Below are 279,063 nucleotides of genomic sequence, written 5' to 3'. Positions count from 1 at the left end.
GATCTGGCAGAAGCGGAGAGGAAAAGATAATTCCACAAAGATTTCCCCAAACCTGAGCCAAGAAACAGACTCAGTTTGAGACCACACCTGCTAGTAGTGGCTAATAATACAGACTACTAATAAAACTGTCTGATCCTTTAGTCACTGTGGAGTATAGCCAATATTTAAGTAGCCTGAATCCTGGGTCCTACAATACTTTACATCGTGCAGTACTATAGGTTTAAAAGTGACAAGACTTTTTTATTTTTATGAGACACTAATAACATCTTTGAGTTAGTTCTGGAAGCACTGGAGGATGTTATGTGCACTGATCTGAGCTGCCAGGATTCCACAGGAAGCTGGAAAAGGTAACTTCCTGTTATATAAGATTTTGAAATACACTGATTTCCATTTAACTAATGCTCAGTGAAGTATACTTACTCAATTACTGTATTTAAGTGCTACATTATATATCTATTTCACTGCATTTCAGAATTGTGTATTGTTTTTTTTACTCCATTTTATTTCACATCAGTAGTTACAAGTTATTTAGTATATTTTGCAAATCATTTAGATTCTAAAAAAAAAAATCAACTTTTTTGTAATTCTTGTAACAGTGCCTTATTATTTCTTGTTTCAAGTTACAGATACTCATACCTTGGATGTTTTGTAACAACTTTGCTTAAATCAAAAAGAGAAATTTGAAAATTGAAATTCTGTCACTTAACTTCAAAGTATGGCATTTAAGACTCAATTAGTGACTGAAAGGTCCTTTTAAGATTGAGATTTTTGCAGATTTAACAGCCCAAAACACCTCAACAACTACAACAAAAAGTTGCTTGTACATTTATGCATCAGTGATAATAATGCTACAATACGGCCAATACAAACTTTGAAAGGGGCCATATGGTATTTAAGTTTTTGTACTTTTTGCTGATAAATACTTTCGTGGTTTTGGTTAAATAAGACTTTGAATGCAGGACTTTTGTGGCTGATGGAGTGCTTTAGATTACATCATAGTGTTATCAATAAAATACTTATTGCATACTTAAAGCAAGACAACTATTTATATACAAGGGTAGAAGGGACGTGGTTAGGGAATAAAGGGGTAACAACTTTGTACTGAAGAGAGATTTAGAAAAAATTATACAAAGTTTTTAAATTATTGAGTACTTGTTTAGTACAGTAATGTTATTACTGAGCAATAAGGCAGGAACAATGATGGGACATTGGTTACAGTGCTGTTAACTAGGTGTGATATATTATAACATCTAACATATATCATTACATTTATATCACCTATAATTTATGATGACATATTTACTGAAAAGTAATTAGGAAATTACAATGTAAAAAGTCTTTAAACATGGAGCACTTGTTATTATCAATATAATGTAGGTTGTTATAGTTGCTGGGGAACAAAACATTAGCCTCTGGGTGTTTGAAGTTGTCATTCCTCCATGACCAGCAGGACGTCCCTTGTGACGTCAGTCTGCCACTTTTCTTTCAAATCACATGCTTCTACTTTCTCTGAAGAGGAGCAGAAATGATCGCTCCTACATCTAAGGCTGAGAAAGTGTGCCTCTCTTCAGGGGTCAACCACACATGTTCTGGCTGCACAGCAGGCTCTCGGTTTAAATAAGGCAGTGTTTGTGTGAGTTAGACACATGCAGTCCACGTCTGAGAAGCGCAGATGGATCTACAGGCTCGGCTGGCTGGAATTCATCCAGACTGGATCTTATTGGGTTGAGGCCTGTCTTTAGTTTCCACTCACCACTTATGGGTTGTTTTCATTTTTGCTCATAAAATATCCACATGCAATCCACTCGAACATCAACATTAGAGGGCAATAGTTTACCTATTGCCACACTGTCACACACGCTGCTATTGTGTTGGAATTAACTCCCTTTCCATGTGATAACAAAGTGAAAATAAACACTCAGGCTGAATTTTTCTAATCTTGTCTGCATGCCACAAGAGCCTCTCCACAGCATGTAGGAGTGAAACAAGTGTAAAGGCCTCTTGTTTCTGCTCAGTCACTGCAATCCCCATGAGGTTAACTAAGGAGACAGATGAGGAGAACCACCTGAAGTGAGCAGACAGGGGAGATGGAAGGAGTGTTATTCCCCACAGCACAGGGGAGATAAGGGGATGAGTTTTTCCTCTGCCAGTGGGTCCAGCGATAGCAGAGGTCCTCTGGCTTGGCCAAGCTCGATAAGCTTGGCCGTGCCATCCTGTGGGGCTTATCAACCCCAGCAGCGAGCCTCAACAGTTAGTCCCAGGGCCAGAAAATGTTTATGACTTTGGCGTCAGTTTGTCTTCCTAAACAGTAGATTGTGTAATACGGGGAAAATAATGACTATGAGCATGTTCTGCACTGTTGTAGATTTTGTTTTTTGTTGTATAAATCAACAACAGAACCTTATGAATCTCGAAGTTTCCGCAGAAAAAGATTGGTTCGTGCTGTGCGGTGACCTCGTATAAACTCACTCAGACGGAGTTAAAATCAAATAGGATGTGTTAACACAGCTTACTACAGCTCTATCTGACAGCTCCCTGCATGTCTACTGACGAAAAAAAATCAACTGCTGAGGATACATTTCCCTCGCTGCTTCTCTTAATGAAATTGTTAGAGAAGAGGGATGAAGTGTGAAAGAGAGATAGACTAGGAGAGAAAGAGGGAGCTAAGTTGGCAGAAACACATTAAGACATTTTCAGAGCAGGAAAAAAAGGCAGGAGGACACTTGGAGATCAGTTACATCAGTCTGTCCAGACTACAGACAGTTCATTTAGTCTGAGCTGTTATCTTGCCAGCATCACAGTCCCTCTGGATTAGAAACAGGATGCTGAAAAAAAAGGAGCTCACTCCATTTAAAACTGACCAAAGATCTCAGGGTTCAGTGCAGCAAACTGTACTTGATTTATTGTGTTCAACTGACTTTAAAACCCAGATGAAATACTCCATAACACTGAGTCAACAAGGCTCTGAAAGTAACAGTTACATGATATTATTAATTATACTGCCTGGAAAACCAAAAGGGAAGGTTTTACTCCACCGGGACAAATAAAAACTGTCACTTGTGATTATCCAAACCATAAAGTGTTTATTCACATCTCTTACTGGGTGTAATCACATCTGGCACAGATGTTGACTAAATGAAATCATACTTTATAAAAAAAAAAGTCTTGTAGTTGAGAGACACATGCCACATACTTATCAAGGGAGCACCTCACCTCCTGCTGAATATTACATTGTTTTGATGGAGAAAAGGTGGAGAGATTTATCCAAACTCTGACTGTGTATTCCTCAGGCAAGTTGACAACAATGCCACTTCAGGAAAAACAAGCAGTTGTGTCTTGATCTCCCTTTAAATAAGGAGTATGAATAAGAAATATAATCTTAACCATCTAAAGAGACGCAGTGAGGTCACCAAACCAAACGGCCTACGAGACAAAGTCACTTTGGTAACTACAATTCTTATCTACACCAAAAACGCACTTGGAATAAAACACTAAAAACAAAAACATCAGAGCAGAAACTTCAGCAATGAAATATAAAATATTAGCATTTCTTTATATCGAAACATTTCACTTGGTCTCATGTCTGAGATTATGTGAATATTAAACACTAATGTTTTTTCCTGTTTTTTCCTCAGACTTCATCATAGTAGTGGAATACTTGTGTAATACTACAGTTATATTAAGTGCTAATAGCATTATTATCAGTATAAATGCAACCATCAACTCTTCTGTTGTGGTTCAGACTGAAAGAAAATGAGAGCCCAGCTCTGAGAGCCAATGGGAAGAGAGTATTTTTCCCATACATGAGGTTTAGCAGTTTCCTTTAGCTGCTCTAGACTTTAAGTAGTGTTAATGTTTTTGTCAGGGAAATGTTCAGGGCACATCTGTTTGCCCTCTAGGACCCGGACCAGAGCTGTAGGCCTCATATAGTCGCTTTGCACTGCATTGAGGTGTCACCTGTGTGAAGTGAGCTCCTGCCCAGCAAGCGCTACAGAAACACTCAGAGAGGCTTCTAATGAAAGCAGGGTACTGTGTGGTTATGAAGCTTCCTTCCTTTCATTGAGTGCTTGTAGTTGCAGCACAACAAAACCTGCTAACAGGCTCCTCAGCTCAGCCACTTAAGCTTTCATCAGCGCTAGGGAACATCTGAACCAAAGGCCACTGAAAACAGATCTCCTCTTTCACATGCCAGATCACTGAGATCACTTTCATTGATAAAGACCTGAAGGAAGGACGATTGTAGCCATGGCAAACACTTTATTTCTAATCTGTATGTGGTAGCTGGTTCTATAGTAACCACATACTTCCCTATATTGTCCTGAGAAGCTTATAACACATGGATTGGGTGCACAGTATGGGACATCCTAAAGTGCCTGTTAGTGTGACTGTGGTTGTAGCTTTGTAAGTGAGCGTGACGGCTACGAGTTCAACCAGTGGCCAAAGACTGAGCTCCCCCGGCAAACTCAGCTAAATAAAACAGGTCTGGTTCATGTCAGCCATTAGCAAACGGGTGTTGTTCTTTCTCCAAAAGCCGCTGCCTGTTAGATAGCTACTCTCACTCAATAGTCCAGCAGCAAACTGTACATTATCCAAACATTTGGAGAGGGGTCCCAAGCCTGGAGCAGCGGAAATGGTTAAAGTGGGTGTATCCTAAACACAATGTATGGCAAAACATTCATTTCAACCACAACCACAACTGTGAAAAGAATAAAATCAAGAGAGAGAATGGACTCACGAGTTCAGGCAATAACTTGCTGTTCTGAAGCAGCATTCAAATTTTTTTTGCACTTAATAAAATAAACAATACAAGGTTGATACACTTACATATTTACACTTATATATTTATCATAAACTCCCTGAGTAAAATGTTCTTTTAAAAAAGGTTTTAGCCTCACTTAGTTCCTCCTCTAATAAGGCATCTCTTTAAAGGTTTTGTAAGTTGTAATTAACGGCTTTATTCACAGCTCAAAAATTATTCACTAATTCTTTCTAAGACATTAAAAAGAAAAAACTTTAGAAGTGAGTCCAAAGCTTGTCATTCCTATGTTAATTAGCAACATGTTTCCTTTTTACTATTATTTATTAATTTCTCAATTTTGTTTGAATTGTATTTATGTTTTAGTTGATTTGGTTTTTACTTAATTTTATTCTTCGGCTTTTCATCCATACAGTTCTGTTTATTTGTTATTGTCCGTGATTAACTTGCATTCTGTTATTGACTGCTCTGCCACTATTATTGTTTCAGTGTTTGTATCCATTATTGGTAATGTTTAGTTGCCAAATAAGTTGATGAGTATGAAAAAAAAGAACAAAATGTTTGGTTGCCAGGTTGTGAAGAATGCCTGCAGCCAGTGTTTATTCTTGGGTAATAATGCCATTAGAAAGTCATGAGAAAGTGGTATGAAACAGTGATAAATAAAAAAAAGAAAGAAAGGGGGGAAAAAAGAAAACGTAAAGCAGCTTTTTTTACAAGCAGATCTGTATCTACAGAAAACTAAACTGAAGATAAAAATGTCAAAACACGATGGTTTTCACAAAGATAAAGAACAAATACCAAACATTAGTTTTAAAGGAGGACATTTAAATGCTCCTAGTGGTATTTAAAATATGCAATCAAAAAAAAGTTCCTAATAAATACTACATTAGCACAGTACCCACTGTAGCACTGACATGAGTACTAAACATTCCATGTGAAAACTAAAGTTGGTAGAAATGCATGTGGGCACCTGCTCCCTAGCGTGTGACTGATGTATGTGTGTTATTTAGGGCAATGGCAGACGGGATGAAAGAGTTCCTGGCTCCGTAACTTCTGAAGCTGGGGCCCCAGAGCTGTGCTGATGGAGGGACTGAACGTCGCGGAAAGAGGGGAGTTACAGCGTAGTCATCATTTTTCAATTATTAGAGACGGTTAAGCTGTAAAGATGTTACTTAAACTATATTCACATTAGTATGGAAAACAGCTTTTGTGTGTACCTCCTCCATTACAGTGTATGTAGCATGCTGCAGGGGTCCTAAGCCAATCTCTGCTGTGCAAGGGTGCACTGAAAGTTCAAATCTGATGACCTTTGACCTGAACCGCACGACCAATGCTTGTGCTGCCACTGGCTGCAGGCTTGTGCTGCAGCTAAAGATGGAGGACAAATTGATAACAAGTGTTTCTGAATGAAACTGTGGCAGTAACAAATCATCATATTGAGACTAAAATGAAAACATCTGCTGGGCAAAACACTTAATTACTCTTAACAGTGTTATTGTAGTGAGTTTTTGAAACAGTCAATTCATCTGGTAACCTTCTCAGAGCAGTTTCTCCTATAGATTCCCCCCAAAAATCTGGCACAGTGCAAAGCTTTTAACAAAGATTTTTACAATAATGGGATAGTATGACTACACATGTAAACTGTCATTACTCACGTTTTCATACCACAATATATTTTGACGATGATAATATACTGTTACACCCGTAGGATAGAGTACATGTCACTCACCAACATACTGCAACTTCAAAGCAACCACTTCTATTACTGTGTTCAGGATCAAACATATTTCTGCTCAGAAACAACGCAGCAGCACCTCCTGTTTTTTCAAAGGATCATAAATGGCCTCTATGCCGTATGCAAACTTTCATGTCAGCTTTCTTCTTGTATATTTCCTGAAATATATTCCTGTATGAAATTGCTAAAAATTGTAGTCTGGGAAAAATGCATATCCATCTTGTTGTATTATCACAAGAGGGGCCTTACACCCTGACAAATATTGCATGAGAGCAGCGCATTACTTTCTCCACAGCGCTGTTCTCACTGCAGTTTCTCTGGCTATTTTTCCCCACTCTTGGCCTTAATAATAAATAAGCCCCCACGGGTCTTTACATCTGCTTATCGCTGCTGCCACAGTAATCTGACACAGACGTTTGCTGGGCCTGACATTTACACACAAGACCGGGAGAACATTCCTTTTTCTCATCCTGGTAAATCTGTTCACCATTAGCTGGTGTCAGACAGATGCAGGGACCAAATTCATACGCTTCACTCAGGAATGGCTTGGTCATGCAAGGGTCATTCACTCACGGTTCACTATATCAGCGGCAGCCAGTGCATTCCTGCTACAGTAGTTTTGTGACGTGAGAGAAGATAGGTTGAAAGATCAGGTCTTCTTGGAAAAAAGTTCAGGACTGGGTTGCACCAGCTAGTTGTAAATCATTCACTGAGTTTGCATGTAAAGTAAAAACTGATTTACTCAATCCAGTAAAAACACTATAAACCATTTAGTAACAGTAACACAAAGTTACTGCAACATCATGAGATTTAACATAACCTTCAAGAATAACCTTTTTAGAAAGCCAAATGATATATTGTACCAACAGTATTTGGTCATGTAGTCTGGATTATTAGCATTAAATTTTGTCATTTGAGGTAGATTTTGTTTTTTGTGAAATATGATTTAGAGTCTTCTCAGTTTACATTACTATTCAACAGCATTTTGTATCAGGACAGATATTGCCTGCAATATTATCTCTTTGACCCCTTAGCATGTTAACATTAGCTCTGTCAATAAGTGATTTCAGTTAACAGCTAACTTCTCTGGGCTGCTAATGCTAACAACATAAGCAACCATGTGAGAACACAAAAATTTCGTACATACAGTTAGACTCTCGTACTAATCGATCATCAGTCAACTAAATGCAGGACCATTTGCATTTGGAGCAGCAGCATTCTTGCTCATTTGAGCCACTCAGAAAAAACTGAACTGACAGTGAATGTAGTAAAAGATACATTCGAAATCCAGTCTGTAATGTAGCTACATTAAAAATCGAATTAAATTCTCTATGGACTACAGTGCATCTGTTCATTTTTGTTAATATATGTTCATTTATTTTTACTGAAAATGTGATGGTATCTGTACATATAAGAACCCCAAAGTCCACAGGGGCAGCACTGTTGTTTAACTCTCCAACAACACATGCAACTAGTAGCAATAAATATTATATTTCAACTCTGAGACCAAATTATAGATTCAAAAAAAAAAATCATATCAAAATGCTATGGACAATAGGGCCAGCAGTAACTTTTTCATTTTCATCACCCAATTTCAATTCAGCTGTTCTGTCTTAGTACTAAAACCCAGATTACATTATATGTTCAAACAGTAGGTGTTGTGTAACCACCCTGAAGCTACAACGGCAATAAAAGTTATTTCAATGAGTTGCTATCAGTTCCAAATGAGAAAAAGCATTTATTTCCAGAGAATCCTCATATTTTCTCCATTATTTTCTGCATCTAGGGAGGGAAGACAATATATATTTTCCCTGTGACAGACCAAAGTTTCATAGGGAATATAAACAGCAGAGCTGTCCATTCTTGCATAATCAGAGATCTCTGCTTACCACTGAAAGCTTTACAGTCATAAACAACTAAGAGCAGTGAGCTTGGTAAACAAGTGGTTATGAAATGTCATGATAATTGTCTAATTTATGGTTCCAACTGCAGCTGTTAGTACATATTTCACTGCAGGAATGTAAGGTATTCACATTGTTCTCTATAAACAAATGTATGTAATTTAAAGGGTAGGTTCATCCAAATTTCCAAAAATAAAAGCAAATATTTTCTAACTTAACTCTTGCAGTTCCTAGCCATACAGATAGTTATGGTCTGATAAAATATTTCAATCCCTAAATGGAACGACATCAACCCTACGGCATCTACATTATGGTTAAGGCTGCCACCCTTACTCTCATTGCCTCTCAGCTTTGGGATTGGACATGAATTGAGAGATGTGGAACCATCCTAATATGAACATAACACCAAGCTGAACTGAATCAGATTCAAAAAGCGCATTTTTTTGTTGAAAAAGTTGAAACCTTTTTAACACATGGGGTCTAACAAAGTTTGTAGCACCCTGGGTTAATGCATCCTCTTGCATTTAAAACTATCCTTTAAATTCTCCCTGAACGCTGAACTCATACCAGCACTGCATGCATGACACAACATATATACAAACGCATACCTTGCTAAGAAAATTGCAAATATTGTTCAGCCGTGTGTTTGTATAACTCAACCACGGTTTGTTACATTTGAAATTAACCAGGTCTTTCCAAATTTATGGTGCTGCTATCACAGATTTGGCACGAGGTGTAAAACTGTCATGAGGAAAGCTTTGAGAGGGGAGAACAAACTCATGGTCTCCCATATACCCATATACAGTACTATACTGTACTTCTGGATAGCCCTTATGTAATTAACATTCTTCCTATAATAACTAACATGTAGGCAAACACTCAAACAGCTGTACAATCATACATAAGACATATTTAACATATATTCTGTTGCATACAAGTACATTTCAAGACTCTTCTTGGTTTCTACTGGATACCAACCACTTCACTAGAGTGTAAATACTTCAAATAGTAAAGGTTTAACAACACTCATTAATTATATCATGAACACAAAGCTCCTCCCAGTTGTGTGGTCTGTGCTGTCGTTTGCGTGACAAGTCATTTTCTCTTCTTTCCTCCCTTCTCTACTCCACCGATATGCCTCCAACCACCAATCTCTCTACATCCTGTGCATTGAAAGCCCAGTCCCCATGTCATTTAAGTCAGGATGTTTTCTCTGTTGCAATTTTTTTTGCCCCCCTTTCATTTTCCTATTTCAGTGGGAATTCCTGGGCTGTGGCCCAATCATTTTAGTTTTTATTAAGATGTCGGTGATAACACAGCAGGTTGATTGCTGCATGAGGAAAAGGGTGCGCCGAAAGGCCCTCAATTAGGCGTCATTTAAAGAAGCCTGCAACTAGATAAAGCAATTACGGCATCACTGCGGGGAGGCGTCTGTGTTTAAAAAGCAGCATGACATCAGGGTGTGCTACAGAGGAAGCTGTGGCGCAGACTATCAAATGTTTGGCTTCCAACAATAACATGACAGCAATTCCTTTCAGGCTGGGTGGATTTAAATGTATAACTATAAGGACTGAGGGATATTAAAAGGACAAAAAAACAACAGAAGTGGTATTATATGTCTTTAAAAGCCTCGTACCGTTTCTCTGCTATGCATACAATTAGCCTGACATTTAAAAGCGGAAAGGAAAATGCAGCTTATCAAGCTCTTGATCTGTCCCACGTCTCAGCTGTTTGAAAGCATTTCTTGTCACTTTCCGTACCAGAATAAATGGCAGAATTAAATTTTAATGGACTTATACAATTCAAACAATTCATTCTTGGCAGTGGCCTGGGACCCAGCTTGCTTGTGTTATCTTTGTAATTGAGGAAACTTGAAAGTAAAGCAAAGATTTATCTCTGTGTGTGAGTAAATAAAAGAAGTCCCACGACGCTGCAAGTAAAACTATTACCTCTTCACTGCCTCTCTACAGCTGGCCTGTTACACATACTCCCTCAAATAGACGGCATACTGTAGCTGTAAACAGTAAGCATGAGTTGAAATGTATTTGTAGCCAAAACAAGTCTTCATGAAGCCAAACTTAAGACAGGAAGCCAGCTAATGCCATCAGAGTATTACGTAATTCTAATTATCATACAGTACATATATTCTCTTCAAATCTTTTGCAAATGCTTAAAATTGGGTGCATCTTTAATTCAGTTCTACAGCTGCAAACAACTGCTGCTGAAAGCTGAGTTTTTTTAAGGGTTGTTTAACTTTCCAGGATTTTAACTAGTGACCGTCCAGGAAAAAAAAAACATCTTTAAAAAGCACAGAGGGTCAGTTCCTATACATCTTCTTGCGATCACAGGAAAAACACATAGCAGCAATTTCTCTGTATCACGTTCTGCACATGTGGCTCCAGTCCCACAGCATTCATACTGTCCACATGCTCCTCTGTCTGCACTCTGTTTTGACTGATGCCTGTTGTACATCCCACGGTAACATGATAGGCACGGCCCTAAATTCCCCGCACACACACACCTGTTAAACATTCGAGCTCTCTCAGCCATCTTCAAACAGTGCTGCCTATCAGCATCTGCAGTTGTGTGCAGGGCCTTTTAAGTACATATGCACTGCTATGTTCATGTTATGCGGAGGCAACGTTTGACTGACCTGAGGGTATTCGTATTATCAAGACCTTATCTGACGATTTATTCTAAGCTTACAGGTTTCTATTTGTTGCCAAAGTTTCTTTCCATTGCACCTGAAACTGGAAAATTCGACCAGATGTGCACCCTCCTAAAACGAGCACATACAGAAGTGATGTGAGATACTATGGGTTGCTATATAGGGAAACAAATGCCCGTCACTTAAAAAGGCACAAACAGCCACCGCAACATAAACATGACAAGAGCTTGTGATTGTTCTTGATTGCTAGCATCTAACATGGTGATTATGCGCCTGCATAGGCTTCCCTCCGAGCAGGCTTATCAGGGTGTGCAATTGTTCCCCTCAGACCGAGCCCCAGCCCCAGGAAACGAGGGGTGGGGTACGTTCAGTTGTGGAGGGGGTGGGGTGGGGGGGTCTATGCGCTATCATCCTCTGCATTCCTGTTAACGCCCCCATGGTGCATCAGGGGTGTTGGGAATGAAGTGTTGAGGCCAAGAACTTCACTACAAACAGGTATGCAGAGGTTTGTGACATTGGTAGCATTTCATATTTTTGTCTTGAACGCAATGGTGCATAAGGATCGTGATGTTTGTTGTTGTGGTTCAGAGAAAGATTTTGCAACAACCAAGAGGCTGTAAAAAGTAACATTATTGTAATCAGTATTGGTAAAAAACAAATAAATAAAGTTTCAAAAAAACAAAAAAGCACATATAATAGCAACATCAAAGCTTTAGACTTGTTTTGTTCTTTAAACTTTGAAAATGTTGAATGGGATTAGGAGAATAAATGAATTATTAAATCATAGCAGTCAGTTTAAATACTATTCCCTTTGTAAACAAGTGAAATTAGTTCATCCTCTTGGAAGATTTCACAGGAGAATATTCAGAACGAATACAAAATTAAACAGATTTTTATCTGGGGAGGTAAAATGATGCATTTCTGCTACACACAGTTCACTGATCTTCTCAGTTTGGATGCTTTGAAATAAGAAGAGACCAGATCTTTTTCTCCTCACAGCAAGCTTCTCGTCTTCAGCAACAGTCAATCACTGGGTGACTACTACCCACCTAACACTGGCCTCTACTCCTGCTGTCACAATGCACCAGAGGCTTAAAAGGCTGCGGTCGCACATTACAGAGATAATGAAAGGAAAAAGATGATTGGATTCAAAGCAAACAGCACAAAGCCTTTCACAGCAGCTAAGCAGCACAGGGCTTCATAGGAAGATTTACTCTTTACATTTGCCTTCTTCTGCAGCTGGAAACATGGAATATAATCTGGACCACATACTGTTTGAATACAATCCAAACATACGCATCCATTTTCCAAGACATTCCTAACTCACATAACACACTTGAGAGTCTTTCTGTCAGACCCTAATAAGACTGTGACTCACTACAGTACATACAGAAGCTGTTTCATAACTGCCATAACTAGAGTGTCTGTTTGATGCCAGGGGGCAGAGCTGATATGTTCACACCTGTCAAAGAGTCCTTGAGTAAAACACTGGACCTCAACCTGCTCTATGGTCCAAGCTGGCTTTGACCTCTGTGGTGACATGTATACAGTATTTTTTAACTAACTTTTTCTTTACATCATCAGAGAGACAAAACCAGAAAGAGCTTTACATCTCAGAGAGATGTAAAGAAAAAGCTCTTTCCCCTTGCAAATGCTGACAAGAATCAGATACAGTGCATTTATTTTTAACTTCCAGCTTTGGGGATTCTGAGCTTCACAGGCAGGACAAGCCTTCAGCGTTTCTCTGTACCTGTGACAGATATAAAACAGAAAAAGTATAACCAACAAACATCTCCCAATAGATGCATCAGCTTCGCATAAGACCTCAATGTATCTCCATTGCCTCAGTTTCAAATAAGCATTCTGCATTTACTTGAGGACCTCTCATTTGTTTATTTATTAGGCCTCATAAATCAAGCTGGATTACTAAAGATGCTGAACATACAAAGCTGTGTGTAGCTCAATCATTTTTATGTGGAAAGCTGTATGTGATGTTTCATAGCTACCCCACCCAACAAAAGATTGCTTTACAGTTTTGATTAATGAGGAGAAAAGACCTGGGTTTTGTCTGTCACACTGACTGGTCTCTGTTTCCAATCATCTGTATACATATCTCTATATGGAGGGATCCTCCAAACTGAGGAATGTAGTGTTGATCCCCAGAGTAACCAACCAGAGGCATGTATGCATAGCTTCACACGGGTGCAGAGGTCTGTATCATGCAGTGTGGAAAGAGCACTCCACATGAAGATGTTACTGGTCCTCATTACAAGTGATAAGAAGTTCATATGTGAGCTGGGGCACACAGTAATGATGCATGTGGAGTTGACCCCAACAAGTGAGCGCACTGAAGAAAATGTACAGTGATAGGATTAAATGGATGACAGCTTGTCAGTTGTTAGTATATGCAAAATTTCTATATATTGTATGACTTTTCTAAAAATAAATTCCACTTTTCCATGCTAAAAATTAACCTTTAAGCTAATCTGTCTGCTCTTATAGCTCAGATAAAAGTAAACTCCTTTCCTGGACTTGGGGAGTATCATCAAAAAGCAATTATTATAAAAATATATGAGGCAATGAACCTCCAGACCTCAGTTTGACCTCTGCATGTGATAGACTAAGGCCAGTCCAAGAATGTACTGACGCAAAAACTGAAGCGAACTAAAGCAGTCATCTATCATCCAGCTCCTTCACTCTTTGATCCCCTCCTCTCACCGAGTCGTCTTGCCTTTACAGTGAGACTTGCGGCTGTGACAGATGGGCCAAGTGAACAGAGTATCGTCTGTACAGTCAGCCTAGCTTCAGAGCAGCACGGGACATCAGAGAGGTTCCTGTAGTCATGTATGTTGCATAACGGCACGTGGGGATCGGAGACAAAGGATGGAGTGCATTTAGGCCTGATAGGCTTGTTTATTTTCTACAAATCTGTGCTTTACAGTGGGGTTGAGATAAATCGCTTAATGGCTTTCCTGGAATGTAAAGTTCACAAGGAGGCTAGATTCAAACTGATTTGAGCTGATGAAAGAATATTTTGCTGTTTTTTTCCCCCTGTGCTTTGCTTTAATGTTCAAACCTCAGATAGCATGAGCCTAAGCAAGTCAACACTTATACTTCCACCAGCAATAATAGGGTTTGTTTGATGAAACTGCCAAATTATTCCATGTAAGACTGCCAGAGCTTATTACATAGCTGAAAGTAAGCCATATTTGACAGGGTCAATGATAAAATCCAATCTCTCAGCTTCAGTTGCCTAAAACTCCACAGGCCTACGTGCAAAACATGAAGAGAGAGAAACACACAAAAAAAGTCAAACAAAGCAATTTACTCAGGCACAACTCACATGACTAGTTTCTGTCCAACCATAGCTGGGAAGTTAACAACTTTCAGTCACAATAGCACTTTTCTATTGTCTCTCCACTGTGCTGTTTACTACTCACTGCATTTTTTTCTCATGACTGTACATCATTTAATTCAGGAAGTAATTACTGAGGGGAAATAAGCTTTCTGAACTAGCTAGCTTGCTGACTAGTCAGTTAAGTGTCAGCAACCTAGCCAAGGCCGCTAGTTAGCTTGGCTGCTAACTTGAAAAAAACTTGAAATTAGAAAGAGTTATTTGTACCATCAACTTCAGTCTCATAGCTGTCTACAAACCATAAGTCTTTGGTGAAAGAATGGAACACAACTAATAAGCTAGCCTTCTTCATTTTGAACTCTGCAGCTTTCTGATATTTGCTGGTGTGACTGACTCTTTAAACAAATCAGACATTTTCAGAAATATGCTTGTCCACAAGAGTTATGAAAAGACTGATCCCACTGTCAGGCTTGAGCATTATGGAGCCAATTAGCTTAGCTTAGTATAAAAACTGGAAGAAAGCATAGGATAGCTGGATAGCAACTAGCCTGGTTTAAAGTTAAAAGTCAGCCTATTGCACTTTTAAAGCTCATAATGTTGTCTGTTTAATTAACAGCACACATAAACATTTTTTGTTACTTGACAAACATGAGATTAACATGTTACCACCCTATCAGCCTCCAGGCCTCAGCATTTGTCTAATCAAGAGTCCGGAGCTGGATCGTGCAAAAGCAAAGATAGAGAGGAAATGTTGACAAAAGAAACAACCTAAGAGCACTGGTACCTCTGGGATACCCTGCTGTGAAATGTGAGACTGAGAGCATTTACAGTTATTGAACAGTCTTGACTGTGTAAACAGTTCTCATGCTCTCAAGTCAAAACTGTGACTGATTACAGCTGAGAAGAGAAACACTGATTCTCAGGGCTCAAGATCACAAACTATAGACATAATAATGGGTTAAATAATTGCAGATTGGAGTTTCACCTTTGTACAAACATTTCTCAGGGCCTCTAGAGCTTCTCCGAAGACAAAAATAATTAGTTGAATGGTAGGAGTCAAACAGCCGCAGTTTAATCTGTAGTAAATAGACATGAATTCAGTTTTTTTTAAAAAGACAAGAGCTAAAAGAGGAGGAAGCTAATATAAGGGAGTATCTGTAACCGTCATGAATGAGTGACTGTGGCAGTTGGACCACAAATCCCTCCATGCTGTTCAAGTTGCCCCTTAGCTCACTTCCCATAAAAAAAGAGTGGCACTATTGCTCCACCCACTGAAAAAGCCTCCACTGTCTGCCAAATATTACAGCAAAACTCTGTAGTGAAAACTGATTGAGTAATGAGTCAGCGCGAGTAGATTGCTACGAGCAGGACTGCAGAGTGTTTGATATCTCTAAACATTTGGAAGTAATTTCCCAAAGGGTCTGGGAAAAGCCTCTCTGCTCCCAGTTCCAAGACAAACAGAAATGTGTTGCTGGCAGTGATTAACTACTTTGCTCATTCATAAAGTTCCTAGCCCAAATGAAGGACCTCTGGCCTGAGATAATTTCTTGAGAGGCCTCAGATTGTCACCACATTAACTGTGGGAGCCACTTACTGGATCAGACCCAGCAGGTCAATCAAAGGAGGCGTAAGCTTGGATAATTTCCAGAGGGAAATGAAGCAGGGGCCATGTACAGTATGTAAGGATGACTCAAGACAAACAGGTCAATCGTAGAGGACCTGAACTCTGAAGTAACCTGATCACAGTTACACACAGTGACTGCAGGGGTCAGGAGTGGAATGACAATGTGCAGCATTTGTCAAGGCAACATGAGGCGACTAGCGGAGCTTCAAAGAGACCACATCATCCTTATCTGGATTCACTGGTGGAAGGTTGACATTGTTGAATTTCTATGTTTAAGCACAATTTTTTTGTTTTTTTTCATCAGTAGCAATCCTAGCTATATCTCCTATATCTCTTATCATAACTACCCAACTGGTACATTACTCATTCTGTAAATTAGTTTACTCTTATTTATATTTACATGCACTTTTGCCACTTGTTTGTACTATCTGGACAGAAGCTAAACTGCATCTCTTGTAATGTTGTTTACCTGGTGACAATAAAGTTGAATCTAATCTAATATGTAGAAAACGCAATGTTTCTGGTGTGTACGTACATTATGATCTCCAATGTGATGGTTGTTTTTGTTGTTATCTAATGTCTTGCACAAACATCAGGCTGATATCAGTTGATATAGCTACTAGTTGCTTTGCAGGTTAGGATTTTAAATTCAAAACATATTAATCATCGTTATAGATTTGATTATGTAGGGGAGACAATTAGCGCCACCTCCATCAACTACAATGTTAAAATGCTGCTTAGACAATAATGGATTACTTATAACCCAATAATATATTTTCAGAAAGTTTTCACTCATTGTAACAAGGTTTTTTGTTTTTTTTACTTTGTCATTTTAAGTATATTTTGTTGGTACCCCTTGTGTCTTTCCAGCAACAAAAAACTTTAAATCCAGGGCGTTTACTTGTAATTTGTATTATTTACAGTCCTGCATTGCTACTTTCACTTCAGTAATGTTTCTGAAACTGCAGGTGCATAAGTCAGAAAACTACAGAATGGTTTAATATCGGGGGAGCAGGCTCTTAAGTCATCTGCACTGAGAAAGAGGAACAGTGTTCAGCAGAGTGGAAAAACTGTAATATTTTATATTTCCCTGAGCAAACAACAGAAATAAATTATAAATATCCCTTTATAGAAATATTTCTTTTTTAAATTCTTTGATCATTTTTCCCCTTCTGTATTTTAAGACATTAAAAGATCAGACTGAAGTTAAGTCAATAAATCAACAAACAGAACTCTGACAGTGAAAAATGAGAGGGAAGGAGCAGTCATTAAGTTTTTCTCCCATGTCCGCTCAGTGGCTGAGTGTCATTACATTTATGTTTTGCTTTGTCCCCTCCGAGGTCCAGAGAGGAAACCCATCCCCGTGAACAAAGTGCCAGAGGGGGGTGTTCACCCAGGCCCTCGTCTTCTGCCCTGCCATTGGCCACCACGAAACCTGCATCAGTTTAAAACCAGACACCACTTTCTTCCCTCCCTTCACACAGCACAACCTCTGTAAAGCAGACCGAGCTAGTGAGTGTGTGACTGGCGTGTACGCGCGTGTCACACTGTGTGAAGAGATAACCGGAGTTGGTCTCAGGATGCCTGCGTATGCCACCAACATGAGGTTCAAGTTCCCCATTGTAGCCTTGACTTTGGAGATTATCACCATCATACTGTTTGCGGTGTTTGCGGTCTACGATGATGGCAAAGGTCACGGGCACGACTCACACTCCAATGACACGCACCATGAAGAGCCGCCTATGAAACTCTACCCCAGTAAGTCTGTGTGGGGCTGCACGCTGAGGGGTGCTGCTGGATGTCTGAATGTTTGGTCACTTTACTGTTTATGTTAAAAAATGATGGATTATCAGGTCTTTATCTAATGGTGCTAACACACTGCCTTTGTTGCAGCTTTGATGTTCTTGTTAAATTGGTGAAATATCACTATAAAAACAAAGTTTGAATATCCAGTAAAGCTTTGTGACTCTTACGAGAGACAATGTTCTGCAAAGTTGGATTATTTTTCAAGTGTTTTTGCTGACTGTAGCACAATAATCTCATTTAGAAGTGTCAGAGAAATTCAGAAATTAATCTTATTTCTATTTAAAAAGGGAACAAATCTGCCATGTTACCAAACTTTGGCTGTTGCCTTTACAGTTGCCTTTAAGTGTTGAGAGAACTGAAAAAGACCATCCTCCTTCATTGGAATAATGTGAACTAATTTTCCAATTATCTACAAACAAAAATAGCAGACCGGTAGAAGGCTGTTTCTAGAGCAGGTCTGCTGAATGCAATAAGAGGAGTCATGAGGTTGCATTCTGGTCCAACACAAAGTCTATTCACACAGATGCAGCTGAGGAGTCCCGCAGGGGGAAAGTGTCAGGTCTCATGCAATGGAGGTTACATGTGATTTACATTAATGTCTGAAACACAGGGATAATAAGGAGCAAAGACAGATGGTCAGTGGAGCAGAAAAATGCCATTTGGATTTTGTGTGGCATTTAAAAGCATCAATTTTCAAGGTGTGGAGCAGGTTCTTGACAACTTGCAGTCAATTAAAATAGCTGCAACATTAAACTGTTTTAAACTGTCTTTTACTGTACGAATGTCTGATCAGGATTGGGTGGGGCAAGTGTGACCCTTAGAGATTAGCTCAACAGTCTGCATTGAGGCTGAGGATATCTTCCACTTCAGACATATGCACTGTCTGGAAAAATTTCATCATTATCATCATTATTTTGATACCTTCACATTTTAAAATCCTATCTAGTCGTGTTTGAAGACATGAATATATTCTGTTTTGAATCATAACATGCAGCTGATGGTTTTCAACAAAAAGGTTGATGTTGCCTCATTAAAAATTCTTAAAATGCCTAATGCCCTAATTGAAAAAGTTGTACACTGGGCCATGATTTGCATCTAAACTAGTTGTTTAGGTGCAACTAACTAACATCATCATTATTCATCTTAAGTTAGGATTAATGATAAGAAATTTTCCTCTGCTGAATGTGAAAACAGCCTTCAATATCGAACACTGCATATACATCATTCTGCACAATGACAGTAAAACATGCAACGTATGCAACAATAAGCAATTTAAAAAACATGTCCAAAATTGTCATTACGGGGTGTCAGGGGACAAATGCATCTAAAACATATTTTACATCTTGCACAACATGCTCTTACTGCGCTTTACTATTTAAGTTATGCTGAATGAGCTGAAGTTGTGACCATTTAAAAGGCGTGAGGCTTGCAGATTTGCGTGCAGAGAGATCCACTATCCAATGCATACCAGACATCTGTAATTACAGGTTCAAAGCAAGACAAATAAGCAGAGAAATGTGGACTGGGGCGTGGAAAAAACTGTCACAGCTTCATCACTGTGGACCAAAATCACTTTTTTTTTTTTTTTTAAGAAAATGTAAATGATAGAAACAAATCCTGGTTGTCTCGTATGATGAACACTACAGATGTTTCTAATTTCGACTCCTGGAAAATAATTTTATCTTAATGAGGAGTTGATTTGCAGAATGAAAACATCAAAGGAGCGGAAATCTGTTGCTCCAGTATTTGAAAAATACGATGCGATTTTTTTTTTTTTTTGGCACTGGTTGCATCACTCCTCTACAGCCTGCACTACTGTAGGTCCTGAGGGGATTCTCTCTCTCGTGGCTCACCCAGTTCTTCAGACGATTACAGAGCGTTACCTAACATCTGGGCGTGGTGCCAGTCACTGAGGCTGCTGTCCAACTTTACCTCCTCCCCATCCTCAAATCTACTGCTCACTAGAAGCCCCTGCTACAAGGGAGGCGAGTCTGAGTCACTCACATGAGAATGGGAGAAGGGGTCGAAGCGCAAGCTGAGGGCCAAACAGGTTTTCTCCAAACAGCTCCAGCTGGATGTGAAGCAACTCAGAAATTTACACCTCAACTTGCTGCTGCATGCATCAGTGTTCAAAATGCTGATCGCACGTTACGCTGCACTGAACGACAAAACAAAAGGATATTTTGACACGAACATTACCACTAATGTTGTGATTATTGTCTTCTTGAGTCACTGAAAGTTATTTTGTGACACAATATTCGGCCCCATTCTCTCCTCTGTGACACAAGTCAACCGTATTGATGCCATGCTGATTGATCACAAAATTGGTGTTTTACTTTTATTACCAAGCAGTGGAGAATGACTTTAATCATCTCTGAATACAGACTGATGATAATAACAGGACATAGCAAAATAACAGCAATACTGCAATACATAATCCTGTGGATGACCCAAGTGATGTAAGGTATTTAAAATGAATCTGTGAGACTGGTTAGTAAAAATTCAGTTGTTTAAATATATAATTTGAGAATGTGTCAAATGAAAGAAAACCAGCGCAATTAAAATGTTCCATCTTCAGTTTCTGCCTCACAAAAGTAGACGTGGGCGTTTTCATTCCCCGCATTTAAAATGTGCTGACACACTACATATGTAAATACTGTTCACAAAAATAGATGTGGATGAATTTAATCTCCCTCAGAGAGTTAACTGAGAAGACACTGATCAGTCTCTTAACTGTAAGGTGCATATACAGCTACAGCCAGCAGACAGTTAGCTTAGCTTAGTATGAAAACTGGAAACATGGGGAAACAGCATGCCTTGCTTGGTCCAAAGGTAACTAATTGCCTACCAGCACCTCTAATGCTCACTAATGAACACTTTATGAGACACCCAATTCTGAGAGCTGAGCCTAAGATGCATTTTCTACCACAGTACCAACAATTCGCTTTGCACCACGTCATGTGAATGAACCTTCAACTTGTTTGAGCCTCTTCTCCCACCTGCCCCTGGCACCAAAATGCTACATAAACAGAAATTCGTCGAAACGCTGCTTGTTCTGGTCATTGCAACACCATGGAAGTAGGGCTCTATTACTACTACATACAAAAAACAAAGAGTAAAACAGCACATTATGGTTTTATGAGGGGTAATGTATACTGATCTCATCTAATTCTCATCAGGAATGTGAATACGTGCGTTTCCAACACTGTCAAACCATTCTTTTAAGACTGCAAAGCAGCAGTAAAGACCAACCTATTCAAAGATGAAATTAAGTCTGTCCTGTCCTGTCTAAACAATAATGGCTAACGTAAAGTTCACTATGAACTAAGGAAATGAAGCCCATTGTTTCCCTGCCCGCACATATCTCCACCTAGATGCATTTTCCTCATGAGGGACTCATCATATCAAGCTTAAAAGCTTTTGGGAAAAGTCCGACTTCCTGTCACAACAATGACTCTAGGAGGGAGTGCCACAAAGTTTTTTGTGTGTTCCTTCAGCAGAGACTATAGATAATGATATATAAACATCTAAACAAATTCTATCTATTATCTTTGTCCAACAGCTGAGACTATTAGATACAAATGTTCCCTATCAAAATCATATGCACTCAACAGAAACAGCACAAGGGTCACAAATAAAAGAAACAGCAAGAACATTTTCTCAGAATCCCTTCATAGTGTGATTAAATTTCTTTTCAAGCTAACAGGTCACGGCTGTCCAGTCACTGCTCAATAAATCATTTTAAGTACAAAGTAAAAAGAGAAATGGCACAAACAGAAAAATCACAGCAAATGGCTAATTTGTAATTGAAGGCAGTATTTCATTAAAGTGTTTCATTTGATTCAATTTCATGTCACATTGAGCTGGGGCCAAATTGGGGCAGTCGCAACAAAGCAAGGCCCTGTCACCAAATCAGCAAGCAGAACTGACCTCTCCCTCTCATGTCTCCAGTGTTTCAGGACGTTCACGTCATGATCTTCATCGGCTTCGGGTTCTTGATGACCTTCCTCAAGAGATACGGGTTCAGCAGTGTAGGCGTCAACTTGCTCCTCGCTGCCTTCGGCCTACAGTGGGGCCTCCTCATGCAGGGCATCTGGCACCTGGACAATGGCAAGATCAAAGTCAACATCTTTAAGTATGACTGTCTTCTACACACTTGTTGGTTTTCAATAACACTTGGATTATGAATGCAGTTAAGATACATAACTACTTAGTAGCTGCTCAATAAATCTCTCCTGTTGGCTGCTGATTAGCTCTGAAGGATCACTTTATGTACTATAGATGAAGATTGAACTGTGCTCGCCCAGGGATGTTTGTGTTCCACCTCTTCTCCTTTTTATCATCTATTTCCTGTTTTCTTCTATGACCCGTTTCCCTCCATCTCCTGCAGAATGATCAATGCAGACTTCAGCACAGCTACAGTCCTAATCTCCTTTGGAGCGGTTTTGGGTAAAACCAGCCCTGTGCAGCTCCTCATCATGACCATACTGGAGATCACCATCTTCTCCATCAACGAGCATCTGGTGGCTTCAACTCTGAAGGTGAGTTCACAATGAAACATGCACAATTCTGTATGTATGACTGGAGCAGTCACTGCGTAAGGTGAACTTTATTTTAAAGACAGATTGGCATGATGTCATTGTTAAAGATCCACTTTTCTTTTGAAGGCTAGCGACGTTGGAGCGTCCATGATCATCCATGCATATGGAGCCTACTTCGGCCTGGCAGTGGCTCGAGTGCTTTACCGACCAGGTCTAAGAGATGGACATGACAACGAAGGATCTGTTTATCACTCTGACCTGTTTGCTATGATTGGTAAGAGCCAGTTAGACTTTAATTCAGTTTATTAATTCCTTTACGGCTGTAATGTGTTTTATTATTTCCCTCACTGGTTCATCACAGGCCTGCTCCACATGCACATTATGCCACCTAGTGGACACAAATAACCATGCAGCATGTGTGGTGATAAAGCCACATTAACCTCCACTGCATCTATCCTGTTTACCTGTCCATCCTGTTTATTCATTAACACAAATAGTTAAATGTGAGAGTAACTTGCACTTGATGTAAATGAGACTGACACAAACGCTGCTTCTTTACCCCCCTCTTCTACAGGAACCGTCTTCCTGTGGATGTTCTGGCCCAGTTTTAACTCAGCCATCGCTGAGACGCCCGAAACTCAGCTCAACGCAGTCATCAACACCTACCTCTCCCTGGCTGCCTGCGTGCTCTCTGCCTACGCCATCTCAAGCCTCGTCGAGCACAAAGGAAAACTGGACATGGTTGGACAACTTTTTCCTCTAATATTCACAGTGACACTATTTCAAGAATTTAAAACAAAAACAAATGGTTTTACAGTTGTTTTTGTACCTTTATGCTCTATAGGTACACATTCAGAACGCACCTTGGCTGGTGGCGTTGCCGTAGGAACATGCGCTGACATGAACATCGAGCCATTTGGAGCCATGGTGATTGGATTTGTGGCTGGCATCATCTCTACCCTTGGCTTCAAGTACCTAACTGTGAGTTGAATGTCAAACCAAAGGCAAAAAATAAAAAAAGACATCAATTTTTAGAAACTTCTTGAGTTAATAGATAGATTTTGGCAGCAATATTTATAACCAATTAGGTCATTTCTGAGAAAAAAATGCTACAAAATATCAGTTTCAACTTTTCAAATGTGAATATTCTCAAGTAATATATTCTTCTATGATAGTAAATTGAATATCTTTGGGTTTTGCGACATTGGTTGGACAAAACAAGACCTCAGAAAACGTCACCATAGACTCCAGGAAGCTGTGATGGGCATTTTCCACAATTTGCTACGCTTAATCAACGATCAAAATAACCACTGGGTGCAAAACATTTGGATACAGCCTAATATGATCAATATACTGATAATGCCCACCTCTTTAAAAGGCATTCATTTGGTTACTACAAGATGCCTCTTTTCCCTCCTCTGCAGCCCATCCTGGCGTCCAACCTGGGCATCCAGGATACCTGCGGTGTCCACAATCTGCACGGCATGCCTGGCATCCTGGGCGGGTTGGCTGGTATTGTGGCAGTGGCTTTGGGGAAGAAAGAAGGGTAAGGGCCACACCACAAGTCTTATGCATACATCTAGTACTAAGACACACATATTGTAACTGTATTGTAGCTTTGAAATAATTTCATACTCAAGCTAAGTGCCAGTTCCCAGCTCTTACAGTCTTGTCTCCTCACCTCCTCCTCCTCAGAGGTGAGGCTGCCATGCAAGCTGCTGCCTTGGCTTCATCCCTCGGGTTTGCTTTGGTTGGAGGTGCTGTTACAGGTGGGTGGAGATAAAAAATGAAATCATAAATGTGACTTGTGACAGGTAAACGCCTTTGCAGCTCGATGGAAAGGGCAGGGTTTGTATTCATTTTCATTTTCATTTCATCTGAGTGATCAAACAATTAATTTTCTCCTTCAAGGTTTAATAATGAAGTTGCCATTCTGGGGACAGCCTCCAGACCAGAACTGCTTTGATGACTCTATTTACTGGGAGGTGAGAAATCTCGTTCCTCATAAACATCATCTCTAGTCTCCAACTGCTGAACAGTAAAAGCGTCAAATGTAGAAGCCTGATGTTTTTTTTAACATTATTAAATATGTGGATTTGCGATCAGATGGAAGCAGTTCACTGTATAACTTTTTATATTTTCAGACAAGCTTACATTCACAGATACTTGCGTCAGTTTTCATCATTCTATAGATAAATCATTGGGATTTTGTACTTTCCAGGTTCCTGAGGAGGAGGACGAGAATGAGGAGAGCTTGGCTCACGCTGATCACTCAAAGAACAAAGCGGAGGCTTAAATATCTGCTCGTCATCCACTCAAAATTAAGCTCAAAATTAAGAAGCAAAGGATGATTCATCAGCTACACGATGACCACAGATATCAATTTGTCAGTTATATTAATTCGATGGTTGTCAATGTGTGACCATGGTTTTTTTCATCATAGTACCCTCTAAATTTGTAATTAGAAAAAAATATATATGAGCAATTTTAATCTGACAATTGATAACATAAATTGATAACATCCCATTTACACTAAGAAAAAAACCTACTTAAGATTTTGAAAAGACAACACCAATGTTCAGGGATTTTTTTTAACACTGAAAAAAAAAACTGATGATCTACAACAATCATGGGCCACGGCAGTTCGTAGTTTCACTGCTGATACACAACTACTTCTATAAGCTTTTCTTTATGTCATTTTATATCATAAAAAAGCATGTTTTAAGATGTTAGTATAGTGTTTATTTTTCCTCATACATTCTTTTATGTTTCCATAAACCTGGCATGTACGTGTTTCTGCAGACGCTCAGGTCGAAGAGAGGAGTTAAACTCTTGAGCTTTGATCTGCTGCTTCATGTTACCTCACTGGAGCCCAGTCCTTCAATCTGGAAGGAGTCAGGAGTCAGGCTGTGTGAAACCAGCAGCGTGGCTCCGACGTGGGCAGGGATAGTCACATGATATTCTTGTAACTAATGAACCTTCGCGTGTCTTATCTTCTGTTACTTCAGAGCATTTTTCTGTCTATCTGTGGGCAGCTGTACATTGAAGATCGCATTCAGAGCTGTGCATTTACATTAGATTGATTTACACTGGGCAAGCTGAGGTTATGTTTTTTTTTTTTTTCCTTTTTACTATTTACATCAAATGTATTCTTACATGTACATACAGTTTAGTTCTTAGATGGATTGACATGGTCAGTTTTATCAAAGCCCTGCAACGTCAAAGACAGAGCAACTGGTACTGAACATATTTCAGATATAACCTGTCTACATCACAGGATTAAAGCTCACTTTGTCTTCTCAAACAAAGTGCATGGCGGTGGAGCGCTGCACAGAGGATGGGTTTTCAGAGTGTTAAACATCAAAACATATGACCGCAGGGTGAGATGAAACTGACTACACACAGCATTAATCAGTATTTTGGTTTGTCAAATGATTTATGATGCCCAGGACACTGAAACACATAATAATTTTGTATTTTTATACAGTGGGCGTATGCTCTTATTTGTATAATATACTAATACTGTCATAATAAATATGCTTTTGTACAACACCAGTGTCTATATGGTAGTATTTAAAATTTCAACAGAAACATTAACAGCAATTCATAAGCTTAAATATTTGTGCTACTTATTTGACCTCCTTGTACTTGACTGCCTCTTGACACAGTTTAGTCAGAAGTAAATGATGAATGAAATATGTCGACAGCTATTGGATGGACTGCAAAGAGATTTTGTTCAGACAATCCACAGGCTGTAACCTTTTATGTAGAACCATCATCTGGTCAAAAAATCACTTTGTCCAGTACTTAGAAATATACAACAAATGGTTGATATGATTAACACCCACGCTTTGATAGCATGCACAGACATGAATCACAAACTGCCAATCACATCACAGGAATACAGGTATGTGTTATGCAAGTTTGCTTGTAGATTAGTTAGGTTAGATTTTGAAAATGTACAATTAATTACCTGTGAAATGTTCTACTGTTTGGTTAGAGTTTATCATGTTCAGTCAGGAAAGAAAAAAATCTGCCTTTAAACTTAAAAGAAAAAATTATTTGACATTTATCGTGATAATTATCAATATCGACTGATATGAAATTATCGTGACAACAAATATAGAGTCAGCCATATATCAGCCAATGTATAGGTATATATATATATATATACACACCCCACTCAGTTTATTTTTTTGGCATTACTACATTACTTAAATGACAAAATTTAAGGGATGCTTATTAAATTCAATCTGCTGATGAATGAAATGTGAGACCTGTAGAATTTAAAGTCAAAGGGACATTGATATTGTTTTATCCACTATTTAACAAGAGAGAGCACTGTGAAAAAAGGACTGTGAAAAAAACACTATACTGTTTGATTTGACTTAACTCGGTGTTTTTAACACATGGTAGAAGTTAGTCGATGAACACGGCTAACTATTAGCTTCTTCTTCGGTGGTTTGAGATAACTTCCATGGCAGTTAAAGATTTAAATTATTTTCTGAAATCTTCAGCAGTTGATACATGTTAATACCGTGTAGTTTACGGCTTTAACTCACCTGTTTAAGCTTTTGTCGTCGAGCAAACAATTAGCACCGTGTACAACTTGAACGGTAGCAGGTGACATTAACGTTGATGTTTTCTCGGTCGCCGCTAGGGGCGGTGTCACGGCTTCTCCGCAGTTTTCACTCTTGTGTCTCGCGCACAGCTTAGCCAGCAGCGGTGCATTATGGGATACAAGATGTCTCCTCTGGATGCGAGCTAATGCTAATTTATGAGAGATAACCGCATATAAATATATATTTTACTCTTTTTTCAGCGGCTGTGGTGTCCGTGCATATGTGATATTTTAACTGTATTTCACCGAAGCCATGGTAAGTACAGAGCCTCTTCTTTCACCAGCATTATTAGTTAATTTAACATCATTAAGCGCATTTTAGCGTTAGCTTTGTAAACGTAGTCCTGTTACTGAAGCCTTAAATATGAAAATCAGGACAATTCATGCATTAACGCGTCTATAAATATGTTTTTTAAACAAAACCACGACCGCCAACTTCGAATTGCATGTTTTAAACAGTGAGGAGAACTTAATTGTGTGTAACTTTATTAGCTAACGCGTTTCTCCATGAGCGCAGATCAAATTTCAGTGAAAAAATATGTCGCTTGGATCGCACATATCGAAACATACTTGTTAGCAGCTTTCATTGTAAACAGCAGCTAATGTAGTGTCATGTGAGACGAAAGTATTACCTCTGGGATCTGTCTGAGTGCATTTTATTTACCACCGATTAATATAGGCATGAGGAAGTTCTTACTGCTCTCTGCTAATAACTTAATCACAAACATGTTCACGACTATTTTTAAATGGCAAGTAAAACTTATTCCAATCCATACTGTGAATTAACGTGCGATTGATACATTATTTGCGCAAGAATCGATCTTTAAACACGACATAGTGTTTGGTAGTATCGATCCTCTCGGGGGATTTATCCGCCCCACCCCCATTAAACATCTGTTTTTGTTTTCAGTCAACGAAAGCGGAGTGCATAGTGTCCAGCTCCAGTTCCAGAACAGATGAAAGGAGGAGATCGAGGAGCAGAGGCAAGACAATATCAAACACAGAAACATGAAACTCACCTTCACATCAGACATTTGGCCTGTGGGTCATTTTACCTGCTGTTTGAATGGAGCCTAAGACACACAGCTAAATGTACAAGTGTATAAAATTCATATAAGTACCAGACTGTGAATTACAAGATATATCTTATTGTATAAATTAAACTTAAGTCACTGTTTGCATGATAATGCCGTATGGTAGCTCACGTCCAAATACTAAATGGCTCATGTTATTTTTGTTTGATTGATTGATTGTTTTTTCTTCAGGGCGTGAAAAAAGGAAGCGGAAGCGCAGTCGCAGTAGATCTTCCTCATCGTCCTCTTCCAGTTCGTCTTCCTCATCTTCAGCGTCTTCATCCTTATCATCCTCTTCTTCATCAGGTTCATCACAGTCATCCAGTCGCAGTCGAAGTAGCTCCAGCAGCAGTGGTAAATTTAAATCCACAGTTTGCTGTGTTTGTGGTTGGTTAAATTTCTCCTACAATGTAACATTTTTTCCAACTAATCTTCTTTTCTACAGAGTGCTGTGTAAACCTCAGTTCTCTGTGTATTTTTATCATCATAACAGTACTAATATCTATGGTCATATTTGACTCAATGTTATGTTGTTTTTAGATTCTCGCGGTAAATCCAGAAAGAGGTCTAAGAAAAGGAAAAAGGAAAAACATCTCAAAAAGGTAATTTTCTCCACTTTCAGTTTCATGCGTTTTTTTAGTCACTCACTGTCACAGACACTGAGTGTCACTTATTTTGTATTGTGAAGCAGAAAGGGAAGAAAGAGAAGCGGCACAAACGTAAAAAAGACAAGAAAGCAAAAGGAGGAGAGGAAAACTCGGGACCTGTACAGATCTCCAAGGTAGTGACACAAGGATTCAAGTCATTCCCTAACAGACCATTCACATTCTCATTAGACAAGTAATGTTTCTCTATACATTGTGTAACACAGTATATTATGTAATTTTGTCAGTCAGTGTCATTATAATTTCTTTGTTTTGTAGCACTTCCTAAATTGCGTGTTTTTCTTTTTAGTACTTGAAGGACCGGAAAAAAGGCAAGTACAGCATGATTTCAGGAAAGAAGATAAAGATGAAAGTAAAGAAGTCAAAGAAAGACAAACAGGTAGTCTCACCTTCCTTTTTGCTGTCAAGTAAGTGACCAAGTGTGCCTCTCTACAGTTGGCTCACGTCTGTTGTTTTTCTTTTCTTATGTTTTTTCTCACAGCGGGATAAAAATCGGGCAGAGCTTCTTGAGTTCTTGAACTCTACCCTGTGATGCCACTGCGGACACCAGTAGTGGTGGTCAGGCTCAGACATGTCAGCAGAACTCAGGAAACAACAACTCAGCCTTGCAAGAGAACAGTGTTTTCTGAGGATGTGATAATGAATACAACTTAATCAACACATGGGGGCAGCACTGAGCCAGATGCAGGGATGGAGCCATACCTCTCAAGGCAAAGTGAGACGCTGCTGTCCAGGTTCCCAGTTCTTCAGCTTTTGCTCTGAAAGCTTTTTGTGATTGGAGAAGAGTATGTTGAACAGTGTCATCTGAAATTTTATCTGTGACCAAATAGATCATATAAATGTGAAAAATGTCATCAGACAGCATCAGTGTTGAAAGTGGGTGAACTGCCAGCAACTGGCTTTTCTACTTTACTAGTGTGGCCCCTCCTTTAAAAGAGTACTCCGCCGATTCAGCATTGTAGTCCTATAACATTGTTGGACTTTACCATTGACGGTTCTTGTAAAAAGTGGTCAAACTTTATGCAGCAGATCCAGAGAAATTGTTTTTTTCCCTCATGCAATCTTCCTCCACCTGGTGCCTACATTACCCACAAAGCAACTCAACCACTGACAGTTCAGTTGGAGATTTGGGTGTGTTATGCTAGTGGTGGCCAATTTAGCCTCATAGCTTTGTGCAGACATGAGGAGGGAGCTACAGAGATCTGGTGAGCTCACTTCTTTCTATCTCCACATCACCAGGTTTTTCTAATATTCAGATTTACTGGTGCTGACATGTGTAACATCACTCCCTAAGACCTGTAAACAGCCTTTGATGTGTAAAATCGGTGAAGTTCTTCTTTAAAGTCTTAGATATTTTTTTAATTGCTGGCTCTGTCAATCATTCATGTCAACTATATTGAGGACTGTCCCGTTTTGTAGATAAATGCCCGTTATGTTTCCACGGTTAAACTTGACAGTGGGAACCACAGTGTTATCAGTGTGTACTGATATCCTAGTTTTTAATGTGTACATTTTGTTTAAAATGATATGAGAATCGACTGCGTTGTTTTTGATAGTTACTGTGCAACTTATTCATCACATTTATTCCCTAAATTCTGCCACTTCTGTTATGAATCTTGTTTCAAGATTAGTCATTTTATTAAACTGACAAAATACAATCACTGTTAGTCCCCTCTTGTATCAAACCAGTTGAAAGCTTTATATGGATAATGGAGTAAACCTGTTGTGTGTTGTCGAATTTTGCTGTCTGACAACCAGAAAAGAAACCGCAAATAAACTGCTGGGAAAGATTTTACTTTGAAATGTTTCATTCAGAAATATCCACATAGTGATCATTTCTTTGGATCTTTTCATATGCAAATAAAGAACACATACAGAGAGCTTTCAGTTCGCTGACCTTGGATGATAAATTGTTGTGCAGAGTCCTTGTGCTGTTGCGAGAAAGCAAAGTGCAGTCTAGGGAGTGAGCATGACTCACTCCCTGTATGATGTTAATGTGAAAGTTGAATATTACCTTGGATTTAAGACTTAATGATTAACATCTATACAGAAATCTCATGCAAAACATCCTGTCATAAAAGATTATTCACCTCTCAGGCTACTTGTGCTGCCTGATGTAACACAACCATTTTCTCCTGCAACAAGAAAGCCTGTGTATTACATAAATATCGCTACAAGGCTACAGCAAATAGCCCTCAGTGCTTAGATGCCAAATCTCTACAAAATATAAAAGGCATCACTGTGAGAGGTGATAATCTCATGCAAAACTGTTTCAAGTGCTGAAAATCAGTGTTGTCAAGGTACAGAAGATCTGAGAAAAACACCTGGCATCGCCCTTTCAGATGGAAAGGTAAGTAAACAGATCGAAATGCTGAGTGGTCTCATACTGAGGAGGAAGGAGGATGATGGGATTCATCCTCCCTCGCCTGGTGCAAAGTGGATGTACAGCAGCAGAGTCCCAGAGACGAGCATCTGTCCCACCTCAAAACGTCCTGCATCAAACGACCTTACTGCTGTCGGCTCCTTTGTATCTGAAGTCAGGCATGCTCCACACCCTCTGTGCCCTGTCCTCCCTCTCCATCCCCCTCTCCACGTCCTCCGACACCGTTTTGAGGTCGCTCAGCCCAGCCCCTTCGGCAGCGGCGGAGGTCAGGCCCACCGTGCTCCCGAAGGGGTTGATCTTGATCCGGGACCTGAAGTTCATGAGCGACATGCTCATGGCACGTTTGTTGTTCCACTGGCGGGCAAGCCGCTGTGCCTCCTGCTCCTCCTTCAGGTGGTCCAGAGCCTCAAGGAGGACGGAGCGGAACAGGCTGGACACCTCATGCACCTCAGGCTCATTGGCCTGCATGACCTCCCTGAACCTGTGCAGAGCAAAGCAAAACACGTGAGTGAGTGCAGATTGTTAGTTTAATGTTACTTTCTGCCACAGTGGACAAACTATGGAAGCCCATTTACGCCAATATGATGGGGAAAGAATTTGGCAGAAATGGGCTTCCATAAAGAACAGTAATGACAAAAAAATAGTTTTTTATAATTAATTTATAATAATTTTTTCAGGTGATTATTCTCTGTAGGTTCACATTTCACAAAGTCATGTGATCCATTGTTAATGTAAAACTACTGATTATAGCCACTTTCAAAAAAAATTATGTGTTTAGAAGTGCTAAAAATGCAGAAAAATCAGCACAATGACAGAATTGCTTTTCACAAAATCTATAAAATTGGCGTGTAAAGGTGATGTGTTGCCTCCATCCTTACCATCTGCTTCACAACCACACACACAGAAACACACAACCATAGTAAGGAAGACAAACGTCCTAAAAGAGAAGTAAAAAGCTAAAGCATAGACAGTATGAGTAAAGTTAAAGTGTGGCAATAAACTATATGAAACAATAAGTAATAATAAGCAATGCCAGAAACACAGGCAAGGATAAAACAAGAAAACGTGTTGACAATGCACCACAACAGTGTCGACACATTTTCCAGCAGAAAAAACCTCAACCCTAGAAACAAGGTTTTTGTTGTTGTTCCAGGGTTTTATTCTGGCTTCAGCACAAAAGAACACAATTGCAAATGTTATAAAAGGTGGTCATCAGCACCCTGCCAGCTTGACCAGCACACTCCTGCAGACCATCCAATTACTCCTCCTCCTAACAAGAGGTGCTGAGGTCCTAACAAGCCTTTAAATAGACATCTGTTTGGAAACCTGTTTCACTGTAAGTGCCTCCAGTTAACTGGTGATTGGCCTCCTTTCTTCCTCTGCTTAGACCAGAGCCACAAACACATGTAAGCGCTAAAGAGGAATGACGTTGTTTGGATCACATTTGGGGCCAGAGTCAAATTTATTACAAAGTATGTATGTATTGTAACTGTCAAAATTCAACATACACTCCTTTTAATCTGAAATTATGACTAATTCTAAATTATTGATTCGGGGTGAAATGGTAGTTTAACAAAAAAAAAAAAAAAAAAAAAAACAACTCAAGGCTCACTTATCAGCTTTTTCTGGAGTTTTCACTGCATTTCTGTTAGGAGCAAACTCCATCTGCACAGGAAGACGATGAGATGCAGTCTAACACTTTGGAAAAAGCAAGTAGTAGTGCTGTTTCTTTACAACTGCAAAACAGGTTTGTTAGATTTTGTTAACGATTTTTGATCAAACTCTGCAGATGATTAAAATGTAACTTTAGTTACTATGATTTTAAAAAGTACAGACTGCATCTTTAAAAACATGATCAATTTAAAATGTGAGTAAATAACAGGTTAGATTACCCATACTGATTATTAAACTAATAAGATTGTTTATTTAATCAGATAGTTCCAGTATCAGAAACTATTAACAAAGTCACTTTTCTTGTATGATTACATCATTTATTTAATATGATCTGATATTTGATATTATTTTGTGAGAACGACTGGCAGTCACATTGTGGGAGTTAATGGGGTTTCAAACAAAGAACAGGAGAGGCTGACATTTGGGAACTGAGAAGAATCTCCCCTTCAGAGACACAGACGGTTAATTATACTTCACAGCCAATCACAGCTGAGAACTCCACCTTCCTGCAGTTAATTAAAATCTCAAAAGTATGCTACACTTGGTCCCTGTTGTGTGTGTGTGTGATTTCCACTTAGCATTTAGCACCTCCTCACCACTCACCTACATTAACACCTCTCAAAGTGCCTCCTCCAAAAAAACTGCCAAACTCTAACAGGACACCTGAGACCTCAGCAGGTTTCTGCGAACAGATGCTCAAACGAGCTCAGAACGACTCTGCCACAGATTAAAGGACGACGACACCAAAGCATTATAGAGTCATGTGCAGGATGACAGAGAGGCTGGCCAGCCGATCAGTTTCCATGACGAAATGTCTCCCTGACTCAATGCTGAAGTCTGATGGCAGCTTGTCTTGAAGTCAACAGTGTGCCATGGACACACTGGAGAAGTAACCTCATAACCTGCCTTATTTGTCCACTTGCACTGAGTTGGTGACCAAGTTTAACTCCTTTTTTTTACATGAGATTTTTTGCATCCAAATGTGTTTTCCAGCTCCAGCCCACAGTGAAATACCCTCTCCTGCTGTCACTGTGTCCTCTGAGTTATCTCATGACTCACTATCAGTCAGATCCAGAATTTGTCTCTAAATAACATCGTCACCACCGTCTGTCTCTCTACTGTTCAGTCTGTTCAGAGACAAAACTATGTAGCTCTATAATATTGCAGAATAAAATGCTTATGAGTAGGCTGTGGCCTCCCACTAATATCCAGTTGTTATGACTTGAGGTGGTAGAAGAAGTATTCACAATATTTTCAGCTAAAAGTACTTAAAAGTACAAAAAGTAAGAATACTCATTCTGCAGAAAAGTGCCTCTGTGACTGATAAATTATCATATATGATATTATTAGATTGTTTCTATTGAATCATCTGTGTTTAAACAGCATTTTATAGTTGTGGCTACTTGAGGTGATGCCACCAGTTTAATCCAGTGGTTTTCAATGTAAGGGTCTGGGCCCTTCAAAGGATCACAAGGTAAATCTGAGGGGTCATGAGATGATTAATGGGAGACAAAGTTCTTTTTTTATTATGAAATATTGGATCATTTTACTTCTTTGAGCCTTTAACTGTCACATCATTTGTCTACCTTTCTTGTGTCAGCTAAGCCTCTCCTTACTTGAGTATGACCAGCCCGCAGCAGGATGGCGGCACCTTGGAGCAGAGGTCCTCCAGGCCGAGCCTCTCCCCGGTGCTGATGCTGTAGGAGGAGCGGGGCGTGCTGGCCAGCCAGCTGTAGTCCACTCCAGTCTTGAGGCGCTGGTACTCGTTCTCCCTCTCCCTCTGCTGCCTCTCCGCCTCCTTCAGCTGCCAGCTGAACTCCACCATCAGGGTGTCGGTGACCACGTCGGCCGGGTCCCTCTGGGGGCTCCGGTAATAAGGCTCATTCCAGCTGAACCAGGAGGCCATGGCCTTGTCCTCCTTCACGGGCCCCTGATGAGCAAAAGACAATCACACTGAAATGATGTGAGCACAGAATACTGCTGCCAAGCTGTTGAAATGCAAGGCTCTGTGTGACTAGATAATAAAAGATGAGTGCATTCTGCTTTTTTTCAGTGCAGATTAAATTTGCTGCTCTTATTAAAAGTAATGAGCTGACATGAGACAGTTTGGAAAGGTTAAACAGTCACTGAAGTCTGTGTGTGTCTGTACTTTGCAGAGCTTGAAATGTGAGACCAATAAAGTAAAACAAACAAGCTGTACCTCTGAACAGGTAATTGATTATCTAGCTCAGTTGATTAAATTTTTTTTTTTTTTTTTAACTTTTCAGTTCTGTCTGAAAATGCAGCAATTATGGAAAAGACACTATGTTCAGTTCAGTTCTGACACTTTGTTTCTATTTATAACAGAAAACATGCATATGTTTGCATAATCTGGCATCATTTATTACTGCACATCCTCTGAAGTCTGTTTCTACATCTGGACGTATTCCCAAAAGAGAACGTCGCCCATCTCTGCCTCCATCAGCTCTTTGTTGTCTAAAGGCATCACAGTTGCTCCCACAGATGCTGCATTCACTTCAATCAGCAGCGAGTCTCTTTGTTTGATGAAAGCACAAAACAAAAACTTAACAGAGGAGGCGACTGATGAAGGTGTTGTGAGTGATTAAAAGGTTTCAGATTCACAGCCACGTGGCTTGTGTTTTGGAAAGACATGAAGACACAAATGTCATGATTAGAGCAGGAATGTTAGTTAATTAATCAGTTAGTTGATCCACAGAAAATTTTATCAGCAACAGCTCTGTTAACTCAGTCAATCTTTTATGTTGTAAATGCTAAACAGTCTCTGGTTTCAGCTTTTTAAGTGAAGATGTTTTGTCTTTTGGGATAGCAAACTAATTTAGAGCTGAACCAGTTAGTCAACTGATCGACTTATCGAAAATAACCAATAACTACTCAATTAATTATTTCACTTATTTTCAAGGAAAAGCTGCCTCTAAAATGTCTGGATTCACTGCTTTTCTTTTTGTATAAAGTGAATATGGGGTTTGGACAGCTGGTCAAACAAAGCAGAATATTTTAAGATGTCACTTTAAGGGTTCTTGAAGAATAGTGATATAATCATTAGTGGAAGCTGTGAGCAGAAAATATCTGGATGTTGGACTGGTAAGATGAGCAATTTTAGGAATTGAATGCCTCCAGCTTTGGGTGTTTTTCACTTTTCTAATATTTTATGGCTCAAACAACTAACTGATTAACTGGGAAAATAAGTTAACTGATGCTGAGGCTAGTAAACTTCTTTACTGTACCTGCACACATTTTGCAGGTAATCTCTTCATTCTGTGAATTGTCTCCTAATATTAGGTGTCTGTTTAGTTTTGTAACTGTTGTCTTTTAATCTAGTGTTAATCTCATGGCATGTTGGGGTTGTCCTTAGCTGCTGTACATGGTTTATACTCTACACTGTGCAGAGGAGAGCTTTCACAACAAAGCAACGCTGTGAGATTAGTCGCAGTCCTGTTCTGCACCCAGCAGTTTAACCCTGAGCTGATTAACCCAAAATGGAGTCAAACACATGGCAGATATGGAGGCATATTGTATTCACAAAAGAAAAAAGAATCTGAGACCAGAAAACCATCTTGTAATTAATTCTTTGTATAGGAATTGGAACACCTCAGAACTTGCCTGAGAATAATCAGGTTTTAAGATTTCCTCAGTATCAAAGTAATTCATTGACAGCTATCAATATATTCAATGGTATGAACCAAAAAACAAATTGTTAATAGTTAATTCAGCTTACTTAATTTTCCAAAATGTAAACAAATACAGGTTAAAAAATGGGGCTATATAACTCTGAATCCATGGCAACAGTCTACTTCCTGTAACTTGTAAAAGTTTACATCTGTTCACAGAAGACTAATGTTTAACGTATCATTTTCCAAAGTACTCTAATATACTAATATTTATTAATATACTAATTAGCTCATAGTCATTGTAAGAAATATGGGACAGACAGTTATTAATCAGGACGTGCATACACTAAGGCCTCTGTCTTCCCCAACACCTTGACCCCAAATCTCATAAATATAGGATCAGTTCTTGTAAATATGATAAATAGGAGACAGTTGTGTGAATAAAAAGTGCTATAACCAACCAATTCAGTCATTCATATACTTTAAGTACATGTGCATGTTACACCACAGAGTGTCCAGCAACTTGTTATTCGATGAATTTAAAAATGTTTTTTGTTTTATCATCAAATCTATTGTTTCAGAAGTAAAACAAAGGAAATAAATGGGTAGAAATGATCAGTAAGAGTAAGGCTGCAACTGACAATTGTTTTGATTATCAGTCAATCTTTTGGTTTATAAACCGTTCAGTCCAAGGTCATGTTTCCATCTGTCTTCTTGTGTTCAACCAATACTCCAGTTTTTCTTTCTCATGTTCACTTATTTCTGGTCCAAAAAAAATCCCTTTTTCTTACAGATAACAGAAAATTGATTGCAAGAAGAAAAATATCCTGGCTTGTCGTGGCTTGTTTAAATTTGTGTAAATTGTCCAACCCACATTCTTGGTGATTCTTGGTCTGCCGCCCACTTTTGGCAGATCCGAACACAGCGTTTGAATATGTTAAAACATCACTGGTCACATCCATTAGGTCCAATCTGTTGCTGTGAATGAACAGGAAAAAAAAGAAGCAAATTCTTACCTCTTCCTCTCTTTCTTTTTCTTAAGTTTGTCCTGGACTCCACAAGAGGCAGAATCACAGTAAAGCAGAATTAGAAAAGTCCTCAGAGAGCAGATGGGTTGACGGATACTGAAGAGAGGAGACTGGTTGATTGAAAAGCAGAGAGAGGAGAGAAATGGTTTCTCTCTCTCTGCTCTCCCGTCCTCTCACAGTCCCACAGTATTATCTCCACCTCTCTCTCTCTCTCTCTCTCTCTCTCTGTCTTCATCTCCCCCCCTCCTCCTCCTCCCAGGAGCCTCTCTGGCCTGCCTTTACTTGTTGCAGGAGGTTGGGGGCACCATCTCCAACGGGAGCCATTAGATCATGGCCTCCCTCCCACCCCCTCCACCATCACCCTTCCCTGATGAAGTGCCTATGTAGCTTTGTTTTTTTTTTTTTTTTTTTTACAATTCACCGTTGCCATAGTGACACTTCCCTAAGCCTTTTTGTCCACAATAAGCTCCATCAGCTGAAAGGGAGCTAGAGAGCGATGAAGAGGCAGATAAAGAGGGCAGAGTGGGTTGAGAGGCGAGATGGAAAGAGGGAGATAAATCAAAGGATGTTGTTTGGAGGACGGGGAGGGGGTTAGTGTAGTGTGGGCCCCCAGCGTGCTGCCGTGACGACAGCTCAATTAAGTGGCGAGTGGTGCAACATCTGCAGGAAGGCGGTCAGCCCCGTGTAAATTAACTTCCCACAGATAATGAGTCTCACTGGCCCTGGAACAGTCGCGCATGAATTATATGAGGGTTGGAAAAGTGCTAATTGCAGGAGGAAATGTTTGTCACTGATTGTGTGTGTGTGTGTGATGCAGATGATGGAGAAGCAGAGAGAAGAAGAGGAGAGTCCGGGTTGAATGTGCAGTCGTTGTGTAGGTGGATATCAAGGTTTGTGTTGGTTTATCCTGTGTGTAGGTGTGAGCAGCTAACCTCAGACGGTTTCCTTCTGCACATATTCACAGTAACCTTAAAAACACCCCATCACATCTCCACCACAGCATCCTCCTCCTCCTCCTCCTCCTCTGCCTGAGTGCTACACTGCTAAATAAAAAGCTTTGTGAACTATGAACTCAGTTTAGTCACTGCAGAAACATCCACGGGTGTAAACAGAAAACCAGTGTGTTTTATAAATCAATTTATCATGTTTGCTCTTGAATAAGAAAACAATGTGTTTACCATCCTGATATATTCACCAATACTGTGCAATGGGGGTTTTTCACAGGAATATTTTAACTTGTCATGGTAGGAACGATGCAGGTGTTTGAGTAATAGTATCCAGGTGAGTCAGTGAGTCAGCATGAACAACACCAGGACCCTGAGCCTGATTTTCTACTGAGATGTGTCTTATTGTATTAGTCTTACATACACACCAATGAAAAACAATAGAGAAAGAAATATACTATCTTATAACAGTATTCACCTTCTCATATGTGCATTCAAAGAGTTTTTACTAGTACCTCCTGTCAACACTGGCTGTGAGGAAATCTCCGACAACAATTCCAGTGTAAAGCAAAAATTGTTTTAAAAAAGGAGGCTTTAGCAGGCTCATTAACATCTTCCAGAGTTACAGCATCAAATTCCAGCAAAGCAAAGACGTGTGTAGAAAGAGGAAATTCTGTACGAAAAACACAATAGCTCCAGCAGATACCTGCTTCATTAGTCGAACTCTGACAGCTCTGCTCAGTGTGTTTTTTTTTTTTGTTTTTTTTACAGAAACAAAACTGTGTCTTGAAGATGGGATCTCTTTTTCACTCATTCAACAAAACAATGAATCTCCAGAGGAGTTTCAAACTCTCAGTAAAGGGGGTGATCTGAGTGATCAGTCACCTTTACAGTATGGCTCAGGTGATTTTCATCCTTAAAGCTCAAGTTAGAATACCAAGTGAAACAAAGTCTCCAGTCTACATATGGACATGTCAGTATTGTTTGACCTCTCATTTTGAACATCACAGAAAAAAATAACCACACATAAGTGCGCCTCGGAGATATAAAAACAATATTTCTCTAGGATTATTATGTAAATCATGTTGCATGTGGTTAAGATGGAAGCTCATAGACACCTGAGCTACCAACACTATATTAATCCTTTTTAAATTTTATTTTAGATGTGGTATTTTCATTTGAACAATGAAAACTGATGCTGCTGCCATCGGCCTTGACATATACTTACATCGTCTTTTGTAGCTTCTGATAAGACATTCTTTACAGTTATAGTTGATAATAATGATACTAAATAATTAATTAACATTACTGTGTTACTAAATTGTTTTGTTATGATGTTCCTTCCTGTGCTGAATAAATAAAGTTTAAACAAGGAGGACAACAGGAGTGTCAGGTGCTCCTCTCTCTGTCTAGCTCTTTAATTGACCTTGAACACATTTTACTCTGTGGAAAAGGATTTATTAGCCATTCATGAAGCCACTACTTACACTTCATAAACCCTTCATAACATACACCTAATTACAAAGAGATATTGATCAGTATAGCATCAAATTTTATGATCTTTTAGCTCCCATTTAAAGGGAATCTAAGATGAGTTTTGGTGGGTTTTCCCTTTATTTCGATCCCTTCTCTAAAAGCCAGAGGCCCACTCTGTAGCGTCTCTATGTTTTTATCTGTCTGAATAACTAAATATCCAGACAGCGTGAGTGAGAGTGAGGCCTCCTCCATGTAAAGGCAGTGTGTGTCTACCTCAGCTCCAAAGGTGACAGATGGGCAGGTAAGCTCTCCCTGTAATCCAAACAGATGACAGCACTAATCCTCTAAAGTGATTCCCCCCATCAATCCCATGTTAACCTTGCTCAGCGAGCAGCAGCGGGGGCCTCCGGCGGTGCGTCACCACCGGAGCGCTGATGTTGTTTGTTCGGTGGAGGTTTGGCAGATTTGCTGGTGGATGGCGGCGCAGACACCTGTGTGTTTGTGACGCACGGAGAGAGCTTTCAGACTCCCCACCTCATATCATTATAACGTGTTTGTCACCCACATGACAGTCCTGTGCATGTGGTGGTCACACAGTGGGGTCAGAGTGGGTGGTGGGAGTGGGTGCACTTGAAGTGAATGTGTTTCCCTGACTCTCCCTGGCTCAATTTGTTGATTTGATTTCTCAAAATAAATTACGTATTTATTTATCATACCTATAGTTATACTGCTGCCTTGTGATACCTCAGTACACAGGGTGTTATCTCATAAAGAACTATGACCAAAGAGCAGCTCTGTATGATTAATCTAATTACTGAAATAAACATGACCTGTAGTGTTATTTTAACCCATTTTCAACATATTTCTTTTTCTTTTTTGTTTGTTTTCTCTCTCTATTCCTTCTTTTAAGTGTATTGTGTGGTCTGTGATTACACTGGCACCTGACTTTGATGAATATCCTTTTATTTTTTATCCTTTTCTATGTGTTTTTTTTCCTTCTTCCTTTTCTAACTATAATTCTTAGAGGCATTTTAGTGCAAGCAAAGGAACAGTCATCCTAAATCATGAGCCTCTGGTGTTTGTTATGTGCTGCCCATTATTCTTGTTTGGACTGTGGTAATTTTTTAGGCCTACACTGCCCTTTTTAACTCTGAATTATGAAACACAAGCCTCTGCAGCAAAATAATGCTTTCTACTGTACATACCATCAGTCACTAGTAATAAAATATGCTAAACACTGCCAAACAAGACTGCATTCATTTATCAGTCTCAACAGGGGGCGTCACATCACCATGTAGACCGAGGCTCCAGCTCTCTTTAATTTCAACACAAACTTTTCTCAGCGAACCAACACAGACGGCTCGACAAAGAAAGTCTGTTTAAAGTTATTGTCTTCATTGGTGAATTTTGAATTTGTGTCACACACACCAGCTGATCCTCATAATATAAACCTCATTATCTCTAAGAGGCAACCAGGACATATAAGATATGGATCGGTGAGTCAGTGTCACTCTCGAGGGGAAGCACCGATTAGTCACAGGAGCTTGAACAGAGCCACCAACACTGATGTGAATCAACATCATGTTCCTGTAATGGTTCCTGGTGTCTGTATATTTATAGTCAAAAACAGACGGGGATTAGATCATGTTTGAAAAAATAATTTAATCCCATTCTCACCCCAAACTTTTACATTAAAAATTCTGCTGTTCTTTCTATATTTGATAGATTCATTTACTACTGCACTTTTACTTCCTTTATTGAATTTAGACCCTATTAGTACTGCACTATAACTGCATTTCATGTCATTTTTTCATCTATTTGCATTTCATTTTATTCTATTTAATATAGGACTTTTTATTTTCATTTTTTATGTGAGCTGTTCTAATGCATCTCCTATAGGTATATGTGGCATATACAGAAGTAAATGGACCACAGCTTCCTATTTCCTGCCCTTAATGGTTGATTTTCCATTTATATATTTATTTTTCTTTACTGTAAACCACATGGCTTATTTTTCTGCTGAAGTTGAAACCAACCACCATCTCTCCAGGATTTTGTCAGCACTCAAACGCGCCACTAGAGGGAAGCTTTCCATCATTTTAACTGCTGAGAGGCTCTGTGCAGGCTGTTAGTATCACTTATTTCTCTCTCTCTCTCTGCTGTAACATCTCAGTTTGTTGGAGTAATTATCATCACAGGTGGTATGTACAGGTTGTACAGGTTCTGGGTGGAGAACAAGGCAGAGGGAGAATGAAAGTTTTTGTTTTGAAAGCTCATACTTGACATTCTTGAGATGAAAAGCCTGAGAAGTTTTGAACAAATAAACGGTGCATTTTACTGCAAGTGTTTATCCTTTGAAGGCCACAGTCCCTGCTTCCCCTGTTGTTATGACAGTTGAGTTCAGGGAGTGGGATCATGTGTTGATGTTTGTTCAGTAGGTGAGGCGGTGCACAGACCCAGACACAGACTGAGCTGAATGTGAGCTTTGTTTGATTGTCAGGCAAGTTCACATTGAGCCCCCACCACCACCACCACCATCCACCCACCCCTATGCATGTGTCAGGCTTTGTGCACTCCACACTGAAGTGAACTGAGCAACACTCACATGACGGGCCGTGCACAAAACACTGACACTGGCGTTAAAGCTCTGTTCGAACTGTTTTTTTTTGTTTCTTTGTGTTTTCATGTTTTCCTGTGTCTCTCTCTCTTTGTGATGATTTTAAGTAATAAAATCAAGACAAGGATCAAGACAAATACTGTCTTAACATGTTCAGTTATTCCCCTTCATGAACCTAAATGCTTAATACAGTGGACATGTGCTCACTACTATTACAAAAAATGTACATAATTATTTTACATTTATGTCTGAGTAACTGGGGAAATAAAGAACTGTAAATTCATGCACTCATGTACATTTGTGTGGCACTTGTACGTCTACCTTTCAGAGGAAAACATTGTAATTTTTTCCTGGTCACAGTTTGTGGCCCAGTACATGACTGGGTCCTCAGCCCAACTCTGGCCCATCTTCCTCCACATGAGCTGATTCCAGCTGTTATCCTCCACTGTTGGCTGATGACCAGGAAGATTTTCTGTGTGTGTACCAGCAATGACCCAATGAATAAAACATCTGAGTACTTCTTCCACCACTGATTTGTGATATTTGAATTTTTCTTTATAGTACCTCTGAATTTTTGAATGCAGGATGTTCACTTGTCATCGGAGTATTTATACACAGCGATAGTACTATTGTACTTAAAAGGATGTGACTGTTCCCTCTGCCACATTAACGGAAAAAAAAGGTGGAGAATTTTGCGAGAAATGTGAGCAGGGTGATAAGGAGAAGGGAGGTGAGGGGGAGTTCCTGGAAACAAAAGGAAAGACAAGCAAACAAAGGGATTATGATATTTAAAAAAAAAAAACATCCATCAGAGGGAATTAAGAGCTTAATGCCATCATGTCATCATTTCACTTACTGCAACTCTACTGCTGCAAAAACTAGCCTGATGTATGAAGCTTCTTCCCTATATGACTCAATAAACAGCCACTAAAAAATCCCCTTGCTCAAACTTCATTATGTAATCTCAAAGTCGTGTAACAGACATGTTCTTAAACATCTGACTGGATTTGAAATTGGCTCAGTAGTGAGCTGCTCTCTTGTGTGACTGTAGGGAAGGACGTTCAGGGCGGATCACATGAGTGCAGAGAAAAAAAAAACAACCTGATTTGCTGACATCCCCCTTTTCACTGGCCTTTGTCCAGAGTCCCATTTCACTAGAAAAGCCTCTGTGGACTGCGGACTAAGGTCAGTGAATCTCTACTGGGAGCTGAATGCTCTCACAGCTCATTTTTGTCTGAGAGCCACAATAACGTGTCACAATGACCTAAAGGTGTAGCATTTACAGGTTCAAAGTACCTGATGCCATTTATTACCATTCATTTATGAACTATGAGTTGTTTCGAAGCTTCAAATCACAGCACAGACTTATCCATTTAAAGAAAAATGGAAATGTTCACATCATGTTGTGATTGCAAAGTTTTTTTTCTAGAAAATAACTGACAATGTAGCTGTCGTGACCACTGGCAACTAGTGGACCAAAAAGCAGAGGGCAAGCTGAACTGGATTTACTGTAACAAGGAATTGCTGACTGGAGGGTGAATGAAGGAAAGAGTGACGAATCCGTAGATGGAGACGGAGGAATGATGAAACTAGATAACATGAAACACCAGAGAGGCTTAACATAGTAACCATGTAAGAAGACTGAAAGATCTGACAAGGAGTGAGGGGAAGGCCGGGGTTTAAATACTGTCCGGCTGATGAGATGATGAGACACAGGTGCGCCGGCTGCATTCAGGAGGAGGAGCTGATTGGAGCAGGTGAGGAGCCAGGAGGAGAGAGAGAGAGAGGAAGAAAGAACACAAGAAACACAAGGGCAAGAGGGAAAATACCTGGGACCTTAGCAGGACCATGACAGTAACATTATATCCATTAAATTAGATTTAATTAAATTACATAGCTGCATTGATTTCTTTTTTGAAAGCTGCTCAATTGCAATGTTCTGTCATCTAATATGTGTTGATATTCACTCTCTTTTAATTCTGCTGTTAAATGCACCACTGTGTTCACCACAGTGCTTCTGCACAGGTAATGTGAGGTGGGCTTATCAGAGCTTTAACAGCAGAAAACAGCTGCCTGCTCTGGCTAAAAGAGGTGACAGTGAATCAAGACAGTAAGGTTGCACCTGTAAAAACCAAAAACAATGAACTGAAAGATGCATAAACCACTCTGCAGAGCTGAGGGGAACTGAAAGGGTGGGGTGGTAATTCTCTGTGGGTTTGTCACCTTTCACAATACACATGGTTCTGTTTTAAGCAACAACATCTTAAAAAAAGACAAACGTGTAAAAAAAAGAGTGATGACATACTTAATAAAAACACGTATATAAATCTTATCCCAGTTTTCCCTGCTCACCCGACTGAGTGCAGATCAGCGTGCCAGCCTGCAGTCAGATAGTCAGTTTGGCAGAGACAGCCCGAGGCCCAATTCGCCGCCTGTTACGCGGACATATTGCATGGCCAGATGGCTGGGAATGTAATGAAATGAAAGAATAAATTCCTCCATCCTCCATGCAAAACTGGAGTTCACTTTCTGTGCAGAATGTTATCCCTTAAGCCCGGGAATCGCCAAATTACCGGCTAATTGATTTAGTCTGTATGGAGAGCCTGTGTGTCTTTAGATAACGCTGCAAACAGTCACAGGTTGAATCTGCAGTGTGAGATGCCTGCTGCACTGCGTGAGGACCCCACAAACCCTGAGATAACATCATGTTTAACTTTTCTTAAGGTTAAAATAAATATGTTCATATGTACTGTATGTGCATTATATTATGTAGGTGTGTATGTGATTATATGTTAGTTGTGTTTTTTGATGGCCATTGTATTTTAACATTTCCACTCTGAAGAGTGTTTTTAAAAAAAGCTCCATCATTCAGCACAAGCCATCTGACTCCTAACATTTTATTGTTACTGTCACAGATATTTATTTCTTTTTTCTCAAGCTTCTTTTTCAAGGCAAGTGGCAAAGCAAAAAGAAAACCATTGGAGTTTGAGTGCAGTAATTCTGTTTTCAAAAATGGGTTGGAAAATGACAATAAGCTTCAAGAAAAATGTGCGCTTTTAAATCCATCTGCACTGGTTTGACAACAGCTTCAGTCGATATGAAGTGGAGCTTAATGTTAATCTGCCATATTCTATCAATTAATCAATTAACTGTTGTGTTTATTTCACCATCAGATGATGGTGAAAACTGTCCATCATGATTTTCAAAGGCCAAAATTGACATGTTAAACTGGATGTTGGGTACGTATGTATCTCTCTACTCTTTGTTCAAAGTGTGCTAGAACAGCAGCAGCAGACGTCAGAGGAGTGAGTCCAAACAGTGCATCTCTCTATCAAGTGCACCTTGAGGAAAATAAAATGAATATTGAAAAGAAGAAAAAAGCATGTCCCTAGGACAATGTTCTTGTTGATGAATACTTCCAAACCTCGAGTACACTGTGCAAGACTGTGCAAACATTCTAAACAAATACAGAGAAAGTGTTTGCACAGTTTGCACATAAATGATATAGTAAAAAAAAGCACTTTTCAATGGGTTAACTCTTGTTGTGCAGTTGTTATCAGGTCAGACCCAAACAAGAATTTCATACTTCCCGAAACCAAGCAGGTTTCGGTAACATGTATTGTGGCACATATTTGAGGCCAGGTTTTATCCAAAATCCAACAAATGTCACCACAAAATGTAAGTTCAGGAACAGATTACTGTCCTGCTAATGATCATTCTGTGACTTCAACTAGTATTGCCCTTAGCGCTGACAAACACAGACAACTTGGACTCCCTGTTCTAGACAAATAAATTTATTTCCTTTATATTTTTAGGGATTAGAGTCTGAACACACTGATGGTTATTTGTTAAACCATGTGGTCAAACCACCAACGACTGAGTGAACACAGAAGAGACCAAGAGCACATTTGGTTCAACTCAGTTTTCTTACAGCATGTGTACAATACAAGAAAAATGTGGACCAGCCCATAAAACAGTGCTCCACAGCACTACTAGTGGCTTAAAAACTTGACAGTGTGCCTTTAATTTTGTATTTTTAACATGGTTTTATACTAATTAAGGTCTCGTTTTTATGTAAAATGTCTGAAATCACAGTCTAATGTTAAGGCTGAAAGCTCATTCTTGGAAACAATAGTTGACAAAACAATCCCACCACAAGATCCACTTGTAGCTGCACTGGAGCTTTCAAAGTTATTACAATTAATCAAAACCCTGATAATTGGCTGTGGGTTTGTCACTAACTGCTGAAATCACCATCAAATGTCCAGTTCCATGATGGGAATTTGATGGGCTTTACAGATGGAGGAGAGAGAAAAACAGCGAGAGCTTGAGAGACACTTTTATTTAATGATATTTCACCAGGCAGATGTGTGTGTGTGTGTGTGTGTGTGTGTGGGAGGGGAGCAACAAATCAGTTATGTGTTGTGCTGGTTAGAAGCGTCTGTACTCCAGTTTGCTGTTTTCCAATGCTCTTCTTGTCAGTTATTACACACATCCTTGTGATAATGTGTGTGTGTGTGTGTGTGTGTGTGTGTGTGTGTGTGTGTGGTCCAGGTATTACTCATGCTGTGGGGACCTAAATCTGTTTATAATGTCACATTATGGGGACTTGTCTTCCTTATGGGGACAAGCAAGTCCCCATAATGCAAATCATTACATGTTAAGGTGAAGACCAGTTTCGAGGTTTAGACACACAGTAGTTATGCTTAGAATTAACTTAAGTTTCCAGGAAATGAATGTAAGACAATGTGATGTCCCCTGAAGTCATGGAGACAAGGCTGTGTGTGTGTGTGATTGTGTTGGTGGGGGCAGGGAAGACGCGTGTGCAACAGCAGCATCTGACTGTGTGTTTGTTTCCAAAGATAAATCTTAACCATAAAAAATCTGTGAGCCTGAAGGAGGAGGAGGAGGACGACGACGACGTCAGGAGGAAGGAAGGAAGAGCAGCAAACACGTTGTGTAACAGCAAAAATCTGTTTGCAGCTTCGTCATTGTTCACAACATAATGCAGAGGAGTCACTGATCTGGCCTGGTTAAATCTTAACTATGTAAATTGTCTTTTAGCTGTGTCATGTAATGTAACCCGATTTACAAGCTGAGAAAACCTGTTTAAAACGCTGATGTGGAGCTTTCACATTATATTTCATTATTTAAATTTATACCATATTTTGAGTGATTTACACGGATACACAAAAATGAATTAATGTAAAAGGACTTAACATGTAAATAGTCTCTATTGTAGTTTTATTTCTTACATTTTCTGCTGTATTTGTGTGTAACAATATTTTTTACCACTTTGAAATGTTCTATGATAGTAGTTTTGAACGATTATGACTAAAAAATGTGAAATTTCAACAGGTGACTGTGTTATTTTTCTGGTATTTCGGGTTCCTGGCAGCTTTGTGCTTTGTTAAATTGACAAAATAATAAATCAGAATAGCTTGATAACAATTAATCACACTTAAATATACAACAAGTCTGCTAATATTTAACTTTCTTTTGTCTAATTTATGATGTGATGAATGGCTGCGGGTCCTCATACTGAGTGGTCGAGTAGCTGATAACAGCTGATATGTGCACATGGGGAAGCTCATAACAGGTGTTAAAAGACGCCATTTATCTTTACTGTATGCAGATTGCATAACTGTGGGAAGGGAAAACAGATTGTGTTTGGTGTTAATCTCCTCTTTTCTCTTCTTGGAGTTTGTTAGCTCTCTGTTTATCAGTGAGGAATTCATTATTGCTGGTTGAACCCACTCAACTCTGTGATCAAAGTCTGAGAGGCTGGCGAGGGAGGCATGACGATACAGTACGGGCAATCAGTCAAACATTAACCCCAAGTCTTCTCCCCATCACCTTCCTTCATTGCCCCAACATGAGTTTTGATTTGTCTCTTGGCTTTTTATCATATAGCAAAGATTCAAAGCAGTAGGACTTTAACTCACTGCCTCTCCCTGCTATACGAACAGTTTGGAGGTACCCGCACTTCAGCTGAATATTTCTATTCTGGGGAACTTTCTATTTATAATCCACGACAAAAAAATGATCATTTTACATGCTCAACATTACATTTGTCTGCATTTATAATTCATCTTACAGCTGTACCTTCTTTTCAGATTAATATTTCACATTTAACATGGCATGAGATCATAAAATATTGATGTTATCAGCTGTATAGTCGAAGCCAGTATTACTGAGGTCACAAGGAAATGACATCCTCTCAGAGAGCAGAGTCTCTTCTCTCAAGGAAATCAAAAGTTGCAAACTAAACTCAAAATTTTTGTGTCTATATTACTACCAGATGAAGTCGTAATTTTTGGGAGTTGTCCTGGGAAATTATTAGGAAATGGTGACCAATCAATTACTTTTTGTCATTAATATCTTCTCGCTTTGTGGCTATTTTGTGTCTCTATATACAGTTAGATGTCTTGTTATGTGTCTCAGAAGTGAAAAGTTGGACAAAACCCAAAGATGAAAGTTTTATAAATTGTCTAATTCAAATCATTATTGTTGAGTTTTCTTTATATTTATAGTGTATTCTACACATGATGATCATATTTGATCACAAGTTAATGGTAAGAATTTGTACATATTACTGCTCCGCTGTGGACTTTCTATTTTCATTAGGGATTACGGATCTAAAGACTTCCTCTGCTGCTGATCATCATCACCATCATCATCCTCAGCAAAGAGCTGGTTAACATTCCAGCCCTCCTAATCTCTCTCTAAGACGGACAGGTCTTTTGTGGGTACAAACCTGCCATGTGGTCAGATTAAAGGTTTTCTGTGAGTGTGGGAGAGGACAGTCCTGTAGTAAAGTCCAGAGATTGCTGAGTGATTCTCATTATTTTCACCCTCTGAGACAAAAGTTTGGACCTCCCTGTTGTTGCCTACGTGCTCCAGCCTCGGATTTCCCTCGGGAATATCCTCAAAGGCGGAGAGAATAATTTACTTTTGTGCTTGAGTGGCAGTAATGTTTTAACTTGATGTTAACACGTGTCAAAGTAAAAGCACCAACATGAGGGGGTCATTTCAGTACGAGGGTCTGATTAAAAATGTTTAGATCCTATTTTCATTCGTATCAACAGATATTCATCTGTTGACTGTCCACACTTTAGTCCAGACTCAATATCCAACTATTTTGATGGGGTACACTTGTACAGACATTCATGGTACCCAGAGGATGGATCCATATCACTTTTTTCACTCACTTCCGTAGAGTTTGGGGAAAGGGGGAGGGGAGAGTAGTCTAAAACCCAATAAATAATCATTAATATTTCTAATGCTACAATGAATGACAAAAGAATTAGATGTAAGGAATTATTTTAAATAATTAATAATGTCTAATTAAGATCTGATGTCTTGTCATTTGTCATTTTAAATGTATGTGCTCTGTCCTGCTCAGTGCACATGATTTATCTGCACCTTTCTGTAATTATTATGCATCAATTTGTCTTGTAAAAACCTGGTGGAACTGAGTACTGAAATATTCATGCACAGGCGCAGAACCTTTAAACATAGACATAATAGTGCATTGGTGCAACATTTAAAAATGCAATGAAAGAAAAATGGACAGCGTGGTACAGTGGAGTAATAAAACCCCCTAACCGAATAAAAGAAATAAAAGTGCAATAGTTGAACAGAAGAAGTAAATTCATGAAAACTGAGTCATCAGTTCATCTTTACAGCCTACACACTTACTGACGTACACAAAAAAAACCATGTTGTTCAAGGTCAAAGTTCTGCTTTTTGGCCCACGTGTCAGCGTTTCAGTTCAATATTTCTTTACTCGTTTTAATTCTAAGAAAACCAGAAACTGACCAGCCAGCATTTCATCAAACCATCAACCTCAGTATCACATGTGAGTCTGACTGACTGGCAAAATACAACAAGTTAAATATTTCACTAAAAGAAAACAAATCAGCATTTTTTTTTCCATCCCACAAACATTTAAGCAATCACATGAAACCAAACATTTTCCAGCTGGTACAGTTTGTATTATTGTGGTGCTGACAGCAGATTTTTGATGTTTGATTTACATATTCTAATCTCTCAAAAACTGTCATTAAATTCAGGCACTTAATCTCTTTCAGTAAATTTTCAATCCACTTCCTGAATTGATTGTATTGAGAGTGAAGAGTGAAGTGACACCAGCAGCAATCCTGTGACACAGTGGGCCCTTTCTCTCTAAACAAAGCTCACAGGTCACTGATTGTTTCAATAGTCACTTTCACTGTCAGTTTCAGTCTCTCTTTTCTTTTAACAGGACAGAGGACAGACTGAGTCCGAAATCTCTCACTGTTTGTCACCTACTAGTGCACTAGATCCATTTTTACCCATTTTACTTTAACAATAAAACCTTTAAAATATGTGCATCATATAGTTGAAGGTAATGTTTGATGTAATCAGACAGTTGTCCTGAGCTCTGTTTAAATTAACTGTTTTCCATGACAAAACATCACTGTCCTGACAAAAACATGTTGTGTATCTGTAAGACTTATTTCACGTGCAGTGGTGCGTCACCAAATGGCGAATAAATAAGCAAATTCCCTCAAGTCATTTCAGGTGTTATCACTTTGTCTTTCTTGCTTTTCGAGTGTTATTTCACACCATGTCATTTCTCTTCTGACTAACCCCTAAAGCTTAAAATGCACATACATGACACATGAAATGTCCTTGAAAAGAGGCCGGATATTTACACGAACTTCCGTGAGATCACATAGTCAGTTGTAGCCAATGATGACTTGATACTTCCTGGTTTCTGTTGAGCCACAATTTAACTCAAACTTTTTCTGATAATCCACTGGGTTTTGACAATTGTAATAGCTAAAGAAATTAACATTTATTCTTTCAGTTTATCACAAAATCTGGAAATACTTGTTTTTTGTTGGACAGAAAAGAAGAAACTACAGCAGTAACTATCACCAGAGACATGGACAGTCATACTAGGGTGGTTAGCATTTTAGCAGAGGTTTATCAGGATGCTTCTTTTGGGGGTATTGTGTCCTTTGTTGAATGACCCCAGAGTTTTAGCTTATGCATGTGGCTGTGCCTACAAATGTTGTGCTGGCAAAGGTGAATCCATTTAGCAGCAGAGTGACCTCTCACCCTCAAGTCCAGTGTTCACCCCCACCCATCTCTCCCCCCTGCTGAACTCAGCCTCGTGTCCTTGTCATCCTGTTTGAAAATCCCAGGGACAAAGCCAGGGAGACAGATGGCCTAGGTGCAACCATACACACACACACACACACACACACACACACACACACACACACACAAATAAATTAGTGTAGCACCAATTTACCAGCTTGATAAAGGACATATTATGTGGTCTGTTACTGTAACAGTGATTGTCCCACTGTCAGAACAAATCTGGAATGACACTTTTTACATTTTGCAGCTTGTTATTTTGTTAACTTTGATAAGTTCATCCTGATAGTTGGGGGAGCCTTTAAAGGAATAGACTGACATTTTGATTGATCAATTCACATATTCCCTTTCTGTCAGAGTTAGATAAGAAGACTGATACCACTGTCATACATATAAAGTCGGACTTTTCTAAAAGCTTCCATATCAGACTCAGAATCCATTGAAAAAGAAATGCTGGTAAAGTCCTTTGTTCAACGCTGAAATATAATATAGAGCTATACTGACCAAATAGTTTCTGTGTCTCCAGAAAGATCTTTCCTTAACCACCATAAAAAAGGTCAATAATGCAGCATTCTTTATGAGTGGATATTGTATTGCAAGGACACATATTTTAGTGGAAAACAAACTGAAACAAACATATGAATCAGGCTACTTTATTTTGGTCTCATATTTGTAAACATTTATATTTAGAGAACTTGCATAAAATGCATGTACAGTGCATTCGGAACATTTTCAGGGCTCTTAAATTTTTTCACGTTTTGTTAAGTTGTAGCCTTATTAACTCAATCATCCATCAACACAACAAGGTTTTAGAAATGTTTGCAAATTTACTGAAAAGGAAAATCTGAAATATCCCATTGACGAAAGAATTCAAGCCCTTTGCTGTGACACTTGAAATTTAGCTCAGTTTCCTGTTTCTTTGAACGGTCTTTGAGGTGTTTCTACACCTTGATTGGAGTCCACCTGTGGTAAATTCAGTTGATTGGACATGATTAGGAAAGGCACACACCTGCAGGTCTCATATGATGATGATGCATCGGGGGAGTTAGGGCAAGAACCAAACCATGAGGTCTAAGGAACTGCCTGCAGATCAGGTGGAAGGCTGCAAAAAAATGATGTTGTTCCCAAGAGCACAGTTGCCTCCATAATTATTAAATGCCTGGACCAACAACCTGGACTACATGAGACTAAGCTGTCAGCAGTGGTTGTATACAGACCCACTTTACTGCTGCATACAGTGAGCTGCAATAGAGAACATCTGATTGAGACAAAGAGCACAAAAAGAGAGCTGCTCTGAGCATGAACCCCTGTCTGTCCACATGAAAAGAGACAGAGAGAGTGAGGAGCGAGGGGGCCCCGGCAGCACTGAGGAATGCTGGGTAGAGCCCTGTGCTTGTTGCCTTTGGAATGCCCCCGGGACTCTTACATAAGTCCCCTCAGGCCGACGGCAGCGGCTGCTCCGGCAGCTTCACAGTCACAGTCGGCAGCCTTCGCCAAACCTCCACTGAAACCCAGCCACAGACCTGAGCCAGTATCCACCTCTTTACACCACAGAGAGGAGAGTTGTGAAATGCTGTAATTACAGACTTATGTAATTGCGGCGTGACACTCCACAACTCACTCACACTTAGTACATCAGATTTACTTCTAACCATTATTACTGTTTATAGACTGAGGTTTTGTAGCGGGACAGAAGACAGGAACCGCAGATATCCCGTTGGCCTTACAGACTAGATCAACACGTACTGTATATTGTTAGCGTGGTTTTCAGTGACAGCTAAATTTAAACTCCCACAGCAAGTGAAGGAGACATATCTAGGCGTAAAATTATTCTATTTTCTATGTACAATTGTCCCTCATAGTTTAACTGGCTGAACCTCAATTCTGTTATATTAACATTTTTACCTGTATGCACTTGTCAAATTTAACTATGTATATTTACTCACACCCCACACTTAAGTTTTGAGCCACTTGTATTTTACAGATTTTACATTTTGTGTTACTTCACATTACTGTTCCACAAAACAACCACAAACAATGCAGCTGCATCTTTCTGTGGCCATTTTGTGTCCCTTCCTGGTTTTGCGTCTCCATAATGACATTATGTGTCTCCTTGTGGTAATTTTCCATCTCTTCTGTGATGTTTTGTCTGTCTGGGGACACTTATGTCTCTTTTGAGGTGGATTTTCATCTCTTTGCGACTAATATTGTCTCTGTTTGGTCGTTTTGTGTGTCTGTAAAGGACAATGCGACTTCTGTTTTGAAAAGTACTAAATGAATAGTTAGAGAAGTAGGAATAAGACAAACTGCAAATTTGGATTCATCAACTGTACCAAACAGCCATATTTTTTATTTCACAATGACACATTGGACAGGTACTGTAGATATATATATACTGTATATATATATATATATATATATATATATATCAAAAACATCAGCTGACATGTCATATCTAAAATAAAAAAAACAACACTTTTGTTTTCAATTTGCACAGAGCTCAAGTCTCAAGATACAGAATAAAAGTGACCAAACATTACAAATGAAGAACACGTCAAAATACATTTCCCAGCACATAGTTCTATATTGCATACACATTTAATCGGGAGTGGAAATCTGAAATGCATCGATGGATCACCTATAAGTGATATCTGTGGTGACGAGGGACAGTTTCAAAGGCCACCATATGGACTTGATCAGCTGTCCAAAGCAAAGAGGACAGATAAGTTATATGATGAGTCATTGCCTACACAGTTATGAATAATGTTGGAGGATACCAGCAGGTACTGGTAAGCAGCAACTGGAGCTCTCAGCGGAGCTCTAAAAAATTTGAACACCGGGTCTCGGTTTGGTCATGCAAACTCAGTACAAGGTCCTGGAAATATAAAAACTCCCTCAGCATGGATTGTGACAAGGTGCCGCACACATTCAAGAGGATTTTAAAACAAAAATCTACAGCCATCATCAGAATAGTTTCCAGTACAGATTCACACAGAATAGTGTTTCACTAATGGCATACAGTGCTCACTTCTTCACAACAGACCCAGCCCTCTGGCTTGCAAGGCATCAAATTTATCAGTGAACATTTAATTAGGTGACTGTGCCATTGCAAGAAGTTCAGTTACACCGCGTCTACTATGCTTAGTGCTATACCACAGCAGTTTTATATTTAAAAGGCAAGGTGAGAGAGGTGTTGATACGGCTTCTGTATCCAACTAATGACTGCAATTAAAACTGAGTCAAGGCCAGAGAAGTCTGAAAAAACAAGATCAAGATTATAAAAACATCACATTTGTAAAACTGACTACAGCATAGATGGTCTGTCAAAAACTTCAAGACAGAAAATTTGCAAAAATGTTTCTATCATCCAAACTAAATATTACAAACAGCATCTACAGAGAGAAATAGATCATTTCTAATAACTTAAATACTTAAATTATTATGCAATACAATACTCTTCCATTTGGGGCCAGAGGGTAAGAAAATAGATCTGCTAAAAGCCTACGCAAAAAACAAGAAGGTAGACTCTTTGCCAAACAGGTCCATAGGCTAAACAAAATAACCTAGTGATGTGTGCTCCGACTTGCATGTGTTGTGTGTGTCCTTTTTTTGGAGGAGAGTGCGTCTCTCCGATCCCTTCAGTCCTGCAGTGAGAAGCTTTGGCACAGAAACACCATGGGACGAGATGATGCATCACAACATGGTGCTAATGAGGGACGCTCATGCAGGACTCGCTCAGGTCCTGGAGGAGATAAGGTCAGTGAACCCCAACATGCATCACCACCATACTGCCAGGGCAACAGACGAGACAACGAGAGAGGCGCCGAGTGGCAGAGGAGAGGCCAAGAGGGAGGAGGAGTTGGAAATGAAAGAGCAGATGAAAAAAAAAAAAAGAGGCTCAAATGCATGGATACAGAGGGGTTTCTTGGGAGGATACTTCAGCCATAAAGGAGATAATGACAGAGAATAAAAGGCTAAGGAAAATTATTTCCTTATCAGGGTAACTACAGGTCAAAAAGATAACAGCATCCAGTGAATGACGATGATTTTCTGCCCAGAGTGGTAGTTTTCCAGCTTCTCCTCTGTTTCTTTCTATCCCCTCCATCTCACAGAGACGACTCCACCTCTCTGGCAATGGTAACCTCGGCCTCTGACCGAGGGCACACCTGGATGCCTGCGGCTTGCTCTGAGGTCTCACTGATCACCTCCAAGGCTGAAGCTGCGGCCGGCTTAGAGTCACTGCTGGCCTTTTTGTCCGAGCCTGTACCCTGTTTGTCGGCAGAGCCGCAGCACAGCTTGGGGGCACACTGAGTCCGACAGGAGAGCTCACAGAGGGAGTCTCGGGACTCCGAGCTGAATGTGACAAACTCTGGCTGGATGGTGGTGGCGTGGATGCCCTCGTCGTGGAAGAAGTCCTTGATGCGCTTGGCCACCTCCATGTAAGACGTGGGGTCGTGGCACTTGATGTGAGCTGTGGCGATGATGCGGCTGCCGGCCAGCTGCCAGATGTGCAGCTCGTGGATGGCCAGCACGCCGTCCAGACTCAGCAGCCGCTCGTTGAGCCTGTGCATGTTGATCTGCTTGGGCACGGTCTGCAGCAAGATGAGGGCCGACTCTTTGAGCAGCGGGTATGTGGTGTACAGCAGGATGCACACCATGATGATGCAGAGAGTGGGATCCAAGTACAGGACCCAGCAAGGGCCGGCAGTCATTACTGGCACAGTGGGATTTTCATGCAGGTCGACCAGCGTGTGATTGATGTGCCGGTGGTCTGTGGTGTGGCTGTTGATACACGGGTTCGTACAATTTTCATTGCCTTTGCAGGGCTGCCACACAAAGGTAAATATTATAGCATTAACAACCACAATGACGGAGCCCAGGGCATCACCCAACACGTGTAGGAAGACCCCACGCATGTTGAGCTGCGATGACGAGTCCGTGTCATGGTCCATCTCCTCGTAGTGGGTGTTGCCATTCATTTGCACCTCTGTGCTGTCCTTACAGCTGATTTCTAAAGATAAAAAAGGGGTTGGGGTTAGTTTAGTTTACTGCAACACGAGGTGACAAATAATCAGCTGGACTCTAACACTTACATTCTAATATAGCATTTAAAATAGATATAGCAATGAATAGAAAACAGAAATGTTGCCTTGAGATATCACAGGAAAACAAAACAACAATTATCTCATTGCGGTGCGAAAACAAAGCTGTAACAAATCAGCCATGGAGATGCTATCAGTAGCGGCCAGTTGTTAAATTGTTCAGTTACGTCATTTGGGGTCGAAGCACAAGTCCATTTGAAACTTGAAACAAAAGAGCCAGAACTCAGCCTGTGATGTTATCAGGTGACATGTGCTGGAGCGGCTCCATTCAAAGTCAAGAGGAGGTAGACTATCGAACAATTTATGAAGACATACAGCCCATTAAAGTGACTTACTAGTGTTTTTTATGGCTAACAATGTTCTAGCTTTCACTATGGAAAACAATACAGCCTTGTGAGTCTGTGCTATAACTGCTCGGGGCAACAAACACGAGAAACGTACCAGGCAACCATGAGACTACATGAGAGAAAACTTTGACCACGTGGGATCCTAAATGCTATAGTTATTCACATTTAAGCAAATTAAAATTAGTAACTGCAGGCAGCATACAAAGTGCTGGAGGGGAATGGCACCTGAGCAATGGCTGCTCGCTTCCATGGCGGGACTCTATGGGTCATTCATCAGCGGCTAATGGTGTGGCTGTGGCTGTCGCCTCCACGGTTACACTGATGTATGACCCAGTAACAGCGATCAGTGCACAGAGGAGGAGGAGGAGGAGGAGGGGCTGGAGGGGGGTACAGCCATTTATTGAAAATGGCAGGGCCTAACAGTGTGGGGGAGAAATGGTCTTCTGTATGGGTTTAACCCTTCAGTGAGCGAGCACGACCAGTGGCACGCCCGAGGATGCTTGAGTGGGGGTGGTTTATCATTGATTGCGTCTCTGTGGTTATGGCCGAGTAACAATCACTACTTCGTAAACAGTGAATCCGCTTGTATGGCAACTGTTAAAATTCAAGTACAATGTGACCAGAAAAAATATGGCACAAGAGCTTCAGGCATTTGACACTTTCACAAGTTTCAGCTTGTCAAAAACAGTTCCTGGGCTGAGTCAGAAAGACACTTCTGCATATCTCTATTTATAAGACAGCTGATCGTGGTCAGTCTTTACAAAGCCTGAAACCTGAACCTTCATCTGTTTATGTCACTGAAGGTGGCCATGTTTCAAAGGATAGGATACCTCACCAACAAATATCTGATGGCAAACACAGATGTAGTAGTAGTACATATAGTCTTTATTCACAGTTGTAGAGAAAGTAATGATTCATCATTTGAGCAGGGTGTCCTGAGGGTAGACTGGAGATATAAGTATGTACTGTTATGCAATCTGGACTACTAACAATGGAGATAAAGTCTGGCATATGCCGTCAGAATAAACTTGTGACACTAAGGCTGGGTTTGTGGGGTTTGGATACTTTATAGAGCACATTTGAAGATAAGATTGCATACTTTAACACAAAGAGAGTAAACAACTGTTAAGTGTAAAGACTGCAAAAGACACTTTACATTCTTACCATTTCTCGGTCTCCCATCCCCCGGGCTGTTGTGATTTGCCACCAGGTTGTTGGTCTCCTCTCCTGAAGACCCATTCCCAGCCTTCTGGGACTTGCCTGTTTTACCCCGCTTGTTCTTGTTCCCGTGAGAGTGACCACCGTGTGAGTGCCCGTGTCCTCCGTGGGAGTGTCCGTGGCCCCCGCCGGCGTGCCCGTGGAACAAGCAGAGCCCGAGCAGGTTGACCAGGAGCCCCGCGGCGCCGACGGCGGCCACCATCACGGGGGTCTCGATCTCGTGGGGCTCGGTAAAGCGCTCGATCGCCTCCAGGACGATGGTGAAGCACAGCGCCGTGAGGAAGACGGCGTTGACCAGAGCTCCCATCACCTCCGCCCGGATCCAGCCGAAGGTGTTTTTGTTGGTCGCGTGGGTTTTTTCGGCGAATCGCACCGCGACCAGGGCCACCACCAGCGCAATGACGTCCGACAGCATATGAAAGGAGTCCGACAGCATGGACAGAGATGAGGTGATCCGGCTGACCACCACCTCCACAATGAAGAACCCAAAAGTCAGTGAGAGCATGCAGAGCAGCCGGACTCGATTGGGCTCGCAAGCCATCTTCCCTTCCTCACAGTGGTCCTCCCGTCAAGTTAAGTTTCAAGTTAACGTGAAATAACGTTTCACCGTGTCTTCGTAAGAGATCACTCAGACATCAGCTAGCTAGCTCTCCGGTTCGATTCCGAGCTAACGACTTACGTTAAGCTAGCTCAGCTCCCTGAGACAATACAGTCGGTGCTAACGACGTCTTCATTCACGGCTGTTATCCAGCGACGGCAGCATCACTCGGCCTGATTTTAAGTCAACCACAGGCGATATTAATCTGTGAGACAGTTTAGTTGATGTTTTAGTACACCGCTGTCGTCGCCAGCGTATTCCGGATGCGTTTGCCGACGAGCTCCGATTTGCAGACGGCTGAAACTTTGCACCCGAGCCGGTAAACTTTCCACACGGAACACGGCTCCGTAAGGGCACGCCCTGGACGGTTTCGATTGGCGGAGAGCTTACGTTGTGGGATCTGATTGGTCCAATTTTGCAACTCTCGCTAGGGGGCAGAGCAAGCGAGCCAGACAACAACGGTTGCTACGCACGCCAGTTGAAACTGTTATCTCGCGATGACTCCCTTAATTGACCTGAAAATCTGTAGAGGGGAAAATTTAATCTGTTTTAACTCGTTAAAATATTAAACACATACCTATGTAACTAGAGAAACACTGGCCCTTTATTCGCCGTCTTTTGTGACGAATTTAGAGTATATTTATCCTCACCGAAGCTGACGCAATCAATGAGCAAAGTGTCCCAGTATATCCTAATTTATTATATATTTATTAATCTGTTAGGTGTTGCTTTGTCTGCGGTTTAACTTGTCTTGGTCGGCCCTAAATACCTCCTTAAACCTGTTACATTGTAGAAAATATGTTGTTTTACTGTTGACGCTATGATTAATATTTTACCCCACTTGTACTGTGAATGTATTAAAAACAAAAACGATAATCAAGTTTTTAACGGAATGATCCAAATGTGGTTATATCTTTGGCAAAAAAATATTAACAACTAGGTCTGTCATTGTGGGACACCTATTCAAATCATGTTTCATTTCATTCATTCATTCATTTAATGAATTTGAAACTGGACGACCATTATTTAACACCTCATTATAACATCAATGCTCCTGCTAATTATGTCCTCTGATCAGCTTTTAATCAAGAACAAACGAGTTTCAGGTGTGAAGGCTTATTGTCGCGTCTCAGTGCAGCGGCTGTTCATGAGAAACTGATGACCCCTTGTGGACAGTATCAGTCTTGATTAATGAGTGTCCATGCGCTATATTTGTGATGTAAATTAAAAACTACTTGTTATTCTAGCGATATACAACAGATTTTCCTGACTAGGATACAATGACAGAACATTTCACATCCGGTGTGGTGGCATTTTACATCAAACTCCCCCAGTTGCACTTTATTTTACTATACATGTATAAATAACACTTGTACTTACTATGTGTATTTATTTTACAATACGCACTAAGTATGTGGTTCTATGTGTTCTATCTTAATAATTTATAACTACTATCAACAGTGTTTGCATCAGGAAATGTTCTGTAAAATAAATTAAATAAACAATAATTCAGTCTGCATAGTTAACAGGTTTTTTTGCCATCACAGGTTCAACAGTTGCTCCTCTTATATACTATTATTACTTCTCATAGATTCAAGTCATAAAAGAGAGAAAATCAGACTTGTAACATACATCCTCATACTGCACAATCACGATAGCTGCCTATAAAACAAGTACACCCACACATCAAACCAGATGAAATTGTGACACTACAAAGTAACAGAAAACACAATACAGTGGTCCAAATTATTTGGCCTCACTATTGTCACAGCAACTCAATTATCATATAAATAAATCTTAATTTACATCCAGTTATTAGGACTCCTAGCCTTCAGTCACAAGACGTATAATGCGTCTGTATGATCAGCGGATGCCGAGGATCTGTCTGCTCTTGAACTGACAAGTCTTCTCCACTTCCTTCAGTGTCTGAGCGCGCAGATTGGCCGCCTGCAGCCTCCTCAGTATCAGATCCTGGGATGTCACACTCTGACGACTGTTAGGTCGCTGGTTCTCTTTGCTCTCACCGGCAAAGTGGACCTTCTTCTTGCCAGGGGAGAGGTTCTCCTCATCTAGGACCAAACAGTAAGGAGTCACTGATTAACAAAGATTAAAGTTTATATCATCAGGCAGCCAACAGTCTTTGCAATCCAACACAACTGCTGGATTTCACAGGGATGTAATATAAACTTTACTTTAAAATGCAGGTCTAATTGAGTTCATTCTTTATTGATGTATAAAAACTTTATTTGCATGATTTTAAAAAGTATTAAATAAGCTTGATTTCAGTCATCCACATCAAAACAGAAGCACAAACACAGAAAAACTGCTCAGTTCTTGTCTCGGTTCAGCAAGTCAAGAGGTCGTCTTCTGAGTCCCATACCTATGTCTTTGCCATAGAACGGTGCCAGGTCCCTCTGCTGCTGAAGACGATGGCAATTCTTCAGTAAACTCTCTGCCCTGAAACAGTAGATGATGAACAAACTGTCAGACAGTCAAAAGAGCAAAATAGGTAAAATGAAAATGTAGGGATTGTTCCACGACACCCTTCTTTAAATGTAAAAAATAATTTAAAAAAGTTTTACCGTGCAAGCTTCTCATTTGACAGTCGTTCTCGAACACACAGCTCCTGCTCTCTCTCTGCCATGAAAAGACAAAAAAGGCTAACTTTATTTGGAATGTGTGGCGCTTATTTGCCACGTGACTAACAATGTTTTACATGCACGTCTTTTAGACATATGCAGACATATTTGCTGCCAGGGGTTGTAGGTGTGGGAGTAACTCAAAGAAGGCAAACATTTGGTTGCACAACATGCACAAACCTGTTCCAGTTACACAACTTTCTTTGACTACACTGCCACTTAGCAAGATAAGCAGCATTTTATTCAGTTTATCACAGGCACACTGCATTAGTGCTGCTACTAATCTTAAGTCTGCTGTACTAAACCAAGTCCTTAAAATAAAACTGTCTATAATGCCTGAAATATGCATTGTTATTTTCAATACTTTGTGCTGAGGAGGATACTTAAATATCAGCGTGAGACAACTTTACTGACAGATCCTCCAAATGCATCTTTATACAGATATATAGAATGATATAAAAACCTTTCTCACATTACGCAGCTATTCTGATCTTTCAACATAATCTGTGAGGCTGTGAAATACACTGAGCGCAACTGCAGGTCAGCAGGGGTCATAGTGTATCATGACCCAGCCACAGAGCTATAAAGCCCTAACCAGACAGTGTGTGTGTGTGTGTGTGTGTGTTGCCTGTGTGGCACAAACAGGAGTGGGGATCAGCGTCTTACTCTCCAGCCTCTCCTCTCGTTCCTTCAGCGCCTTTTCTCTGTCCCTGAGCGCCTGTTCCCTGAGTCTGAGCTCTGCAGCAGAGGTGGGGGCTGGTTCAGTCGGTTTGTGAAGAGGACAGTCGGAGTCTGCTGACCTCCTTCGGAGCCGCACCACTGCCCTCCTCTGCTCCTCAGCAACCGCGTCAGCCAACAGGCTGCTCTGGAGAATAGACTCCACAGAGGGCCTCAGATAGTCCTGGTAACAGAGAGGACCAATTACTGTACCCTAACTACAAGTAGAGTAGCTGGCAGCACAAGCACAATGTGAATGTATTGTAACCAATATTGTAGGACTGTTGAATGATTCACTCCTAACCTTTAAGTTGAGCATTTTGCTGAGTAAGCCGTTGAGTTCCTCTGAGTATCGGTAGGGGATTCTTCTGAACCTTCCCTCTCTGATTCTCTCTGCCAGCTCTTTTTGATTGTAAGCAGTAAATGGAGGGCTAAACAGGAGAGATTCAGGGAAAACATCAGGTTCATAACCAACAAACCAGCTGCTAGGGAAGGAAAAAAACAGCTCAAACAGAGGAAGCAACTTACGATAATGCACAGAGTTCATACAGCAAACATCCCAGTGACCAAATATCTGACTTCTCGTTGTATGACATCCGGTTTATCTGTTCCTGTAAGAAAATATGTTAAAAGATGATGTCTGATTAGGCTGCAATCAAGAGGGTCAAGAGGGCAGATTAAATGCTCCATATATTCCTTAAAAAAAAAAAAAAAAAAAAAAATGTTTTTTGAAGAGAAAAATATCAGACACAGCAGACTTAAACTACTCACTGGAGACATGTAGTAAGGTGTCCCAACAAATGTCTTTGCAAAACTGGTGTCATGATTTAAGATCCTGGCTAGGCCAAAGTCCCCGAGCTTCACGTTCTGCCTGATGTCGAGGAAGATGTTGGCTGGCTTCAGGTCTCGGTGAAGAACCGTGGCCCTGCCATCACTGCGTCTGTGGCACTCCTTCAGGGCTAATGTGAGCTGTGCCATGACTCGCAGGATGAACTGCTCCTCCAAATAACGCCTGCGATGAGGGGGCACATAATTCATGCATTTTATATAAATACACAACCTACAGTTCAATGTTTATTTCAACACCAAGTACCACTTCGTCACCTCTCCTTGATGCAGCGGCTGATGAGGCTGGACAGGTCCCCACCCTCGCAGTACTCCATGACAATGTACAGCGTGGTGTTAGTCCGGTCTATGATGCGGTCGTAGTACCTCACTATGTTTGGGTGCTTGAGCTCCCTCAGGAGGTTCACCTCTGACACCAGCATCTGCTTTTCGCTTTCCGCCATGGTGCCATAGTCCAGCTCCTTCCACACCAGGATCTGCAACACAAAAGAGGGTTAAATTAAGAAGGAAGGGCAGAGCTGCAGACCTTCAGTTAAGTTACTACTATTTCAACTCTGAAGCTCCAGAAAAGACTTAAAACAGGGGTTAAATCACTGAACATGAACCACAATATACCTGGTTCGAGACCAGCCACAGGCTTTTGGTTCCATGTCGTTCCCCATTGTTTCCTGTCATCTCACTGTCACTGTCTCACTCTCTAATAAAAAGGCAGAAAATCTCCCAAACCGCTTTAAAAATACCTCTAGACGCAAATATTGAGAGTACAGCAATATGTTGCAACAATTTTAAGAAAATACTTAAAATGAGGGTGACATTTACAGGTTTAACTGATAGTAAATTATAATTATCTCCTGTTACAGTAAGTCGTGTCAGTGCCGGGGCTGAATATTGTGCATGCTGGCTCAACAACTAAATGATAATTAGTGACACCTGTGCTTTACCTGAGACAAATCAAAATGGCTGCCTTGAGAAAGATGTGCTACCCCAAATGTTTGGAGTGGCCTCCCCACAAAGCTACTACAATTAGGCCCACTCGTGTATTTTCCTTCTTTATTTTCACTCCTTAACATTGGCTTTTATGTGCCAAACATCTACCTACGGCCATTTATCTCTCGGTTGCTGGACATAAGTTGTTACTCGCTGTTTTTTTAGATTCGTGCTAAAAACAGTAACACTCGTGTAACATTTCTTGGTTACAGAGACAAAACTTTAGAGAATAACAGCAACTTGTTTGCTGGAAACATTACATAATAAATTATATTTACAGTCGACAGTTCCGCGTCTATGTCAACAGAATTGATATCTAGGTTACCTGAAGGCAAACAATGTGATTTTTGTGCAAACAAACGTGTAAAGTTTACTCACTTTCCCGTCAGACTTCCGTTTTATTTTCTGGCATTTTCCATAGGAACCTGAGCCTATAGTGTACAACACCTCGTAGTCCTCGACACGGGACGGCATGTTGTCCGTTTAAACCGAATCAAACAGTTACCTGACTTCACGTTAACCCAGCTGCTAGACCTGTTAACGTTAGGACAGACTCGGCTATAGTTAAACATAAACTTAAACCAGCGCCCCGTGTCTTCTCAGTTTATTCTTGCGCTGGGGATGCCTTAAATCCCGGTTAAGATGTTTAAAAAAGACGAAATGTCTGTTTTGATGAGTGTCTTTGCTCCGTTCACTCGTATGTTGCAGTTAACAAAACAAGAAGCTGTTCCTTCCTCTCAGTTTAAATTAGTGCCCAAATCCTCGATTGTGATTGGCCTACGCGCCTCACACGGTGACTCCTGATTGGTCAGTGCGAAGATACAAGTAGCGAGGTTGCTAAGCGCCTGAAAAACCGCGAGAGTAGAGCGGGTAAAGGATATGCGGTTAACTGTCCACAGGGTGGCGCCAAAAATACACCGTAAACTCAGAGGCACTGTGTTTGGATAGGGTTGGACTAAGTGTACTTAATATTTAGTCAAGTAAAGTGAGGATACTTTTAAAATAATGCCATGAATAAGGTGGATTCTCTTGAAAAACTTTAGGCTGTTTGTGTCTGCTGACTCAACAAAAACAACAAGTACTTAGTTTAATTGGATGTTATAACTATTATAAATAGATACATTGGAAGAGAGAATGGGCCTACTGAGGCTGCAGATGTTCAGGGCCCAGATTTTTGCACTACACCTCTGACAGTACCAATAATTTTCCTGGAAAGGGGGGGGGGGTCCTATTTATCTTCAATTGATTTCAGAATAATGAACGATATTCAGAAAAGTATTCTACTCTACTTAAAATAAAAACGAATAAAATAAGTTAAATGTGATACATGCTTAATAATTAAGGATCCAGCTCTTCAAACAAATCCTCCTTCTCCTTTGATGCTCAAAAACCGTTTAAGTGGCTGAATCATGTGCAGAGGTGGAAAAGGCAAAGAGGTGTTTCTTCCAGCCGAAGCACTGGGACTCAAGGAGCAGTAAGAGAAGCTGTCTTGAAAATTAATTAAGCAAAGGTAAAAATAGCTCTCCAAAAAAAGGACCAAGTAACCTGTGAGAATAAAACAAAAAAGAAGGTTTTGTGTATGGTCTAAAATCTTTTAAACCTAAATGAATAGACTGATCATGTTTGAAACACTCATTACAAACCATTTCCAAAAGAACTGAAACAGAGGTGTAGAATAAAAAGCATCTGAAAACTATACAGCATTTTTTTAAATGTTTTCTGTCTGTGTCGCTGACTGACATGATCCTCTGGGCTTTGTTTGCCTCGCTGTGTAATCCCCCCAGTTATTCCTGAATACACGAAAAGGTAGCAGGCTGCCATCAAAGCAGTTTCCATGGCTGCATATGTAAGACACAGGAGGGGCTGATGGGTGTCTTATTGTCACTGGTCATTTGATGTGACCAGCAGGACCACCTGAAGAGTCAACATCTGAGAGTGGCTGCATGCAGTGACCTCTCACTCTGCTCCTATTTCTGGGTATCACATATGTCAGCATTATAAACAGTCTGCTGAAAAATATGGTTTGCTGATATCGTCTTTAAGTCAACCAGTTGCTTAATCGCTTAGTCGACTGAAAGAAAATGAATCACCCACAGCTTGATGATCATTTAATAGACATTTCTCCATTTTATATTACTTATACTCAAAATCTTTGTGTTTTAGACAGTTTGTCCAGACATTAGAAAGCATTTTTAGACATTTTACAGACAAACCCATTAATAAAAAATGATAATTGACAGATTAACTGATTACAAAATTAATTTACTCAAAAAAATAATAAGAACAATAATACATTTTATTCATACTACATGCTCAAAGATGCTTTGCCTATGATTACAGTTTTGTGAATACCCAAATATCCATTTACTAAACTAATCTCTGAGGGAATAACTTTATTTTGGTTTTACATTTAATCCTAAATCTGTGCTGCATGTAATGTCTACGTGAGGATCTAAAATCTGAGATCAGACTGTTTAGATATGGTTATTTGCTGCAGTAGTATTTTCATCACATTTCTGATTTCCTGACACACGTTTAAAAAGAGCAAAGAATCAAAGCACGACTGGAGTAAATCCTACATGTGGGAGATGAAAAGAGGAAAACTTTGATGTGTGATCCCTGCCTGAGATAAATGCAGTTCTCTGGGATTTTCTGTCAGTAAACAGTCCTCTCAGCGGGGCAGCCACAGTTAACAGTTGTGTTCAAATTATCCTTTCAGCCCCTCTCCCTCTCTCCGCTCTCTCGATGCCAGTACCACACACTGACACCACTCACACCACCAAGAGAGTGAGCTCCCGAGCCGGTCTGTCAGTCTGCCTCTGCAAAGGTCACTCCTACAAAGAGCTGGAGGAGTTTGGACATCGGCCAGGAACAGTCGGGGGGGGCAGAGCGGAAAACTGACAGCTAAAAACAACAGAGACAGGCGGGTGCCCGAGGCCCACGTGACGTCAGCTGCCCCTGTTTAAAGGCCAGGAGTTGAGAGGGAGCGACAGGGAGGACAGATAGTGACATCCCATAATAACCTCTTCACCTCTGCTGGGGTGACTGCGGTGCTGTAATCAGGGGTTGCAGGAGGCTTATGGTTGTCATGTCACCACTGACTCCCCCGTTTCTTTGGGTGAGGTTTTAGTCAAAGACACTTCTCAAGACAAGATACCACACATAAATGATCCTCTTCTCAATCCTGCAGAATGGCTCTGTAATAATGAAAATAGAAAGATATTAAAGGAATAGATCATCATTTTGGGAAACAGATTTATTTGCTTTTTTGCCAAGAGTTACACAAGGATATTAACACAGCTCTTATATCTATATGGTAAATATGAAACTACAGCCAGCAGCCGGTTAGCTTAGCTTAGCATAAAGACTGGAAACAGAGGGAAACAGCTAGCTTTGTCTGAACATAACAAAACCTACCTACCAGCACCTCTAAAGCTCGCTAATGAACACCATTATCATGTTATTGTTTAATCGGTTTAAAATTAAAGTGTAAGAACAACAATTTGCCATTTTATGGGGAGTTTTGTGCCAAACCGTTTCTTGGCCAGAACCAGGAACTCCCAGCCAAGAAACAATCTGGCACATAACCCCTCCTTAAAACGCTTTGGATTTTATACAGATTAAATAAACAAGATCTAACGTGTTGATCAGTGAATTTAAGAGAAGCTGGAAGGCAAATTTTGTTACCTTTGGACAGGAGCAGGCTACCTGTTTCCCCGTTTCCAGTGTTTACGCTAAGCTAAGCTAAGCTAAGCTAAGCTAAGCTAATCAGCTGCTGGCTCCAACATTATATTTACCATACACATAAAAGAGTGGTATCAATCTTCTTGTCTAAATTGTGGCAAGAAAGTGAGCAGTATCTCCCCCCAAAAAATATTTCTTAAGTTTCCCAAAATGCTCTTGAGCCTGTTTCTTTAAAGACATCTTTAGGCGACCCAGCTGAGAGCAAGTGGAATGGGACACAACAAACATGTCTCCTGATAAGGTTTGATGCATTTTACACTAATAAAAAATGCTTAATTGTACTGGGCTGGAAGGAGAAACCTCAGAGACAAATATCTGCAACAAGGAAAGTGAGAAATATTTTTCTGATTCGGGTGAATCTGCTCATTTTCTCATATTTTTACTCCACCCCACTCCCCCCGTCCTTGTGTTTTCACTGTTGCACTCCTGACGTGTTGACAAGTATTTGCATGTGATCTTAACAACACTGAAGGCTTTCGACCAGCCGTTGCACCCATCATGCTCTCCTGTGACAGCAAGAAGGGCTGGGGAGACTGTGCGATGCCGGTGGCTGCTGCAGTGACATTCAGCCCGGCCCTCCCTCTCCACAGCTGGATGTTTTAGTGCTTGCTGACTCAAGGGACGCTGCTGTCACCGCGGCATTCATGAGGGAGCAGGCATCAAAGCATGACATTGAGGACCTTGGGGAGCAGTGCCCGTGAAATAGTTCATTGCAGGTGTCTGAGGAGGAGACACTGGTGCTCCTGCAGAGGACACAAAAGTTCCTCTGGAGACTAATATCTCTGTGTAATGTCAGTGACCTTGAAAAGAGGTTTTGGGCTTGTACTGAGGAGGAAGATTCTCCATGCAGTGGGATGCCACACCTTCTCTGTCTGGACACCACACTGAGCAACAGCCACCCTGACTGTTGGTCCTTTGATTCGTTAGTGACGCTTCGTGCATATTTAATCCCATTTTCCAGCTCACTTCCCGCTGTTTTCACCCTCGATTCCCATTGGCTGCCTGCAGCCTGTGGCCTTCCTGCAGACTCGACCCTCCACACATCACTCCAGCTGTTGATGGCATGTCACGCTGACCTTTGTTTCCATTTATCCTGTGAATCTAACAATTTCAGAGCACATTATACCCCCCCACATCAACTGTCATAGCAGTTCATATAGGGGATATTGATACCACTCTCATTTCTGTGGGATGAATATGAAGCTAAAGCCGGCAGCCAGTTAGCATAGCTTAGCATAAAGACTGGCAACTGGGGGGAACCTGGCTCTGTCAGTGCCTCTAAAGTTCATAGCCAGTAAAACAGCAGTAGTCTCTACACTCTGGATTGTATAACAATTACACAAACAAGATATAATGTCAGTGATTTCAGGTCAGGTGGATTTTGTTCCCTTTGTGCAGGACAGGCTGTATGTTTCCGCATGTTTTCAGTCTTTATGGTAAGCTAAGCTAACCAGCTTCTGGCTATAGCTTTCTCTAGTGTGCACACACACACGACAGCGGTATCAATCCCCTGTGTATTTCCAAACATGTCAGACTACTCCAACAGTGTAATGTAGGTCATCATTTTAAACTGCTTTATACTTGAACAAGTCACCAAAGGGACTAAAATAAACTTTTACATAGTGCAAGTGCAATGGTGCCCTATTCTATTTTGTTTCAAGATGGAGACTCTGATTTCTAGAATATTTTAAAGCAAACTCTAGGTTTTAAGAGTCAGTTACTGACAGAAATAAAATAAAAATGTTGCTCATCAATTCAGTACTTTAACACTACTTTTATTGAGGTAGGTTCTGCTAAATAACTTATGTGAATGGGTCTAACCCTTTCCCTTACCTCTAACCACACCCCTGAGGTCCAACAGGTTTATGCCTCTAAATATTTCACCCCAAACAAGTAATACCGATCTCTCTGTGACTGATGCAGCCGTTAACCCCCGCTGAGGTAAGGACATCTCCGCAGTCCTCGGCCGAAAGTTCACACTGACATCAGCTCACTGTCCGAAACCCGACGTCATGGCTGAAACCAGAGCTCTGTAACAGAAACCACAGACTTTCAACAGCCAGTGACTGACATCACAGTTAAACAACAGGCACAGACCTGAGCAAACACAGGCTTCGTTACCTGGAGACTGTTTCTCAGTGAAGAGAAAATGGGAAAGTTGACATTGACATTTGCAGATGAGAGAGAACACCCCCTGGAGGAGTGTAACTTCAAAATCAGAGGCAATCGAGGATTTTTCTGGGATAATGTAACATACATTTCTCAAACAATTTTTAAAGACCCATGAAATTTATACTTTTATGCACATTTTTGAGCTTTTTTAAACAGTTTTCAATAAAGCAGAAGAAAAAAATGAAAAAAAATATTTAGGGAATTGGAAAAACAACTCACAATTTTATGATTTATCTTGTGACCTCTGTGTGAGGATCCTGTACCACTATACTTCACTTTTTTTTTTTTTTAACTTTTTAATAACAGCATTTGCTGTATATAAAGTGCAAACATATATTAAGGAGAAGCAGTACACTGGTTAGGATCTTTATGATGTTTTATTCCAGCACAAGTTTTTTGTGTTGTAAAATGGCTGTGTAGCTAGGAATTAAAGGAGAAGTACAAAATGGAAAATTACAGACAGTTCTAGTATAATTTGTTTAAATCCCTATTGTGTTTATTCCCTAAAACCACATCTAGGAAAACATTATTTCCCTGCCTTCTTTGGAAACATGGTCATAAAAAAAAAGAAAATAAAAATGAGAAGGTGAAAAAAAAAAGAGAAAAAGATGAAGCTTCATTTCAAGTCACTCTCACGATGGAGGGGAATCTGAAAGGGCCGCAGGATGAAACACATTTACAGCCTGATTCAAAATGTTTTCACCTACCCACTCAGGTAGCCCTTTTTTTTATCCAAAAATTTCTCACACAGTTTGTACCAACAGTGGCGCACAGGGAGGGCAGTAATTATTAAAATGCACCTTTTATGCATTAGGTCATAACAATGATAACCGCTGCTGTTCTATAATTTCCTAATTAAAGCAGGCTAAGCAAATTACATATAATTGACCTCAAAACCACAACACAAGTACATTCGAGAGAGAGAGAGAGAACAACTGCATCATTGCAGGGCCCTGCCAGAGTTTCCCTTGTAAGTGAAGAGTGATCCCTTCCTCGCTGACCCAGTTTGAGGTCAACTCCTTGAAACCATCTTCTTAACGAATGAGCCGAATGTTTGTCAAGAGGGAGTGTGAGGGAAAAAACAGCATTATTCGATTGTGGTCTACCAGGACATCGGGTAAGGCTTGATAGTCGAGGTTTTTCTGCTGATTCCTGATGATTAAAAAAAAAAAAAAAAAAAGGTTTGAAAGCGGGTCCATGTGTCGCTGTGCAAACGGGGTGTGTCAGCCAGGACACAGATGGACAGTAGCTTTAATGTGTTGAAGCACACAACAACTTCCTGCTTAGAAAACAAAAAACAAAACAAAAAAAAGAAAAAAACAGAGTAACACTGAGAAGTGAAGGGAAATCCTTGCTTTCTTCTTTTTTAAAAAAAAAAAAACATTCATGATAATTTAAACTAAAATTCTCTGAAATTATCATGGACCAAAAGAGAAAGAGAAAAAAACGCTGCAGTATGTTTTTCGTTTTTTTTTTTTTTTTCCATTTCCGATGATGAAAACTCTTCCTCAGCTTTGTTATGTACAAGATTTAAACATACCATGACATGAGGGACAAAGATTCATGGAATTTAAAATGAAATAAAATCTGACCACTTGTGTTGAAATTTGCCGCCGCACTCCGACGTCACAGAGCAACACGACATGAATCATATATATCAAAAATGGGGGAGGGTGGTGGGGCTTGGGGGAGGGGTGGGCGGGACAACAACCACACACACTCACTTAGGCAGGTTATGCTGTAAATTTACAGTAATGACACCTATAGTTCTGTAAGCCAAAAATCTCTATTTTAGAATGCTGAACATTAGGGTAGCTTTCTATAAAAATCATATTTTTTTCTCCATGTCTTTTTCCCACCCCGACGACACTAAGCATATGGCTTAAATATTTGTAAAACTATATAGTCCAATGGGGGAACAAGAGTCTGTGCCTTCTCAGTCTGGCTTGCTGAGATGGATCCTCGAGACAGATGTCTGACTCTGCTGTGTAGCTGCACATGGCCGTGTGTGCGCATTTGTCATTTTGTCTGTGAGTGTGTGTAATGCATGTTAGAGAGCACAAGGTGAAAAGGGAGAATCCACATAGAGGGAGTTACTTTAGAAGAGATCAGACTGCCATTCTTGCCCTGCGTGCCGTCATAGTTTTTTCTTCTTTTTCTTTTCTTTTCTTTTTTTTGAATTAGCATTACGGCATCCGTCTCCTCTTCCTCTCATCACATCTGAAACGGAAGAAGATCCTTAATCAAGCGCCGCATCATAGCCACCGTGTCCTTTCAGGCTTTCAGCAAGGCTGCCAGTGTAAACATGATCCCCCCAACCTTTTCTCAGTGAGCACAGAATACTGCCTCCACAGACAGGCGGACACAGGGGGGAGATTAAAAAAAAAAAGTCCAGATGACGTCGACGATGACAACAACAGCAACAACAACAAAAAATACAGACAACAAGAAATAACTATGGCTGTAGTGGAGATATGCCGGGGTTAAAGTGGGGATGAAAACGAAGGAAATGAAAACAGTGACAGCTACTGTTCAGGAGCATTTTCCTGGGGGCAGGGGGGCAGTTAGGGCAGTATGGATCCTTAGTGCAATGAAGGCCAGAGGAGCGGCCGGCTATGCAGCCTCAACGTCCGTACAGCTGCTCGCTCTGGAAGGTGTGGCCAGCCGGCTCGTCAGCGGGCTGAGAGAGGTCCAGTTGGGCTTCGTCAGCTCTCGCCAGGAGGAAGAATAAGGGCAGACATTATGCTTCTAGTCATATAATACTCACTCACACGCGCGTCCATACATACTTTATACTCTGTAAAACTACTACGGCTAAAGCCTGGGAGGGGGAAGAGAAAGAGAAAGAGAGAGAGAGAGAGTCCGGTCCAGAGCGTCTTCTGGAGGAGTCCTGAGCCTCGTTTCGTTTCAACTTTGAATAAAAAGTCATGTAGGTGTGAGCGTCTACGTGTATGAGGACGTGTAAACATCGAAATGTGAGTCGTGACGAGTGCGAGAGATTATTCTGCTAGGGCCGTTGGAGCAAGTGTGTGGTGTTAGGGGGTCGTGTGTTAAGTTAACTACGCCTGTAACCAGTTTCATCACGTATGGGTTCCTGTAATCTGTGTGTGTGTGTGTTCATATGTTTATCGATTCCTGTTGAGTCTCTCCACTGTTTGCAAAATGTACATTCATCCATCGTATGGAGGGGAGTTGGGGGTTGGGGTTGGGGTTGGAGGAGGAGGAGGAGGGGTAGGGGGCGGTGGGGGCACGCAAGTATGACGCTGGGGGCCACACACCAACTGATCCTGAGGCTTTTTCCAGTGGTCCGATAAAGACTCTCGCCTCATCAGCGCACTCAGAATAAACAGCAGTAGAGGTACTGGAGGACGCTGTACCACATGTAGCCGGAGACGAAAGCGAACGACTGGATGGCGCACAGCCAGACGGGGTCGAGGGTCATCTGCCGGGAAACTGCCTCCTTGTGTCCGTCTGGCTGGGGGAATGATCCTGTAGGGAGACGGATAAACACAAACTCATCAGCATTTTGCTCTCATGGAGATTTCTTAAGAAGCAGAGAAGAACAGGAAAAGCTCCCAATATTCTGTGTTGAACATATTTACCCCCACTGCTTTCAGTGTTACACACGTGGATACACTTCAAATAGCTATACAACTCCTTTTAAATGAGCTGAGTCAATTGTTTTACTGTCAGTATTTGATTTTATTGAAGTGGAAGATAATATCACTGTCAGAAATTAGCTAAACCATGCTGAGATGACACAGACACCTCTTTCCCACCAACACGTAACAGAGCTCTGTTCCGCTTCACACACTTAATTCTGAAATGTTTTCATTTCAACCCAGAACCCAAAAAGTTGGTTCCCAGCTGTGACAAAGAACAGCAGGTTTTCCTTGCAGATGACATCAGTTGGAGTGTTATATTCTACAGGGTCGGATGTCCATCGTGCAACATCCTCCATTGATGATGCATCCTTGAGTATAATTCCAAAGGGAGGAAGACGGAGAACCTGGAGAGAACTTTGCTGTGAGGTGACAGTGCGAACTACTGCACCACCGTGCCGCCCAGATTCCTGAACTATGAACACCGAAGGAATCTTAACCTACAAATAAAACCCAATGAGCTGTATTAGTTGTTTCACAATACAATCAAGCCGACTACCCCTGTCACCCAGCTGGACGCTGTAGGCACCTGTGAAAAACCCTGGCTTAAATCGTGAGCTGTTTGTAACCAAGTGTTTAAAAAAAGAGCAAAAAAACTATTTTTCTGATTGTTCATACACTAAACAGAGCTGCAACATGCTGTAGTCAGCATGGAAGTTGACAGTGTGTCTCCTAGCAAAGCCAGTCCTCAGATGTTAGTCAAACACTGCCATAGGGAACACACACTGACTGTATCTAAAGTCACTGCATATTTACCATATAGATCACTACATTCACTACATGCCATTTTATCTGAGTGTCTGAGCCCTGACAGTGTATGTTTATCCACTATATAATAATATATTAAATATTCCACAATGAAACAAAAAAGTACAATCCATGGCATGAATATTTTATAGATGAGAGAGTGACTGAAATTTCACTTTCGCAGCTCACTACCGAGTAAACTACTGTCTGTCTATTATGTAGGGAAAAGTGAATGAGCAAATGAGGGAATGATTTCCACAAGCCGTATTCGCCTCTTTTGAAAAGCAGAAAAATATGTACAATAGCTGCCACCATCATTACAGTTTATATTTCAGACTGGTGAGACAGACCTGTGTCGTAGAAGTGGGCCAGCAACTCTTCTTTCTCCACAAACCTCTGATACAGCCAGTCAGTCAGGGCCTCTGCCTCCACAGGAACCTCTTTTATTGGGTACATCCTGAAAGGAACAGAGTCAGACAGACAGACAGACAGAGAGAGAGAGAGAGAGAGAGAGAGGGAGAGATGAAATACACAAAAAAGACAACTGAAGTCTCTCTCAGCAGAAAGTGTCTGCATTGATCTGTCGTGGAAGCTGCAGTCCAGACCAGGGGTTTGTCAGCAGTGGTCCCTGGGCACAGCCATCTATTTCAACACAGTCAATTACAGCTGGTTTCTGTGTGTGTTTGCTGTAGCTTCAGCTTGTTTTTGGAGTGAGATTCATTAGCTGGCAGACTCATCAGACTGTCACAGGGAGACAGAAGTGCTGAGGGGAGCCCCTGACAGGAGACAGACAAGTAAACGTAGCTCCACAAAACGGTTGGTATAGAACTGAGTGGGAGGAAAAGTCAAAGAACTTTGACTGGGAAAGTTAAATCGGTTTTTCCTGTCAAGAAAGTGATTTTTCACAACTCTAAGCCAAAGCCTGTTGAGTCAGAGTGGTCAGACTTTCAGCATTTTGTGATCAGACACCGTCTTTATGTGTAGTTATTACTAAAGCTGCAACTAATGAAGATTTCTTGATTAACTGATTTGTTTTTTTTTGGTCTATGGAGGGTCAGCAAATAGCGAGAAAAAAAACAAAAAAACAAAAAACCATCATGACTTTCCTGAGCCCATGATGACATTTTGAAATACTTGGCATTGATAAATGGACTTTCATCCTTCATCCTTATTGGTGGGTTAAGATAACAGATTGTATTTGCTGTAGTTTTTCTGTAATAAATAGCATTGTTTGACAGAAGCAGGACAATAAAGCTGTTTGTATATTTTTACAATCACAAACGCAATGACTGCTGCGCTGGCCCGACATTGTGAGAACAGCAGGAGGCTCATAAAAAAAGGGTCACTTTTATGAGCCATGATGAGAGTGCTGATGAAATCTTGTTTCTAGCCAGAAGGGGTCCCTAGTAGTCTGCGCTCCCCACACACAGGCAGCTCCTGGTCACCTTCAAATAGAGGTTACAGTCTCCTCCCTCAGACGAGCATTTCCTCTGCACTCAACGTTTGTTCGATATTCCTGACCGGATAGCGTCCACAGTCAAAGTACATCTGTGCCTATGAGGAAAGCCTCTGTGAGAGGGAGGTAATAAGTGATACAGTATCGATCAGTGAAGTGTTCGATATGTATTAAAAAGCAATCTAAGGGGAGGCAACAGTTCTCCTGTCAAGATGATGTCTGTACTCATCAGGCATGTTTCCTCTGCTGTGTTGTATGAACATATGATGATGACTTATAGAAGATCTCCAGCCTCAGTGTTAAATCAGGTTCGGAACGAGCATTTATTCTAATTATTAGTGGCATAAAAGTGAGCTGAAGGGACTAGTTTAGACAGAAAATTTATCAGCAACTTATTTCATACTCAATTTATTCTTCATCAAGTCACTTTTCAGGGGAAAAAAAACTGACAAGAATGATTTGATTTCAGCTTCTCAAATGTCTTTATCTGCTGCTTATCTTTGTCAGATGTGATAGTAAAGTGAATATCTTCGGGTTTTGGACTGTCCCCTTGGGCTGTTTGAGAATATAGATTTTAATTAACTGATGATGAAAATAAACATAAAAGTACAAAGCAGCAAAGATTAGCTGATTGACATAAATTTAGGATATTCATATAATATTTTTTTAATGCAAAAATGAAAACAATTTTGCTGGTTCAAGCGTCTCAAATGTGAGGTTTTGATGCTTTTCTTTGTCTGGTACTATTTTGAACTGTATATCTTTGGGTTTTAGACTCTTGGTAAGATAAAATAAGGAATTTGAAGACACCTCCTTGGATTTTTGGAGGCTAGAACAGGTATTTTGTACCAGTTTCTGACACTCTATTGACTAAATTATTAACTGTGTCGTCAAGAAAATAATCTGCAGGTTAACTGATGATGAAAATAATAATTAGCTGCAGGCCTAATTTCTGCAAACGTGTACACAGGATCCCCTAAAATACAAAACAATCAGAATAAGTGCTCACATGACAAATTTCTATGTGCTGAACAAAGGGTTAACCCTCTGATGACTGAAATTTCTTGTGGAATAAGCCAGTACCATCAGATTAAACAAATTGTTATTCTCACTGAGCCCATATCCTGAATATTACTGGTGTAAAAAGCTCCAGCACTGTCAGACAGGACGTTAGTGCAGATAAGATACTTGCTACAGTAAAAACTTGGTCTTTGAACTGAAGTGGTCTATATGACCAAATCAGGGAAAGGCTTGGCCGGTGTGTTCCACAGATCAGACGGGCAAGAGCTGATGATTCAACACAGACTTCCGTTTGGTACATATATTTTAAGTGCATATCTATGGACACTTCTCCTCATTATCCAGAAGTTCACTGTGTGGGTGTTGCTCCGTGGCAAGTCTGAACAAGGTCCTGTTTAAGTGGAGCAACTTCCATGTCCCCCGGTGGCACAAAACTCCTGTTAAATTCAAGATAAAACCAACTAAAATCCACCATTTTCCTCTTGGAAAGGTTCTATTGAAGCTGAGTTTTTGAAGATAAAACTGCTTTATACCAGCAGCTACACCAGGGCCCTCCATGCGAAGCGGCTTGGCTCCAGTTTTGGGCAGCCAGAGCCGCTGCAGCCACCTGATAGGGTGATTAGAGGTCAAAGCAAGACGTTCCACGAAAGCTTCTCCTACTGTGTCTGTGAATATCAGGTATCTTTTGTGTTACCGACGTGCCACAGGAACCAACCACAGGCACTGATGCATCTCAAAGCAGTAAAGGAAAAAGAGAGTAAGCTCAAAAAGAGGCTGAGAATAATAGACACATCGGTACCATATAATAATAAGACTGATACAATAATATGTGGACAGAAAGCAGCAATTACAGCGAAGGATAAATCAAGCAAGTCATCACTACAACAATAAAAGCAGTGTTTTCCTGTAACTGCCTTCCAGTCGTAGTGATAGGTGGTAATTTGTGGTTTTGGCTGCACATGTAGCTCTCATTAGGAGTTTATTTTTGGGGTGGAAAAATTTAGCAATTTTTTTTCACAGCAATGATTAGTGATGGTGGTGGTGGTGTCATTAACTATAACTGAATGCATGAATGATTATAAATGACATGTACTAGCCTAGAGAGCATTTCACACCTGCCCCAGTATAAGATGCCTTCCAAAGGCCGGCTCAGCTCTGAAACGTAAACCGATAGCTCTGAAATCCTGGCAGACGAAAACAGGAACTGCCCTGCGCCACTTATGGGATGGTTTGCGCATTTAGGGCCTCAGGTAGCAGGTGGCTACCGCAGCGCTTTCCTGGAGCTGCAATATTTATGCAGAAATCAGGCTCTTTCGGTGTCCGCACAGGCTGCTGAGGACAGCTGAAGTTTGGGAGGAGGGAGGAGGAGGAGGAAATCAACACAATGTGCTTAGACAGAATACAGTTATCAGCTGCTTTCACTGGTTTATCAGCCATCAGGTTTGTTTGGAGAACAATGTCTGTGGCCACATCTGTCAAAGTGGCTTCAGGTTAAACACTCACAGCCAAAATCAAAACAGCATGTGGGAAGTTCCTGAGGTTCATTTCCTTCCCTGAAAACACCCGACTCTACATTTCTGAACATTATTAATTACACTGCCTCTGATTATTTCTGATCATGGCTACACCAAATGATTATTTTCATTATCAACTGATGTCATATATACAATATAAAGTGTTTTATAATACCATAAATGACAAAGAAAAGCATCAAATCCTCAGTTTAGACACTAGAAGCAGCAAAAGCTTAGCATTATTGAGGCTTAATTCACTTTCCATCTGTATTTATATAGTATATTTAACAATTTTGATGCAGACGTTATTTTACTTTTCTAGAAGTGGTACAGATGCCAGGACTCTGTGACATGTGACAGGTTACACTAAAGTTCAGACTGAGGCCTTCATCACTGATCTCCTTTTGGCTCATAGAAAACAAACAGACTTTGATCAAACAGTTTCATGTCTTACATGCACATTGCAGCAGTACAATGAACTCCAAGAGTGAGCGAAGGGGGGGATGGGGTGGGGTGTTAGCCAAGCAGTCACTAACAATGCTCTGCTGTGGTTTTGCTTCACAGTGATAGTGAAAAATGGAAACACTGCTCTACAGTGTCAATATTGTGCTGAGTGAAAGGAAACAGAGTATGGTGGCATGTGTAACAGTGTACAGCAGTGATGATGGTGGTGCTGGTGCTGGTAGTGGTGGAGGAACTGGTGGTGATGTGTTGGCGTGGGGCCACAGCAGCGCTCTCATTTCCACCCTAACCCACTTGGCACAGGCCTGCTTGTTAACCTGACACCCTGGCGCAGAGACAAACAGACAGCTGGTGGAGAACTGCAGCTTCTCCTGTCAATACCCCTCAACATCCGACTTTTACCATTTCTTGACCTGCTCTGCATGAAAAAGATGATGTACATCCTCACTCAGAAGTGACTCTGCAACTTCTGTGGCTTGTTTCTAGAAAAAATAAGGCACTCGCTGAGTAGATGACAAATAAAAATCTCAAATATGGTGAAGAGATTTTAATTGCAGCAGTTATCTTTTGCCAGACAAATTAGCGTTACAAACAGAGGCTTCTGATCCTCCGTATTTACTGCCTTGTTCGAACAATTTAGCTCCCAAGCAGCTCTTATTCTTGAGATATTGTTTCCCCTCCAAACTGGGCTGAGAAGCTAATTAAATTTAGACTGTGGCTGGAAAAGTCTGTCCACTCAACAAGCCTCTTTGGAGGGCAGCCAGTCATTGTTTGGGGACTCCACACGGCCCTAAATCTCTCTGGCTGTGAAGTCTCGAGAAACAAAGAGGTGCCCTGGGAGGCCTTCGCTTGGGCACAAAGTTGCAAAAGGTGAATATTGAGATTAGTGGCCATCGTGGCTCGGGGAGGAAAAGAAGTCTCCTGTCCTGCTCCTCGTCTCTCCCTAGTTAAGATAAGGCTCCTCATCTATGTACAATGAGGCTCCAAATCCCAACCTGCTGCCTTTCACTTCTTTCTCTGGATTTTCCCTGTGGAGTGACAGCTAAAGCAACGATCAGACAAAGAGTAAAATGAGTGTGTTGAAGCAGATGTATGTATTATTTTATTTGTGCTATGCTGGATCAGTAATGATAGAGATTTCAGTGTATATTTTTATTTTCATGGTCAATGGGGATCCCTAAGTAAACCACACACTCCACGACTCTTTAAGGGCTCTTGCTCGCAGAATGCCAAGAAGTGCTTATCTGCAATCAGAGAGAAGTCGAGGGACGGTAGGAGCCCGCTCGTTAATTGCTCCATTTAGTCTTTAATCTGCTTCCTCTCTGACTCAAGGCGGTCTGTGTTCCAGGAAATGGTTTGGCGCAGAACAACGGACACGACAGAATCTCCCACTGACAAACTGTTTAAAAAAAAGAAAAAAAAAAGAAGGGTTCGGCCAGAGGGAGAAAAGTTGAGGAAACTCCTGACATGTTGAGGCACAAGACTACTTTTTGTTCACATGAAAAACCTATTGAGCAAACTTCAGCACTCCACAAAAAAGAGGACTCTGCATTGTTGGGTCTGTATGCAACTCTTCCATAATTCTGATTGACAGTGTATCAAATAACATACCCATGCTAGTTATCACAGTCTTCTTCTAATGAGCTGTCACAGTGGTACTCAGCATTACTGGTGAGGGTGTGTCAATCAAAGAATTTTGACACAAACCAGGAAACTGTGGCATGTAAACACCTTAATATCCAGGTTTCTGACCATTCTGCGTGTCAGTGTGCAGGTTTGTCATTATACAATATTTAATATAAATGATGATAACTGATGTAATTAAAGCTTAAACTAACAATTACTTCCATTATCGCTGTATCTGCAGATTATTTCTTACATTATATTAAACTAGGAAAAACAACAAATCTTCTTATTGGAGAAGCTACTCCCATAAAATACTGGCCACATTGGCTGAAAATTTAATGATTATTCAACATTTTTTTGTTGTTAGATGCATAAATTAATAGTTCATCAACAAGCTGAAATGACCATAAACTGTATTGTTGCTCCACTGCTGGTGATCAGATGGAAAAGCCAAATGCAGCAGAGGGGACAGATCAGAAACCTGGATACTGTCATGAACAACCAGGCTTTCTATGTGCTCCATTTCTACAGTACTTCAACTACACAGGGTTTGTTTTCAACAGTTCCTGGCTAAAATGGAAGTCCTGATTTAGTAGTGTACAACAAGTCTTTGAGGGAAACCCAGTGTTTATTCTAAGTGTGTGAAACCAATGGATGCAGACGCAGAGCTAACACCGAAGTAAACAACAACTGCTGAGAAAATCCAGTCTGTGTCCTGGTTTGTTTGCTGTAACAATGTTGCCATGTTGCCTGATAATACTGTAAATTTATCACACTGACAAAAGAAGTTATTTTCAAAGACATGTCATTATCCATCATCTGGCAATCATTAAGTCATTTGTCAAAGCTGCTCTTAAACCCTAAAGCATTGTTCTGTCTGCACAGTGGACACGACACTTGCATATGTGGCACATTGGCCCTACACAGGTCAGTTTTCTTTTATGCCTGGTAGGATTAAAAAGACATAACTGCTTTATATTTAAAGCCAATATTTAAAAGCTGTCATAGCTAAAACAGTGCTGCATTCATTTCTCTTTGTCAGGTCAGTAACAGCACTTTCAGAGAAAAGCAGAAGAGCTATTTGCAGACACAGGAGCTTTAACCCAGGTTAAAATGACAGTTTCTAACTCCAATAAAACTTAAGGCAATTTCGCAAACAATCTAAAGTGATGTTAAGATTTGGTTCATCAGCCATCCCCCAGTGTTTTCACACCTAATGCTGTAAGGAGGATGTAAACTGAGACTTTCATTTATTTTAATCTAAGTCTGCTTTTATATTGTTGTTGGGTTTTACTTCCTTGCATTTCTGTAAATCAGTAGATTGATTAAGATGGAAACACTGACTGTAATTTATTGTGTTTTTATGGATGAATAAACTGAACCTTTGAACCTTAGCCTGGTGCTCTAAGTCTTTTGTTTTCATTTTGTTACCATGGTAACACATACTTTATGGGTCTCCACACAAGTGTGGGAGTATTCTGGAGTTAAAACACAGGTGTTTTGACTCGTCCTACTGAAATGAGTGAAAGGTAACAGTCACACAGTTAACTATCCTCTCTGAATATTTCAGTATAAATGTCTATTTTCTCTCTGTTCACACAGCAGTTGTCTCGATGAATAATCCTCATAATCGGTTTATTTATTTGTGAGCGATTTGAGTCACTAGAGAGCTTCAATACAAATAATAAGATCCAGTGAAGGTGTTGCATGACCTGCTGTCAGACTTCCCTTCCATAGCACAAATGAGTAAAGATCACAGAAACCGAAACTATCACATACTGCAACTTTAGGTTAACACTTCTTGGTCAGTTTGTGAAAACACGACCACATTTTCCTCCACCTTTATCTCCACAATGATCTTTGTGTCTATGTGGCAGAAGCACACTTTCCCCTTGTCACCGTGACCATATGCCTCTGACACAGAGCTGCTGTTGTCATGTGAGGACACACGATCAGAGATGGAGGGTGTGGAGGAGCGGCGTAGAGGTTAATGACAGCCTAGCATGGGAGCATCGACCCATTATCAGCACAGAGGTCAGAAGTAAAGGGCCATAAAATCCACTGTCACAGGTGGATATGGACTGTGTGGCCTGACCTGACTTGATAAGTCACACAGATGGCAGAACATCCTGCTGCTGTTTATGAAGGTTCATGTTCATGAGGTCAGTTCAACAGTAAAGAAGGACAATGCTACACCAAAGACCAGAGAAGCACCAATATGATAAAATTCAAACAGAAGTCTAAGTATTTGTACTAGTGTTATATTTGGAAACAGTTATTCAACTACTGTGCTTTAATAAAAAATTCTTGTACTTACTTATACTATACTATACTACTAGAAGTTTCTTCATTGTGTTTTTTATCAGTAGTGTTTTTTTATTACTCCCAGTATTTATTGCATGCATTCAACCTTTTATCTTAAGTTTGTTGACGCTGCTGGAACTGTGAATTTCCCGTGCAGATTAAAGTATCTATCTAATCTAATCTATACATGAGTACTTCAATTTTAAGATACTTTATACTTCTAATCTACTACATTTCAGAGAGAAATATTGTACTTTCTACTCCACCTTTCTACTGCCTAATTATCATCTTAAACCACTTTGAAAGCCATTTGCTGCTTAAAATTCTTGAGTACTTTTATACAGATTTCTACTTTTACTGAAGGAAACGATCTGAATACTTCCTCTGCCCGTGTTAATGGGATTTAAACTCTGACAGCTCGTGAGGAGGATTCTCTGTCGACTGAGGCGAACATTGGTGGGGGATGACTCCTATAATGGGTTTCTATGGAGACACAAGTCCTCTGAAGATCCTAAGCTTTGGGGGGGGGGGGGTCTCTCTACTCATTCATTATCCCAAGACACCATCTCTAATCACAGAGGCGCTCGCAGGTAAAACACCAGTGTAAGAGATATTGATCCAGGGGTGAGGTGTTGAAGGGACCTCAATAAGCACAAAATGGTTCATAAAAAGCAGCAGGAAATGTAGCATCTGATTTACATCTAGTAAGTACAGAGCTTGCAACTTTTTAAACAAAGTGCTTAGAGGAAAAAAAAATCTGCCTCAGATGTCTTAAGAAAACGGTGTGTGCGGCTGCAAGCTCGACAATTCTGTGTGCACGCCTTCTCTCTGAGAGAAAGCCAGGTGTGCATGTGATGACCAGGCAGACTCTGACTCCATAAATCATGTCACCTTTCAGATATTTTCAAACAGCAGCTTTCAGAAACGCACACAGCAGCAGAAAAAAAAAGAGGAGAAGGTGCATTTTAAAAGAAAAGGATTTCAACGTATTTAACACCCACTAGTGCCCTCGCTCGGCCTCTGTACACCCACCTAGCTCTCCCATCTGCCATTCACGGAGGGCTTATGATGCTGCAGTCTGGGAGGCTGAGATTATATGGAGAGAGGGCAGGAGACACAGCAAGGGAGGGGAGGAGAGGGTGGAGCTGAGGGGTGAGGACTGGAGGCAGGGACAGAGAGAGGGAGGTAGAGGGATTATAAAAAATGTTTTTATTTTTTTTTTAAAAAGTGCAGGGCGCTCAACGTGGATTCATCTAGAATATTACTCAATACTCAGATGACTGTTTCTGAAGCTGAGGCTCAGGCGCAGTAGTAATCTACACAGCCCCATAAAACCATAGTGCAGGAGGAAGGAGGAAGGCGGTCTGTTATCAAGGTCAGTTCACATAGAGGCAGTCGGATTTAAGGCTCCGACACCGACATGACTGCAACTGATCAAAACCCTTCATGTTGTCTGTTAAATAACTAGTCGACAGTCTGTATTTATAATCCCCCCCCCTCCAAAAAAAATAGAAAACCAGAAGAGCCATCTGAAAAAGATAAAACAAGTGCGTTTTCATGCTCATCTGGTGGTTAGACCGTCTTCTCCGCTTCTTCTGCTTGTAGGACAAGAAAAGAAGAGGCGGATGCAAAAAATAAGGAGACACCACACTAAATGGGTGAAATCACCGATTTGCAAAGCTGAACAGACAGTCAGAGGAGCTCGCTCTCTCTCTTTACTGACTGCCTCCGCTGCAGATTCAACATGCTGAATCACCGATAAGGGCCGGCAGCTGACGCTCCATTTGGTGTCACAGACTTTAGATGCTGTACAGGCAGGTCTGATCATCCCCTTTTCTGCATGTTTTCTCATAACATGATCAATTTGACAACTTTTACCACAGATATATTGAAGTGTTATTCACTCCAGCATCTGGCTTTTACTTCAATTTGTGTCTTGTAACAATGTTAAACACTCCCCTCTGAAAATTTCTGCTTTATCACATTTCAGAAAAGTGCAATGTTTCAGGCTCTTAGTCAAGACAATGAGAAATTTTTTTATTTCATTCTGACCAAGTTGCAACACAGCTGAAACACCACCTAACACAACAGACTCACACAACTTTGCAGTATACATTGGTCCCGTGAAGTGACCTATTTGTAAAAATCACTGACTTCCCCTGAGAGCAAAATCCCTGACCTTCCTCATCTGAAGTAAACCTGTTTTTGTCCTTTTGTGGCATTGAAAAAGACAAACTTTCAGATAAAAGAGGTAACACTGGGTCCTGTTGAAACAACCCGGAGGCTGATATGTACTCTCAAAACACTTCAACCAGTGGTCAAACATCATTCATGTCTTCACAATGGATTTGTTTTATTCTATTCTAGTTATTTTATCAGTGCAACTGAACTGGTGGAACCTTTGTTTTGCGTGACGATCACCTACATGTTGTTCACGTTTCTCTGACGCTGCCTGAAAAGCTTGGCTATTAAAGAACTGTGAAGTATGATATTCTTACAATTTTATCATTTGTAGGAGGGCTGGTGAAAAAATGCTGCCTTCACTGTAGAAACTGTCCCAAACTGACACAGCAAAAACACTGTTGTGGGGTGGCACACTTGTCTAGCCGCCTCTCCTATCTTGCATCACCAAAGTGCATCATATTGCTCACTCCCCCACAGTGTTCCCCTGATCAGCAGGCAGACTAATCCCCTTGTTGACTCTGCACCTGTACCAGCACGGGCCTAACTTCTCTGTGATTGGTGCCACTGACACAGTTAGAATCGAGTGCGCACACGCTGGTAACGGCAACAGCTATGCCATCGGTTCGGTTGGGTGCCTCCGCCATCCGTCCCCGGGATGCAGAGCTGCTGACCGAGCGAGGGAAGCTGATTGTGTCGATGGCTGACGAGAGTGTCCCCGAGGTGGGGTGGGACTAGTGCAGTCCTCTGCTCGTCTAATTACAGACTTAATGAGTCCTTAGCTTTAGACCAAGTGGGCGGAGGAGCCTCTTGAGAGGGGCCAGCAAGCCAGGGCTCATATATCACCTTTTACTTTGCCCTAATCCCACCCTGCACACACACTCACTCGAGCTGTGTCAGGAGGTTGTTCAGGGGTGCAAGGGAACACAGGGTCAAGATGACTCCTGCTTGAGCCGGGATACATCCCTTATGATCTACCCTGTCAAGACAATGCACAGAGGACCCCATTTATCTTGAACCGAGTTTACAGAAAATCTAATCCTGGCCCACCTTCATCATATCCTCAAGTGGATGGATTAGCAAACAGAGGGGAACCTGGAGGGCAGCGAGAGCAGGGCAACATAGAGTTTGGGGGGGGGGGGGGGTAATGCATTTGCTTTACATAAGAGCAGTGATATTCTTAGCCACAGAATATAGGGTGGTGACTGTGAATAATGTAGCTTGGTTTCTATTCTGTCCTGCATTTCTCTTTTTTACTTTTTGGCTACCGCATATCAGCATTTCCTTTAAAACCCAGTAATGTTATTCTGCACTGTCACCAGCTGGAATTTCTTTGTGTGTTCTGTCTTGAACATTCACAAAAATGTACACAGTTGTGGACAGAAAACAGCTGTCAAATCTATAAAAAAAATACTGGTATAAAACTAAACAAATGAACCACTGTATGTCAGCAACTAATGAATATGTTTACTATGTATTAATACACTGATTAGTATTTCTTTGACATGAGCCAAGAGCCCCAGGTGTCTTCAAATTAGCTTGTTTTGTCTCATCAACAGTCCCAAACCCAAAAATATTACAATATATGACAAAGAATGACAGATAATCCTCACATTTGAAGGGCTACTAACCAGTGAATGGTTTGCATTTTTGCTTAAAAACTATTACCTGACTAATTTTTGGTGATCAGTGTATTTCATTTTTCAGCTCAGTGATTCCAGTTAAAGAGCGAGATGAGCAAGGCAACATGCTGCATATATGAAATAACATAACAACTGTATGTTCAACACATACAGCAGATGTTGTGTCTTGTCACATGTGAAGACATGTTGTAACTCTTTTATTGCCAGGTGTGTTCTGCTGACTCACTCGGTATGTAAGGTGGGTCTTCATGCTTCTCTTATCAGTGGGTGGACGTGAAGATCAGTGATACATTCTTCTGGTTAAGTGAGTCACATTAATGATATGGAGTCTTCATGTCTCTGTGTCTCAAACGTAAGTGACTTATAACTTCTATTATGGATCTGTGATGTGACTCCCTGGTAATATGAATCCACTCCTCAATTTATATTTTCTCTGATTTGTCAAGTGCGACATGAGCAAAGTCACTTTCTTTCTATCAACTACAATTTTATTAGCAATCATGATCTGAAAGTACCGATACGGATTTAAATGTTTAAAACTATACGAGTCTACTGACATTATGTTGCACTTACTTCATGATGTAATGTGGCACATTTTCATTCTCTCATGTTTCTTTGCATGTAGGCTGCATAATGAATTTGCATAGCAATAATGATTCTGGTGTTCCCTCTCATGCGAGTGACAAATTACAGTTTGGGAAACTAGGTTAGAACAAATCTCAGATGCAAAGGTCAAAGGTAATGCCAAATATTTTATCCTTACCTGTAATGTACATGTGTGACTGTAGGAGGCCTGTAGCCAAAGATCCAGGTCTGGATGTCCATGGGTCTTGCTTTAGGGTACGCTATGGTCACGTCTATTACCCACTGCAGGCCTTTACGCTTGTTACCTGTCATGGAACACAAACATAGAAAGTGAGTTTGAAGGACAAGAAGTCACGCAGATAAAACATATCTAAACTGCGCCTAGTATTTTAGGTATGCCATATTAAATATAAGCATCCCTGTTTGCCTCCTATCAAAGAGGCTCAGAGGTCAAGATCAGTCTACAGCAGAGCAGCAGTCTAGAGATCCAACAACATTTCAATAGATTGGATGCTTGCCATCACCCTGGTACTCCATCTTAAGGACAGTGTCTGTAACTAGTAGGTGTCCCTGGAGATTTTCATATCACAGCAGTAGAGCCAAATGAAGGCTGGTTACCTGCCAAAGTGACTGGTGGAACACCAGCTGAAGCCCCAACTTGACAGAATTTGGCTGGCAGCTACACTCGTGAGTCACAGTAAAAGAAACTTTTTTCACCTCAAATGCTAATCCTTCATAACATGTTATCTCAACAGTAAATGTATATAATGTATAAAAACTGTCAGATTCTTACTGTCTTGTATGCTGTACTTCTTATTTAACTACCTATAGGGTTACAGCAGGGTAAGACAGAGCGGAGAGAAAGAGGGTGACAAAAGTGGTGAGAGAGAGAGGCGAGGGATGACAGATGGGAGAGGGAATGCTAGACACGTGATAAAATTTGGGAGTCAGCTGCAGGGTGCTTGTGCACAAGTATTTATGTACATTATGCAAAGTCAGCTCTGCACCCACCTGAACATAAATAAAAGAAAATAAGGGGCATGATAAGGCTATTATGTCTTCTTGAAATTAAACCCCTTGCCTATTATTAATTTGACACCGGAAGGACTGACGTTGACCCAAACATTACTTGTGGGTATGTAAAGTATGCTGTGACTTTGACAATAAGGACACAGTGACTTTCCACAGTATGTCAATGTGTGTCACCAGTGGGAGTGCTGAATGTTGAGAAGTACACAAGAGGTGATCCACCACCTCAGTGTTGTTGAAAGTTGTATTTCTTCATTTCTAATGGTAGCTCAACTTTTTCCTCCTACACTTAGCAGCTAGTCTAAACATGTACCAGACCTGTTTAATTCCTGGGTGCACAGAGATGAAAGGGATGACAGCCTTAGCATCTGACTGTGGGTTCTGATAGCAAACAAGTGCTTTAACTAAATGCCAGAGTGTTCCCTAAAAGTTGAAGACAACACAAGCTTGTAAAATGTGAAAGAGAAAAGCCTCAGTCAAGTCTAAAATGAGGCTGATGGGAAGCAGTGCGGCACATTAGACTGCTTGACTAATGTCGCTGCCCGTACAGTCGCCCATTACTGAGTAGCAAGCACTTCCTCCTCTGTGCACACTGGCGTCTTTATGCAAAGTAAACATGCCATGCCTGCGTGACAAAGTGAGGCTAAATTTTACAACCGATCAGCCCCGTTAGATTACACTCCGACAGGGTCAGCAGCAGTAAAACAAGAAATGTCGCTAACAAGTCATAATTTTCAACCCTTTCACACACATAAAACACAAATAATGTGGAGCAGATGGTGAACGAGTGTGACAGAGACATAACCAAATCAGTGGAGAACAGACAGAGTTTACAAACACATTCATACACACAATGTTAACGCCGGTTAGGACAGATTAATGACGACACCTGTCAGTTACAGTTCCTCTTGACAAACAGTGCTACCCATAACAACAAACAACATCCAAATCATGTAGAACACTAGTCATTTAAAATACTGAATACAGAGTTTGGCAATATTTCAAATTAAGCTGTGAGAATGGGGACATTTTTCACAATTTTCTGACATACTACTGATATAATGACTAATTAGTTAATTAAGAAAATAATTAACAGATTCATCAATAAATAAATTAAATTGGTAGTTAAAGCCCCTGTGCTTGCTACTGTTCTAATTCCACTTTACAATACCTTTGGTTTAACGCTTTCTAATCATTAAAATCTGTTGTCAAATACTGCTCTAAGAGTTTCACAACTGCTCACAGTAAAAACTTAAAATGTCAACTTGTCTTTAACCTTTATTGAAGTGTTTTTAGCTTGCTGCATAGCTGTGCACCTACACACATAGTGAGGGCAGAAGACCACGAACCAGGGCTTTAAGAATGCACACCTCTGTTTACTTAGTGCATATTTGTTTGAGAACTATAACTCCAGATAAAGGAGCCAGAGGAAAAAGCAGCTAAGGCACAAGCTGCTGGCTCATTTATATCAATGTTACAGTTACTTGATAGGCAATGGTACGGTACTGATGGGAATGGCTACCACCGGAGCTATCCCTGTGTGGGTAATTGGATCCAGATCTGTGTCCAAGTGTGCTGAAAGGCAGCCATCGCGCCAGCCAAAGAACAGGGCTCCGATCCAAGGTATCACCAGTGCCCTATACGCTGTGACAAACAATACTGTAATAACAGCAGCCGTGGTAATTTAAAATGACATCAGAGAGGCCCTGTCCTTATGTAAACAGTTAGAGGAAGGAAATACACTGGCAGATATCTGGCTCTCTATCAGGCCACTCTGCAGGCCAATTACAGCACTTCAAGCCCACACCTGTCCCTCCTACTGACTGAGCCATGGGTAAAAGCTGCCTCTGATTGGTCAGCGCTATCAAACCTGTTTACCTGTGGGTCATGTGGAGCCTTCATTTGCACCTTAAATGACTCACAACTGTGAACTTTGCTTACCTTCCAACTGTTTTATAGCACATAAACCTTATCAGTCTTAGCTGCACAAGGAGCCTTTCTGCAGGCTGTGAACTATACTGGAGACCAGTGACCCATGTGCTTTGTATCTGCGCTGAGCAGTGTATTTAGCCCGGGTGACATTGCATGGCTGATACACAGCGGCACACACATTTACATCAAATCCTATTTTCTCCAAGTGGCCCATTTGTCTCTGAGTGAGTCAGCAAGCTCTGGGCACCTCTGCAGAGCATCAGGGAGGGTCAGAGGGAGACAGAGCTGTGTCTTTGATCAGCCAAGCGCACGCACACACACACACACTGCACAGGATAGTGAGGGACATAACGCTCTTCTGGGTATTTGTGTTTTTTTTTCTTGCCCTAGGTTTTAATGCCATTAGCTAGATTCAAGTGGAAGGACAAGCCCTACTGCAGCAACCAGCTTCCCCTCCTCCTGAGCTGCTGGAACAGTCGAAAGGACAAAGGGATGTATAAAGAATGAACTGGGATATGCACTGGAAATGCAGAGTACAAAAACATAAATGAAAAACATCATGTGCAATTTGAAATGACTAAGATTGGAAACCATAAAATGTTGAAAAATCCCACGTCCTGCCAGAGGTTACATAAAAAAACCCTCTGTTGTCATCAGTGTTTGTTGACACTGATGAGATAGTTTAAGACTTCATGCTCAAATAGCAGAAAAGCTAAAAACATAAAACTGCACACACAGCACATTCTGTAATTTAGCACATAAACAGCGCTGTGCTCGTTGTTATCTAAATTTTACGATGGCCAATTAAGAGATACTCCTCTTTCGGTTTGACGGTCTGTCCTGCAGAGGGATAAACAGACGGGAATCTTGACGTTAGTGCTGAGGCTGTCTGACACAGAGCTGTGTTAGCAAACTCGAGAAAGGCTAAAGTCCCTGAACCACATTCTCAATAATGCTGCCCAAAGTCTCTCTGAATTACTATTAACACAGCACACCCTTAAAATGGATTTTGAACCAAAGCCAGGAGAGTCCACTGGGTATACTAGGCGTGCAAGTGTGCATGGGCATGAGGGACTCATTGTATCTGTATGTTTATGGCTGTTTTAATGCTGTGCTGTTTTGCTGAGGATGGTGTGAACAAGGTGGTTTACTGAATTATCTGGATAATTTTGCTGAGTAAAAACCTGACAGGTATTTTTACATTAGTCCAGAATCTAGATTTATAGGTGAACTTGAGTTTCTCCGAAACAAAGCCCAGGTAGCATGAAAAGAATGCTAACTAAAAATAGAACCTCAGAGGCTTAGATGATGGATAGGCATAGTAAGGTATGTATTGGTGACAGAAAAACTGATGTTTTCCTTGGGGAATAAGGGCAAACCTTTCCAAGAAAATGAGAGAAATCGATCATGGGCACAAAAACCAGCAAGGACGCCATCATACCTGGAGCTTATGAGCGTAACGACAGAATGTACGGCTCTCTTGGTTCTCATGCTTTGTTGATCTTTGTTTTCTCGTCTTTTGTAAAACATCTTTAAATTGTTACAAATAAAAAAAGAGCCAAAAAACAGAATTTTTCACTCTCCAAGCTTGTTAATTGCAGAGTTATCTTTCTGCTTTGCATTGGCTGTATTTAGGGCTGGTCTCAAGACAGAAAAAATTACTCTCCTGCAAATCACCACTGGGGTTTCAGGGACCTTGATGCAATTTCTGGCACCTCTGTGCACGTCACCCCTTCTCCTCTCCCGGCAATCTATACCACCAGTCACCTTTCATTTAAAACAGGACTCCCAGAGGACAGTGGGACGCAGGGGTGATGATTTAATGCTTCATGTTTCAAGTGCTCCATCCCTGGCCCTCTAGCTAACATAAAAACCACATTTGATCAAGAACTACAGCACACAGTGCAGCAGGAGAGTTCACAGAGACTGTGAAGTAAAAGGAAGTAAAAAAAACTGCCAGACTTCCCCCAGAAATAGCATTCTACTGTTTTGAGGCCCAGAAACCTCAGTAAGAAAAAAAAAGAAACACAACCTGCAACTTCAAAGAACACTTTCAAAATTCAACCCCAGCTCTATTTGTGTTTAGTGAATCACAGTTATCACACGAGGCCTAATAAAACACACTGAAATCAACTCTCACAATTCAAATGAATGGCTGCCATTTTGAAAAATCAGCAAGTTTCACCTGATTTGAAAATGTTTTTACCTATTATTCTAAAACTGACATTATTCTGGGATTTAATTCTCAATTTCAGGCTGCAGGTTAAAAACAAAATTACACAGGCACCTATAAAAATTTACAAATTTTAGTCATAATCACTCAAAAGAAGGGTAAAACTGTGGTGTATGTGTGTGTGTGTTAGTTACCCGACTGGTTAGGGGTCCCAGTCTCACTGCCCACGCTGCCGTTCTCCTGCTGGGCAGACAGGGTTTTCAGGATAACATGGGTGGCCCCGAGCCGAGGCAACGTGACATGGGTCAGGTGGGGGAGAGAGTGCTTCTTTGCAAACAATTGGCTGGTTTCCCGCCGCTTGCGCAGGAAGCCGCCCTCCGGGAACAGTACTATCCACTTCCTGTCACGGCTGTGGTAGTATTTGTCTAGGTGATCTTTCAGGTAGACCAGCTGCTTGTCTCGGTGAGCTTTACCCTGTAGGAACAGAGAAAACATAATTGTTTAACTTATAATTTGGTCACATATACTAAGTTTTAGATGTTTCGAGCTGCTTTTAGTTTAGAAAAAGTAAAAGCAAAGTCTTAAAACTTGCTGGCTGCATTCAAAACAGTTTGTAGGTATTTAATTATCCAAAACAACTAAAGCTAAATGCTAAATTCATCAACTTGATAATATGAGTGGTTTTAGTCAGCAACCAAACAAATGAAATCAAGCTATCACAAATCAGAAGTTAGCTGCAGTAACAGTGTGGGGGCACTCAGAGCAACATTAATGGCACTAGTGAAATTGATGCAAAACATGATGGCCTTGACAACATTAAGAGCATTAGCAGTGATGGGACGAGGAGGAATGGGATTGATTTTTAGTTAGGCCTGGTCAAAAGCCAATTTAAATGCATTAAGCATAGCCAGGCTGGACTGTGTGTGTTTGTGTGTGTCATGTGAGCACACGTGTGTTTCATCTATGCAGCTGTATGTAGTAAAACTGCTTACAACACAACAAAAAACAAGTGATGTGTGCAAAGAACGAAGCTCAGCTGTGGCTGACGAGACGAGCATCAGGAGAATCTACACATCACCAACCTATACATGACCTTGAGACTGTTGATGTGGTTTTACTGCGGCTTTGAGGACCTGAACTGAGGGAAATGTATTAAACAGTGTTTCTGTAAGAGTCAGACCGTATGTGTAGTATGGAGAGGGAGAGCACCTCTCCTGCCTTCCCAGCTGCCCTAAGAATACCTTTTCTTTTTAAATGAATAGAGGCATGTTTTGCATTTGGACCTGGGGATGGATTTGACTGTTATCAGTTGGTTTATCCAATGCTGAAGGTCTCTGATGTTACGCCACCTGGCTCTGAAGCGAACAGCTTTGTTGCAGCCGTGCTCCCACATGCTTTAGTCAAATGTAAACAAGGATATTCATAGATGCAGACAAATAAAACTTGGAGAGTGTACGCTCAGTAGCCACTGGTCAGAGGAGTAATCATTGATTTAAAGGAGCCTCCCAAATGACACTAGATACTGGTTGTAAATATATATAAAATGAAATTCAGGTGCAGATCTTTGTCTACAAATATGCAGTTTTATGTACTTTATTTGGACACACTTTAGATTTGACTCCTATCCTGCTGGCTGTTATAAAACAAAACAAAGCATGTTTCTATGCCTCAATACATGTGTTTGTTGTGGTCAGATACAAATATTCAAATATGCACAGAGAATTACCTTACATGTCAGTTTGACTGACCCCACAGGAGGAGGTTTTTGTATAACTAGCTGGCTGAATTTTGAGCAGAAAAACATTTCAGCAGCCATTGGTGACTAATGTGATGTGCATTATTTGAGTGTATTCATTTGGTGTTTCTTCAGAGAGGTCTCGAATTGGAAGGTTCTTCAGACTCTTAAAAGGTCGAGAACACTTGTGCCACCAGAAAAAAAAGTTCAATTAAAGCCTTGTGCCGTAAGTAACTATGTGCCTGCCATCAAAGCACACAGTGTTGTGTGGTGCATAATGATGCTGAAGACATGTCTGCCAGCCTGAGTGGACAGCAGATGCTTGGGAGGCTGGGGCAGATGCTTGCTGTGCCGTGTGGATGTGTGAAGTATTTCTGGGGAAGGATGTCAAGAATGTACACACACAAATGCCAGAGGGGATCACGGGGAGAGAGGAGGATGGCAGAAATGACCAAGCCTGCTCAGGCCTTTTCACTACAGCCCGTCTGGCTGTTAGCGGGCTCACGGTGCTTCACCCTCGGCACAGTGCCTGATGTGAAATTCCATGGCACAGCATTTCTGTGACCCAAAAAATTGAATTCCCTCTTGCCATCATATTTCTGCAGCTCAAAAAAAAGTGAGAGGCGAATGTGTGGACTTCTCCATTTATCTTCTGACACAAACAAATGTGGACAAAAATATTTTGTTATAAATAGAGGCAACTCATCAGCAGTACCACCATTTAACATGAAGTAAAGATATTTTTAAACTTTTGTCCTATTGGAACTGGTGCCAGCAAGTTCTGTTAAGCCCCACAGAGAAAATGACCACTGAGAAAACAGATCAGCTCTTTCCCAGCATCTACAGCATCAAATATTTAAACTGATGTACTCTGTCAACTAGTAGTAGAACTGGGAGATATTTTTGTTTCTGCACAACGTGTAAACTGCCCACATTGTGGAAATTGAGGCACAAAAGGTTTATTTTCAGCCAAAAGTGACAAAGACGTTGGCTGGCTATATTAGCCGTCTTGAGTCACAACAGTCCTGTAAACTGTGGTGTGAATAGTCACACTGTATGCACTCCTGCTGCAGTTTATGGGACTGCTCTGACTTTAATGAACAGCTCCACTGGATAGCAAATGCTAACTAGCAGCTGTCTACAGATATCAGACTGAAGGGAACAGAGCACACACAGCGTACAGATGTTTCTGCTCTACCTGTGCTGAAACAGGTAACTAAAGTGAATGTCTGTACAATAGTTAAGTGAGGGTTATGATACTAACAGTCCTGACTGAATGGGATTTTTAAGTATGCATAACAATGTAGCAGGTCTTTTATAATTCTTTCCTCACTGCTTTGCACATAAAATCTCACAAAATGTTTCAGGAATGTTATCCTGGATTGAAATTGTGAACCAACCCTGAAAAAGACCAAAGATAAACAAACACAAAAAAGACAAGATTCAATTTTTTGCCATATCACCAAGCTTATACAGTAAACACTAATGATATATTTCATTAGCTTGTTGTGAGTTGATCCCTAAATTTTATTATATTCTGTCACTTCAAATGAGTCTGCTTATTTTGCCAGTAATTAAACTCTGATACTTGCGTAATATTTCAGGAATTCCCTGACCAGTAGGAGCCCTGTAGGCTCCATGTGTAGGCCTGTCGGAGCAGGCTGTTCTGTTCTAGCTGCCCCCACAACAAAGGGTCAGTCTGACCCAGCAGGGCTGAGCAGCCCTCCCACACTACTGTCCACTGCCACTATCCTTCTCAGAGGACGCCATGGCCTCAGGAAGCCTACTGACATATCTGCTGTCCAGCTGGGACAAGCAGATGGGTAGTGACTCCACTTTTGCAGAGCGCTGTAAAAACAAGCCATTGGTACCCGGGACGTTGAAAAAGAGTTAGGTTACGACCTAAAGGTCTGTGTTTTCAGCCTCAGACCTTCAGGGGGAAAAACAAGGTGTTGACAAGTGTGTGAAAATAGTTTTACATCTCCCAGCGACAACTGCTGATGTGGCCTTGAGGCTAATATACAACAACAACAAAAAAAAAACCTGCTGGGCAACTCTCTAGATGTAAATATGTGTACTGAACGCAACAGTGCAAAGCATGCTAATGATGAACTTACGATGGCTAAATAAAGGCTACAATGACAAAACAAACATTACAGGTTCTTTGTGTAACATTCAGGAAATCCTTGTTATTAATGATACTGGCAGCATCCTGTTGCTTGTGCTTGTACTCTGAGGATAGGCATGAGCGAGCATCCTGGGCATCAACCAAAACCTCGACATGACACACACGAGCCAGACTGACTGAACGTGACAGACCAGGTCTATCATATTGACAGGTAAGCTAACTTAAGTTACATTAATATTATAGTCTGATTATAATTTATATTATATTTGAGTGGATAGACTTTATTTGACTCTCCAGTACAAGGACAGAGCAAAAGGAAGTGTGGAAATGGCCTGACTATGTGAGACTATAGTTTTGTTATTTATTTATTTTTTAAATTGGATGCTAGCTAGCACAATAGGTCCCTCTATTACTTAAATGCCCTGCTGGTGTTAACCCTAGGTTTCCCCCAGTGTCTGTCACATTCCCATTTGGCCAGACAAACTTAAGTTTTCTTGTTGTCATTTGTGTTGGAGTCTGTGTTATGCTGGGAGCTGGCCATTTGTTGACCTTAGCAGAGTCAGTTTTTAAGGTAACGTTAGCTAGTGTCGCACACTGTTGGCGCTGTAGGGGAGCAGAAGAGGGCACTGAGGAGAGCACTCCGGGCAGCATAAGTATCACACCCTTTGGATTTTCCTGGAAAATTAATCCCGAGTCCTTTTACATAGAAATCAGTCCACAGGCTGATGCACAGTCTATAGGCAACCGAGAAATTCGAGAAAGGTCTCATTTTTTTAATGTTACATTACAATCCATTCACACATTATGAATAAAAAAGTGATTAATATGTGTACATTTCTTCACATTCTTACATTTATAAGCTTTAAACACTGCAAAAAGTTAACTTGCTAAGAGCTTCAGGGGGAATTATGGATCTCTTACCTGTCTGATGAAGAAGTCCCCGTGGATCAAGGACACTAGGCCAAAGTTGGTGTATTTGAACACATGGTCCATCAACCACATCATTTTTCGTACCACCTGAAAAAGGGAGGAGAAATACAATGAGCATCTGTGGCAAACCCCAAATACTTTACTCAGTCCAACATTCTCCTGTAAGCAACAGCACATGACACTGGCTTTGGTGCCAGGGCCCCAAACTGATACTGCCCCTCCTGAGCGCTTCCACCCTCATGACCTGCACCGATGCAGCTTTGGCTTACTGTCCTTTCAGTGCTAAGAGGATAAACTGGGCCAGGGATGCAGTTGTTGAGGCGGATCATGTCATCATGTTTGTGCAGTGCAGCTCCAGTGCAGTGCCAGCCCCAGCCCAAAAAACACACACAACACAACATCACAGCAGCCCCAACCATCCTTTAAAAAAACAACATTCACAGCCAATCTCCTGGATGATTTGTTCAGGGCAGCAGGACAGCAGGCCGCATGTTTTGAATGAAAAGTGACAGACTTGACTTTCAGGCTTGACAGTTAATGTGACTTTTCTCTCCTGATATTCTATATAACTCTCTTCTGCTGCTGACAATTGTCTTCTGGAAACAGTTGCTAAGTCTGTGTGAAAAATATACATTTACTTAATAACAAAGCATAGTGGCCTGATGTCAACCTACGCAATTATACAAGAAAAATGCAGACTTATTAACACTAAGGTAAACACAGATTCATCAGTCCCCACAGCTACAAACTGACACTACAGTCTGGAGTACACTGGGTTTCCAAACTGAGGACAAGGGTGCAGTTCTGGGCCTTTAACTTTCCAATCAGACGTCAGTTATAACCTTATTACCACACAAAGCAAGTGTTTCCCAATGCACTGAGTAGTGTGGAAGAGGTATATAAAACCTTTCTATGACATATGCTTTCACAAACACAGTCAAGTACAGAAGAAATCTTAACTTCTTCAGCTTTCCTGGCTCCAATTCTCTGGTAATAGGTGTGCATGATGTGTATTTTGCTATGAAAATTAGTTAAGTAAAATGAACAAGTACCCTATAGAAACTGAGGAGGTGTGTGGACATGTTTCGCCTCCCTACCTGTTGACAATAATCAGTATGAAAGAACGCAAAGCAGCCAGTGCTCGAATCTTTGCACCTCTGTTGTCGGCTGCCTGACAAACTTGGAAGTCTTGTTGTGTAATTTGAATGCAGCAAACCGCAACACTGATATCTGTCTCTACTGACTCGGCTGTTTTGACTCGAATCATCCCATCACTGTGGCTTTCCCCTATTCTACAAAGAAAAAAAAACCTTCCTCCTCCTATAGGGGCAATTAAAAAGTGAGTATGTGAGATGGACAAAACCACTGACTGAGTACAAAAAGATAAATTATAAATAATGTTACATAATAACTGAATTTTGCAGCAGGACTTGATAACTAGCTGTGCAAGGTAATCGAAAGAGAAACTTCTTTAACCTGAACTGAACCTTGTTCTCATTAACATTTTCTTTGTGCAACTATCAGTTGACTAAACAAAATGACAACTGAAACACAATTAACTTGGGCTGAGAGGGTTTTTAGAGCAATGTGTACAATCCTACATGAAATTATTTGCAGTAACAAAGAAACAAACATGCTCAAACAGCAGCCTATCCAGTGAAATACAGACTGTGCAAAGTCCCCCCCGCAGGCTCAAACCTCTGCAATGCTTTTATTTACACCAACTGTCACTCCGTTCAACCTGAATGTCGTTATATTCTTGGATTTCCTGAAAGGGGTACAATGAGGCAAAACATTTCTCTCTCTTCTTACCGTGCCCTTGTCTTGCAGGCACATCATGAGGGTGCACACGTCTCCCGTGGATTGGTGGTTGACGATGACCATGGCTTCCTCTTCAGAGATGGGCCGTACATCGTCGCCCCACTCCGTTACTGCGAGGAAAAATAAACAGACAGAAGTTTACACTTAGTGTTTGTAACTACGGATCATTGTGTGCATGTTTGATGTCAAACAAAAATGCTCCTGATCCACCATCCTTAACTTCCTTCAAGATTAATAAAAGTGTCCAACAATATATAACTATCTACAAACTGAACTGCATTGGTCTAAGCATAAAGTTGTTCTTTAAGCTATAAGTGTTGATGCAAGTTCAACCTCTTCTGATTTTTTCCCCCATCTCCATACACTTTTGAAGCAGATGCCAGAAATCCCTACTGTGAGTGCATTTCCTTCCTTCCTCAAAGTGTTTGCAATTTTCAAAACACCTTAAATCATACATTGTTATACATGTATTTTTCCAAGCTAGCAGCCTTCTTCTTTGCTTGGCAATGCTACATTTGCTTGGTGTTTTATTGACACCAACTGTCAGTGAAATGGTATAAAACCATGAGCAGCAGTCTGTGCTCTGCTGTCCGTGTGCTTGCGTGCACTTGCCTCATCCTCATTACTCCACAGTGCTACTACTGGTCAAAAACTCCACAGGGTACCTTTAAATAGAGATCTCAGGGAGCGCACACCTTATCGAACAATGCATAGTCCAGTGATTTCAGAAGAAAGTCAAATCTACAACGTCTCTTTTATGTTCATCTAGATCTGAGTTAGTCTGATGCTTTTTTCATTCAGTGTGCAACAGTGTTGAAATCATTTAGAAATCACTAATCAGCACCTGGATTTGGATCTGCATAAAAACTCTTTACACCAAAGTTCACTGCAAACTATTAACAAGGTATTTAAAGTTATTAGGCCAATTAAAAAACAAACATGCCCAAAAAAATCATTTTCAAAGGCAACAAGTCTGCTTTAAACATCAGAGAGCAACACAGGCACGGTTCACTCTATTAACAGAATTAAGATGGAGCGACACTGCACATCCTGAAATCTGATTTGTCTTTTTCAAGAGTAAATGTTACATCCTTTAAAACTGACAATCTGTCCCCTGTTGTCTCTTGTTCCTAAATCCACAAGTATCCTGACACTGACTACAAACTGCCTGCCAGCTGCCTGATCTGCATATTTTCCCTGCCAAAGAGCTGATCAGAGAGCAAAAGCTGACTTCCATGTATGTATCTAGTATTAAGTAGGATGGAAGAACATTTACACTTTGCTGTTTATGTTGCCAAATGAGTCTCAGTCCACCTCCAGAGGTGATTTGGATGATTCCATAATGTAGAGGAAACATTTAATGCTCAATTTTAGGCCATTTTTGCAGTATTGGATTAGTCATCACTAACCATGTTTATTCTTTAATGTGGAAAGGGACTGAAAATTTTGTTATGGTTTAGAAAGGAGAAGTGAGTTTCAGGAAATGGTATCACAACCACTTCCACTATTGACCACTGCGCAGTGCAGAGGATACTGTCAAAGAATCCAAAAAAAGGGGGGTGGTTTGTAATTCTATGACATATTATAGTACGCAGACTTTCAAATCCTCAGATCATCTGGGCTTTCAATCACACACTGAACTGTCATGTGTGGTTTCTGATAAAACCACAAGGTGTGGGAAGTGTGACATATTTTGAAAGATGTAATGATACCACTGGCTGAATATCTAATAACTTGTAGTTACTAAAAATCTAAATTTGAAAGTATTGCATTGATTATGAAGTGTATTAATGTGAACATTTATTCTACATTGTTCAAGAAATGAAATGCATTCATAGCTCATAAAGCATTAGGACTATGTTATTTTATTTGAGAGCATTTTATGACAATCTGGTGAATTAAATTAGCTCTTATTTCATTATCAGTACTCAGAGTCATGTAATTGTGTTTTCCCAACAAGGACTAAATGTACTGAACTACCTTAAAGGGTACAAAATATTTGCATAGTCATCTCTACTTAGTACCTGAAGTTGCACTTCTGCACTCATTTCTTTTTTTAGGTAGCAATAATTTATTTTTAGTAAAGACAGCAGGTACTTGACAAAGATTACAGTCTGAATATCCTCAGTTTAAAGATGTAATCATCAGGCTTTGTGTCAACACATAACACTAATATTGGACTTGTTGGTGTGGGAGCTCCCTGACTAAAATAACATGGATAAGCAGTAGGTTAGGTCTACATCCTGCTACAACAGGAGATCAGGCTTATTTGCATGTCTGCAATCCAGAAATAATGCCTCAATCGTCGGTGAAACAACATAAGGTGTCCATGTACGGCTGAGAACAGAACCGGGGCTTTGTTTTCTGTCAAAGTGATAAAAATAATACAAAGCAAAATATAGCTGCAAGCTGCAGTTCTTTGGGCCAAGTAGAGGCACATCAAGCAGGGTACACTGCACACAGGTACATCGAGGTCTTATCTACCCACAGAGCAATTTTGATGTGATGATGATCCAACGAAATGTTGTAGAGACGTGACTCATTTCCTGTTCTTGCGACTTTGCAGCCAGCTTCATTCAAATGTCACGGCCGAACAATTTGGATTAATAAAATTAAGGTGAATTAAAATCAATGGGTGGTCAGTCATTCATGTCAATCAAAGCTCACAGTCTTGTGTCGATGGCATACAGAGGGAAGTATGGGCTCATCATGATTGAAACAACAGATATGGCTTCAGATGAAGGTGTAAGGCGTAACGTAAATGAGTGTGACTTTTTATTTACACCTCTAGGAGAATAAAAATAAACTTCTTTATCAAAAGCTACATAGTAAGAGAGTAAAGATTAATACTGCAAACTGAAAGTCCGAAAAAAAAAATCTATACAGCAGTCAAAAAACTCCCCCCCATGAACTCTCTCTGTGTGTGCTTGCTCATGTACCTACACTAGGCCAGTGTATGCGGCCTGCCACTGTTCTGCTAACAAGCTACCTTCTCCAATCACATGTTTTGTTCCAACCCTGCCTTTCTCAAAATTTCTGATGGAACCACAGACCATGTTACACATAAAAGATGGTGACATGTCGTCACAGGAAAGGAAACTAGTGTTAGCGGCCAACGCTACTTCACAAACACACTGGCCCCAAACTCCTCTTGGTTGAAAGTTAAACCAAAAGCTTAACACACAGACATACAGGCAGATAAAACACTGTTGAAAATGAGAATAAGACCATGAGGACTACCTTAACACTCATCCCTGTTTACTACTGATTCAATAGTTTAAATACAAATTCAGGAAGTATGTTATTTTTAATTTTGCTACTGAAAACAAATATACTTAATTAATGAACAAGCAAAAAATATCAAATTCTATTAAATCACTGCTGAATTGTGTCTAATCTGCTTAGAATAGCTTTGGTCTCTCTACAATTGTGTCAGTATCATTTTTCAATAAGATTACGGACCATGTATGCAGACACAAATTAAATCACCTGACCAGGAGAGATACACACCCTTAATGGTCAGGGATGATTAAAAACAGCATTGTTTTTGAATAGGCCTTTACTCAGTGAAGTCCTGCTGCTGTTTATAATTCTCAGTGATAGTGTTTCTACTTGTCAAATGTTTTCAACCAGACAATGACCAGTGTCTCTATCAGCACCTACAGGAGTGGATCTCCAATGGCCCCTCTGCTCTTGCCTCCCTGATTTACATTGTCAGGCCTCTATTGAGAGCATACAGGCTACTTCACTAACCATTCACCTGTAGCCGATTGTTGATGGGATACACACAGGAGCTGCAACAAAGGAGGAAACGCATCTCATGTGAGATGAGGGGTGACAACAATAGCCCTCCTAGAGAGCATGTGAGCTTCTTTTGCAATTTAAAACACACTTCAGTGGCTCTGCATATTAACGGAGAACCAAGGAGGTGAAAGATTGAGCTGGGCTGCAGTCGTTTACTGGGAATCCCCACAGCTCTGTGAGGGTCTGACCAGCTCCTGCTCTGTGTTATGCAAATGTTGCGTCAGTCTGGCCTTCGGTTGCGGAGCGACTAAACCTTTCCTCTCTATGGGGGAGTTAACATTAGGCTTTCTGGCAGATAAAGATTAATCAGAATTGATTTTACACACCAGGTTTAAGGTTTAATTAAACAAGAACATGACACCAACGCAATACCAGACAGCTGCAAGATTCAGGACTGACATATTTGGTGCATGACAAAATGTTAAAGGACTGACACACAAACAGTGATTTTAAAAACTATTTATATTTCTGGGATTATATTGTTATTGAGGTGTATAGTTTTCTTATTTTAATGGATGACTTTCCTGTTGCACATAAAAATTACATCATACCAGCCACTTTCACGCATGCACTGCAAACCTGAACTTTTCAAGATATTACATGACGGAGCTGTATGTGTGAACACATATGTCTGAATCAGTCGGATGGGACATGAAACAGACTTTACCCTGCCAGCTCACTACAAAGTCAGTGTAATGTCCAATGTTTGAATAAGGCAGATTACTGTCCAGAGCGAGGGAGCATGTTTATGATGTCTCCATACTCTATCCTGCGTTGCTATCTTGCATGCTCTACCCAGGCGCCACCACTCACCTAAACCAAACGCAGTATTTCCAGCAGGTGAGAACTCATCTCACATGGACATTCACACATGGAGCACATTGTCCTGAGTTCATGTAAAAACAGCTACTGTGGTGGGAGCTGATAAATGTCTCTCAGAATAAAAGCTGCAAGATCACAGTCAAACAGAAAATTAATCATAGCAGAGGCTGATATGGTGATTTCTCCACTGACAGCAGCCTTAACAGACCAGAATGCAATGCAGCTAATGTTCCAGCTCAGTTGAGAGAGGAAGTTCTCATCTTTACCATGAAAACTCGCTTTCTCGCTCTTACTACTTACTAGTCTGTCTTTGTACACACACATCAAGGTCATGCACATTCTCTGGAGTGAGTCAAGAGCCATTCTGGGAAACCAAGGAAGTCATTACACAAACTAAGAGTTCACAAAGATGTCTGTGGGAAACCAAAGCAGCAAATTGCAGCACAACAGCAGCAGTTAGTGAAAATAATAGTGAGGGTCTAGTTGAGCAATAGTGCAGTGCAACCCTCTTATCAAAGTAATGAGCAAGGGTGAACAAGTTATTCATCCTAAAGATGGACTGAAGCAGACTGGGGCCAAATAAAGTGACAAGATTTGTCAGTGCAGCACACAAGTGTCAAGCTAAAGAGTCAAAGAACAATACATTTGATCGACTGCCTGCATAGAATTAATGTCAAGACCTTGCTGTGGGTGGTATCCTTAAAATCAAATCATGTTCTAAAGTATTTTTGCCATAACCATATTCCTGTTTGGTGAGTTTCTGCTCACACGTTTCCTCCTAAATATGAATGATTGAGCCATTTGATTCCAGGTATACAAAGTGTATTTAAAGTATAGCAAAGCAATTATACGTCGTGATGATTTATCCGTCAGCATCAACTCAGCTGAATTAGATCCTGCACGACTTGTACTGTGATTAATTTAGATATTAGTTACCAAAAGGAGGTGCCGTAAGGACAGGGTCTATCTTCACATCACATTTTCGATAATGTTTCATCATGTGCCAAACTCACTAACCAAAAATAATGAGGGAGCATTTTCATTACGCTTTAAAACATGTCAAAACAAAAATAAATATTTAAATTGCCATTAGAAAACCGTGTTGAATATGCAGCTATACCACAAGTGAGACTGATGATGACAGCTCAGGGTTGCAGGATGTCTAAATTGGGATTTTTGCTTAAAACACAAGTCATCAGTTACTGATCAATCTTCTGTTGACTGACCAAACAATGAATCAACTAATCGCTGCAGCTCTAACCTCAGCCTTCAACACAGTCTAAGAAAACCAAAAGAAGTAGAACTAGCTTGGATGGTTATTGTTATCACACCACTACAGTACAGTACAGTACAGAAATCCTCCTTCGGATCCAACTCCCCCACAATAGAGCAGACAGAAATGTTACCTTGATTTTCAGCCACGCGTGTTGCTTCTGCGCATAGTCATGATATAAATATGTCAATACACTGCAATATTGTTTCTTATGAGACTATTGTCTTGATGTGATGAGAAACAATATGATGTTTCATGGGTCTTGGGGAAGAGCTCAGCTTGTGAGGAAAAAGTCTGATGTTGGTTACTGAGAATATGGGACATCATTCGTTTAAAAAAATGTTTTCCAAACACCAGATAACAGGTGAACAAGAGAGATGTGACCTGTGACTGCAACTCAAGGAAGCTTTTTATTGATTGTTCTACTCTCTAATAAAATGATCAACGGGAACAGAAAACATTCTTAATCACCAAGTTATCCGAGGCCTCCAGACTCAATATACTCAAGCAAATAAGAGGTTCCCTGAAATAAAACAGCTAAAATCTGTCCATTGTGTCAACTCTATACGTGGGAAGAAATCCAAATACCGCAGGTCTTTTATAATGAAAAGTATGCAATTATATGTAAGTGTAGACTCCACTGAATGAGGTGTAAGATCTCTCCATCATAACCCCCAGAGCAGGCGTTAGAAGAAACCCATCAGATTAAACATTCCTATATGGCTCGTAGTGAAAGGCCAAGTTTTGTATGACAAAGGTTACCAGCTGGTCTCAATCCACCGGGAAATTCAACCCAGTGTACCTGCTGCTAGCTATTCAGCATTTTAACAATGAGATTTAGTCATATAATGTGAGTGCACACCTTATTCATTCAGCAGTTCATCAGCAGATATTGGAGAACACACTCCATGGCTGCAAGCATGAGCAATAACTGCAAACATTTAATGCAGGAAGCTCCTTCTTTCTTATTATGGCTCATATTGTTGTATAACAGTTACAGATATGATAGCCACTTAAACAGACATTTGAGCTTGTTAATGTTGTTTGGCATATGCGTGGACTATGAGATATAAGCAACAACTTGATAATCATTGCTCATGTGCGTTGTCTAATGCACTCTGACATATTGCCTGTGCTGAAGCCTGCAGTCACAGGGTGTTTGTGAACCTTCACACATCCTCACAAAGAGAGCTGCATGAGTCTGGAAAAAGCGATTTAAAAAAGGGGGAAGAAGGGGGACAAGCTGATGGTATGCTCAATTTAGGCCTTTAGTTTCACCTTGTGTCCTCATGAGAAAAGGAGCAATCCTCACTGTGGCGAGAATCGAGAGCGCACTCCTAGAAAAATGACACATCTGTGACACTTGGACAGGGGTGTGTGGGGTGTACGTACCCCGAAGGCAATGTCATTTCATAAGGAGCATGCCTTCATGCTTGCTGAAGTCCCCATTGTTGCGGGAGACGGGCATAAATGATATCACAGAGATGGGTCATCTGTCAGATAGAATACATTAGGGAAATTGTCTTTGAGAGATGACACAGTTAGCACAGCAGGATGACAGCCACACTGCAGGCACACTGTCTAATCCGGTATCGGTGGTCAGCTAAACGGCGTACTGCTGACCTTGCTGCCCATCGCTACGCTTCTTTCCTACCTCTCTAGAGAAGGAGAGAGATGTGGCATGGTATCACAGCTCTGACTTTACAAATGTGGCTGCCCACACCTAAGTATTGCTGAAGAGAAAAGGCCAGTGTGGCACAATAGAGTAGAAAGGAGAAATTTTCATCGATAGTTAAAGCTTTTTGGTTACTGGGTCAACTGGGTGAGGCGTGGAGAATTAATGCCAGCCAGCAACCAAAAACCAAGCAAAAATGTTGTCTGCTTCAGCTGCCACATCTAGCCTGCTTGTGTGGACACTGGCAGCCATAATTTGGAAGTATTGCTGCTTTTACAGAAACCCCAATCTGTAGTTGTGAAGGAGCTAAAAGTACGCAAAATATTTTTTGTAGTAGTGGCCTTAAATAGTCAAGGATGCAGCCAGGTGGTAATCAGGTGGTAATCATGATAAAAGACTGTCAAGCTGCCAGTATTAGCTTACAGCAGATATTTTACCATTGGTATGTTATCTGATAAATAACAAGAACTTATAGTAGAGAAATGCCAATCTGAGTCACAATTATATAGTTTGTGCACAAAAGAATGATGACAAGTTTATTTTTCAACTGCAAAATCTCTCTCACTCAGTACATATTTTGGTCACAATTCTTTCAGTTCTTTCTTAACTTTCCCCTTTAGTGCAGCTGGGTGCTTTGTCAATCTGTCAAGCTCAGCAGGGGGGAGCAGGGCTGCAAAGCCAGGTCTCACTCACAATGAATAGCAGCTGTCGCTCTCCCAGTTTTTTGAATACATATGTGTGTGTGAAGGGCCTTTAAAAGTCCTCAGCCACGCTAGAGGCTCAGGAAATGAAACTGTCGGACAGATAAACCTAAGTATGAGATGGATGAAAAGTGAGGGCGGCGCCAATAAAACCCCACTGCAGTCAACACTCAGCTGCATGGCAATGTCGCCAACAGTTTGAGACATTCAAATCTGAGCCACAAATATCAGCCTATTAAAGGAAAAGTCACAAGGTTTACCAAAGTCAGTACTTTGGGAACCACATATATATATATATATCTCTATAAAATATCATGGCAAGCCATCTGATAGTTGTTGACTGCCTCAGTGTGGAATACAGTGGTGGGCTGGCCACCCTAATGTGGCTAAAAAAAGGCAGAGGCATTATTATCTAAGTTTTTTAAAACTCTCAAATATCGATATCAGCCTCAAAAATTCAGTATTGGTCAGACTATGACCATAATTGAGCATAGGCTAAGCTACAGTCATCACAGTCATGGTCTAACAATGTATGAACAGGTTAAACTCAGCCTGTGTGCGATAGACCTATAGGCTACAGACTATGTTTCCGGGCAAATTTAAATCCATTGGTTTCCATGTCAGTTCAATGCCATAAATGGGTCTCATGAATTGCCTGTAATTTCTTGCCCTCATTAAAAGTCAATTTGACCCTGTCCATTCCTTCTAAAAGTTTGTTGTATCAATTACATCACAACACATTAACATTAAAATATGGATTTACCACATAATGCGTTGCTCATCCACATCAATACCCCCCAGTGTTTCTGTACACCAGGGAGTGAAACATCAGCCTCCACTTATGCAAACATGTTTCAGGGCTTCAGAACAAAAGTGATGTTAATTCCTATTCATCCTATCGCCCTCTCAGCTGAACTGGAGCTGCAGGGCCATTATTCCACAGTGGTTCGCCTCCTTCACTTGTGCTACAAGACATGGCTGCCCATGTGTCTGGACCTACATTATGTTTTCATGTGCTATACACATTAAACTTTTACCTGTTTTGAAAGACAGCAAAAGCATCCTTTCCCTAAATAAAAGCTTTCAAAAGTGCACAGAGCTAATGCATTCAGAGCAGCTTCATCAGAGTGGAGTCTATCACAAGATACATGTTAGCATTTTATTCTTGCATTGCCTCTGGACTGGACCTTTCTTTGCACTGATCACAAAGACCTGCCTCAAAGACTGCTTGTTAGAAACACCAGAAATATTCACTTTTTTGGAGAATACCAGCCATAACTTAACAATAACATAACATACAATGGAGCTCCGCTAAGGGGTTGATAATGCACTGAAAAGAACCTGTAAATAAAGCTGTGAACTGTCTCACCCTAACAGGTGCAACAAAGACTATTCAGAGCAGTCAGGGAAATGTCAATCAAAGATGATCTGTACACACCCACACAGTCCAGAGAATTGTCTAATCAGCCAAGTAACTGATAACACTTCTGTGGGTGTATCGTGGCTGAACAGAGGCTTGAAGAGCAGTTTCTGTTTTAGCTTCAAAGAAAGACGATCCACTTTGAATTTACTCCAGCCCTGTGGAACCTACTTGCTTAGTACATCCGAAACATGATCATGCCAAAACATTTACAGGAACAGTGAAATCCAAGTTACACATATAGACACAGAAATGTGACAATATTTTCTCCAGGTTTTGGATAAAACAAGGTATATGAATAAATCACCATGGGTTGGGAGGAATTATAAGACATTTCTCACTATTTTCTGTTATTTCACAGACCAAACAAATCAGTGGTAGATTAACTGAAAATTTAAATAATCAGTTGCAGCCCTAGTTTGTTTATTTGAAAAGAAAAAGGGACATTGTGGCACGTGAACACCAAGCACAGGTCTCTGGGAACTCTCAGTTATCAACACAGATGCATTTTTGTCTTGAGGAATGTAGTTATTCAGGAAAAACAACATGATGATACATTAATTTCAATATTAATTCAAGTGCAAGTATTTTCTCAATTAAGTGATTGTTCGGTTTATAAAATGTCAGAAAAATGACCACAACAGTGATAAGTTAGAGAAACCAACCATCTACATAGTCAGTGGTGAAATGCAACTAAAGTAGAATCATCATTATCAAATGTTTTGTTTTGTGTGACCAACAAAATCAAACCCTGCATACTGTGTATCTGATTTACTATACTGTACTATAAAGCATCTGGAACCTCTACAATTTGCTTGAGTGACTTTTTAAACATTTAATTGATCATCAAATGAATTGTATTCATTTTCATCTGTGTGGATTTACTAATCGATTGATTGAAGACTGCTGAGTCAGCATAAAAGAGACAACAGATGCCTGTGTGGACATCAGAGAGAGAGATCAGAAATCTGCATGGTGTTATATTCATGTACACAGAGATGTAAATAACTCTAAACATCACATTTCCAATATGATTTCAGCCTGGGAAAACATAACTTGTAACTAGGAAACTAGTGTGCAGCGTCTCCAATCTTACAGTCACCATCTTCGATCTCTTCACAGGTCCAACAGACCACCCACTCAGAGAACATGCAATGAAAACTTAATCCTCATGGCTTTAGCGCACCTGTTTGTGCCCACTGATGTGTATGTGTGTGTGTGTGTGTGTGTGTGTGTGTGTGTGTGTGTGTGTGTGTGTGTGTGTGTGTGTGTGTGTGTGTGAGACAGTGATCAGACCTCATACAAATGCACTGCTTTTGACGACGACAAGGAAAAAAGGGGGTCAAGTCGACCATACATGACTATACAAGCATGTAACCATGTAACAGTAATTCCACTAAATACAGTACATGGCCGTTTCTTGTAAAATGTTCATACTTGGGTGGCTTTCTGAAGCGACTGTCCAACAAATAATTTTTTTAATTAAGTCCAGGATGATTCATCTTTGGCTCATGAAGCTGACTGCTGAATGTAGTTTTCATATAATCAAAAATCATCCTGCAAAGCGAGTTAACCAAATGTAATTACCATAATTTGTTGCACCGACGACACTGTGCACCTGTGTCGCACTTGTTCTGACCCACTGCCAAAATGGGAAGAAAAGAAAAAGCGTTGTGTACATCATTTAAGTCAAAATGTGCTGGTGACTGGACAAAGGGGCAACAGCAAAACACAAAAAACAGTAACTAAGTATACAAAAAAAATCATGATCTCACAAGTTATAATTAAGAGATTTTTTGCACAATCGGTAACCCCCCAGTAACCTCCCAGTACAAATGTAACCTCGGTAAAGGGATACAATTATCTGATGCCACTGTGTAATAAAAGGTGTTTATGATGCATTGCTTAGTGAAGCGGTCAAGCTAGCAGCAGCAGTGAAGCATATTAGCCTGGCTAGGGTCAGCCTCAGTGAAATGAATATCTTCAAAGGGATGAAGCTCAGTTGTTTTAGTTATGGATAAATGACTTAAGCACATATCACTGAAGATTGCTCTGACCTTACTCACTGAGAGCTGAACTCAACTCCAGCACTCATCATTATTACATTTCTACAAGAATAATGGGATGAATATCAAAGCAGTGCAAACGTCCTGAAAGCTCTGCAGCCAACATTTTTCAGTAGCCATGTCTTCTATCTGACGCTATATGCTTTAATTGCTTCTCACAACTTAACCCGTCTGCAAAAAAAGCAAGTTTTTGATGTTATACCAAGAAATTTAACACCTATAAGAACCACAGTCTGATCTTGTCTCTGCAAAATATTCCTATCTACAACTCTGTGAATTTAATTAGGCAAAAACATTCATCTGTTCTGCTGTAGGCATGCAGGATGTAGCTCTGGGATGAGTTTCAGCTGGAGTTCAACAAACATTTAATGATACATGCTTGAGAATAACAGAGTGCGTTCACCTCACACTACCACAGGCCACCACTAACTTTCACCCTGTACGTAATGATATAAAAGAAGCGACTGTGAGAAGCTGGAGATTTAACGTGTGGTTCAGTTTAGGGGACAGGCTAAAAACGTTCCCAACAAATCATCAACAGAATTATTGTGTCTTTTGTACAAATTATCCCAGTGATAAAGAATATGCAGTATGAGGTAATGATAACATGATCTGTGTTATCTACAAAGCACCATTGTTCTGCCTCTCCAGTGGAGGTGATGCAACATCCTTCATGTCTGATAGTTAAGCAAAGCTCAGCTTCCAGACTGCAGTGTGTCAAGCTGTGAATGTGGAGCATTCCTGTTTCCCTGACACACATCTAACACTGTTTGAGTGCAAGTGCGGGCTGAATAAAACAGTAGTTCTATCTGGTTACCAGAATTAAATATTTGTCCATATACATGTCATAAATAAAGCATACAAGCAACTAGGAGTTGTCTGTTTTTAGTTGCAACTATTATTTTCATTGTTGATTAACATGTTGATTTGATTAATCATTTGGTCCAAAAGTGTCAGAAAGGTCCCTAACACTTTCCATAAACCAAAGATCACATATTGAAAATGCTTGTTTAGTCCACATCTAGACCTACAAACCCAGCAAATATTTGCATTTTGTATTTTTGGTATTTTCCACTCAAAACATGGTTTATAAGGTTAACTGATTATCCGAATAGCTGCTGATTAGTTACTGGTTGATTGACTCTGTAAGAATTTTTGCAAACTTGGAAACTCCACAGACATGCATCTTTGTTGAGATTTACCATGGGGCTTTAAAATAGTTTATTTTATAGTATGATGGGGAAAACCAGCATCTCACAACATCTCAGGTTACACTGAATCTGGCATCTAGATCGGTCACAATTCAGCTCTGTGCATGCTGAATTGTTTGCATTTAAACTGAAATGCTGCCAGTACCTAAACATAGATAATTTACAGCTGTTACCTAGAAAAGATGGGGAAAAATATGTGCTGTTAGTGTGAGAATGACCCTGGTGTTTGAACTGTATGTATTGTCCAGATGTTCAGGGGTCGTTCACAACGTGCAGGGAGCTGGCGGTTACACAGGTCTGCCTCGTGAGGGAAAGGTAACAGGGTTAATTGACCCATTCTTGTCCCAGTAGCCTTGAGTGCAGGTCACAACACTGACGCTCACACGTGCTCCAGGTCCACTGCTAGTACGCTGACCCCTCTACTAGAACAGTTTGTTTAATGATGCAGTTATATCGCCAGCATTCATTGTCAAGATCTCATTTTTTGTCTGTTTGCTTATTTTGTAACGTGGCCAGCGGTCTAGACCAGTCACCGTTCTGGCCCACATGTGCCAAACAACAATACCAAAGATCTCACACCTGCCATGTTTGTGCAGAAGTGTACCAATAACAAGCAGGGCATTTTGATTAAAGTGACCGAGCATGTCATGTCACCATGCTGCTGCACTGCGTCACACCTGGCCTTATCTCCTATGCTGACGTGTAAGTCATTGTAAAGAGCTTCTTTTATTTGAGTGTTTTTTAAGTTTATTTTGAGGCTCGTTGGCACGTTGCACTCACATTCTCCTATGGCACCATTCAGTCATCTTTTTTTTCTATACATCACATGAGGTGTGCTGCATTGAAGTGACATTTAAAATGATTATGCAGGCTGATACCTCACTGTTCCCTAATGACGGATTGATGCAAAAACACATAAAATCTGATATAACTAATGTCACATTAGTTCAAATCTGGTTTGTATCAGGATAAAGACTAAAGTCAGCGTTAAAAGTGTCAGGTTTTTTGCCATGTGAATGGAGTACCAGACGGCAAAGTACAGTCTATGTTATATCTGACAGTCACCATGGGCTGTATGGTGTCTCACCTCCAGACGCCGTCACAGGTCTGTAACACATATTACTCAACAAAAGACCAGGTGTTCTATAGGCTGGAGGCTCTGCATTATTAATCAGTGCGCCTTGTTGCTCTCCATGTTCACCACTTAGCAATTTGTAAGCATTTTGCTTGCAGCTCCGTGCAACCAAACACCACTGACAGCCTGAATCACTTCAAGATATTCAACCAGCCAGCTGAGAGGAATCAGCAAACACTTATGATATCCCGCTGTTCTTCTACCTTATGCGTCAGTAAAGTGTGTTTGTTGTACTTTCTCTGTAGAATTACAAAAAATATTCCCGTGCCTTGACTGTATGTGGTAAATTAGGTTATTTGAGGCCTTGCCTGTTAATTATTTACATTATTCTATTACCTTGATTAATCGATTAGAATATTAAAATATCAAAAACTTTGAAATTTCCCTTCACAGTTCAGAAAAGCCCTTGTTTTGTCCAACCAAAAGTCAAATCAATTATTTTCGTCTACCAGCACCAGATGCACCACAAATATAAACTTTACCACGCATAACTATACAGATAAAAACAGACTAAGCTATGTTTTTTCAAGATAAGGACGTTCCCATAGAATCGCTGCAATTGAAATCAGTAATCATGCTTTGGGTGGAAATGCTCTATAGAAAGCAGAGCAAGGAGCAGCTGTGCCACTTAAGACTCAAAACAAAGATGAGAATTTTTATGCGTTTTTCTTCAACTAGCTCACTTTTATTCAACGTTCAACCATCTGCCCTACCCCTGTCACTGACTTATTTTTAATTCAGGAAAAAATACTTGGCGACACAGGGCAGTGGGATAGCAGCTATACGTTGGTGTCCCATGTTCACACAGTGGCTAGTAGCCATCAGCTGGGGGGAGAAACTAGCCTGAGTTTGTGTCTCTTGTGTATTTTCACACACACTTCATCTGATAGATAAAATAAAATAAAATAAATCTGTCTGCTGCCAAACAGAAAATATTTTTGAATAGTTTCTTGTGTTGTGACTGTATTTCCTAACCCAAGTAGAAGGAAATAACATACGTCCCTATATATAAAATATTAGTGAATGTGAGAACATATACACTGTATAAACATCAATATAACAAATGTAACTAATAATATCAATTTTAATGTCTACATTTTTATTCATGTTGTATAAATTAAGCAGAGACATGTTTCATTCTGCACCTACCATCTTTGTTAGTACTAGGCAGCATCATAACTTTTAAAAATCATGAAGCAAACACAATTTCTACATCCAGATGGTCAGAAGAGTCTAACCAGGGTTTTGGAAATACCTCCAGAACAACAGTAAGTGTTGTTAAACAGTCTTCTGGGCTTGGCCATGTTTATATCTTTTGGTGCAACAGATGCTTATCTCTGTGACTGGAATGTAAATTCATGAAGCACAAACAGGAACTAGGATGCAACTTCACTGGTTTTAGAGCAGTTTTGTGCATGTTTACCCCCTGAATAAGCGGCTAACATTAAGGTCCAGTGTGCAAATAACTCTGTATGCAAGGAAACACATGGCACAATAGCAATATGTATAACTGACACACTCTCTTACCTGTATAGCCTGCGATCCAGCCCCATGAAGACACCATGGCTAGCAACCATTTGAACATGATTCCTTCAATGTGCCAAAAAGTGGAGCTGTCCCATATTCTCAGCGGTTGGAGCAGCAGTAGATATAAGCAGTAGGATGGGATGGCTACACAGTTGTTGAGGAACATAAACACAAAACGGGTCACAGCCTTGAGCAGAACCCAGCCCAGTTTGCCGGCCCCGTCCAAGAGCTGTGCCATCCTGATACACACCGTCTGTAACGGAGACACATGCAGCAGTTAGCATCTCGGACTCGGCTTGTTTGACAAAGGACGAGTACACAACGTTAGCCTTAATGTAAACAAACTGACTTGCTCTGCACAGGACACAAATCCGCAGAATAACCCAAATGTTATACCAGTGTCACCCAGGAGAGAGTCTTCCGCGAACCGGTTGAGGGTGAGGCTATTTCACGGAATTTAAATGAAACACACGCGTAGTGGACGCTATCTTCTGATTATTATTGAAGAGGATTTATTCTGGATTGTAGCTGTTTGTTAGTCGTGCCTGACTGATAGCTAGCTCCCTGGCCAGTACAAGTAATGCATGCAAAGACAGGACCATAAAAGGACCAGTCGCACGGGACATGGTCGAGTACTTCATGACATGCTAGCTAGCAGTCGGCTGAGTTAGCATAACGGGAACAGATGTTAAGAAACGTGTAAGGTGTGACAACCCGGGGACTGTAACATTATTGCGAAAAATATTGACACACACTATGGAGGTAGCTAATAAGCTTAGGTGCTGAGGTATTTTATGAAACGGCACCAGACGTTAACCCAGAGACTGGTGCAAAGCTTAATATCCGTGTGTTTCATCCAGAATATAGTCCCACCCTGGAATTTAGTAAAAGTCTGGTTTCTCGTGTTACTCACCCACTTAATGTCACTGAAGCATCCAAGGACGGTCAGGGATGTAGCTAAATGCTGGAGCGAGATAAACTGTATCACGTGTAGCTATCCTAAACGGCCAAGTTAGCAATTTTTGCTAGTTGACATGGTCCCTCTCTATCAAACCCGGGGACAGCGGTGAAAACGTCCGGTAACGTTACAGCAAACCCCGCGAGGTAAAACCGCAGCTGCACCCATTTAGCTAACGTTATCCAGGGCTGCTCAGGCACAGTGTCTCCCGGCGGGCACCGTTAGCTCGCTAGCTAGCTAGCAGGCAGCTCCACTTGAGCGTCGCTGGCTCCATCTCAGTCGGAGACACCGGGATAAATCCACCGATGCATCATCATCATCATCATCGTCGTCGTCGTCGTCAAGTTAGCTAGCTACTGAGCTCCCATTAATCAATATGCACGAGAAGCGTTTCAAGCGGATCGACGCTGTTAATTAGTAGGACAATAACAGTGCACAGACTGTACACGACATATGCACATCAGATGCGAAGAACAGCGATTTTTCGTTTCTCTGTTGGCGGCACCCGTTATCTTTCTCCAGACTCCGGCTCACACAGCGTCAACGTACACAAGAGATCAACACGGTGAGAACGGAAACATGCCCATCCTGCCTTCAAAATAAAAGTTCCAGTTTTGGGGAAGCACAACTGAAGAAATGTGTGAAAGAGCTCATGATGCTTTATGAATTGAATACGATATAAAATAACTCACTGTATACATTTTTGATTTAGATATTTGATATTTATGTTTATCTTTAAAATAAATGCATAATATGCTGTAATTGTTATAATTATTAGATTTTTAAAAAAATTACTTGATCTTTATGAATACTAATGAATAGATTTTACTTAAGTAAAAGTAACAATACAGGTTACCACTTTACCCACGCTGAAAATCTGGTATTGGAGATTATGTGATAACATCAAAACATGTTGTGAATAAAAGTTACAGATAAATTTGAAGCTAGAAGAAAAAAACAGCATAATTACAATTCTAGAAACTAAGTTGACAAGTAGAAGAAGAAATCATCAATATGTGAACCAGAATAAGTGGTGCTTTTCTTATTGAAAAAATAATGAATTTAGAGAGAATAATAACTGAATAAATACATTATTACACTGTTTGGCTTGGTTTGGGGCTAGTATTCTTAATTTATAAATTGTAAGATTATCAAGCTGCTCAAATGTTACAGCAAATTCTAGTAAAGTATCTTTACTGTATCCTTAATTTCTACCAGCTTTCAGAATATGATGACAGTGTTTCCTGAAGTGTAAAGGGGTAGCTTGAGGTTCTTAGTGTTACCAAATGATCAACGTGAAGAAGGTCAGTGTCTGAATTTTAACATTGATTAAGAATTTAAAATTGATTGCCTTTGTTTCATGAGATACTACCAATTGACTTTGTACAGCAGATAACTTCTAAATATTTTATTTTGAAAACCATGTGCGGAAGTTTCGCTTTTAATTCCTCTCACTTGACGCTCTGGTGTTCACCTGACGCCAGCCTCGAGCCATTAAGTGCGCAGACTCTGTGATGTCAAGCGCTGATGGTCTCAATGTCTGTGGACATGAGAACTGTTTTTCTAATTTTGTGACCAAACCTCATGACTTCATCTGAAGTCATCTGGACTGATTCCCGGCTGAAAATTATTTGCAGATTACATCATCATCATCATCAGTGCGGGTGCGCGAGTTCACCATTAAAATCAATACATTTACTTCACTTTAAATAAGAAACTGCTTAGGCTACAGGGTTGCATCATTATTAAAGTATGTTTAAATATGGTCAAAATATAAGGAAATGCATAAAGATTGCAGGTCTGACTGATGATGTACAATTTAAAACTAAACTCTGAGGTGGAACCAGACTAAATGGTGACCATTTCACACTGTCAGTCAGACAAGTGTGGAATTGACATCAGAGATTCTACTGCCCCTCAGACAAAGATGCTCAGTTAATGACTTTGTTCTGCCCCCTGATGGCCATTTATGTTATTACACTTTATGTAGAACAGATGACATAAATCCAAGGACATCCAGTACTAAATTTTCCTGGAGATCACTGCATGCATGAAATATTATCGGATTAAGAATATGGAGAGGGAGTTAAAAGCAAATTTGCATTTTCTGGTGGCCGATCTTTATTTCCACATGAGGTGAGGGGTAATTTATGTGTGGACTTTGGCGTACGTACATTGAAATGACTGCATTATCCCGTGTCCTTTATACGTTTTAGAAGGATTACACTCAACGAGCAGCGGTAAAATTAAATCTGGTCTTTTAATCGGTCAAAAAAATATGTACATGTTTAGTTTCTACAAAACAACACAGGTCAAGTACACAAGCTAAAACTGTTTTTGACAGTAAAGAAAGTATCAGGGGCACATTTACTAGAAGCGGGTGTATGCTCCCCTCTGTGGGGCGGGCTGGGCTCCACCCTGCTGCAGCTGGTGGCGAAGCTGCTGGGAGTAAGGATCCTCCAGGGATTTGACCGACACCGTCGTCTTGGGCCCCGTCTTCCACTCGGTGCCGCTCTCATCCACCACGGAGGCCTCCACGGTGACGTTGTGAGTGCCCAGGATGGAGAAATTCAGCAAGAACTGGGTGCTGAAGTAGTCATTGTGAGGTTCTACCCGCTGCTCGATCTCATTTGTTTTAGAGTCTAGTGGAATCTGAAAGGAGTGGGAAAAGGATAGAAATTAGGAGCGACGATACAACCACAACTCACCAGAAATGCACCAAATGGGAGTACAAACATCTGAGCTAGCCTAATCTGTGGATAAATATATATCAATAATCATACATGAAGGCAAAAAGTTGATACATACCTTGTAGTCAGGCCCCGTCTTGCTCTGGAGAACTGAGGTAACATTGAGACAGACAGACTGGATTTTCCTGAAGAGTCCTGGGGTCGAACCATGCTGCACCACCCCCTCCACTTTGAGAGTCAGCTGCTGGCTGTTCTGCACTGGGATCGGTTCGCTTGGTGTTCGCGGGGATGGAGAGAGGGCGAGCTGGAAAATTAAAACACAGAGCGGGATCAGTCTTAAAAGAGCTGAAGAAAGTCACCATGATTACACAGCCACATAAAATGGATACTACAATGTACAGTATATACAGTGTGTGTGGTGGTAAAGCGAGGGGAGTTTGTCGAATTATAAAAGTCAAATAAAACCATCTGAGTAAAGAGGGACTGTTAACATCACACATTACACTAAGAGGACGTATCAAGTGTGGTGCTTTTATTTATCCATAATCATATTCCTCATACATTAGTAATAATCACATTTACTTGGTAGCAGATAAGAAGTAGTGTAGTGAGCTCTCTGTCTTACATTCTGTTTGGCATTGGTAATTGCAAATTTGGACGTCTGTTTTTTTGTTTGCTTCTCTAATTAAAGTGATTATATAATGAGTGACTGTACCTTAATACTTGTTGACTGGAGTTTTTGGAAGAAATATCTCTGGAAAGACAGTGGGACCTTGAGCAAAGCTATGACAGCATCACAGAGACATCCTGTATGCTGGAAAACAATAACAGCAAACAATACATTTACATTATTTACATTATAAGCAATTTGCTGCAGCTCACTTCCATTTTTTAGTCATTTTCCTTTATTTAACCAGGTAAAAATCTTATTGAGGTTTAAATCTCTTAAAGGGGACAGCAATGAAACATTGTTACAGCAATTAATGTGCATGTACATTTTTATATAAAGGTATCCAAATCTATCTAAAATAAAAAACAGTATAAACACAATTTAAAAGCAAACAAGTGTATCAGTAGAATAAGCCTAACTCGACAAATACATCACTTATATAACACTAGCTGACAGCAGAACATTTGGTACAACCTTCACAAATCTGCACACCCTGCAGCAAAACTGTAAGCCTAAGTAACATGGGTAACGAGCCTTACCAGGTATGAAACTGGGGGGTGTTTCTTGGTGAGGCCCTCCACCTCCTCCAATACGTGGTTGAAGACCGACATCATCCGTCGCTCGTATTCGCTCTCTGTCTGGACCGACCCAAGGGTGCCATATTCCTGAAAACTAGATTACAGAAACAGAGAGAGACAATCTGTTACAGACAAATGTCTGCCAGGAGAATGCCTTCAGGGGGTGTGTGGGCTACAGTGAAGCACTTTCAGTACAAAACATTCAAAAACGTGGGTACAGTGACAAACCTTTCTGACAAATGAAATAGGATTCATTTATTTTCATTATGATGTTGTGTACATCGTGCTAGCTGGTCACAGCATGAGCACAGCCCATGACAAACAGAATAAGATGCATATAAGCTAAATTGAGATTATTAATTTTAATTTTTCTAAACAGCCAAACAAATTCAAACACATCACACTGGTCCACCTTTCTGGACTCCAGCTGGACAACAGCTCTCACCTGGCTGCCTGTGGGTCCAGAATCAAAGCCTCTATCACATGGGAGACAAGCAAACAGCTCTGTTGCTGTCTGGACAGACAGTTAAGGAGAAATACAGCTCAGCAGCAAAAGCACAGTGTAAGTGTGATGTGTTTAAGGATACAGCTCCACGTTACGAAGGGTGGCATAGTCCGCGTCGAACGACGACTGGTGTAAATCAGCGTAGCGTGCCGCAAGACTTCTGAACTCATCCATACACACCTTCATCTGAAAGAGAAAAAAAAAGAGTTGGATACACAGATTATGGACAGTGGAATGGAGGTCTACTCTGCAGCTGTTTTTTCCTATTCCCACCAGTCTCCTGATGCTGGGTTTTACAATTACCTGTTCCCTCAGTCCACGTGCTCCAATCTCACCAGGCAGCCAGAATCATATCATCATCGTGTGTGCCATTTAACATCACAACACGGCAGATAAACAGAAAGCTATTACAACCTATACAGTGACCAGATTTCAGTGTTTACCTGCAGTGAGATGCGGCCGCAGCGCTGCAGGTCGTTGCCAGAAGTGAGTGCAATGGTAGTGGCGATGGCGGGAGGAGGGCTGGTTTTCAGGCTGTTGCAGGTACAAATGAGCTGTGACAGGGCTTGCAGGGTGTCGATTCGCAGCTTAATGAACTCGCACTGGAACGATAGCGGGCTCAGAGGAGTGCTGGCAGCCTGGAGGGAGGGATTAATCAGATAAATGTACATAAACACCACGGTTAAATAGTTACACAGGTTTTGCTGAGGTGACCTAACAAGATACATTCAGGTGCTCGGTTAGAGTTAATAAATGAACAGTTGCTGTGAAATGCGCTCCAATAGAAAAGACTCTCCAGACTGGCTATCAGCTGCTTTAAGCATCCTGTCACTGGTGAAGGAGGAGCTGCAGTAATGTTTTTTGACAAGCAGATGTCTGGCAGTTAAACTGACTGTGAGGGAGGCGATGCCCTTTTGGTAGGAGCGCAGGGCCTCGGCGATGGCGCTCATGGCTCCGCTGTAGTCTCCGTCCTCCACGTGACTCAGGTACTGCTCAGCCTGGGAGAACTCCTTCAGGCTGTTGAGCCAAAAGTAGAAGTGCTCTGACGCCACACGGGTCCGCAAACTCTGGTACAGCTCGCTGGAGAACTCATGGCATCCCTGCAGATTAATGATAAATATTTAATGATCCTGTTTCAGGAGATGTTTGGCTCCTCATGACGCCAAAAATTAGAGATTTGTTTACCATGCGTGACGCTTGGCGCGCGATGCGATACACCGTCCATCCGTTAGCAACATTCTCCAACTGTTGTTTGATGACCATCTTCACGTCAGCTGACAAGGATGACTGGCTAGCAACAAAAATCACTGTTGCCAAGGAAACCTGCAGTAACCACAGTGAGTGGGACAAGTGTTAAAATCCAAAATCGGAGATACTTTACACAAAAGCAACAATACAATAATAACAGAGACAGTTTGTGTAAAGTGTAATGTCAACTAATAACCATATTGTATAGGCAAAAAAATTAAGCAAGCCATATTTCTGCTTGAAAACAGGTTTACATGTGTAGGTTTATTGTCTACTAGAAAGTAGATAAAACACAATTACTACTTAAATGTTATCTAAATGCTATTGTGCATCTGCTGTGCCTGTGCTTAAAACATAAAAGCTACATTTAAGACTCTAAAACCTTTAATTTACTGTCTAAACAGCAGCTGATGTGTGACTCATGCACAGTTTCTCACCAGAAGCTCTTGCTGCTTGTCAGTGGAGGAATGACTGGCCACTCTGTAGAGGTCCACCAGATCTCCCAGCATACCGTCACCCAGCACTGGCAGGTGGGTGGCGATGGCTGCCAGAGCGTGGCACATAAGAACGCGAGAGGAGTCGCAGGACAAGTGGAGCTGGCCGAGCAGGAACTCCACGGCTGGTTGGCTGAGATGGGGTCGACTCTTCAGCATCTTAACCAACGAGGTGAGGGCCGTCTGGGGAAGCAAAAAGCTGGGTGTAACTATGGTAAGTTGTAATGTAGATAAGATAAGATGAGATTTGGGTGATGGTAAACACCATTGTGGTATTCAGTCATCATTACATAAATTTCCATGAGGCGGAAAACAGTAGAGTTAGATGTTTTAGGAGAAGTATGCTGCCATTAATATTGTCAGTGTTTGAAGACGCAACAATTCCGATTTTAATGAGCAGGTGCAACACAACATTTGTCCAACAGATATTAAAGATGGACGCTGCACTTATCATTACTTTGTTATCAAATGACAAAAATGTAAAGTTTAAAACATTTTTGTGTCTTAAAAAAAGTCAAAACACTGTATCCTGAATGCCTCACTAGGCAAAGTTTAGATTTCCAAGTGAATCAACAACCTAAACTTACTTTGAAATGTGATTTTATTTTTAATGATACCTTAGTTTACTGCATATTCTTCTACAAAGACATTTTTGATTTAACAGAACAGGTCAAATTTATCAAATGTTTAAATGTTGCTTGAATAAAATTGCCTAATTTTTTATCTAAACCAAGAACTATCTAATAAGAAAATAAGTAAATAAGATTACTAATCTGACCAGACATTTCATACCAACTCATGGAACAGTTTTCTATACCATGTGCTGAACACATTTTAATGGAAGCCAAGAGGTTTGGCATCCAGCCCTGTTCCTGATGTATTATAATGTCTTACTTTGAGAGTGGTCTGGGCACTGGGGCTGCTGTCCTGACTGCAAAGCATCAGGATGGACTCCACTCCCAAAACTGTGTCCTGCTCCAACTGCACTATATCTGAGGAAGAGAAATACACACAGAGGTGCTCAATACGAGAGTGAACATCAGGGGGGTGAATCTGTAATGAAATCATCTGCATGAGCAACTAGCATTGGAGTAATCCATAATGCAGGCTATTACTTGTTGTAACAAACCTTTCTCTGGACAGGAAACTGCGATGTTGGAGAGCACTATGACCCCATGAGCAGCCACTGCCAGGTTGCTGTGGTAACAGCATTCTTGCGCCAGTTTAACCAGGTCAGTGAGCCGGGGGGGAACTGAAGAGGTACCTGAATGTTTGAAAGGAATACAGATCAGCTCAGAGTTGGTCTTTTTCACAATACAAATAGCATGAGTATAAAGCCTGGTTATAAAATGAACACTACCGGTCATATTACTGAAGTACTGCTTGATTGCAATTGTTCCAGAGAGAGTGGAGAGGACAGCCAACATTCCCAGCTTCAAACTGTCGTAGGGGCTACTCAAGGCACACTCACACAGCATCTGTAGGTATTAAACACATTCATTCTATCAACAGGTTTCAAACTAACATGAAGAAAATGCTGCAATGCACTTTTAACATCTGAAACTCTACCTGAGTGTTTTCTCTGATCCAGAGATGAGGAGCCTTTTTAGCCAGGAGCTTCAGGTCGTTAATTGCGAGTCTCTTCACAGCTTTTCTCGGGTCATCTTTCAGGTATTGGAGGAGGAGCTGCAGCTGTATGGATGAGGAATCAAGCAAACAAACTTTAATAAGAACAACAGAGCTACGTCATTAACAACCATATGTTAGAAGTATACATTTCTAAGTTGCTGATCAAGACAAAATACCACAAAAGGTGCAGCAACTTACCAACAACAATGAAGATACAGCTCAGCCATGGTGCTTACCTGCTTAGGGATATCAATAAGGGAGAAGGCCGCCAGCTGGGTGAAGGTGTGCAGGGTGACGATGACCATGGGGGTGGAGGGATAAGAGTTGACCAGGTGCTGGAGGAGCTCTCTGCTGCTGGATGCCAAGCTGGCATCATGGTGCATGTGCTGCAGCATGGGAATCAACTTCAGCTTCAGTTCCACTGGTGTGTCCAAACCTGGGGTAAAGGTACAGATTGACGAGGAACACAAGCTCTGTAAAGCCTTGATTTTTTTTTTTTTTTTTTAAGTTTTGGATACTTGTTTGGAATATTTAATAATTAACCAACGCTTGACAGCCATTGTTTTTACCTTGAATCATCTCACTGACTTTGTTGCAAATCCCAGCTGCAAAGTCTCTGAAAAGTAGAAACCGCATTTTAAAAAATCGAATTCATATTATCCAAAATGTAATCCCATCCTTTTGCACTGCAGTTCGTCTTATGCAGTAGATTCTCTTACTTTGACTGTGCAGAGAAGCTTGCAGCAGCAAATATGGCAGCCTCTACTTCTACATTGTCATGAGAGTCCAGACTCTGGCGAATACTGTGATGGGCATTCTTCCTCTCTGGGATGATGGAGGCCAAACTACCGAGCATCCTGAACAGAAGGGAAATTGTTTTAAGTACCAGACAACTGGAAAGAGGGAGAAGTTGGCAAGCATGTGTCCCACACATATTCTGGGTCTGTACAGTGGTACAAGCTTAATGGTACAAATCCTGTGCCAGCCAGCATAATGTGCAACTGTGTTTGTTTTATTACACATTATTACCTCAGCGTGATGGCTCTAGCCACGGGGTCATTGCTGTGAATGACTGAAAACACCCTTTTAACGAATTCATCCACATTGAGGATCTTCTCCAAGTGTTTCTCGCTCTGTTGAGTTACTTTCAGCACACAGAGACGCAGGAAGTTGTTTCCTGAAATCAGAGAACCCAAACAAAGATGTTTGTGCCACAGTAAAACCTGTCTCACTAATCACACACCATAGTTCATAATCATTAGTTTATATTACTAATGATTATGAACTATTAACAAATTGAGTTATCAGTATAAAAAATGTTTCAAATATTGCTTATCACAAGTTAACAGTCTTCAGCTGGGTTTCCAAGTCTGATAACTATGAACATAATCCATTACTGACTACGTGAAATGCAAACACAAACAGTTGTAACCAGCTGTCAGTTTATCAGGTACACCCAGGTAACACCTGTCCGGCAATAACTCCTACATTCATAAAGGTTACAATGTTCACTGTTTGTTGAAATCATTCTAAAAAGGTGCTGTAACAACTTTGTCATTATTTTGGAGGCTGTAGTTGGTGGTGCTCTTCAGGTGTATTGTGTATTATTGAGAGACGTGTCTTAACATTCACGAATGTTTCAACGATCTGTCAAGACTTTAACATTCACTCACAAAAATAGGGAAGTGGCCGTATAACTGAAGCAGTCATCAAAATTGAAAATGAAATATCTAATGTCATTCGGCAACTACGGTGTCTAAAGCATCCATACCCAAGTCTGAAGATGTCTGCTAGTTTCAGAAAAGCGGAGTTGATGAGGATGGGGAAAGGGTACTTCTGGAAGAGTTTGGGGAAGAGCACCACAGCTTCACACTGCTCCCCCAGCTTCCCCGACCGCAACCCTGCAATTAAAGCGATTTCACCGGTCACAACAAAGCAGAGACACCTCCCATATCTCTGTAACGTTTCATAAAATCAACACATGAAGACACAACACACAAGCCCCAGGGTGCCTGTATGCTAACTAGTTAGCATGCCAGCTAACGCACCTTTGTCCAGCTCCATGAGAGCGGAGTTAGCGTCGAGTTCTTGTTCTCCATAACAAGCCTCTGACAGGAATGACCGTGCAGTGGAAAGCGACATTATTGTTTGGTTTACTGACTTGAAAATACGTGCTTTACTGCGCCCATTGGTCGTTAGTCTTCACTGCTCAGGCAGAGAACAGGACATGATACCGGGTGTTACAGCTACAACACTTCCGGTCTAGGGTTTGTTTTTCACAATAAAACGCTACACGTTGACGTTCCATTCGTCGAATAATCTTTCTTAAAACACAAATCTTTATTTGAATAGCCTTCAGATAAACTATTGGTAAATACATGAACACACAGTTGTGATAAATAATGGCCTGCACTTAGTGCGCTTACTAAACTGGATTAATCTACGAAAAGTAGTTTATAAAGTATAAAGCGACTAAAATGATATCCACCGACAAAATGCAACATTACAGTACTGCTTACATGTTAACGCATCGGTAATAATGATCCAATAATATATAAATGTCACTAACAGGAGCCTCCTGCATAATGAGTTCTTATACTTTTGATATACAAGTATTTTATTGCAAATACTTCAGATACTATTAATGACCTGAATACTTCCTCCATCACTGAACATTTGAAGGCCATTTTCTCAACCATCGACATGCATGGGTCATCTAAAACAAAGATAGTACATCTGCGAGAGCATCATTAGAGGGTAATTTATGTCTAAAGACAGGGATTATTCGGTAGTTATCGTGGCAAACTTTACAAAACGGCGGCACAAAGAAAGCGGAAGCGGAAGCGCTGTTCGACAGGAAGTCGCTGTTTTCCACCAATGGCAGAGAGCGACGCAAGTTTAGCGGGGGATTCAGTCCCTGTGTTCAGAGGATCTGTTCGCGGGAAACACAACCAGCAGCAGCAACACGGGAAAAGACAAATCGGCGAACTTCTGAGTATTATTTAAGAAATAATAATTTCAGATCGTGCTGTGCTGGAGTGTAGGGATGTTGTTCCGCTCTATTGTTGACAGAGGAGTGGGCAGACGGAGGCAGAATGGTGAGACAATCTGTGTGTTTGTGGAGATGTTACTGTTTGTGCTCTGCTATCTACACAGCTAAAGGCGAATTTTATCCAGGTTAACATACAGATATTGAGTTATTCTATTTGTTGTATGTTTGCATTTACTTAATTCAAAGTATGAAATAGTTTAAAGATGACTGCAGTGGCAATAAATGTAAAATGTAGTAGTAATACATCTAAAATTAATTCGATGAAATAGCAGAGGCGTGTAAAAATGTCGAAGAGGATTTGAAAAGCCATCTGTTGTGCTGTTAACAGTTTTATGCATATTTTTTTTACATGTAAGTTATTGTACAACTTCTTGGTCACAAGCAGCTTCTGTTAAAATGAAAATAATCATGCAGTTAAAATTTTGGACAGGAAGCGGTAAAATCTCGCTGCGTCCATGTTCCAAGAGAGTAAATGTCTTAAGTTTTGATCGTGTTTTTAAAAATGATCTTTTACTAAATAACCAGACTCCTTACATGCTCAGTGACTTTGCAGAACCTCTTGGGGTTTCTGACTCAGTAATACCAGGTGACCAACTGACATTTCTAATCATTATCTGCCAATTATTTTTTAAAGTATCGTTTTATATCAAAATAGTGAAAATGAAAGTGTTAAGTGCCTTTGAAATGTCTTGTTTTGTACAACCAACAGTCCAAAACCAAAAGATATTCAGTACTGGGTGTGTCCTTACATGCTCAGTGAGCAACCATCAGATCCTCACATTTGAGAAACCTGGAACCAGGGAATATTTGTCATTTTTGGTTAAAAATTTCAAAAGAGATTATTTGATGATTAAAACAGTCAGTGGTTCATTGCAGCTGAAGTGTGTAAAAAGGGAAATGTGTGACGCTTGTTCAGACAGGAGACCTTTTCCACATGAGTGATCAAAATGTGGAACCTGCAGAACCCAAAATTATATCATGGTTTTTGGTGCATTTTTAGTTGACTCTTAAAGTCTCTAAAAGTGCAGAATCTGACTAAATGCTATTCTCCGCTCAGCCCTCCCTGCAGATCCTCGGCCCAGGTATCCTCTGAGCTCCCTACTGCAAGGCTACCAGTGTGTTCGACATGATGAGCACATCTCCTATGGTAACCTGGGTGACTCTGTGCCACCGTTTGGACTAGCTTTCTCCTCAGGTAACCCCACCTGCATTTTATCATCAGATGACACACATCAGAGGGAGTGGTGGCTGTTGTAATTTGTCTGACTAACTGGTGTGTACCCCTCCTTTCTCGTCTCTCTTTAGCCGGGAACCTACAGAACGTTCTTGCAGCTGCTAATGAAGAAGGCATTGTTAGGATCTACAACACAGAAAACAGAGAAAACCCGCTCCTTAAAGGTATGTGTGCTCCTTTGCTCACAATTGTCCTGTCCATCATTAGAAAAACAATCAGTGGCTAATGGTATGTGAACTTTGCAGAATGGCTGGCTCATGAGAATGCTGTCTTTGACATTGCTTGGGTACCGGGGGAGCCTCAGGTGGTAAGTATAAATTCATTCCACATTGTCAGACCATTGAGAATCAGGTTGACCCAGAAACATCTTATAAATACTGTATTTAAAGACTTTATAGATTTTTGTGACATGTAATTTGCTGCACATAGTGCACGTTGTAAACTCTTCCTGTGTCATCCTCAGGTGACGGCTGCAGGTGATCAGATGGCCAGGTTGTGGGATGTAAAGTCAGGAGACATGTTAGGCAGCTTCAAAGGCCACCTCTGCAGCCTCAAGTCCGTTGCATTCTCACCTGAGGAGAAAGGTATACTGTAAACCTAATTAAACATATTGTCAGGGGCAATTAATGTTCCCTGTTGTGTTTTAAAATTCACGGGAAAACACTGTGTTGATGTGTGACACTGTGTTAAATTACATAATTCTGAATACTGAAACTAGATGTAGGAGCTATGGTAACCCACTAATTATTGAAATTTTTACACACATATTTTCCTGCAGTTGTGGCACTAAGTAACCACTGAAACATGTGGATAGGCTATTAAATGTGATCTAAAAATGCAAAAAAGAAGTTATGTTTTTTGGTATTTTTTTGGTATAACTGTTGAGTAGGTACAGTATATGCATAGCATGGGAAACCAGTTCAACCATTTTCATTTAAATTCCGTATCTGTCACATTAATGAAGCTTTGTTTGTCCTCTATTCAACAGCTGTGTTCTGTACTGGAGCCAGAGATGGAAATATTATGGTCTGGGACACCAGGTGCAGCAAAAAAGGTAGATTTCAATTACAGAGGTTTCTTTTTGATATTCAGTTATGTTTGTTTTGCCAAACCCAATAGCTCTGTTTAAAAAGATAATAGACTTTTTGTGCAAAAACAGAAAGATTGTGGTTATTCATACTGTTTATTTGCATTTGATGATATCTTGTCTTCCTCTCAGATGGTTTCTACAAACAAGTGAAACAGATCAGTGGCGCTCACAACAAAGCAGAGACAAACCCCCCCTCTAAAACAAAGAGGAGACGGAGCTGCCCGCGTGGCATGGCTCCCAGTGTGGTGAGTTCCCCTAATAACTGACCCTGTTTATTAAAATAAAATGAAATGGAGGCTAAGGAGGTGGAGAGTTGAAGCTGATCTTCATGCACTTCATGTTTTTTTGGTTTGTTTTTTTGCAGGATACCCAGCAGAGTGTCACAGTGGTTCTGTTTAGGGATCAGCATACCCTCATCTCTTCTGGGGCTGTTGATGGGTAAGGAAACCACTGTTAATTGCTACTGAAGTCTTGATGAAATGACTTACCATCGTGCACATTTGAACAGTTAGTTGTTCTATTTTATTCCCCCTAACCAGAGTAATCAAGATGTGGGATCTGAGGAAGAACTACACCGTGCACCGTCAGGATCCTGTTCCGCTGCAGACGTACCCATACCCGGGCTCTTGCATGCGCATGCGGCTGGGTTAGTGTTGTACTTCACTGGCTGTCATGTTTGTATGGAGCTGAATGCAAATTGTGGTGAAAAAAAGGCTGAATATTGTTTTGCATGTGTTGGCAGGTTATTCAGGGCTTGTTCTGGACTCCACAAGATCCAATGTCATGTGTAACTGCACAGATGATAATATCTACACGTTCAACGTCAGTGGAGTAAAAACAACTCCAGGTAAACAAGGGATCCACTCATAATCAAAATTATTAAAATTACTGTCACACAGCCATTCTCCACTTATGTCAAAATAGGCCTTTTCCTGTTAATCACCAACTTACTACCACTGCTTACCACTAGATGGGGCTGCAAAACTAATGTCTCTTGGTTTAACTACTGTGAGGAGCAGGGCCGTGTTTAATACATGGAAAATGTAGAGATGGATGCGGAGACTTTGTGTGCTTAATTAATTCACTGCTTTGAGCTCTGAGAGATTTGGACCTCTAACTGGGCAGCTAACTAGCACAGAATCAGCTGGACAATATTCACACCATGCAGGCTAGGCAGCCATCTTGAAGCACATTACAAAACATTCAAATATAATGCAGATACTTGCTTTAGGCTTTTCTCATGTGTTTGCCTTACTCATAATTTGTGCGTATTTCCAGGCTTGTTCACTCTCTGAATTAAACTTTAGTAAGGGATCTTCATATTTGTGCTGGTTTCTCTTCCACAGTGGCAGTTTTCAGCGGCCACCAGAACTCCTCATTCTATGTTAAGTCCACTATTAGTCCAGATGACCAGTTCTTGGCCAGTGGCTCAAGTGACAATCACACATACATCTGGAAGGTAAGATCCTTATTTTGTTTTTCCTGTATACAACGGAAATTGTTTTGTTTCTGTTCAGTTTCTTTAGGGTGATGCAGTTTGTTGTGGGTTTTTCATCCTCTTTTTACATTTCAGATCTCAGATCCTCAACATCCTCCCATGATGCTTCAAGGCCACAGTGAGGAAGTGACATCTGTTGCATGGTGCCCAACAGATTTCACTAAGGTATGACGTCAAACCTTAAGAGTTCTTGCAAAAATCCACAGACCTTAACAAGTCATATCTAGCTACGTTCGCATCACCATCTCCACCCTGTTTCCTTTGTGTAAAATCTACAAATGAATCCAGGTTTTTTGTGTTTCCCTGCTGTAAAGCTGAGTGGTTTTAATAGGCCAGGAGGCTGGCTTTAGGCTCTGCGATAATCCCCAGTGCTCTGTTGGCAGATTGCTTCCTGTTCGGATGACCACACTGTACGGATCTGGAGGCTTCACCGGGAAATGGATGGAGTCCAGTCTACAGTGGGAGAAGCCAACCTTGTAGGCTGGGCACGTCCTAAATCTCCCACAAGTAAGTATTTCAACTGCCGTTCTTTGATTCTTTTTGAACAACTGACATAAATTACCATTTGTCTACCATGTAAACTTCTCTGGTGTCATTCCTTTCCTGTACTGTTGTCTAAGCATGTGATATATGCAATAACTTCTTCATAACTCACTGTCTTCCTGCTCTTGAATTAAAAATATGTGGCACATCGGACTAACAAGAACTTCTGCTTTTGTCAAGGGCCTTCAATCAGAACTGAGACGACACCTGCAAAAACCCAGAGGACAGAGAGTCTCGGAGGCCTGTCCTCACCGCAGCTTGCGGTCTGCGCTCCCAGTGGAGCCGCCCTGCCTCTGCCCTCCAGCACCACCTCACCTGTCCAGTCTCAGGAAGCGAAGGCTGCCACTGTCCGCCAGAGAACGCCATCCTCCATCAAACAGTGGTTATCTCCAAGCCACGGGTCTCCCAGTCAGGTCAGCCCTCCTCTCCGCAGGGTGCTGAGCCCGTGTCCCCAGAGCCCGACGAGCAGCGCCTCTCCCATCGAACGGCGGGCCAAACGCAGGCTGGAGACCGGCAACAGCGTGCTGTCCACAGGCTGCGAGGGCGCCGGACAATGCGACTGCGTTACTGAACTTTACCCCACGGCCAAGAGAAGCCGGGCCCTGTCCGGCATCTGCTGCCCTGCTCAGGAGAGCCGGGTACAAACAGACTGTCACACAGACGACAAGCAAGCCTCACCTAGACAGAGTGGAAAGGAGAATTACTCTCCCAGAAGAATGGACTGGCTCTCTGTGATGGGCCAAAAGATGAGGAAAGGTCAAGGAAGCCCGCGTTCTCCCAGAAGTCCCAGTGCCTCTAAGAAACAAGAGGGCAAGACACCAGCTTCACCAGTAAGTACAGAACATAACTCATTGTAAAGACAAAAATATTTGTCATTTCTTCTCTCTGTGCACTGTTATTAATACCTTCACCTTCACTTTCAGTTACTTGGAATGAATGAATGAAATTCAAGCTTGAAAATCACTGAATACAATTAACTGCACTGCAAAAGAAAGACAGACTTGAGAGGTTGCTTTTTTAAATTGAGGTCTGTCCCTCCTTATCAGTGCTAAAGTTCGCAATTAACCTTTTTTTGGTTTGTTTGTTGTTTTCCAGACAATCCGCTCGCCGCAAACCATGAAGAAAATCTCAACATATTTCACAAGACAGCCTCCGGAGTGACCCGCTTGAGCCAGTCAGATGTTCTGTGCCTCTGTTTAAAATGCAGTGTTTTTTATTTTGGGTATTTTTAAGCAGGTCCCACAGACAAAAAGCCTCTGAGAACACTGTTTACTGTCCAGGTTACATCAGTGCATGAACTTGGGTTGCACAGAGATTGACGAAACGGTCATTCTGAAAATTTGATGCTGCAGTTTTCACATCAAGAGAGGATTTTTTTTTTCTTTCTTTCTTTTTTTTATTTTAATTGGGTCATAGGTTTTTGTATTTGCCGCCTACACAATGTTCTGCTGCTGTGCTGGTTTGCATTTTGCAGAGTAAATCTTTAATTCTACTCAAACATGACAACTTAAAACAGATGCATTACCGTTACATACAGGAGCCCACGTTTAATATAATTGGAGGAGGTTAACTAGATGTTAATCCTCATATGCAAAGGAAAATATTTGTCCACAGATGTGGGCGTTTTAAATTCTACTTTAAAAAAGAAGCATCGTTTATTTGCTCTACTACTTTGAGCCCTTTTATGAACTTCATCGTAAGCTGGTCACAGATCAGCTAAGTTTGTAAGCAAACCATTTATATCCTCATGTCTTTGTGGGTGTATTCATGCAGTGTTACAAGTATAAAATTCTGTTAAATGTGATTTTTCTTGAGTAAATGCTCAAGTTGTTTATATGTACAAAATAACCAGTGACTTGCTTGGCTCATTTGTATTTAATTAACACAAACCTGCTGTGGTCTGACTGTATTAAATTGAAAGTAGTTTTCAAAGCACGTGTCATGTCAATGGTTGTATATTTTCATCCATGTGTGATGTAATGATCAGTGCTTGTTTTTTTTCTTTCTTTCTTTTTCTCCTGTGTCTACATATGACCCCTCTTTACAGGTTACACATAGCTCTTTCTTCTCAAACTATTGTATTTGAATACTTTTGGGGATCTGGAGAGTGAGGATTATTCAGTAATTCAAACAGAAGAAGAAATGAAAGTCTGCAGATGAAATGTGAAACTTCTCATAACCCCTGTGATTTGCATAATGAATATTCTTCTATTCTCAGCTGATTCAAGTTAAAATATGTAGTATTTTATAATTATCCTCTGTCATAGAACTGTTTTTTACTTAACTAGACTTTTATAAGGTTTTAATTATATTTGGTAATAGGCAGCAGTTTGTCTTCCCTTAAGAAATGCAGGGGAATATACAGGACATTCTTTTTCAAGTATTATTTTATTTGAGGAGACCGTGCCATCAGTCATACAGGGGATGTAAAGACAGATTCCCTCGCCATCTACGTTTAAACATGTTTAGATGCTGCAGATTTGATGTTCTGGGGCTGCTGCAGGAACTTTCTCTGATGATAAATTACCTACTACAGCTGCCACTCCTCATTCAACTGCAAACGTCACGTATTTGTTTTCACATGTCACATGTTCAGGCCCCGCTTTTTCCGCCACCTGATTGGTTTAAAAAGTTTCCAGCTTTTTAATTCTCTGCCTGCGATTGGCCGTTGGAGCCGTCACTCAGTGACGCACGCCTGTCAGGCTCTGCAGCCCACCAAACAGCCGAGTCGGTCAGACAGCGACGGAGCTGGGAGTGTTTTATGGCTGCCTACTCAGCACGACATCTAGTAATTTGTAGTATTTGAGAATACTTTGCCTTTCTGGAAGCCGTGAAAGTAGCGCTCGGTATTCAGCCAAGGACTGGAGTTAAGACAAAGTCATTAGTAGGTGGACACGGCTAACTTTTTAATGCTAAATGAGACTCGGCCGTCGAGCGAAATTTAACTTCATCGATCGTGGATAGTTCTTCTGAAAATACTCTCAGCGGAAGTCTAACTAGGATTAAAAACCGGCGCTTGAAAACTTTGGTTTGACATTTTTACGAAGAACTACGTGAATTTCATGGAGCAATTGTCTTTCATAACTTTTTGTCCTCTGAACAGCGGTGCAAACTGTTGTCGTGGTGGCATACATTAACGTCGGCTAATTTTAGCAAGCTAGCTAGGTACATTAGCTGGAAGCCTAGCAGTACAGTACTTTACTACTAATTCAGGCAACTTTTGTGACAATGTGTCTCATACGTTTTCCAACAGGTAGACGGTTTGCAAACACGATGAAGCAACAAAAAACAGATTTTTAGAAACGTGATATTCGTGTTGAGTTGCTTGCACTGCGGTCAATGTCATGAGTTGTAGTTTGGCTTTTTGCTTCGTGTTTTGAAGATCGTCCCCGTGTTTCAGAAACCAGGTTAACCCCAATGATGCAGCTATTGGACACAGTCTAACCCCATTACCGACCGAACATGTTGGATCACACAGAATAACGAAAGACCTGGATAGAAGACGGGCTTCAGAAGCCGTGCAGTTTGCCTCTTGTTTTTGAGCTGATGTGAAAGAAGAGGAAACCTTTTTTTCAGTTGACCCAGGGATACAATAGCTCGTCTTAAGTCTTCGTCAGTTTTGTGCATCAAAATGTCGGCCATCTCTGCATCCGAGAAAGTGGACGGGTTTACGCGAAAGTCCATGAGGAAGGCCCAGAAACAGAGAAAATCTCAAGGCTCTTCTCAGTACCGCACTCACAGCGCTTTGGTTGAGCTTTCACCGCTGCCGCAGCTCAAAGGTACGGTAAGAGGATGAAGGGGTCTGCGGCTTAAAATAGACTGTCTGTCATTACCTGTGTGTGTGTGTGTGTGTGTGTGTGTGTGTGTGTGTGTGTGTGTGTGTGTGCGTGTGTGCGTTTCAGCTAGGTAAGCAACACGTGAAAGCAATTTGTGTTAATATACTACGCACTATACACGCATTACTGTGCACAAGCCAACCATGTTTAAATCTGCTGGACAGGGACACATACTTTGGTCCAAAGAGTTGTGGTCACATCCTCAGATATTTCCCTCTCAGTTGTATGTTTCATTTCCTCTGCACCAGCAGCTTGGACGAATTGACCACAGGGAATTATTTTTTGGGGGGGTGGGGGTATTACATGACTCTCTGCCAAATTTGAATACATCAGTTTTGCCAACTCTCCTGTTTACTTTCCTTGTGTTACTGTTGCTTTGTGCCTACAGAAGAAGAGACACAGAACAGCCTGACTTTATCAGTTGGGGCTGAATTGACATGTAGAGGCACATCCAGGGAGTGATGTTGAAGAATGGGTTAAGAGGGATTTATGCTTTTGTGTCAAAGTGTTGTGGAAGCTACGTGCAGAGAGGCTCGATATCTGCACCAGAGGTATCTCCAGAGGTTGATGGGTGACTGCATGTTAGGACTTACAGAGATACAGCCTGTAGAACATGACACCTGTGATTGGTCAGATTGGTTTTGTTTGTGTTTTCCTCCTCTTTGTTGATGCTGGTGGAGATTGTTGAAAGTGAAGACAACACTGAGCAAGGCTCTGTAATCTTTTGTGTGCAGCTTGACAAGTTTATATTTGGTGACGCTGCAAACCATTTCCAGTGCAAACACGCAGAAGTATTACTCGAGTCCGGTGCCAGAGGCAGAGTTGCTGGAACATCTCAACTGAGAGGCATAAGGCTGGCTTAACACATTCCTATTCATTCCCATGCACACTATCCAGATCATCCCAGCAAGTATAAGAATGTGAACCTGCAGCTCACGAGCCGCTTGATCCGAGCCTGATAATATTGTTTGCTCATAATACAACACTTGTATTACACAACATTTCACCAGCCTGAAAAGTACCAGGTAAGAATTACCTGAGAAAACTAACGGCCAGTTCAGTACTATGGTGTCTGCTCTTGTTTTGATGGTCTTTGCAGTGATATGTGAAGCAGCTAGTAAGCACTAAGCCTTTGGATATTGCAGGAGAGAACACAGGACAGCAAAAATGCATCGTGGGAAACATGACACTGTGGGATAGTACGGGTGACCAGTATTACTCTCTGGAGAGTCTGTTGTTAGTTGATGCAGAGCTCTGTTGTAGGTGGACGAGTGCATGTGGGGTGGAGGTCTGGTGAGGTGTGCCATGTGACCTTATTAAGGAGTCTGTTCCCTACTTGCCAAGTGTTGTACTGCTCTTCACCTCACTTATTGGTTGAATTGTGTTGATGACTATTTGAAACTCTTCCATGCAGTTTAATCCAATGAGCTCAAATGCTGTTTTTATACAATGATCTGTGGCCATTTTAATTTATTAACATGCATTCGCTACTTGGCAGCAGTTACGTTCTGTCTGAAAACTGCACTGACAAGAACTGGCAGCATCACACACCCTGGCAGATGTAATGAATGCATGACAGAATTAAACCCACTTGGCCCGAATGTTGCACTGTTAAACATGTCATGCATAAAACAATCTCATCTCTGCCATATATTTTAGTTCTCTTCATCTCTCAAAATCTGTCACAAGCATGACAAATCAAGCATTCAACTGACTAGATACCTGTTGTTTGTGTTCCTGTAGCCTGCGGTTAAATGTGACACTGCAGAACCTGTGTATTTAAGTTTCATTCACAACACTGTGTGCATTTTCAGTGTGTACTTTAACATGTTATTTCACATGTTATTTTCACTGTTGTGCAGCAACCATCTTGCATTGTCTAAGTTAAGAGGACTGGTTTGGTTTAACTTTGTCTATAGTTTGTGTGAGTATTCTTTTTTTTTTTAAACAAAGTTTTTGGCAGCACTTTGCACTAATCAACAATGATATATATATTTTTTTATTTTAACAGAATGGCAATTAAAACTAATGACTAAATATAAATATACAATTTGCTCATATGTAAAACAGACAAGCCTCAACAGCTTATCACCAGAGTTGATGTTATTGGAAAGAGCAGAGCAGAAGAAGAAACTTGCCTGGTCAAGTAGTGGAAGAACTTTTCAACATGATGCAACTTCTCAAAAGCTGAAAACAAACCAGTTGGTGTCAACTCTGACTGCTATCATGCAATTTCAAAAGATTGTAGAAAATTGAGCCTTCAGTGTTTTTATTGTCAGTCTTGTATAGTACACACAGAGAGCAGACAGTTTTCAGCAGGAATTTGAAACACTGTGTATGATTTTCCCAGACTAGAGCATTGCACCACTACAACACTCGACTTGAAACAGCACAGCAGCAACTGCCTTGTTGACAAGTGTGAGAGTGGCAGCCAAATTATCCCACTTTCTCCCACTAAAAGCTTGAGGGTGATTTGTGCCTTGTCATAGTGAGTGCTGCTAGTATAGTATTAAGGAAATCTACATTTCAGTTACTTTCAATGCCTCCTTTTTTTGCGATAGGATGAGTGATCATTTGACCATGCCCAGCAAAGACTTGTCTATCATTTCTAGGTTTACTGTATTCACTTATTATACGGTGGTCACTGCATATGCTCTGTGCACATTCTCACATTTTTTTAGTGACTTAAGACTTTCAAGTCATAAAGCACTCACTGATTAAATAATGAGGTACCCTGGATGCAAATGTGACTATTTAAGAGGTCTGCAGTAATCAGGGTGCATTCATAAGTCAGTGGTTATTATTTGTCTATGATTCATGTAGAATGTAATTTATATGAATGTCACGCAGGGAAAGGGCTTTTAACGAGCTTATACAACCACTCTTCATTCCTAGTAAAAAGAAGTGTTGTAATTAATTATTGACAGAGCTGGACAGCTTTCACAGCGAAGGAGTGTCAGCACACAATGTGCATGAAGTGTGGAGTTATTAGCTACCTGCTCACACTCTGGTCAGCCAACTGTACACCACCTACACAACTAAGGTGGTGTAGTTGATGAAACAATCTTGATTCAATGTCCACTTAGTCTTTTATTCTAGGGCTTTTGATTGTGTCAGTACATGAAGCTTTCTCAGTTGTCAGGAACTGTGGATGGTCAAATTTTCCATTTATTCTGAGGTTGCAGTTGGTTGTGGTTGCAAGTAGGCTACATACACAGGCATAGCTGTCTATACTTACTGAATGTTTAGGTTTAAACTTGTTGAAACATTTTAGATGCAGTGGAAGAATCCGTATCACTACAGACTGAAGAATTAGCAGAATATTCCTGTCACATGCCTGCAACTCGAACCATATCTTATTCAGCAAGGGTGCAGTAGTTGTGAGATGCATGGGAACATAATAATGGCGGTATTGTGCTATTAGCTGATAACACTGTTTGAATCAGTTTACACAGTTTCCTAAAAGCCAAAAGTGATAGGAGTACAGTGTTGACATGCAACAATAGTCCTTTTTATTAGCATAAACCAAGTATCCTAACATGGGTTCCCAAATTAGAGTGCATGCTTTACCTGGACTACTTTAGCTGAACATTGTAACTCAGTTTATCAGCACTATTCTAGGTACTTGGTAGACTAAAGCAGGGTACACACCACAAGATAATCAGGCCGATTTTCAGCCCAAATTCCCGCTCCTAAACAAAGTCTGCAAAGGCCTGATTATCTGATGGTTCTTAAGATTGTCTTGCAAGATTTAACTGTTGTGTGAGGTGTGTTCAGAGTGACTTTACCCTCCCTGATCTACTTAGAAAGATCAGAGCTGCTCTGATAAATATTAAACATGTTCAATATTTACAATCAGAAATTCTTTTGTGTGGGGGGGCACTGAGGAAAGACGAGCATGCACTCTGGATTATCCTGTGGAACGGAACGGTAGCCAATCAGGAAGCAAGCTGACTGAGGACAGAAGCTCAACAAACAAGACATCGTCATCCGCCATGTTTGTTTACTCTAAAGATGCATTTGACCACACAAGTTTTTGAGTTTTGAGAGTCCAGACTCTGGTTTCTTGGTGGTGAATCTGTTAGTGTGTGGTGTGGCTGCGTTGGTCTTCTCATTGCACATCACACATTATAAAAACTCTGAAATCCGTCATTATTTGTTGTCATGTGTGTGGTCTCTCACATTTTCTAAATCAGTTAACATTTTTAAAATGTTTTAGTGTGTGCCAGTCTTCAGAGAGGAAATCTGTGCAGCCGGCATGTTTCAGGTCCTAAAAGATGGTAGCCTACAAAGATGCTTCTTCCCTCCTGCAGTGGAGAGGTTGGAGCGCTTATAGCTCCTGTTGTGTGATAGACGCTGAAAAGATGAGTCACTCTGAGACCAACATTGTTGCCATGGCAGCCAGAAGCCTTGAGAGCAAGCCAGGGAAATGTTTTACTTTCCAAATACAGACTGCTTCATTTAGCCTGATATTTCTGTCACTGGAGTGAAATTTTGAGCTGAGCCATGATTTCTAACGAGGCCTGAGCTTACATTTGGGTGGTGTGGTGGTTATTGTCAACAGCCTAAATATAGCACAGTGGCAGTATCAGTCAAAAAGTGAATTGATTTTAATTTCCATGACTTGGTTCTACACACAAATCAAAGGTAGCTGCTCTGATCAGGATATTTTTATTTTTTATTTTGCTCTGCTTTCCTTTATTCTGATTTAAAGAAAATCTGTTGATTGTCAGATACTTCATTCACTCTGTCTTACTCCTTCATTTGTTACATCTGTGAAAAGACTTGTCCACAGATTTAGCATTGCGCTGCCATAACATTGTTTTGACTCATGATGCACTCATGTTCAAAGTCAATGCAGCAGAGCCAGAGAACACCTTTTTTACTCCACACAGTCTTCCTCTTCATCAAACCTTGTGCCTACATTACCCACAATATAAGTTGACTGCAGACAGTTTGGTTGGAGATTCGGGTGTGATATGCTAGCACTGGCTAATATGCCAGTGCCTGTGTTAACAGTTAGCCATGAGCAGCGAGCTACAGGGGGTCTTGTATGCAAAGGGATCAACCATATGGGAGCTAATCACTCTTCCCCTTCTTGTTATAACCAGACTAGCTGCACCTGCACTGTGCTGTTTTCTGCTCTTGACATTGATGCCAAAATTTGACCACAATCTTTTTCTCCTGATTTCACTGTAGTTTTTGTCTGAAAGGTCTCTGTGTGTTGTTGGTTTCATTCATGATCAGTTTTTGTTGCTTTGGCCTCATTTAGCTTGATGCTAACTATGTGTGCATTTGCACCCGATAGTCCTGAAATAAAATAGTTAATGGACAGAAAATAAATTGACAACAATACAGATATTGAATTGATCGCTTTTGAAGATGTCACTTTGGAAATTGTGTTGGATATTTTTACTATTTCTGACAAGTGATGATCAAGTACCTGAGTTTTAGGCAGTTTTTTTAGCCAGCATCCTTTAGCAGTGGCTCATCAGTGTCTAGTTATGAAATGCATGTCCACTGTATTGACCTATTGATTGACAAGTGTTTCCCACACAGTCTGTTTCCATTCTGTCTGCCAGCAGATGGCAAATCAATACATAATTTTCTAGGAAACAAAGGGACAGATCCTTTGTGTTGGACTGTGTTTGTGGCATTTGTACTTTTTTTTTTCTGTCACCATCAGTGTCATAATTGTGGACTTTGGCAAATTAGGGTTTGCTTCCACCTACAAAACTGGTGCTTTGACTTTATTTTTTGCTGGGATTGTGTGATTATGGCTCCCATTGCAACTAGGGATGGGTGGTATTGCAGAATAACATTTTTATTATGGGAAAGATTTATGCCACAGTATGTCATTTCCCCTTCATAAATTGAATATATGATTTTAATGGAGCACAACAATTTGGTATTGTACTCCTATTTATTCCCTAGAGTGAAAGTTACTTATGTACTTCGCAGCAGTTGTGGATGCAAAATTTCATACATAATGAAAGTTTAGAGCTCATTATAGATTACTGACTGTGTTTGTGTGCTTGTTTGCTGTTTGCTCCACTTCCTCACAACAGCTGCTTCACAAATTCTGGATTTCATTTTAGGTGAAATATTTGCAGCTTGGTGTAACATATATCAGATGCAGCTTTTCCACCAATGCCCCAGGGCCATCTCTCACAACAGTTTAGATATCAACCATGTGTTGACGTAGATGCACAGATATGGCATGTGTCATGTCCTTCCACTGCTGGCTTTTCTTGTAAGGAGAGCAATTAATTGGTGACTCACACAAGAATGCCTTCTTTGTGTTTTTTTTCTCTCCCCACCGCAGCTTAAAGCTACTTGTATCGGAGGCGAAGCACATTCTCTAACATTTATTACGCACGCAGACATGTTTCCTCATCGTTTGGGCCTGCCTTTCTCCACCTCTTCACCAGACTTTTATTAGCATGCGTATATGTGTTTTAGCTTTAAAACCGCAGCTCATCTTTTCATCTATTAAACATTAACAAGCTGTGAAAAATGCCCATTGCATTATCTTAGAGCACAAGTGACATCATTAAACGTCTTGTTTGGTCCAACCAACAGTTTGAAACTCTGAAATATTCAATTTACTACAATGAAAGGCCAAGAAAAACAGCACTTTTATCATATTTGAAGCATCAAAATATTTGTCATTTTTTGCTTGAAAAATGATTAAGCTATTATCAAAATAGTTGCGGAATCATTTTCTTTCAGCCGTCTTCCCTATAATTGATGTATCTTTGCAGCTTCAGTTTTACAATTCAGTGCCTACCAGAGACTTTCCACAAGTAATAGTCACTTTTAGTGATTTCAGTTTTTGTTTTCATTTATAATAGATTTTTGCCCATCCAAAAAGTAACCCACATCATTTGTGCTTCTTCTGCCCACCTTGTGGCTGTTCTCTGTTGCCTTGAAATTAAACAGTATCCGCTGGCAGCTTGAAAAGAGCAATAGTGCGAACATGCCCCCAAGAGACCGCTTGGGATCGATGAGCCAAGTGACGTGAAGTTAGACCTTGACTTGTTGAAATCTACTAGCAGAGACAGCGATAGGAATACACCGGGCATCTGGCGTATCAGCTTCGTCCACCCTTTCTCCACGTACAGTTCTGACCTCTCTTGGCCAGATCTTCTGATCGTCAGCAACTGTAACACATGCTCAAGTTTCACAGTAAACCCACAGAGGTAATGTGAGTAAAACAGGACTAGTGTTTTCTGTGTGACAGGCTCTGTTACTGCTCATAGTACAACAGCTTAAAGTCTAAAATAGAAGCAGACCCCTAAAGAGTTTGATTCCTCTCCAAGGCTTCTTTTCCCTTTCATGTTTGACTCATCCTTGGATAGAGAGAAGAGTGTTCGTGTCTATCTTTAACTGAACATTGGGTACTGTTTTTGGTTTTGAATGGGTTTGTCATTATAAATTAGTCTACAGAGAACCTAATCTGTAGACTTTGTTTTCACAGGTTCGGACAAGAACACCTAAACATGGAATCGGGGAAAACACATTTTCTTCCCTCTCACTACGATTACAGCTAGTGATTTTCATGATGGACTAGTTTGATGATTATTTTGTCTATCTTGTTTGGTCTCTAAACTGAGTGAAAAAGAGTGATGTCTTTAAAACCCTAGTTTTAGTCAACCAACAGTCCAAAACTCAAAGATATTCAGTTTACTGTGATATAAAACACAGAAAAACAGAGCACCCTGCTGTTTTTAAGAGGCTGGGTAGTATTTGCTGGAAAAATGCCTGACGCAATTAAGCAATAGTTAGAATTGTTGCAAATGATTTTCCATCAATCAGCTAATCGATTAAGTGTTGCATCTCGACTTCTAAACAGTCCAGTTTGACACCAAGCTCTTGCCATTCATTTATCACTCTGTCCATTTAAACATGATGGAGAGACACATCTGAATGAAAGAGAGTGAACTGTTAGGTAAACAAACCTATTAGCCACAGCTGTTAATTATTACCCTGCTGTCAGTGGCTGATTGGCTGACAACAGCACACACTTTACTGCCATGATTGCCTGCTTTTCTCCTGCTTTTTCATTGCACTTGTTTGCAGTTTATCATTTAGGTTTTTAGCCCAGGGCAGTGTGTCTTGATGATTACAGACAGTCCAGGGGCACAGAGGTGGCAAAAGTTTGCATCTACCTCATCATGTACCCCTCCTACCTTTCTTTTACTGCCACCTTCTACTCTGATTAAAAAAAAAAAAAAACTGTTTTAGTACTTGTTGTGATCCAAAGCTACAGGATGCCTGAGTTGATACTACAACAACTCTGTGCTCCAGCCTAATTACTGACATTAAAGTCATCAGAGCTTAAGCGAAGTCGTCATTGCCATTAATGTGAGCTTGGCTGTAGTGACAGCACCAAATGTCTGTTTGAAAATGTAGCCAGCTGCTTATCTAGCTGATTGATTAAAGCTGATTAATGTTTCCTCTGAAAATACACTCAGTGCCTGAGTTTATTTTAGAAGGTGGTGTTTAGATTACCTTTGTCTGTCTTATCTTAGCCATTAGGGCCTGGCAATAATTAGGTACAATCATCTGTTAACTTTCACTAGAATCATATCGTGATGGTCATGGTTTGGTTTTATGCAGTTCTATTGTTCAAAAGAACAGTTATAAGCAAGTTGTACTAGAAAGTACACAAAGTAACAAGCTGAGTTAGAGCTGAATTAGAAATTAATAATTAATATGCAACTATTTTAACGATCTAATAACCGTTTGATTTAGTTTTCAAACAGAAATGCCAAACAAGTTCTGGTTCCTGCTCCTTAAATGTGAGGATTTGCTGCTTTTTCTCATCATTGTCAATTATATATCTTTTATATTTTGGACTGTTGATCAAACAAAACAAGACATTTTGAAGATGTCACCCTGAGCTCAAGGAAACATTTCCTGGACAAAAAGAAGGATTCGATTAATCAATAAGTAAGATAATCAGCGGATGAATACAGATTGGTTCATTTCAGGTTATTTGTTACATTGAACATAAGTAAAATAATTCTGAATATGATTGGTGCCTACTTTTGCCATATCGATGTTGGAAAAATTGTACAAATAATCACCCACCTGTTGATTACGACATGCAATGATATTCTCCACTTGCAAAGTTTTCATTTGTTCATTTGTCTGCACACATTGTCGTTTTTTTAAGCTCTGAATCAACAATTTTATTGCATGTGGCCAAATAATGTTTAAGCAGAGACTCAAAGCAACATGTGTTGACCACATGGTCTGTTAGACACACACTCAACACACACAAACACATACACACCCCTCTAGCAAACCTGAAGGAGAAAGCTAACAAAGTGTTGGAATCACATGGGATGACAGGCTCCTCATCTTTGTAGAACTGCTGTGCTTTGTGTAAATGTCGTATTGGATATTTATTTACTTTTACACTTTTAACTGAGGTGCAGATACAGTATTTTGTTTAAAGACAATATAGAACTTATTGTTGACATACTACCAGTTTAAATTGAATCCCACCTTTTTAAACAGTAAAATTATTTAGTATTTAATTTTTTCTCAGCTACAGTACTCCTTTTGTTTCTTTGCATTCAGCCTGCGTTGCCTGGCTTTGCATTTGCTCACAGGTCATATGATACTGCGTTGATCATACACATAATATTATATATAATATTATACATTTTCTTTACCCACTACAATAAATAATAATATATAATATATATATAATAATAAAGTGTATAGTTTTGATTAAAGCTGAACTTCTGTGGGCTGCTGTTGTGATATATTGCAGCAGTATTATTTAAATGTGCACTCCAATCAAATGTGCAGACTAGTCTAAATCTAACTGCACATGTAGCACCATCTTACCCAACCAGTTGAGCAACTGCAGTGTGACCTACGTGGCATCACTCCCATCATGCATTAATGGACACATTTAGCCTACAGTCGACTGTCACTCCTGTTTTTTTACAACTCACCAGTCATATTCTGCACATGTTGAGGCACTTCACATGTCCTTGTGTCAAAAGCGATTATTTATTCAGTTTCTTATGTGTCTGTATTTCTCATATCATAGTTGTAATAGGCAGAAATGCAATCACAGCAAGTGCAGAGAATACTGGAGGCTCTGCAAGAGTACCTGCAGATGTAGCACTCGAGGGCTTTCACTGTCATCTCCTACTGGTGCTCAGGAAGTTACAGCCAAAATTGAGACCCTTATATGAAATGTCATGTTTTTTGGCTTCTTCACTTCCCTTAGGTTTCCATGTGTCAGTATGTCAGAATAATTTCAAAATCTGTCATGAAAGAGATTTTTAAAGCAGTCTCAAGTCATGGGAAAACAACATAAATGAAGTAAAATATTCATGAGTAGAAATATTTGTTAGCACTACACTTGCTAAAAATGCAGAGTCAGAGGACTTTTTTCCCCCCTGGGTTCAGCCTTCCTAGGCAGACTGTGCTCTATGGTTGTGTACAGTTCTAGTGTCTCTTTTAATAACCTGGAGTATTTGAGTGGCAAAGCTTGTTGAGTCTGTGGTAATTTTATAATGGTATTTCTTCTTTCTGTTGCTTCAGTAATTTACTGTGTTTTAGCTGCAGGTTCTGAGCTGCAGGTCACTGATGCAAAATTGAATTAGTTTGTATTAAAAAAAACATACAGTTGGGATTTGTACAGCCTGACTGAGGGCAAGTCTAACTCCTAAATACTGTGTCACAGGGGAATAACTGCAGGACTAATCTGTCACTGCCCAGAGGTCACCTGACCTGCATACTTTCCCTCAGTTTGTTTTGGTCTCTTTCTGCTTGGCTATATTTCTATGAAATGTTGATGGGCACTAAAAGGGCAGTCATCAGTGTAAAGCAATTTTGACCTGACGAGCTTCGGATTTCTGAGGTATGATATAAATATGTTTGTTGAATATTTAACTGTGAGAATAGGTCAAGACCACCAGTGTTTCTACCATCATGGTGATTTTTTTTTTTTCCATGTGCACGCTACAGATCTGTCCTTATAGGGAAAGATTCAGCTGAAATGTAAAAATAAAGTCTTCATACTGAGATTTGACACATTCCCTTACAGTTTGCAGGAGGATTATATATTGAGGCAGCAGTTTCCTCCTGAATAACCACATTTCTATTGGAAAGAGAAGCAGAGTGCTGTTGCTACAGAACAGTGGTAATCAAAATGCAAATAGAGGTCAGACACTTTACTGTAGCTGCTGCACAATATCAAACTGTCATAGCTCTGAAATGTCTTTTTGTAGATTCAGTGTTTGTTACTAACACAACAGACTGCATGATAAGAAAAATGAGGCATTTTATTAATTTTATGAAATCTACAGTTAAATTTTCTGCAAATTAACACTTAGCACTTTCGCAATCCTCATTGCATTCAGAAAAACTGCATGATCACCACAAATGCAACCCATGACTGATATGTTTCTGTTTTTCATGACTGTTGCTCTGTTGTTGCAGTTGAAAGGAGCAGAACATATTTTGTCCAGGGCACAACTCATCAGTCACTGGGGCAATGAAACATGCCATGCTGAAATGGAAAGTGGTTGCATAACTGCAGTTATCTTCAGACGCCAGTTTACAGTGTTACATTCTGTTCACATGCAACACATATTACACCGGTGACGATGCAGATGGCTACTGTTTTGAATTTTAACTTGTAAATGTTGCAGTGTGCATCAGTCTTTATGCCTTTCTAATATGCAGGGAGCTTTACCTGCTCGAGTTTAGCTGATGATCAACACCGGGAAAAGTCTTGGTTCCAAACATCATCAATTTCACACTGATGGATCCTGAAAATCTGAGTGCTATGGTACATTTATTCATACCTTCGTCTGGATACTTGCCCACTTTAGAGGTCTGCTGAGATTTCCTGAGACTCTGTGGCTTTGTCTTTGCTCTCACATGAATAGTGAACTCCTTTCTAGATCATGTTCAGTAAAATTTGTTTGTCTGAGCTTCATTTATGTAGCTTGTATAGCTTATCTTATTTAACATTTTTAATCCATTACTCACTGCAATTTGTGCTGTTTTTGCACAATACTTCCTCTTCACCTCCTCTCACTGAAGCTTTTTTGCAGTACAGTTATCTGTTTTCTCTCCCTGTCTGTGCACACATCTCAAAATGGCTTCACTGGGTTTCCAGTTATGATCAAAAGAAACAGGATGTGTATCTAATTTGAATTTGCAGTCTCACACACAAAAGAGATAACTGCATGTAGTCATGCCTCTATTCAAATTGGAACACATTTGTAAATGTTTGTAAAAATATGCTTTCGGTTTGTCATTGCGTGGTGTGTAGATTTATGACAAAAAATCATAAGATAATGATAATAATAAGAAAGTTTATAGCACATCAAAGTATAGTATAGCAATACCAGCCACCAGAGCAGCTTCAACTCTCACTGTCACAGATTATTTTAAATTTCTCTACTGTAGGGATGAACACCATTCTTCCAAAAGTTTTTCTCTTAGTGTTTTGATGAAGGTGCTGAGGAGTGCTGTCTTAACACATCAGTCCAAAATCTCCTGCAGGTGTTCAGTAAGACAGAGATCTGGCGAAGGCATGGATCATAGCTTATGATTCACGTCATTTTCATACTCATCAAACCATTCAACCTGTATTGTGTGAAGTTTTTCACCTCCTTTATTCTATTTTTGTCTTTTGACACTCATCTGTATGTGGTTAATTAAACAATCCACCATGCATTTTCTTCAAACTCTCTTTGCAGTGCTGTGGTTGTAGAGATGAGATCCTGTTTCCTGTTTTTGTCACAAAACTGGACTTTGTCGTGTGTTACACAGTGCACATTTCTGAGAAACCACAACTGAATTGTACTTTTGTTTTATTCCAGTTTCTCAAATATTAAACTTTTATATAAGTCAATGATACCGAACTCTAAATTTTGTAAAATCTTACAGCACAGTAGATTGCAGCTCTACATGCAAACATTAGTACAAATCAGTTTTAAGTCTAATTTCTTTTGTAGCAGAAATTAATTCTGTTCTATTCAGAGAAGAGTTAAAAGTCGGCACTAAAACAAGAGTTGGTACATTTCAGCAGGTTTTCTGGATATGCAATTATAGGATTTAGAAATAACAACAGAACTGCACCGTTTCCATCCTTCCAGACAAGCTTTGTACTGCAAGTATGCTACTTAACAAATCCCAACATAGTATTTGTCTCATGGTGACAAACCAGTGTGGTATTCACCCTCTTACAGCAGGCAGAACAGTGTGGCAAGCATCAAATGGAACCTGGAAAACATCATGATGGAATAGCTTGTGCAACATTCGGTTTCTACATGACAGCGGTCGGCAACAACTAGAGGCTGGTGTTGCTAAATACAGAGCAGATGAGCTGCTATGTTTCTATAGTATCAGGGGTTTTCAAGAGAACAAGCTGCAGTGTATTTTAGGACTCGGTAGATGTTGTGTGTGGGTGATTCCTCTTGGATCTTACTCCAATAATAGTAACATAAATGAAGCTTGTATATGAAAAGTTTCCAACGGTGTGGGTGATTACTACTCAGACTAATTAACTAGTCTGTGATTTTATGAGTTTTCTACATATTTGATGTGTTTGGGAGACGTGACGCTTCCTGTGTTTGTCAGTTGAGGCCATGTCATCATCTTTAAGATATTCAAAAGGTTGGTATTTGGAAAAACCTCAAATCCAGGGTTGTTCTTGTTATAGTGCCCCAGTAATTCCCTCTCTGCAGAGACATTTGTACTCAAGAGACACAGAAGTTCAGCTGTAATAGACACCAATACCTGCAGAGATCAACAGCAACACAGTTAAGACCATTTGTGAATTACTGTATTCATTCTGCAATCAGAGGACTCAAAGAAATAATTATATACCTTGTGCTGTGTCTGTCGCTCCTTTTTAACGCTGCCACTTTCTTACTCATGTCCACATGTGGTTATGAAATTGAATGTTATTGCATCCTGATAATAGTATAAGTGAATCCTGAAGCTTTCTGTAAGATGCAGCAGTGAGAATATGCAGTCCAGAGAGATTTAATGTGTTGTCTCCTCTTCCTTCTAACATTGGCATCATTGTGATTCCAAGATGAAACACTTCGTGTGGGAGTAAAGAACTCCTTATTTTCTCCCTCAGGTTAATGTGACCATTTATTGCTCTGAAACTGAATCCATGTAGGTTTTCGGCAGCTTGATTAATTTGGAATTACTATCTGATCTTCTCAGATGCTTTCTTCTCTTTGTTCTCGTGCATAGCTTCTTAGTCCAAATGGAAATATTTTTCTTCCTTGCTAAGGACCCTGAGGAGTTTGTGCACTAATGCATCTGTATCTGCAAGGCAAAAATAGCTTCACATTGGGAAAAGCATGTCAGACTGTATCCAACAGGCCCAGCCATTGCTTCTCTCCAGAGGATAAAGACAATTCCCAGTGAAGAATTCAAATGATTTTTAACATACTCCCCAGTAGAGCTTAGAGAAGACACATTCTGAATGTATGAAAACTCAGCTTGAACGTTGCCTGTGTTGTCTCTATGAAACGGCAAGGGAGGCCAGATTTTTCACTTTATACATGATGCTCTAGAGAGAGAAACATATTCATGATTCACAAAAAGAAAATACCTTCAGAGCTTAGACTTAAAGGAATAGTTCAACATTTTCTGAAATACACTTATTTGCTATCTTGCTCTGTTGGATGAGAAGAATGAAAAATCGTTTTCATATCTTTACAGTTAATGTGCTGTGGCCAGGAGATATTTAGCTTGAACCAAATGATACAAACACCCAGTAATACATCTGAGGTTCACTAATCAACACATTGTATCTTGTTTGTTTAACCTGTATGAAAACCAAAGTGTAAAAACAACACAGGTTCAGTCAGACTGCTATATTGCCCCCATGTCTTCTCTGTAAGTGGCCTTAAATACTGTATGTAGTTTCCACTGCCCAGAAAACACTGAGGGTTTGACTCCAAAATGCCTGCCCATGGAGATGACACCCAGCCTTACACAAATCTACCACATACCACTTACAGGGATGAAATGTGAGCTACCCACGCGTCATGTCAAGGACCGCAACATTCAGGCCGCAGGGGCATCGTGGCCCTTCTTCCTTTCTTGTTCCAGTTTGGTATTCAGTCTACCCTTTCAGTATGAAACCCTTTGAGATTCGATACTTTGGAAAATTGGCATTAAGGCAGAGTAGTGTGTTAACAAGTCAGCCTGGTGTAGTTACACCCAGATATTACATTGACTCACAGCAGCAGCAGCCGGTTGTCTGACCTGTGGAGTTCAGTTGCGTAAGTACTTCGTCAGCTGTCAACACCACTGGAACATTTTCACTAGCTGTGAATTTTTTTTATTTTTTTTTTAGCTGTGCCTGCAATGCCACACCATTTTATGGGGTAATGCCTGTTTGGTTACAGAATATTGCTCAATAAGAAACCGCGCCGTGACACTTGGCACCCTCTCACCCCTCTCCTCATGCTGTTAAGTAGCAGTGGAGTGTGAATGCACAAGTGTGTTTGTGTGCTTTAGAGCAGCAAGAAATAATTACTTTCATGATCAATTAATCTGTTGACGCCCACTGCAATTTGTCAGAGCCGGAAGTTACATATTGAAATTGGTTGTTTTGTCCAAGCAACAGTGGATAACTCAAAAATATTGAGTTTACTGTCACGTAAAGACAACAGAAGAAGAAAATCTTCACATTTGAGGAGCTAGATGCAACAGATGTTTGTCATTTTTGCATGAAAAAGTGACACTGTCAGACTGCAGCTAACAATTATTTGCATTATTGATGAATTTGACAGTTATCTTCTTGATTAATCTACACCATTGCGATGTCTTCAGGGTTTTTTTTTAACAGTCCATAATCTAACAATACTCAGTTTAATGGCATGTATAATATGACAAAGAAAAGAAGCAAATCCTCATGTGAGAAGCTGACCAGCCCCTAACCCCTAACACGATTAACTGACGATTAAATTAACTTAGTGATTAATTTTCTGTCAGTCAGCTTATCAGTTCATGGACTGGTTGTTTTAGCTCAAGTGTGTTTTAGAACAGTAGTGCTTGTATGTACTTGGTGAACGTGACTGTAGCTGCTGTTGCTTCACAGGGGAGTTACTTCACATCACATGCATGTGACTCAAGTTCTGGTAGAGATGGGACACACAAGAAATAAGCAGGGTATAAACAACAAAATTATGTCAGTATATATTTGATTTACACCCAGAAATGTGCAGTTTAGACATTAATTTCAATGAGGTATGCTGGTGTAGCTCACTGTCAACAAGTGTCATGGATGTTGGATCGATGTCATCTGTGTTAGCGTAACCTCAGAACCTCCGGGGTGTCTGGTTCTTGAGGTGTTGTTAATCAGACCTGAGTGTTGGTTCACTCAAGCCGTGTCTTCCTGCTGCCGTTACAGAAAGAGTCCAGTGTTTGCAGCGATGGGCTTCTGCTGTGTAGGAACAGAACATCACTGTACAGTGTGTCACAGCATCTCTGGACAGCTGCCAAATGCTGTTTATAGCTGAGCTGGGGTCAAGTTTGACAGTTCTAATAACCCTGAACGCACTCACCGTCTAATCCATAAAAGGCTTTACAATCAAAGCCGAGAATGACTGGGCAGCCACTGTGTGACAAAATGCATTGGTGTATTGTGTCTCCCTGCCTGTTGGTCTTGCTGTTTAGATAGTGTGTAATATTCTGCAAAAAAAAAAAAAAAAAAAAAGTTGTTGTGTCAGTGTGTTCTTTTACTTGCTGAACCAGGATTTGAATTAATCAAAAAAACAAAAAATAAAAACACAAAAATCAACAGTTACATGCATAAAAAAAGCTGTTTCATTTTTCACACTGGGGAACAGTTGCAGTTTCATCTCTGCTTGTCTCAACTGTAATTTGCTTCCACAGAGCATTGCTTTCTTTGCTGTCTTTTGTGTATAAAAGCAGTGAATCAGTGTGTTTTCTTCTTCTCATGTAATTCCAGATGCCCCCTCCACAGAGCAGCAGGAACTGTTCACCCAGAAACTCCAGCAGTGTTGCGTCCTCTTTGACTTCTTTGACTCCGTGACGGACCTGAAGAGCAAGGAAATCAAGAGGGCGACGCTCAACGAGCTCGTGGACTACGTTTCCACCAACAGAGGGGTGCTGGTGGAGTCCACGTACCCAGAGATCACTAATATGGTGAGGATACACGTGTGGGGCGCTTGAAAATTTCTCTAAATCTCTGTGGCCTACTTAGATTTAGAGAATAAAGTCTGCATGAGCAAACACTGCAGCAGTTAATTAAGTGTTAAGTCACATGCTATTATTATTATCTCCCCTCTGTGTCACTGTAACATCCTGTGCACTTGTGCAGGATTAAAAAATGAAGGCTGATCGTGTGTCTAGACAGGGTGTGTCATGTCAGCAGCACATGACGAACATGTTACCATCTTTATAAAAACCCCTTACCTTACTTTTTCCATGTAAGCACAAAATCCACAGCTCAAACACAAGAACAGACAAGTTTAAGCTCTGTCTCTTTCTTTCCTCCTCTGTCTTTGACCCACTGCACTGTTCATTGAGTACAACACGAGTTCATGACACTGGATTTTTCATTGTCTCTGGCTGTACTGTAAGAACTAAATGTCTCTCTTCATTTTGATTCTCTTTTTCTTAATTTTTCTCTCTGTTTTTGAGAGAAATTGGTGTTGTCTTATTTGTATTCTAGTGCTAGGTGCTGTTGAAAGTTTGTACAATGACACCCACCCATTCATTTTTTTTAATACCGTCAACCTTATTAATGTTTGCCAGAGGTCTGAGGTTCACAACACTAGGTGTAATATTAATCCACTGATTTAAGCTTTAGACCAACTTCTCACCTCATTTAAAACCCAAATAACCAACAGTAAGCTAATGCTAGCATCTAACACACAAGACTTCCTGTGGCCATTTCACAGCAAAGCTCTCACACACTTCTCCTTACTGGTTTGCTCTCTTGTCTCGATGCTTTTTCCAAATCTCCAAGAAGCACTGCCTTTTTGTGGGGTGATTTTAGGTCATGTGACATCCTCAAGCCCAGAGATTTGTTTTTCCCTACTCATCTATTATAAAAAAAATCCTGCACACTGTGTTACTGCTGGTTACTGCTTTATTTATTTACAATGTTTTGGTCTGCTTGACCTTAATCAGAGATGTTTTTACTTTCCTCTGGTGTACCTGTCAGACACTGAGGTGTGCAGAGATTTTTTTCAGGTTTTTATGGACATCTATTATAAAAGAGGGAACTTAAAACCAGTGAGAACTTTAGTGTCAAAAAGAACCACTAGATCCAGCACACTAAATCCAAGAGTCCTTTCACATAATGTTTGTAGCGGTGATTATTTCCTTGACAGCATAAAGCCTAAATCTGCAAGCGATACGTACCTGTGCGAAGGGGTTGCTTTCTTTGTCTGTTATCAGATTTCAGTCATCGTCTAACAGTTATATTTTAGGAATCCGGAAACATGGCATGGGAAATGACAACCTTTAAAGTTAAGTTATATCTTGTTAACATTTTATCTGGAGATAAAATGCACATCCATGAGTGCAGACTTAGCCAAGGTTCAGTTTCCAGTGATCAGCACTATGGCTGTTGCAGGAATCCTAAACACATAACAGTCTGTTTAACAACCAAACCAACCCCCCCTGCAAAGTTTCATTGGTCAACATGATATAGATTTGATTTGTTCATGTAGTAGGTGCCCTAAACAGCCTAGTTTCCTCCTACAGTATAATAATGACTCATGTGAAACATTTAGAGCACAGCAAGTCAGTACTGTAGTCAGTGCTGCAGTGATTCACCCCACACTGCAGATTATCATGATGGAGACGAATGAGCACATCCACAGCTGAGTCAAGGAGTCTTCAGATTACTAGTGGACTGCAGGCAGTAATCCATGTCAGACGTGGGAACTATTGATCTAGGGTCATTCATAGGGTATTTGCAGGTTTTTACAAGCATTATATTTAAAGACTTTCCTTAAAAAGGCTTTATGACTATGAAAAATGTATTAAATTGCATTCAAGTTGTTTTAAAAAGGTGTTATAATGTGTTAAATTTTACTTGCTGATTACTGCAGAAACCCTGTAGCTTGTCTCTCATTAAGTGCTTCTTGGTATAATTTGCACAGTGGAATTAGGAGTGCAGTCAGATGATTGTACATTTCTGCAGGAAAAGCACCATTCAGACACATTTAGTGCTAATATTTTTTTTTTTACGTTTCTCAATGACAACCATCTGTCACATGCAGCAAACAGCACTTTAATGCCACTGTCATGAGATAAATTATATTTTCTGGATTCATTTGACTCAAAACTACACATTGTATGCAATGTGAAGTGCAGATGTATAATGACAGGGATCCAGATACAGGCCATTTTCAGTGAGATAAAAGTAATAAACGGAGACAGTACTTGAGTTGAAATCAATAATGGCTGGCAGTTAGTGGCAGGTACTGCTGCCATAGTTTGGCAACTGTTTGCTGCAGGAAGCTGAAGTAAAAATGACAGTGGGTGAATTAAAGGTTGATGGCCAACAGTGTCAACAAATTTGCAGTGGCTTCAATGTTGAAACTGATGTGTCTGTGTTTAACGAACAGTATGTACCAGCCATATACTGTAACCTGTTATTGTGCTAGTTCCACCCTTAAAGCAACAATTTAGATAAATATTACTTCTCTAGTGGTGTTGGTAAGCTGGTAAAGCATTTAAAATTTTCTTTACAAACAGGCACAGCTGACGAACATAGCAATCAAAAGTAGCCCATGTATGCAAAAGAAGAACAAAGGTTATTTTTTTTAACTGTCTGTTACCACCATGCTCATACACTGTGTTCTTAATATCATAATTCCAAAAGTCTGCAGAGTGGCAGAGTGGATTTTTCCTAAATATAAACATTGGAACTTGTGGTAAATACAGGAGGGATATATGGGATTTTGTGCTCTGTTTGCAGCATGGCATGATAAACTGTCTAATGTGCCAACACAGGCAGTAAACATAGCAGCAAATCCTCAGATGTCAGCACTCCAAAGTGATAAAAATAAAATCACACTAATGCAGTCATTCTAATAAATCACACTAACCAGAAGCAAGAAATCATGACTGCAAATTAATTTACATATGTGTGTGTGTTTCATTGAGTAATATATGATTTGAAGCCTCTGAAATTCTGCTTTTTCCTTTTTGATGCGGCTGAAAACCTGCAGCCAGAACAGTGCACAAATGAAGTGTCTGAGCAGTCTACAACACAAAGATTAATCGCATTTTAATATCCAAAACTGAAATGTAGCAATGATTGTTTTGATTAGTTTGAGAGGAGTCACCAGGAAAAGCCAAGGAAGCAAAACTGAATCATTATCTCACCAGAGCTGCTGTAACTGAACACATCATGCAGTGGATAATGAGCTGCCCAACATATTGTACCTGAAGTAGCTTAAATGTATGACTCTGACTGGTCCACAGGTATCATCAGAGGTTCTTTCTACATAATCTCATTTATCTACCCAGTGTATATTAGACTGACTTGGGTCGAGCTCAAGAGAAAGCCCAGTTCAGAGTGTCTGTGCTACAGACGGGCTCCTGAATGAGGTTAGACAAACAGCAGCTGCACTTTTCAGAAAGCTGGACTGATAATAGCTCTCCCAGATACTCCATGCTTGGCATCACATGATAATGAAGAGGTGAGTGTTTAAAGTGCAGCCCATTATTCTGCTGCAGTGAGGACTGCTTTGATCACCAAGGTTGTTAAGGGTACAAACAGCTAGGTTTGTCATCTACGTAAAGGGAGGTTTTGCCAACTCTATAATTAGTGTCACTAGTATAACATAGAATGATTGAATCCTTCTTTCTCTGAGAGTAAAAAGACGGTAGGGTTAGCTGAAAAGAGCATCCGTGAGCATAATTCCCCTTTTATTCGCGTTAATTCCCATCTTTTTCATCCTCTCTTGCTAATGCTACACTCTGAGCTTTCATTTTCTCTCCTCCCCCTCCTCCCTCTTTTCCTTCTTTCTCATCCCGTGCGTTGCTAGGTGTTGGTTGCTACTACTCATCACCCTCAAACTGACCCCACACTGAGCCACAGCACTCCCCTGTCCTCGGCGAGCCTACACTGGTTTCACTTACAGCGCTGTCACTTAGGAACAGCCCGTTTTCAGATCCTCCTACACCACTTTCACACACACTCGCATACACACGAATCACTGTTTCCTTTTCCCCCTCTGCGAAAATTTTCTCACACGCCTCCCGTGTTTGTCATCCTCCCACAATATTTTCTCATGTTTTGTCCGACTGTAGTTATTTTTCAATATTGTGAAGTGACTGGGGGAATTAGAGGAGCATGCCTGATGCTTATGTGGTAAATTATACAGCCTATTACGCTACTGTATGTAGACATTATAAACCTGAGACTGAAATCTGAGCCCCTTACTAGCAATACCAGTATATTATGCCATTTGTCTGCCCCAGTGACATCTACCCCACCCTTTATTCTGACTTATTCTGTCTATGAGCGCTCTTCTGGCAAAATGGGCATCACACTCTGAGGTGCAGTGTCCCACCTGGCAACCCACCCTGTGATCTGAGTCATCTGATCCCAGCTCAGCCACTGGTGTGCCTCATACTAGAGAAAACAAAGTAGAACACCACGGAGAGCTGGTAGAGGTTATTCATCTGCCTCGTTATCAGCATCTGCATACATTTGCATATTCATACTGCAGACGATGAAGTAAAGCCATTAACTGTGGGTCTAGCTGGTCAAGCTTACCTGAGGACTAGTGGTGCATGCACGAATCGGCTGTAATTGTCACTGTATGATGTCTAGAGGAAAGAAAATGTAAACTCCTGTGATTGTTACATCACAAGAGACAGGTCCTATAAACAGCCCTGTGTGTAAAAAGTGAAAGGGGCTGCACTCACAGGGGCATGTTGTTGAAAGTACTGGTAAAACAGTGAGGTATGATACAGGAGTTGCATCGTTGAAGCAACAGAACAATGCTTTTAAAGGCTTATCAGATGCCAAAACAGTGCACAGCAGCTCATAATGCTCACAGTCTGGATTTTACAACTATGTAAGGTTTTCACTGCAGCAGTTATTCTATCTTCCATTGATATACGCTGAGTATTTCACTCAAAATATATGCGTGCAGTGCATCGCTGGATGATGTAACAAAGCATCATGGCAAAAGTTGAGCCAACTTTTTTTTGCCAGATGACTTGTGTGACTGGCTCCATTCAAATTAAAACCTCACTTAAACCTGAGAGAGAGAAAGGCTGGTCACACAGATATTAGACTGCTGGACCCAACAGGGTGAACAATGTTTAGTCTTTAATGTAGGAAAGCCTGGGTCAGAGGCTGTAGTCTGCAGTGATGGAAATCATAACCTACCACACCAGCTATCTTCTGTGTTAGCAAATTAAAAAACAAGTACTTAAGATTTCTGCAGACGTCATGTTGTACTCGAGGACTGTGTGATGGGCAATTTAGACCAAATGATGAATCGATCAATAGAGAAAGGAATTTTGCCTGTTTGTTTTTCTTTGGCTTCAAAACTATGAGCTACATTTCCTGATTTATTGGCACCACAGCACTGAGGTTGCCTGCCAGTGACAGATGTAATAGGCACAGTTAAGCTGAGTATAACTGTTGACAGTTAGATGTATTTGTAATGCTGTGAATTCTTATAAGTGCAACTTTATTGTATAGTAACAGAGTGCTCCTAAATGCAAACAGCCAGAAACTCCAAAGAGTGAATTACTCTATAAATACTACAAACATAAATCATGCAGGCAGTCAACAGGTTCTGTTACTGTTTACCTAATGGATACTCGATGTAAGCGAGTTTGAACACTGTACAAGTATTCTTGCCAGATGGTATTTTCATCAGCTCAGAAACAGCTGCACCACAGTGTCAGACTTCTCCAAAATAACAGGAAGGCCCCAAGCAGGCAAATAACAGCTCAGTACAACAGTGGAGAGCTGAAGGGCGTCTCTGAATGCACAGCTCATTCAACCTTGAAGGGGATGGGCCACAGCGCAAGCACGAAACCAAACTGGGTACCATTCTTTTCTGCTGATAACAAGATCAGACTGAAACAGTCATATGAAAATCAAAACTCGGATCGTTTGAGTGCCACAGCACCATAGCAGGTTTACTCCCGTTTTCAGGGAATACGTCCAGCGGGGCGGTGTTTAATGTCACACAGCCCTCATCATCTCTGCATGGTTCCAGGAACATTGTAAGTGACTTTGGCGTTTGCGCGAGCTGCAACCTAAACAAAATGTAAAAGCCTGAAGTACATGTGTGATACTATCCAGTCAGCATTAAAGGACAGGTTCACAGTTTTTCAAGTCTGTCTTAAAACAATCGTCAGGTGCCCATTTGAACATTTAAACAAGTTTTGCTCGTTGTAATCATTCCTGACCACTGAGAGATCCCTTCTCAATTCTATTTAATGAAAATGAATGTTATGATAATTGGATTATATGCTTGTTTGGTCTGAAACCACCATTAGTAGATGTAAACTCTTAAATCCATCTTGCTGATGAGCCACAACATTAAAACCTCCTACTGAATATTGTGTAGGTCCCCCTTGTGCTGCCAGAACAGCTTTGGCTTGTCAGGGCAAGGACCTCTTGGGGTGTCCTGTGGTGTCTGGCACCAGGACTTTGGCAGCAGATCCTTTGGGTCCTGCAGGTTGTGAGGTGGGGTTTTTGACCCAAGGTTTCCCAGCAGAATAATGTATTATAACAAGATGATCAGTGTAATTTATTTTATCAGTGGTTTGTCAGTGGTGTTAATTTTGTGGCTGATCAGTGTACATTTTGTCAGTGTCAACATTGTGTATCGAGCATTGTGTATTGTTTTAAATTCATCAGCTCAGTGTCCATGGTTTGTTTTTACTGTTTCCATCCATGCCAGCCCAGCTTGCCAGTTCAGAAATGATATTCCCTTGTAAAGTTTTCCTGTGGGGTTTTCAACATGTCAGATTTTGGGCGACTGTCAGGTTTAAAATTCCTCTGCCACCTTCCTCTCCCATTAGTGTCATTTGGATTTTCCAGCTGCCAATAGGTAATTTGATGTTGTCTTTATCACTTCAGCATGAGAGTGTGTACCCAATCACATAATGCCAGCTTTGCCAGCTCTTCAATGCTGTCTGTGTGTGTGTGTCACTCTCAAATTTACCCTGGCTAAAAATAACAAGGTGGGACAGAGGTGGCGGTGACCTGTCTACAATGATTGTCTTCGGTACAGAGTTTTAAATGGGGTGGGGGGCGGGGTGTTGCGGCAGATGCAGAACCTGTATTGGTTTTATCCAGCTTTTTTCTGTTTCGTTAATGGTCAGTTGAATTAAACATGGTCGGAAATAGTCCAGATAAAGCTTCCTTCCACTGCAGTTATCCAGCTGCCAGTGGTGTTCATGAAAGTGTGTTTGTGTTATTCTTCTCCTGAGTTGTACCAGAAGTTCTACAAAATTCACAGCAGTGGATTCATTTTGTGTCCAGGCTATGCGCAGAAACAGGTAGCAACTTGGCATCGGTCTGTCTCTCAAATACGTATTGACCAGTTGTGCCCACATTTATTTAATCTCTGGGAAACTGCAACAGGTGCTTATCACAAACCACCTGGTCGCACAGCTCAAAACTCTGTGAACTCAGTAACTTTGTCTAAGTTGTTTGGTGTATAGGCATATGAACTGTAAGGTTTGTACTGCACTATAAGGACACTATACTACTCATTCACCCTAAAGTACATATGGTAAATGGTAAAAAGCTAAAGGTAAGGGAAGGCTTTGGCTAATATTACCAGACAAGCACAGAAGTAGTGTTTGCTATAAACATTTTCATGCCTCTTGAACAAGTCTGTCCTGTAGTCCTATTCTCATGAACGCAATATATCAGGAACGCTTGGAGGGAATTTCCTCAAATTTGGTGCAGATGTTCACTTGGACTCAAAGATGAGCTGATTAGTTTTTAGTGGTTAGAGGTCAATGGTCACCGTGAGCACATACAATATGTTTTTTACCGTAATTCAAGAATCCACATGCTAATTACCTGCAACTGGACTGGTTGGCAGAGACATACAGCCACAAAGTGGTAATCCTAGGTTTTATTGGAGGTGGGTGTAGAGACCTGGAAACCAAATGAAATTTGATGAAGCAGCATTTGGTGGGGGAAAAGTCAGCAATAACACTTCATCAGCTTTCCAACTATCATGTTTCTGCATATTTAAGTGGAGAATCACTTGTTTATCTGTGAATAACTGTTTCCCAACTGTATGTCCTCCAGTGCTCCCCTGGGATGTTAACGCTTTCTTTCTGGTTTTAATAATCAATCTCATTCCTCCTTTCCCTTCCAGATCAGCACCAACATTTTTCGGACTCTTCCACCGAGCGAAAACCCTGATTTTGACCCGGAGGAGGATGAACCAACTCTAGAGGCTTCATGGCCTCACATGCAAGTAAGAATCAGATACTTCATCACTTCATTGTGTGTTAGAGTCCTTAAAAAGTTCATATTTCTATTCAGTTTTTAAAATTTCCTTTTCTTTTCCAGCTGGTCTACGAGTTTCTCCTGCGTTTTCTAGAAAATCCAGACTTCCAGCCCAGCATTGCAAAGCGCTACATTGATCAGAAATTTGTTCTGCAGGTAAGTGTCTTTGTTTCATGATAATGACTTTAAATCTTAGCAGCAGGTTTACAAACCTGACCAACTTTATTGCATCACGTTATAGTCATATATTTTTGTTGGGTTTACAAACATTTACATATACCTTCACAGCTACAAGATCACATCTCCCACTCATCGTATCCCTTGGAGGACCAGCCAACACACAGACACACACTCACAAACCAGAAAATATTCACATTTACGAAACTGCAACCTTTGATTTTCTCCATTTTCATCTGGAAAATTGCTTTAACTATTAGTCATGTAAATGTTGTAGCTCTTGACAGCTCCTTCTGGCTGGTTGGTCAAATGATTAGAATTTCTCAGTGTGGTAAATACATTGTGATGTGTTTTGGCAGCTCACCAGCCTGCAGTCAGTATGCTTTGTTGGATGATGAGTCAAACCATTCATACGCTGTAGCTCGTCTTCATCTGTCCTGGATGAGTACCCACCTACCTTAGGAATGCTCCACTTCTTTCCTGAAGCTGCAGAGCAAAGCAGCTAACAGGGACCGCAGAGCCTGGAATGTTGGCTGGGCCACATCCGAGGTGCCTGGACCGACTTTCCATGATGCGAGTGTGTCGTGGGGGAAGCTTTAAATAGCTGCCTGTTGTTTACTCTTCAGGAGGAGAGAGGCGAACTGTGGTTGGAGCGACGGGAACGAGGTGGAGGTTTTGGGTGGCAGTATAGGGAAGGGAAAGAAGGCCTGTGGTTTGGTTAACTTAAGTCAACATAATACACACTGCAAAGGGATGGGCCTGAGATGTACACAGACATGTTCACCACAGAGGTTAAAGCACAAGGGCAGCAAGGAGAAACATCATGAGAGGAGGTACAGGTCTGAAGTTTTCTCAAGGACTTCAGAATGGGGACTCCTTGTTCTTTTTATCTGTTTTCATACTGCATATGCAGAGTGTGTGTTAAGGTGTCTCTGTTACTGCGTCATTGTCTCGCAGGCCCACTCTTCAATAATGGGCGTGGAGTAAACCAAACATGCAGCAGAGCAGTAGAATGTTTAAAAAAATGTTTTGATGTCAACTTTGATTCAATCGGTGCTGTCTGAGACTCTGAAACCTGTTCTCAAGCTGTTACACAGAGCGAACTTCAAACGCATTCTTGAAACTTTAGCCAGGAGATGTTGTTTTTTGATAAGTTGCCGACATGTAACTGTTTGCATGCGGAAGGGTCACAAGGAAGCAGTGACTCAAGTGGCAAAAGCCAATACAGCTCCGTTTTGGTGGCATATCCCTTTAAAGCTCATGGCTGGTTTTCTGCCATACTCAGTAATTAATGGAATATTTTGGTTCTTGAATACAGGGTTTTAAATACTAGCGCTGCTGTGGTGCTGCTGATCCTGCTGCAGAAAACAGCCTTCGACGTGGAAAAACAGCCATATGTGGAGCTAAGAGCAGAACAAGTGGTACGGGTGTATTTTAGGCTTTTTTTGTGTGTGTGTCTTGTCAGGGAGCACTGGTAAAATGCAGTGGAATGCGTCTGTCTGTGTGTGAGGTATAGTTATATTAGGCTATAGTTCATTATCATATACAGACATTTTCAAAAACATTTCTTGCATTTAAATCCATAACTGATTTAGCACGGTGTAAGAGGAGTTTCAGTGTTCCTCAGTTGAATGTTTTGGCTGTCTTTATGAGCAGTAACTGAAATGCTCCTGTTAGAAATTGGGATGCTTATGAAAAAATAAAATATAAACAGTCAATAATTTATAGCAGTGGGCAAAGTTCAGTATTCCCAGTTCTGACATAAAGACAATGGCCTTGCTGGCTCTGTCTAGATTGTTCTGACTATGCAGTAGCAAGGCAATAGTCTACCTTAGCTTTGTCCTGCTATATCTGTACTATGCCTTCAGTGTGTGTTGCTCTCCATCTGTATGTAGCTCTGTCTACTTACAATCATACTGTAGGGAATTGTGTGTGCAGGGTGTAAGTACCTTAGGCTACCAGGCTTCATGCAGTACAGATGAGCCTCAGGCTTCAGTGTGACATTGTCCAGTCAGTGTCAGTGGGAGCCTGAGGTTTTATACTTCAATAGAAAACTGCTTCACTTCAAACCAAGTCATGTCCTACACATACTGTAAGCCTTTTTTTGTTGTTGTTGTTGTTGTCACATGGCTGCACTCCTTGCCCTGTCTGTGTCTCAATCAAATTTGGTTCACATAGGCTTTTAGTCAAGGTTTTACTGAATTAATTTCAGTAATGACCTGATTGTTCTGATAGTGGATCATGAAATTAACAGAGATTGACTTGATTGCATATAATTTCCAGGAACAGGTTTGTTTAACCATTTAAGAAAATAGTTTTTCCCTTCATTTTTTATTCTCGGCACAAATACAGATGTACGTGTAGCCTGGTTGTTACAGGTTATTCGGGGGCATATGCTTGTCAGGCTCAGGAGAAAACTGAAATCCTGGTGTGACCTATTGTGACTGAATATTGACATTACCTGAGGCACAAACAGCATCTCTGTATCATACTCTGGCAGCTTTTGTTGTATAACAAAGTCAGGCCGGATGTCTGTATTCCATTTTATTCTCATTGATTAACTTCTGAGCAGCCGAATGTCATCTCTTCTGTCGGGTCAATAAGGACGTACATTTTTACCAAAACACTGAATGTAGAATATCTTTACAAACACCTTGGTGATTTTTATCTGTGCAGCCTTTCATACTTTCCAGTTTTCTTCCTCTCTCCCACACTTTTCTTTCATGAGCTAATACATATATTGCCTAAATTATTTTCATTATTGATTAATCTGCAGATTAATTTCTTAATTAATAATCATTTAGTATGTCAGAAAACAGTGACCATCACATCCTCCCAGTTTCTAAGAAACCTTGGTTTCAAAGGAACAGCAGGGGTTAGTTATATTACGTCCATATATGTTATGGCTCCGGAGGTAGAATGGGTCGTCCATTAATCTGAAGGTCAGTAGTTTGATCCTAGTCTGTTAGTCGAAGTATCCTTGGGCAGGAAACTGAACCCCAAGTTGCAGAGTTTGAGTGTATGAGTGATACAAAAGCACTGTGTATATATAGGAGCACTATATGAATGTGAGTGTGAATGGGTGAATGTGACTCGTAGTGTAAAGCGCTGTAAGTGGTCGTTAAAACAAGAAAAGCTCAGAATAAATGTAGGCCATTTACCATTTACATCAAGAGGATTTGCTCCGGGCAACAGCTTTAGAGGTTACATCTACATTTTTTATTGTAGCAGTAATAGTCATGTAATTTGAGGGTAATGGAGAAAGATACAGCTGTTGTCTCCATTAGCTGTTGAAGGTGATGGTAGAGAGTCACTAGAAGATTCATCCCTGTGCTTGATTATTGGAGAAAATCTGAATTGACGATGGAAAAGGCAGCACTCCTTCCTTCCTCATGTTAAAAAATTAGTTGTGGTGGTTTTCACACGAGAGTAGGGCTGGTTGCACCATTTAACTCCCAAGCTTTAATGGGTTTAACGTAGCTGAATGTAAGTGAATCAGCACAGTGCAGGAGGAGAACATGTGTGCATAATGAAAACCCTTTCTTCTGGATGTACACAGGTTTAAAAATAGACTGTCAACCCTGTCACCAAGGTCCTGATGGCACGCTAGTGGAGGATAAGTGCTGATCTGAGCCTGATAACATTCCTTTTGAATTCGGTGGCACTGTCTTGGCTGCCATTAACACTATTGTAATAATGACTCATCATTTGTTGCTGCAAATAGCTCTTTTATCCCAGAGGTTGCTAATCTGTTTACGTTATAGAGCATACAGGCAGAAATATCATTTCTTATGTTAATAGCTCGGAGGACCTGACTTAATTATTTATGCATATTTGTACAAATGAATGAATGCTTTAAAGCTAGCACTATACATTTGTTACAGCAGCTATAATCTAATTTTTACACTAACACTGTATCAAAAGACAATGTGAAGGGGGTCACAGTGATAAAACTACACCACCTGAATCTATAGCTCCTCTTTATAGATAGATAGAAGAACTTTATTGATCCTTTGGGGAGGTTTATGGAGCTTTGCAGAGTTTCAGATCATAGTTTCATCATCCAGCCCCCAACACCACTGTTCTGGTTCATTCTCACAGCTCTCACGGTGTCATTTTCGGACACCGCTGGCAGCTGTGGCTCTAAAATGCTCTAAAAATCCAGTGTATGCTACCTGCTCAACACCAAATGGCAGACTGACACAGTTAGAGACCAACTGGTGAAGACAGTGGAGTGTTTTGCAGCTAAAGAGATATATTTCTATCAGGAGCTGGTAAAAAACAGAAGCAGCTAAAAGACAGTTAACATTGAACATGAACATGAATGATACTGTTGCTCAATAACAAATTTGAAAGGTGATGTGATTTTTTAAATCAATTTTGTGTTCTCAGCTTGTGTTCACTCCCCTCAAGTGGGCAAAAAATCTGTTATTGCAGGCTTTAAATTAGTAGGAAAGGCATCCAAATGTGCAGGTCTCGTCCTCTTCACTGTCTTCACTGTTGGTGGGCATTAACATCACGATATGTAATCCAAGCACCCAGCTGTATTTCAGTATGAAGGGTTTCCTGCAGCTTTTTATAATGAGCGACCCCCACCTCACCTGAATTAAGGAGCTCTCACACTAACTTCAAAAGAAATTATTACATTTTTATGAAATGTAATGTATTGAATGAATCATCTAGTAACTACATTGATAATAAGATGGGATGTGTCAGAATCTGTCTTCAGCTCAGTAGGGGACTTACTCATTGATAATGTCACACACTGGCTTTGCATTAATTAATCAGAGCAAGACATCACGATATCGGGGGAAAAAGTAAGATGAACTTGTGCAGGTTTGTCTTTATCTTTATCTCTGTCTGTTCTTTCAGCTCCTGGAGCTGTTTGACAGTGAGGACCCAAGAGAGAGGGACTTCCTGAAGACAATCCTACATCGGATCTACGGAAAGTTCCTGGGGTTGCGAGCCTTCATCAGGAAGCAGATCAACAATATCTTCTTGAAGTGAGTAAAATCTAGACTTATAATGCAGCAGAAAAGTCTTTCTTCTCTCTTTTCCCTCACATTACTGTTTTTATATAAACAGAAGCTCCCTTTGAGACTGAAACATTTACCAAGAGAAACCTGAGCATGGAGATAGCACATAAACATAGATAAACATAAGCAGGCTAAGACAACTGTATGTACAAAGAATGACTGTGTAATAGTAAAATATTTTGGTATACACGATCAGATCAGTGATGTAAAAATAGAAAAACAAATGACTTATCAGTGCGTGCTGTGTCAAAGAAAGCTGCTGTCCTGTGTGCTGGTTTCAGTAAAGAAACTATAGCCATTCATTTACCACCAGATCCAGATACACACACCTTCTCCCTTTATTTCTTTTTACTTGTTGTCAGCCAGTAAAAGCCAGTTGTTCTGAGTCAGAACTTTGACTTTTTTTGGACAGTGCCTTGTAGCCAACACAAGCTCACTATTTATTACTTCCCCATCTGTCAATAAAATGCTTTAAGGAAGGTTCCAAGGTCTCCACTGCAGGAACTTTCATTTAGGGACTCTGGCACTAAACCTGCGTTTCAAGTGGAGGAACCAGGAACTAAATTTAGTCTGTACAATAGTTGCCGAAAAGTCTTATCTCCAGGGGTAGAAGTTTCCAAAGCCTCAGAAACTATCAGAGTTTGCAGGGTGTCATGTATCTGACTGGTCAAACAGAGACACTGCAGCATCTTCAATTTATGTACCGCTTCAGACAAAAAACAAGGAGCTACTCGATGCCAATGGTATCCACATTAAGACAAAGAAATCCACTGATTTTCTGTCTTCCATCAACTATATTTAGGTTTAATATACAGGTTCTAGTCCTGGTTTCAGTTTTTACAGACTGAAACCAGACAGATTCATCCCACCTCTCACAAATGGAGAGGAAGCAGAAAAATAAGTGCAGATGGAGGCATGGGATTCCAAACAGCGGCGTCGCTGAGTCTTTACGGCTCCTGTTGCTGCGTGACAATGGGTCTCAGATGATTGAAACAGGGGACACTTGATGTCGTTTCCAACAGGCAAGGTGGCAAAACGGGTGCACCCACTTTGACCATCTGCCACCCAGGATAAAAATAGTGCCACAGTTGTCGGGCTCTGTCTGTACATACCATGGGTGCACAGCCACATGGAAATGGGTTACCAAGCAGAGGAGGTGAATGATGTATGGATCATTAAGTTACATCAGAGCAGCAGCAATTTACATCTGTTAGTCAGCAGCTAATTATGTAAAATTTTTCCAAGTAACCGCTTGAATTTAGACTTTTTATCAATTTGAGAATTTGCAGGTTTCGTTGTTTATATAAGAATCCCACAAAACCCAGCTCCTAAATCAGGGTGATGATATTTAAAAAGAGCACAGTCTGAATCAGTTGTCCTGATCAGCGTGCTCTGTTTTTAGAGTCATGATGACGTGAAGTGTTTCATAATTTGTGTTTGTTGCAGGTTCATCTATGAAACTGAGCACTTCAATGGAGTCGCTGAGCTGCTCGAAATCCTGGGAAGGTGAGTAATGATGTGCGGTCATGTGACATAAAGTAGGTCATCAGGTAGACTGATGTATCAGATAAGTCGATTATACGATCGACAGAAAATTAATCAGCAACTGTTTTGGTAACTGGGCCAAAACGAGTGATTTCTCCAGTTCCAGCTTTTTCAGTGAGAGGATTTGATGTATTTCTTTGTCATATATAAACTATAAACTGAATATCTTTGATTTTTAGACTGTTGGTTGGATAAAAGAAGCAAACTGAATATATTTCCTAAGCCTGTCACTATTAATTGATTAATAGAGTCACAATAATCATCAGTTGCAGCCGTAATGTAGACACAACATTATGATGATTATTTTCTGTATGAGTAAAATGCAAGATTTCTTCACAATGCTGTAGAATCATCGGTTGTAAAATATTGAGTACCTTTGTCCTCTGAGAAGTAATATTATTTGTTTTGACTTCCTCCAGTGACATTTAGCAACTTTGACATCTTGTATTATTTTGATCACATATACTCCAAAAAAAGTTTTCTCACTTTTTGAGGTGGATTTGAAGAAAGTGAGTCACCGGTATCGTAGACTCTGGACACCACAGCCAGTCCTGGGTTTAAGGTGTTAAACTGGCTTGTGTTGAATGTCGTGTCTGGCGATGTGAAGGATTTTTGCTCTGTTGCAGTCCCAAACCAAAATGTGTCTTATCTTTTCATTTTGGTGCTGTTATTGCACTGAATTCCCTTCATATTTGTTTTTCCTCTTCAGGAACTGAACATTCACGGCTATGATCCTTTAGTATTCGGTTCTTTCTGCACAGTAATCCGACGTTGTTCTGTTGTGTCTGTGTTTATAGTATCATCAATGGGTTTGCGTTACCTCTGAAGGCAGAGCACAAGCAGTTCCTGATGAAGGTGCTTATCCCGTTACACACAGCTAAAGGACTGGCCCTTTTCCACGCACAGGTAGGAAAAACTCTCCTTACTATAACATCTATTAATCACCTATAACTCAGTATCCTGTAACACATTATGTTTGTTTTTTATCTTGACCTGTTGATCTGTTTAGTTCAAAAGAGAAAACACAGAAAAGATTTGATATAATTTATAGTAAATTGGAGATTGCTGTAGCAGGAAACACTGTCATGATGTAACCTTGGTGCTATAGCACCATCCAGTGGCTTTGACATGAAAATGCACTAGTGATTATTATTATGTGTGTTTTTAATTTACCACAGTGGAAATGTGTAAGATGATCATACAGTCCAGACTGTAAATATTTGGATAGTTACGCATTTTTTGCTCTCTAGGCTCTGTGCTTCAGCTCCTTCAAAATCAAATCAAATCACAGACACTACACTAAAGTGCCAGGTCTCAGCTTTAATTTGAGCAGTCAATACCTGCCTGTAATCTCTGAACCAGTAACATCAGTACAGGTTTTGTATCTTCCCTGGTGATGCTCTCCCAGGCTTCACTGCAGCCTCCTTCAGCTCCTCAGCCAGTCCAGGATATTCCACCTCTTCACCCTGAGAAGCTCTTTGCTTGTTTTGGTCGTATGTTTAGGATCCATGTCCTGCTGAATGATGAAATGTCGTCCAGTGGCTTTTGATTCATTTGGCTGACTCTGAGCACACAGAGTGCTTCTTTATATCACTGCATTCATCCTGTTGGGGCCATCAGCAGTGAAATCATCAATAAATGCCTGTGAGCCAGTTCCATTGGCAGCCATACACACCCAGGCTGTAACAGAACCACCACCACATGACTGATCAGGTGGTGTGCTTTAGGTCATGAACTACTTATTTTTTCCCCCCTACACACATTTTTCTTTCCATCATTTTGATTGATTCACCAATTTGTTTTTGCAAAATGTTTTTGATGCTTACCTGTGATTCACGGTCATGAAATTTTCTTTTGATCTTTGACAAGGAAACATGTACGCCTACATCCTGGAGAGCGCCCTCTCATTGCTTTGCAGTCATAAATGTGTTTTTCTTCATCATGCAAATTATTTTCCAATCACCTACGAGACTTGTTCTCCTCAATCTGCCAACTCATTTGCAATTTTCTAGTTTTGCTGTGCACATGTTTTTTTTTTTAGAACTGTTGATTTTGGCAACTTCCTCTGAATTCTCTCTGATAGATTTTTTTTTTTTTTTCCTAGCCTCAGTACGATCCGCTTCATTTGCATGGTCTCCTCTTTATTGCTCATACTGACAAACAACTCCACTTCAGTCTAAATTACTGTTCTGTGCATGAACTAATATGGAAACGACAAACAGCGAATACTTTCGTCTGGACTGTATGTTTTAACTACACATCACAGGCTGAAATCTTCACAATCTATAACTGTAACGCAGTTTTACTAGGTTGATCTTGGTTTTCAGTACAGATGATCCATTTATGTGTGTTTTGTGTGTGTATGTGTGTGTGTGTGTTTCAGCTGGCCTACTGTGTGGTCCAGTTCCTGGAGAAGGATCCTACCCTCACTGAACCGGTACTTTTTTAAAACTATTCCTCCCACTCAAAACAGAAAGCCTTAAGCACTAAATTAGTCTACGCTGCAGAGAAATTGATACTGGGTGCTAGCAGCCGCCCACTCAAACAGACTGTTTTCCTTTATCGACACTAGTGAGAAATTCTACAGAAATTCTCCTTTTATCTCTGCAGGTAATCCGCGGGCTGCTGAAGTATTGGCCGAAAACCTGCAGCCAGAAGGAGGTAATCTGCATGTCTGTGAACACACCGTATTCACTTACTACAGCTGTCAGCCCCATTTTAACGTTCTGCTTCATGCTCTGCGCCTCTTATCAAATTAGGTAATGTTCCTCGGTGAAATTGAGGAGATTCTGGATGTCATTGAGCCAACGCAGTTCAAGAAAATCCAGGAGCCGTTGTTCAAGCAGATCTCTAAATGTGTGGTCCAATCCACACTTTCAGGTAACACACAAACGTACTGAAACATGCAGACAGATTGTTTCTTAACTCAAGAACTTGTACACAAATTATGACAAAATATAACACAAATGTCCATTAAGATAAAATCATGGCTCTTATTCAACACTGTAACTCAGGAACAGAGTGGTGGATTGTGAACATATTTCCTGCGACTTGACTGGTTGGCAGTGGCAAACGACTGCGAGGCATTAATACTTGTTTTTTAGATTTTTAATTCTGTCTTCTCTTTTATTTACCATTAATCAGTACAGTCCTTTCTCAATCTGTTTACTTTTTGTTTACTTTTCTACTTCTCCGTCTCTGCCCTCACAGGTAGCAGAGCGAGCGCTGTACTTCTGGAATAACGAGTACATTCTCAGCCTCATCGAGGAGAACATCGACAAAGTCCTTCCTATCATGTTCGGTAGCCTGTACAGAATCTCCAAAGAGCACTGGAATCCGTATGTACTCTGAAGCAGTCCTGACTAATTTCACAGTCGTTAACATACATTTAACACCTGCCAATCTAAATTGCCATGGTAAATCTCATTAATGTATTCACATCCTTTGGTATAAAAATAAAAAACTGTCAAATTATGACGACAGTCTGAGCTCATGCTAATGCTTCAGCTTTAAACACATTAGTGAATCATAAAACACATTAGGGGCCACTCAGTATACAGTATGCTTTGTTCCCAAAGGTCAAGAACATCAATGCATAGAAGCCTGCTGTGTTTGTGTAACACTGCAGTCATGTGCTGTTTACACATACACATTAAAGACAGACATATAGACGCCACCCTGATGACATGTCTCACGCATCCTGCATAATAGTCCCTGGATGTAAAAGTAATGGAAACCACTGTGTATGTTTTTCGTATTACTCAGACATAACTGGTTTTCTTTTAACGGCTCCTTAGCTATTGTATATGGAGAATTTGTGCTGCATGTTGACATTAAAATATTTGCCCCTGTCACATTAATTAATGACTGTTAGCAAAGTAGTTACAGATGTACAATAAAACGTGTGAATGAATAAAGTAAACGAGAATGAAAACGATAACGCTAACAAAAACAGTAAAAGATCAGAGGATATATTTTTTGTTGTTGTTGTTTTGTGAATTAAATTATATTTTAAAGGAAAGTTAGTGACAGAATGTTCAATATGATGACTAAAGCATCAGTTATTGCATATGTACACTAGTTTTACATTCCCTTGTTTTGTGGTATATTTAAAGGGTCACTTCACCCAAATCACAACAGAACAATCTCTCAATTATCCCTGCAGCTAGTAATGCAGATGGATGTGGATTTATTTGTTTTTGGTATGTCTTGAGGTTTCTGCCTCCACCTTAACATGGCGTAGGTGAAAGGAATTTTGTTTATGGTTCTCATAGTTTCTGTTAACCAGCACACAAGTGTTGTCTGTTGTGTTTCACAGTTGTGTTACTGATGCCAGCGTCTCTCTGTTGTATTGCAGGACAATCGTAGCTCTGGTCTACAATGTGTTGAAGACATTGATGGAGATGAACTGCACGCTGTTTGATGAGTTGACTTCCTCCTATAAAGCAGACAGACAACGGTGAGTAACAGACACCTACAGAGTATTAAACATGCGTTGTTAATCGTCATCTGCTGGGACAGTTTCGCTAACTGTCTTTAAGACCAGTAAACCAGTTTAAAAAAGTATCTGGCATTTGCTTTAACAAAAAAAAAAAAACAACAACATTTTCTTGATCTGTTGTTGTTGTGTCAAAGATAAGAAAATAACACATGACTTTTGGCACTGTCTTTCCCCTGTGATTGTGCCGAAGACTTTCTCACATGTCATGAGTAGCTGGCTCTCCACAACAAGAGGTGGCACTATGTTTCAGTTTAAATGTGAACAGAGCAGATTGAACAGTCACTGTGGGTTGATGGCGTTCAGTCTATGTGAGACTAAACTAAATTGAACATCCTCTGGTCCCCAGTGTGTTTAATCTGCTCTATATGTAAATGTCATGTAACAGTTTAATTAACTTGATCTAAGGAGTTCTCTTTAAGTGTTATACGTCATCCAAGGTTGGCAGTATACCACCAAGCTAACGGTTAAACACTGTATCAAACCATAAACATTGCAGAAAAGTTAGATAAAGTGTGTTTGTGCCTCAACAGCTTTGAAGGAAAACCGTCTCATCACCTGCTTTTAATTAAGCAATATTAATCGATATACATAGTTATAGCACCGCATCACCAACACAGCTGATGGAGAAAGCCGAGGCGCTTGCACCGAGATCCGCAAGCATCACTGAAGCACTCAATTATTTTTTGAGTGTAACATTGCGATTATACAACTATTGCCAACCAAGTAAAATGTATAATGAAAATCTGTTCATGTTGAGGAGCAATTTGCGCTCAAAATTAAAAGGTTTTGGCAAGTGTTTTTCTCGTTTCCATGGAAATACATGGGGTGTGACTATTAACTGGAACACAATCAGTCACGTCAGTGGACTCCTATGTGTAATGTAACCGAGTTTACCACTACAGCAAATAATCAGATCCTTAGTTACGACCTAGCAACAGAAATGATTTTGTAGCCACAGATGAGTGAACTCTGAGCTGACGTTGATGCTTTATCGAGGTCTCGGAACTTACCAAACTAAATCAACAGCCTACCGCACAAATGAATTGCGATTATACAACTATTACCAAGTAAAATGTATACGGCAGATTAATATTTTTAGTGATGAGTAAGGCGTGCTGTCGTGCTGATTTCAGCACATTCTAAATGTCTTGTTGACCAATCAGATTGCTTGGTCGGAACTACTTGTTGTATAGATATTTAATAGGAGTGAGGATTTTATGTCATTTCTACAGTCAAAGCCAGGTTACACCTACTTCTCACAGGAGGATCCAGTCTTAATCTTTTGTTTTCTAATGGGTTTACTCACTGATTGTGTCACATAACTGAGTCACTGTCACATATTTACTTTACGTGGGACAAAATGACAGAAGCGTCAACGAAGTGAAGGGCAGCGGGTTGTATACTTCATCTGTGAGAAAGCACAAACATTCGCAGATTATTTTTTTCTGCTACGTGTTCTATTATGGTTTCAAATACCACACAGCCAACACGCCACATGTTGTTTTTCTTAAGCGGGGCAGCAGAGAAGCGATTGCTCTGGAGGCGGACTCGGCTGCAGCAGCTGTTCTCAAACTTTTCCTGTCAGCTCGTCCTTTAGAGGTCGAATAAACGCTCACGCCTCTTCATGTAAACTGGCTTCATTCTTATTAACCATAATGTCTTCCACAGGAATTGAATCAGGTCTAACATTTTGGAGTTGTGAAGACCTCTTGTCTCCAGTTAGTTGAAGTCTCTGTGTTTAGAGGAAAACACTATGGTCTGATGAAGGTATTGAGAAAAATAAAAGTATTCAACTGTCATCCTGGCAGGGAGAAGAAGAAGGAGCAGGAGAGGGACGAGCTGTGGAAGAAGCTCGATGAGTTGAGGCTCAGCAACGCAGCTCTGGTGCAGAACAACAGCCATGGGCTCCCGAGTGTCCAGAACAACAACAACAACAACAATAGTAATAACAATAATAATGACACCCAGGACAAGAGTATTGATTCCTCTGCTGCCGTCACCACAGACGACAAAGAGCCTGACGTCGGCGTGGCAGCCAATGAGAGCACCCCATGTGCCAAATGACACCGGACGTCTGGTTTTTTATTCCGTAACGGTTTGACACCGTGTTCAGGACCGTCAGGAGGAGGATGGAAAAACACAAGTTACACCTCAGCAGTATATTACATCTAATTAGAGTGACTTAGAACGCCAGCATTTCTTTGGCAGAAAAAAAAATATATATATCTATATATATTTCAACTTCAGACTATTTTTGGATGTTACAGTGTGGCTGCAGTATATTGTTTATTTGTCTGATCAAAGATTTATCCTTTCACATTTAGTTTCTTAACTGAAAATGATTTTATTTGTTATATTCATTGTATGATACGTGGGAGGGGAGAAAAATAATTATGACTTGAATTTAATGTTTCCGATTGTGCTGCACTTAGACGAGCTGAATAGCTATTTAAAGATGTCTATTTTTTAATGTGCTTTTCCTTGTTGCTGCCAACACTTGGGTGCAAAACCTCATCAAGGAAGAAGGGAGCCGCAGACCTTGGGAGTATTTGTGGCAGATGGGACCAGACCCATAAATAGACATTCGGTGTCCATTAATGTACAGTAAAGGGCTGTTGTCAGGAGCAGAAGAAGAAGAGTAGACAGATCTCTGATGAATGGAAGGTGCATGGCCAAAAACGTCACATCGTAAAGAAAAATAATCCCAGATATGGTTTGAGATCTCTATGAGTGACTCTAGATAAAGCTGGTTCACAGTTACTGGGGTAAATGTCATATTTGTGTGATTATTTTTGTGTTTCAGGTGTCGGTAAATATTTTTGTATCGGGGTGATAACATGAAGCTAATAGTTGTAACACAATACCTGCGTTTATGACATTATTTACACTAAAGTATTGAGAGAGGGCTCTCAAAGAATGAAATGTGTTTTAGCCTGACGTGAATTAAAGGAATAGTTTAACATTTTGAGAAATATACTTTGTTTTCTTGGTGAGAGGTAGATGAGAAGGCTGACACCTCTTTCTTTGTCTGCAGCCAACTATCTTAGCTTACCATAAAGACTGGAGGCAGGGGGGAAACAGCTAGTCTAGCTCCATCCCAGCCAAGAAATAGTCTGCGTTCTAACCCCTCACAAAACAGCAAATTGTTGTTTGTACGCTAAGGTTATTGTACAAATTAAACAAACAATATATAATGTGTTAATGTACATGATGGTAGTTTTGGTGATGGTATTTTTGTCACATTTTGACAGAGCCATGCTGGCCGTTTCTCCCCTATTTCCAGTCTTTATGCTAAGCTAAGCTAACCAGCCGCTAGCTATAGCTAGAGCACAAGAGCGGTGTTGGATTTTCTCCTTGAACTCTCAGCGAGAGATCAGTATTTCCCAAAAGAATTAAACCATTTGTAAATTTTAAAAAAAAGCCTACAGGACTATATTTTTCCAGAGTATTGACGTGGCAAATATTTTTGAATGTTTAATTTTTGCAGATGGATTATGATGCAGGATGTGCTTGAGTGTATATTTGATGAGTGTGTACATGTATGTGTATATGTTAGTTTGGAGGCTACTTAAAGGGAAATGCCACTCAATTTAAGATTTAATGTACAGTATAATGTCTCTGTGGTCTAGGAAAGTGCAGTCAGTGCTTATAGGAACATAAATGTTTTTCTGTTAAAGCCGAAAAGCAAAGACACCCTTACCACCACTCTTACTGTTTTTTGTTTTTTGTTTTTTGTTTGTTTGTTTTGTTTGTTTTTTTGTTGTTGTTGTTTTTTGGGGTTTTTTAACAATACACAGGCTGATTTTGTGTATTCATGAAATCTTACTGAGTTTTTATATCCAGACAAGGCTCACTATGATGTAATGATATCAAGAAAATCAAGCTAACACAGGATTGTTTTGAGAGGACCGTCAATGCCTGTTCACTCTTTTCTTCTCCAGACCTTATAACCACACATTCGCTTTTATTATTTTCTTTATTCGCTCTCCATTTTCTGATGCTGGGAGTGGATAAATGTGCTCATTAACTTAACCTGACTGCCACAGATCATAGGAATGACCTCTGAGAGTTTTTTTTTTCTTCTTTTTTAAATTGAATGGTGTTTCCTCTGAACCCGAGTTTCTGCTCTCTTAACGTTTGAGTTCGTATTTTAGGTCCAGTCTTTTCCGATGCCTTTCTGTCAGTACAGCATTCCAGCCTCTGTGACGTTTAAAAAAAAAAAAAAAAAAAAAAAAACTGCGTGGGGAACCTGTTTTCTAATCGCAGATCTTATTTAGGTTTCACCATCAAATAAAGTCTACTTTATCTTTCTACTCAAAACATAACTATGTCTGTTTTTTTTCCCCTCCACCAGTGTGTGTGTGTGTTCAGCTGCAGTACATCATGGAGGTCAACAGGTGGTGCAAGGTTATTTCTCCTCCCTGTCACCAACAAAGAGCTGGCTACAGTAAAGAACAGTTATTGTTGATCACTTCATACTGTTTCCAAATGCTTTTTTTAGTAGTTTTTAATGAGTGTATATAACCTTGATACCAAGCTTTTGTGATTTTTATTTTGAACATATTTCCATTTATCATTTATATGGTGCATAATCAGGGATGGAAGAAGTACTTAGGTCCAAGGTTGTATCAAGCTGCCATTGAGGACTTTTCTCTGTGTTATTTTCTAGGAGTGCGACGAGTTCAAGTGCACTTTGCATTTTATGATTTAAAGTCACAGATGAAGAAGTGTTCATATTCTGTGCGAAATCAAAAGCAATACAAGAAGTTAAAATTACACCATCACAATTCATTTTTCAGTTAGTTTAGTCATTGCAAGTCCTATTGAAGTAAAAGAACAAAAGTATTATCAGCACAATGTACTTAGAATATCAAATTTAAAAGTACTCGTCCTGCAGGGAAATAGCTCCCATGACTCATTACTTACTGATCTATTAGTGTAGTGCAGACATTAAAACAGTTTTTGGTTGCTTCATTTAAAAATGCATTTAAAAGACCTTTTTCACTTATAACACGTTTTGACTCGTCACAGCAGGAAAAGCACAGGTGTGACTAACAGTGTGTCAGTGATGCAGCTGGAACAACACATAGAGCCTCAGAGTGAAGCACCTAACTGGAATTCAGATAATTAGTTTTATCTATACATCTGCTTTTTTTGAAACTATTGTTTCCAGGTCATCAGATCAGCTGCAGTGACATTTTTCACTCTGGTACTCCACACTCTTCTCTCAAGAGTTGATCTGGACACAATCACATGTTCCTTCATGTGTGTGTGAGGGTGTGTGTGTTTTTAATGGGGCATCTCAGCTGATGCCAGAGGTTACCGTGGCAACACACCCGCCTGCATAAAAGAAAGTCAACCTCCATGCACACATGCACATCTCGCCTTGTGAGGCAAGTCTGGATTTTACTCACAAACGCTCAGAAAACATCAACAAGCCAATGCCTCAGAACGCCTCTGCTGACAACCGGACCGTCTCTGTGTTCACCTCCAAACTGAGCCCTACTGCTGACATATGTGTGGGACTGGCCATCCTCTCCGTTGGTATGTGCATTTATACCTGCTCCCTCTTCTTTTCAAAGACTGTCCTTGACAAGCTGCAGGTCACTCACAGACTGTTTCAGTTAGAAAATTTTCTATTTGTGCTTGCTGAAACTAAATACAGCACATGTTGAAGCAATAACATTATAGAAATGATGCTAGTTTACTGAAAGAGCACACAAACTGATTATTATTATTGTTGTTGTTTTATAAGTTTTCCCTTTTTCCACCCTTAAGTAGCTTTTAGGTTGTAAATATAATCTTATTGACTTATATACTTTATATTCTGTATCAGCCTGTAATTTTTGAAACTATATGTTTACATAGTGAATTATCCAAACCCAAGAAACCACTATAATTCATACAGACTGACATATATGGAGTATAATTAGAATAAAGTTGTGTGGCTTCAAACAGTTTTTAGCTGTAAAATGTGAGTCTGTGATGACCCGCTGAGGTTGAATTAAATTTGTTATTTTAATACCAGAAATGTTAAGACATTTTTAATCTGCACTTGGCTTGTGATGTACATAAAAACACGTGTGAATGAGCCTGCCAGGCTTTCCACTTATCAGCATGGACTTATTATTCCTCACTGACCTGAAGGACTAAGTCAGTCAATAGACTAATTATATTTAAGTGGGGGTTATTATACTAATAGGGGTATGTGTGCATGTGTGGATTTATTTATTTATTTATTTTTTCAGTAATGGCTCTTGCATGTTTACCTGTAAGATGAAATATGTGAAATAGTTGTTCTGTTTGCCAGTTAAAAAGCCAGTTTGATGATGATAATGATGATTATATTTAAACCTATTATAGAATTTTGTGCATTTATGCTAAATCTTCTGCCATTTCATGTTATATATATTTTCAAGATACCTTTTATCTTTTTTCTTGATAATTTATCTTTTATCAAAGTCTGATCATGTTGCAAAAGAAATAGAAGACCCATTGGATGTTTGTGTTTTTCCATTCACCTGTTTTATGTGCATTTTAAATCCTGTTATATAATCATTCCAAACAAACACATCACCACACTGTCATGTTCCTTCATTTATTTTCAGCAGTCAGTCAAGCTTACGCCATTCAGCTGCTGTTGTAAATGCAAGTGAAAATAGTTTGTAACAAATGATCCTAAAATACTCCTGTGTGAGTGATGTTAGCAGTCAAACAATGACAGCATCAGCTGTTTTAGCAAATGCCCCAAAAACATGATTGTGTTAAAGAGGCAAAGCCCTCTACTGGCTCAAGTAATTATTACAAAAGCAGAGAGGGACCATGTAGGGAGAAGGACAGGACAACAAAACATCTGACTCAAACAACTTAAAGTGTGACTGTAATCATTCCATAACTTTATCCACGTTATTGTAACCATGGCGGTCCCATAACTTTAACTCAGTGCTTGTTTTAACCTTCATATTAAATGATTTGTATGGGTTTGAAAGGCACAGAGAAACAATGCAGTCCTGCCGGTTTAGGGCGTCAGATCAGGAAAAAAATTCAGTTGTGTTATTTTTGAGTGCATGAACAGATGAGATATTTTGTTGTTCAGTCAGAGGAGAGCAAACGGACGACCACAATCAGGCTGTGGAAGCTGGAAAGCGATTGTCATGGGATTAGTGGCCATTAAGAAACATATAGAATGGTGCTTGCCTTCTTCTTTAACTGCTCTCCCGTGCCCTCCCCCCAGCCCACCTTTAGATATTCACTTTGCTCAGGAGGAGTGATATGATACACGCACTGTTTAGGTCTTTCAAAGTTCTGATTGAATCAGTCCAGCTGCACTGATTCTTTCTAAACATAGTTAGTTACAATAGTTATCGTTTTGTGTGTTGTTGTCTTTTTTTTCCTCCCTTAGAGAGTCTGGGAGTACTTGTTATTCCTTATTGACCTGAAGAACTAAGTCAGTCAATAGACTAATTACATTTAAGCTCTTGCATGTTTACCTGTAAGATGAAATTTAAATATATGAATCTGATTCTCTCGATTGAGACAGAAATTTGCACATTTGAGAAGCTGTAATCACAGCTGTTAGGAAGTAGTAGAAGAAGAAAGACTGGAAAGATGAATGAAATATGAAAGAAGTTGCCAAATTTATTATTATTATTATTTGGATAGAAAAGACTGGTCAAGCTGGATGTGTGAAGACCTTTTGTCTAATTTGTCACGTAGAATATGACTGATAAAGTATAATAATTCATAAACCTGCAATAACTGATTTGGGGGTAGCAGAAAAAAGCAGCAAACACTGACATACTATCAACTTTTGATATTGGTGAAAAAACAATGAGCTGAAAGACACTAAAATGCTCCATAAAGCTTAATGGAGCTGCAGTCTGGCATTCATTTTCCATAGGTTCATCACTGTGAGCAACACGTCACATCAGGTGATCTGATTTTTTTTATTTGTCATAGGCACTTTAAGTTGCAAATGTTACCATATTTAGGTCTACCTCAACCTGAAACTCTTGCATATTGCCTAAACAGTAGTATGCATTGGTCTGAGCTGTGATGTACCACCACAGAGTCATGTTACATTGAGCTAAGGGAGCATATTGGTAATCATCACCATGGCAACCTTGAATGAAATGCATAGGGGAAAAAAAGGTGACCATGATTTTTCAGCAGGAGGTTCTGTCTCACAGGCATTAACATATTTTCTCCATGCAGGAATATTTTCAACATCTGGCCCTCTCTCTCCCCTCTCTGTAGTCCTGCTCTCCGTTCTGGGCAATGGGCTGGTTCTGGTGATCTGTTACCGCAGGAGGAAGAAGATGGTTGGCTCTGAGCTGCTGTGCGTCAACCTGGCCGTGGTCGACTTCCTCTGCTGCATCTGTTTCTACCCACTCTCCATCATGTCCTCCTTCCACCACGCGTGGCTGGGAGAAAACGTCACATGCGTTTACTACGGCCTTGGCTGCTTCATCTTCGGACTGTGCGGCATGTTTACCATCACCGCCATCAGCGTCATCCGCTACCTGAAGACCTGCTACAGCCTGGTTTACGGTGAGGGGAGGTTACTGACTGGGGACAGTTCAAGGTCTTGAGGAGGTGTTGACAAAGGTTTAAATAGATGGAAGGAAAGGACGGACAAAAGGCTTTTATTCACAATGACAGCAAAAAAAAATTCTTGGTAATACAACAATCCTTAGCTAAAGGTTTATACAAAGCCCTTCCAAAACAACACAAACATGAGATTGAAGGCAGCATGCAGGGGGTCTGAAAATAACCCAAACAAGTTCAAGGAAATAATCATATTGTTCCTTTTTCCCCTTTACAGCTGTGTGGCTGGAGGGAGCCAACATCCGGATAATGTGCTGTGGCATCTGGTTGGTCGCCACCTTGTGGTCCAGCTTCCCCCTGTTCGGCTGGGGTAAGTACGTCCCTGAGCCTTACGGGCTGTCCTGCACCATCGCCTGGAGGGGTTACCACACCTCAGCCAAGGACGCCTTTTACGTCATCTGCTCCTTCGCCTGCTTCACGCTGGTCCCCGTCCTCTTCATCGTGGTGTCCCAGTGTCGGATCCTCTACAAGGTGTCCCGCTTCTCCTACTCGCTGTCCACCAGAGGCATCCGCAACAACCTGCGGCACGCTGAGAAACGGCTCTCCGTGGTGAGCAAGGGGGTGGAGAAGAAGTCGATTAAGAGTATTGTAGAGTGTATTACTGTGTCTGTGACTTGGTCTCGAGTCAGATTTATGCCACAAAAATGAGGATTTGAGAATGACAATGTTTTCTTCAAAGTCAGAACATCCTCGACCCCTCCTGCTCGCCCCAATAATTATAGCACATATACACAGGGATTTGCACATAACACCCAGGAGGGGAACAGGCAGCAAAGCACCCAAACATCACAGACACTGGCAGACACTGCATTTCTATAATCCAAGTTTTTAAGCCATTAGGGCAAGTCCAAGTCAAGTCACACGTTTGTCTGGGACTCATAACTTAGTCAGATCTGAACACACATGTCACAGACACACACATCTGGAATCAGTGCAACATATTTCCAATTATGGCAGTAACACAGATGTACATTTTGCATAAACATTTATAAATCTGCTTAAAAAATAGTGTGAATTCAATGTGAAGTCTCCTCAGTATTAAATGTAAACCTGGGGTACTGACACTCTTATCTAGCCATTAATATAGACATTGAACTGTCTTGAGACCTGCTTACTGTGAAGACCACAGCAGATCATTCCCATTATTTTCACGCTCCATCAACCTTTCAGTGAACTCACATGGACTTTATGAACACTCATCTTTCTCCATCTGTATGTTGATTGTTCTCGTCTGAGTGGTCAAGGAAAAGGTGCGTTTGCATTCAGCTGCTTTCATTCACAGTACAAGGAGGGCTCGTAAACAAAGCTTTCATCACACAGAGGTACTGTGGGCTTTGCTCCAGCCTGGAGTGAGGCTGGAGCAAAGTGTATATTTTATTAACACCTGGCTGTGGTGACAGAGACACACACGTTTTCCACGTGTTTTTCAGAGCTAAATGACATAATACCTCCTGCTTTGCTACTAAAAATAAATACTCCATTTTAAGTAGTTGACATGTGACCAGTGCTGTCATTTTTATGCATAGGACACTCACTATTCACGTGACTCTAAGAGATCAGTTGTCAAGAAAACAATGACCACATAAATCACTGATTTGAGAATAGTCTCCTAGGAAATGTGCTTCATGTGATTTCACCCCTCTCTAGTACACATCATGAGCAATGATTCATTAAGGGTGTGCTGTACTGGTTCCAGTGAAGAAAGTAGCTTTCTGTTATTTGTCACTTCCTCTTCCAGATGTTTTTCTGCATCAGCTTCGGTTTTGTGATTGCCTGGGCCCCGTACGCCATCGTGTCCTTCCTCTTCATTTTCCACAAGGAGCACCAGTACATGGCTCCCGAGGGCTTCATTTTCCCCGCCCTCTTCGCCAAAAGCTCCCACATCTACAACCCGCTCATCTACTTCTACTTCAACAAGACTTTCCAGCGGGAGCTGCGCTGCATGCTCGTCTCGCTCTGGCCCAAGCTGGAGGGAAACCGAGTCGGGGTCCACATCAGCGCAGGCCATCAAATCCCGTACCCCATCCACATTCAGCTCCAAGAGAGGGACCGCATCCGCAAGAGTAGAGACAAAGTGACGCACACCAGTGGCAAAAGTGTACACGGCAGGCAGGTGTACACCTGCTGGGGGTCCACATCAAAGAACACCCCCACTGTCTTGGATAATAAACCTGCCAAAAACTCCCTACCTGTCTCTATATGAACTCTGTCTGTTACACTGTTTATACTGAGACAAACATCTGAAATTTAAAGGTTAAACTGTGGACAGCCATTAACCACAGTCACTGAGGACTAAAATTAGGGGTCCATGTTTCTGACTTAATGAGCTTGTAAATAAGAGTTTCACCATAATAAATGTGGACTTCTCACATCAGCCAAAGACCTATATGGTGTTATATTGTCAATGCACAGTATCGACATGAGTGTTTGCAAGTCATAAATATTCACCATCCACCCTACACACCGTGAACATGGCCAGAAAAAGGTCTATTCTAAAATAGATTTTTTTCAAGTTTTAGTAAATTATTGTGAGTTACTGTGCAATTTTCTGTCCTGATTTTATCCTGAACATATTTATCCACATTTCCTATGATTACATGAATGTTTCTTTGTATCATTGATGTTTATTTTTAATGAATTTGGGGATTTTAAATAATCTTGCAGATTAATTTCATTAATAAAGCGCTCTTTTTGCTCAAATTCCAATATTTGTCTAACGTTAATTATTTGTTTGACCACTATATATCAATACTGACATGGTGTATATATGGTGACCTTGTCCTTTCAGTGATTTTTCCTCTCCTTCGTGCTCTAAAACTGCTGTAAAAGATGCTGTAGAAGATTTTTCCAACACTCAGATGTCCTTTGTGACTTTGAAATAATATTTTAAAGTTTCTGTAATATACAGAATATTGATCATCCTCAAAAAAAGGTGAAAAACAAAGTCACTGCAGGATGATAACAAGTTCATTTAACTGAGAGTTCATTCCTGCAAACCACTCTTATTTCATATTTCACAGCTCAAAATGCTCAAATATTCTCATATTTCTATTCATGCCACAGTACAATTCTCTGGTGATTCAACAGCTGCATAAATGAAAGGAAATAAAATTCCATCGTGAGCAGAATCAGCTTCAGCTCGTTTCTTAATCCTCAGTCTGAGTGATTTTACTGTCTCATGCATGTTAATGGCAGGTGTATTGATTTGGCCAGCGCTCTCTTTGCTTCTTATTCTCTGTTGTGCCAGAATCTAATCATTTACAGTGTATTAAGGTGTGTGGAAGAGAAAGGGTGATTCCATCAGTACATGACTGTAATTAATAGACAGCTTTTTGTGAGGAGGAACCCCTCCTGTACTGTACTGGATGATAGTTGCTAATTTAGACCTGCTATAATCACTGCTTTTATAATGTGAATTAAATGGGTGAGAAGTTGTGTGAAGTTTTAAGTGACTGACCCACAGACAATCACAGCGTTGTGTTTCAGCCACAGCAGGCGACTGCGTTCAACTTATAAACTCTAAAAATCCATATTTCCCTAAGAGGGTTGGTTGAGACCAAAAACAGAGCTTTAAGAATGAGAATATTGGAATAACATTCATCAGGTGGCATTACGCAGTTCTTCCAAAAACTGTGAAGACACTGTCACACCTGGTGAACACCTATTACATTTTCAGCCTAATATCCATGCACAAAAAGAAGAACGGCAACAACAATGGCTTTTTTTTAGTCCAAATAGTTTCAAGTCAGGTGAAATCGAGACCCCAGATTTCCCACAGACATAAATGTGAGTCGTCCATCTGTGACCCATTGTAAAGACATCAGAGGCTTTAATATGTTTTTGTAAACGAGTATCATGTGTATTTGATTTGTAGGACAGAACAGCAGCTTCAGCTGTTGTTGTTGTTGTTTTTATTTGAATTACTTAGTGTTGGTGATAAATGACCAGTGTAATCAAATGAGGAAGCAAATTCATTGTGTTTTTGAAAAAAATATTCAAAAAATTCTCACAGCAGTTCACAAATGACTACAGTGACTTTCAAACTAATGTATTTCAGACGAGCAAAGCACACAACCGTCACACCAGAGACCATGGTTTGTATCCAGAATCTGTGGTTAGGTTAAGGCAACAAAAGCAATTAAGCACTTAGGGTTAGTGAAAGATCACTGTTTGTCAGTGAGTGTAATAATGCCATAGCCACTACAAGGCCATATATTACTGTCATGAAAACAAGGCTAATTCCTGTCCATGTACATGAATCAATAGACAAAACTTATTTCATGAACTGTTGTGTGACTGTAAGATGGGTAATCATTCTCCTTTCAATAGAAATGTAATCCAGGCAACATTATGTTTCCAGAAAAAGTATTTGCTGATTTCTGCAAATTAGTTGTATATAAACACAGTTTCTAGGAGACAGGGTTGCTACCAACCCCTCATAAATATAAGGCTCTCTAAATGCTTCACTGTGTTGGCCAGCCAGCCTCTAGCTGTGTCTTTCTGCTGGTGACGGCCAGGTGTGTATAATGGATTCATTAGAGTTGCTTTTGTTGAAAACAGCTGCTGCTGCTGAAAAACAGGATGATGGGGGTTTGTGGGCCAGAAAACCAAAAACAATTAAAGACTTGAACTCTCTGTAGACCTGAGGGGAGCTGCAGAGTCTTTCACATTCCATGTAATCACATGATCCATTGTTAATATAAAAATACTGATCAGTGCAGCTTTAAGGTTAAGATTATAATGTCGTTTGTGTAAGGTTAGTCAATCCTCTTACCTGTATATGAGGACTACCACCTGAGCTAGCCTTTATTTTGTGTGGTGTGAGCTGAGATTTGGAAAAGTAAAAACTTTTATGATATAACGGTGGTATTGACAATTGAAAGAAAATGGCAGGTTACCTCTGTGGCCTGAAGGTGTTTAATTATGCCTCATTACCCTGTGATTTTCCTCTAAAGTCCAGCTATTACTTTCAAGGTAAGTATGAAAAGTAGGACAATCTCTAAAACTGTATAAAATCCTGGACAGTTAAATTGCCAATTAAACTGCCAAGTCCTGATGTCACTCACTCTGTGAACTTTATCATCCCTGGTTATTATGTGTGAAATTAGTCCTCAGAACTGAATCGCCCCAGTAATAATAGATGAAAGAGTCATATTGTTACAAATAAATGTGGAGAGGGAGCTCAGATCTACATGTCAGGTCTTTAGTTTCTCTCAAATTATTTTGTTCTTCTTTTCAAATTCGTTCACAGGAAAGATAGGGTGATAGTGCATGCATTTCTCTCACTTACCCAACATCATTTAAGTAGATTAGATGAAGCGACATCTACTTGTGACCCCTCATCACTGCTTATGTCATATTCAACCAAATAATGTGTTTTCTTTCTCATATTTTTGTGCTTTTAAAGCATTTTTTGAAGAAGAATTCACCAGAAAAAAAAAGCAGATTAGAAAAAATATGATTATGACCGCTACATGTCTCTCTATATTTTGACATTTATCAGTATTCTCATTCTCATTCATTCAACATTCTAATTATTTCTGCCTCACGAGGACATAATGCTACATACAAGTCTGCTTAAAATACTGAAACTGCAACTTAACCTATCTGCTCTGAAAACAAACTGTGCCTCTCTAGCTCTGTCCAATGAGTTGATTTCAGCCTGAAAGACGTGTTTGACTGTTAATCACCAATGCAATGTTCAAAACACACAGAGAGACTCTCAAGATTCAGATTGAGATATCTACTATGATGGAGATAGATTTCCCATTACTTTCCTCTCTTTAAAGGTCACTCTAATTGTTATATAAAACAGTATGAAATTAATATTTCTCTCTTGGAAAAAAAAAAAGTTCTCCTTTATAACTGTTATAACTCGTTATAACTCACTCTTCCTTGTCAGTCAAACATTAGAAGTTTATGCCTGAAGCACCAACCAATAACATCTAATCACTGGTCAACCAGTGGTACATCTGGGTATGTTTGTATGTGTGCATCCATTCATGTACTGTATGTATGAGGGGGATGGGGGTGAGCTGTGAGACCATGTTTTTCATAGGCTGTCACGGCATCTCACCCTCGTTAGCCTGGAAATGGGGACGAGGCGGCAGGGCCCTGATGGGATGCACGGCGATCTCATTATGGGAGGAAGCAGCCCCACTGGAGCGTAACAGGACAGGCTGGGTGTGAGGGAGGGTGGATGGATGGACAAGGTTCTTTGGGAGGAGGTGGCTGGGCTGGCTCGGATCAGAGTGGCACTGAAGGTCCAGGTCAGGCACAGAAACACCCCCACCCCACCCCTCTTTTGTGCCCCAGCCGGGGGCCCTGCATTGTTCTAGACCTCATTACCACCAGTTTAGAAGAAGAAGCTGTTGTGCAGGACAGTAGGTGTCATTCTGCAGCCACTCCCTGGCTCGTTTGCAGCAGATCCCTCAAACTGCTTCTTCTCTACTCTGCAGAGCGAAGACCTGCCAGCTGACTACACAAACTAAAGTACAGGACAGCAGGGTGTTGAGGGCTCGCTTGGAGACGTCAGCATGGACACTCCAGATTATGGGATTGCAGCGATGAGGAGAGGAAGCTATGATGATGCTGCAGCTTCTTTGCGTCCTGTGAGTATTGATCCACCATCTGTAGGGAAAGGTGAAAGAGATCCTGTTGGTGATGACCGCTGAGTGTGACTCAGTGTGAGACACTGCTTGTCTAATACAAATTGTTGCATCTCGTTCATAAGGTGCACTGTGTTTATGAGCGATTTAAGGGCTGTGTTATATATGATGGATGAGAAAAGGTAATGAATCATCAAGAACAGAGAGAAAATTGACTGACATAGAGCTTTTAGACCAACCAAGTGTGACCTGTCAACCCTGAGCTATCAGCATTGGTAGTTATCAAAGGTTAATGTATAGTCTCTGAACTTCACAGAACACAGATACAAACCAGAGAGAACCAGTATCAACAGTAGAAACATGTAGCTTTGACCTAGGATTCAGTCCTTTATTTATGCTTTCAAAATACATGTCAAAGAAGTGGAAATTCGTCTTTTCAGCGTTCCATTTACTGGGGAGTAATTGTAGAACTGAATGCTAGTGGTCAGACACCTAAAATAGCTCACAAGCGTTTCTGAGCTCTTGTGGTTGTGCAAATAATACTGGCCTTCTGTCCATTTAAACTTTTGACAGCCCCCAAAAATAGCAGTGTGATTTCTCCCAGCTGATCTGTTTCTGCTTTACTTTAAACTGAACTGAAGCTTAGCTGTAACCTCAACTTGTAACCTCTGTGTGACACCCATCCATAACCATAACCAAGGCCCTAATATCAATCAATATCTCTGTGACACCTAATCTAACCTATGAGCCTCAACCCCAGCTATCTATTTGAAACAAGAAGTTTGTGTGAGGAACCATTACAGGCGCCTCTGGCTCTGGAAGTAAAGTCCATTCATTCATGTTATGTGACTCACAGTTTGAGGCTTTGATCAGCATGAAACTCTCAAAGTTGAATTAGTTCAACTGTAAAAGCAAATAGCTGGTTGTTTGATTAAATGGTAAAAGCTTCTTCACGTGAAGTCTTTAGGGAGAAAAGGCAACTATGACTCATCCAATCATGGCTTGTGATGCTACATTCACCAACAATCCAATTCCTTTCAATAGCTATGAACATATGGGAACCAAGTCGTACTTGAGAGTCATTCTTTTTATTGTTGTGCCCAAATCAACTTCCCCTCAAGCAGGGTTGGACTGGGAAAGAAGTTCTTCCAATTAGCCAATCATCCGTCCTGATGGATTGGCTCACTGGCCAAGTGTCAACCCATGCCAATCCCAATTGTCACTATGAAGATAAATTGAAGTAAATGGATGGATGGTGTGAATGTTTGCAGGAACTACAGCTCTCATTATGCCTCCTACCAAGAAGCAGCACTTTTTTAAACCAACCATATGACCATGATCTTTCCCTAATCTTAACTGTGTAGTTTTAGTTGCATAAACTTAACCAAACCTTACCACAGAGGTGGCAGAACAGGTGGCAAATGAGGGTGTCCTGGGTTCCTGTGGGGGGCAATGACAAAGAACCTATTTCCTTGTTTAGGTATGAAGATTTGTTGGTTAATTAGGCTTTTCATTATGTTCACTGATTTTCCTGCAGTTCCTCTCATCTGGCCATGTCTTCTAAATGAAAACATGACTCATGTATCCCTGGCTGTAAATAAAGAATCTGGAGGGTGGTGGTACTGAGTCACGTACCCAGTTGGGAAACTTTTCACTTTGAAAAGCCAGTTAATATCTTTAAATCATTTTAAATCTTAAATTTCACTGGTCAAAGCTGCTGATGACAGAAAACTATATAACAGAAGAAATCATCTCATTCATAAACAATACTGGAGTGGCTGTAGGTAGGTCACCGCCGTCCTTTGTGTCCCGGTCCTGGTCCATCACGAGTCAGTGGATTTTGTGAACCAGCCAGGCTCAGATTCAGAGACAGAAGCCAGAAAGAGATGCTTTGTCAAGTGTCCCTGCCTTTGTTTGTTTTGTTTTCCTGTTTTCCTCTTCATCTTTAAAATTCTGCTTAACCCAATTTCTCAGTTTGTCCAGCAATTAGAGCACAAGAACAGCCACAGTGAGATAGAAAATCTGTTTGTTTTCTTTCACACAAATTAACAAAACAGTGTTGATGTGTGTGTGTGTGTGTGTGAAGGGCTGCTCCTGCTGGGAAAATTATCTGATAAATTAAAGTTTAGGGTTGATAAAAGAAAGCTAGTGCTAAGCTATGTAAGCAAGGTGGTTTAGACTGAAATATCACAACAACTATTGGATGGATTGTCACTGAATTTTGTACAGACATTTGTGATCCCCTGAGGACAAACTCCAAAAACTGGTGATTCCTTGACTTTTCCATCTAGCATGATTATCAGGTCAAATTTTAATTGGTCAGTACTTTGGTGTATGACAGAATACCTCATCCACCTCAACAATCCTTTGCATATAGTGCTAATTAGCAAATTTAGCATGCTAATACAATAAACTAAGACCTGTACACTCAGTAAAAATGGAGACAGGCTGAAGGACAGACTGAATTTTCTTGTGGCCTAAAATAGAGCTCTTCATCATGTCAGGATTACTATTGAAAGACATAAGCCTTTTTTATTTACAATTTTATGTATGGCTTGAACCAAAGATCTGATCCAGATCCCACACTGGCCTTGCTGTTTCTAGGCAATATGTAATCAGCTGTCAGTCACATCTGCACAAGGGCGATAAGACCCTGTCTTACTCTCCTTAAGGGTCTCAGTGATTTGTTTTGTCTGTGATGCTTCACTCAGAATATTGCTATTGAAGTCACGGGCCAACATGTGCAAGAATACTGATTTTGATTTAAACACTGTTTAAAAAACATATATGTACCGTGTTGATGGCAGTCCAAGAAACAGTATGTCCTTGATAGACTCTCCAATCACAGCAAACTATTTGTTCTGTTGTTTTTGTTTCCTCTCTGACTGACATTCATTTTGTTTTATTTTGTGACAACACAAGGAAAAGTCTTTATTTGCCCACAGAGGAAACTCCACTATAGTACTCTCTCAGTTTTTTAAAGTCAGTACCAGAGTGGTAATTGTTTTCTGACTTCTGATCTTATGTTTCCATATCCTGAAGGAAGCCTTCCTACAGATTTTGCTCCGCTTGTTTTGGTCTGGAAAAACCATAGATGCATTAGCCTGAGAAACTTGATGTACTTTATTCTGGTATGAAAGTTGTTTATTAGTCACATATTCCCTCATGCTCCACTTATATACATCCATGAAATTTAATTTCCTTCTTATATGTAAATTTTGAATATGTCTTTTAATATGAGTTCATGTCCCAGGGCAAAAAAAAAAAAAAAAAAAAAAAAACAAGTCTTCAGGTCTTCTGTCACATGGAGACTGATCAGTGAAACAATGTTCAGCATTTTTTCATTTTCTAAGTCAGAGTGTCAAAGCTGGTTTCTGTGCTCACCATTACTCTTTCACCTTAAACAAGTGGTTATTACTGTAACTATGACAACAAAGGTCTCCTAGTCCTGTTGAAGAAGTAATTTATAACCTAAACCACACTCTTTCCCCAACACTGACGTAGTCATATTAATGTCAAAACACTTAAACGTGCTATTCTGGAGGGCATGGAGATATTTTATCATTTGATTTGGAGGACTGAACAGACTCTATTTAATTTCAAATAGATGTCTGACAGTTCTCTCCTTCCCTAAGACATCAGGATGAAACCTTCCTGCATCTGACTGCCTGAACAAACCTCCTCCTGGTCTGATACTGGTCTGTGCCTCCAATTTGCTAAAAGAAAAACATAAAATTGTGCATATTTTTCACCATTATCCACCAAATCTATTTTCTAAATAAAATTCAGGTGCAATCAATAGTTTAGTTATTTGCAGGAAAATGCTTGATTAAATACTGATATTGTAAGATTAAATACTATCTTACAATGCCATTGTTTTAATAATTGTTAGTATATTTTTGGGAGAAATCTAATTGTTCTCTCACTGGTTGTTTGCAGACGTAAATCTCTCAGTGAAAACACAGCCTGCACATACATAGCAGTAGACAAACTCTAATTCTGAAAGTCTTTTGTGATTCTGTCCTTGACGTCTCCTTTAAAGTCTCCTCACTTTGGATTTGTCAAACTTTCTGAGCTGACACATGCAGTTATCTGTGGGACAAATGTTTCATTTAACATAATGCTGAGATGACTGGATGAAGAAGAGAGTAAAAGAAAACTGTCACATCACAGATACTAATTTACAGCCAATCACACATCACATTAGAGAATGAATAAAATAAATATCTAGATACATAGATACATGTATAGATATATATGAGTATATATATTGTGTTCCATTGATACAAATCTTGTTTTCTCACAGCACTTCAGACACTTGGCTCAGAGACGACGCTCTGCTCCATCACTGGTCTTTGGGAAGGCCTTGGGGATGTCATGGTCTCCTATCAGGTATGTCCATCATTATCTTAAACCCTTTCCTCTCAACATTTGCTGTCCATTCTCTGTAATGCCTTGTATCTTGTTTCATACAAACACAGTCTTTTTATTTTTTTTTGATAGGCATCTGATCAGTAGTTAGAGGAGGAGAAGTGGCTTGGACTTTTAAAGCAGTGGTGTGTAACTGGTGCCTGCATCAGATTTTTTGGCGAGGATTAGTTGAGTCAATAACTTTCAAAAATGAAGCTGGAATTTATTTTTATTGTTTTATTCAAATTGAACCAATTATGATCCCAGTGAGGGTCAGGATCTAATTTTCAGTGACAGCCCTACAATCAGCACAAACAACATGAGAGATGGGGAGAGGAAGTGATGGTTGCAAACATAAACGATAGGGAGGAAAAGATAAGAGTATTTTAGATTTTACGATAAAAATCTTTGAGCTTTGAGAGTATCAAAAAGGTCAAAGGGCAAACCTACTCAATTTCATTCAGACATAGATAAGGATGAAGTTACCCCACAATGACGCAAAGTCACCAACATAAAAGAAACAACAATTTTCCCCACGTAGTTCCAGGTTGTTTCACCTTTTGTATGCAGCTGTAAGTAACCACATTTCTAACAGTGTTTACTTCTATCCTGCAAAACTATAGCTATAACATAGCAGGCTTAGAGCAGGTGTTGAATGTGTGTGATTTGAAAAAAACAAAAAACAAACAAACAAAAAAAACAACAACATATAAACAGCTCTGGTCTGTTGTGGGACATTTTAAAGGAAAAATTTCTGTCAGAGAGAAGTATTTCTTTCAGAGGTTGTTTGGTATTTGGCAGTAGGCAGCTCGAACCACCATAAAGTGCAATAAAATAAATGCATATAAATTTTATAAATCATATGAAATTTTTGTCATAACCATAATTATGTCCATTTAAAACAACAGAGAGTGGTTCTAAACCAGAGGATTAGGTGAGTAAGGAAAGGAGCAGTATATCTTCTTGTGAAATATTGAATACTTTTATTTATTCAGGCCTATCCAAATCACTCTTTTCTTCAAGTGATTGATTTATTAAGTAATTAGATTGAAGTGACTTTCTGTTTAGATGGCATGGAACATTTTTACGTAAACCCTTATGGCTCCTCCTTACTTCCTCCTCAGCCTCCGGCCTACAGATGGCAGCACATAGAACAGTCACAGAGGAGTACTTGACACATACATTATGAAGATACAAAAACTCACTGTCCCACCCCCTGACACCACCACGTGTTGATATCCTCAAGACGCGTGCAGGCCACACAGCCCACTCCGTTCAGGCCACAGACACAGATGTCCCTGTGGGGGATTTACAGAGCGGAGTTTTTAAAAAGAGCAACCTTGCACATAACCCTGCTCACAAGCACACAGACGCTGAGGACCAGACCGTCTGGCTGATACTGATCTGTCTTCCATTTCACGTCCTTAGCTCTGGAAACCCTAATTAATCGGTTATCATCATGAGAGAGTTTAGCATAAACTTTTCAGATTGAATGTGACTGACTATGGTTGCGTTGTACAATGATAAAGAAACTGAAACAGAGCGATCCAGACAAGATATTTACATTCAGTAACAAACTTTATACATACAAGCAGCACGGCATACTAACTTTTTGGCTTGTGACCCCTCCTCACAAGTTATGCCCTTGTTAGTTATGAACAGTTAAACCAAAGAGTAAGTTTTTCCTCTCAGATTGTGCCATTTCAGGGATTTTTAGAAGCCTAAAAACATGAAAAGAGCCATGGCCAAACAATGTTGTTTTGTTTTGTTTTTTTCATTAAAAAAAAAAAAAATCATTCGTACCCCTTGCGAAACCCTGACCTTCACTACAGTAAACTGTGGTTAAAGCTAAAGAGGTCAGTTAGCCACATGTTTATTCCCATGTTCATCTATGATATTATGAGGTAGTTTGTTATATTTTACAGAAAGTCTTCACAGATTTGCCAAACACAAAATAACTAAAGGGGTAAAGTTCATGTTAAGATGAAAAGTGTATCTATATTTACAGGATCCTATGCTCCCCAGTTCAATATTCTGATAATACACATTGTTGGAAGCTAAAGCGGTGACGTTGACGTAATGCGACCAAGGTGTAGTTTGTTTATAGCCTAACATTAGCTTCTGGCGTTTGTATTTAGGCTTCAGAAATCATAACAGTGGTGTTCATTTGTGAAGATTGCTGCTGAACAAAACGTGTAAGTATCTCAAACTTTTGTTGGTCGTGGAGCTTATTTAATGCAATGATCCTAAAGCCAATGAAAAACTCCCATTTGCGTTTTGTCCAGGGAACTAGGGTGATGCTAACTTCCGGGTTAACCTACAAAATACGTCATCCTTGCATCACGCATACAGAATTACTACACGTCAAGATGTTAACAGTAAATGTTTAGAACGCCGAGCTAAGATGGTGGCCACGGTAAACATTATACACTACCTATGCTGTTAGCAGTGTGTCATTGTGAGCTTGTACGCATGCTAATGTTAGCATTTAGCTCCGATACAGCCGCTAGCATGGGTGAGTTGTATTTTTGTTTCTTTGCGGTAGAAAGTCAGTTTTTCTAATATTAATGTCGCCACATCTTATCTCTTGCCTTTCCTCACTGACATTGAGTCTAATTCACTCTAATTATAAATGTGGGGAAAACACAACGGCACACTGCATTAAAGCTTCATGGAGCCTCCTAAATTTAGTCATTGCACAAGACCATTTTCTTAAGAATCTGAATCACATGTCTAAAAATATCGTGCTTTGTTCGACATCTTAAAATAATGTTAATTGTCATATCTGAACTTTATTTTGAAGCATTACAATAGTAGTTCACTGAACATATGGAAAGTCCTTGAACTTAACTTAAACTTGAGCTTTCAGGACTTTTGAATGAGATTTCATTCAGGGGTGTAGCTACCACTGAGAACAAAGCTCATATCCTCTGGGAGTTGTGGCGGTTTAGCAACCTGGGGAAGTTTACTTACAGTTAAAACACTGTTGTCTGTGTTTCATTGGCTGATTACAGTATTTTTTACATGCAATGTAGTTAATTTTTTGTAATTTTATCTCTAATTTGACCTTTTTTAATACCTGGAAGTGGTTAGAAAGGCTTGCCTGCATTTAGATCACCATCTCCAGTGTAATAAAACTGTTACGTTAATAGATAACAGCAATAAAGTAAAAATAAAAAAATAAAAAAAAAAAATAAATCATGTATTAGGGAGGGTGGAAGGGACTTGGATCTACAATATTCTGATCAAGAAGAAAGCCCTGTTTGATTGAAAGACCAGTATTTGGTTTAAGTTATTATATTCCAGACAAGTCCAAAACATAATATAATTAACAATGTGTGTAGTTTATATTAAAAAGTGAGGTTACTACATTAGATGTCTAGATTAGAAAAACAAAAGCTCATCATTTGGCTGCTGTCGAACTCTGTAACGTCATAACACACCTACAGTTTGTTTAGTGTCTGGCTCTTTAAGTGTAGGCTCCTCATCACCTCCTCTTACTGATGTTTCACCCCTTAACCTTTTAAAGTTGTCGTCGCAGTGGTCGTGTAAAGACCACTAGAGCACCCAGTGGGCGAGTCTATCAAAGCAGCAGAAGAGAGAAATGTCAGACACAACCCACTCTCACACCTCCACCCATTCACCCGCCCATTCAGGGCTCACACATTGTGCATTTCCTTGAGTGTGTGTGTGTGTGTGTGGAGAGGGGGGGCATGGGTGTTAGTTTCACTGTAGTGGGACTGCCACTGATGTAGACAGTACCTCACCATATGCTGTAGTTTAGACAGAGCAAGGCTAGCTGTTAAGCTAACGTTAACTGTCTCCTGGCCATAGCTTAATGTTTAACAGAGAACGAGAGCCTTATCGATCTTCTCATCAGACTTTTGACAAGAAAGTCAGTATGTGTATTTCCAGAAGTGTTGGAAAATTGCAGGTAGCTGATTAATAGCTGTAGGTTCATGGTCAGTTTATGTTGTGGTTGTTTTATGTTGGTTGCACAGAATGATAAACACCAGGTTGAGTTTTCCCCCTGTTGTTTTAATTGCTGGTATTTTATGTGTCATCCTCAGTGGGCCGGAAGGGTTAACGGGGAAAGTACCTCAGCTGCTACCATTTGAATTTCTGCCCTAAACCCAGAATCAGTGGGAAGAGCAGTGACCAAAACTGGTTTCATAATCACATAGAACAAACAACTCTTACTTGTCTCGTTTACACCTTGACTTGCTTGTTGAACATTTTGGAGACAAGACAAAGCAACGGTAAATGACAATATGATCAGATTGATTTCTTTTTTAAAGAGATACAGATTTAAACTACTTTAGTCGGGCAGTAAACAACACTGAAATATCATGTTATATGAGAGCTAATCCCTTCAATAATAAAGCGAGGAGAGCCAATATCACAGTTTTTTTTCTTGTTCAAGAGAAAATCTGTCTTTCTGTTGGTGAGGTTGTGCCACAAGATGTTCAAAGAAGTCACAGAGATAAAAAGGAAAACAAATATACAGACATATAATATGTAAACCTGCATCCAAGAGGGCTGACTTCTTTCCTGTACATTTCAGCCAAATAAACAACCAACTGTAAGTCAGTTAATACCAATGGGATTCTCTGTGGTACTTACAGAATAATGAAATCAGATCAGGTGATATTGATCCCTTAAGAATAAGTGGTGGCCTTCACACACATACCTGGCATTTGTCTTCAAATTAAAACATTATTCCATGCTCTCTGTGGTATTTTAGTAAAGGATTATGGTGTTGGAGGCTATTGATTAGAGCTGGTGAATATATTACAAAACAAGTGGTGGGTTTTTCCACATCACTCAAGTGGGAATCTAAAAGCTAGAACACAACAGCAGTAACACCCTGGTTGCACAGTATCATTGCTTTTGTTTGGTAATTTCTTTAATGACACATGTTTCCCAACCTTTTTGACTTGTGCCCCATTCAGCGTTTACTTGTGACTTGTTGCCATACGTAATGTAATTAGGTAACATAATCTGGTGGGGCAGAATGTTTTTTTTTTTTTTTCATTCTAGCCTGTTTCTTCAATAATTCCCTGACCCTTTAGATTTATTTTGTAACCTCTGTAGTGGGGGTCTCAACCTCGATGCATCATCTAGACTAGTGATTCCCAATTTGAGGAGAAAGCAAAGAAGAAAAACAACGATGATCTGCTATGTATTTATATCTGTAATCTTTGGTGTTTTGGGAAACATTTGATCATTTGACCTGTTTGGGTCATGAACAGTCATTTAAATAAGAAAATCTAAGTTTTAGAGTTGAAAACTTGTAAATTATAGATTCAAATAATTGAGAGAGGACACAATAGACCGCTCAATGAGCTCTTATGTGAGTTTTCTACACTCATGATATCATCGCTTAGAATTCAAATGAGTTATAATCTCTCTGATCTTTTGTAACATTGAAATAAAGAGCAAATGCCTTTGAATATCAGTTTGGTGTTAAACCTTTTATGAATTTGGTGACACATTCTTAATGTTGGGGTGACCACTTTATGGCAGCTACAAGACAGTGTCCTGAATACCAATTTACTGACTAAACATTTCATAAGCTGCTCTTGCAAAAAAACATTTTCACTGTGTTACATATTTATTTGCAATTTCGAAGAAAAATGTAATTTCAGGAAATAGTTGATATTCATATTTATGCGGAAAACAGCTGGTGTGGTTAGCTATGAAACTACATCATGAACCTGTTCTCATCATTCAGTTGTGACTGGCACTCACAGCTTTTCTTGTGCTCAAAAGGGCAAAGCATAAAGTTTAGCATGATTACCTTAAAGGAATAATTTGATATTTTGTAAAATATGCTACTGTCCATATGTGAAAAACACTGTGAAGACAGTTAATGTCAAGTTGTGGCAATAAGAGCCAGGCTAGCTGTTGATGTGTGATGGTGTTAGTTTTTATGCTAGCTTAAGCTAACAGCCTCTTTGGTTCCAGCTTCATACATGAGAGTGGTATCAGTCTTTTTATCTGTCAACATGAAAGCAAATGACCATTTTCCCAAAATGTTGTTCTGTTCTGTAAAATCTCTACATTAAAAAAATTGGTTATTTGTTACTTTGGTCTGTGAATCCCATTTCTGTGTGCCAAGAAGTTTTGATTCTTGTTTAGTTGTTGGTTTCTCATCAAATGCAAACCTTTAGGATTTTGTATATTTTTTACTACACCTCTAGAATATCACCTTTGTAGAAGGTATGAAAAACAACCACTGTTTAAAGTTGTGAAAATCCATGTTTGGTATGCTCCAGAAACAGGAAAATGTTCTAAACCCATTAAAAAGCATGTAATCCTTCAACTCAACAGAGACATCACATAATTGCCCAAATTAGACTGGTCTGGCTGGGGGATTTCCCTGTCACCCACCGTTTTTTTGTGTGTGTCCACTCTCTCAGGGAGGAGGCATCCTGCTGGGTATCTGTGGAGCAGAGTCCATTTGTCCTTGGCCTCACCAGCGAGAACGGAGAGCTGCTGCTGGACGAATGCGTTCAGGTCACTGAGGGCACGAAGACCAGGGAGAGACACCTGTTCCTCTTCAGCGATGTAATTATCTTCGCCAAACTCAAGTAAGTAATGTAGATATCATACTGTACTCCAATGTATAGATGGTGATTATCAGTTAATTTCAGAAAAATGTAAAACAGTTACATGTACGGAACAAAACATTACTACTGGGAAACTACTGAATCAACTGACAGAAAATACAATAACAAATGTAGGAAATACAGTTGCAATGCTGATGTGGAATTTAAGAAACTTTCTGCTGAAAATGACACATAGCTTGTTTGTACAATGGGAATGGGAGAGTGAAAGAGGAAGTAAGTCTAAAATGTGTATTTTTGAACTGTAACTCGGACTGTTAGGGAATCTCCCAGCACACGGACTGTTTATGTTAAGTCACTGTGACTTCAAACTAATAGAGGTAAGTATGGTGGTTCCCTTTAAGTGGAGTCACATGAGGTGAAACTCAAACTGTAACAGTTATTTCAACACATCTTTAACTGAAGTTCTGTTGCCTTTAAAAGAAACAGAACATGTCAGTAAGATACTTTCACCTCTAAATGCTGTTTCAAAAGTCTCACAAATGACAAAGTCTTAAATCTAAAATCAGCTGAAAAATCAGTCTTGAAGTCAGGCAAATCATGACACATACAGTACAAAGAGATGTGACTAAATTAAAAGATTATAAAACTGTATGAGCTGTTTTGGAGATTCACTTACACTGAATTTAGGATTAAATATCCAGTTTTAATTACTGCCTTTCACTTGTTATTATGAACAGTGGGTATAATGAAAATATACCTTTCCTTCGTTTGTGAGGAATGGAAACAGCTTTATCTTGCTTTTTTCCTGGCCAGCATAATTAAACAAAACGAATATGAATATAAACAAGCTTTGAGTTGTTGCTCAGCTTAGTCAGAGTCAACCTGTTTGTCAAAGCTGGTGGAAGTTTTATTGCTCTTGAGTGGGAGGAGAATTACATTCATCTCTGAACCACAATCTGCCCACTGTTCCAGTAGGTAGCACAACTGGGACTGCGATACAGTAAACACACTTTGGAGTCTTTTGAGTCTATACATACAACCAGATCATTCATTACTTCTAGAAGTGAGTGTGCATTGTACTATACAGTGTTCGTTTTGGTTTTGTAAACATTTAAAAGACACTGCATTTTATCTTCTGTGGCTGTAGAGGGAGCTTTCTAAAGTCCAGAAAAATATTCTTGGTTTAATAATTTTATATCCCTTTCCCCAAGGCTGGATTAACAACCACACCTCAGAAACACATCAGAGGAGACAGGGATTGTGATAATTTGAACTGTAAACTGGTGTAGGACCAAGCACCAGGAAATTAGAATATCAACTGATATGATAACAGAGAATAGTTCAGTCTTTTGGGAAATACAGTCTGATGACAAGACTGATACCATCCTCATATCTGTACAGTGAAAATGAATCTACAGCCAGTTAGCTTAGCTTGGCAGAGAGAAAAGAAGCAGGGGCAAAATTCAGAAATATGCTTGTCAACCCTTCCTTATTAACATCTTGTGTGTTGTTTGTTTAGTCAGCACACAAACAGAAATAAAAAGTCCTTTAAGTACAATCTTTATGAACACGTCTGACAGCCAACAAGACTGGAAACAGCTCATTTATGAACATTTTATATCTCATTTGTTTAATCCGTACACAATCTACAGAAATGTAAAGTCTGTTAAGTCAGACCTTAGCTAGCTGTCAAGAGTTGGTAAAAACAAGAATACTTCTGTTTCTCAAAATGCTGAGCTAGTCCCTTAAACAAGTACGCTCCTTTACATAAATAAGTCTGTTTTAGAGGTGTTGGTATGGGTCATTTTTGAACTTTGGAGAGCGCCCGTCTCCTCTCATCTCTAGTCCTCATGTTAAGCTTGGCTAAACGCATCCTGAGTCCAGCCTGGAACGGCTCAGAGATCCTCTAGTCTTACTCTCAAAACGGACTAAAATAAATGTATTTTCCAAAATGTTGACCTATTACTTCAATGCAGTTGTTATACTCGAGCCTTGTCTTGTTTGTTGTCTTCATCAAAGTACAGTTTGACATAATGGTGCTGGTAACTGTAAATGGCATTTGCAATATTCCCAAATAAATGTGTCTTTAATTAAATAGCTGATTATATGTTTATTTCTCGCAGCCATTCTGTATCTGCCGATCTGTGCTTCACTTCTCTCTATCTATACCATAACACCTCCTGAATCCCGAAGCTCACTCCCCGCTCCAGGCTGCAGTCAGCATGCATCAACACGCAGAGACCAGCAGGGTCCCGATCAAATATTGTTGGAACCTGAAGTGTGGCTGCATGGAGGTGTAGTGAAAAAAGAACCATTCCCCTCCAATCGTTTATTACTTGACTTTCACTGAAGCTGTTTTTGAGCCACTACTGAAAGACATTCATTCTGAATCCTCCACCACCTCTCTCAACGCCCACTGTCCAGGAGACAGAGCGAGGGGTTCAGTCACCGTGAAAGCAGGCTACAAATTAGCCCTCCTGCAGTGTATGAAACATCAGACATGCTGCTGAGTTTTATCTTCACACCTGTTCAAGAGCTGTTAAAGCTAACACCTTTTTCATACGGAAATGTGAACCAGTGTTCCTTCTAATGATCACCAAAAGTGTCACAAGAGCCATTTGTTGCTTCTATGTCCTTGACAATCAATATTAGCATTAATTAGCAACCTTTGTTTCTTACCATGTTGTCATGTGCAGAAATTAATCTTCTATTGAAATGTCAGGGGAATTTGTTCAGTATGTATAAATAATTTCTTTACAGGTGATTTTCTTGAAAGAGCATAGCTTACGAGGTAAATTATGCCTTTGATTTCTATGTTCATATTTATCTAAGAGAAAAGACAGTTTCTCTTTTTTATGACTGTATTTGAAAATCCCTAATGCTTTTTTAAAAACAAAGCAATTTATGGAACTGAAACCTTGATTTTAATCTAGAAAAAAAGGCAGTAATAACTGGAAACAGGACTATTTAAAGGACCACCGCTTTTCTTTTTGTTTCTTTTTAACAGGTCAACTGCTAGCTACCGCCTGAAGCACAGAGTGAGCCTGGAAGACATCTGGCTTTACGGTTTTGAAGATGAAGCGGAGGAGGAAGAGGGAACGACGGGGGATATTGACCTCAGGGTGACCCTCGTCTTGGCCTGGGCTCTCACTTTTTGTTTGGTGTGTTTTCGGTGAGCAGACACGCAGTGGATGACTCATGTTAACAGCAGCACATATGTTTGGGGATGATCATGCTTATGTGTGGCTGATTGGTATCTTTCCTCTTACACTTTACACTGACTCTTAATAGGAGCCTTTGACCCCAAAATCTAAACTCAGCTTTTGAAGATGTAAAAGAAGAAGAGATTCACTTTAAAGGAATAGTTTGACATTTTGGGAAATTCACTTATTAGTAAGGCTGGTTGATTTTTTTCAGGGGTTTGGGGATGATTCATGATTTTAATACGCTTTTTTTCCATTTTTATTGTGAAATACAGCATGACTAAAGCAGCGTAACTAAAATGTGACGTATTTATGTTGTTCATGTGCAATACAGTTTAGGAAGATCTGCACTACCTTCAAGGCTGTCATCATTATTCATACCGGTATTTATAAAGATACACATTTTCCCATATAGCTACAGATTGTCAGTACCACATATTTTCAATTAAAAAGAGCACAGATGTCCATTTTAATAATCAGTTTCAGTACAGGTAAAGCAGTAAGTCCATGCTCATTCATCCTTCTGCTGTTTGTGTTTTTTTCTACGTTGATCTGATATCCACAGACAGCTGGCTAGCATCTGTAGTCCTTATTTATTCATGCCACAGTTCAGGCTAGCTGTTTCTAGTCTTTATGCTAAGCTGAGTTAACCGGACAGGAAAGTACAGAAACGAGAGCGTTATCAACCTTATCTTCAAACTCTCAAGCATATCTCCCAAAACTATTCCTTTAAAAGTCTCTGAGTGGTTCTCATATGAATATAAGAGAGAATACAGTGGCCTTCTGTCTGTTTCTGTCACTAATGCCATCAAGGAAACCTGAACTTATTCATGAAATACTAACAAATGTAGTAAGTGGTCATATGACAACTGCGGCCTTCACCAAAAATGGGGAAGCAGCAAAGAGAAAGTCCTCACTGCAGCATCACAAGACAAGAGGTTGCAAAATAGGAAGTGCGAAGCTGGCTGCCAAACCAACCTTCATGTGATGGGATTAAGATCAGCTGATTTATAGAAATACTGGCCTTTACAATAAAGATGAAATGCAGAACAAATGCTGTCACATACTTGTCTAGACAGTTTAACCATCCAAAAGGAATGAAAGTGCTTTTTATTTTTCTATACAGTAAATGACTTGTCATCAAAGGCACTAAATGGCATCAGGAAATGGTACATTTGTGGCGCTTGTCTTATTCACTGTCGCCCACATTTCTTGCAAAGTAAGTTGAATTCAACAATGAGGCGCCTTTTCACTCGTTATTGTATTCCAGGAAGGTGATGAATCCCTCGGTGGGTTTTGAGCTGTTCTGTTTGAAAATGAGATGCCGTTTTCTAATTGATTGTTTGGCTCTGGTAATGATTCAGCATGTGAAAGTTTCACTCGTTTATCACTCACATGAAGGGGATCATGGAGCCTATGAGAAAACATGTGCACACTTGTTGACACTTTTGCTGTCACCCATGTCTAACACGAGCACTTGCCATAAGCAGCTGCAAGGTGCCTGGCGTTGAGGTCACAGTTTATCACAGGTTATGAAAAAAATAAATAAATCATACAGGTGTACACGTAGGCACGCGTATCTGTTTCGTCGTCATGTTTCCACTGATGGACTCCAAGCCACAGTGAACCAAGGCTGTGAGGAAGTGGAAGGTGTCTGGTTGGGGGCCGCCGTGACGCTGCTTCCTGTTCCCATGACTGAGTTATAGTTTCCAGCCGAGTTGGTAAAAGAGGCTGTAGGCTGTTCACGTTGTCTCATTCCTCCCACTGTATGTGCTGGCCTGTTTGACTCTCTCTGTGGATTAGTAACTCATACCATGCTGTTATTTTGCTCACAGCTCGCCTGAGGTGAAAGAACGCTGGTTAGATACTCTTCACAGGTAAGAAACAATAACATTATTTGTCATATGTCAGTGTTGGTACAAACAAATTATCTTATTCATTCAAACCTCACAATCTGTACGAGTCGGTACGAGTAGATTGCAAAGTCTTTTTGATGAATGCTGCCTGTTGACTTAATGTAATGCTACACAAATCAGATCAAAATAAACTTTCAAATGATGTTTTAAATGATTTTAGACAAATTAATCATCAACATCTTAGATAAGGTGGGGTCGATAATGTCAAGATAACATCTTTAAACAATGGAGAAGTCTGCTAATTTCCTCTCTGTTATTCTATGTATGTAATAGTATTATATTGATCCACTGTTAAGCCTGATACACAGTAACTTTAAATAACAGACATTCTTTGTGGTTATGTGAAATAAAAAGCTATAAAATGTGAACACCCAAGCAGAGAGTGCGCAGAGCTTGACGACAAAGTAAATATAATGTACTGTATGCATTTTTTTTTTCATGTCACAGAAAAATTAAAGACGCAAAAGCGAGGGCTGGTTGTGCTTTTTCACCTCCAGACGTCCTCATGAAGGTGTTGAGCGGCAGCATCGCAGTAAGTGTCTCACTGCCCACTCTCACATCCAATAGGAAACAATACGTTAAAAGAAAACAACTTCCCTAACTGTCCCTGTCTCTCATTATCTTCTAGACTAAAACTCTAACAGGAGGAGGCATGGAACAACTAATTGAGTTTCCACTTGATGTAAGTAAAACCCCCTTTTCAATGGCTTCTTGAGATTAAAGATGTTCAAGTGAAACAGCTGCTGGCAAAAGACACCTGCGCCTTTTCACTCATGCTGAGAGGAGACTATACAGCTTCTGAAAAGCATATAGCTGCAAATTATATGACTCAGTTGCACACTTAAGAAGTGTGTGTAGTGGTATATTAAGAAATTGATTTGAATCTTGAAAACCGTCATCATACATCTGATTGATGCTGTGCTGGCCTCTGTTAATACCTTTTGTGGTGCGGTTATGTAACTCTAACTCATTCACGTGTTGGCTGGCATGTAGAGCGAGTGTGAGTGGTGCATGGCAATTGGGAAAAAAAAGTCTCAATCCCTTCCTACTTTTTTCTTGTTTGCATGTTTGTGTTCCTCTTGCATACTCGTAACCACATCATTTTTTTGTTTATTTTGTTGCCAGGGCGATGCAAAGTTCGTTGCTCAGCCAAAACTGTTGAATAACCAAGAGGACAAGCCGCCACAGCCCACTGGTAAGTTTTGAAATTCGAATGGGAAGGGAGGGGCTCATTAACTGTGCCATGCGTAGAGATGAGATGGTACAACCACAGACACAGAAAAAAAGGAAATTAACTACTGATAAAAGAGCGAGCAAGTGACGAAAACAGTTTGTGACACATTGGCACTGAGGCTTCCACTCTTACACATCTGGTTTTTCTGCTATGTTGCACAAATACATAAAAGATGTTTGTTTAAATATAAAATGTTGGACAAGCTGATGGATAAAACATTTTTGCTTCCACCAGAAAACAAGTGGAACCAAGTGGTGAAGAGGCTCAGAAAGGGCTCCAGTTTCATCAGCAAAGGAAGCCGAACAGAAACAGACACCAAGACTCAGCTGTTTGGACAGCCCCTGCGCAAGATATGCCCAGACGACTGCTCACTTCCCAAACCAGTGACAGTAAGTTGCCTTTCAATCTTAAATGTCAGATATAATGTCATTTCCTTTTACCCTCCAGTCAAGTTGCTCTTAGCAAGACCCAGAACAAAACCACTTACATTCAGAATCAAGTGTTATTTTTACTTATTTATTTTACTATTACTATTCCTTTGCTACTAAAATTATGTCACTGCTTTGGCAGAATTTCCTCTTGTTTTGAGCAATATAACCAGGCTGAATATAGGGCAGCTTGTTGCAACTCTTTGATGAGCATGAATAATAAACAAACCTACTTAGCTGACATTTGACAGTAGTTCTCAGAATTTGCTAATGACAACAGGAAACCCTTTGAGTGTCTGAGCTGCAAGTTGAGTATTCTCAACCCAAAATCCACTCAGCACACACCCATAACCTGTTTATGTTTTTACTATGAAAACCTCACCTCCTCTCTCCTCTGTCCCGTCCTCTCACCAGGAGATGCTGGTGCTGCTGAGGAAGAGAGGCCCAGCCACCGAGGGAGTGTTTCGGAAGCCCTGCAACAACAAGATCATGAAGGACATCAGAGAGCAGCTCAATGGCGGCCAGGAGGTGGACCTGGAGGGCCAGCCAGTCGTTCTGCTCGTCGGGCTTCTCAAAGTATGTCCTCATATCTGTTCTGTGTGATCACCTCTATAACCTAAATACATCAATATATATTAGACCAGTGTAGTGCCACAACCACAACCACTGCTACAATACTACTACTGCTGGAGCTGCTAGTACAGTTCACTTAAATAAGAGTAGCAGTACCACAGAGTAGAAATACTCTGTTACAGGTAGTAGTCCTGCATTCTGAAAAACTACAAGTATTAGCAATGAAATATACTTAATGCATATATGGCCCATTTCATAATAATATATACAATACTGCAAAATAGAAATGCTCAAGTACCTAAAAACTACACTTAAGTGCAGTATATTCATCCTATTTCAGTTACTAAGTGCTCTGCCTCATCATTGTCCCTCTCATTTATTGCAGAGTTTTCTGAAGGAGCTTCCTGGCAGCCTGCTGGTGTCTGAACTTTATAACAGCTGGATGATGGCTCTGGACAACGAGGACACTCAGCAGAGAGCTCTGGAAATCAGAAAGTAAGTAATCGAAACCTGCTAATGAGTCCAGACAGTGCCATTTATCTACAACTGTCACCCACGGCCCTTATTTATATATGACCTTTATGTATGAAGAGTAATCTGGTGGTATTTACATGAATGTTTTTGTGGTTAGAAGTTAATACAGGGGGTTTTTTTGAGTGGAGTTTTGTAGAGAATTCCCAGTGTCCTCCGGCAGTAGGCCGAGCAGAAAACCACTTCTCTTTTTTTAATCCGTCCTCCGTTTAAAAAAAGGAAGAAACTTTAAACCAAAAAAAAAAAAAAGAGCGCCAAGCTAATCTTCCTGTTCTCTTTGTTCTTCCTTCCCCTTTTTGCTACCTGCCAACTAGGGTGGTAGACGAGCTCCCGGTGCACAACAAGCTCCTCCTGCAGCATCTAGTCTGCGTCCTGCATCACATCCTCGAGAGCGCTGACATCAACAAGATGGACGCCTACAACCTGGCGGTGTGCATCGCCCCCACACTGCTGCAGCTGGACGGCACCCCGCTGGATGAGCAGAAGGAAAAGATGCAAAAGGTAGAAAGTCTTGTTATGAATATTCGTTCTCACTTCTGGTGCTTTGAAGCTTTGTGGTTCACAATGCAGAAAACCTCAAAAGGTTTCATAAGTCGAGTTATACTCGCACAAGCTCTTGTTATGTCTTTGTTTATTCAAGTGTTAATAAAAAAAACACACTAGTTGGACAGAGTGCAGCGCTGAGCTCTGCCTGGATCATATCTTTTCTAAATGTCAGCTTTGATTTTCATAATTCTTTATCTAACGTTCAGTTGTTGTTTTGAATCTGGATAATATTGTTAATTTGACATCTCTGATTTGTTGCAGGTCACAGAGCTCACTGAGTTCCTGATTAAACACTGTGAGATACTTGGAGAGAATATTCCAAATCTGCTGGATACTGATGAAGGTACATTAATACATGACTCACATTTCTGTTATTATCAACCTGTTATCTATTATCTCCCTTTAGGAAGATAATAATTAGACTGTTTGAAAATTACTGGGCTAGGGAGGGGGTGAACCTTATGTTTGACATTTTAAAAATATTAGACCTTCTCCAGGGTTACTAATATTTGATACAGACTTGTTACAGAGACAGGTTCTAGTTAATGAGAATAGTTATTGTAAAATTTAGGGATCCTAATCATGTCTTCCTTTTCCCACTCTTCAGACTCCTTGTCCTCCCAGCATCATGACTCTGCGTACGACAGCACTGACCCAGATGGAGATGGAGAGGCAGGAGAGACCACCAGCGCCACATGTGGAGAATGTGGTTCATCTTCCTCTCTCAGTCCCAGCACCACTGCCTCCTCTTGGGCGTCTGATGCTATCTTCGACACAAAGCCACCGTTCAATCGGCGCTGCTCTGAGCCCATCATCATCCTCTCACCTGGTCTCGAGGGTCTTTGCGGCCATGCCAGGAGCCACGAGGACTGCTCTGTGGAGAGGAGGGAGTTTGAGGAGCAGCCTCTGAGGAAGCAGATCTCTGATGACTCCTTCCTCCTCAGGGGACGAGGAGGATCCAGGCCAGTTCAGTCTTTTCCAAAACTGAGCAGCAGCTCTAACATGGATCCACAGCCCTACATGGCAAGCAATCATGTCAAGGACTGCTCCTGCTCCTCCCTAGAGAGTGCTGCCTCAAACCAATCAGAGGGCTCTGTTTTCACAAGTTCTCCACTGGGGTCACCATCCTGCCCCAGGAAGGCAAACACCACCAACCAGCCTTCAGTGGCTGCAAAGGACATTCCCAGGCCAATTTCAGATGAGAAGAAGCGCTCACAGTCCATGAGAGTGGGCAGTAAAGTCCTGCTGAGGACCAGGAGTTTAGGAACCTTCACCAGGAGCAGCCTGAAGAAAGACTCTCAGAAGGAAAACTCCTTCCCTTGTGAAACGCTCCAGGAGGACTCTCAGAGTGAAGCAGATTCACCAGCTGAGCCCCTGCACAAACCACGCCCTCTGTCAGACGTGGTGTTTAAGTATGTGGACAGCCGATTGCCCTGCAGGCCTCCAACGTACAAGCAGGCAGTGCAGAATGTGGGTCCCCCTCCACAGTATGGAGCAATGACTGTACAAGATGCCATAGAGCTGGGGAGGAGGTCCCGCCCATCCTCTGTAAACTATGACCTCCCACCTGCCTGCTCTGTCGCTAAGTACATAGACTGTTGTGCTCAAGCAGCACAGGACAATGGCGGCGTTGTCATGCGGCAGCAGACGTTCCGCCCGAGAGCCATGTCTGAGTCTGTGTCTGCGGGTCATCATGAGGTCTTGTCACGGAGATGCAGCCAGCCTGTGTTTGAGGAATTTTCTTACGCCAAGGAGTCTTACGTTTGATTTACTTCAGAACTGTTTCACAGATGGGATTTTAGTTATATAGACACTTCTTGAAGGCAGAACTTGAACCCAGCAATCTTCCTTTTTCTTTTCATTCCTTCAGGGCCACATCATGCATGGACTTAGAAGGTTAACCAAGCTAACCTAGAGAATATTTGTTTAGATCTCATGTTTTGATTTAATAGCAAGAATGCTTAGTTTCATAACAGCAGCTACTTCCTCCCACAGTCCTCACTTCTGTTCTTTGGTTGGTTAGACAGAGAGGCTGTGTCTTAGGGGCTGTCCACTGAGCAACTCTGCGTCAGAGCAACATTTATATAAAAACATCTGTCAGTCTGTCAATTTTCTCACTGTCTCACTTTGATTGAATGTCAGCAATGTGCCGCCTTGTGGTTGCACTGTCTAAGTAGTACTGTTTAGAGTACAAATAAAATATATGTTGTTATCATGATAGATATTTAGTCTATCACAATGAAGCTATAAAAACACAGTTTGCTGTGACTAAGATATGCTATGAGTTTCTATGAAGTTTTGTTGATATAGTTTTGTACAGTATGTGTACAGTATAGCACATTGAGCACACTGGTGTGTTTTTTTGTTTTGTTTTATTTTTTCTCCACCTTGCATTGCCTCCTTCTTCCACTACACTAAAGCACTTTTCTGACGCTTTGTTTACTTGTATGCTGAAACTGTAAATAATATCAAATAGCTATAGACGGGTAAACTTGTCCTTCCAGAGGGTAAATGGTTTTAGGTAACCCCTTAAGAAAATGGAAGAAAAACAATTAAATAAAAGAAAATAACAAAGTAAAAAATGTCTTCTTTGTATGTTTCTGTAAAATCTTTTATATAGCTAGTTTGTGTTGCATAACAGAGGTTAACGAGCCTCATTGAGAGAACAGCATGTTCTGGCACATATGCTAAACAGAAGGAAACCAGACATGGTCACATGGACGGATTTGGTTTTTCTCTGAATTGCTGTTCCTCTTGTCTCTGACGATGCCACCTCGTCTTCCTTCCTCTCTGAAGTATTTTAACACATTGTTTCCTTCCTCAACAAGTTGATTTAATTTTGTCGAAAAACTGTGATGAGATTGACACTGAGGGACTAAGAATCTCTTATAATGTTCATCTTAAATAATCCTAAATAACACAAAAAAGCCTAATTTATATCAGAAATCCATTACAGTAGGTCTGCAGGAATGACCACATTTGAGAAGCATATCATGTTTATTAAACCTGAGTCAAAGAGGCCTTTGTTACCCTCTGTACTCACTATTGTTATGTACAAGGGGGAACAAAAAACAGGAAGCACTCACAACGCAATGCAACACAACACCACTAGAAGCTTAATTAACACTTGTCTGACTCAGTGTCACCAAAAATAAAACATAACAAGTTTGTTGGTGTTACTATTTAGTGCTATAATGTGTTAAATTGCATTATCCTGCACAAATATAGATCATCATTATTATCACTAGGGCTCCCCTTGTAGGGCTCACAATCACACTTGCAAACTCTAAGGTGAAGTGTGAAGGGAAAACAGAGATATCACATAATTTTAATCATTAGTAGATGTAGCCTCGGGGCAGCAGCATGCAGTATGATCCGTATTGATACCACAGCTGGGCCGAAAATGTCAAAGTACAACATTTGCAAGTCCTACACACAGGAGCTGTAAATCAATATAAACTGCGTGTTGATGATGACTTTCTTTTTTCTCTGCAAAGAAACATCAAATAACTTTTATCAGTCATCAGATATAAACTTGAGTCATCAGCTCACATCTGTGAGGTGTTTTCTGAGAGACCTTTGCCCAGACATGGGGGTTGGCTTGTAGGCAATTTCCAAACTGCAGCTTAAAGTCTAAAAAATCTGGATCTCGGTGTATGATAGGAGTCCAACAGATTTGTTAATTAACACTTGTAGAAACTGGACCTTTGGTTTCTGTTAGTTTTCCAGCCAGCTCACTTTGAACCATCTTGCTGGTTGTGCTAGAGTCTAAGCCAGCATAAGATTAATTTTCTAGGAATTAATCAGTGTCTGTCAAATTTCATGGCAATACATCCCAGTATGGAGGAAGCTGGTACAAGCATTACCACAAAAATGGTCATTACAGCCTCTGAGAGCATAATTCAATATCCTCAGGTTACTTGTTTTATCTGACACATTTATCAATTGTGAAATAAATTTTCAACAGATCAATTAAACAACTAACTATACTATTGATGTTTATCTTATTTTACACTGTGTATCTTGCAATGCTGGATTCCTGGAGTTGGAGCTCCTGGAACTGTGAATTTGCATTCATGTATTTATAGTATTAATGTGTGATACACTTCTTTTAAGCACACGTGGTCATCAACAAACATCCAGTCAACTGACGTACAATGTTTCTGTGGCTGTTTTTCATCCTACATTGTTTCTGCTCAGCTCCATGTGACCAATCCTTTATTGTGAGAACAAGAGCGGCACAAAGCCTACCAATGTATTCAATGCCCTGAACTCTTCAATAAACATTAGTACTCAATGTGAAGTGATGTTTCAGATGTAGATTAACAGAACAGAGACACTGGGAGAATCATATAGGGGGTGTATACAATAACATGGACATCTGTGCAATTCAGTGTCATATAATGTGCTGTCCGAAGCCTATAACTTTCTCTGTTTTGTTGAGACAGTGCTATACATATACCAAAGAACACAGAATTTAATTATTGAATTTGACAAGAAACCATGTGATTAAGACCACACATGATGTAACACAAAGCTCTGAGCTTTACCGTCTTATCTTTGATTCATGCTTGTAAATGTCCTCCAATCTAAAAACCATGCAGTCGGGGTGGGTGTACTTTTTCAGCCCTGAATAGTGTCTGCAGGTGTTCATTTCAGGCTGCATAAAGCCATGAGCAGCGTTGTACCAGAAAAGGTACAGTGCTCTATCTGCTGTCTGCTGCTCGTTGGGCTCATTGTTCCCCACAGGGTGATAACAGAGGGCTTGTTATGTGTGCATTTCAACGTGTCTATCTCCTGTCCTCATCTCAGCAGCAGTCTGAATTAGTACAAATCAAATGGGTATCAAGAGGAATGATTCCAGCATGAAGTGAAACTAGACTATGCACTTTCTGAGGAAACTGTACAGTACATTGTTGGCTTGTATTTGTTTGAAGGAGTAGTTGAAGAGTTGGTAAAATGGGTAAGGAATGAAGAATGCACACTGTAGTGTGGGCAGTTAAAGAAGTTTAAATGTGAGTCATATTGCACAAATGAGTTGACACAGAGTAATTGCTGAAAACCGCTGGAAAAAAAAACAGCTGATTGCTTTGAAAACCTGCAAGCTAAAATGTAAAACTGTAAAAGATGAAAACCTTTATTTTGATATTAGACAGATGAACTGAATCCTGAAACAGTTGATGGTTGAGGTTTAAATTCAGTTAAAGTGAAAAGAAATAGGTCTCATGAGCTGGTAGCTTAACAAAGGCAGTTATTTAGTCCTGTTGCATTGAACCCGTTTTCTTTGTTTCAACCTCACTGCTTTAATTGCTTCTATTACCACCTGCCCACCTCTTACAACTTACTGTGCATGTTCATTACTGCTTCACTAATAGCTACTTCTTCTACTTGGATTCTTGTCTACATGAATCACCACACAGTTTCCTAATTACATGAGTTGGCACCTACTGTTTTAAAAGGGCTGAACATGTGAGACAGCCTAATGAGGAAGTGAGTGTAATCGTTCCTCCTCTACACTGTGTTTAAATTAAGTTAGAAATATAGTTTAAAATAGTTTAGTAATTATGTTTGTGTTAATCAAGGCCACAATAAACCTGCAAACATTAAACAGAATATGTAGTGAGTACATAGAAGTATGCCCTTCAGGTTGCATAATCCCATGGCTGGCAGTCAACGCTAATGAGAGGAGGCTAACACAGTGGCAAGCCTAACCGTTTTCCCTTCAATAATGAGTAATGACTTGTGACAGCTGATGCATAAACAATATAACATGCAGGGAGGAGAGCAAATCCAAGTCTTTTATGACACAGAGACCTCCAGACTCATCTGAATAGACATTAATTATTCCCTGTTAAAAAAGATCAGAAACACATGGCATAACTCCAGCAGGGCCTTTTCCTACAGCCACAGCTATATTTGGCTGTTTGTGTGGTGAATAAAGTATAGTTCTCATGGAAGTGTTATATAATTATCCCTTGTTTAGGTATTTAAATAGTCAGTGTTGCCTGTTATGTAACAGATAAAATATGTTAATATGCAAAACTGTGGCACGTTCACACAATAGTAGTAGTGGGTATTGTTGTAGTATTAGCAGTGGGTGTAGGAGTTGTACTCATAGTAGTAGTATATTTGGATGTTTGTGATGTGTTTCAAAACTGTGGTACTATGATGTTAGTACAGGGCAGTAGTAGTAGCAGTAGTGCTAATAGTTGTAGTAATAGTAGTAGTAGAATAGTGTTAGTACTAATTATAGTAGCAGTAGTAGTAGTAGTTGAAGTATGAACAGTAAAAGTGGTGGTGGTAGTACCAGTAGTAATAGCAGAACTACTATAGTGCTGATGCTAGTGTATTAGAGGTAATAGCAGTGGTAGCACTAGCACTTGTGGCACTGATACTGTCATAGGAGTGGCACTCAGCTACTACCACCAAGCTACTACACCACAGTGTAGCTGGTGTGGAAGTTGTAGTAACAGAAGTAGTTTAATGGTGATAGCAAGAGGTAGTAGTGGTAGATGCAGTAGCAGTGGTACTAACAGAAGTAGCAGTATTAGTGATAATAATAGCAGACGGAGTGGTAGTGGCAATTGTAGAAATAGCAGCAGCAGGAGTACTACTGGTATAGTAGTAGTAGTGGTGGTGGTAGTACTGGTAGTATATTTGTTTGTGTTGTGAATAACTTTTAGTCTTCACAGAAATGTTCTATTTAAATAGAGCCACCTGTTTTGTACCAAATTAAATATGTAAATATGCAGAACTGTGGCACAGTCATTTTTGTAGTGACACAGAAACAAACAACAGTGCCAGTGTAGTTGTCACTTTGACCACGTAGCCCTCACCTTTGTCCTTACAGACACAGTTCGGTGCAAATCCGGTGTCCTGTTTTTATCTGACACTTCAGAGTTTAGTAGAGCTGAAAACGCTCTGTGTGGTTAATGTCGTCTTGAGTCGAGTTTCAGCTTTCCTTTACGAAATGCCTCACGCTACCCACATTTCAGTTTTGCCTGTGAGCAAAACAAATCTGGCACAGCTTTGTTTTGCTTGTACATTGCTATAAGTGTGCAAAAAAGGTGGCAGCAGGTGTTAGACTGCAACAACCACAGCAGTAGTTTGTCTTGCTACTTCTTGCTAAGTATACCCTATAATGATATCAGTAGATATGTGTAAATGGAATAGCAATATTTTAAAACACTGTCTTAGCGTTGTCTTTGAAGAGCAGCACAAGGCGGACTGTCACCTTTTGACTTCCCTGTGCAGGAAGTCTTCCTTGCATCAATACTCAGAACTCGAGTGTTGTAACACAGGACGAACAAAACCACTAGAGATGGTGAAAGTTTTACAGCAAAGTCTGATTAGCTCTAGCACTGTTGTGATTCTATGCTTCTTTCTGTTGTAGACTGTCAATGTGCCATGTTTTTCTATTCATTCTTGACTTTGGAAACAGCATTTCACAAAGCAGTTTCATTGCAAGCTCCATTACAAGGACCATTTAGTGGCTGTTCTGGAGAATTTTAAAGGTCAGTCCTTTAGCCAGTACAAGAAAAATGAGCATCTTCACCTCCATGACAGCTGGGCAAACTCCACTTACCCAAGGAGGACTGTGTGGTACAATAGAAAGCTCCAGAACAGCTACTAAATGACCCTGATGAGATTTAGATTGAGCAGTAGTGGCATAAAAATAGCAGTAGTAGTAGTAGCAGCAGCAGTAGCAGTAGTGATAATACTACTAGTGATACGGGTAGTATTAATAGTAATACTAGCACTAGTGGTGGTGGTGCTGATAATGTAATGTAATTGTTTAAATCTGCTTTAAATTATTTTTTTTTTTTTTTTTTTTTTTTTTTTTTTTTAAGGAAGTGACGTGACGACTGTTACCTTACACTTCCTGGAGACGGTTGCTATAACAGTTTGTTGCCTCCTTCCCTTTAATTTGCTCAAACATTAACGATAACTTCTACAGCTACGGTGTCTAATGGTTTCCGAGAGTTTCTGACCGATGGCTTTTGTGTCGCACAGCCACAGAGATCCAAACGGAACTTACACCTTCTCAAGTCGGCCCAGACCCGTTGAGAACCGGTCCAAATACAGAGAGCCTCCGTCTGAACAGTATGTGCTAAACCTAAAACCTTTGTTAGCGTTAGCACTAATGTTGTTTTTGAAAGTGCTAACGTTGCTTCAGTATAAATAAAGACAGATACATCTCAATATCTACTCTTATAAACACTTGGCTACACTCGAACATAACCCATTTAAACAAGTGTAGGTAAAAACAATGAATACTCCAGTGGCTTTATTAGCAGGGTTAGGGTTAAAATTGCTGAGAATATCTCAAATTATCCAGCTAAAGTAACTAAGTACATTTACTCAAAACACTTTCCAGGTACTCATAATTTACTAGGGTACTGCCATTTTATGCTACTTCAAACTAAATTTTAGAGGGAAATGTTGCACTTTTTACTTCATTGTATTCATCTGTACATTGTACATAATTGATGATGAATAGAATTATACAATATATAATAATATAACTCTCTGAAAGGGACTGTTCTGCACGATGAGTTCTTTACTGTTTGAAAGCATTAGCTTGAACAGTTTACACTTTTATCTCTGCTTTTACTGGAAGAAATATTCTCAGTATTTCTTCCACAATTAGACAGAAAGTCCCTGAAAAATAGCTCAGTTACCTCCTTATTCAACTATCATACACATTATCTCTAACAAGCGTCAGGGTCAACTGATGATGAGCTGACTACATGCCTGCTCCGTGTATGTGTGTATGTGTATGTGTATGTGTGTGTGTTTTGTCTTGACAATACAGGACACACAGTAATTATGGAAACATTATGTATGACCGCCGTGTTGTCAGAGGAAACACTTACGCTCAACACATCATACCAACCGTAAGTATGAAACATTCATTTTGCTGTGCTTTATTGCTGATAGGTTTTCCCTCTTTTGGCCACTTAATCTTTTTCTTTTCATCCTCATCATGCACCATTGACAGACAGCTCAACCAGACCCTGCTGAAATACAAAGACAACAGGAGCTCAGGAGGAGAGCCATTGCTCGAAAACGGGCCAGAGAGGAGTTCAGACCTAAGACTCCTGAAGCCCTGCAGGGCAGAAAACACATTGATGTACAAACAGGTAAAGCATTTCTCTGACAGCTTTTACCACTGTGCTTTTAGAAACCACAAATATTTTTTAATGCTCTAAACTTTATTTTTAGATCTTTATCTCGAAGAACTGAGTGACATTATAGTGGCTACAGATATTGAATGCCAGACCGATGCTTTCCTGGACAAACCAGCGACCCCACTCTTCATACCTGCCAAATCTGGCAAAGATGTTGAAACACAGATAGAGGAGGGAGAGGTGGGTAATCCAAACATAGTAAATGGCATCAATGACTACTGGTTGCATTATGAGAAATGTAGTGTGTGTTTTTTGCTTTAAAATGAACCTACTGAAATTTGAAATTGAACTTATTTTTAAAAAAAATACCCAGTGCAACACCACTTACCACCAGTATCCTCTGCAGCTGTTTGACTTTGACATGGAGGTGCAGCCGGTGCTGGAGGTCCTGGTCGGTAAGACTATAGAGCAGTCTCTGGTGGAGGTGATGGAGGAGGAGGAGCTGGCCTCTCTGAGGGCCCAGCAGAGGGCCTTCGAAGAGCTCCGAAATAACGAGCTGGCGGAGGTGCATCGGCTGCAGGAGCAGGAGAGACGCCACACAGAGGAGAAAGTACGCAAATGGGCTGAACAGTATAAACCCAGTGGGCAATGATTTAGACATCTGAAACCAGGCTTGTTTTCCTTCTCTTTGAGGCTGTGTTGGTAAATGTCATATCAGGTGCACCAGTCAGAATTTTACTGTAAAGGTATAACTATCCGATGACAGTTGATAGGTTTGTGTGATTATGTTGCCAGGGTGACACCATTGTCAATCAAACCTGATCAAACTGTAACCTCACAGTTCCAGTGGCATAGATCAGTCATGTTTTTGCAGCATTTAACTTTTATAATTTATATCTAACTTAGCATTTTTATCTGACTTCAAATTTTTTACAGAAAAAAAATTTGGGTGCTTTAACTACATCACTATATGTAACTGCTTTTAGGAATACTGCGACAGTGTAATCTACTAAATTATCGGCTTTAAAATCTAAAATGTCTCTTTCTGTGGTGCTAAGTGCTTGTTGCTGCTGTGTTTTTGCACTGCCTTTCCTAGAAATCACTTATCAAGCAAACAGTGTGTCCACCACTTTGATGCCTCTTTAAGGCTCTTCTTTAACAGTTGTCTATCTGCACTAAGTCCTCAGTTCTTCTTATGATTATTCAATTTAATGCTATTTTTGCTATGTTTTTGTGTGCTACAGACTTTTTTTCAAAGAAGGACCCATTCAGACATCAAACATTTCAGACAGCAAATATAACATTTAATAAATGACATATACAATGAACTACCATAGTATCACATCAGAAGATTATGATGAAGATTGTGCTGAAAAGATACCTGTAAACTGTCTTAAAAAAGTTTCTTCTGATCTCAGGAGCGTAGAATTGCCCAGCAGAAGGAGGTGCTGAAGAAAGAAAAAGAGACTGCAGAGAAGATTGCTGCCCGGGCGTACACCCAGCAGTACTTGGCTGACCTCCTGCCTGCAGTCTTCACCTCGCTGAGAAGCCATGGCTACTTCTACGACCCCGTGGAGAAAGGTCAGCCTCGCTTTCTGACACACGAGGGCGTTGCTGCACTCCACTCTGCATTTCCATCAAATTAAAACCCTGATGTGATCTGTGACCAGAAATAGACAAGCTCATTCACACTGCATGAAAGTATTGATATGAGTGTTGAGCCTTTTATCATATTTGTGGTTCTGATTTCCAGATATTGAGACTAATTTCTTCCCATGGCTGATGGCTGAGGTTAACAACAGTTTGCAGAAGAGATACGCGGCAAGAGAGCTGCTGGACAGTAAGAGAATACACTTCAATACTTTAAATTAAGGCACTCCTGTGTTTAATATGAAAAAATATCTGATGTCTAAAGCTGTATTTTTGAATATTTGGTCCATCTTGTAGCACAAATCCAGTGCTGTTTGGCAACAAGATGTCCTAGCAGAACATAGTAATGGATAGAAAAACTGTGTGAGACAAAATCCAAGATATGGGTCTCCACAAAATCTAAACATCTGATCTTTGTTTTAAAAATACCTATTTTAAGATAAGTCCATGTGCAGCCTCGAAAGTTCCCTCCAAAATCCTAAATAAGTTGTGTAAATACAACTTTCTTCTAAGTTATTTGAAGGTAAATGACAGAAGCTGATGTTATTATCCCTGACAGCTACTGTAAAAAGTATTTCACAAGTCGTCCTCCAGGGGTCATCAGGTCATAGATATTGTTGGAGTACCATCTAGTGGTTCTTTGTAAACATTACAGAGGTGACTGTTGTCAGACACAAAGCAGATAGAGATTGAAACGTCTTCATCCCGTCTGTCTGTTTCAGCCATCATCCATGATGTCGCTCAGAAGAGACTGGAGAGGTTCAAGGAGCTGGAGACACCAGCAGCCAAATCTGACATGTAGCACAGAGACATTCACTGATTAAATGTTTCTCTGAGATTAGGCAGCGGCATGAATGTATTATTAAAAATAAAATTTCACTGACAAAAGCACCATGATTTATTTCTCTGATAACATAACACCAGTGTGTGTGTGTGTGTGTGTGTGTGTGTGTGTGTGTGTGTGAAGCTTTGCAGCAACAGTTTGTGTAAATTTTCCATTGAAGCTGACCTTTAAAGTTTCTTCAGTGTTTGAAAGAGTTATAATATGAAATGTCATGTTTCATATCCTGAGCCATTCATACAAAAAACAGAGCCCCCTTTTATTGTCTTACAGCGGTGTGAGATTGCAGTCATTACAAAAACAATAAAACTGGTATGAAAAAAAGAAAAGGGTTAGGAATACATGCAGTAAAGACATTCCATCTTGCTCCCAGTGTAAGATCTGGGATCCCAGCCTAGACACTTAGATTTTCCTGTTTTTTAAATGTGTCCTCATTTACCTCACGTTTGTGATAACCAGTCGTAACAGTCTTTTTTCTCTGCCAGGCATGCAGTATATTTGTTCATCTAACCACTTATCGGAGGAAAGTTCCTGCCTGTTAGAGCCAGGGTTTCAAAACACCAGCCAAAGAATATCGGACCAAAAAAAAAGTTTATCTTAAAAAAGATATCAGTCATGAAACAGGTGAGCAACTTTTTTTTTTAATCCCACTCTAAATATTTGACGGACCATTCAAAGTGGCTCCATGTGAATTCATCTATTTGCATCTGGCATTGCTCTTTAAACAGTTCATCCAGGTGCCGTAACAGGCAAATTCAAGAATGTTTTGCATTGCTTGGACATGCTGACTCCCTCTGCCTTTTCTTTTATCAACCCAAATGAAAAAAACAAAACAAAACAGGCTGGGGTTATTTAAGGTGATTTCTGTGTTATAATCTTCATTAGGGATATCTTTATATACTTCATCTGATAAATTATTAAAATGTTCTTGAGTGATTGTTTGGCCATGTATTTATTTTCAATTAAGCTCACAAATTGTTGTAGTTACGGGAGGGATTGTGATGATGATAATGGCCGTGATGATGAAGGGCAGTTAAGTAGAACAAGGTGTGTAACTTCACATCACTCTTTGGTTTCGTATTATGGTGAGAAGTAGGCCTAACCTCCGATATATACGGCACTATTTTAATCCCGTCACCTCATTGGTCGGCTCACCTATGACGCCTCCTCCTCTCGCTTGGCAGCACTTCCTTGGTTCAGTTCAGGGCGGGCGACGTTCACTTCCCCTGTGAAATACTGAGGGAAAAAAAAGTTTCTGCTGTGATGCAACTACTCTCAGGAGGAAAGGTGACACCTCAGTCTTTACACAGAGGACAGATGAGATTTAAATGTATTTATTCAGAGTCATAGAGCGTAACAGCTACTGCTCAAACAATTGTTTTCACGTTCATTTACTTTCCAATTTTACAATTAGATTTAAGGGTGTGATTAACAGACATGTTCGCTAATGTATATATTATTTACTTTAGGTAGAGGGATACATATATCTTGAACTCTGTGTTGTGTTGTTATATTTGTTTAATGTTATGGAATAGTCTAAAATTAAGGAGAAAAATAATAATAGATTTAAAAAAATTAAATCCCTAGATGAACTACACAATAACAAATGTGTTAAAATAAAAAAAGGCCTAATAAGCAGAGACGTGAATTAATGAGAAAATAAATAAATAATGGGATTATCCATTACACTGACATCTTATTTATTGTTAATTATAAAGGCAAAAATAGCATAAAAACAGAATTAACATTGATCTAAATGTCTAAACCATCACTGAAATCATTATTAATAAACATTAATACCGCTCATCCGTTGAGGATCGTGGGGGAACTAGGGGTACGGTCTATCACAAGGGCTGACATACAGAGATAGTTTATTTTGTTATATTTAAGAGGGAACAGTACACATGAATTCCTTGGGTCCGTCATGTAAATGTGTCAGATTTAGCCATCCAGACTAAACCTATCCTCTAATGGTGAGCTTATCATTTTCCATGCCAAGGGGCATAATTCTCTGCAAATAAACGATGAGCTTTTATCTCAAACATCTGCTGTTGTAAATTCAAAACTACAGAATTGCCCCGCTGAAGGTGGGGAAAGAACACCTTCAGTTAAAATGCCCCCTTACACAATAATTCAACCACCTTTGGTTCCATCCGGGGGCTGTCCCCTGCAGGTCCCCGGACCCTCGGTTGTGAACCCTCCAGCCTATCACCGGTGACAGCAGGAACAGGTTTCCAACAGTTGGATACATGCGGGAGCGCCATATTGCGCCTGGCTGAACAGAGGGAGGGGGAAGTCTGCGGCTGCAGGGAGCTTAGGATCGCGGTGCGACCATCATCCAACATCTCCAAACCTCGTCAGCTCCGGTAAGACTTTAAGACCACCCTGTGTGTTGTACGGACTGGAGCCTGACAGCCCAGCGAGCTCGGAGCTATGTAAACGAAAGAAAAATATACTTTAGGCACTTTTTCCGCGCACTTTCTGAAGCCCCGCACAAAGGAGACAAATCTCACAACAGGTGTCTGCGGGATTATAGTGAGGATGTGGCTGACTGCAGCACGGATGAAGCTCCTGCACAAAGAGCAACACTGTTACAGCCTGAGGTTGAATCCTTTAACTGTTTTACGATTTGTTTTATTATGAAATCTCTTCTCTCTGTCTGTGTCGCCTTAAGGAAAAAGGTGGAATTTCTCGTTTGCTGGGCTCTGAATCGTTTCCCTGTCGCCGTGGGTGTGTACTCATTTCACTCGTAACATAGACGCAACCTTACAAAGGGAATATTCACGGAAAATCATCACTTTATTCCATTTTTATTTACATTATAACAGCCTCTAAAGGTAACAGCGTGAATGGGCAGCTGTGTTGACTGTTGATGGTTACCTGTTGTTTCTGTCTCTAAAAGCGACTTTATTTAGCGATACAGGCAAATACTGTTGTAAATGGCTCCCGTTAATCCGAATTGGGGTGTTGGTTAATGGCAATAGAAAGAGTCAAAATAAGGCTAAAACAGAGAAGGGTGGGGACTTTAACTTTATCATTGCTAGTCCAGTGGGTGAGGCATTTTGAGTACCATATTTAACCTGCTTGGTGCCTGCATGATTCAACGGCGTCAAGGTAGAGTGAAAACACAGCATTTCCGGTGTTAGATTTCACAATAAAACCTCTTTAGGAACAACAGAATGGCTGGGCTGTAGTATATTCAATTAAAATGAGGGTAATACGCTATTTACAGACCTAGCCTTATTGAAGAACATGTTTGTCAAAGCTGTAGATAGTTTTAGGTCATAACACAACCATATTCTGACAGAGCACAGTTTACTCATCCTTTAATGGCCGCATGATGATACACCATGTCTATGTCTTTTGAATCTAGTTGAACACTTTTGGGATGTGGTATAGTGAGGTCTACAGTGTAAATGTGCAGCTGACAGATCTGTCTCATCTGTCATGTCAACATGGACCAGAATATCAAAGAAGTGTTTCCAACATTTTGTGGAGTCCATGCCATGAAGAATTGTAGGCTGGTGTGGGAGCAAAGCAAGGCCCCACCCAGTATTCAAAGAGTCTTCATAATAAAGAGCCAGGCTATATTTAGGTAAAATTGCACTACAGAAGTGCTTAAATAAACTTAATCGATGAAAAGATGAATAAATGTGACAGAAAAGATGAAAGAAAACAACTGATGGTGTGCTGTTGTCTCTAAGTACTTAAAGTATCAATTTTATGCATTGAGATAAATAAACTTTTTGTATTGAAACCTCTATATGGGACTTTTTGCAGGAAGTCCATTTATGGTTCCCATATTATTTTAAGGAAGCAGAAAGGAATATCATCATGACTTCGGTACAAGTTTGGCGAAATTGTGAAAACCTAAAAAAATCCTCAGTTGTCAGAATTGCCCGACTCGTGCTCTTATTTTGAAGGGCAGTCAGATTAAGTTCCTGTGTGGTGCAGGCTACCTGCCTTTGCTTGTTGGTTTTCTGGCGGTGATTCATCCCTGATGACTGTCGCCTTAGGAGTGTCGAGCTTCCCTCAGCGGGGTTTTAAGTGAGGCACAAGTGACTGAAACTCGTTTCTCCTCTTTCTCTCTTTTCAGAAAGACACGGTGAGAAGCAGCGGCCACACGGAGCACGGGTCTCTCTTCTTTGGAAACTGCGTTTTATTATTATTATTATTTAACAGCTCAACGCACAGAGCCAGGAAAAGGACAGAAAAATGCCCAAAGCGGTAAGAAGCGTTTGGTTTTATTGATATTTTCACTCTGTGCTTGTTGTGTCACTGCTTTTATCGGTTGTCAAGCTGAAGTGAATCATGACAGGAGTCGTCAATGGATGATTAGCTTCCTAAATTCACTGTAATCGCGTCTTTAAGAACCATTTCCCCCCCATTTATCCAATTTAGATTGATTCAAGAGGACTTTATCTGTTAAATATGTGGTACGGTGAATGGCAACGTTAACATACTCTCAGCATAATTATGTTAGAATATTTTATTTAGTGTAAACATGTCATTACTCAGTGAAAGCTTTGTCAGGCTTTGATTCAAAATGGATTTCTGAAAGTCTGAGAGGTGATTTTTTTTTTATTACATAAATCACTTGTTGGCAGTGGCAGACTGGATGTAATCAGTTCCTCATCTTTCAAGCTGAGTGATCACTGTGACACACCTGACATGCCCAGTTAATAAATGTTTTGTTTCTTTTAAAGTTTCAATGAACGGGCCATAAACAAAACACAAGCCTTTAAACTGTAGACTCGACCACAAACAGAGCAATGCTATTTTTTAAATATGTAATTATTTCCTTGAAACTGACAGTATCAGTAGGGTAGGATCTCTGTTGAAGGGGAATGCCACTCAAATCACATGCTCGTCTTATATCCTGGGGGTGTCACATATGTATCATCCACTTTGCTTCAAACAGGAACACAAACTGAGAGACTTAATGTCTTCAGACACATACAGATAAACAGTGATTCATTCATAAAGAGTTCAGTTCAGAGTGTGGGTGGACACAGTCACTTGATCTGTATGGTTCAAATCATTCTGCGCTGTACACTCTGGCAACATCATAAACAAGAGGAAGGGTGGAAAATCTCTTGTTTATATCCGTAGGAGTTAGTGATGAATACAGGGTTGCCTGTCAGTCACTGGAGGTTATTTTCAAGGCTGAAATTTGGGGTTGCTCTCTGACTTAATGTCAGGTTCCACATAATCAACTTGGAGACTTTGTAAAAACGTGAAACAGTACAGACTTTGAGATATCAGTGGCTTTTCATCTCCAATAAAACACAAAAAAAGGACGTCATGTGATGAAGTTGTCCTAAATATTTGAGCATTTTTCTCGCCTTCAATTACTCTCGACTCATCACGCCACACCCCAGCTATTACATACTGTACAGCTGCACATGGCGCAGGTCCCTCCCTCAGCTTACTCTTTGGAAATTTCTGGTAGGTGTATGACAGGCAGCGCATGTATATTTTAAAGTGTGAAGGAAAATATGATGGAAATGGGTAAGGCATATCGCCATTTTTTTCAGGACTGGAGCAAACTTTTTGTCCTCCTCTGCTCCTTACTTAAAAAATGAAACAGGATAGAAAATCCAGAGATGCCTGAAATGTAAAGTTTGATAAGTAACACATTTAAAATAGGGAATGATTTTAGTTAAAACCAGGTTTAGAAGCTGCAGCCAGATCATGACAGAGACACATTGCTGCTGAGCAGAGTGCTGTGTGGTGATGACAATGACTACAGCCACGGTGACCGTCATAAAGTGTGTTGTCGGTTTGTTTAGAGTAGCCTCAGGGTTGTCATGAGCGTCGCCGTGGAAATGACATCATAACCGTCTGATAGCAGCTGCCCAGTTGCCACAAAACAGCCTTTTTAGACGATAATGTCGGACTGTTTTCTTTTCCATGATACCAAGAGCTCGTGAGCCGTAAGTTTTCATTTTGTCCTTCTGGTTTCCAGACTGTTCGGAATGAGGCCTCATGACTGGCCCCCAGTTTTTACAACATGGCATGAAAGATATCAATAGGACACTAAGTCTGTTTTAATGAAGCCATTCCTCTGATGCTGTTTGCTCCAGAAAGCTTCCTGCTCTCAAATTAATCTCACTCTCTTTCTGTGAGATGTGTAAATAAGGGTTTATGTTTTGACTTGAGTGAAAAGTGTGAAATTATATTGGAAGTGTGTCAGCAGCTGAAGCATATATTACTTGCAGGCAAGACAGGGGCTGAGAGGGTGCCAGGAAACAACACCCAACCTACGACCTGTTGGTTTTAGGGCAACTAACTAACTAACTAACTATTGCTATGTCCATTATCTTTAAAAATAGGGGAAAATGGCATTTCACAACGTCTTCAAGCCCACAGTGATTCCTTCAGTTTGCTTGTTTTGTCTGGCCAACAATTCAATATACAAATATGGAAAAAGAACTGAAAGACTTAATGCTTTTCAGTCACATTTGTGAAGGAAAAGCAGCAAATTCCCACATTAGAGAAGCTTGAACAATGACCAAAAGATTAATCGACTACCAAAACAATCATTGCAGCTCTGGTTTAATTCACCACAGATTTGTACAGTGTCAGGTTAAAGCATAATATATAAGTAAAATCGAGCTAATCGAGCTATCTGTATTCATCTCGTTTTTGTGCTGAAACACCCACTGCCACCTCAGGAGACTCAGTTAGCTTGTACTGACAGTATCGTGGTAATGTTGAGTTTGGATGTCAGCTGACATTTTTAATCGTACATTACATTGTAACGTCAAGGAAACAAGTAAAGGGACAAAACAGGGTTTCCACAGTCATAGAAACTCAAAAAATGTGAAGAATCAAAAAAAAAAAAAAGACAACTAAAGTTTCATCCTCATCCCACGTCTTCCTCCCTTCTCTCTTGACCTTTTCTGTCATTCTTGAATGTCAGCTCTTATCTAGTACACTGTAAAAAATGCCCCCCAAACAATCTTTACAGCAAACTATCGGTGTCATAACACGTGTACAGGTTGCCTTAAATTGGTCTCCTGCAACACAGTCATTAAATTTTAATGTGAAGTCATGGACAAGTGTTCCTAAAGTAAACCCTCAAAATCGAAGATCAAAGGATGAAAGTGCTAACTTGCATTAGATTTGATTCTGTCTGGCGCGGAAACCTACACGCAGTCTTAATTATTACAGTTCAGATCCTTGGCATGACATCAAACATTCCAGCACACTGTGTCTGGAAAGGAGAAACTCATTTTATCACAGAGGACCAAGATGCTCAGTGGCAGGCAGCAGGAGGTTGGACCAGATTTGAGGAGTAGTGAAAGCTCCTGTGCTAGTGACTCATGTTTCATCTGAATGACACATTGTCAGAAGTAAACGATAGTGCTCCTCAGCTCTCCCAGAATCCTGTTTCCGTTCAGGTCGCAGCCCCGTGACGCAAACCATGCAAGGCGTGGTCATAATAAACATGGATGGGTGTTTCCTTTTCATGTCCAGTCCTATTGTTACCATTTGTTTCTTTAAATAATTGATAACTCAATCATGTCTGGAACGCCCTCCTGCATCCTGATTGACGAATCCCAAAATGGTAACAAGTGCTTCAACTGTCATTCTTCGATTACATGTGTTTAATATTGACAGAGGCTGTGAAAAAACACAACATACGTCACTTTTTAAAGCCTTAATGAACGACACAAAGGGCCTTTTATCTAGATCCTTGTTGTGCTGCTGCTCTACACTCAAATTGTAGCAGTCATTTATGGCTATGTTGCTGCCAGGCCATTTTCAGTGGAGTGCCTATGGTGACTTCCTTTGCTAAAGACTCTTCTAAAGCCATGCAAACTATGCAGAGGGTTAAATATTGAATGGTCTTCACTAAGGAATGTGGTGCAACCTATTCACAGTTTAGACCACCTCGTTTCTTTAACTTGACCCAGAGAAGCTCCTTAACCTCACCATTTAAAAGGCTGAAAAATAGATAATTGGTTCACTGACACTTTAGGGACTGAAACTGGGAAATATTTGGCATTCTTTGAAAATGGCTGGATTGATTAATTTGCAGAATAGTACCCTTTCCTGTCGATCAGTCAATGAATCGTCTCAGCTCTGGCGTTAAGTTTAAATCTCTGTGGGCAGACTGTGGATGCTCTCATCTCATCTCTTTGTTTTCATCGACATAATGATTAATCGGGAAAGGATTAATTAATAATAAAAACCTCATTTCAGTCCTGTTTTTTTCATATTTAGACAGAGATTTTATATGAATGTGTTGGATATGCAGTAAATATCAGTTTTTGGTCAGTTTTTATTTTGATTGAAAGTGTTACTTACTCAGGGAGGAAGATGAGAGGGGAATGAGGAACATTTTCTCTCTTCGGGTTTGTGTTTTTATGTATCCTACTCCCTTAGCTAGAGCCAGCAGCTTGTTAGCTTATACCTTTGGACAGAGCCACCATGCTAGCTGCTTTCCCCTGTTTCCAGTCTTTAAGCTAAGCTAAGCTTACATCTTTTTAGCTCCATATTTATGGTACAGGCACGAGAGTGGTGTAAATCTACTCCTCTAACTCTCAGCAAGAAAAGAACTTTAAATGTTTTTCAGAGTAAGAGTTTTAGCTTGAAAGAGCTAAGAGGTCCTGCACATTGCTGATCACGTGACCTTCATTACAGTAATCTAGTTTTTCTGTTGCATTGCCTGCGTTACCATAGAGCTTGTGTTATTGTTTCTTGGTTACCAAAGCTTTGTACCCTCAACTGAGAGTGTGAAAATGTGTTTATGTGTCATCATAGCAGGTTAGACTTGAGATCCAAGGCTAAAATCACTGAGTCACTTGCTACAGTAACAGCTTGTGAAGCAGGGATTTATATGGTTAATATGAACGCCTGTACTTTCCTCTGACTAAAAGTTGCTCATTGTGGAACTCTGGGTCCTTGCCCGGTATATTTTTAGCAAATGTGTCATGTTTTCTTTACCTCTGTGAATGGCCTCAGTTTATTGTGAGTTACCGTTGAAGGGACGTCTCTTTGAGATCAGATATCACTCACTCAGTGGTTTCTGTTGGCTCGTCTACCTCTGCACATTCACATGTTCCATTCTCTGCCTGTTAGGGTGTGTTTTTTTTTTTCTTTTTTCTAGGCGCTCCATCTGTAACTGCTGTAAATATAGACCATGATGTTGAGAGAAGCATCCCAAACTGTTAAGAGCCACTGCTACCAATTTGCAAAATCACTTTTAAAGTTTTGTGGTTGTTTTTTGGCTCCACTGGGATATAGATGATGATAGCGAGGGACTGCTGGGGCACTGCAGCTGAAAGGGGAGCTTTGTTTTGCTGTGTAAAGTAAATGCAGTGTTCCCCCATCCACCCCTCCTTTCTCGCGTTCTAGCTGTGACTTGAGGCTGGTATAAGTTGCTCTGCTGGACGGTTGCTTCCAGAAGTTTTTAAATTGTATGCACATGTGGCATTGTGGTGGAGCTGCAAACCCCTCTGAGGCTCTTGAGTGTTTCATTATTTTGAATTTGTTTGTAAAGTAAAAGTTTGCTACACTGCAGATCCTTTAGAGTTTTTTAATCCCCAGTGAGTCAACTCCGCTAACCTTCAGACATATGGATGAAAAAAGGGGACATCCTTGAATATCCACTGTCTAGACTACTGTGTTCTTACAATGTCCTGGACAGAGCAGTGGTGAGGCGTTTTCCATCCAATGCTGTGATAGGATTTGGCTTCTATGCGGGATTTAAGCCTGCCAGTTAGTTGTTCAGCCCATGCAGCTTCATAAGAGTCAGTAGAACTCTGACTCACCAGGCCAGTTGTTGCTGCAGCCCAGACATCCCCCCTTCTTTTTTTTCTTTTTTTTTTTTTTTTGCAGTGGGCGTCATTGAATTTGTTGCTCACAATGGGCTGGAGTTGAAAGATGTCACTGGAGGGCTTTCTCTCTCTTTGCTCTGTGTCCAGTCACCTCTTTGTATCATTTTCACTGAGCATTAATAAGTTCAGTCAATAATCGCAGAGTCTGTGTCTGTGTCTTTTCCTAACCCCCCGCAAAAATACCAGAGACATTTGACATTAAACCCACAGAAAAGAGATTCAGTATGTGCGATACCTCAAAGCAGCTATTGTAAATATTTGTGCATTGTTGCATGGCCTTTGTGTGAAATTCAGTTGCTGTTTGCTCATTACAGACCGAACCCACGTTACAGAATATTGTTTCTTCTCCATTATGGGACACAGCTGACGTCAGTTCTCATTATTCTGTGTAGCTAACCAGTCATGCTATTTGTAATGGTTCTGAAATTGTGCATTAATCACTGGGGTGGATCCCTGTAAGTGGACATTAAATTCTCTGCCCATAAGGCAGGTTTCAGTAAGATGGACCGCCTCTTTCTGTATGCACAGGTCACTCGGATCAATCATTAAACAGAGAACTGAAAGACGTGCCTTTTTTCTGTGAATGGGGAGCAAGTGACTGTAGTAGCTGCCTTATTCAGTCCTCCTCCCTTCAGCTAATCCATCCAGAATAACACGTGGAAGTACTGCTTGATATGTCTCTTATTTTGTTGACAGGCCAATGAATTATGTCCTTTATATTCAATCCACGGCTTCATTTTCTATCCAGAACCACCGGAGATTTTGAGTTCTCTTCAATCAGCACGTCTGTCTCTGAGAAAGCAGAGATAAACACAGAGCCCCGTGTGTTTACTCTGCAAATACCCCCCCCACACACACACACGGACACACCAAAGCAGTGCTCTGCAGCACCACGTGTTGGTCCTTACCTATGAAAACCTCCCTGTTGCTTCTAGGTCAGTTTTTGAACTCCTCCTCTGTTTTCTCTTCTCTCCACAGGTCAACGTTCGCGTCACCACTATGGACGCTGAGCTGGAGTTTGCCATCCAGCCCAGCACCACCGGCAAGCAGCTGTTTGACCAGGTACAGTGGACGTCAGCTCTCCACTGACCTCCAGCATCAGATTATATGTCACCACTGTCACTTATAATAGAAGGATGGATGAATAAAGTCGCTTTTATGGAGAAAATCAATACAAATCAGCCAGTCAGTGGTCTTGATGTGGTACTAATTAAAGCAAATATACAACATACACAAGTTTGAAAGCAGCAAATTGTGATTTTATGGACGTTATGGCAATGGAAAATTCTACAATACACTTTGCTTTTTGTACAGAATAAACGTGTTAATGAGTGAGTTTATAGGTGCCGGTAAGTGGATATTGTTACCTTCAGATTGAGCCATTACTACCAACTGCTATAGCCGTCGTCATCATGTCTGTTAACTGGATTGACGTCACTGAGAAAGCTCTGTGATGGGAGAAAGTGACTGCCCTCATTATCCATCCGTCCAAAGCTCTTTCCATCCATTACATCCAGGTCTGAAAAGTTATCTCCTACAGACGAGATTACAGGAGCTTTGGGCCTCCACGGTCCTTATCAGTCTCTGTCTTCCTGGTGAGGTTCAGAGAGGTTAATGGTTTCTTGTGGTGAAAAATGTCAGCTTAACATAAGTGATAGTGAACACATAGAACTTGAGGTATTAGCTCTTGAAGTAATTATTAATGCATTAGTTTTGAATGAAGTGTGTGAGGAAGTTGCAGAGTGATGGGTGTGGCTGCAATAAAGAAAACATTAACATTTTCCTTTTGTGCTTGTTGCACTCTAGGAAACTTTTTTTATCATCATTTATTTTCAGGAGATATTATTAATGATAGATTACTATTTTTGCAAGTGATTCCCTTGTCCTTGATGTTGTCTAGTGCCATTCTAGGAGATCTCACTCACATTTTCCTATTACATCCTATTATATATACTCATTTAGACAAAAAAGCATGTTGTCTTGTTTAAAGCTAAATAATAATTTTGGAACAGACTTTTATTTTTGTAAATGAACGCTGCTCTCATTTGACCTTAAATTATTTGTTCTTAGCTCTTACATCAGGTGTGTATTCAGTTTTGAAGTTTATTAATGTTTGCCCATCACAGCAGATGTGGTTAGGCAATAACTAGAAGTATGTCGCGAGATATTTTATCATTAACCCTTGCAGTTCCCACTATTGGTCACTTGCAGTGTTGTTAAGTGAGCAGTTTTCTTGTACTTTGCCCTGTTTCTCTTGTTGTACAGTGCTAATGTGAAGCTCAGTACTTGATATCCAAATGTAGACGACATGTCATTAGCGTGAGCTCATTTGAGGCTGGATGACAGCATCGGGGGAGGAAACACATTGTTTTAGCCACTTCCTGTATAACTCGTTTTTCAATAGCAAGTGTAGCCGACTGTGTGTGTTGTGGCTACATGTCAGGGGATTCACCCTTCTGTCAGCAGCGCTGTGTGGAACACTACAAAAGTAAAAAAATAGATCTGAATACAATGATGTTTAGCACAATATCCCTAAAAGTTAGATTCAGATGTTGGTATATTCTGTGTGATTTTGATGGGTAGTTTTGAACAGCTGAACAGCAGCAGCACTCCTGTTTTAACACTTTTAATATGGACTTTTAATATTAATAAGTTCTGTTCACCTTTGACATCTCTCTATTTATAGGTGTTGGTGAATTTCCCTGCCTACTTGTTAGAGTGGCTCTCAGTGGGGTGTGCCACAGATAATCACTCACTCCCTGTGATAGTGGCGAGACACTACAGTGCTCTATCTTAGCACAAAGATGCAGCTTGCTAATCCGAGCATGGGAAACTGCCTACGAAGCTTCACACCTTCTCTGAGGTCCGAGCGGTGCTGGCTACAGATTCATTCTGATGATGTTTAGCCTGTATCCCTGAGGCCCCGTCGGCAGCCTGATTTCATTTTTAAACAGGGTTGCCTCTGCAATAATCGGCTGCAAAGACACATAGTCACAGTGCGTTTGACTGATTCTGTGGAAATGCTGAGTAACAGCAGTGAGCTCACTCTCACAGCGAGTGTGAGGCCTGGTGTGGCCCGTGTGGTCAGCGCTGATCATAGGCTTAGTCCCTGTCTTGCCGTTCTTAAAGAGAAACGCCTGCCACTCCCCTCCACACCCTGGTACAGTTTCACCTCCACATGACTGCTGCTCTTTTCATTTTGCCCTTAGCCACAATTAGGAAAATCACAGCCATTGTGGTTTACAATAGATGTAGTGGCTAGTTACAGCTGTCGTCAGCCGTCGTAACCAATCTTGTATATTAATCCAGCTTTCAGTTTCAGCTTTACCTATTGAGAAGTTGTTTGGATTGGTTGGAAGCCGGAGGAAGGTTGATGTTAATCAGCTGCGAACATGGCAACATTTTAAAAAGTTCCAAGTATGTCTTCTTGAACTGAATCCAAATAATCTGTCTGACAGGTGTCAGGAGCAAAAAACTAGTTCACTTAGACACCCAACCCACATGTCAAAGCCACATAAAAAAAATGTCTGCAAAGCTGTTTCAAGTCGAGAGAGAGAACATGCTGCGTGATGGCTTTCCTGGTTAGCTGTAGTATTTTACCTATACTATTCTTAGATATTAAACCACAACATACTGGCTTTGTAACACTCCCTTTACTGTTCACTTCAGTCACAATGAATGTGTGGTCTGACAGTAATAGACCAGTTTCCTTTGGGCCAGTACCCCCCTCCCCACTCCTCCACCTCAATACACACTCCTTCATCTTTGTGCTGGTAGGTCCCTATTTGGGGCCCGACTGGGTGAACCCCTCCCTTCCCCTCCTCCTCTTCCTCCTCCTCCTCCTTTTCTGCCGCTGCCGGAGGACTCCTCGTTATTCAGCTCAGAGGATGCAGTCAGTAATGCTGTTTCAGCCCCAGTGGCATTCCTCTCACTCACCGCAGGGCCCGAGCTCCCCCTCAAACCGAGACGTGAAACTTTCACTCTCTGACGGACGACCGTGAGGCGAGGACTCCAGTCATGCTGACATGACTTTTGCTCCTTTGACCAGTGACTAAGAATCTGTGGAGGTTTAGCCTCTTTGTCCCAACTGCAAATGTTTCACCAGGTTTACAGTTTTTAAATCATTGCCAGAATAAAGTAGACTTGTGCTTCTGATTATAACAGCCCATAAAAAAGCTGCTCTCAAGGAGTTTGGCCTCTGGATTTGATATATTTGCATGGATTTATGTTATCCAAGGTATTAGTTGGTCTTGAAAAGTCTTAAAAAGGATTGAATTTGGTTTCCAAAAAAGCCCTGACATGCTTATCAAACAGATATTAGATTGTCTTCTGAGTGGTATTAAAAAGGTCTTACAAAGTCTTAAATTTATCTTGGTGAACCCTGAAAAAACTAAGTTTTGCATGGGAGTGTTCTGTTTTTAGTAATCTTACTTAGAATGAATATCTGGGGTGTTAATAGCTCTTGACGTACATTGGAGCAAACTAGCAAGCCATTAAAGTCGAGGCAGCCTGCCAAACCAGCCTGCTGTGATGTCAGTTTACTGAACCTGCGTCCTCTGATTCAGATTTAATCCTTCTCTAATGAACTGTATTATTTCCTGTATCCTTTGCCAGCAGGTACTCATAACATGCACAGCTTTTTATTGAAGGTAGTTTATGTATTCAAGTGAAGTACAGTGTTGTTGAGGGGTGGTAAGCTTTCCCAAGAAAATGGTTTCCTCTCCTACAGTGCCAACGTCGTGCCAAGCCCTTCTACAGAAGCTTATCCCCTGAGAAAAACAATCGTTCATTTAGGTATCTCTGTGGTAACCCACTCTGTCTCTCTGCCTCTCACTCTGCAGACCCCAAAGCCAAAACCTTCATGAAAGGGCTGATTGTTTTCAGAACCCTTATGAGTTTCATTACAGGTGAGATGCAGCCTGAAGTGCTCTCTCATTTCAGGCTCCATTCTAGCACTTGTTGTCGTCGCTGCTCTAAATACAATCCATCAGGAAAGCCATTCAGCGTTACTCCCACAGGTCAGCCTGCTCTGTATTTTGTGTCGGGCCGCTAAGAGAGAGGGGGAGTTCGATTTTAATTTTAACCTTGGCTGGAGCTTATCATTGGGAATGGGCTTGGCCAGAGTGCCAGCGTGTTGACTCACAGTTTACTCAGGCGACTTAGCACCTCACCTGGTAACTGGGTGGGGAATTTGGCAGGGATGCATTCAAAAAGGGCCCGGCACAGAGATTGTCGGACTTAATGACACACATGCACACACACACACATACAACAACAAAAAAAAAAACATGGATTCCTACACGGTGCTGGTGGAAAATTGCTCTTGCCTCTCTGAAGGCCATAAAGAGCCTCTAGTCGTTGAGGTTTCTTTCAGAAGCCAGTGGAAAATGGCAGCTTCTCCTGCAGTGCAAGTGATTATTCCAGATCTATAACTGGGTTTTCACTTTCTGCCCCAGCTACACAGGCAAAAACTGGTTGAAAAAAAAAAAAATTCTTAAAGTTGCTGATCTGAAGACATTCTTCTAAGGTTGGACCTGAAGTGTTTCCAGTGCGGTTGAAATTAAAACTGTGTGTAATCTGCCTTTTAGACATTCTTAATAATAATTATAATAATTATAATGATGATGAGGAGTTCTGGTCATTGCACTTTTGCCAGAAAGTAACTGGCGTCCTCGCTCCAGCCTTCTCAGTCTGTTGCTGGACTTGGGGACAGGATGCGAGTCATTCAGCATGGCCTCATTGTACAGTATCACTCCTCCTCACTGGTCGAACAATAAGACCACTTTGTTTAAGACCTGATTAGCAAGATGTTACTGGAAAATCTAGGAATAGCTCAGAATGAAATATGATTACATAGTTGTAGTTTTGTTATAAATATGTTGGCCTCCTGACCTGATGAAGCTTCAAACTTCATCAAAACCTTCAGTCTCACATAGCTGCAATTTACATTAATGGTGTAGGTGCTGATTAGAGCTGACACCCTTTCTTTGTCCAGTGTGAGAGAAAACCAAATGTAATTGGGTTCAGGGGTTCTGTTCAGACAAAACAAGCAATTTGAAGACCCTAGTTTTGGAAATTGTGACTGATTAATCAAGAAAATGAGCAGAATCATTGTTAACGAAAAAGGTTGTTAGTAGGAGCCCTAGCACCAATCTCAAGAGCTGTATTCTGAAATATTCCAGGACTACAAAGATCATTTGAGTCTAATTGACTGTGTCCAGAGTCGATCATCTTTAGCTGAACTGCTGCTGACATCAAACATGAAGTGTTTTAAAAGTGCACTTTCTTTATCTTGGCAGTAGTTGACTGCAGTTTGTATCATTACCATGTCAAGTCCATACTCGGGCCTGGGAATGTGTAACACTATAAGCGCTGCCCACCAGATTAGTCTGGTACCTGAGTATGTCACCTTAAGGTTAGATTCTTCAGGGTTGCCAGCGTCTGTGAAAGCTTCAAAGCCCTTTTTCATAGCTCCTGCTGGAATAAAACCATCAGTGATTCATTTACATTTATTGGAAAATTACCTCATTGATTTTTGAGGTGTGAAGGAGGCATGGTTTCTCTCTGTTGACAACTGCGGTTACATCATCATCTCATAACCTGTTTCCCTGGAAGAGCAGGCTGTGAATTCTTGAGAGAAGTGTAATGTATACTCAAATTTAGTCCGAATCCTGCATCCTTCTTAAATTTATATCAAACCACTCGCACTTCAACCTAATCAGCAAGTGTCAGCCATGACAAATTCTTTTTTTTTTTCTCATTACAAAGTTCTTGCCCCCAGTCTAAAAAGAAATTAATGGAAAATCACAAAGCTATTATTCACATTTGTATCCAAGTGATGTGGAAGACTGATGCTAAAGCTTTTACCCAGTCTGATCATTTAATCATTGTAGTCTTTTTTCAAACAAAAATAGTGAAACAATGCGTCAATGTCTCAGCTTACAGCTTCTCAAATGTGAGGATTTGCAGCCTCTCATTGTCATATATCATAGTAAACTGAATATGATGATTAGAAAAAAATAAGACATTTAAAGACGTCACCTTGGGCTCCTGGAAGTTGTGATTGGCATTTTTTTCACTGCTTCTTAGACCAGACAATTAATGGATTCATCAAAAAACTAAACTGTAGATTAAGTGGCAAGGAAAATAATCTTTTGTTGCCTTTTCTCTGCACAGGTAGTGAAAACCATCGGCTTACGTGAGGTCTGGTACTTTGGGCTTCAGTATATGGACGGCAAAGGTTACTACACGTGGCTGAAACTGGACAAAAAGGTAAGATCCAGCTGAAACAGTGTTTTTTTTGTTGCTGTTTGATTATATCTCTTAATGATCCTCCTACCTTTTAAATCTTTTATAATTGTAGATAGTGTTAAAAATGACACATGATGTTATTTATACTCATTATATTATTTAACTGTTACTCAGCAGTATAAATGGGTTTTCAAAGTTACTGATGTAATTTATCCCTTTTTAAATGGAGTGCAATTCCTCTGTCATTACATATCATGATGCCTACTACCTACAACCCTCCATAGTAATTTCCTTAAGTGTATCAACTATGTCTCAACTATCCAGCTTTTGCAACACCTCTCCCTATGGAGCACTATGGAGCAATAGAGAAAGAATGCATTCTTTCGAGGGGACGATACAATCAGAGCTCCAATGTTTGCCCTTCAGTCAATCAGTAGCCACCATATTACAGTATATAAGCCATTCTGAGGTTCCACTTCAGACACGGCAGCTTTTGAATGCCTGTTCTGGTTTCTGTCTGTGATGGATGTTAGAGAAGTATATGTAATCAGCTGAACGTGGATTATTTGACAAGAGTGTGACCTCTTCCTGAACCATAACCGCTTCTGTTCCTCTGTGTTTTCCCTAAGTAAACACAAGTTACCTGGACTTCACTAACTGTTAGTCCTGAGTTATTTGTGGTCTAACTAGTAAAAATTGTGACATACAAAGTAAATCAGTCAGCGGAAGGAAGTCCTAAATAAGCAGGGTTCCAAATGTCCAAGGTTGTTTTGGTATCTCAGCTTCTATATGATCGACCAGCCCCTGCAGCTTTCTAGACCAGTCGGTTCTGCACATATTATCTCTTAAAGGGAAACTCCAGGTTTTGTATAAGTTGTACAAAGACTCCTGAGTTGTGGAGTTAGAAGCAGTAAAGTTATGAGACCTGTGTAGCTCTTCATGTCTGTATGAGGGCACGTAAACTGCTACTAGCCTTACACACCAAAATCTCCAACCAAACTGTCAGTGGTGGAGTTGCATTGTGGGTAATGTAAGCGATAGTTTTTGACGAGGAAGAAGAACATTTGGTATCTTTGGTTCTGGTGAATTAATCCCTTTTGTTTTTTGCTACTGTCAATTATGAGTCTGACAGTGTCATAGGAGTACAATGGTAAACAAATGGAGTACTTTTTGGAATGCACATATTATAATATTGCAGTATTAACTACAGACTGTAAAAAATATATGAATAGACTGAGAATGTCTCTATTTTCTGATTAAAGTCTAAAACTAATGTAGGAACCTGTGTGAATCTAACTATAGAAACGTCCAAATTGCCTCTTTGCATTTTATAATGATAAACAAGGGTCAGAGGGAGAGAGAAAAGGTAATGCTTGCCTCTGTCAGCAGCAGCAAACTGTACACTGTGTGCTGACACTGCGTTGTAGCTCATCAGGACAATGCAAAGCTCAAACTGGAATATTCCTGGTCGAGCACAGCCCCATTCTCTCCATCAAGACCGCTTGGTTCCTGTTTTGAAATTAGAGGAAGAGGAACATTGTGTAAACACGCACTGTACCCTGGAGTTATTAAAGTCTATTTCCATTACATGAGAATGGTAGATCCCCTTTTGGAAAGGGCAGGGCAACCATCAAACTGCAGAACTTGCTGTTTTCTTCTTGTAAACTATTGACAACCAGTAGTTGATCTTTAGTAGCCAATACTACAATACACAGGTTTAAAGAGAGGACAGTATTTATACTTTTTACTTCAGTTATTATATTTTACACCATCTGGACATTAAAGCAATATTTTTGGGAAATACAGTTTCAAGAGTTAGATGAGAGGATCGCTGCCACTGCCTGGGGAGAAAGGCTTAGTCTGGCTCTGTCCAGAGGGAACAGTTGCCAAACATCCATCTGAGACTTCACGAAGCTACTGCTCCTGGGCAAGAAATAGTCTGGCACATAACTCTCAGCAAGAAAGCAATAAAGCCTATTTCCCAAAATGTCTGCCTATCTATTTCTTTAATGTTCACACAACACAGCATGCGACTGAACTATGTTTCGATTCATCTCCAGGTGTCGTCCCAGGACGTAAAGAAGGAGAACCCGCTCCAGTTTAAGTTTCGGGCCAAATTCTTCCCGGAGGACGTGTCAGAGGAGCTGATCCAGGACATCACGCAGAAGCTCTTCTTCCTGCAGGTGAAGGAGAGCATCCTGAGCGACGAGGTCTACTGTCCACCAGAGACAGCCGTGCTGCTGGCCTCCTACTCAGTCCAGGCCAAGTTCGGAGACTACAACAAAGAAGTCCACCGGCCTGGATACCTGCTGTCTGAACGCCTTCTGCCACACAGGTTCAGGAAAATTAATCAGTCATTGATGTATTAAATCTAGATCAAAAGGCAAGGTGTTATGTAGTTGTTGTATAAGGTGGTAATTGAATAAGTATGAAAAGAACAGTGAGTACGTGTTCCACCACACAGAAAAATCATACCCGTCGGAAACAATAATCTGTATATGTTTGCCATCTATTCAAATGATCTCTCTTTGCCAGAAATAATAATTTGTTTGTGTCTGTCTTCCATTCAAATCATCTCCCTTTGCCATTGTATAAAGTTGCCAATTCAGTTTTTTAGGCACTCGATGGAAGCTCAATCATCATACCATAGCATTCAAAAGGGAGATCAAAGCCTTATTACATCATTCATTGTAGCACAGGCTACAAAGTGGAGTCATGTGTGCCAAGATATTGGCGTCACTCATTTGGTATTGTTGTGGCTGAAAGCAGGCCGTGCAACTTCAATGCACTTACTAACCATGTACAATTTAGAAAAATGTATACAGTATGGCTGTGTGTGTGTCAGAGTCTGGTATCAGCTCCATTCAGCCCCAGTCAAAGAAGTACTCCCCCCCCCCCACTGTGATGCATTGAGTCTGGAGTGTCTGCGCCTGCTTCCATACCTTCTAGAGGTTATTGCACCGTGTGTCTGTCTCGTAGTCGTCACCATCGCCAGCATTGCTGCTGATTTGCGCTGCACAAACTAAGAAATCCCTCAGAATAAAGAAGCCTAAACAATTCATTTGATGCACTTACGAGGACAGGTGTTGGTCTTTTTATTTAGACTGCCTGTCACCTTCAAATGACTGTCCATACATCAGCTAGCCCAACCTTGATACGCCATCATGCTAGCTCTCGGATGTGAGATGCTAATAAGATTATGATATTGTCTGCATTATTGTTATAGAAATTATTTGTGTGTGCGTGTGTGTAGATGTGTCTAAAACAGGCGCAAAAAAAACACAGACTCAAACAAATTCCAGTGCATTGCCAGTGGAACACCCCCTATTGTGCTTTCCCTCCCGCTGTGGTGCATGACTAGTAGCCAAAATACCAAACAAACACAGTCAAGGAAAACACTTTACCAAAACAAAGTTGCTCTTTGCACAATATCCTTGTATGAAAACAGAGTCCTTAATCTCATTTAACACACCAAAGCCAAATATATCAGATTGTTTTGTCTGTTAGTGGTTTGTGTTTGGTGGTTTAGCTGATCTTTTTTTCTCTCTGTCTGTAGAGTCCTGGAGCAGCACAAGTTATCCAGAGAACAGTGGGAGGAGAGGATCCAGGTGTGGCACGAGGAGCACCATGGGATGTTGAAGTGAGTGTGTTTCATTTTACGTATAAAAACAACAGCTACATGTTTTGCTATCAAGATACTCTTTAAACCTGCAGTATTAGTAAATGTTGGATTGATTTATCGTGATCTCCGTCCATCCTTGCAGGGAGGATGCTATGCTGGAGTACCTCAAGATCGCCCAGGACCTGGAAATGTACGGCGTCAACTATTTCGACATCAAGAATAAGAAGGGAACAGAGCTGTGGCTGGGAGTCGACGCCCTGGGACTCAACATTTACGAGAAGAACGACAAGTAAGCAGTGTGTTGCTGATTTGACGGACACTTGAAGTAAACAGCCCTGTTGTCTATGTCTGTTCTGGCTCTTGTTTTCTGTGTGTTGCTAGCTGTAGCCCTGTGACACAGAGCTAAACTGGCTGGGCCAGGTCCATGTCTGCACTTAATCACTGTTCCTGTTTCTCAGCAGACAGTATGACAGGAATAACAATGAGGGCTAAAGGGATAGAGGCTTTGGGAGGACCATCTCCAAAGACAAAATTGAATATTCAGACTCAGCAGTTTGCTTTAATCACTTACATCTCTTTATTATTTAAAGTCTGAGTTTTTTTATCAGCAGATTTCTTGATCTTGAAGTTTTTTAGACATAAATTTGTCACATAATGTTTGTGCCCCTGCTGCTTATAATTGTGCCTGCTTTGAGTGAGTGTTACATGGTGTCTTGTAGCATTGTGTGGGGCTTTTTGTTGCCTTTACTCCTCTATGCACTGCTGAATGATAAAACTTACCTCCTGAAGCACATACTACGTGTTTGTGTGCTATTGCTAAACATTGGCAGACCTTTCTTTTCTGTCATTTTTTTTCCTTTTTTTTGTCCTTGTTTCTCTCAGACTTATTTCTGGCTCTAACCTCAGACCAAGATACCCTGCTGAGCTAGGTCCATGTATGTCAATCACCACCCAATTCTCCTGTTTATTTGCACACATTATTGCTGAAAAATGTAAATATTTCTTTTTTTTATTTGTCTGTTTTGCTGATTTTTTAAATTTATTTCTTTGGACTTGTGCTCAAGAGGAGACCTACTTTTTGAGACCTGCCGGGTGCCGGCGTTTACCCCAGTCTGGGTCGTGATTGCCACTTTGTTTATAGGGCATGACAGTCTGGGAGGTAATCACCCCCTCTGTTTGGTGAAATGAGTTTTGGGATCTCCCGTTGGCTGGTGGCCTGTGTCTGCGCAGGTTACTGGAGTGAAGTACACTGTGTTAAAGGAACACTTCATCCCAGGTGACTTGCCTCTCAGTCACTGACCCTGTGCTGGAAAGCCCTCCGGCTGTGCTGTGCTGCTCGCTACCAGATTGTAGCTCTTCCCCCTGCGTTGTGTTTGCTTTCATGCCAGCTTCTATTGAAAGCAGCTTGGTCTACTTTGTCTGCCTGAATACAGCGAGTTGGTGGCAGAGTAATGACAAAGTTCAGCAAGTCAGCTGCCCTGTGAGGCCTCTAATTGAACCTTTAACGGAAGATTCTTTGTCTTATGTGAGCACAAGAAGTTCTGTTCAAGTCTAAATGATTTAATTACTCCAACTGCTATTGTGCTGAAGTTTATCTAGTCTCTCATTTAGCCTGATTGTAACTTAACTGTGGTGCGAAACCTCCAACAAGAGCAAGAAACACATTGTTAAGGAGCATACAGGGTTCTTGTGTCCCTGTGTGAGTCTGTTTCTTTATGTGCTCCCTGGGATCAGCAAAGAAATGCCTCTCCTCCACGGTGCCCTCTGCTTGTAACCATGACTACGCCGACTGGTTTTTCAAGCTGTGCGGCACTTAAGAATGTGAGGCTAACCTACAACGCTGTCTCTCCAATGAGGGCAGCCGGCCCACAAAGCAGCAGTGCAGCCAAGGCTTTACCGAGGCGCAGTCTGGTGCTGGTTTAACTCCTTATGCTCTGCTGCTCCAACAACCACAGCGCTGCTCATTTCACAGGACAAGAGATTCTTTGATTTTTCTTAGCAACCATTGTCAAACACACACCCAAAATGCAGCATTTCAGACTTCAGATTCACTTGTTGGATTCACATTGACAGTTGTTTGAAAGATTTAAGATTCATCATTAGTTGCAAGCCCAAAGTCATCAAGCAGACATTTAAAAGCAAAAAGGATTTGCTGCTTTTCTCTGTTCATGGTTGTGAACTGAATATCTTTGAGTTTTGGACAATTAATCAGACAAAACAAGCAATTTGAAGATGTCTCCTCTTCCTCTTTTTTTTTGCATTTTGTAGCTCAAACCAATCAAGAAAATTATCAGCAGATGAATTGTAGTTAGTTTTGAATAACTTAGTTTCAGACATGCAAAGGGACAAAACATATTAGCAACTAGTACTGTATGTCATACTTGCAATACATTGTTTTAACCCATGGTATTTAACCAGACTGCTTATTTTACTAAGGCATTTTGTAAAATAAGTAAGTGGTTCCATTAGCCATTGCTATCAAATGCTAATATTCTCCACAAATTTGTTCTCACCCATTAATTATTGTTAACACAAAAAGTCAAAAGCTTACTGATGAAATCCAGCTACATTTTATGCCAACCATGGTTTTATTAAGAGTAATTCTTTATAACAGTCATTTCCTCTAACATGATAAAGTGCAGTTCAATAAACCATAATACCCTGATAGAGGGATCGATAAAGTCAAATCTAAGATATTCAATCGCTAAGATAACTCCCACATTGTTTTCTCAATTCCACAGGCATGTGTCAGGGTCAGTAACTGAGTGAAATTCCAGTTCAGCAGTACAGTTTCACAGCTGAGTTTCGCTGCGAGGTGGATGGCTGCCTTTCTACATTACAACACTATCGGCTTGTTAATGTTTGCAGTGCTACTTTGTATTGTGTTGAATGAGACTGGCATCCGTTCAGTTTGTCTGGCATGATGGAACGTTGAGCCACACCCAAGATTCATCCCTTATACTCAAACGGTGGATACGCAGAAATCCACGTTCGCCGTCAGAAAGAGATTTATTCTTCACTGCTTGTGGCTCAACGTGATGTGTTGGAAATGCAATTACTTGTAGTTTATAAAGTTGGTTTTTTTTAAAAAAAAAAAAACAGAGCCCACAGTGATGTCTTTTGGTCATTTGAACCTGTACATGATCTCAGGTAGCGGAGGGAAGGACGGTCAGATAAGCGGTGCTAAACCATTTAACGCCTTATAAACTAGTAATAAAATTTTAAAATCGATTCTAAAGGAGACAGGAAGCCAATGCAAACATGCTAAAATGGGCGTGATGTGTTCCCTTTACTTGTTGGCAACTGCGTTTTGTTCAGGCTGAAGTCTGATTTTCTGGGTAAAAGAGCATTGTAATAATCCAGATGAGGGGAAAAAAGAAAGAATTCACCTTTTTTTGCATCACAAAGAGCAAGATATTGTCCAACTCTTGCAGTACTTCTCAAGTGGAAAAATCATTACTCACAAATGTTTAAATCTATGATAACACTCAGAGTTTTTCCTCAGAATCAGTTTTTCCGTGTTACATTATCATTATCTCGTAGCCCACAGTATAACATTCATGTTCATGTGGTCCTTTGCTCAGATTGACCCCAAAGATTGGCTTCCCCTGGAGTGAGATCAGAAACATTTCCTTCAACGATAAGAAATTCATCATCAAGCCCATTGACAAAAAATCTCCGGTGAGTAACAACATCAGCCATCATTAAGATTTCACTTCTCCTGAAATTTCTAACTCAGACACCGCTCTCACTTCTCTTAAATGTCTACTTTTCCTTGATAGTCTTCTCCAGTTTAGGAGTACTTATTCCTCTTTAGGCACAACTTATCTTTTTTACAGCCGACTAAGTTGCTGTGTGTGTCTGTATCTAAGCTCTGCTTCCTTTTCACTGGTGGTATCATGTTTCTCTCTAGTGAAGAGAAGAACCATTAGACATATCCTTAGTCTGATCTAGCATACATAGCAGCCAGGGCTAGTTGTCAGGTAGTGCTTTTAGTGATGGACCCCAAACACACACACACAAAAGTAAGTGCTATATATACCTTATCTGAGTACCTCAGGCTGCTTTACCTTCCACTACAAGTGGAGCAGTCTGTTTTTAGCAGTTATCTGTGCTGCATTAAAAGTTTCCCTGTACCTGTTCAGTCACTACAAGAGTCTTTGTCCTTTTATCAGCAAAACACAATGGGCAGGGAGCAGAGGGTTTATTTAGCCCTGTTATTGGTACTTTTCGCTCTCTTCCTCATTCCTATTTGTTTGTCTCCTCTCCAAATTTCAGGACTTTGTGTTTTACGCCCCGAGACTGCGCATAAACAAGCGCATCCTCCAGCTGTGCATGGGCAACCATGAGCTGTACATGCGCCGCCGCAAGCCGGACACGATCGAGGTGCAGCAGATGAAGGCTCAGGCCCGAGAGGAGAAGCAACAGAAACAGATGGAGAGGTACGCAGATGTCCTGAAGGGCAAAACAAATTTAAAAAGGAGTTTTCCACTTAGAAACAGTTACACTGTCACAAATTAATTAATGATATAGATTTAAACTTTCTTTAAAACTGTGATTTGAGACACTCCCTTTTCTCTAATCCTAAAAATGTGTAGTTATTCGATTAGGACTGAGCGATAATTTATCGACTTTCAGCTTATTTCAGCTGCTCTCATAGTCAATCTGATTATTTAATGTGTGACTTTGCATTTAGTCTTTAAGTTAGATAAATATTTAAATTGGCACAAAATAATAATATATTGATATTGGAAAATTTCTTTCTGCATTAATATTGAGACATGATTTTAAGCATTTCATCAGTAGATCTCTGAATATCAAACACCAAATTAACTTTTTTAAAAGTTTAGATTTAAAAAGGGTTAGAAACTTTTATATTTTCAGTCCTCATCTTTATTTAAAGGAACACACTTGTTTGACAGTATTTGATCAACTGGCTACAGTCTAATAAGAAACTTGTTATAGGTTGCAGCACACAGGCAGCATGTTTGTATTCCTTTAAATATACAGCTGTATGATACTATCAGTATAGTATCAACAAGCTGCTTCATTAAGTAGATTAAGGCCAGCAGAGCACTTCATGAATAGTTTGACCTCGTACTGTTGAAACAGCTTTACCAGTGGCAGATAGGATTCTCAGCTGAGCTTAAAGGTAGCCCACTAATGCAGTTCAACAGTTCAACGTGTAAAGTGAAACCACCATTCACCGGGTAATAACACAGCATTCCTTTTCAAGTATGGGAAATGTACTTCCTGAATTGCCTAAACTGAAAGTGAATGGACGTTGACCCTGGTCTCAGCTACAGCTGTCGGCCCACTGTCTGTCCCGTACAGCTGTTCAAACACGGTGATGTAATGGTGAGCAGACAACACTGTTAATACGAGTGGGAGAGCCATTAGATCACCAGGGCCCCAGCAGACAGAGTGAGGGTTCGCACACAGCAGCTCTCAGTGGTCAGCGTCTGTGGAAGAGGCTGGGCCCGTGTCCAAACACAGTTACAGGATGGTTTCTGATGAGTCACTAAATGAAATATAATTATACTCTCGGGTACATATCAAGTTGTGCTGCCGCAGGAGTAATGAAAACAGATGTAGAATAATACTGACAGTACAAAAAGATGCACGTAAATTGGATTTAAAAAGCACAGGAAGATAAAAATATGCTAACATTTAATAAAACTGAATAAACAGGAGAATAAAAGTTATGGTGAAATTTAATTTAATAAACAGCAGCATTAATTGACCTTTTCAACAAATAAATTGTTCAACAACTGGAGATCAGTGATTGCTTCAAGAATATACTGACATCTTGCAGCTTTTGAGCAGCTGTTGTTGTCCCATCTTTTATGGCCACCTCTTTTAAACACTGAGGGTAATTAAGGGTAAATGTGTCTCATATGCTTGTGAATGTGGTGCAATTTAAAATCACCAGAGCTCACCAGCAAATCATGTGAGATGAATGAATTATTACACTGACTGTGACCCTGACAGATGCAGAGTCAGTGGTACAGTAGCAATAGAGGAGCTTGTGCAAACACATGTGCTGAATCTCAGTTTGTGTGTGTGTGTGTGACTGTTGGTAGCTATGTATCAACTGTGTCAGCTCTCTTTGTTTGGCTGTGTGTTATCTGCAGGGCCCAGCTGGAGAACGAGAAGAAGAAGAGGGAGGCCATCGAGAAAGAGAAGGAGCAGATGGAGCGAGAGAAGCAGGATCTGATGATGAGGCTCTACCAGTATGAGGAGAAGACCAGGAAAGGCAGAGAAAGGTGAGGGAAGGGGGGGAACGCAGCACAGAGGGACCTCAGGAGCTTTCAGTCACTCTCCATCACTTGTACTGGAGAATAGAAAGTGTGTGCGTGTGCGTGCAAATAATTGGAGTATGAAAAGATAAGATAAGATAATCCTTTATTAGTCCCACAATGGGGAAATTTACAGTGTGATTATGCAGGTAGATGAATGCTAGGCTAACAGGTTAGGTATGCGGGCGACTTGTTTTATAAACAATCTGGATGGTGAAAACTAGGTTTAAAAGTAAGCTGGAATAATCACACTGTCACTGAACTTCAGCAGTAATGTAATGTGTATGTATGAAGCTTTTTCATCAGTACTTTTCTCAGCTGAGTCATGACACTTCTTGTTATACCAGTTTCTGTTTGTGAAAATCTCATCTACAGGCAGTTATGCAGAAAACATCAATGTGTTTTTAAACTCTTGACCTAAGGAAGCCGGTCACTTGTTGACAAAAATTACATACAGAAGCTGGCAAGTAGGGTTATTAAGTGACTTTGCTTTTACTTTACTTCCCTGCTCATAAATTAGTACTAAATAAATTGTAGTGTTTGTTTTTTAATGCTTTAAATAGAAACAGATTCTGATTTAACACGTTGAAATAACAGAAGGTTTACACAGTCATGGGAAAAGGTTTCACAGCCAAGGTGTTGTAATTTTCTGACATTCACATCTAATCACATGATCGTTGCTGCTGTGTCTGCTGAATCTTCAGTAGAAGCTTGAAATCAGACATATTTACTTTTTAAGCATTGTAATTTTATTTCATCTGTGTTTGGACTTCTGTTTCAGAAACACTCTGGTTTCTAGATTACTGTAGAGCATTTGTATAACTGCTACTGCAATTATTACACAGCAGAACATTGCAGATAATGTTTCTGATGTTCTTAGACAATCTGTAGTAATTTTAGAGTGGTTTTGTTATTATTTAATTGTCATATAAACATAAGCAGTAAGTTTTATTCTCTGTATATAGTCAGTAAAGACTGATCAAAACAAGCAGGGATCCAGAATCAATGTTATATGATGACTAAAATGGTGTGAGCAAAATCATGGATCTAGTGAAAAATTAATCATAAATAAACATTAGTTGCATCCCTTCTCATCAGTCAGCTGTGAGCATAAATAAATGATGTATTTTTGTAGTTTTTCAGCAGCAGCTCTGCATCTGTCTCTTTCAGATCTGCAGGACCAGCTCCAGAGAGCCATGGCGCTGGAGCAGGAGCGGAGGAGAGCAGAGGAGGAGGCGGCCCGTCTGGAGGCCGAGCGTCAGGCTGCCCTGCTGGCTAAAGAGGAGCTCGCTCGCCAGGCTGAGGACCAGAAGAAGAGTCAGGAGCAGCTGGTCAGTGTTTTAATGACACCATGCAGTTGTTTAGGGATTTTGAGTCTGGCAGTATCTCCAAATTTTCAACTGAAATAGAAAGTTGGAATTCAGAAGAAATACATTGCAAATTCTTCTGAGTATCAAAATTGGGCGACGTGTTTGCGAGATAAGATAAATAAAAGGTTCTCAGACAACATTTAGCTGTTATTTTGTCCAGATCTGTACCAGGCACATTGCAGGGTGGTGTATTCAGCGGTGCCTGGCTACTGTAGCTCCAGACAAAACCACTTTGTAGCATCCAGCTGGACCACACCCCGTTACCTCAGACTAACCCCCCTCGCTCCATGCCCCATGCTGCTGGGCTGTGGACCACCCACAGGCGTGTGTGCTTTCACTTTAACAGTCTTGACAGTAAAGCTGTGGTTCCAGTGACACATTCAGACAACGGCGGTCAAACACCAGCCCCGGTTTTTATCAGGCAGACACCCGCTGCGACACCCTTTATACTTAAACCCCATTAAGAAGCTTGTGCAACAGATTAGCTTCCACTGACTGTGATTGAAAAAGACATGTGGGAGTCGTGTCATCAACATGTTTTAAATGTTTGGAAGCACCAACAGTGACTCATTAACAATACTGTCCCTGTGTTTTTCACTGAGTGACTGATTGTCCAGCTGAGTGACCAATTATCCAGCTGGACACCTTTCACATTTAGTGTCTTTACAACACACACACACACACACACACACAACAGAGTGAACAGCTACAGCAGGTGCAGCGATTAATACTGAGCCTCTGGTTAGCTCAGTGTGGTAGGAAAAAAAAGCTGCTCACATTGTTGTAGTGGTCAGGAGGAACGCACCACAACACCCACAGTCTGCAAAGAGTCTGGTTACGTTTCATTTTCCTCAAAGCACTGGCTTCCTTTTTCTCTGCTACTGCTGTTTTCATATTCATATTATTGCACTTTTTCAGATAGTAATAAAAGTCTAGATGGTTTTTAAAGCTAAAATCACTACTATAAAGTTTTGAAATATTTAAACCATTAGATGAAAGTGCCACGATATAAGTAGGTCCACTGGAAACTGTTATTTTTTCAGTGGCACAACAGAAAATTGCTGTTATAAGATTTTTAGCTTTTAGAAATCCCTTTAAGTCACAATATTGAATGACAGAAATGTCTTTGAAAATTACGGTAACACAAAGAAAAAAATCATATTAGCATTTGACTTAAGTGATGCTTGTTTTAGGTTGTGTTATACTCAGATATCAGGAAGTGGTCACAGTGATTTAAATACCCATGTATCCATGGGCACAAACTTCAGGTATTGATTTTTTCGAATCCATTTGATGAGTTGCTGGTGGATTTAATAAATAAACTCTCATATCGGGATTAGAATCAGCTTTATTAACTAAGAATATTCACACATGCAAGGAATTTGGCTCTGGTTTCTAATAACTCTGAGTGAGCACATATAAGTAGATAAAAAATGTTATCAGTACCGTTTGTTGCATAATTCAGATGTCACTCACCTGCAGTGCGAGGCATTTGAGACAAATGTGACATTAACAACACAGACAGACTAAGTTTTACAAGACAATTTATGAAGGAAGACCTGAAATCACAACATAAAACATTAGACATTCTTATCATTTTTATCCACCTGTGTGTATTAAATTCTTTAATAATTGCCTCTCCCGTTGTTTTGTATCAGGCTGCAGAGCTGGCAGAGCACACAGCCAAGATCACCCTGCTGGAGGAGGCCAAGAGACGCAAGGAGGAGGAGGCCGACACATGGCAGCTCAGGGTGAGGGCTTTAACTGAGGGTAAACTGCAGCGTACAGTATACATTCAGCTATTTCTGTCTGGTGGGAAGGTCAGAGACGGTCATTTACAGCAGACAGGCACAAGATGTTATACTCACAAGGAATGGAATTAGGTTCGTTTAGTTCTCTGCTATCGCAGATTCTCTAACCTGCCAAAGCTGTCCAAAAAAAAGTTGGCAGTTGTGAGACATTTATGTTTCTGTTCAAGAGTTTGATGTGCTTGTAATTGTTTCTCTAAAACAAATACTAAGAAAAAAAGGTTACTCATCCCACTGTTCTCCCCAGGCCAAGGAGGCCCAGGACGATCTGGTGAAGACCAAAGAGGAGCTGCACATGGTGATGACGGCACCCCCTCCACCTCCCCCTCCCCCCATGTACGACCACCTGGACGACAACAGCGACAGCGAGGAGAACGCCAGCACGCATAGCGCCGACCTGCAGACTGAGGGCATCAACGACCACCGCAACGAGGAGGACCGCCTGACTGAGGCCGAGAAGAATGAGCGCGTCCAGAACCAGCTGAAGGTGAGGAGAGAGATTTAACACCTCCACACAGTCAATCATCCTCAAGATGCAAATGCAGTGTTAAATTTATTTCATGTGAATCAAAGAATGAGGACATTCAGAGATATTAGTTGTCTCAAAATATATCTGACAGATTACTGTATTTATCTTCACAAAGAAGTCAAAATTGGAGTTTTTGTTTAGTAACAGGGACAAATGAAGAGGCCTTTTGCTGGTGGATAGTGACAGGATTTTGCTCTTTTTATTGGTGAACTGAACAAAATAGGACAGAATAAATGTCACATGGATGGTCTGTTTTCACACCACAAATGAACTGAACCAGACCCTCCTTTTGAGGCAGCCTCGGCCCAGTTCTTTAGTCTGCACCAGAGTTTGATTGACAGCTTTCCCACCGGGCCCAAATGAACCAAAGTGGGCAAAAGCACTACCAACTGTGGTTTGTGAAAACAGACAGGATAGGTGTGAAAATACACTACAGCATTCTCACCATTAAAAACACTGGGATCTAGTTCTCTTGCCTCTTTGAGTGTCTTGTTGACTTTCCTGCCGCTGACCACAAATTGTGACCTTGACATAACCTTATCTTTTATAGTTATATCTGAATGCAGCACTGTTAATTTCTGCTTTTATGCTAGAATTATATAAGCAGCAGTGTTGTTTGTTGTCCACTCATTTCACGCGTTGTCCGCTTCTCTGTCCTCAGACCCTGACCTCAGAGCTGGCTCAGATGCGCGATGAATCCAAGAACACCCAGAACGACATTCTTCACTCTGAGAACGTCCGGGCCGGCCGAGACAAATACAAAACCCTGCGACAGATCAGGCAGGGCAACACCAAGCAGAGGATCGACGAGTTCGAAGCCTTATAAGAAGCCCTCGGCCCTCGGCCACGTACCCTTTCTGATGGTCACTACTTCTCGCTCCTCTGCATGTCAACACACACCCAGCACGCTCATACGACTCACACGCATACACACACATCAGTTGCAGACTTAACTGGAGCAATATAAGCACAGCAGACACATTACTTACAGAGAGATGAGCTCCTGTTGTGAGTTTGTCTTGGCAGATGCAGGGCTTTACAAATCCTCTGAAGAAAACTTAGTGCCAAAACCTCCTCTCTTCTTAGTGTTTTCAGATATTATTTGTGTATTTGATTGTGTAATTTGATCCATTCAGACCAAATCATGATTGTTTTTAACCAGAGGTGTGATGAAGTAGTGGGACTAGACAAATTTTATTATTATTTCATGATGTGCACATATGTAATCAAAGCCTGGCTTGTTTTTGATGTCCGTCATTTGTTGTGTAGGAAGAAAAGGACAGTTTGACGTTTATAGCGACCTCTCAGAAAGGGGAAAACAGTATAAGCAGAAAAATATATGTTTGTTTTTGTTTTCCATTATATTTGAACACTTCCATTTATGTTTAATATTGCTATACAGTAGGCTAGTTTAAATCATGCCTAGTTTGATATTTATACTGTATATGGGACATTAAAAGGGGTATTTCATCTTGGTTTGTATATTTTTGCTATTTTGCTATCTACTAATGATAATGAGAACATTTAATATGTTATAAAGGTTTTATATATTGACCAAAATAATAGCAGTCTTATGTTCCATATGTTTTCCTTTAGATCACTAAATTAAAGAGATTTAATTGTAAATTATTATTATTTTTTACTGTAGGAAATATCCAGCTGCATGCCATTAAATCAGTTAAGGAGATTGCTATCTATCTCGGTACTTTTGATTTGTTTTTGTTTTTTTTGCCATGCAGTTCACAGCATGCTGAGGAATGTCTTTATCTTCAGAGCACTGTGTTGACTGGGACACTTAGATTTAATATATTTTATTTCTGTCTGTTCTGTGTCATGTCGCTGTTGAGAGATGAGCACGTGTTGTGTGCTTTTACCTTCCTAAGTGGCCTTTCTCTCTGGCTGTCTCTCTGCAGGGTACAGTCCCAGACAGTTGGTCTTTACTTGTTAGCCAAGGTGCATAGTCAAAAAAAATGGATGTAACTTTGAAAACTTTTACTTTTGTTTTCTTTTTTTCTAATGTGTTAGACCTCCACTGAGGTTCAATGAGGGTTGAGGTGAGTGTTTCAAAGAGTTTTAATTTTGCAGCTTGGTCACAAAGGACTGACCTAGACAGTATAAAACCAACATCTCACTCTCCTCTCTGGACATGGACTAGAGTAGCATCTACTTACACTGTAATGGAAACACACAGCTCTGCTGGCCTTTGTTTATGAACAGGATTTTATAATGAGGTGTTAAACATATTGGCAATAAAAAAAATTACATGATTCAGCATCAGTGTGTATTTACTTTGTTCAGTAGATAGCTGAAAAGTAGTGTGTGGACATCTCTGTCTACATGCTGCAGGGTATCTGGACCAAAATCAATTTATAAAAATCTTAAAATTAGATTGCATTATTAAATTCACAGCGCCCGTTACCATGGAGACCCTGGAGAAGAGCGGGTTAACAGAGAATTCCAGGTCAGTGACATCACCACTCCTTCCAGAGGAACATGTTTTTTTCTTCTTCGTGGCTCTGCTGTGAAACCAAAGACTGAACGTGTCTTTCACACGCTGCCCGGACGGAGACAAGAAAGGCTTCATTGTACAGAAGGAAACGCTGGAGAGTCTGTCTCTGGATGGCTCATTCGCTGAAATAACTCAAGCCACTTCCTGTGACAGGCGGGTGTGGCTCCAAATTTCATTTGTCAGAAATATTACCCGAGCGTCTTTCCTAGTAATTCTGTTTGTATGGATGTTAAGCTGCTTGACCAGAACATCACATTTAATAAGAAACTGAGGCGAAAGATGCCTTGAATGCAGCAGAGTAGCCGCAAAGGCAAAGGCAAAGGCAGTCTATGGGTGGCAATCCCTCAGGGGAAAACTGAAAAATAAAAATAAAGTAAAATAAAATAAAGAAAATAACATAATAGATCCCTCGTCCAGATTTTAACAATTAACACCATAACATAGTTTCTCAATCGGAAGAACCTAATTCTCAAAATCAGAATTTAACAGTAAGGACGTAGCCAATATTTACAAAACTGAAAGTTAGTCTTAAATAAATAAATAAATAAATAAATAAATAAATACCAAACCTTTTCTCAAACTTTTCAAAGTAATGTATAACAGCTCTGTGCTTCTGTGGCTGAGAGACGCTCCACTCCAACAGGCACTGACTGTTCTTCAGTTGAACAAATATAGATAGATATATTTTATGTTTGCTAATTTTTTTTTGTTGTTAATCATAGTTAATTATCTCGCCGTATCACGCTGATGTACACTAAATCGGCAAGAGTATGCACCGTGAGCTCACTGGCTAAGCCTACTTAACTGCCCCACAATGCACTGCGTCTCTTCAGACTGTGGGCTTCGAGGCGGATGCTAACGGCACTAGCCAGGAACAACCACAACTATAAATGTGAGTATCTAAGCTGTATTACGACTTGTATGTGGTTAATTAATATTAATAAGTAACCTATTTAATATTGGATGTGCGCTCGACTGGTCCACTAGCCTACATGCCAATTTAGTGTAGAGGTTTGCTAGTTGATTACTAGCACCGTCATTATTTTTTAGCTGTAAATGTGGACGTTTGATGGATACATCTAGGAACTGATGAAGAAAAGTAATTCTCTAATTTTTATTGCCGATGACCACATATTTTGTCAGTAAGGGATTATTGACCATACTAAGTACAGCTGTCACATATTCATGCAATGTTTATCCACTGTCAAAAGCTTATGAGGGGCTGGAGGGAGAGGTGGAGGCTGGGTGGGTAAAGGTGCAGTGGGATAACCTCAAGCAGAAAGCACAAGGCGAATTTAAGCATCAAAATTAAGCGAAGTCTTAATGTTAAGCACAGAAGAATCGTGATCATGTCTTTTTGCTTACATCACAATTATCAGGCAAAGTCAGTGTAGTTTAGCATCTAACCAGAAATGCTGAAAATATGCTAAGATATATAAAGTGTGAACACTGGTGATGATTTGAACAGAATTGCAGAGTAAACATGACAAGAACTACATACAAATAATCAAATATAAACAATAGTTAGAAAAAGTCAAGATAAATGGGAATTGTAATATTTGAATACTTGAATACTCAGATGACCTTTGTGTGTCATATTGTAGATCTTCCACTGATCAAAGCAGTGCAGTAGGTTGTCTTCAGACAGTTGTCGCAGAACCTCTATCATTCCTTTCTCAACTTCTGACACAGAGTTAAAACATGTTCCTTTGAGCACGGATTTGATCTTAGGAAAAGGGAAAAAGTCACTGGTGTTATATCAGGTGGACAGGGAGGGTAATCAAACACTGCAATTTGTTTTTGAAACTTTAATGAGCTTTAATGAGAGCGCAGTATGAGCTGGCGTGCAGAAGTTTTGGGACACTTTTGTCATGTTCAGATTTTCATGCAAAATTTGCTGGACTGTCTCTTTAACAATGGAGACCATTTCTACTATCATTCTTATACCGAGTCGTCATATTGAACAATTTGTTCATTTTTTTGGGATGGTTAAAGAAGTTTTTGATGAGCATGGGTTCCCAGAACTTGTCAAAATCCACTCCAAATGGCAAAAAACATGCCCCTGACAAACCTTGAGATGAAAAATTTTCACCTGAAATTTTGACCTTTTTTCACTCCAAATGATGACCCGCCGCCTGTCGCCAACATCAAAAATGATGGTGTCAACTTTTTCAAATACTTGATCAAAAACCTGTCCAAATCCACTCCAAATGGCATAAGACATGCCCCTGAGTGACTTTGAGGTGAAAAATGTGGACCTGAAATTTTGACCTTTTTTCACTCCAAACGATGACCCGCCGCCTGTCGCCAACATCAAAAATGGTGGTGTCAACTTTTTCAAATACTTGACCAAAAACCTGTCCAAATCCACTCCAAATGGCATAAGACATGCCCCTGAGTGACTTTGAGGTGAAAAATGTGGACCTGAAATTTTGACCTTTTTTCACTCCAAACGATGACCCGCCGCCTGTCGCCAACATCAAAAATGGTGGTGTCAACTTTTTCAAATACTTGACCAAAAACCTGTCCAAATCCACTCCAAATGGCATAAGACATGCCCCTGAGTGACTTTGAAGTGAAAATTTTGAATTGAAATTTTGACCTTTTTTACTCCAAACGATGACCCGCCGCCTGTCGCCAACATCAAAAATGGTGGTGTCAACTTTTTCAAATACTTGACCAAAAACCTGTCCAAATCCACTCCAAATGGCATAAGACATGCCCCTGAGTGACTTTGAGTGAAAAATGTGGACCTGAAATTTTGACCTTTTTTCACTCCAAACGATGACCCGCCGCCTGTCGCCAACATCAAAAATGGTGGTGTCAACTTTTTCAAATACTTGACCAAAAACCTGTCCAAATCCACTCCAAATGGCATAAGACATGCCCCTGAGTGACTTTGAGGTGAAAAATGTGGACCTGAAATTTTGACCTTTTTTCACTCCAAACGATGACCCGCCGCCTGTCGCCAACATCAAAAATGGTGGTGTCAACTTTTTCAAATACTTGACCAAAAACCTGTCCAAATCCACTCCAAATGGCATAAGACATGCCCCTGAGTGACTTTGAGGTGAAAAATGTGGACCTGAAATTTTGACCTTTTTTCACTCCAAACGATGACCCGCCGCCTGTCGCCAACATCAAAAATGGTGGTGTCAACTTTTTCAAATACTTGACCAAAAACCTGTCCAAATCCACTCCAAATGGCATAAGACATGCCCCTGAGTGACTTTGAGGTGAAAAATGTGGACCTGAAATTTTGACCTTTTTTCACTCCAAACGATGACCCGCCGCCTGTCGCCAACATCAAAAATGGTGGTGTCAACTTTTTCAAATACTTGACCAAAAACCTGTCCAAATCCACTCCAAATGGCATAAGACATGCCCCTGAGTGACTTTGAGGTGAAAAATGTGGACCTGAAATTTTGACCTTTTTTCACTCCAAACGATGACCCGCCGCCTGTCGCCAACATCAAAAATGGTGGTGTCAACTTTTTCAAATACTTGACCAAAAACCTGTCCAAATCCACTCCAAATGGCATAAGACATGCCCTGAGTGACTTTGAAGTGAAAATTTTTGAATTGAAATTTTGACCTTTTTTCACTCCAAACGATGACCCGCCGCCTGTCGCCAACATCAAAAATGGTGGTGTCAACTTTTTCAAATACTTGACCAAAAACCTGTCCAAATCCACTCCAAATGGCATAAGACATGCCCCTGAGTGACTTTGAGGTGAAAAATGTGGACCTGAAATTTTGACCTTTTTTCACTCCAAACGATGACCCGCCGCCTGTCGCCAACATCAAAAATGGTGGTGTCAACTTTTTCAAATACTTGACCAAAAACCTGTCCAAATCCACTCCAAATGGCATAAGACATGCCCCTGAGTGACTTTGAGGTGAAAAATGTGGACCTGAAATTTTGACCTTTTTTCACTCCAAACGATGACCCGCCGCCTGTCGCCAACATCAAAAATGGTGGTGTCAACTTTTTCAAATACTTGACCAAAAACCTGTCCAAATCCACTCCAAATGGCATAAGACATGCCCCTGAGTGACTTTGAAGTGAAAATGTGGACCTGAAATTTTGACCTTTTTTCACTCCAAACGATGACCCGCCGCCTGTCGCCAACATCAAAAATGGTGGTGTCAACTTTTTCAAATACTTGACCAAAAACCTGTCCAAATCCACTCCAAATGGCATAAGACATGCCCCTGAGTGACTTTGAAGTGAAAATTTTTGAATTGAAATTTTGACCTTTTTTCACTCCAAACGATGACCCGCCGCCTGTCGCCAACATCAAAAATGGTGGTGTCAACTTTTTCAAATACTTGACCAAAAACCTGTCCAAATCCACTCCAAATGGCATAAGACATGCCCCTGAGTGACTTTGAGGTGAAAAATGTGGACCTGAAATTTTGACCTTTTTTCACTCCAAACGATGACCCGCGCCTGTCGCCAACATCAAAAATGGTGGTGTCAACTTTTTCAAATACTTGACCAAAAACCTGTCCAAATCCACTCCAAATGGCATAAGACATGCCCCTGAGTGACTTTGAGTGAAAAATGTGGACCTGAAATTTTGACCTTTTTTCACTCCAAACGATGACCCGCCGCCTGTCGCCAACATCAAAAATGGTGGTGTCAACTTTTTCAAATACTTGACCAAAAACCTGTCCAAATCCACTCCAAATGGCATAAGACATGCCCCTGAGTGACTTTGAGGTGAAAAATGTGGACCTGAAATTTTGACCTTTTTTCACTCCAAACGATGACCCGCCGCCTGTCGCCAACATCAAAAATGGTGGTGTCAACTTTTTCAAATACTTGACCAAAAACCTGTCCAAATCCACTCCAAATGGCATAAGACATGCCCCTGAGTGACTTTGAGGTGAAAAATGTGGACCTGAAATTTTGACCTTTTTTCACTCCAAACGATGACCCGCCGCCTGTCGCCAACATCAAAAATGGTGGTGTCAACTTTTTCAAATACTTGACCAAAAACCTGTCCAAATCCACTCCAAATGGCATAAGACATGCCCCTGAGTGACTTTGAGGTGAAAAATGTGGACCTGAAATTTTGACCTTTTTTCACTCCAAACGATGACCCGCCGCCTGTCGCCAACATCAAAAATGGTGGTGTCAACTTTTTCAAATACTTGACCAAAAACCTGTCCAAATCCACTCCAAATGGCATAAGACATGCCCCTGAGTGACTTTGAGGTGAAAAATGTGGACCTGAAATTTTGACCTTTTTTCACTCCAAACGATGACCCGCCGCCTGTCGCCAACATCAAAAATGGTGGTGTCAACTTTTTCAAATACTTGACCAAAAACCTGTCCAAATCCACTCCAAATGGCATAAGACATGCCCCTGAGTGACTTTGAGGTGAAAAATGTGGACCTGAAATTTTGACCTTTTTTCACTCCAAACGATGACCCGCCGCCTGTCGCCAACATCAAAAATGGTGGTGTCAACTTTTTCAAATACTTGACCAAAAACCTGTCCAAATCCACTCCAAATGGCATAAGACATGCCCCTGAGTGACTTTGAGGTGAAAAATGTGGACCTGAAATTTTGACCTTTTTTCACTCCAAACGATGACCCGCCGCCTGTCGCCAACATCAAAAATGGTGGTGTCAACTTTTTCAAATACTTGACCAAAAACCTGTCCAAATCCACTCCAAATGGCATAAGACATGCCCCTGAGTGACTTTGAGGTGAAAAATGTGGACCTGAAATTTTGACCTTTTTTCACTCCAAACGATGACCCGCCGCCTGTCGCCAACATCAAAAATGGTGGTGTCAACTTTTTCAAATACTTGACCAAAAACCTGTCCAAATCCACTCCAAATGGCATAAGACATGCCCCTGAGTGACTTTGAGGTGAAAAATGTGGACCTGAAATTTTGACCTTTTTTCACTCCAAACGATGACCCGCCGCCTGTCGCCAACATCAAAAATGGTGGTGTCAACTTTTTCAAATACTTGACCAAAAACCTGTCCAAATCCACTCCAAATGGCATAAGACATGCCCCTGAGTGACTTTGAGGTGAAAAATGTGGACCTGAAATTTTGACCTTTTTTCACTTCAAACGATGACCCGCCGCCTGTCGCCAACATCAAAAATGGTGGTGTCAACTTTTTCAAATACTTGACCAAAAACCTGTCCAAATCCACTCCAAATGGCATAAGACATGCCCCTGAGTGACTTTGAGGTGAAAAATGTGGACCTGAAATTTTGACCTTTTTTCACTTCCAAACGATGACCCGCCGCCTGTCGCCAACATCAAAAATGGTGGTGTCAACTTTTTCAAATACTTGACCAAAAACCTGTCCAAATCCACTCCAAATGGCATAAGACATGCCCCTGAGTGACTTTGAGGTGAAAAATGTGGACCTGAAATTTTGACCTTTTTTCACTCCAAACGATGACCCGCCGCCTGTCGCCAACATCAAAAATGGTGGTGTCAACTTTTTCAAATACTTGACCAAAAACCTGTCCAAATCCACTCCAAATGGCATAAGACATGCCCCTGAGTGACTTTGAGGTGAAAAATGTGGACCTGAAATTTTGACCTTTTTTCACTCCAAACGATGACCCGCCGCCTGTCGCCAACATCAAAAATGGTGGTGTCAACTTTTTCAAATACTTGACCAAAAACCTGTCCAAATCCACTCCAAATGGCATAAGACATGCCCCTGAGTGACTTTGAGGTGAAAAATGTGGACCTGAAATTTTGACCTTTTTTCACTCCAAACGATGACCCGCCGCCTGTCGCCAACATCAAAAATGGTGGTGTCAACTTTTTCAAATACTTGACCAAAAACCTGTCCAAATCCACTCCAAATGGCATAAGACATGCCCCTGAGTGACTTTGAGGTGAAAAATGTGGACCTGAAATTTTGACCTTTTTTCACTCCAAACGATGACCCGCCGCCTGTCGCCAACATCAAAAATGGTGGTGTCAACTTTTTCAAATACTTGACCAAAAACCTGTCCAAATCCACTCCAAATGGCATAAGACATGCCCCTGAGTGACTTTGAGGTGAAAAATGTGGACCTGAAATTTTGACCTTTTTTCACTCCAAACGATGACCCGCCGCCTGTCGCCAACATCAAAAATGGTGGTGTCAACTTTTTCAAATACTTGACCAAAACCTGTCCAAATCCACTCAAATGGCATAAGACATGCCCCTGAGTGACTTGAGGTGAAAAATGTGGACCTGAAATTTTGACCTTTTTTCACTCCAAACGATGACCGCCGCCTGTCGCCAACATCAAAAATGGGTGGTGTCAACTTTTTCAAATACTTGACCAAAACCTGTCCAAATCCACTCCAAATGGCATAAGACATGCCCCTGAGTGACTTTGAGGTGAAAATGTGGACCTGAAATTTTGACCTTTTTTCACTCAAACGATGACCCGCCGCCTGTCGCCAACATCAAAAATGGTGGTGTCAACTTTTTCAAATACTTGACCAAAAACCTGTCCAAATCCACTCCAAATGGCATAAGACATGCCCCTGAGTGACTTTGAGGTGAAAAATGTGGACCTGAAATTTTGACCTTTTTTCACTCCAAAGATGACCGCCGCCTGTCGCCACATCAAAAATGGTGGTGTCAACTTTTTCAAATACTTGACAAAAACCTGTCCAAATCCACTCCAAATGGCATAAGACATGCCCTGAGTGACTTTGAGGTGAAAAATGTGGACCTGAAATTTTGACCTTTTTTCACTCCAAACGATGACCGCCGGCCTGTCGCCAACATCAAAAATGGTGGTGTCAACTTTTTCAAATACTTGACCAAAAACCTGTCCAAATCCACTCCAAATGGCATAAGACATGCCCCTGAGTGACTTTGAGGTGAAAAATGTGGACCTGAAATTTTGACCTTTTTTCACTCCAAACGATGACCCGCCGCCTGTCGCCAACATCAAAAATGGTGGTGTCAAACTTTTTCAAATACTTGACCAAAAACCTGTCCAAATCCACTCCAAATGGCATAAGACATGCCCCTGAGTGACTTTGAGGTGAAAAATGTGGACCTGAAATTTTGACCTTTTTTCACTCCAAACGATGACCCGCCGCCTGTCGCCAACATCAAAAATGGTGTGTCAACTTTTTCAAATACTTGACCAAAAACCTGTCCAAATCCACTCCAAATGGCATAAGACATGCCCCTGAGTGACTTTGAGGTGAAAAATGTGGACCTGAAATTTTGACCTTTTTTCACTCCAAACGATGACCCGCCGCCTGTCGCCAACATCAAAAATGGTGGTGTCAACTTTTTCAAAATTTCACCAAAAACCTGTCCAAATCCACTCCAAATGGCATAAGACATGCCCCTGAGTGACTTTGAGGTGAAAATGTGGACCTGAAATTTTGACCTTTTTTCACTCCAAACGATGACCCGCCGCCTGTCATCAAAAATGGTGGTGTCAACTTTTTCAAATATTGACCAAAAACCTGTCCAAATCCACTCCAAATGGCATAAGACATGCCCCTGAGTGACTTTGAGGTGAAAAATGTGGACCTGAAATTTTGACCTTTTTTCACTCCAAACGATGACCGCCGCCTGTCGCCACATCAAAAAATGGTGGTGTCAACTTTTTCAAAATTTCACCAAAAACCTGTCCAAATCCACTCCAAATGGCATAAGACACGCCCCTGAGTGACTTTGAGGTGAAAAATGTGGACCTGAAATTTTGACCTTTTTTCACTCCAAACGATGACCCGCCGCCTGTCGCCAACATCAAAAATGGTGGTGTCAACTTTTTCAAAATTACCAAAAACCTGTCCAAATCCACTCCAAATGGCATAAGACATGCCCCTGAGTGACTTTGAGGTGAAAAATGTGGACCTGAAATTTTGACCTTTTTTCACTCCAAACGATGACCCGCCGCCTGTCGCCAACATCAAAAATGGTGGTGTCAACTTTTTCAAATATTCACCAAAAACCTGTCCAAATCCACTCCAAATGGCATAAGACATGCCCCTGAGTGACTTTGAGGTGAAAATGTGGACCTGAAATTTTGACCTTTTTTCACTCCAAACGATGACCCCCGCCTGTCGCAAAAATGGTGGTGTCAACTTTTTCAAATATTCACCAAAAACCTGTCCAAATCCACTCCAAATGGCATAAGACATGCCCCTGAGTGACTTTGAGGTGAAAAATGTGGACCTGAAATTTTGACCTTTTTTCACTCCAAACGATGACCCGCCGCCTGTCGCCAACATCAAAAATGGTGGTGTCAACTTTTTCAAAAAATACTTGACCAAAAACCTGTCCAAATCCACTCCAAATGGCATAAGACATGCCCCTGAGTGACTTTGAGGTGAAAAATGTGGACCTGAAATTTTGACCTTTTTTCACTCCAAACGATGACCCGCCGCCTGTCGCCAACATCAAAAATGGTGGTGTCAACTTTTTCAAAATTCACCAAAAACCTGTCCAAATCCACTCCAAATGGCATAAGACATGCCCCTGAGTGACTTTGAGGTGAAAAATGTGGACCTGAAATTTTGACCTTTTTTCACTCCAAACGATGACCCGCCGCCTGTCGCCAACAAAAAATGGTGGTGTCAACTTTTTCAAAGAATTCACCAAAAACCTGTCCAAATCCACTCCAAATGGCATAAGACACGCCCTGAGTGACTTTGAGGTGAAAAATGTGGACCTGAAATTTTGACCTTTTTCACTCCAAACGATGACCCGCCTGTCGCCACATCAAAATGGTGGTGTCAACTTTTTCAAAATTCACCAAAAACCTGTCCAAATCCACTCCAAATGGCATAAGACATGCCCCTGAGTGACTTTGAGGTGAAAAATGTGGACCTGAAATTTTGACCTTTTTTCACTCCAAACGATGACCGCCGCCTGTCGCCAACATCAAAAATGGTGGTGTCAACTTTTTCAAATATTGACCAAAAACCTGTCCAAATCCACTCCAAATGGCATAAGACATGCCCCTGAGTGACTTTGAGGTGAAAAATGTGGACCTGAAATTTTGACCTTTTTTCACTCCAAACGATGACCGCCGCCTGTCGCCAACATCAAAAATGGTGGTGTCAACTTTTTCAAATATTCACCAAAAACCTGTCCAAATCCACTCCAAATGGCATAAGACATGCCCCTGAGTGACTTTGAGGTGAAAAATGTGGACCTGAAATTTTGACCTTTTTTCACTCCAAACGATGACCCGCCGCCTGTCGCCAACATCAAAATGGTGGTGTCAACTTTTCAAATTCACCAAAAACCTGTCCAAATCCACTCCAAATGGCATAAGACACCCCTGAGTGACTGAAATTTTGACCTTTTTTCACTCCAAACGATGACCCGCCGCCTGCAAAAATGGTGGTGTCAACTTTTTCAAAATTCACCAAAAACCTGTCCAAATCCACTCCAAATGGCATAAGACACGCCCCTGAGTGACTTTGAGGTGAAAAATGTGGACCTGAAATTTTGACCTTTTTTCACTCCAAACGATGACCCGCCGCCTGTCGCCAACATCAAAAATGGTGGTGTCAACTTTTTCAAAATTCACCAAAAACCTGTCCAAATCCACTCCAAATGGCATAAGACATGCCCCTGAGTGACTTTGAGGTGAAAAATGTGGACCTGAAATTTTGACCTTTTTTCACTCCAAACGATGACCGCCGCCTGTCGCCAACATCAAAAATGGTGGTGTCAACTTTTTCAAAAAACCAAAAACCTGTCCAAATCCACTCCAAATGGCATAAGACATGCCCCTGAGTGACTTTGAGGTGAAAAATGTGGACCTGAAATTTTGACCTTTTTTCACCAAACGATGACCCGCCGCCTGTCGCCAACATCAAAAATGGTGGTGTCAACTTTTTCAAAATTCACCAAAAACCTGTCCAAATCCACTCCAAATGGCATAAGACACGCCCCTGAGTGACTTTGAGGTGAAAAATGTGGACCTGAAATTTTGACCTTTTTTCACTCCAAACGATGACCCGCCGCCTGTCGCCAACATCAAAAATGGTGGTGTCAACTTTTTCAAAATTCACCAAAAACCTGTCCAAATCCACTCCAAATGGCATAAGACATGCCCCTGAGTGACTTTGAGGTGAAAAATGTGGACCTGAAATTTTGACCTTTTTTCACTCCAAACGATGACCCGCCGCCTGTCGCCAACATCAAAAATGGTGGTGTCAACTTTTTCAAATATTCACCAAAAACCTGTCCAAATCCACTCCAAATGGCATAAGACATGCCCCTGAGTGACTTTGAGGTGAAAATGTGGACCTGAAATTTTGACCTTTTTTCACTCCAAACGATGACCCGCCGCCTGTCGCCAACATCAAAAAATGGTGGTGTCAACTTTTTCAAATTTCACCAAAAACCTGTCCAAATCCACTCCAAATGGCATAAGACATGCCCCTGAGTGACTTTGAGGTGAAAAATGTGGACCTGAAATTTTGACCTTTTTTTCACTCCAAACGATGACCCGCCGCCTGTCGCCAACATCAAAAATGGGTGGTGTCAACTTTTTCAAAACCAAAAACCTGTCCAAATCCACTCCAAATGGCATAAGACATGCCCCTGAGTGACTTTGAGAAAAATGTGGACCTGAAATTTTGACCTTTTTTCACTCCAAACGATGACCGCCGCCTGTCGCATCAAAAATGGTGGTGTCAACTTTTTCAAAATTCACCAAAAACCTGTCCAAATCCACTCCAAATGGCATAAGACATGCCCCTGAGTGACTTTGAGGTGAAAAATGTGGACCTGAAATTTTGACCTTTTTTCACTCCAAACGATGACCCGCCGCCTGTCGCCAACATCAAAAATGGTGGTGTCAACTTTTTCAAAGAATTCACCAAAAACCTGTCCAAATCCACTCCAAATGGCATAAGACATGCCCCTGAGTGACTTTGAGGTGAAAAATGTGGACCTGAAATTTTGACCTTTTTTCACTCCAAACGATGACCCCGCGCCTGTCGCCACATCAAAAATGGTGGTGTCAACTTTTTCAAAATTCACCAAAACCTGTCCAAATCCACTCCAAATGGCATAAGACATGCCCCTGAGTGACTTTGAGGTGAAAATGTGGACCTGAAATTTTGACCTTTTTTCTCCAAACGATGACCCGCCGCCTGTCGCAACATCAAAAATGGTGGTGTCAACTTTTTCAAAATTCACCAAAAACCTGTCCAAATCCACTCCAAATGGCATAAGACACGCCCCTGAGTGACTTTGAGGTGAAAAATGTGGACCTGAAATTTTGACCTTTTTTCACTCCAAACGATGACCCGCCGCCTGTCGCCAACATCAAAAATGGTGGTGTCAACTTTTTCAAAACACCAAAAACCTGTCCAAATCCACTCCAAATGGCATAAGACATGCCCCTGAGTGACTTTGAGGTGAAAAATGTGGACCTGAAATTTTGACCTTTTTTCACTCCAAACGATGACCCGCCGCCTGTCGCCAACATCAAAAATGGTGGTGTCAACTTTTTCAAAATTGACCAAAAACCTGTCCAAATCCACTCCAAATGGCATAAGACACGCCCCTGAGTGACTTTGAGGTGAAAAATGTGGACCTGAAATTTTGACCTTTTTTCACTCCAAACGATGACCGCCGCCTGTCGCCAACATCAAAAATGGTGGTGTCAACTTTTTCAAAATTCACCAAAAACCTGTCCAAATCCACTCCAAATGGCATAAGACATGCCCCTGAGTGACTTTGAGGTGAAAAATGTGGACCTGAAATTTTGACCTTTTTTCACTCCAAACGATGACCCGCCGCCTGTCGCCAACATCAAAAATGGTGGTGTCAACTTTTTCAAAATTCACCAAAAACCTGTCCAAATCCACTCCAAATGGCATAAGACATGCCCCTGAGTGACTTTGAGGTGAAAAATGTGGACCTGAAATTTTGACCTTTTTTCACTCCAAACGATGACCCGCCGCCTGTCGCCAACATCAAAAATGGTGGTGTCAACTTTTTCAAATATTCACCAAAAACCTGTCCAAATCCACTCCAAATGGCATAAGACATGCCCCTGAGTGACTTTGAGGTGAAAAATGTGGACCTGAAATTTTGACCTTTTTTCACTCCAAACGATGACCCGCCGCCTGTCGTCATCAAAAATGGTGGTGTCAACTTTTTCAAAGAATTCACCAAAAACCTGTCCAAATCCACTCCAAATGGCATAAGACATGCCCCTGAGTGACTTTGAGGTGAAAAATGTGGACCTGAAATTTTGACCTTTTTTCACCCAAACGATGACCCGCCGCCTGTCGCATCAAAAATGGTGGTGTCAACTTTTTCAAAGAATTCACCAAAAACCTGTCCAAATCCACTCCAAATGGCATAAGACACGCCCCTGAGTGACTTTGAGGTGAAAAATGTGGACCTGAAATTTTGACCTTTTTTCACTCCAAACGATGACCCGCCGCCTGTCGTCAAAAATGGTGGTGTCAACTTTTTCAAAGAATTCACCAAAAACCTGTCCAAATCCACTCCAAATGGCATAAGACATGCCCCTGAGTGACTTTGAGGTGAAAAATGTGGACCTGAAATTTTGACCTTTTTTCACTCCAAACGATGACCCGCCGCCTGTCGCCAACATCAAAAATGTGGTGTCAATTTTTCAAAGAATTCACCAAAAACCTGTCCAAATCCACTCCAAATGGCATAAGACGCCCCTGAGTGACTTTGAGGTGAAAAATGTGGACCTGAAATTTTGACCTTTTTTCACTCCAAACGATGACCCGCCGCCTGTCGCCAACATCAAAATGGTGGTGTCAACTTTTTCAAAGAATTCACCAAAAACCTGTCCAAATCCACTCCAAATGGCATAAGACACGCCCCTGAGTGACTTTGAGGTGAAAAATGTGGACCTGAAATTTTGACCTTTTTTCACTCCAAACGATGACCCGCCGCCTGTCGCCAACATCAAAAATGGTGGTGTCAACTTTTTCAAAATTCACCAAAAACCTGTCCAAATCCACTCCAAATGGCATAAGACACGCCCCTGAGTGACTTTGAGGTGAAAAATGTGGACCTGAAATTTTGACCTTTTTTCACTCCAAACGATGACCCGCCGCCTGTCGCCAACATCAAAAATGGTGGTGTCAACTTTTTCAAAATTCACCAAAAACCTGTCCAAATCCACTCCAAATGGCATAAGACACGCCCCTGAGTGACTTTGAGGTGAAAAATGTGGACCTGAAATTTTGACCTTTTTTCACTCCAACGATGACCCGCCGCCTGTCGCCAACATCAAAAATGGTGGTGTCAACTTTTTCAAATATTCACCAAAAACCTGTCCAAATCCACTCCAAATGGCATAAGACATGCCCCTGAGTGACTTTGAGGTGAAAATTGACCTGAAATTTTGACCTTTTTTCACTCCAAACGATGACCGCCGCCTGTCGCCAACAAAAATGGTGGTGTCAACTTTTTCAAAGAATTCACCAAAAACCTGTCCAAATCCACTCCAAATGGCATAAGACACGCCCCTGAGTGACTTTGAGGTGAAAAATGTGGACCTGAAATTTTGACCTTTTTTCACTCCAAACGATGACCGCCGCCTGTCATCAAAAATGGTGGTGTCAACTTTTTCAAAATTCACCAAAAACCTGTCCAAATCCACTCCAAATGGCATAAGACACGCCCCTGAGTGACTTTGAGGTGAAAAATGTGGACCTGAAATTTTGACCTTTTTCACTCCAAACGATGACCCGCCGCCTGTCCTCAAAAAATGGTGGTGTCAACTTTTTCAAAATTCACCAAAAACCTGTCCAAATCCACTCCAAATGGCATAAGACACGCCCCTGAGTGACTTTGAGGTGAAAAATGTGGACCTGAAATTTTGACCTTTTTTCACTCCAAACGATGACCCGCCGCCTGTCGCCAACATCAAAAATGGTGGTGTCAACTTTTTCAAAATTCACCAAAAACCTGTCCAAATCCACTCCAAATGGCATAAGACATGCCCCTGAGTGACTTGAGGTGAAAAATGTGGACCTGAAATTTTGACCTTTTTTCACTCCAAACGATGACCGCCGCCTGTCGCCAACATCAAAAATGGTGGTGTCAACTTTTTCAAAGAATTCACCAAAAACCTGTCCAAATCCACTCCAAATGGCATAAGACACGCCCCTGAGTGACTTTGAGGTGAAAAATGTGGACCTGAAATTTTGACCTTTTTTCACTCCAAACGATGACCCGCCCTGTCGCCACATCAAAAATGGTGGTGTCAACTTTTTCAAAATTCACCAAAAACCTGTCCAAATCCACTCCAAATGGCATAAGACACGCCCCTGAGTGACTTTGAGGTGAAAAATGTGGACCTGAAATTTTGACCTTTTTTCACTCCAAACGATGACCCGCCGCCTGTCGCCAACATCAAAAATGGTGGTGTCAACTTTTTCAAAATTCACCAAAAACCTGTCCAAATCACTCCAAATGGCATAAGACACCCTGAGTGACTTTGAGGTGAAAAACCTGAAATTTTGACCTTTTTTCACTCCAAACTGACCCGCCGCCTGTCGCAAAAATGGTGGTGTCAACTTTTTCAAAATTCACCAAAAACCTGTCCAAATCCACTCCAAATGGCATAAGACACGCCCCTGAGTGACTTTGAGGTGAAAAATGTGGACCTGAAATTTTGACCTTTTTTCACTCCAACGATGACCCGCCGCCTGTCGCCAACATCAAAATGGTGGGTGTCAACTTTTTCAAAGAATTCACCAAAAACCTGTCCAAATCCACTCCAAATGGCATAAGACACGCCCCTGAGTGACTTTGAGGTGAAAAATGTGGACCTGAAATTTTGACCTTTTTTCACTCCAAACGATGACCGCCGCCTGTCGCCAACATCAAAAATGGTGGTGTCAACTTTTTCAAAATTTCACCAAAAACCTGTCCAAATCCACTCCAAATGGCATAAGACATGCCCCTGAGTGACTTTGAGGTGAAAAATGTGGACCTGAAATTTTGACCTTTTTTCACTCCAAACGATGACCCGCCGCCTGTCGCCAACATCAAAAATGGTGGTGTCAACTTTTTCAAAGAATTCACCAAAAACCTGTCCAAATCCACTCCAAATGGCATAAGACACGCCCCTGAGTGACTTTGAGGTGAAAAATGTGGACCTGAAATTTTGACCTTTTTTCACTCCAAACGATGACCCGCCGCCTGTCGCCAACATCAAAAATGGTGGTGTCAACTTTTTCAAAATTCACCAAAAACCTGTCCAAATCCACTCCAAATGGCATAAGACACGCCCCTGAGTGACTTTGAGGTGAAAAATGTGGACCTGAAATTTTGACCTTTTTTCACTCCAAACGATGACCCGCCGCCTGTCGCCAACATCAAAAATGGTGGTGTCAACTTTTTCAAAGAATTCACCAAAAACCTGTCCAAATCCACTCCAAATGGCATAAGACATGCCCCTGAGTGACTTTGAGGTGAAAAATGTGGACCTGAAATTTTGACCTTTTTTCACTCCAAACGATGACCCGCCGCCTGTCGCCACATCAAAAATGGTGGTGTCAACTTTTTCAAAATTCACCAAAAACCTGTCCAAATCCACTCCAAATGGCATAAGACATGCCCCTGAGTGACTTTGAGGTGAAAAACCTGAAATTTTGACCTTTTTTCACTCCAAACGATGACCCGCCGCCTGTCGCATCAAAAATGGTGGTGTCAACTTTTTCAAAATTCACCAAAAACCTGTCCAAATCCACTCCAAATGGCATAAGACACGCCCCTGAGTGACTTTGAGTGAAAAATGTGGACCTGAAATTTTGACCTTTTTTCACTCCAAACGATGACCCGCCGCCTGTCGTAACATCAAAAATGGTGGTGTCAACTTTTTCAAAAATTCACCAAAAACCTGTCCAAATCCACTCCAAATGGCATAAGACATGCCCCTGAGTGACTTTGAGGTGAAAAATGTGGACCTGAAATTTTGACCTTTTTTCACTCCAAACGATGACCGCCGCCTGTCGCCAACATCAAAAATGGTGGTGTCAACTTTTTCAAAATTCACCAAAAACCTGTCCAAATCCACTCCAAATGGCATAAGACATGCCCCTGAGTGATTTGAAAATGTGGACCTGAAATTTTGACCTTTTTTCACTCCAAACGATGACCCGCCGCCTGTCGCATCAAAAATGGTGGTGTCAACTTTTTCAAAATTCACCAAAAACCTGTCCAATCCACTCCAAATGGCATAAGACGCCCCTGAGTGACTTTGAGGTGAAAAATGTGACCTGAAATTTTGACCTTTTTTCACTCCAAACGATGACCCGCCGCCTGTCGCCAACATCAAAAATGGTGGTGTCAACTTTTTCAAATATTCACCAAAAACCTGTCCAAATCCACTCCAAATGGCATAAGACACGCCCCTGAGTGACTTTGAGGTGAAAAATGTGGACCTGAAATTTTGACCTTTTTTCACTCCAAACGATGACCCGCCGCCTGTCGCAAAAATGGTGGTGTCAACTTTTTCAAAGAATTCACCAAAAACCTGTCCAAATCCACTCCAAATGGCATAAGACACGCCCCTGAGTGACTTTGAGGTGAAAAATGTGGACCTGAAATTTTGACCTTTTTTCACTCCAAACGATGACCCGCCGCCTGTCGCCAACATCAAAAATGGTGGTGTCAACTTTTTCAAAATTCACCAAAAACCTGTCCAAATCCACTCCAAATGGCATAAGACACCCTGAGTGACTTTGAGGTGAAAAATGTGGACCTGAAATTTTGACCTTTTTTCACTCCAAACGATGACCCGCCGCCTGTCGCCAACATCAAAAATGGTGGTGTCAACTTTTTCAAAGAATTCACCAAAAACCTGTCCAAATCCACTCCAAATGGCATAAGACATGCCCCTGAGTGACTTTGAGGTGAAAAATGTGGACCTGAATTTTGACCTTTTTTCACTCCAAACGATGACCCGCCGCCTGTCGCCAACATCCAAAATGGTGGTGTCAACTTTTTCAAAGAATTCACCAAAAACCTGTCCAAATCCACTCCAAATGGCATAAAGACATGCCCCTGAGTGACTTTGAGGTGAAAAATGTGGACCTGAAATTTTGACCTTTTTTCACTCCAAACGATGACCCGCCGCCTGTCGCCAACATCAAAAATGGTGGTGTCAACTTTTTCAAAATTCACCAAAAACCTGTCCAAATCCACTCCAAATGGCATAAGACACGCCCCTGAGTGACTTTGAGGTGAAAAATGTGGACCTGAAATTTTGACCTTTTTTCACTCCAAACGATGACCCGCCGCCTGTCGCCAACATCAAAATGGTGGTGTCAACTTTTTCAAAATTCACCAAAAACCTGTCCAAATCCACTCCAAATGGCATAAGACATGCCCCTGAGTGACTTTGAGGTGAAAAATGTGGACCTGAAATTTTGACCTTTTTTCACTCCAAACGATGACCGCCGCCTGTCGCAACATCAAAAATGGTGGTGTCAACTTTTTCAAAGAATTCACCAAAAACCTGTCCAAATCCACTCCAAATGGCATAAGACACGCCCCTGAGTGACTTTGAGGTGAAAAATGTGGACCTGAAATTTTGACCTTTTTTCACTCCAAACGATGACCCGCCGCCTGTCGCCAACATCAAAAATGGTGGTGTCAACTTTTTCAAAATCACCAAAAACCTGTCCAAATCCACTCCAAATGGCATAAGACATGCCCCTGAGTGACTTTGAGGTGAAAAATGTGGACCTGAAATTTGACCTTTTTTCACTCCAAACGATGACCCGCCGCCTGTCGCCAACCAAAAATGGTGGTGTCAACTTTTTCAAAGAATTCACCAAAAACCTGTCCAAATCCACTCCAAATGGCATAAGACACGCCCCTGAGTGACTTTGAGGTGAAAAATGTGGACCTGAAATTTTGACCTTTTTTCACTCCAAACGATGACCCGCCGCCTGTCGCCAACATCAAAAATGGTGGTGTCAACTTTTTCAAAATTCACCAAAAACCTGTCCAAATCCACTCCAAATGGCATAAGACATGCCCCTGAGTGACTTTGAGGTGAAAAATGTGGACCTGAAATTTTGACCTTTTTTCACTCCAAACGATGACCGCCGCCTGTCGCCAACACAAAAAGTGTCAACTTTTTCAAAATTCACCAAAAACCTGTCCAAATCCACTCCAAATGGCATAAGACATGCCCCTGAGTGACTTTGAGGTGAAAAAATGTGGACCTGAAATTTTGACCTTTTTTCACTCCAAACGATGACCGCCGCCTGTCGCCAACATCAAAAATGGTGGTGTCAACTTTTTCAAAGAATTCACCAAAAACCTGTCCAAATCCACTCCAAATGGCATAAGACACGCCCTGAGTGACTTTGAGGTGAAAAATGTGGACCTGAAATTTTGACCTTTTTTCACTCCAAACGATGACCCGCCGCCTGTCGCCAACATCAAAAATGGTGGTGTCAACTTTTTCAAAGAATTCACCAAAAACCTGTCCAAATCCACTCCAAATGGCATAAGACACGCCCCTGAGTGACTTTTGAGGTGAAAAATGTGGACCTGAAATTTTGACCTTTTTTCACTCCAAACGATGACCCGCCGCCTGTCGTCAAAAATGGTGGTGTCAACTTTTTCAAAATTCACCAAAAACCTGTCCAAATCACTCCAAATGGCATAAGACACGCCCCTGAGTGACTTTTGAGTGAAAAATGTGGACCTGAAATTTTGACCTTTTTCACTCCAAACGATGACCGCCGCCTGTCGCCAACATCAAAAATGGTGGTGTCAACTTTTTCAAAATTCACCAAAAACCTGTCCAAATCCACTCCAAATGGCATAAGACACGCCCCTGAGTGACTTTGAGGTGAAAAAATGTGGACCTGAAATTTTGACCTTTTTTCACTCCAAACGATGACCCGCCGCCTGTCGCCACATCAAAATGGTGGTGTCAACTTTTTCAAAATCACCAAAAACCTGTCCAAATCCACTCCAAATGGCATAAGACACGCCCCTGAGTGACTTTGAGGTGAAAAATGTGACCTGAAATTTTGACCTTTTTTCACTCCAAACGATGACCCGCCGCCTGTCGCCACCAAAAATGGTGGTGTCAACTTTTTCAAATATTCACCAAAAACCTGTCCAAATCCACTCCAAATGGCATAAGACACGCCCCTGAGTGACTTTGAGGTGAAAAATGTGGACCTGAAATTTTGACCTTTTTTCACTCCAAACGATGACCCGCCGCCTGTCGCCACCAAAAATGGTGGTGTCAACTTTTTCAAAATTCACCAAAAACCTGTCCAAATCCACTCCAAATGGCATAAGACATGCCCCTGAGTGACTTTGAGGTGAAAAATGTGGACCTGAAATTTTGACCTTTTTTCACTCCAAACGATGACCCGCCGCCTGTCGCAACATCAAAAATGGTGGTGTCAACTTTTTCAAAATTCACCAAAAACCTGTCCAAATCCACTCCAAATGGCATAAGACACGCCCCTGAGTGACTTTGAGGTGAAAAATGTGGACCTGAAATTTTGACCTTTTTTCACTCCAAACGATGACCCGCCGCCTGTCGCCAACATCAAAAATGGTGGTGTCAACTTTTTCAAAGAATTCACCAAAAACCTGTCCAAATCCACTCCAAATGGCATAAGACGCCCCTGAGTGACTTTGAGGTGAAAAATGTGGACCTGAAATTTTGACCTTTTTTCACTCCAAACGATGACCCGCCGCCTGTCGCCAACATCAAAATGGTGGTGTCAACTTTTTCAAAGAATTCACCAAAAACCTGTCCAAATCCACTCCAAATGGCATAAGACATGCCCCTGAGTGACTTTGAGGTGAAAAATGTGGACCTGAAATTTTGACCTTTTTTCACTCCAAACGATGACCCGCGCCTGTCGCCAACATCAAAAATGGTGGTGTCAACTTTTTCAAAGAATTCACCAAAAACCTGTCCAAATCCACTCCAAATGGCATAAGACACGCCCTGAGTGACTTTGAGGTGAAAAATGTGGACCTGAAATTTTGACCTTTTTTCACTCCAAACGATGACCCGCCGCCTGTCGCCAACATCAAAAAATGGTGGTGTCAACTTTTTCAAAATTCACCAAAAACCTGTCCAAATCCACTCCAAATGGCATAAGACATGCCCCTGAGTGACTTTGAGGTGAAAAATGTGGACCTGAAATTTTGACCTTTTTTCACTCCAAACGATGACCCGCCGCCTGTCGCCAACATCAAAAATGGTGGTGTCAACTTTTTCAAAATTCACCAAAAACCTGTCCAAATCCACTCCAAATGGCATAAGACACGCCCCTGAGTGACTTTGAGGTGAAAAAATGTGGACCTGAAATTTTGACCTTTTTTCACTCCAAACGATGACCCGCCGCCTGTCGCCAACATCAAAAATGGTGGTGTCAACTTTTTCAAAATTCACCAAAAACCTGTCCAAATCCACTCCAAATGGCATAAGACACGCCCCTGAGTGACTTTGAGGTGAAAAATGTGGACCTGAAATTTTGACCTTTTTTCACTCCAAACGATGACCCGCCGCCTGTCGCCAACATCAAAAATGGTGGTGTCAACTTTTTCAAAATTCACCAAAACCTGTCCAAATCCACTCCAAATGGCATAAGACACGCCCCTGAGTGACTTTGAGGTGAAAAATGTGGACCTGAAATTTTGACCTTTTTTCACTCCAAACGATGACCCGCCGCCTGTCGCAACATCAAAAATGGTGGTGTCAACTTTTTCAAAGAATTCACCAAAAACCTGTCCAAATCCACTCCAAATGGCATAAGACATGCCCCTGAGTGACTTTGAGGTGAAAAGACCTGAAATTTTGACCTTTTTCACTCCAAACGATGACCCGCCGCCTGTCGCAAAATGGTGTGTCAACTTTTTCAAACCAAAAAGTCCAAATCCACTCCAAATGGCATAAGACATGCCCTGAGTGACTTTGAGGTGAAAAATGTGGACCTGAAATTTTGACCTTTTTTCACTCCAAACGATGACCCGCCGCCTGTCGCCAACATCAAAATGGTGGTGTCAACTTTTTCAAAATTTCACCAAAAACCTGTCCAAATCCACTCCAAATGGCATAAGACATGCCCCTGAGTGACTTTGAGGTGAAAAATGTGGACCTGAAATTTTGACCTTTTTCACTCCAAACGATGACCCGCCGCCTGTCGCCAACATCAAAAATGGTGGTGTCAACTTTTTCAAAGAATTCACCAAAAACCTGTCCAAATCCACTCCAAATGGCATAAGACACGCCCCTGAGTGACTTTGAGGTGAAAAATGTGGACCTGAAATTTTGACCTTTTTTCACTCCAAACGATGACCCGCCGCCTGTCGCCAACATCAAAAATGGTGGTGTCAACTTTTTCAAAGAATTCACCAAAAACCTGTCCAAATCCACTCCAAATGGCATAAGACACGCCCCTGAGTGACTTTGAGGTGAAAAATGTGGACCTGAAATTTTGACCTTTTTTCACTCCAAACGATGACCCGCCGCCTGTCGTAGTCACCAAAAATGGTGGTGTCAACTTTTTCAAAGAATTCACCAAAAACCTGTCCAAATCCACTCCAAATGGCATAGACACGCCCCTGAGTGACTTTGAGGTGAAAAATACCTGAAATTTTGACCTTTTTTCACTCCAAACGATGACCCGCCGCCTGTCGCCAACATCAAAAATGGTGGTGTCAACTTTTTCAAAGAATTCACCAAAAACCTGTCCAAATCCACTCCAAATGGCATAAGACACGCCCCTGAGTGACTTTGAGGTGAAAAATGTGGACCTGAAATTTTGACCTTTTTTCACTCCAAACGATGACCCGCCGCCTGTCGGTCACCAAAAATGGTGGTGTCAACTTTTTCAAAGAATTCACCAAAAACCTGTCCAAATCCACTCCAAATGGCATAAGACACGCCCCTGAGTGACTTTGAGGGAAAAATGTGGACCTGAAATTTTGACCTTTTTTCACTCCAAACGATGACCCGCCGCCTGTCGCCCATCAAAAATGGTGGTGTCAACTTTTTCAAAGAATTCACCAAAAACCTGTCCAAATCCACTCCAAATGGCATAAACGCCCCTGAGTGACTTTGAGGTGAAAAATGTGGACCTGAAATTTTGACCTTTTTTCACTCCAAACGATGACCCGCCGCCTGTCGCAACCAAAAATGGTGGTGTCAACTTTTTCAAAGAATTCACCAAAAACTGTCCAAATCCACTCCAAATGGCATAAGACACGCCCTGAGTGACTTTGAGGTGAAAAATGTGGACCTGAAATTTTGACCTTTTTTCACTCCAAACGATGACCCGCCGCCTGTCGTAGTCACCAAAAATGGTGGTGTCAACTTTTTCAAAGAATTCACCAAAAACCTGTCCAAATCCACTCCAAATGGCATAAGACACGCCCCTGAGTGACTTTGAGGTGAAAAATGTGGACCTGAAATTTTGACCTTTTTTCACTCCAAACGATGACCCGCCGCCTGTCGCCATCAAAAATGGTGGTGTCAACTTTTTCAAAGAATTCACCAAAAACCTGTCCAAATCCACTCCAAATGGCATAAGACACGCCCCTGAGTGACTTTGAGTGAAAAATGTGGACCTGAAATTTTGACCTTTTTTCACTCCAAACGATGACCCGCCGCCTGTCGCCAACATCAAAAAATGGTGGTGTCAACTTTTTCAAAGAATTCACCAAAAACCTGTCCAAATCCACTCCAAATGGCATAAGACACGCCCCTGAGTGACTTTGAGGTGAAAAATGTGGACCTGAAATTTTGACCTTTTTTCACTCCAAACGATGACCCGCCGCCTGTCAAAAATGGTGGTGTCACTTTTTCAAAGAATTCACCAAAAACCTGTCCAAATCCACTCCAAATGGCATAAGACACGCCCTGAGTGACTTTGAGGTGAAAAATGTGGACCTGAAATTTTGACCTTTTTTCACTCCAAACGATGACCCGCCTGTCGTCAAAAATGGTGGTGTCAACTTTTTCAAAGAATTCACCAAAAACCTGTCCAAATCCACTCCAAATGGCATAAGACACGCCCCTGAGTGACTTTGAGGTGAAAAATGTGGACCTGAAATTTTGACCTTTTTTCACTCCAAACGATGACCGCGCCGCCTGTCGCCAAAAAAATGGTGGTGTCAACTTTTTCAAAGAATTCACCAAAAACCTGTCCAAATCCACTCCAAATGGCATAAGACACGCCCCTGAGTGACTTTGAGGTGAAAAATGTGGACCTGAAATTTTGACCTTTTTTTCACTCCAAACGATGACCCGCCGCCTGTCGCACCTGGTGGTGTCAACTTTTTCAAAGAATTCACCAAAAACCTGTCCAAATCCACTCCAAATGGCATAAGACACGCCCCTGAGTGACTTTGAGGTGAAAAATGTGGACCTGAAATTTTGACCTTTTTCACTCCAAACGATGACCCGCCGCCTGTCGTAGTCACCAAAAATGGTGGTGTCAACTTTTTTCAAAGAATTCACCAAAAACCTGTCCAAATCCACTCCAAATGGCATAAGACATGCCCCTGAGTGACTTTGAGGTGAAAAATGTGGACCTGAAATTTTGACCTTTTTTCACTCCAAACGATGACCCGCCGCCTGTCGTAGTCAAAAATGGTGGTGTCAACTTTTTCAAAGAATTCACCAAAAACCTGTCCAAATCCACTCCAAATGGCATAAGACACGCCCCTGAGTGACTTTGAGGTGAAAAATGTGGACCTGAAATTTTTGACCTTTTTTCACTCCAAACGATGACCCGCCGCCTGTCGTCAAAAATGGTGGTGTCAACTTTTTCAAAGAATTCACCAAAAAACCTGTCCAAATCCACTCCAAATGGCATAAGACACGCCCCTGAGTGACTTTGAGGTGAAAAATGTGGACCTGAAATTTTGACCTTTTTTCACTCCAAACGATGACCCGCCGCCTGTCGCACCAAAAATGGTGGTGTCAACTTTTTCAAAGAATTCACCAAAAACCTGTCCAAATCCACTCTGGCATTGCCTGAAATTTTGACGATGACACACCAAAAAAACTTTTTCAAAGAATTCACCAAAAACCTGTCCAAATCCACTCCAAATGGCATAAGACGCCCCTGAGTGACTTTGAGGTGAAAAATGTGGACCTGAAATTTTGACCTTTTTTCACTCCAAACGATGACCCGCCGCCTGTCGTAGTCACCAAAAAATGGTGTGTCAACTTTTTCAAAGAATTCACCAAAAACCTGTCCAAATCCACTCCAAATGGCATAAGACACCCCTGAGTGACTTTGAGGTGAAAAATGTGGACCTGAAATTTTGACCTTTTTTCACTCCAAACGATGACCCGCCGCCTGTCGTAGTCATCAAAAATGGTGGTGTCAACTTTTTCAAAGAATTCACCAAAACCTGTCCAAATCCACTCCAAATGGCATAAGACATGCCCCTGAGTGACTTTGAGGTGAAAAATGTGGACCTGAAATTTTGACCTTTTTTCACTCCAAACGATGACCCGCCGCCTGTCGTAGTCACCAAAAATGGTGGTGTCAACTTTTTCAAAGAATTCACCAAAAACCTGTCCAAATCCACTCCAAATGGCATAAGACACGCCCCTGAGTGACTTTGAGGTGAAAAATGTGGACCTGAAATTTTGACCTTTTTTCACTCCAAACGATGACCCCCGCCTGTCTCACCAAAAATGGTGGTGTCAACTTTTTCAAAGAATTCACCAAAAACCTGTCCAAATCCACTCCAAATGGCATAAACATGCCCCTGAGTGACTTTGAGGTGAAAAATGTGGACCTGAAATTTTGACCTTTTTTCACTCCAAACGATGACCCCGCCGCTGTCGTACACAAAAATGGTGGTGTCAACTTTTTCAAAGAATTCACCAAAAACCTGTCCAAATCCACTCCAAATGGCATAAGACACGCCCCTGAGTGACTTTGAGGTGAAAAATGTGGACCTGAAATTTTGACCTTTTTTCACTCCAAACGATGACCCGCCGCCTGTCGCCAACATCAAAAATGGTGGTGTCAACTTTTTCAAAGAATTCACCAAAAACCTGTCCAAATCCACTCCAAATGGCATAAGACACGCCCCTGAGTGACTTTGAGGTGAAAAATGTGGACCTGAAATTTTGACCTTTTTTCACTCCAAACGATGACCCGCCGCCTGTCGTAGTCACCAAAATGGTGGTGTCAACTTTTTCAAAGAATTCACCAAAAACCTGTCCAAATCCACTCCAAATGGCATAAGACACGCCCCTGAGTGACTTTGAGGTGAAAAATGTGGACCTGAAATTTTGACCTTTTTTCACTCCAAACGATGACCCGCCGCCTGTCGTAGTCACCAAAAATGGTGGTGTCAACTTTTTCAAAGAATTCACCAAAAACCTGTCCAAATCCACCAAATGGCATAAGACACGCCCCTGAGTGACTTTGAGGTGAAAAATGTGGACCTGAAATTTTGACCTTTTTTCACTCCAAACGATGACCCGCCGCCTGTCGCCAACACCAAAAATGGTGGTGTCAACTTTTTCAAAGAATTCACCAAAAACCTGTCCAAATCCACTCCAAATGGCATAAGACACGCCCCTGAGTGACTTTGAGGTGAAAAATGTGGACCTGAAATTTTGACCTTTTTTCACTCCAAACGATGACCCGCCGCCTGTCGCCACATCAAAAATGGTGGTGTCAACTTTTTCAAAGAATTCACCAAAAACCTGTCCAAATCCACTCCAAATGGCATAAGACACGCCCCTGAGTGACTTTGAGGTGAAAAATGTGGACCTGAAATTTTGACCTTTTTTCACTCCAAACGATGACCCCGCCTGTCGTAGTCACCAAAAATGGTGGTGTCAACTTTTTCAAAGAATTCACCAAAAACCTGTCCAAATCCACTCCAAATGGCATAAGACACGCCCCTGAGTGACTTTGAGGTGAAAAATGTGGACCTGAAATTTTGACCTTTTTTCACTCCAAACGATGACCCGCCGCCTGTCGGTCAAAAAATGGTGGTGTCAACTTTTTCAAAGAATTCACCAAAAACCTGTCCAAATCCACTCCAAATGGCATAAGACACGCCCCTGAGTGACTTTGAGGTGAAAAATGTGGACCTGAAATTTTGACCTTTTTTCACTCCAAACGATGACCCGCCGCCTGTCGCACATCAAAAATGGTGGTGTCAACTTTTTCAAAGAATTCACCAAAAACCTGTCCAAATCCACTCCAAATGGCATAAGACACGCCCCTGAGTGACTTTGAGGTGAAAAATGTGGACCTGAAATTTTGACCTTTTTTCACTCCAAACGATGACCCGCCGCCTGTCGTACACCAAAAATGGTGGTGTCAACTTTTTCAAAGAATTCACCAAAAACCTGTCCAAATCCACTCCAAATGGCATAAGACACGCCCCTGAGTGACTTTGAGGTGAAAAATGTGGACCTGAAATTTTGACCTTTTTTCACTCCAAACGATGACCCGCCGCCTGTCGCACAAAAATGGTGGTGTCAACTTTTTCAAAGAATTCACCAAAAACCTGTCCAAATCCACTCCAAATGGCATAAGACACGCCCCTGAGTGACTTTGAGGTGAAAAATGTGGACCTGAAATTTTGACCTTTTTTCACTCCAAACGATGACCCGCCGCCTGTCGTAGTCACCAAAAATGGTGGTGTCAACTTTTTCAAAGAATTCACCAAAAACCTGTCCAAATCCACTCCAAATGGCATAAGACACGCCCCTGAGTGACTTTGAGGTGAAAAATGTGGACCTGAAATTTTGACCTTTTTTCACTCCAAACGATGACCCGCCGCCTGTCGCCAACATCAAAAATGGTGGTGTCAACTTTTTCAAAGAATTCACCAAAAACCTGTCCAAATCCACTCCAAATGGCATAAGACACGCCCCTGAGTGACTTTGAGGTGAAAAATGTGGACCTGAAATTTTGACCTTTTTTCACTCCAAACGATGACCCGCCGCCTGTCGTAGTCACCAAAAATGGTGGTGTCAACTTTTTCAAAGAATTCACCAAAAACCTGTCCAAATCCACTCCAAATGGCATAAGACACGCCCCTGAGTGACTTTGAGGTGAAAAATGTGGACCTGAAATTTTGACCTTTTTTCACTCCAAACGATGACCCGCCGCCTGTCGCAAAAATGGTGGTGTCAACTTTTTCAAAGAATTCACCAAAAACCTGT

The 279,063-nt window shown here is 40.7% G+C and overlaps 13 protein-coding genes across 19 annotated transcripts; 8 read left to right on the top strand and 5 right to left on the bottom strand.

The window, feature by feature from the left end:
* The first annotated feature begins 17,504 nt into the window (after positions 1-17,504).
* rhag (Rh associated glycoprotein) lies at positions 17,505-25,938 on the top strand. The gene is given in 11 exon segments (XM_018695002.2): positions 17,505-17,797; positions 21,797-21,980; positions 22,236-22,386; positions 22,513-22,660; positions 22,961-23,127; positions 23,231-23,243; positions 23,246-23,367; positions 23,811-23,932; positions 24,082-24,155; positions 24,298-24,371; positions 24,608-25,938. Coding segments are annotated over 11 exon segments (1,308 nt in total). The 5' UTR covers positions 17,505-17,619; the 3' UTR covers positions 24,683-25,938.
* Positions 25,939-27,096: 1,158 nt separating this feature from the next.
* si:ch211-22i13.2 (uncharacterized protein LOC553945 homolog) lies at positions 27,097-30,540 on the top strand. Of its 2 annotated transcripts, none has more exons than XM_018695007.2 (7): positions 27,097-27,263; positions 27,918-27,990; positions 28,273-28,434; positions 28,621-28,682; positions 28,772-28,861; positions 29,035-29,124; positions 29,227-30,540. In XM_018695007.2, exons 1-7 carry the CDS (start codon positions 27,261-27,263, stop codon positions 29,275-29,277), a joined length of 531 nt encoding a protein of 176 aa, XP_018550523.1. In that variant the 5' UTR covers positions 27,097-27,260; the 3' UTR covers positions 29,278-30,540. The 2 variants fall into 2 exon arrangements, with proteins under 2 accessions (XP_018550523.1, XP_018550522.1); XM_018695006.2 differs by having other exon boundaries at positions 28,769-28,861.
* Positions 30,541-30,675: 135 nt separating this feature from the next.
* Positions 30,676-37,768, bottom strand: rd3 (retinal degeneration 3, GUCY2D regulator). 2 transcript variants are annotated; one of them, XM_018695004.2, is made up of 3 exons: positions 37,448-37,768; positions 34,419-34,755; positions 30,676-31,609 (listed from the first exon to the last, which is right to left on the bottom strand). In XM_018695004.2, exons 2-3 carry the CDS (start codon positions 34,706-34,708, stop codon positions 31,243-31,245), a joined length of 657 nt encoding a protein of 218 aa, XP_018550520.1. In that variant the 5' UTR covers positions 34,709-34,755; positions 37,448-37,768; the 3' UTR covers positions 30,676-31,242. The 2 variants fall into 2 exon arrangements, with proteins under 2 accessions (XP_018550520.1, XP_018550521.1); XM_018695005.2 differs by having other exon boundaries at positions 34,419-34,732.
* Positions 37,769-53,959: 16,191 nt separating this feature from the next.
* On the bottom strand, positions 53,960-59,258 carry slc30a1a (solute carrier family 30 member 1a). Its single transcript, XM_018694997.2, has 2 exons — positions 58,260-59,258; positions 53,960-56,657 (listed from the first exon to the last, which is right to left on the bottom strand). The coding sequence occupies exons 1-2, from the start codon at positions 58,852-58,854 to the stop codon at positions 55,753-55,755; spliced, it is 1,500 nt and encodes a 499-aa protein (XP_018550513.1). The 5' UTR covers positions 58,855-59,258; the 3' UTR covers positions 53,960-55,752.
* A 951-nt stretch (positions 59,259-60,209) lies between these two features.
* nek2 (NIMA-related kinase 2) lies at positions 60,210-64,855 on the bottom strand. Of its 2 annotated transcripts, none has more exons than XM_018694998.2 (9): positions 64,479-64,855; positions 63,372-63,589; positions 63,039-63,279; positions 62,796-62,878; positions 62,572-62,698; positions 62,217-62,451; positions 61,494-61,548; positions 61,292-61,368; positions 60,210-60,980 (listed from the first exon to the last, which is right to left on the bottom strand). In XM_018694998.2, the coding sequence occupies exons 1-9, from the start codon at positions 64,572-64,574 to the stop codon at positions 60,775-60,777; spliced, it is 1,338 nt and encodes a 445-aa protein (XP_018550514.1). In that variant the 5' UTR covers positions 64,575-64,855; the 3' UTR covers positions 60,210-60,774. The 2 variants fall into 2 exon arrangements, with proteins under 2 accessions (XP_018550514.1, XP_018550515.1); XM_018694999.2 differs by lacking the exon at positions 64,479-64,855 and adding an exon at positions 63,729-64,066.
* A 5,519-nt stretch (positions 64,856-70,374) lies between these two features.
* lpgat1 (lysophosphatidylglycerol acyltransferase 1) lies at positions 70,375-116,155 on the bottom strand. Of its 3 annotated transcripts, none has more exons than XM_018694992.2 (8): positions 115,512-116,140; positions 114,599-114,851; positions 98,956-99,074; positions 97,135-97,230; positions 92,545-92,824; positions 87,395-87,521; positions 74,776-74,882; positions 70,375-73,505 (listed from the first exon to the last, which is right to left on the bottom strand). In XM_018694992.2, the coding sequence occupies exons 2-8, from the start codon at positions 114,834-114,836 to the stop codon at positions 73,354-73,356; spliced, it is 1,119 nt and encodes a 372-aa protein (XP_018550508.1). In that variant the 5' UTR covers positions 114,837-114,851; positions 115,512-116,140; the 3' UTR covers positions 70,375-73,353. The 3 variants fall into 3 exon arrangements, with proteins under 3 accessions (XP_018550508.1, XP_050927778.1, XP_050927779.1); XM_051071821.1 differs by lacking the exon at positions 115,512-116,140 and adding an exon at positions 114,948-115,319; XM_051071822.1 differs by lacking the exons at positions 70,375-73,505; positions 74,776-74,882 and adding an exon at positions 78,028-80,276 and having other exon boundaries at positions 115,512-116,155.
* Positions 116,156-117,797: 1,642 nt separating this feature from the next.
* Positions 117,798-125,640, bottom strand: ints7 (integrator complex subunit 7). Of its 2 annotated transcripts, none has more exons than XM_051071819.1 (20): positions 125,419-125,640; positions 125,141-125,271; positions 124,400-124,545; positions 124,090-124,227; positions 123,940-123,986; positions 123,607-123,806; positions 123,311-123,433; positions 123,102-123,219; positions 122,871-123,005; positions 122,636-122,733; positions 121,685-121,924; positions 121,185-121,322; positions 120,893-121,099; positions 120,443-120,637; positions 120,082-120,185; positions 119,940-120,008; positions 119,456-119,588; positions 118,962-119,060; positions 118,365-118,550; positions 117,798-118,208 (listed from the first exon to the last, which is right to left on the bottom strand). In XM_051071819.1, exons 1-20 carry the CDS (start codon positions 125,510-125,512, stop codon positions 117,927-117,929), a joined length of 2,883 nt encoding a protein of 960 aa, XP_050927776.1. In that variant the 5' UTR covers positions 125,513-125,640; the 3' UTR covers positions 117,798-117,926. The 2 variants fall into 2 exon arrangements, with proteins under 2 accessions (XP_050927776.1, XP_050927777.1); XM_051071820.1 differs by having other exon boundaries at positions 124,400-124,548; positions 125,144-125,271.
* A 614-nt stretch (positions 125,641-126,254) lies between these two features.
* Positions 126,255-132,721, top strand: dtl (denticleless E3 ubiquitin protein ligase homolog (Drosophila)). Its single transcript, XM_018694959.2, has 15 exons — positions 126,255-126,468; positions 127,480-127,617; positions 127,728-127,820; positions 127,902-127,963; positions 128,120-128,240; positions 128,645-128,710; positions 128,876-128,991; positions 129,111-129,184; positions 129,286-129,392; positions 129,489-129,593; positions 130,093-130,205; positions 130,320-130,409; positions 130,628-130,751; positions 130,968-131,617; positions 131,883-132,721. Exons 1-15 carry the CDS (start codon positions 126,417-126,419, stop codon positions 131,946-131,948), a joined length of 1,977 nt encoding a protein of 658 aa, XP_018550475.1. The 5' UTR covers positions 126,255-126,416; the 3' UTR covers positions 131,949-132,721.
* Positions 132,722-133,496: 775 nt separating this feature from the next.
* ppp2r5a (protein phosphatase 2, regulatory subunit B', alpha isoform) lies at positions 133,497-174,354 on the top strand. Its single transcript, XM_018694983.2, is given in 14 exon segments — positions 133,497-134,566; positions 151,611-151,807; positions 160,000-160,101; positions 160,197-160,289; positions 165,183-165,313; positions 166,793-166,852; positions 167,689-167,797; positions 169,275-169,328; positions 169,502-169,552; positions 169,651-169,752; positions 169,754-169,771; positions 170,102-170,229; positions 171,249-171,350; positions 173,201-174,354. Coding segments are annotated over 14 exon segments (1,551 nt in total). The 5' UTR covers positions 133,497-134,418; the 3' UTR covers positions 173,457-174,354.
* Positions 174,355-176,514: 2,160 nt separating this feature from the next.
* On the top strand, positions 176,515-182,563 carry opn8c (opsin 8, group member c). The gene is made up of 4 exons (XM_018694985.2): positions 176,515-176,936; positions 179,649-179,942; positions 180,217-180,548; positions 181,738-182,563. Exons 1-4 carry the CDS (start codon positions 176,765-176,767, stop codon positions 182,200-182,202), a joined length of 1,263 nt encoding a protein of 420 aa, XP_018550501.1. The 5' UTR covers positions 176,515-176,764; the 3' UTR covers positions 182,203-182,563.
* A 14,903-nt stretch (positions 182,564-197,466) lies between these two features.
* On the top strand, positions 197,467-208,602 carry tagapb (T cell activation RhoGTPase activating protein b). The gene is made up of 12 exons (XM_018695001.2): positions 197,467-197,610; positions 200,597-200,761; positions 202,628-202,669; positions 203,156-203,240; positions 203,337-203,390; positions 203,834-203,903; positions 204,177-204,331; positions 204,785-204,946; positions 205,329-205,438; positions 205,789-205,975; positions 206,282-206,363; positions 206,628-208,602. The coding sequence occupies exons 4-12, from the start codon at positions 203,214-203,216 to the stop codon at positions 207,785-207,787; spliced, it is 2,007 nt and encodes a 668-aa protein (XP_018550517.2). The 5' UTR covers positions 197,467-197,610; positions 200,597-200,761; positions 202,628-202,669; positions 203,156-203,213; the 3' UTR covers positions 207,788-208,602.
* Positions 208,603-213,880: 5,278 nt separating this feature from the next.
* rsph3 (radial spoke head 3) lies at positions 213,881-217,692 on the top strand. The gene is made up of 8 exons (XM_018694991.2): positions 213,881-214,123; positions 214,836-214,917; positions 215,022-215,163; positions 215,246-215,391; positions 215,558-215,761; positions 216,570-216,732; positions 216,905-216,991; positions 217,524-217,692. The coding sequence occupies exons 1-8, from the start codon at positions 214,014-214,016 to the stop codon at positions 217,601-217,603; spliced, it is 1,014 nt and encodes a 337-aa protein (XP_018550507.1). The 5' UTR covers positions 213,881-214,013; the 3' UTR covers positions 217,604-217,692.
* A 2,158-nt stretch (positions 217,693-219,850) lies between these two features.
* On the top strand, positions 219,851-250,636 carry ezrb (ezrin b). The gene is given in 15 exon segments (XM_018694990.2): positions 219,851-220,008; positions 221,739-221,869; positions 228,469-228,552; positions 234,667-234,762; positions 236,802-237,076; positions 238,298-238,381; positions 238,506-238,652; positions 241,948-242,044; positions 242,642-242,805; positions 244,498-244,615; positions 244,617-244,629; positions 245,833-245,993; positions 247,691-247,783; positions 248,088-248,327; positions 249,031-250,636. Coding segments are annotated over 14 exon segments (1,749 nt in total). The 5' UTR covers positions 219,851-220,008; positions 221,739-221,857; the 3' UTR covers positions 249,196-250,636.
* The last annotated feature ends 28,427 nt before the right edge of the window (positions 250,637-279,063 follow it).

This window comes from Lates calcarifer, linkage group LG7_1, assembly GCF_001640805.2.
Source record: "Lates calcarifer isolate ASB-BC8 linkage group LG7_1, TLL_Latcal_v3, whole genome shotgun sequence".
Lineage (NCBI taxonomy): Eukaryota > Metazoa > Chordata > Actinopteri > Centropomidae > Lates > Lates calcarifer.
The sequence above is the reverse complement of the archived record's forward strand: the minus strand, read 5'-3'. Positions and strand labels throughout refer to the sequence as shown.

Coding starts and splice junctions, on each gene's coding strand:
- si:ch211-22i13.2 (XM_018695006.2), top strand. Junction 28,435..28,620: donor AAGTAGCTCCAGCAGCAGTG/GTAAATTTAAAT, acceptor TGTTGTTTTTAG/ATTCTCGCGGTAAATCCAGA. Junction 28,683..28,768: donor AGGAAAAACATCTCAAAAAG/GTAATTTTCTCC, acceptor TGTATTGTGAAG/CAGAAAGGGAAGAAAGAGAA.
- rd3 (XM_018695004.2), bottom strand. CDS start 34,708: ATGGCCTCCTGGTTCAGCTGGAATGAGCCTTATTACCGGAGCCCCCAG. Junction 31,610..34,418: donor TGCGGGCTGGTCATACTCAA/GTAAGGAGAGGC, acceptor TGCTCTGCACAG/GTTCAGGGAGGTCATGCAGG.
- slc30a1a (XM_018694997.2), bottom strand. CDS start 58,854: ATGGCTTGCGAGCCCAATCGAGTCCGGCTGCTCTGCATGCTCTCACTG. Junction 56,658..58,259: donor GGATGGGAGACCGAGAAATG/GTAAGAATGTAA, acceptor TTTTATCTTTAG/AAATCAGCTGTAAGGACAGC.
- nek2 (XM_018694998.2), bottom strand. CDS start 64,574: ATGCCGTCCCGTGTCGAGGACTACGAGGTGTTGTACACTATAGGCTCA. Junction 63,280..63,371: donor AGCCGCTGCATCAAGGAGAG/GTGACGAAGTGG, acceptor CCCTCATCGCAG/GCGTTATTTGGAGGAGCAGT. Junction 62,699..62,795: donor TATGAACTCTGTGCATTATC/GTAAGTTGCTTC, acceptor TCTCCTGTTTAG/CCCTCCATTTACTGCTTACA.
- lpgat1 (XM_018694992.2), bottom strand. CDS start 114,836: ATGGCACAGCTCTTGGACGGGGCCGGCAAACTGGGCTGGGTTCTGCTC. Junction 97,231..98,955: donor GCCTGCAAGACAAGGGCACG/GTAAGAAGAGAG, acceptor TCCCTTTTTCAG/GTGGTACGAAAAATGATGTG. Junction 74,883..87,394: donor GTCACACATGTACATTACAG/GTAAGGATAAAA, acceptor TGTTCCTTTCAG/GATGTACCCAATAAAAGAGG.
- ints7 (XM_051071819.1), bottom strand. CDS start 125,512: ATGTCGCTTTCCACTGCACGGTCATTCCTGTCAGAGGCTTGTTATGGA. Junction 123,807..123,939: donor AGTCAGTGAGATGATTCAAG/GTAAAAACAATG, acceptor CCTTTACCCCAG/GTTTGGACACACCAGTGGAA. Junction 120,186..120,442: donor GCGGCCGCATCTCACTGCAG/GTAAACACTGAA, acceptor TTTCTCTTTCAG/ATGAAGGTGTGTATGGATGA.
- dtl (XM_018694959.2), top strand. CDS start 126,417: ATGTTGTTCCGCTCTATTGTTGACAGAGGAGTGGGCAGACGGAGGCAG. Junction 127,821..127,901: donor AGAAAACCCGCTCCTTAAAG/GTATGTGTGCTC, acceptor TGAACTTTGCAG/AATGGCTGGCTCATGAGAAT. Junction 128,241..128,644: donor ATTCTCACCTGAGGAGAAAG/GTATACTGTAAA, acceptor TCTATTCAACAG/CTGTGTTCTGTACTGGAGCC.
- opn8c (XM_018694985.2), top strand. CDS start 176,765: ATGCACATCTCGCCTTGTGAGGCAAGTCTGGATTTTACTCACAAACGC. Junction 176,937..179,648: donor ACTGGCCATCCTCTCCGTTG/GTATGTGCATTT, acceptor CCCTCTCTGTAG/TCCTGCTCTCCGTTCTGGGC. Junction 180,549..181,737: donor CTGAGAAACGGCTCTCCGTG/GTGAGCAAGGGG, acceptor TTCCTCTTCCAG/ATGTTTTTCTGCATCAGCTT.
- tagapb (XM_018695001.2), top strand. CDS start 203,214: ATGAAGGTGTTGAGCGGCAGCATCGCA. Junction 204,332..204,784: donor CACTTCCCAAACCAGTGACA/GTAAGTTGCCTT, acceptor TCCTCTCACCAG/GAGATGCTGGTGCTGCTGAG. Junction 205,439..205,788: donor AGAGCTCTGGAAATCAGAAA/GTAAGTAATCGA, acceptor CCTGCCAACTAG/GGTGGTAGACGAGCTCCCGG.
- rsph3 (XM_018694991.2), top strand. CDS start 214,014: ATGGCTTTTGTGTCGCACAGCCACAGAGATCCAAACGGAACTTACACC. Junction 214,124..214,835: donor AGAGAGCCTCCGTCTGAACA/GTATGTGCTAAA, acceptor TTGACAATACAG/GACACACAGTAATTATGGAA. Junction 215,762..216,569: donor GACGCCACACAGAGGAGAAA/GTACGCAAATGG, acceptor TTCTGATCTCAG/GAGCGTAGAATTGCCCAGCA.